The sequence below is a fragment of the Boleophthalmus pectinirostris genome, unplaced genomic scaffold (genome assembly GCF_026225935.1).
Source record: "Boleophthalmus pectinirostris isolate CB_2022bp ecotype Guang Dong unplaced genomic scaffold, ASM2622593v1 HiC_scaffold_10, whole genome shotgun sequence".
In the NCBI taxonomy this organism is placed as follows: Eukaryota; Metazoa; Chordata; class Actinopteri; order Gobiiformes; family Gobiidae; genus Boleophthalmus; species Boleophthalmus pectinirostris.
This window is the reverse complement of record NW_026570971.1, coordinates 30,653,153-30,936,217: the sequence shown is the minus strand read 5'-3', so window position 1 is coordinate 30,936,217 and position 283,065 is coordinate 30,653,153. Positions and strand designations below refer to the sequence as shown.

Below are 283,065 nucleotides of genomic sequence, written 5' to 3'. Positions count from 1 at the left end.
CTAATCCGCTGCGTCTCCACGTGGTGGATTAGTTGGGGATCTGTCGCGATGTACAAGTGGACTCTCTTGTAGATCCGTTCTGCAGATCCGCGGCGAAATCTCTGGGTACCTCCGCCGCAAATACTTTTTGCTCTCTGGGACCAGACCAGAACTGAGACCGGGACTCCAGAACAGTTGATAGTCAAAGTCAGTTAAATACAATCAATCAGTGAACCTGCCCAGGGGCTACAGGTGGAAATTAACACTGATGCTACAACCTGATGTACAATGCATCTCTCCTGTTAAGGTTAATGCAAAAATTGTGCGCTGTCCCAGTCTCAAATAAATAAATAAATAAATAAATAAAAGAATGATGATGGAAGCTTTCAGTTCTGCACCTTACCCCTTTGTTTTTGCCTCTCTCCGCCTCACCAGATCTTAAGTCACAGGACTGATCTAATGCTGCGGAGAATCAAGCAACCTAATTTAAAGCCCCGTTGTCACCCATGGGTGTTTTATGGGAATGGGGCTAAAGCTGGGTGAAGGTTAAAGGTTGGTGTGGGGGGAACAAAATGTGTTCCACAGCTTTTTCAGAATTGACGTACATAGACCTGGAATCTGCAGATTCTCGAGATGTTTGCAGACGAGATCTACAATCATGGTCTTGAAATTATCATCAATGAATATAGCCATGGCAACCAAACCTTTGTTCCTGTTCCTGCACACCTCTTTGGACACAGCTTTGGTGATCTTCATCAGGCTGTACATATCGGGAGCCACACGGACATTGAGCTCGCTCAGCCTCTCCATCAGTCGATCTCGAAGTTCTCCAGCTACAATGAGCTTGTTTTCTTTGCTCTGGCCTTTGCACAAACGACAGGCCACTTCATACATCAGACCACTGCAGTCGTCCAAACCCCAACTATACAGGGACCATATACAGGAGTTTTTCCTGCGCCATCCCTCTGAACTGGAAGTTTTTCTCTTTGACGTGAAAGAGATGGGAGTGCTGGTGACAGAGGAGCTAATGACTCTCTGTGTGTGTGGGGTGGTGGTAGCTAAGGGGGGAGTGATCCTTTGTGGGTGGGTCTATGCAGCGCCCACATCTGGAGAGCTGTGCACATTGCAGCAGCAGCAGAATGACGGGGCGTTTCTCACCACCTGGAACATACCACGGACATAGTCCACCATAATCTTCACGTACTCGTCTGGTACTGCGTAATCTACTCTGTCAGGTAGAATGAGCCTGCTGTTTCTAACCTCACTGACACTCAGAGCAGAGTTAACACAGCCCGTGACATGGTGACTGAGCATAGGGACGAGTGGACTGCCATTAGCAGGTGCCATGACAGGACCATAGGGCTCCAGAGCGGCGGTCAGCGCTTCTACCACAGACTGTTCAGACACAAACAGAGGCTGGCCCTCCTGTATGCCCAATAGCCTTTTGCTTTCGAGCTCCACTAAAATTCTATCTCCCACTGACTCAATAAAATCTAAAAATGACTCCGTCAAGGCCGCCCTGGACAAGGGTGTAGGTCTAGGTCTTGTGTGGTAAATGGCTCGAGCATATTTTGCAGCGCAGGCATCAACTCTTCTGGGGACAGGTCTGGAATCAGCTCATCTAAAGGACAGTGCAGACCAGCGTCTCCCTCATCAAGCTGACTGTTATTCATATTCATATCCATAATAGTCAAAATTAATTTGATAATAATAATAAAAGCTGTTTGTAGCCTTGTTGTTAGTAGTGATTAGTGTTTGTGAGTAACTGAAACTTTCTTGTGTCTAGTTTGCTGTTCTGACTTCAAATAACGACTGGAGAGTCAACACCCACATACTTGGTTTGTGACGTAAAGACTTAAATAAAGAAAGACTTACTTACCTCATAACAAGAACAAAGCCAAAGTGACGTCACGAGCGGAGAGCTCGTGGCTCGTGACGTCACACACCATAGAATTTTCACTGAGCCTGATGTTAAACCAGAGGAGGTTTTAAAATGTTAAAAACTAAATTTAGCTTTCATTTAAAAGTATTCTGACAATAATAAATAAACAATAGACGTTAGCCGTTGAATATTTTTTAGAATGTTGTAGATTTTTTATTTTATTTATTTATTTTTTTTGCTGCTGTTGGTTGTGTTCTTATTTATTAGATCTGTTCAAATCATCATTTTCTTATTACGCACCTTCTTGCTCAATTATTAAGAAAACGTAACACCTGTATTATTTATCGTTCTCCACTGTGTCACGCTCTCACCTAGAAAAAAGGCTGCGCTGTCTGCACTTTCAAGACATCACCAGCAGATGGTGCTGTTTGTTTAGTGTCATATTCAGTGTTTTTTTTTTTTTTTTTTTTTTTTTTGAACATATACAAATAGACGCAGAGGGCAAGTGTAAACATACGAACACGCTAGGGGACGTTGTAGAATAAGAATATATAAATTCCATATCAAAAACAAAATGAATAAAAAAATAAAAAATAAATAAACTACATTTTTACATGGAGCAAGTCATCAAAATAACAGGAATTTGGCCATCAGGTGGGAGGTGGATTTAGCTGTTTTCCAATTTTCTATTGTGATCTGGGAGCAATAATACGATTTAGATTCATTAATAGAAAATGAGGGTTTATTCCCTCTCCACTTGCTGCAATGTATATGATATTTCACTAAAAGCAAAATATTTACAGCTGTTTCTTTTGAGGAATCCAAATTGTCTATATAAAAAAAAATGTGAGAAATCTTGAATGTGGGTATTTTCACTTTTAGATTTAGCCAGCTTCTGGTGTCTGACCAAAAGACTTGGAAGTAAGGACATTCAAAAACAAATGATCCAAAGATTCTTCTTGTGAATTACAAAAAAGACAAAGTTCAACCTTAAGTTTAAATCTTCTTTTAAGAGAAGGCCTACAGGGTAGATATCATTGTAAATTTGTCTCATACTCACTTATGCCTCATTATTAATACACTTATTGTTACATTTAGAATATAATAAATTACATTCATTCACCTTCAAAATGGGTAAAGATATCCTAACATTGGAATATTGAAGTGTCCTTTTAACCAAATGGATTTATGATTAAGGGATAACTTTGCAAACTTTATGGAAAACTCTGTACTCACAGTTAAGATGATATTTTTCTACAAATAATGAGCAGAATATTACCATCACAATCCATTAGATCCATAACAAATTTAATGTTTTTGTCAAACCAGTCCAATTTGAACATAGATTTTTTTTTTTTTTGCTTTTAACTATAATTGATTCTATGTTGACACAAATGAATGAGGAGAATTGCACATTTGTTAATATTTAATTTTAACCCTGATGCCTTTGAGAATAATGAAAATAAATCATGTGCTTTCTCAACCATGAAATTGTTTTGCAGAAATAATGCTGTGTCATCAGCAAATTGACTTATTTTATATTGCCTGTCAAAAACACATATTCCTTGTAAATCTGGATTGTTTTTAATCAGGATAGCCAGTATTTGGGTTGTTAAAATAAACAATTTAGGCGAAATAGGGCATCCTTGTCAATTGCTACACTGTACCTTGAATTTGGAAGTAAGACCTGGGTTCAAGGACACAGAACTATAATTATTATACAACAATTTGATTGTATTACAAACAAATTCCCCAAAACCAAACCTTTTCAAGGCTTCAACCAGAAACAAGTGTTCTAGCATATCAAACACCTTATAGAAATCTAAAAATAACAGGAAACTGTCACTGTCAATATATTTGTTATGAGCCAACATATCAGGTATCAATCTAATATGTGAATGTTTCTGCCCTCAAGAAAAGCAGACAGACATTCATCAGTGATATCTTTAAACCTTCTATTCAGGCAATCAGCACGTGAGCTAAAATGTTATAGTCGTAAAAACAGGGTAATTGTTCTCCAATTATCCAATTGTAGGGGGTCTTTTTTGGTTTTGGTGTTAGGGTAATAATCCCTTGTTTCATTGTGTTAGATTACCTGTAGAAACACATTGTATGTAGCAGCTCTTTCATCTCTTTCCAAAATAATTTGTACAATTCTGTGGTAAATTCCATACCCTGTGATTTATCAGAGGACGTGTTTGATATGGCATTATCTAACTCCTCAGTTTGTATAGTTTCCTCCATACATTCTTTTAAATCTAAGTTTACTGGTGTAATACATGTTCTTCAATTATTAAGTAAAAGTTGACAGTCTGATTCAGAATAAATGAATTTATATCATTTGGATATTTATTTATTATGTATTTCACTATCAACTAAATTGGTATCTTCAGTGAAAGTTCCCTTTATAGATAATTTTCATTTGCCTTTGCTTTCAAGGTCAAAGAAATAAGAGGTATTTTTCCCCTCTTCAGTCCAATCCAGTTCAATCTAATTCATCAGTTTCATCATCTGATAATTGCTTATTTTCACATAAAATGTTGACATTATCAATAAGGCTTAGATGCTTTAGTCTTTTCAAATTTTAGAGGAACTTAGGCATTCCCATTTACTTACATTTGTTTGTCAGGGCATACCCTTCTTTCAGGAACACTCTCTGCCCTCTTCTCCTTGCGTCCTGGACAAATGGCCACAGCTTTGCATGTGCAGCTCTATCCTCCCGGGAGAAATCTTCTTTAAAGTGGATGTGCATCCTCTACACACCCGGGCGTCTGCTCTTTTTGTCAAGACAATGAACTGTATCCACCATGTCACAAAGCTGCTCCACAGACAAGGGCACTATTCTGGTGAGGATGACAATGACTCTGACAGCTCTTTGGTGTCTTCACCCTCCTTCGTGGGCAGACCGTTCATCCTCAGGTTCCATCACCATTTATGATGGGCTTGCTCAGCGACCCTGAAGCCCAGTTCCCATTCTTGTTATCCCATTGGAGTATATTCATTTTCTGCTGCAACATGTCTATGTTCTCTTTGTTCTCATCTTTTCCAATTGTTTGTCCAAAGTCACTTTGGCCTCAACTACAACTTTCAAATTAAACTCTCTTGTGTTATCATAGGCTTTTTTTTCTCTATTATGGGTTGGGTGCTTTAAATGATTTATGAGTAGAAACTCACTACACAACTGTAACTTGTCACAGATGCCTTGTTCTGATGTGAAGTGCCTTGCCTAAGGACACAACAGCCGGTAGACACTGAAGCCTGCATATAGACTGTATTTACAATTATGTTTTGTTCCTTTTAAGTTTATCACAGCATCAGACTACCTGGAAAAGCTTAATATACCAGTTAGCCATGTTAGCAGCGCATTACATATGTCAAGATTAAATAGCTGCGATTGGTTAAATTAAAAAGTACCTGCCTACCGTCAAGAGAACAAATCCTAATGCTGCGAGGTCAGACGGTGTCCATGAAGTGAAACCGTCTGATGAATCAGGCTAGGAAATCATTACATTACACTGGGGAATTCCATTACCTAGCAACGCCTTGAATGTTGGGCCAAAACTCCTTAACTGTACTTGGAAATTAATATTTGACCAATAAAAATATAAGAAAGCACCATTATTTTGTTGAAATAATGTTTAAAGTTTCAGAAAAATGTCTTTCTAATTCAAAATTTGAAAGTCATCAAAACCTGTCATACACACTTTAAATGATCTATGACATTGTGTATTAACTCCCGTCTGTTATAGTGATTTTGGTGATACCTGTCGATCACTGGAACAAATGATCTCAGCGTGACCAGATCTTCAGACGTGTGGAGCTGGTGTACAATGACACAGGCCTCTGCAACTCTATAGCTCACCTCTGACACTGACAAAGTGATATGACGCGCATCAAGTCTAAACAAATAAACATGAGACATGCACACCAGCAGGTTTATCAGAAAAATACAATATAAACATGGTATATTTAAACTAAATACTATTGAAAGTGTGGATGACAAAGTTTTACTCGTGCTTTGGTGAATTTGCCATCGACATATTTGACTTGTGGCATTCATTGAGTCTTAAGGAATATTAGGTTGAATAACAATTACAAAATAATAGTTTAAACTACTTTAGGCCTATTGTTTTATCCCTTTTTTTATGGATTTAAAGGTGCACTATGCAGCTTTACTGGTGGGGGATCTGCCACCTGCTTGTCTGCTATGGACTCATTGCTTTGCCTGGAAGGTACCAAAACTACATAAAATGAATACTTGACAGACATACATTTTTACAATGAACAGGCTCACAGGATCTGACCTGTAACTTAGTGGCAAAACATTCCAGACAAAACAATTATAATTCCAAGGAGACCTGTAAAATTGATTTTATTTATATTATTGTTTTTATTTCCTTTTTATTTTGTTTATCCCTTTTCCTGTCCATATTGTTGGAGCGATTTGTTTCAAATTTTATACATTTGAATGTTGACCCATGATAAGCACTTTGTAATCTTTGTAGTCTTGTAATGGTTCTAACATGTTCTCTAATGATTAATTGTTAACAATTTAATTTAAAATGTTTTATTTCATTTTCAAGCCAGAGTCAAAGATCAGTGACAGTTGAGATGAGCACCCGTAAGAACCAATCCATCTAAAGACTGTTAGTATAAAGCACAGCTCTCCATCAACTGTGAAAGAGGTCCTCACAGACACGGCTTCAGTTACAGATCGAGTGTCTGCGTTTCTGTGTCTCGGGGCGGGGCCAGAGAGACTTGAGAACGCCATAAGAAAGTCAGGTGTGCATTTGATGAGTGACAAGAGATAGGAGATTTAGGAGCTATGAAAATTAAGGGAATTTGTCCTCTGTGTTTAACCCATTGGTCAGTGCTGCTGGGAAGAAGAAGCAGTGGGGACCCTTCTCCAGATCCTGAGCCTGAATTTTGGTCAAAAGAAGATAGAACAAAATTGGAGTGGAATCACTGAGTGACCTAACAGAGGAAAAAGATGGAGGAGCTATGAAAAATTGGAAGGTTTGTTTGCATTTGACCCATCCTTCAATGTGACTGAGATGAAGAAGCAGTGGGGACCCTTCTCCAGATTTTGAGCCCGGATTTTGTTCAAAAGATTGAAGATACAAAAATATGAAGTGAAATCACTGGCTGACCTCACAGAGGAAAAAGATGCAGGAAATTTGACCTGTGCATTTTGACCCATCCTTCAACTCTACTGGGATCAAGGCGCAGTGGGGACCCTTCGCCAGATCTTGTGGTAAAAAAAAAAATGAACACATTAAAAACTGCAGTGGTACAATTGACTGACTTGAGGTAGGAGAAAAAGTAGGGGTTATGAAAAGTAAGTAAGTTTTTATTTTATTTATATAGCACTTTTCACAGACATGTGTCACAAAGACGCTTTACAGAGCATTATCCAGTTACTTCAGACCTGGTAGTGGTAAACTACTATTGTAGCCAGAGCTGCCCTGGGGCAGACTGACAGAAGTGCGGCTGCCATGCCATTTGGCGCCATCGGCTTCTCTGACCACCACCATCACTCACGCACACACACCACTTTCATACTAGGTAATGTGGGTGAGTGTCTTGCCTACGGACAAAACAACAGTTTTTGTGATTGGCGCCCCATCCAGGTACCAACCAGGCCCGGACCTGCTTAGCTTCTGAGATCTGACGGGATCAGGATTTGACAAGCCGGTATGGCCAAAGTGAAGAAATTCATCCTCTGCATTTGACCCATTCTTCAAAGCTGTTGGGTAAAACCTGTCTCAAGCTGTGAGGACTTCACTCTGTGCATCAACAAACTGGATAATGTGAGAATGGACAAAAAAGTCTAAAAGTAGGACAATGTATACCCTGCATTTGACCCATATTTATTTCTCCCAATTTTCACCTAGGATCTTTGTCAGGAGTACCTAGCTGGTGGACTTTTTTTTTTTTTTTTTACATATTTTAGTCATATGCATTTATGTGCTGTAATGGATGCGTGGAGCTATGAAAAGTACAAGAAATTTGGCCTCTCCATTTGACCTGGAGAGCAACACCTAGGAACCCTTCTCCAGATCTGGACCTGTTTTAAGAAAATAAGACAATAAGAGAAAGTTGTATTGGCTCACTTCATCTTGGACAAGGATGCCACAGTTATGAAAAATTCAATACATAGACAAGAATGGAGCAGAAGAACTGGAAGATGGAGCTTGACTGAGAGGAACTGTAACTATGCAGATATTTTCAGACCAAATATTGCAAGCACCAAGACATCAGCACTGTATAATTTTCAAGGAAAGCCTTCACAAGTCCTATCAAAATCCAGAAAACATATCAGTGTATCTAAACTAGGGCTTTCAAGAGTTCCTTTACCACCAATTAACAGGTCAAGAAGTTTGTCTAGCAATGCTGTGGAAAGCCTTCCAGCTAAATCACTTTTCAAAACGGATATGAATATTTTGAAAGAACATAACACCAATTCAGTCATGATAGAAAAAGCGCCACTAAATGCCTCTTATAGAAAAACTTGTCGAAATTCAAATAAGAAAATCAGTGTTTGCCACGAAGTAGAAAACAAAGCAGAAATCCAGTATCCAATGAATCATGGAGAACAGATTAAACGACCATTTGATACCCAGTCGCCCGTGACGCTAACACTAAAGCCTTTAGCGCGACAAAGGAAAGATGACGCGAATCAGGCGGGTGCCAATGCCAACGGGACTGCAATGCCAGACAGGGTTACACACGATGCCAGTCTTCACCAAGCGAAGCAACAAAGAGATTTCTGCTCCAGCGAGTCGGCCATTGAAACAGAATCTGAAGACAAAAGTTGGTTGGACAGCAGGCTGAGGGAGGACAGTGATGAGTATTACACAGAGGAGAGGATCGCAGAATGGGTCCTCACCGTCAATTCCAGTCTTTTCAGAACAGGAAATGATGAAGAGGAGAGGCAGAAAGAAGAAGAGCAAGACATAACAACAATTAAAATAGTTTATAATGGAGACTGAAGTTTAGAAATACAGTATTAGAAAAGGAAAGGGGAAAAAAAGGACTTTGAAATAACTGCACTATGCAATTTTTTGGTTAGATGGTCCGCCACCTGCTTGTCACCATCACACGTTCCATACCACATTATGGCATTTAACCTGTCTATCTCCATGGAGACAAGAAAGTGACACCACCAGGCTTAGTTACCTGTGCAGATCTGTGGAGAGGCAATCCTGTTCACTGTAAGAATGCATGGTTTTGTTGTTGTGACATTAACAGCACTTGTTACTTAAAGGTGCACTGCACAACATTTCTGCGCACCTGCTTGTCTCCTTGGAGATGTTATTGCTTTTTCTAAAATGTTCCATAGTATGACATTGAACATATCAATTTAACATTTTCTAGCAGTGTTTCTATTGCTCAAAAAATACAATAATTCCTTCTGCGAATAGGGGTGACACTCCACAGATCTGAACTGTAATGTAGCGTAGTGCTGTAACCTGCTCGTCTCCCTAGTGCTGGATAGTGTGGAACATTCTAGAAATAATATTTCTATGGAGATAAGCAGGTGGCGGGCCTTCCACTAGAAGTGTTACGCAGTGCACCTTTAATAACAAGACAGATAGGTTTAATGCCATACTGTGGAACATAAAGGAGGTAATATCTCTATATATCTACATGACATTTTATCTAGTTACACAGTGCACCTTCAAATACATTTTAAGTAAATTAGAATAATGCCTCACACTTGGTATTTTGTTGGCTCTTTTTATTTAACACTGGATATATTTTTCACATTTCTGGTTAGACATGGATCACATGGTAAATGATCACATGCTCTTAAAAACAGCACTTGTTCTTAATAGAGCTTCAACGACTGAAATTGCTATCAGTTATCAGTGCTTTATCTGTCACATGCAGTGTTGGGAAGTAACTGAATACATGTACCGAGAATACCTATTCTACTAATTTTGAGTAACTGTATTCCAGTACAGTTACTCTTTAATGTGGTGGTTTTCAGAGTACAGCTACTTTACCAAAATCAAATTAATATATGTTTTGTGCTTGATCACACATTTTACGCTTCAAAATGTTTGATATTAGAAAGGAAAAGAGAAAACACAGGTCTTGTGATGAGTGCATGTGCAATTTTTTCATCTCCAATTAGTGATAAATAAATGCAGAACAAAAGGTCAAACAAACATAAAGCTGTTTTTAATATGTTGTGTTTTTACACTATAATTTAAATGCAAAAACTATTCAGAATTCGGTACTCTGATGGGACCATGTATCAGAATACTTTATAAAATACATTTTAATGCAGGTATTCAGTATTCTGTAACTAAATACATTTTCAAGTACTCTTCCCCATCTCGAGTCACATGTCTATGTGGTTTTCCAGTAATTTCACAGAGCATGGGACTTGATTTATCACATGACCTAAAATAATGTCAATAATGACTTTTAACTGACCTGCCCCTCATAAAGGATGTTAATGTTTGATGGAAGCCACTTTGAAAACAATAGAAAGGCTGTGTCATCCATTGTAATGTAGATGTTTTACACCTGAGCCCAATATAATAGGGTAGTTGTAATAGCACGTTTATATATATGGATAAAACAAAAGTCTAAACATAATATAACTAAATGGTAAAAAGAAATGTACTTTATCAAAGCTATTCAGTATTTTTCTCTATAGATTTGTTTACTGCAACTTCATGTATGGATGTTGTATTGCTGCTATAGGTAGCCTTTTTGTGTGCAATGTCAGTGTAAGCAGGTTGGCGTACGCATGAGACATTACTTTTTTGTTTCTGGCTACATTTTGAGATATTCTGTTGTATTTTATTGAAATAACATAAGTATAACTTAAATGTGCAGTGTGTAACATTTCTAGCATAACCTGCTTGTCTCTATGAAAAAGTTATTGCTTTGTCTAGAATGCTCCACAGTATAGAATCTATCACAAGGGAGACATCAGGTTACAGAACTACATTACATTACAATTCAGATCTGTGGAGAGTCACCCCTATTCACAGAAGGAATTAATGCATTTTTGAACAATAGAAACACTCATAATGAATAAATTGTATATATGTATATGTTTAATGTCATACTATGGAACATTCCAGACAAAGCATTAACAAGGAGACAAGAAGGTAGTGGAAAAGTTGTGCAGTGCACCTTTAAGTAACTATCTAGTGTGTTATTATATACATGTATTATATAAATCAATATAAATTTTCCAGGCAGTTTACTAAAGGGGAGAAAATACTATGCAAAGTCACTATAGATCTGTTGGAAAGGCTCCAAACACTTAAATAAAATAAATAAATGACCAAATACCAGTTTATGTCTCTATCTTTTATAAGGTGTTTTTTTTTTTTAACACTTCACCAAATAATACCAGGCAAACAATTTTATGCCCAGAAGGTTTTTAAATTTTGAGAAAATTTGACTTTGGGGAGTCCCTCAGTCACATATTCTCTAAATTGTTGTAAGCATCCTACCTGTACAAATGAATTGGAAGAAACCTACTTGGAAACCTGTAGCCTACCGTGTGCCCTTGCCTCTGTTTGGCGCATCTTTACGCACGACTCTCTGGTCTCGCCTCTCCACAGGTAGCCTGTATATTTTTGGGGGCAGTCTAAGCATTAATCGGAGGACATTCCCACTGAAAAAGGACACGGGATGCACACACGCTCCTTGAGATCCCGTAGCCTACTGGTCTGGGTGCCCTTGCCTCACTTTGCCTCTTTACGCGCGGCTCTCTAGTCTCGCCTCTCCGCACAGGTAGCCTATATTTATTTTCGGGGGCAGTCTAAAACATTAATCGGAGGACATTCCCACTGAAAAAGGACACGGGATGCGCACACACTCGCACGCAGGCTCGCTCCAGAGGTGCAGTAGCCCTGACGTACAGACCGAGGGAGTAAACATGGCGTCAGACGGAATGGTGCTCACAAACCACGACCATCAGACCCGTGTGGGAATCCTGACAGGTAAGCGACACACAACATTGAAATACAGTACTAATAACGCCATGTATGCATTTTGTCGCCGTTTTTGTGGTCGGATTGCCGTGCACGTACGCTGTCAGAAGACGAGCTGGGTTCGCTGCAGAGCTAGCCTCGGTTAGCCACACGATGCTAACCGGTACCATTGGCTGTCATTCGTCGGTGTTAGCTGGATGCTTTACACAGGTGGCACAGATGTGGATTTTTGCCCCTAAACGGCCTAATTGCGGCCCAAAAAAGACATGGCTGCAGAATGTGTACCTTTTATGTACCAATGCATGACAACTATCACGATTTATGCGTTATTTGATTGCTACATGACAGAAATAGTGGTTTAACCAGTGAATTATAAGCGATACAGGATATATTCACGTCTTTTCAAAATTAGCAAGCTCACATCTGGAGGTGGGTTGAGTGTTTAACCAAAATCTATGTTTTATTTTGAAATTTAAGGCCGTGATTTCCGAAACTAAATCGTGATTTGCTTTTAGGTTGACCACACGGAGCGTTATACCTATTTTCTTGCTATGTACCATTACCAAGCCTGCATTATTCATGATCCCTTTGCAGATCCGAAATAGTGGACACTATATTGAGGTCGCCTCCAGTCTGTTAGCAACCATTTTCTCCCCCCTTTCAAAGGGAATCCACTGCACCCAAGCGGTACATGTGTGGTTTTTAAGTGGCATATGTTAATAGCGCAATTCTTTAGTTATTGCGCGTAATAAGGTTGGCACAGCGCTGCGTCGTGGCGTATGCGTTCGGGTTGTTTGAGCAGCCTTACTAATTTGTGGGGCTGCTGTTTGCATCCTAGTCGTGCAGTGGATAGAGGGGGGACGGGGGAGCAGCAGCAGCAGAGCCGAGTGACAAGCAACGCTAGCCCGCTGACTCCTAACCACAGCTAGGGATACGTGAGGATAATGCCAAACAGCTAAATGACAAGTCCATGGTGGTTCATAGTATATCTCAGCTAGCATTTGGGGCTAACATCGGCTAACCCTGCTGTCCATGGAGACCTACAACCTCCTGTCACATGTCAACGCACGTTTTCACCCGTTTACGACCCGTGAATATGCGTAAAAATGCGTTATATCTGTGGTACTGGCAACGATGCGTGATTCAAAGGATACAGTTGGGGCCTGCTGTTGCATAGGCACTGCAGAATCTGATTAAAAAGGCTTATTAATAGGAATTCTGCATTTGTGCAAAAAAATACAGAGGATTTAACGGTGTATGTCAGTGTAATGTCACTTCTGATTCAAGGGCGGATTGTGAATAAACAGAATTAGAATACCACTTTTGTTCTTTCTGGTGTGTTTGTCCTGGTTAAGATCTGTTTTTTCAGGTCTGTGTTAATATTAGTCCTCTTTTTAGACCTGGATTTAGTCCCGTTCTAGTCTTATCCTAGTCCTGCTTAGACTGGAGCCTAAAAGTTTGAGAAGTGCTGCTATTCGTGATAGGTCATAGGTGACATCTTGAGGACTTTTCACAATTCAGAATATATAATGAATTAAAAAAAAGTTTAAAAATTAAAGTACAAAAAATAATTACAAAGATATACTGATTTGAGATATAATGCCTGATATATCTGGTTGGTAAAGAAACATTGGCTGTAAAAAGTCCAAGTGTTTTCATTTAACTCATAATATTTTATTCCTGGATGTCTCAAAATTTGCATCACTTTCTTTCATTTGTCAATTGCTATGGCAACGGTTCACATTTTTCACTATTCTGAATCCAGATGCATAACAGTCCATCCGTATTTTAATCGCATCTGTGGCTTTGATTGTTACAAGTACTAGCCGTATGTTTATTAAATTGCATATTTAAATGTTATTTCTATTTTTGGATTGGAGTGGTGCCAAATCACATCACCCACAGTGGGCTAGTGATCTCTGTGTCATCCAGGAAATGTGTAGTATCAACAAATGTCAAATAAATGAATCAAAAAACACTCACATCTTTTTCTCTCAAATTTTAATATTCAAGAAAGACTTAACATTATCACTTACTTTGACCTAAAACTATGTAAATAGAGTATACAGTTTAGTATGTATTAACTTGCTGGACACATTGCCTCACAGCGCAAAGGTCAGAGGCTCAGCTGGTTAAGAGTTTTTCTGTGTAGTGTTCACTGTAGCTTAACCAAATCAACCCAAAACAATTACTCAAATTCTTAAACCTGCCTTTTTTATAAGATAAGAGAACCTGTATTTGTTCCACAATGAGGAAATTCCAGTAAATAATTGAATATGACTGGATATATAGATGAATAAAAGCTCTACAAACCTGTTTATTATGAAATGCATTTGAGCAGACACACATTGAAGGTGCATTGTGTAACTTTTCTGGTGGAGGATCTGTCATATTATTTTCTCCATGGAGATGTTGTTGCTTTGTCTGAAATGTTTCACAGTATAGCATTAAACGTTTCTATCTTTATGGAGACCAAACCAAACCAAGTTACAGGTCAGAACTGTGGAGAGGCAACCCTGCACACAGCGAAAAAGCCTGTTTTTCTCTGAATTTTTGAGCTATAAAACCACATGTAACTGAATAAATTTAAAGTAGAGCTGTTTAATGTGATACTGTGGAACATTCCAGGCAGAACAATTACATTTCCATAGAAACAAGTATGTGATGGCCCCCCAACCAAAAAGTGACATAGTGCACTTTTAATGCATATTTTTCTGTACTACCGTGCATCGTGATGACAATATTCAAGACGGGAATTAACATAAAGGATGCCTCTCTCTTTTCAGTTCTTGGCTGACCTTAAATGGCCTTTTAATCTTCACTTTACTATGGCCAAAATAGAAGTTGCATTTTAAATCTGATCTGCCACACTTAATAACAAAATGCAATAATGTTTCATAATGCACAGGAGTTGACCATAAGGGTCGTACGTTGTTATGTTCTTGAATTCCATTATCCATCCATTTATAAAATCAGCTGGACGGAAAGGGATTTCGCTTATGTAATTTCACTATTTTTATGAGAAATCCCCAAACCAAAATCTACAGACGTGATTTCTGTTTCAGACTTCGTCCACAATTACATTATATTAGTCTTGTGGCTCAGTGTACTATCACATGACAACAACAATCAGATTCACACACGTATAATTCAATAATTCTGTCAATTTCCATTAATATGGTGAAAGAATTTTATGATGGATACAAAGAAGAGGTCACACATTGTTCTATTGTTTCTTTCATAATGGGCTCAGAAGCTATATTAACCACACACCAGGCCAAGACATTTGCATTTGACAGTAGAGCTGCAGCTATTAATCAAAATAATCATGACTACTCAACTATTAAAATAACTGTAATTGTACTTTGATAACCATAATAATTAGCTGGACTATACAATCTTTAAAACATTTAGAAGCCTTTAGTCACCATATTTCAACCTCTATTTCAGCCACTCTCGCATTTTGGTCTATTAATTGGTGTAATAAGACAATTTACTGTTGGCCTATCTCTTAATATTGAGCAGTTTTTTGTTTTCAGTTGTTCTGCAGTTACTTTATAAGATAAATAACAGTTATAAAGCACTTTTTGCCATACACTGTTTGTGTTGAAAGAAAATAAAAAATTCTCTTTTCAGTCTCTGCCCTGCTATCAGTTGATATCGGAATCGGCAAATACTTAAACGTCTCAACTGATCACACCTTTAGAGTTGAATAATGACTCCACTCTGAGGCTATTGTGTAAAAAAATAAAATTCACAATAAATTCAAGCAGTTATTTATACTGACAGAGACGACACTGAACTTTGTGCCAGTTTTTGTTTCATGAGGATAGGCCCACTAATTACAGAGATATGAACCAAAAACCAGGTCAACAAATCTGCAATCTGACGGTTACACAACAAATTCCACCATAGATTTCTGACCTGTCCTTCTTCTCTCTTTCACACTATGTTCTTCAAAATGTTAGAACGTCATATGAGCCCATTCCTAATTGCGTGTCTTTCTTGTCTGAAGTGAGTGACAGCTGCTTTAAGAACTTGGCCGAAGACAGAAGTGGAGTGAATTTGAAGGATCTGGTCCATGATCCCTCTCTGTGAGTCCAAAACACCGATCAAACATCTGCAGATTCAGCATTTAATATTATCTTTAATAACTGTATCCCTGTATGCCTCCCTCTGCAGGCTCGGGGGAGTCATAGCCGCCTACAAAATTGTCCCCGATGAGATCGATGAAATAAAGGTAAGACGTTTGATCCTGGGTAACTACCTGCACTATGCTTACAGTTAAAATTAGACATGAACGATTAATTAAAACTGAATTAAAATCACAATACTCAGAAATCTGCAAAGTCAGCAATAAAAGGAGATATAATGTCCTCTACAGAGAACTAAACATCTTGTCTGTAATTGTATCTTGCAGTTATTTTAAGGTACATTGCACAACTTTTCTGGTGAAGGGTCTGTCACCTGCTTATCTCCTTGGAGATGTTATTGCTTAGTCTAGAATGTTGCACAGTGGAGATTAAACCTATTTCTCTCAAGGGAGACAACTATAGGCTACATTACAGGTCACATAAATTCACAGAGAATTATTGTCATTTTGAGCAGTAGAAACACCCATAATGAATACATGCTAGATAGATATGTTTAATGTTATATGAAAGTGATAACATCTCTATGGAGACAAGCAGGTGTCGTACCTCCATCCGGAAAAGTTGCACAATGTACGTTTAAACCAGTAGCTCTGTAGTTTTGCTTGTGATCTCTGTTTTCTGTGTAATCCCTCAATTATCCAGATTGGGGCCATAGCAAAAGGGTTATTTTTTTATTCCATGTTCTGGTTTGAGCAGTATATTCATTTAGTTCCATAGTGTAATGGACAAACTGTAAAAATTCTAATGGAATAAAAAATAATAAGATAAATCTGTCAATTAATTGTCAATCAATTATTTATAGAGCCCTTTCCAACACTCAAGGTGACCAAAGTGCTTAAAGGTGCACTGTGCAACTTTTCAAGTTTGGGGTCCACTATCATTGAGATGCTTGCTGTTGCTTTGCCTATAATGTTCCACAATATGGTATTAAATATGCATTTATTCAATTATGTTTACTTTTATTGTTCAAAAATACCTTTAAAAACATGTGTTCTTACTGTGAGCACGGTCACCTTTTCACAGATCTCACCTGTAATTTGACCTGATGGTGTCTCCTGCTTGTTTCTATGGAGATTGAAAAGTTTAATTCAATACTTTAGAATATTGGGGTAAAGCAATAACATTTCCATGGAGACAAGTAACTGGTGGGCCCTCTACCTGAAAAGTTACACAGTGCACCTTTAAATATTGAAGTGAACACAATATAAAAACATGCAAAAACATTAAACAATGAAATAAAAGTGTCACTGCATTAGTGAGTGTTAAAGGCCAGTCTGAAAAGATACATTTTGAGCCTAGATTTAAACAGGGATTATCAGGTACAGATATTCCTCGTGTGTTAAAAAGAATCTGATTCAATATTATATAAGTGAGAAACACTGGAAATAAGGAAATGAGTGAAATTGAGGCTCCTGTATTGGCGTGATGGTTAATTTTTGTTGTTTTTTTATTTCAGGACACTTTGCTGGAGTGGTGCGATGAACATGAGCTGAATCTTATTCTCACGACTGGAGGAACCGGCTTCGCACCAAAAGATGTCACTCCCGAGGTAAAAACTGCTGGGATGTTTGGGTTTTAATATATACACTTAAAGGTACAATGTGTAACTTTTCTGGTGGAGTGCCCATCACCTGTTTGTCTCCATGGAGAAGTTATTGCTTCAGACTTAGACCAACTTAATTTGATCCATAAGGGGAATGATTTGAACACAGTAGCTCACTCATCTCAATAAATATAATAACAAAGAGCAAAAATGTATACCGACTGGCATTTCACTTATGTATCTCCATGGAGACAACCATCAGGCCAAGTTATAGGTCAGATCTGTGGAGAAGTGGCCCCTGCGTACAATAAAAATTGATGTAATTCTGTAACTGAATGAATAGAAGTAAGTAAGTAAGACATATGGAACATTTCAGACCAAAAATATAATTTCCTAGAGATGAACTGGTAGCAAACCCCACACAGAAAAGTTTCATAGTGCACCTTTAAAAAATTATGTATTTTGATAACCAATTACATTATTTGGTTAACATTTGGGCAATCCATGTGCTAAAGTGTCACTGTAAAGCTCATGTTTGAAATGTACCATATTTTTCGGACTATAAGTTGCTCTGGAGTATAACTCACACCAGCCAAAAAATACGTAATGAAGAAGAAAAAAACATATCTATGTCGCATGGGACTACAAGTCGCACATTTTAGGGGACGGGATGATTTCGGTTGTCATTGAAGTCCAGGCTTTGTCGATCCATTCAATGACTTCCAGGAAAGTTACATGGTGCACCCTCCCAGTTGCTGTGAAGTTGTGTTCTCCATCCCCACTTTCCGCCAGTCCCTCACAAGTTTCTCGCTCACTCCAAACTTTTTTTACTGCTGCTCAATTACCGTTTTCGGCTGCATATTTCACTACTTGCAGCAGGATAGCGGCAGGAGACATGCGCAGTAGGGCGCCAAGTGACAGTGGTACAGTAGTAGCAGATACTGACACACAAGCCTAGAGCGCCCTCTCGCGGCTCACAGTGTGAAAATTTTAATGTATAAGTTGCACCAGGAGAATAAGTCGCAGGAAACACCCATAGTCCGAAAAATACGGTTAGTGTTTTATGTAAAATTAAGTACAGAAATTTCCCATTATATAGGCCACCCTTGTTTGGAAGATTGCCCTTATGTAATCTTTATGTACTTTCCATTTTTGATTCACTCTTTGTGCAGCCTTTTTAAATAGTTTGATTTAATAAAAGTTATTACTATAATAATACTTTAATTGTATATAATCTTGCAGTACCTCTTCCTTTAAACATGACTTCTCTGATCTATTAATAGTACATAAATAGGGAGGACTGAAAAAAACATTAAACATTAGAGCTGTTGGCCTTTAGTGTTTTAGTCAATCAGTTGATCTGTCATTCGACCAAATTTTGCATTTGTCGACTAATCATTTTATTTAGATTATACAGTTTTATATGGGACAAGAACTGAAAAGAGAGGAGAATGAGTGAGTGAGCTGAAGATTTGGTATTTTTTGTATTTATAATATGCAGCTAATCACAAGTTTCCTCTGTCTTTATATAAATACAAACAGCTTCCTTGTACTTTTTTGTATAGAAATAGCTGTTTATGCATGAACTCCCCCTGCAGGTGTAGTCTTGTGAGTGCAGTTTGGGTCTGATACACAAAGATATGTACTGTAATCATTTTGAGAGCTTTTGTCACACCCCGTTTTTAGTCTATTACTAAATGATCAGCAGGACATGTCTTAAATCGACCAAGAATTTCTTTAGTCAACTACTTCCCTGTTAAAGTTGCACTATGTAACTTCTAAGGTGGAGGGCCTGCTACTTGCTTGTCTCCATGAAGATGTTATTTCTTTGCCTGGAATGTTCCACAGTAGGGCATTAAACATATCTCCCTTGCAGTTGTTCAATTGCAGGTGTTTTATAGCTTAACAATATCTTACAAAACATGAATTCTTATTATGTGCAGGCTAGCTTCTCCATAGATTTTGACCATTAAATTGCAAAACGGTAATATCAGTCAAGTGATGGTCCCTACACCAGAAAAGCTACACAGTGGACCTTTAAACAAATTAAAATGAATGCCCCTGTGTTTTCTTCAGGCGACCAGAGAGGTGATAGAGAGAGAGGCTCCAGGAATGGCTCTGGCTATGTTAATGGGATCTCTCAATGTTACACCTCTGGGCATGCTATCCAGGTAAAAATGTACTATCTCAAATTCTTAAGCAAAATACATTCTTTAGTATTGTACATTTGTCTATCTGTATATCTGATTTAATTAATTCTCTAACAAACTGTCTTTGCTTCTCTAATTTGCAGGCCTGTGTGTGGCATTCGTGGTAAAACTCTGATCATCAACCTCCCAGGGAGCAAGAAGGGCTCCCAGGTACTGTAATGCGTTTAGTTATTTGTGGTGTCTAAGAATAGCTCTTCAGTTTAACATCACGATTAGACTTAAATTCTTGCTTTTATCTTAGTGTTGTGTCTTGCCCAAGGACACAAAAACAACATGCAAGGCCAGTAGTGGCTATCAAACAGCCACTGCCACTTTGAGCTCTAATTTAGTCCAGATGTAGACTTGGTTTGGTTCTGCTGGTGCTGGTTTAGTCCTGGTCTAGTCCAGATTTTGTTCCAATGTTTGTACCAATTTTTATATAGTGTGTGCGTAAGTGGTTCAAGGAAGGTTGCCAGTTAAAATCCAGCTCCAATCAGTATATAAACTTGGGACAGCCACCTACCTTAAGTTTGAATGTGATGGGCGGTAGTCTGATTTGCTTAACCATTGCGTAATGTTAACCTGTTTTAACCCATATCTGAACTTTGAATCATATTGTTGATTTAATAATTAAGCATTTATTATCAGATTTTTGTCATCATAAATGAGGTCACCGTGATTTGTAGTGTGATAAATACCTACCCACAACATCCAGATTAGGTCTAAACCATAGACTGTATATATAAATGGACATTGCTAAACCACTAGCAGCCACGTTCCAAATAGGAAGTGAGCATGGGCATACTTCCTGCTCCATCGACTCGGGCTCCAATTCACTTTACACTGAAAAACTGAAAAATATTCATATTAACTCATTCTACATGATCCTGGTGTTTTTGTTTTTATTTTGCTGTTTTGTTCATAAATCAATTACTATTCCTAATATGGAACTTGGCTCCAAATTCACCCCTGCTAGCTGCTAGCCTTGTGAGCTTCATTTGACTAGAGTCGGACACTATGGGTGACGTCATACTCCCTTTCCCTGCATTCTATTGAATGTCGGTAGTCAATATATACGAGTCAGTTCTCGTGACATCTGTTGTAAAAGCGTTCCATTGCAACAGTTAGGGAACATATGGATGCTCGAGAAAGTATAATGCAATATCAGATATTGCTATCTCCTGTTAATAAATATTCTGTTATTTAACATTGGCCCTCGGCTATTCAATTATGGCAGTTTGACTATTATATGTCCAGGAAAAAAAACTTCTGTCTACTGTCAAATGATGTGAAAGAAAGTCTAAATGTCACTACAAAGTTTTTAGGAGACATTTTCTCTACGAATACACAACTTCACATATCAAACCAACCAAATCGGTCTGGCACCAAACTAGCCCGAGTTTGTGTTTCGGAACCCCGATTTGATTGGCCATTCCATTGCACTTTCTCGAGGTGAAGGTCATTACACTGAGTCCCGAGCACAATAGATTGCAGCATTAGTCCATTTCTTTATACAGTCCGTGGTCTAAACTGGGAAACAGTGAGACTAGACCAGGCTTAAACCAGGACTGGAACATGATCCAACTAAATCCATTTCAGATCTAAAAAACTCTATTCTCAAACTAGGACCAAACCAGGCCTAAAGTGAATGCAGCTAAAGCACCATTGTTCTTCTTCAGGAGTGTTTCCAGTTCATCTTACCCGCTCTGCCCCACGCCATCGACCTGCTGCGTGAGGCCAACGTCCGGGTGAAGGCCACACACGCAGCCCTGGAGCAGCTGCCCTCGCCCCTGTCCAACACCCACAACAACGCGCACAACAGCACCCACACCATGGAGAGGGGCACCCAGTGTGAGGAAGAGGAGGAGGAGGAAGAGGAGCGCCGCCGAGGAGGACGCCACGCGCACAATCACCATCACCATCACCACCACCACCAGCACGGCTCCTCCCACATCACTGCTGCCGCCATCGCTGCAAAGGTAAATAAAGCTAATGCTGCTAAGCTAAAGGTAATCACTCCCAAGGTAAACAATACTAATGCTGCTAAGCTAGAAGAACTATGGTCCCTGCAAAGGTAAAAGATGCTAATGCTACAAAGCTAATTATAATCGCTGCAAAGGTAGACAGTGCTAATGCTGCTAAGCTAATTTTAACAGCTGCAAAAATGAATGATGCTAATGTGGCTAAATGAATTATTACCCTCGCAAATGTAAACAATGCTAATGCTGCTAAGCTAATTGTAATCGCTGCCAAGGTAAATGTTGCTAATGCTGCTGAGCCAACTATGGCCACTTTTACATCATGTTTTTTTTATTTCTGAATTAATTGTTCTGAATTAAATAGTTCAGAATTAAAATAATCTCCATTGAGTTTACATGGAAATAATAATTCCAAATTGAGGTTTACATGGAAAACTTGTTAAATCACCTTCATTTAATTCCACTCAACATCTGAGGGTTGGGAAGGATTCTGATTGGACAGGGGGTGCACGAACGTATTTATGTCTATCAGAAGAAAACACACTTTAGCTTGCTATGGGCTTTTTTGCATGGCTCTATAATTAAAACTGGATAAGGCACTCCCCTTCTGTCCCGGCTCGAGACTGACTAGTGGCCGCTCCAGGTACTGCAGCTCCTGGGAGCTTGGGCCCAGAAACAATTCTCCCATAAAAGCACAATGCATTTTTTGGGAATTCAAACTGCCCGTGTTTGGCTGACAGAGCATCGACAACTTTCATTAAGGTGGATTTTGTAGGGATTCTTTTCAATTTTCACAACATAAACTTTTAAAGTTTTTTAAATCCTCAAAGCGCCTAAAAGTTAACTTTGTAAAAGTTAGCCTAGCTCCGCTCTGAGCCCACACTAGCTCCGCTCTAGCAGCTCTCGCTCTGATTGGTCCAGAGGTCACATGGGTGGGAGGCGCTAGCCTCTATTGAGGAAGTAAATATGAAAGTGAAAAAAATTTTTGGGCCCATGCACCACTAAGCACAGGCCACTGAAAACAATACAGCGTCACCTTGGATTCATCTTCCAGATTTTATTATAGTTCTGTGCTTTTTTTGTCATCTCAGTTTGTCGTTACGCCATGATACAAACTTTTTTCGCAGTCGTTCCAATGCAAGCCAACGAGCATGCGCTGAACAACCAAAAATTATTTTTAAGAATAAACGTTTACATGATTGAAGAATAAATTAATTCGGCTTCAAAATCAGAATAAACCCCCCAAAACCAACCACCCATTATTCGGAAATAAGTTTAATTCCAAATAATTATTTTCATTGGGAATTAAATGTTTACATCGTCTTTTTAAAGCTGAATTAATTTTTATCCAGAAGTAAATTATTTTTATTTGATTTGATTTGATTAAAGCTCTCATGTAAACGTGGCATATGAGTGCTGCAAGATAAACAATGCTAATATCGCTATGATACCTATAAGAAGTATGATCCCTGCAAAGGTAAACAATGCTAATGCTGCTAAGCTTACTATGGTCACTGCAAAGGTAAATGATGCTAGTGCTAAGCTATTTATTGTTGCTGCTAAGGTAAACAGTGCTAGTGCTGCTAAGCAGAATATGGTTGCCAGTTCAGTTTTTTTGTGCCAAACCAGTTATGCCATACTACAGCCACTTTTCATTGGGGCTATGCTAGTAAATGTTGATTTGGAAATGTTTGTAAATGTTGAATGTTTATTCACTATCAGGTGAAGGTCATGGTTCGCATTAGGGAGAAGTGTTTTGTTTAAGTTTAGGGCTCAGGAAGAGGTAATGTTGTGTAAAAATAGATGGAAGAAATCTCAAAAATAATCTATTGTAAAAACTGTCAAAATTTGGACTAAAAATTGGGTTTAACTTCCACCCATAAAAACGGGAAGTGGAAATTGGGAAGGTTGCTCTTCTCCATAGGCTTCTTTCCATTATTTCCTGGATGGGATTTAGAGCTGAGGAATCGAGGAGCTTTGAGGAGGTGAGCGATGAGAAGTGGGATGTGCCCGCTGTCCACCGTAGAGACACAGAAGAAGGACTTGTGATGGGGCTGGAAACTGGATAAAAGTTTAATGAATGTAGTGGAGAAAGTGGGACACTGCAGCACAAAGCCACAACTAAAAGGCTAAGAGCTATTTATAACAATACTACTACAAGATTGTTTGTACTTGAGTGTAACAAAATAGGCACTGAAGTCTCACCTTAATATTGGTGGTTTACAGTTCCTAGATTGAGATGAAGTTATACTACCAATTCCAGGACAGCTTTCCCTATTGATAACATTGCATTTTGCCATGAGATATCTTAAAGCTAAATTGTTTCACAAATGTTGGACCTGATCATTTCCTTTAGTAATTAGTCCCAGAGTGAATTGTTTATTATGACAAAAATTTCATCCAACTTCATCCATTAAAGGTTCACTGTGTAACCTTTTGGGGACTGTTACCTGCTTTTTTCTATGGATGCTCTGTGTGGAATGTTTCACATCATGACGTTAAACAGTTCTACCTTTCATTTATTCAATTGCGTTGGTTTTATAACTCACAATTAGGGATGGGTGTGATTAATCGATTAATCGATAATTGATCATTAAGAATTTCGTCGATTACGTTAATTTTAATCGACAAACCGAATGTAGGTTGCTGTGCGTAGCGTGACCAAACAGAGGTCTGTACATGTAGCTCTCTGCACTCAGAAGGAGCGAACAAACACAAACATTCGGTGAGTCTGCAGCGTACCGAAGCACAAATGCGTATTTAACGATGATTTGTACAAGAAATTCCACGCTTTCCGTTGCGTTCGGGACAAGTGGGAGTCCTTGTGCACAGTGTACAAAGCAGGAACATATGTTTCGGTGTCCAGTGGGAAAAAGCTTTGCCAGGTGAGAGTCGCGCAATGTCGATGACGAGTTCCCACCTCCCATCCCCCGTACGGTGTCCTGGTATTGACAAACGCAAATATGGTAACACTAACCTGTATTCCACTGAATCATGTCTTTTAATCCGACAGAAATTGACAGAATCAGCGCACAAGAGCTGTAGTTTTACCTTCGCTGAGTTTATGCAAATTAGTGATGCGGTTTTAAGTTTCGTTTCTGTGAGAGTTGCGCAAAACTGAATTAAACACATTATAATGTCAAACGGGCTGATGTGGCTCTAGAGTCGTTACAGTTTATATGTCGTAAAGTTGAATTTATTTATGCAGATTAGTAGTGCAGATAGTAATAATAATGATGATCATTTTAATATAAACACGTTAATGATTAATCGATAATTGATCGTTAATTCTTCCGACGATCGATTAAGAAAATTTCATCGAATGCCCATCCCTACTCACAATACCTACAAAAACAGGCATTCTGACTGTGAGCGGGGTTGCTTCTCCACAGATCTGACCCTGTAACTTGGCCTGGTTTGGTCTCCATGAAGATACAAAGGTGTAATACCGTACTGTGAAACATTCCAGACAAAGCAATAACATCTCAGTGGAGAAAAGCATTTGACAGACTCTCCACCAGAAAATTTACTCAATGCGTCTTTTTAAGGGGAAAAAATTTTTAATTCTAGTCTACCACAACTGTGCAACAACAAAACTAATCTTTAAAGAAATTGCAAAAAGATTTCTAAATAAGTAAAAAAACACACAAGGTACAAATTAAGGCTGCAACTATTATTTTAGAATTTTTGGCATTGATTTTAGTGTCTGTTTAGTCAACAATTATGATGAGCAATGATTTTAATAGTAGTTATATTCAAGATCTGTATATGGGTTTGTATTACGTTCAACATAAGCCTCCCTACATTAGCACAATCCATACCATATAATAAAACGGTAAAGATCATACACTATGATTTTCAAATTTGTTGCATTCCTATACTATGAACACTTTATTTTTCTTTATCAAATTATTTCATTTTTTGTTATTTATTTTGTATTTTGTCATTTAAATACATTCATAGTTCACCTCTCCCTCTCATTGCATTATCCTGTTTGTCTATTTTCTGTTTTGTGGATGTCAGTAATGCATGTGTATCCCCATCAGACCAGTCATGCTGTGGTTATGGCTAAGGGCGCCCCCTACCTGCCCGGCACCACACCTGCACCCACTCATTTTACCTGCTCCTGTAACCACGACGACCAGGTGAGACATCACATGACCCGCCCTCCTTCTCTCCTCTCATTGGTCATTATCAACCCCACACTTCCTGTTCTTGCCAAAAGTGTTCTGTTTTCAGTGAGTTTTATTTCTATGCAACTATGTTTTGAATTTAGTTTTGACATTTTAAAGGTGCATTGTGTAACTTTTCTGATTGAGGGTCCATCAAATGCGTTTCTACATGGAGATGTTATTGCTTTGTCAGGAATTTCACAGTATGGGATTAAACCTTTCTATCTTCATGGAGACCAAACCAGACCAAGTTACAGGTCAGATCTGTAGAGAGGCAACCCCACTCACAGCCAGAAGAGCTTTAAAAACACCTGCAATTTCATAAAGAACTGTTTGTCATACTGTGGAACTTTCTAGGCAGAGCAATGACATATCCATAGAAACAGGTGATAGAGGTTACACAATGCTCCTTTAAAGTCTTGAATATGTTCTAATGATTAAAACCAGTTCATTTATTTAAGGCATGGAAACTACAATTTGTCCTAAACTGTTTTGTTGCCACTGGAATGCAGTTTGTAGATGTGATGGCTCTTTACTTCACTGCAAACCAAACATTTTTAATTGAGTTTAAATTAAAACCTCTCAGACACATAGATCTGTTTGTATACAATATTCCAGATATTATTACAGCTACCACAATGAAGTTGTATCTTATTTTTAATAATTTTGCTACATCTTTATCAAATTTCTAACTAAATATTTTTATTGTCAGGTTTGTTCACTCGCACTGCAAAAAAGGAATATTTACAGTACACAGTTAAAATGACAGTGCAGCCTGGTAATTTCATTGCACAAGATGTAAAACATTCACAATACTGGTCAGAAAATGGCTACTTTCTAATATTATACCAAAATTCTGTTTATTTATTTTAATTAGGACAGTGCATATTAATCAAATGTGTAAAAAGCAGTTTCAGCAAAAAAAAAAATTGTGAAAGGCTTATTACAAAATTATTACAACAGCAGACATAGATTACCCATCTATGTCCCAAGTAGTGAAGTCTTCAAATTAAATATTGATTGTGTTGCTAATAAACTCATAAATACCTTTTTCCTGTTTACCTTCTTGTTTTGACTCTCTTAATGAATGAAGCATAATGAACTCCTTGCTTTGGGTTGCCAGATTCAAATTTTTACAGCTAGTGGCATCCCAGATGAAGTTATACTTGTCATTTTATCTGATCTAGATTTTCCCTTTTTGCAGTGCACTCACAATGTATTTTATAAACAGTTCTGTTCTGAAAGCCACATTTAGTTATTTTTAGTGAATCTAGTTTTTAGATAAGTTCCCACTGAAGAGCCCTGTGCAGCGTTGGCCTGTAGCACTAAGTGCGTTTGTGTGTGTATGTGTCTGGTTGTGTGTAGATCCCGGATTCGATCATTTCGCGAGGCGTTCAGGTGCTTCCTCGAGATTCGGCCTCTTTAAGCTCCACCCCCTCTGAGTCTCCACGGGCAACACAGGCCACCTCCCGCCTGTCCACCGCCTCATGCCCCACCCCCAAGGTACACACAGCACCCAACAGCACCCCAAACACAGCACCCAACAGCACCCAAAAACATCACAGCACCAACTCACACACCACATGAATCAAAGACAGTAATCTACCCCCTCCTTTCTCAAAATCTGTCTATAATGTAAAAATAAAAGTAGATGAAAATTTTTTAATTGCCGAGATTTGAATTAGCATCAAACCATCCTATAAGCTAATTTAGTCTCGGGACTTGTGTGCTTTTTGAATTGAATGGGAATGAATGGGACTTTAGGATTTCTTGAACGTCATTGAACTGTCTTCAGTTGTGATTCATAGAAAAATGTCCCAAAAACATGTTTTAGGTACCAGGCTGTAGCATTTATACTGGTTTAGTTTTTATTTGCACACTTGTCTAATCAGTCCATTATATCATAAACAATAACTGAAAGTATGTTTACAAAGTACCAATTTTTTTTATTTTATGCAACAAAAGAAAAGTGATTTAAAAGTATTTTTTCACATGACAAATACTGTAGAAAAGTAAAATGTCATCAGTTTTTACAAACTGCTTTGATGTCAATTGAACTTCCATTATTTTAGTTCAACTAAACCTCAGTGTTTCTGAATGACAGTATTTTAAAATACATTTCTGTGAAGGGTGCGTTCACACTTTGCATATACACCACACCAAAATCAAGACTGAACTGGTCGTAAACCAGGACTAGGCCGGGACTAGACCAGGACTAGACCAAGTCTACATCAGGTCTTAACTGGGACCAAACCAGTCCAAGTGTGAACGCAGCCTTAGAGTAATTCTTCCCACATATTTAAACCACACACTCTGTCCAAATGCAGCCTCTGTATCTGTGTGCAGGTTCAGTCTCGATGTGGCAGCAATGAGAACATTCTGAGAGCCAGTAAGTTCAGTAAGGGACATTTTGTTTTCTCTCAAACACATACCCCCCCTCAGTTTGGTGCTTCTGTGATGTTTGACTCCTCTCTCCTCTCTCAGGTCACAGTGCAGTGGACATCAGTAAAGTAGCGCGTCGTCACCGTATGTCCCCCTTCCCGTTGACGTCGATGGACAAAGCGTTTATCACTGTTCTGGAGATGACGCCCATTCTGGGGGTCGAGGTCATTAACTACAGAGGTGAGTCCCAATGTCTGCCTGGGTCTGTGTGCACTTTGAATTTACTGTAGCTTTGAAAGTTAAGAACACATACTGTGCTTGTGTCTGCTCTATAGTTATAATCTACACCATCATTGTGTCGTAATTTGCACATTTTAAATCTCAATATTCATCTAAAACAACTTTACAAAAAAACAAATCCACAACAAAGTGCATAGCTGCACATCACACCAGCAAGTAAAGGATTTTTTTCTTTTCATTTGTGCTAAAGTTAACTTTGTGATGCTGCTGAATCCTACGAGTATCACCGATTAAGGAAATTAAGGAAATACAGTTGTAGACTGAAGTAGGTACAGAACAGTAGGTACAGAGCAATAGGTACAGAGCAAGTCAATTACAGGTGTCTATCTTGGTCAAAATAGCCCGAGAATCGTGCAGTACTCAGGTGGTGTCACCTGTTTGTCTCCATGGAGATCGATATGTGTAATGCCATACTGTGGAATATTCCAGGCAGACAGACTGCACGTTAATAGCCACCTTAGTTAGTTCCTTAATGCAGGGTTTATGTTAGGGCTGGGCGATATGGATCAAAAAATATATCTCGATATATTTTGCTATATCTCGATATACGATATATATCTCGATATATGTTTAAGAAAAAATAACCCCCTAAAACTGAAAACTGCAAAAACAAATCTGCCAAATTCCACAAGGTCTTTTTTTTTTTTTTTATTAAAGTGTAAGAGTTCGGCAGTTCATATAGGAACATTTAAGATGACAGAAAATCCTTGATTACATAAATAATAATTTAACTGTAAAATAAAAGAAATAATAAATATTTCCTTCTTTTCATTCATAAATAAAACAACTCAACACAAGCTTATCTTTGTATTAACTCTGTTATCCAGAACATAATCATAACCGTGAGCTCCTTCAGCAGAAGAAGCTCAGGATGTTCCTTATTTTAACAGATCCATGTTATTATCCAGCAGTAAGGAGCTCTGAGTTTTCCCACAATCCACTGCAGACCAAACCCAACGTTTCCAAACACTTTTGTACAAGTGACACTGCAACAGATTATTCATTAAAATCTTCTGCATAAATAAACTTTACAATATATAAAGCATAACGACTCTAGAGCCACATCAGCCCATTTGAGAAAATAATGTGTTTAATGCAGTTTTGCGCACGTGTGTTTACATTTTACAGAAACAAAACTTAAGCACATGGCTCATTTGCATAAACAGCACTTCTCATGCAGCTCAGCTCGTTTAGCTTCTTTTGGACTAAAGGACGCGACTCAGTGGAATATGAGGATGTGCTGCTGGTGGTTTTGTCTGTAAATGGTGGAAAAGGTTCGTGGTGCTTGAAGCTTTTCACTGGCACCAACTTTCGGCGTTCAAGGCGATACTGAGGAGTGAAGGAGACACGAGCGAACAAAATCAGGGAGGAGGAGGCGACGAGAGAGAAGACAAACAAGTGAAGCGGCCAAATCTAAATTGAATATAAACATTATATCGATATATACGATATGTCCGAATTCATATCTCGATATATTTAAAATATCGATATATCGCCCACCCCTAGTTTATGTAACACTAGCATGATAAAAAAGCAGAGGAAACTACATAGACCATGCTTCTTTGCTCCATTTTAGTACAGCTTGCTTGATAAAATTACTACTATTAAACACTTCAATCTTAATCTTTTGAAATACAATAATTACTTGGCTTGTCTGGGTATTTCTGGGAAAAAAGTTACTACAATACAATGAGCCTGCCCAAAATACCACTAATAATATTATACACTGAGTTTTGAATATTCTTAGTCCTTGATAATTGATACTGCAACTGATGTGGAGCTAATTGAATGCACTGCTCTGTCTGAAGCTTTACTCAAGTTAGGCTTCTAATCTTCTAATCTAATCTTTATTTTAACACATGAACAGGAAGAGCTGAAACTGCAACAGGTGATTTGTGCTGTTAAACCTGCCTCTCAAGCCAACAGTTTTTCATTTAGTCACTCTCACCTTTTTGTTGAAAATCAGACTCCTAAACAGGACCATGAACACTTGCATTAATCACAGGCTTGTGAAAATGCATTGTTTAAAATCCATTTTGTATTTCTTCTTGGAGTTTCACACGATCTTAAAACGCCTTAAAAAGTGTGCATTGTGTCTCCGCGGTAACTTCTCAACATTCCACCACAGACGTACACGTAGAGCACCCCCACTGCGATGTCACTGCAAAATATTGATTGGTTTTCTTGATATCTTGTGTGTTTTGTTTTGTTCAGATGGTTTGGGCCGGGTGCTAGCTCAGGACATCTATGCCAAAGACAACCTCCCTCCATTTCCTGCTTCTGTAAAAGACGGTTATGCTGTACGAGGTAAGATACAACATTACATTATAAACAGCTCTATTTGAATTGTATGAATAAGTGAGAATTAACAGCTCAGTGTCAGTATTTTAAGTGTATTGGCACATTTGGCAAACATGTAAAGAGGTGGTAAAGATTTCTCCCATTATTAAGATTTGAAAAGCATTGTTTATTCACTCCATACTTTGTGGTGGTAAGATACTCTAACCTATCACAGTGTTAAATGTGTGTGCTAAAATTATTGCCGTGCCTTTGAATTAACATGAAACATAGATTCTGTTATTTTTTGTATTGATTTTGGTAAATAAATATTCTCATCCTGAGTTTCCGACATCAGGACAGTAATTTAAGTTCTAAATAAGTTTTTAATCTTATTCTTATTGGGAAATACTGATGGGAGCATGCTTCTAGTGGCTCCAGAATCATCAGTTTTGTCCTGGTTTAGTCCTGGTTCATTTTGGTTTAGGCCTTAGGTAGTCCTGGATTACTCCAGCCTTGATCCTGCTTTGGTCCTAGTTTAGTTCTGTTTAAGTCCTGATTTAGACCTAGTGTAGTCCTGGGTTAATTGTGGTTTAGTCCTAGTGTAGTCCTGGTTTAGTCCTGTGTAGTCCTGGTTTGGCCCTGGTTCAGTCCTGGCTTAGTTTTGGTTTAGTTCTGGTTTTGTCCTGGTTTAGTTCTTTTTTAGTCCTGGTTTAGGTTTTGTGCTGGTTTAATCCTGGTTTTGTCCTGATCCAGTTCTGGTTTAGTTCTAGTGTAGTCCTGGTTTAATCCCGTGTAGTCCTGGTTTGGCCCTGGTTCAGTCCTGGCTAGGTCATGGTGTAGTCTTGGTTTAGTCCTGGTTTCTTTCTGTTTTAGTCCTGGTTTAGTCCTGATCCAGTCCTGATTTAGTCCTACTGTAGTCCTGGTTTGGCCCTGGTTCAGTCCTGGCTTAATCTTGGTTTTGTCCTGTTTCACTTCTGTTTTAGTCCTGGTTTAGGTTTAGTCCTGGTTTGGCCCGGTTCAGTCCTGGCTTAGTCTTGGTGTACTCTTGGTTTATTTCTAGTTTAGTACTGGTTTTGTCCTGGTTTAGTTCTAGTTTAGTTTTGGTCAAGTCCTGGTTTAGACTTTGTTTTTAGTCCTGGTTTAGTTTTGGTTAGTTGGATCTTGGGCCCAAAACTACCCCACAAAGTTACTACATCACCTCTTTTGTACACAACTACACCAATACTGTCTGTGGCTCTCCATACCATTATATTTGTATATCATGGCATTACTGTGTTGCCTTTTCACTGTCATGTTTCTCATTTCTATAAATAACTGCATTAACATCATGTCCATTGACCTTTAGCTGCGGATGGCCCTGGAGACCGCTTCATCATGGGGGAGTCTCAGGCTGGACAACAGGTCAGCCCTAACGCACTAACATGTGTCTAATATAGGCCAACAGAAGGGGCTAATCGTATGGCCTAATAATGTATAAATGAGTGGTTCTTAAACGTCCTATATTACGCAAAATGGTCTCTTGTGAGCTTTTAGCCTTGTTATAATGTTGATTTCCATGATGAAAGTTGCCCTGTTCCAACTTGTGATGACTTGTGTGGTAGTGTTCAAGTTAATAGTTACCTTTTACCTTTTGTTCAGTTGAGATTGGCAATTCCAGGGCTGAAATCATCCAAATGATTGAGTGGAGCACTTCCTGTGTTTTCGCATGATATCACAATGTGGAACAGAGTGTTTTCTGTTTGAGAGAAGAGCTCACCCTAAATATGCAGGATGTGTGTTAACCATGTATGAATGAAGCAACATAGAAATCCAGGTATGTTTGTGATGAGGAAACAACATTATGACATTAATCATAAAATTGCGTAATATGGGCTCTTTAAACTATGGTATGTGGATTCTTGTGCTTTTCTCATTTTTGTTTCCTTGTTTCAAAAAGTGTTAGATTTCTATTGGTTTTGTCCTGGATTGGTCTTCCCTTTATTAGTCCTAGTGTAGACCTTTTTTTTTAATACCTAGCTGATAAAGTCCTGGTTTCCACCGTATTTATTCTTAATGAAGCACTTCTGGCTCCATCACTCTGGGTCTATATCACCATGTATTGAAAAAACGTTGCCCCCTCTCTCTTTAACTGCTGCTGTCAGGCTCCTCATTTTAGTCTTAAAATGTTCGTATTAACCCACTCTGCATGATCCTAGGGTTTCCTTAAATTTCTATTACTAATATGGAACTCTGCTCTAGATTTGTCCCTATAACTTCTAGCCTTAGTACATGGTTAGGTCCTTGAATTAGTTCAGATTTTTGGCTTGATTAATGTAAACTTAATTTAGACCTTGTTGTCCAACTTTAGTCCTGGTTTAATAAATGGAAGGCAAATTTATTTTCTGAGGTGATGTGACTAGTTTGAAAATCAAAAGGATTAACATGGTATTAATTTAAATACATGTTTGTGTATATCCAGAAGTCAGACATTTACCTGTGTAACTCTGCCTGTAGCCCACTCACACCGTGATGCCGGGTCAGGTGATGAGGGTGACGACAGGAGCCCCGATCCCGTGTGGTGCTGACGCTGTGGTCCAGGTGGAGGACACAGAGCTGCTGAGAGAGTCTGAAGATGTGAGTTTTGTGCAAGAAATTCTGTCTATTAAACTGCATCAGTTTTTATTGATCTTATTTATTATTGTTAGGTATAAAACTACTATTACATTTTATCTATTTACTATTATATAACTACACCTTCATTTATAACCACTAAAGCTACTACTTTATTAATACTTTAACTTCATTTAATTAACTAATTGCCAACCCTGACTCTTTCTAGCTGAAGTAAACTGAAATATTTGACTCTCTCTGTTTGGTTTACATTGGCACTCCCTCAAAAGTACTTTTATTTTTTTAGGATAATCTCTTAATCTCTGTGTTGTTTTAGGGCACTGAGGAGCTGGAGGTGAGGATTATGGTCCAGGCTCGACCCGGACAAGACATCAGGTAAATACAGAGATTAAAGAATAGGGCTGGGAATCACAGGACACCTCCTATTTTTATATGATACCAATACCTGTATTAATGATCATTTAGCCAAAATCCAATTCATATATTGTACAACCTTTTAAAATACATACACTGCTTAAGGGTCAGTAATAAATCTCTTCATTTATTTTTACTACTTTCTAAATCATATACTTACAGAAGACATCAAATATATGAAGTAAGATATAAAGAATTATGTAGCAGAGAAAAAAGTGAAATAATTTAATAATATTGAATTTTTTGTATTTTTTTGTTCAAATCCTCCAAGTAGCTTTATCCAAAAAGAGTTATTTAACTTTTTTTCTTTATTACATCATCCTCTATATTTTGTGACATATATTTGATGTCTTCTGTATGTATATAAACTGTAGAAAGTACAAACATTGAATAAGAGGGTGTGTTCACACTTTTGACTGGTTGTGTGTATTTATATAACCTTTTTTAAGAGTTGACATACAGGTATCATGTATGATGCATCTGGCCATGGAAATGCTCTGTCTGGAATGTTCCACGGTATGGCATTAAACATGTCAAACAAACAGGTGCTGGACTTTCTACCAAAAAAGATACATAATGCACCTTTAATTGACAAACATTTCTAATTTCAAATAGATTAGACTATTGTTAGCAAAAGAATAAACGACAAATTATTTCTTTGTCCCATAAACACACTAAGGAATATCAAAACAGCCACCCCCACTCTTGAGTATCTGAGCAGACACATGTGATCCCTGTGTGTTAAACCTGTTTCTCTCCTCCCTCTCCTCCCTCCTCTCCCTCCTCTCCCTCCTCAGGCCCATTGGTCATGACATCCGCAGAGGGGAGTGTGTTCTGGCCAAAGGGACCCACATGGGCCCCTCTGAGATCGGGCTCCTAGCCACAGTCGGGGTCACAGAGGTCAAGGTGCACAAGTTCCCTGTGGTGGCTGTCATGTCCACTGGAAACGAGGTACAAACACAAAACAAGCGCACATCGTACATTTACACTTTTTTCATCTACATCAGAAATTACACAGTAGTTTAATTACATGATAAATTCAAGCTTAATAATAATAGGAAAAAGCTGATCAGATAGTGGTTAAGTATGGAAGAAATGCATAAACAGAGCAAATAAATGTTAGTATTAATAATTAACAAAATAAAATGTGAAGTTAACGATAAGCAAGTATTCATGGATATCAGTGATTCCTTCCCGATTGGAATGGGGAAAGGTCCTCACAAAATCCTTCAAAAGATGTAACATTTTTCTTTTAATTGTGTTATTTATATAACAAAAGAGGCTTGTTGCCATGCCAAATCCTTCAAATTAGGAAGAAATCCTTATGTCTAAAACCCACAAATATAATTCATTTCCAAACACCTTGACTGAAGAAAATGTAAAAATAGCATGTTTTAACTTAACTCTGCTTATGGCATTATAAATGTATATAAAAATAAAAAATGATGGCAAACAATATCTAAAATTGGGATTAGCTGTGTAAAACTGGGTTTACTGTTTTGCTATGACAACCTTAATGTTATCAAGGAAATTACCCAAAATATACTCTATGTAAAAAGGCCAGCCTGTATTCATTGTATTCAAAGTGGAAGATAGTTTTTTAATATTTACTGTCAAAATCAACTAGAAAACACTGGCATTTGTTGTTACTTCATGATAATAACCTGTTTTTGTGAAGCTGCTGAATCCAGAGGACGACCTTCATCCTGGAAAAATCCGAGACTCAAACCGCTCAACTCTTTTGGCCACGATCCAGGAGCACGGATACCCCACAATCAACCTGGGCATCGTGGGAGACAAGTACGATTCAGAGCACTTTGAATTATACAGATTTGTGTTTATTTTCGCACAAATATTTAATGTTTCTGTGTGTTTAGCCCCGATGACCTGCTCTCAGCTCTCCACGAGGGCATCAGTCGTGCGGATGTCATCATCACCTCAGGAGGGGTGTCTATGGGAGAGAAGGTACAACTCAGATCTGAAGAAAATAAACAAAACACAAAGCAAAGAATTATAACTCAAAAATCTGTATAGCTCTTGCCTCATAGTTTCACAAAATTAAAGTTTCCTACAATTTGGTTGGCCCAGAAAGGCTATAGGGATGCTGTTTAGCTACCATTTTAGATTTAGAGAGAGAAGGTGCAACTCAGATTTGAAACTGTTTGAAAAACCCAATACTGTTTTAAATGGAATAGTGATATTTTAGAACATGTTATTTAAATGTTTTCATTATTTTTTCTAAAAAATGTGTACTAAGACATTGAATATAGGTGGTTTGTGTATTGCACTTGTCTCATGTTTTTGAAATTAAAGTTTCTATAATTTGGTTGGCCAAGAATGGCTAAGGAATCAATTAACAATTTATTTAAATGTATAGTATGTAAATTTATGGAGGTGGCACGTTACCTGCATGTTTCCTTGAAAATAGAAAGTTAAACGGTACTCCATGGTAGATTAGATGGAGATGCAAGTGAGTAAGGGCGCATGTTTAGAATATTTTTTGAGTCAAATGTTGCATACTGTGGCTTTAAAAGCATATCCAGTGCCTCTTGTTGTATCATTTAAACATATATATTCCTTGTTTTTTAGGATTATCTGAAGCAGGTCTTGGACATTGACCTTCATGCTCAGATCCACTTTGGACGTGTCTTTATGAAGCCAGGGTGAGACAAACATTATAGATTTTAGATTATAATTTTTCAGATTATAATAGAATATAATTTACTCTTTTTTTCCACCCATATCTTACTCAAATCCTTTCTTTTCCAGTCTTCCTACTACCTTTGCCACTTGCGACATTGACGGAGCTCGGAAACTCATCTTTGCTCTGCCAGGTACTTTAGGAATCTTTTGGTTTTCCTTGGAATGTTTGTAGAGGTCCTTCTGTCAAGTATAATCTGTTATTTTTTGGTAAACTACTATATTGACCAGAAAACCTGACCCTCCTCACCTCTAGCCATCAAGTACACTATGGTACTTTCCTCTGTAACCCCCAAAATTATTCACACAGTACAAATGTGTTCCATAGACGGACATTTTGAAATCTTGTGTTGTTTTGTTTTGTAGGAAACCCAGTGTCTGCTGTGGTCACTTGTAATCTCTTTGTTATTCCTGCTCTGAGGAAGATGCAGGGAATTCTGGATCCTAGACCTACAATTATTAAAGCTAGGGTATGTATCAATCAATCAAGAATAACTTAAGAAGAAATGGTAGTGTAACTTAACCTGGACTAGACATGACCAGGACAAAGCAAACCAGGAAGTGCGAATGCAGCCTGATAATGGATCATTTAAGTTTCTCTAAGTCAGAACCTTTTGCTGTGTGCTTTGTAGCTTTCTTGTGACGTGAAGCTGGACCCCAGACCAGAGTATCATCGCTGTATTCTCACCTGGCACCACCAGGAGCCACTGCCCTGGGCCCAAAGCACAGGTCTGTTCGGAGGGAAATAGAAAGCATTTTAAGGGAATGGTATTTTTAAAGAAGACAAATTGCCCTTGTGTCTGCTGTATAGCAATAATCTATGACACCTGTGGAAGTTATAATTTGCACATTTTAAATCACAATATTCATCTAAAACAACAACATAAAAGAAACAAGTCTGCTGACATTGCTGTAAATATTATCACAACAAAGAGTCGGCCCCTCCAATGGATATCCACAGATCACAGTAACGAGAAGCAGATTTTTTTATTTTTATTTTTTTCATTTGTACCAAAATTACTACAAGACACTTCCAAATCCTACCCATATTACCAATTAAAATTAAAATTGAAGAAGGAAGTAAGTACAGAGCAATGGGCCTGTACTAAGTTTACTGAAACATGCAAAAATCACTCCAAATACAACTTGGAGAGTGTGCGTCAGAAAGGGAAGCAGCTATGAGATGGTTTGATTTAATAGGTGCTGGGTGGGCTTAGGCTCATAAAGGCATAAATGTGGGACCTGTGGGTTGGACATTTGGTGTACTTAGGGCTGGGTGATATGGTGATAAATAGAATCGTGATCCTATTATGCTTTGATATCCTATTTTGGTCAAATCGCCAAAATAGAATCGTGATCCTATTATGCTTTGATATCCTATTTTGGTCAAATCGCCATATCGTAATCTGAAATTTTCCCTCTTTCTCAGGTAACCAGGTGTCTAGTCGGCTAATGTCGATGCGAAGCGCCAACGGTCTGCTCATGCTGCCCCCAAAGACGGAGCAGTACGTGGAGCTGCATAAGGGAGAGGTGGTGGACGTCATGGTCATTGGACGGCTATGATGCAGGTGACAATAGATACACTATTTAAAGGAGCATTGTGTAACTTTTTCTGTCTGTCATCTGCTTATTTCTATGGATTTGCCTGGAATGTTGCACAGTATGACATTAAACAGCTCTCTGCTTTACATTTATTAAATTTTGTGGGTTTTATAGCTGAAAAATACCTAGAGAAACAGACATTCTGACTGTGAGGGGGGTCTCCTCTCCACAGATCTGACCTGTAATTTGGTCTGGTTTGGTCTCCATGAAGACAGAAAGGTTTAAAGCCATACTGCGAAACATTCCAGGCAAAGCAATAACATCTCTACGGAGAAAAGCATTTAACACACCTCCCACCAGAAAGTTACACAATGAACCTTTAAAACAAAACAAAAACAATTACACAAAATATTTACCAATCACATTTCTCCTTAGATTTAAATGTCACTCGCTACCGATTACCATGGCAGTGCCAGGACTTCCTGTCTGGACAGGAAACGGGCGGGGACAGGAAGTGATGCATGTCTACCTGGTCGCCATTAGCTGTGATGTCATATGCAACAGCCAATCGGAGCCAGCGGAGGCTGAATCCTCTTTGGTCTGCTCTGAGGAGATCACTGTATTTCAATGGAGAAAATGTGAAAAAAATATAAAATATGAGATTTATTCTGTAATATTATTATTATCCTGATGAAAATTATTATGGTTATTAATATTCTTAATTAATATTCTATTTATTATTATTATCATGGTTCTGAATATTCCCATCTTAGTAGTAACATTACCTCTTCCTAATCATTTGCTTTGTGCGTCCCCCTTTCCCGGTATAGATATAGACATATAGACCCTCTTTCCTCTACTCCTGTTATGTTTCTCTTTCTTCTCCCTTTTACTTGACCTTGATTTCTGCCTTTGCGTCCTTGTATCCAGATAAAAAAGACTGTGGTTCCCCCTCCTCCCTGCACTATCGCCACATCCGTCCTGGGACACTCAAACCCTTGACATTTTTACCGATAATCTACTAAAGAATAAGGACTTTTCTGTATCGAAGCTGCTGAACGTGTGTGCCACAAGTGAGAAAATGACTATTGCCAAAATACACGGGGGAAACCGCGAGCGATCACAGTATGAAGACCTCTCATGACTCTCCAAGAAGCCATGGCCTGTCCGTGTTGGTTAGTGGTTTAGCTTTAACACAGTGAGGAGCTAGGAAGTAGGAAATAGGAGCTAGGAGGTAGGATGCATCACAGGTTTACAATCTTAAAACCTTCCTCAGTATATTCGCAGTCTCTCTCTGGTTTAAAACAAGTGTAATTCTTAACATGCAATTTAGTCTGTTCTAATTATTGAGTTTGAGTTTTTCCACTGCAAAAATTATGATCTACATGAGTTAAAATGACTTGAAATCAGAATATATTTTTACATTTTTTTCAGGAAATTTGCTTTTTTTTTTTTTTTATTAACTTTTTCCAGAAAGAGAGTAAAACCATTTCCACTAGCTTGAATAAAATCTATAATTTCTTACCCCATATACTATTGCTTTGAAGAAGGAAAAAAAAATCATAAGAAACCAGTCAGTTGGAATGTTCCGCAGTATGGCATTAACCCTACTGTATATATATTGCATTCATTCTCTTACAGGTTTATTAATTGCCAAAATCTGACCTGTAACTTCGCCACATGCTTGTCTAGATACGTTTAAAATAGATACATTTAATGCCATACTGTGGAATATTCTAAACAAAGCAAAGACAAACCCATGGAGACAAGCTGGTATCAGACTCTCCACCAAAAAAGTACATATTGCTGCTTTAATGACAATCCTTTTCTGTATATTGATTCTAGAATACAATAATTAAGGCAATAGAATCAAATCAAGTCCTTCTAACTCATGTATTTAAGTTTGCATAGTCAGGCTAGTTTTGGTAGCGCATCCCCCAAACCATGCATTATGGTGGTGTTTCATTTTTAGGAGTTTAAAGTTTACACGAAAGAAAACAAACAAAAAAAACACCATTCTCGACCAATTGAACTTCCTCTCCTGTGAAATACCACTCAGTACCATGAAGACTCCAGGAATCGTGTGGCCTGGTAATAAAGGGACACTGGTGCTGTCTGAACGCCCGTGCACTGCAAAAAATAATGTCTAGATCAGTTACAATGATTTGAATTCAGAATATTGATTTCAGTAGTTTTTGTATGTATTAGTTAGTTAGTGTTTTTGTAGACTTATTTCAAAATTTCCAAATATTTCTGACTGGTTTCAATATTAATTTGTGTGGGCTGTGTCACTTTTCTGTTGAAAGGTCTGCCACGTGATTGTTGTCACCATGGAGATGCAGTTGCTTTGCCTTGAATGTTCTACACTATGGAAATAAACTTGGTCATCATAATGGAGACAAGTTACTAGTCAGGTCTATGGAGAAGCAAGTCTGCCCATAGTAAGAATTCATGTTTTTCAAGGTATTTTTGAGCTATGAAACACCTGTTACTGAATACAAGCAAGGGAGAAACGTTCAGTGCCATAGTGTGGAACATTCTATGCAAAGAAATAACTCCATGGAGACAAACAAGTAGCCGACACTCCACCTTAAAAGTTACATAGTGCATCTTTAAAATATATATAGTGTAATTATCATAGTTGAAAGTTTGCTTCAATTAAAACTAAAGCCAGTCAAATAGTTTAGTCAAGGACAACTATTAGACTAGTTTTAATATATTTCTCGATATTTTTCATAATTATTTGTGTTTTCAAGTTTCTTAGAATAAAAAAAATTACATTTCTTGATCTTTTCATTGACAAACATTTACTGGAAATAGTCCAATAGTCAAAATCAATTAATTTAATCAAAGGCAAATAAGTTAATTAATCACACTTTTTTTTAAAAAAAGAAAATTCAACTTAACTCTGGCAAACTTTCTTATGTTATTGACTGAAAATCTTGCTGGAAATAGTACTAAAACCAGTCAGGAATATTTTGAAACAAGCAAACTTATCTAAAACAAGTTAAAACAACTTAAACAAGATAAATATTCTGAACTCAAGTCATTTGAACTCTTATAGATAATATTTTACAGTGTAGTACAAGCTGTGAATAAAGTAAAGTGAAGACTGGGAAATCTTGAGATGAAATTATTTGCACTACGGGACAGGAGTTAGTTTTCTGCCTCTTGTCTTTTGCGAAAAACAAACTTAGACTTTTGAAAATCGAAGCTCCCCTCTCGAGGTACATTTTGGGCCTTAACCACTCCTGTAGGGATGTCACGATTACGAATTTTTGTTTTAGTTAATTATCACTGTTAGAATCATTATTAAACAGAAATATTTTGATTTTATTACTCTCACTATATACTATAAACTTTAAATTATGCTGTTTAATAGATCAGGGGTTTCCATAATATATACATAAAGATGATTACAAGATATCATATAAAAAACTAACAAACGTTAAACCAGATTTTTTTTGTTTTTATTTTTGATTATTACAAGCGCTAAAAACATTTAAAACTTACTGAAATTGAGTAGTATTTCTTTTTGAACCCTTGTATTAATAGCTCTTCATACTCTACCTATTCATGGATTTCAAGTTATGGAAAATGTTCACTGTTGCCATAGCAATTAACAATTCAAAAGAAAATGTTAATATCTGTTCTTGAAAAGTCAAAAGTCCTCAAAATGGCGATGTAATGTAACTGAAACACTTGAATTAATGTAACCAACCTAACTCAAACTTTTTATTTTAGTTGGATCACGGAAAACTAATTGCCATATTATTATTATTATTTGAAATTAATGTGTTTTTTTTTTTTTTTTTTTTTTTGTTTTTTTTTTTTAGAATATTTACAAATTGGTGCTTTGAAAATTTAATAAAATCATTTGACTGTTCAATTATTATTATTATTTTTTATAGTGCATTATCTTGGCCTATAACTTTTTTTTTATTATGATTTTTTTTTTGCATAACTATTTACATGCAACAGCTCAACAAATAATTGATTATGAACTTTAATAAAAAATCTTTAATTATTGCTTTCGGTACAGCATTGAAAAGGAAGCTTTCGTCTTCAAAATATATCCAAACGAGACTAGATTAATTACTATTGATTAATTACGATTGATCTTAATTGCGGTATTGATCGTGGCATCCCTACTGTCAGTAATGTGAAGTGTACGTGGCTCTGTGCTGGTTTGTTTTGGTTTGTGCATGTACAAAAGTCCCCCTGCCCTCTTCACTCATGTCATGTTTGCTTACTTACAGCTGGTGGTGCTATTGTGGCAGTAGATGTAGCAATGCCAATACAAAGGCAGTGCAGAAGAAGAAAACTACTAAAAGACAACAAACGCGTGAACATTACTGCCACGTTTTAAACACGATTTCAACTGTACTTAACTTTTGTGTGTGTGTGTTTGAATGATACATCTTTTCACTTTGCCTCAGTTACACTATAAAGATGTAACCGTAATATAAAAACCATACCTTATATCCATTGCCATATAGTGGGGTGGCTCACTTGTGGTGTTGATACTTTGCGGCTGATCTCGTCCACGTTCTCTGGGGCTGTGATGCTAAACGGAGGCACTGCTCTGTCTGAAGCTCTGATACTCAAATTAGACTTCAACCTGAGCTTTGTTTTAATGCAGTTAAACAAGTTTCTCACACTTAAAATTACAGTTAAACCCTTACTAGAATTAACCAACAGTTTTTCAGTTAGTCACTCTCACTTTTTTGTTGAAAATCAAACACTTAAACAAGATCATGAATGCTGGTATTCATCTCAGACTCCTGAAAATGTACTGTTTAAATCCATTTTGTATCCATTTTGTTTTCAGACAGATCTTTAAACTTGGCAGTGTTTGCTGATGTGTGCGTCGTATCACCATGGCGACTGCTGAGAAGTCCTTCGTAGAGATAAACGTAGAACACCCCCAGCGTAATGTCACTTGGCTGCAAAGTGTCAACGGTAGATTTAACATTTATACTCAAAAAATGCCTTGTTTAGCCTATAGTTCATAACATAATTGTATTTTTATGTTTTATTATAACAAATGGTCTCTATGTAGTTCACTCTTTTTATGCCACTGCAACAAAACAATGCATACTATGGTCAGAGTAGTCTTGAAAATATCCAAACAGAAAATAGAATATAAGATTTATTTAGCATTGTACTGATATTTTACATTACATTACATCCGTTTCTCTATATACTTTACGTTTTGTGTTATTTTTTACACTAATATTCATATCTCCTCACGTCACTTGAACGCACGTTGCTTTCAGGTGCTAAAAATAATTGGTTACGGTGCTTACCATTGACAATATCAACCCAAACATGTTTTAATTTTATCGATTATAGTGCGTCGTCATAGCTACAACAAAAATACCAGACTTACTTACGAACTGTTTAGCTCACTGCAATAGTTATGGATATTATTTCTAGTGTTAATCAATGACAGTGATCAGAGAAGTGCACTGTTAAACTGTAATTTTCACATTTGTAATTGTTTACCAGTTAACTTAGACCATTCAAATGCGTCTGTACAAAAGGAAATCATATCTACAAGTTAAAATCGCTTGAATTCAGAATATTAACTTCAGCTTTCTCATTGCCACTGTAGTTTTATTACATGAATTTCTTGGCATGTACTGTAATTTCAGTTGGAACAAGAATAATGTATTGAAATAAGTGAAATTACATAGACAGGTTAGGTAAAAATGATTAATATTCTGAACCCATGTTATTTTAACTATGCATATATTTTTGTAGTGTTAATTTGTAATAGGCCATATCTCTTTCTAACTGGTGCGTTGTGCTAAAACTAACCCAAAAACTCAATTCAAACGAGCTTCATTCAAGTCTAAATACGTATATCTGTAAATGCCGATTAAATAAATAGTTTGTTTTCCTTTTAATTGAAAACCATATCCATATTATGTCCCTATATTTTATAAATCCTACTTTATTTTAATAACATTTGCATATATATTATAATTATAGACATATCTTCAAAGAAAATCCTTATAATTATCCTTTATGTAGTAATGATGACAATGGATTTAAAATGCGCAAGCTTTTCAGAGCAGTTTAGTGGTGGTTTGCTTGTAGCCACGGCTGCCTTGGGGCTAACTGACGAAAACGTGGCTGCCAATCTGCACCAACAGTCTCTCTCCGAAAATAATACAATCATTATGGGTGAATTGTGTGATCTAGTTTGACCTGGTATTGAACCATCAACCTTACGAAAACTGCTCCACCACCCGAGCCACTGTCCCTTATCATAATTATTTAAAAAAAATATTTATTCGTATTATTGAAATTCCCTATTTGTAAAAAAAAAAAAGAAGTTGCTTGTTTCATGTAAGTTTTGTTATCTTCACCGCCCCTTGAACAGCTTAATTCTGATTAGACCTTATGGCGCGTTTTTTTCCCGCTGACTTGAACGCAACTCTAGTCAGTATTATATTTAAAGTGATAGTCCTCTCCTTTTTACTGTCTTCCTCCACTCTTTCTCTCCTCCATCTCCTCCCTCCTTCTCCGCGCTTGCATGTCCACACAGGGAGGGGGCGTGCGTTCTTTTTTGGGCAGGTTTTAAAACTCCTATGCCAGAAAAAAGTGCGAAAAGAGGAAATTCTGAACCATCTGAGCTTTAAACTTTATAAAAAAAAAAAAAAACTGTTTTTAATCCAAGGGTCGTGGCACCAACACTGTCTTCTTATATGAATCGTTTGGAGCTCAGATTTCAGATTTTCTTCAGTTACCTCAAATGCACCACTCATCTAAAGCTTGTGCTGTGCTCATGTCGAGATGGTAGTGAAAAAAGTTAACAAAATGAACAGTTTTACTCAATTTAAAGGAGACGTGTTATGCTAAAAGTACTTTTTAGTGTTTTAACCAAGCTATAATGTTTTCACCACAAATTTATAGTAGTTTTTGTTTCATTTACGCATGTTTAATTCATAACATTTGTTGATTTAATGTTCCGAATGCTTGGTTTCATCACCTCACATACAATTGAAACCAGATAGTACTCCTCTACGTTTTTAAAGGCCATTCTTTTTCTCTGAAATCGTCTTTTCAAAGTAAGCTTGAGTAGACTTCTTATAGTGTCTCATGCTGCTAATTTATCATTTAAAAATATACAATTACCCACTGTTGCCAGTAAAGGGTGTCCGACGGATAATTCAGATTTATTTAAATGATGTTATTTTAAGTTTAAAAATATAAAATACAAAAACATAGGTCTCAAAAATATTAAAAAGTTTTAGTTTCATTTATGCATGCTTAATTTGTGGAGGTAATCTGAATATACATAAGTGCTTGGTTTTGTTTTCACCCTATGTAGAATTGAAACCAGATAGTGTGCTCCTGTTTTTTTTTTTTAAGTCCATACAGTTTCAATGAACACATTTTTTTTTATCATTCTTTCAAATTGAGCTTAAATACAGTTCTTATAGTGTCACTGACTGCACCCATGGTGGTCTTCTATCATTTCCTTTAAGAATGTTTGCATATCATTTAGTTATTTTAGTTTTTGCAGATGCAGATGTCTCAAAAGTATTACAAAAATTACAGAGATTTGTTTAACATTTTTGACCCCTCCACTTTATTGTGAATCACTTGTCAAATCAGAACTGTTGCATATCATTTAGTTATTTTACACTTAAAAAACATAATACATAGAAAGTTTTCAAGCATATTAAAATACAGTAAGAGCATAGCATGTCTCATTTAACGTGGAGTTAAAGTGACTAAATCATGTTTTATTTTGAATCATTGTCTGTCACGTTTGACAGTCATGAGCACAGCATTATAGCGCCCTCTGGCTCCTGCCCAAGGAAGAGCAGTGAAACCCGGATAGATCCATTTGAGTAAGAGAAGACGCAGGTTAATGATAAACTGCCTTTGTATTGAGTGATTCGTAACACTGGACTAAACAGTGTCACTGCACACATTTAAACTATGACCAGCACTTGTAATGAAGCAATGACACAGCATTCTACTACTGTATAAAAATCTATTGAAGAAGATGTTTTTCTGTAACAATATTATTGAAACTGAAGATGAATTAATAAAATTATCCTGATTATTCTGTACTTTTGTTTGTTATCTTTTTTATTTTTTTCTCCGAATTGTTAAACGTTCACTATGTAACGTTTCGGGTTAAAGGAATGCCACCTATTTAGAATGGCATTAAACACATCCATTTCTATGGAGACTAGTAGGTTACGCAGCCAAGTTACAGGTCAGATATGTGAAGAGGTGAGTGTGCAGTTAAAAACGCCTCCAATGGAACATGTGCTATTTAAGTTCATTCAGTACTACACTGTGGAATATTCCAGGCAAAGCAATTATGTTTCCTTAGAGACAAGCTGGTAATGGACTTTTCATCAGAAAGGTTGCATACTGCACCTTTACACTAAACAGTTGTTATTACAATATTGTCATGGGGATTTCTAAATATCCACACTGGGATATTTGTATAGCTAGATATACAAATAGATTTTTTTGTATAATTTTTTTTCTTAAACCAAGACTACTCTATTTCAAAATTCCTTATTGCCAATTTTATGATTTTGCAAGTTAATTTCTTATCCATTTTAAATGTATTTTTGTCTTATTTGTAATGCAGCATTTATTTGCCACACAAATAGGATAAATTGAGTCACAGACTAATGAAGGAGTGTTGAGTTACAGGTTCATTTCAGGTTCAGGTTACAACAATAAGACACACATACACTAAATACCATGTAGTATTTATTTATATGCTCTCATAAATGTTTATTATAGCATTATGCTCAGTTAAAACCGTTAGTATTTGTGTTATTGTGTGGTAATAATAAGCCCTTTCTTTCAGTTCATTATTAGACGGCTGTAGTAAGTCTATTGTGCGCTATTCACGTGCGGCATTCCGTCCATAAAGCAGCTGCTCTGATTGGCTGACCGCAGATTCCATTCCCCGCCTCAGCCAATCACAGCCGCCCCTCTGAGTCTGTGGCATTCTGTTCCCGCCCCCTTCGTCTGGAGTTGACAGAGAGCGAGAACCGAGCTACAAGTGTCCGCGCTGCTGCACCGAAACTGAGCTCAAAACTCTACATTTTACCCCTCTACCACCTTGGATTAAACCTGACATCTTTTATTTTTGTGAATCTAAAGGGATCCACAGTCAGCTTGGAGAAAAAGTAAGTCCTTTAACGTTTATAATCTGAACAGAAGTGGCTTTGTTATCAACAGGTGCTGCAGGAAGGAGCTAACGAGCTAGTTAGCCGCTAGTACTAGCCCGATAACGCCTCGCTAAAGTGACAAACGGTTTCGGAATAACTATTTTATTACAGATCCTATTATTTTCCCTTTAAATTAATATTGCTGACATATAAATATGTTCGCGTCATTTACAAAAGTGCTGAGTTGCATTTTTTTGTGCTGACCTGACCTGCATTTATAGTGAAACTAACGAAACAAACATCTTAACTTCCCTCAATGTCAGCCCGCGCTGTCAAAACTGGAATAAATAACGATTTTATGATAATTTATGATTATGTAGTTGTTAAAAAAATAATTGGACCGTTTTCACTGAGCGTTATTTTAACTGTATGTTGTAAGAAAACCGCGTCTGTTGGTTAAACGGTTAAATAAACAACCCAAATCTTGTGTAAATAAACAGATAAACCCATTTATTTTAGGACTTAAGTAATGGATAGGACTTAAATACACTACAAACGGCGTTCCTAGCTTTCATTAACAAATTTGACTAGTAGCCATCAGACAAATATTTGAAATTTCCAAAATATGTAAACAATGCAAGCTGATAACTATGTCAGAATGTAATACTATACAGTCATTTTATCTAGATTGAATAAATGCCAGGTCTAACAGGTTATTGTAATTTAGTACCGAATGAAGAAAAAAAAACTCTTGTAGACACATTCTTTTTAACATTTCATTCGTATTATTGACTTAGAATTACCTCATACTTCAGGCATTTCAAACTAGAGAACTCAAACTCACTAACTTGTTTTACCAGCTGTCTTTGAATAAAAACTAAACAAATCGCCACAAACTTAAAGTAACCTTGTATCTGCTACTATCAACCCAATGGTATGTATGCATGGTGTTCCTGATAAGATTGCCCTATATGGCCCCAGTCTTTTTTAGCCTTTTTCTTTGAGACATCACCGTAAACGCTCTTGCCTCAATAGTAGACAGTCGACTGGCATTTTACTCATCTGATTTATAGCTACTCTTGTTTTTTGGATTGACAACAAATACTTGGCAAAAATATAGTAATAAAAGTGATGTGACATGGCTGGCAGTGTGTATGGGAAAATCTATCAAAACAAGTCAGAGCAGATGCTGAAATAAGCAGGAGTTATCAGTCCTAGATTAGAGTTTTGTTTGTTCCACAGAAAGAAAGAATACTTGGCTGGTTGCTATGTAAAATGAGTGTGTTATGTAGTATTGTAGGTGCTTTCAGTACTGAAATGTGGTTTATTATGTGGTTTATAATGTCACAGTTGAGCTATTGTTCCTAGTAGTGTTGTCATGGTACAAAAATGTCAAACTCTAAATCAAAACTAAGGAATAGGCTTGATGGTTGAAAACACAGTAAAAACTCTCTTTATTTGGACAACAGAATGTGATTTTCAACATTAAATCTACTTTCTTTTCTATTCCCATGTGGCGTTACATCTGTGTAATCCCTCAATGGTCCAGGTAGGTTCTGTAATGGTCCGTGGGCGTATAATAGGGCGTATAATGTGATACAGCTCAAGATCATTCTAAAGCTTCAGGAAAGGTTCATTTCCGTCCTGTCAATGTGACTTTTTTTTTGTATCGATACCTGCTCAAAAATGAGTAGTTTCTGTAGTAGCTTTAGTATCAATTAGTATCTTATTCGATACTTGTTTTGACAACCCTAGTCAGTGGCATAGAGTAGTTTCAATATCATGGTTTAAACTTCATTATCATTATACTTCAGATATGTTGTCATAACCTAGTTGTTTGTCTGATTGAAAGACTTCACACTTTCAATTTTTTTTGTTTTTATTTTTTATCATTTTACATTTTTATTGTTATTTTTTTTTATTGAAATAGCCCAACATAAAGTAGAATACTCAAAAGCAAAGATTTAAACCCAAAACTCAGAACAGTTGAAGACAAATATGAACTTGGTCACTTTCTGTACTGAATGTGTCTTTTTGGAGGAATGTTGGATGGAAATGTAACACAAGCTGCAGTTTCAGAGGGAGGAGAGAGAGAGCCTCTTTTCGAAGCCGGTGGTCCGAGTCTGATATCAAACTATACCACCTCAGATTGTGCAGTGTGTGTTGCATCCACCACTGATTAGAGCTGTATTCGAATAAACACACATTTTATGCCTCATTAATCTACTAAAAAGGGGGTGTGGCACTGGTAAAAGCTCTCGAAGGTATCAAAACTTAGACTTAAAGGTATGTAACTTTTCTGGTGGAGGGTCCATCAAATGCTTTTCTCCATGGAGATGTTATTGCTTTGTCTGGAATGGTTCATAGTATAGCATTAAACCTTTCTGTCTTCATAGAGACCAAAGCACTCCAAATTACAGGTTAGATCTGTGGAGAGAGAGGCAACCCCCCTCACAGTCAGATTGCCGGTTTTTCTAGATATTTTTGAGTTATAAAACCACCTGTAATAGAATACATGTTAAGTAGAGCTGTTTAATGGCATACTGTGGAACATTCCAGGCAGAGCTGTGAAACAAGCAGGTGACGGGCCCTCCACCAGAAAAGTTACACAATGCACCTTTAATACTTACTCGAACACAGTAGCTCACACATCACAAAAGAGAAAAAAATTATACATTCTAAATAATTATAAAAAATAACAAGAGACTGGGGTCAAATAAGGCGTAGTTATATAAATGTATGTAGTTTATTTGCCATTTGTAGTTAAAAAATGCATTGGATGTGCAAAAAGTAGAGACAATACAGAAAAGTACCAGATGAAAAGGCAGATTCAACTGTCCAGTCACTCCCAAAACTCCAGTGAACTCACTCCCTGTTTCTCTTTTACAATGTGGCCCATAGAAATCCTTATAATCCTAATAAAAGAATAAGTCAACTAATAAAATCTTTGCTTGGCTAAGACGTCACCAACCGATTAATCGACCTGAACTATTAAAAGTGGACAGCCCTGATAAACATTTGTTCATCTGTTAATTGTTCCAGTACTGCAATTTTAATGAGTCAAGTTCTAATTGTGTTAGTAATGTATGTTATCTGGTTTTTTACTGTTTTATAAAAGTTGCAGGGATGGTACAAGATCTCATGCCCCAAGATCTTGTGAGACAAGATTGTTTGCACGTGAGAAAAATTATCTGGTGTGATTTTTTATTTTTTTTTCCAAGTGTTTACATTTGGATTGGACAAAAAAGCATTAAATATTAATGAGTTACATCTTTCACAGTTCCAAAACAAGTACTAGAACAGAAACAAAACTATGAAATTAAAGAAATACAAAATTGTGAGGCCAAAATTATAAACTGAAATGTATATATCAGGAATTATGTTAAAATCTTGTCTTGTCTCATTCTTGTGGATTATGTCTTGTCTCGTCTTGTGGAAATTATGAAATTGCAATTATAGTTTGTTTCCCTCAGACGGTATTTCATATTTTCCTGTTGTGTCATTGGGCAAGACACCTCGTTGTACTCTGATTGTGTTTATGTGACGGAAAAGCAACACTAAAAATAAATACTGGCGAAATTTTGCTCAGACTTTGGAGGAAAAACATTTGACCTTTTTTGTTCTGAATGGCACAGAGTAGAAAGTCTGTATTGTTCATGTTCAGGAAATGAATATTGAATTACATTTTTTATTTGTTTTAAAGGTGCACCGTGTAACTTTTTGGCTGGGGGTCTGTCATCTGTTGGTTCTATGGATATGTAACTGCTCTGTCAGGAATGTTCCACAGTATGACAACAGCCCTACCTTACATTTATTTAATTACAGGTGGTTTTATAGCTCAAAAATACCTAGAAAAACAGACATTCTGACTGAGCGGGATCACCTCTCCACAGATCTGACCTGTAACTTGGCCTGGTTTAGTTTCCATGTTGATAGAACCCTCCACCAGAAAAGTTGCACACCTTTAAGTCTAAGTTTTAATAATTGTGAGAGCTTTTACCAGTGCCACACCCCCTTATTTAATAGATTAATGACGCATAGGACTAGTGTTTATTTGAACACCGCTCTAATCAGTGGTGAATTCTTTTACTTGTGTAGAATTTTTGCTTGGAGACATTTCTAAATGTATTTTTTTTGTCTCTTTTAAAGCCTTGCGCTCTCGGTTCTCCTGGGACAGCAGTCATTGTGTCTGAGCTGCAGCTGACCACACGCGCCGTAAACAGGAAGCTCTTTCACTGATCCGACCTTTAGCTTTGGGCAGGAGCAGGTATGAGGTCATGTCTCTATGGTGACGGGGTCATCAGTGACTTCTGCCGTCTGATGAATGCACTCAGAAGAGAGAGGGAGAGGGAGAGATTAAAGAGGAAGGGGAGAAATGGAGATAAAGGGGGTGTAAAGAGGGGATGAAGAGACAGGGAGAGAGAGGGAGAGAGGTAGGGAGATGGCAGGGGAAGAAGAGTGTGAGGGAGAAAGACCAGGATGAAGGAGAGTACAGAGTAGGGAGAGAGAGATGGTTGGGAGGGCACGAAAAGAGAGACTGGGTTGGAGGAGAGTAAAGAAGCGAATGCGAGGTAGAGGGGCGGGTCAGAGAGAAGGGACAGGGTGATCGACAGATAGAAAAACGATACAGGAGGAGTGGAGGAGGAGAGAAAGTAAGAGAGGAAGAGAGTGACAGGGTACAGGGTGACAAAGAGAAGAAGAGTAGAGAGTAGAGCGAGAGAGGAAGAAAGGAGAAGTGTAAGGGAGAGAGAAAGAGTAACGGGTGGGGGAATGAAAGACGCAGAAAGAGAGAGGTAGAGGAAATATGGAAAAGAGGGACTTTTGAGAGAGAGTAATGATTGTTGACCGTTAGAGAAAGGGTGAGAGAGTGACCACATAATACAAGAGGCACGCTGGAGAGGAGAAAGAGGGGGAAAGGGAGGGAGAGGATGCGTAAGAGAGAGGGAATGAAGAAGAGAAAGTAAGGAGAGAGGAGAGTGACGGACGTTGAGAGAGGGAGAGTGGCGTTTTGGGCAGGGGCCAGACAAATACAGGCTTTCACTGTTCTCTGTGTCTTTCTCTCTCAGTCTCTCTGGGTCTGAGGCTTAATTCACTTTAATTTAAAACGAGCGACTGACAGGGAGAGAGGTGATGATATGAAGACGCTGAATGATGACACTGTGGCATAGTCCAAGTACAGTGACGTTTAGAATCAAATCGAAATCGCAATTTGAATGGTCACAATTTGCAAATCACAAAAAATATAAATAAACTCATCACTGTGAATAAATAGGATATGCAAAATGTAAAAGGTAAGTGAGGAACTATGGGCTGTTGTAAATGTAGCTACTTCTGTTTTTCAGGCGCCTCTGAAGCCGATTTTGAGGTTTTGCTGTGAGGGAAAAGCAGGCGCTGGATATAAAATGGTGAATCAGGTTGAGTTATTGCACCCAGGTGTTGGTGGACAGCTACTTGTGATGAATGAGGATTTCAAAGCCTAAAATAGTAGAAAACAGACACAGAGGGGCTTTCCTTTCAAAAGATTGGTATTTGAGCAGCATGTGGTTTATATATGCAGCGAGGAAGAGAAAATCTGTAATTTTCCTTCTCATTAGTTAAAGGTGCATTTTGTAACTTTCCTGTCAAATGCTTTTCTCCATAGAGACATTATTGCTTTGTATGGAATGTTTCACAGTATGGTATTAGTCCTTTCTATCCTCATGGAGACCAAACCAGGCCAAGTTACAGGTCAGATCTGTGGAGAGATGACCCCGCTCTCAGTCCCAATGCCTGTTTTTCTAGTTGTTGTTTTTTTTGAGCTATAAAACCAACTATAATTGAATAAATGTAAGGTAGAGCTGTTTAATGTCATACTGTGGAACATTCCAGGCACAGCAATGACATATTCATAGAAACAATTAGGTGACAAACCCCCAACCAAAAAGTTACATAGTGCACCTTTAAATATGACCAACAAATATAAAGTTACAGAGCCACAGAGATAAAATGGCTAAAACTGAAGCTGATTTGTTTACATTTGTTTACAGTGTTTGCCTGGAAGGTCCAGACTGATCTCTGTCGCGATGCAACCAAACACGATTGTCCAATGAGATTTGTTTATTTCAGCAGCTCGTGAATCGAAGTAGATCATTGGTCACCTGTCATTTAGAACAAAATTACATTTCCCTCACCTCAGATTAACAGTTTAGTGCTTCGCTCACTGATTCTGAAGAAATCTGCAATGTTTTTCAGTCCCCTGTGATTTTTTTTTCTCCCTTTCTTCATCTTTGTAAAGTATTGGAACAGAGTGCATTCTGGATCCCATGCAAGTTTCTAGTGAAGGTGTATGGAATTTAAAAACACAGTGGAGTACTTATTATGTATTACGACATGACATCACAAGGTGCAACAGAGTGTTTTCTGTTTAAGAGAACTACTCAGCCTAAATATGCAGAATTTGTATGTTTAACGTGTGAATGAAACAAAACACAACTCCAGGTCTGTTTGTGATGAGGAAACATTGTAACACAGATCTGAAAATAACATAATATGAGTCCTGTAAAGCAGCATTGTGTAACTTTTCTGGTGGAGGGTCTGTCACCTACTTTCTCTTTCTATTAATATGTCATTGCTCTGCCTGGAATGTTCCACAGTATGACATTAAACAGCTCTACCTTATATTTATTCATTTACAGGTGATTTTAATTGCTCAAAAATCCCTAGAAAAACAGGCATTCTGACTGTGAGCGGGGTCGCCTCTCCACAAATCTGACCTGCAACTTGGTCTGGTTTGGCCTCCATGACGATAGAAAGGTTTAATACCATACTGTAAAACCTTCCAGACAAAGTGATAACATGGAGAAAAGCATTTGACAGGCCCTCCACCAGAAAAGTTGCACAATGCACCTTTAAGAATGCTCAGATTTTCCCTCTTTGTGTGTATCTTGTGTCTCATTAGTCGCGGCCGGGTGCTAATCTCCTGTATACAGATTTCACAGTGCATTTGGGTCAGTGTGGTACAGAGTGGTACAGGGCGCGAGTGTGTGGACGTGATAAGAGACTCTGCTGTCTGCTCTCATTCAGACCTCACAGGACACACTGCCCAGACTTAAAGAAATCAGTAGAAAGACCTGTTATTGTTTAGTGTTTTGTCTTTGTCTGTTGCCCTGTTCCTGTGTCTCTGGAACACCTCAGTGTAGAATGATGGAGAAACACGAGGGGATGTGACGTCAAGCTGCAAAGCATTCTGGGAGGTGTGGCAACTGAGCGCAGTGGTTTAATTAGAAAAACTGATGACTTTTTTTTTTTGTCATCGTCTGTTTATATAAATGGACATAGCAAATGGCTCCTTCTGACCCTGGCTCCCACTGACTTACCTTGGAATACTGTCGCCCTTCTCTCTGTAACTGCTGCTACTGTGAGCTGTTAATGTTCGTATTAACCCGCTCTACATGATCCTGGTGTTTTTATTTTGCATGTTATCTGTTATGTCCATTATTTGAGTGGAGCTGAACACTATGGGTGACGTCACACTGGCTTAGTCCACTTTTTTATACAATAGGGCTGGGTATCATTAAGAAGATCTGATCCGATACATACCTTGATACATAGACCTCGATACGATACATTTTTTGATACAGTGCACTTTCGAGTCAGTGTGCCATATTTCAAATGGATTCGGTACAGTTCAGTGAAAAAAATGATAAATCAATGGTTGTGATACTAAAAGTCTACTAAGTCCACTAAGTCTGTGAGTTAATATGAAAAACACTCATTTTACTAATCAAAACAGTGAAAATGTCAACACAGTTGTAGCTCCTACAGAAAATAATTTATTAAAATATACCAAAAATTACTCTTGGGGATATATCGATATAGCAGCTCACGATATTGATACTGTATCATCAAATTAAATGATACGATACTTTGATATTTCAGTATTTTTGCACACCCCTATTATCATACAGTCTCTGATTTTGATTCATTTTTTCTCATGTTGTAGTGGAAATTTTAATATTTCTCACCAGATTCATATGTGTGTCACTGCATTGAGTTTTCCACATTTTGAGTCTAGGATGGCTCTCGCTGAAAGTGATTGGGGAACATCATGATGAATACTTGAATCTGATCAGTCAAAGCATCACAAGAGCAAAACAAGCTGAAATATTTTTTGTTACATCCAACTGAGAGAAGTACAGACGCTTTCCCTGTGCACAAAGCTCTTACCTTCTGCACACTTTTCACAAACAAAATAGTCTATATTTCGATAAAATAAGATGAAGTATGTCAGTCAGCGTCGCCATATTGGCTTTCCTCTCAAATCAGAAAAAAAAAGAATTATGATGCTGCTATTTCTCTTTCTGTTTAATGCAGCTGTAATAATGCTGCTCAAACACTCTTCACCACCCACCCAGTCCTTTTGGTCAGTCTGGCTCTGAGTGCGTGATCAGTGACTTCTTTTTCACTTCTTAATAGTGATTTAAAGCTACACAGTGTAAGGATCATAACTGTGCCTTGACAAAGCAAAGTTAAAACATAAAAACAAAACTGCGTTCTTCTCCGGTACACTGAGCTGGCATTGATCACATCTGTACGGGTGACGTTGGCTTCTTCCGAGTGCGCAAATGAAACTGTCAATTGACGAGAAGCAGAACCATCAGAGGAGAGATACCTGTGGGTCTGGAGAAGATCACGTCAGAGATTGGTCCATCCAGAAATACTGCAGTCCCAGAAGTGAAATGTGTAATGTAGTTTTTAATCATAGTAGCAGAGGTATTTGCCATGATGTTGCGTTAGAAGTTAGTGAGCAGATTCAAATACACCTCTGAACTCCCAGCAAAAAAATCACAACTCTACTCTCTCAGGGCTCCACAAAAATGCTGATTAAACCAATAGAAAGTTAGAAAATAATTTGGTGAATAAAAAACAAGCTGTGAAACATTTTTTTATATTATGTAAAGCAATGAAGTATTAACCATAAATGACCTGCAGTTGTATCACGTATTATTTTTAGTTTTAGTTTGTCGCTATTGGGTTGGATTTAAAAAACGATTCAAAATTGTGAAAAAAAAAAAGAATAAATAAAAGTCTACCTCTAACCGTAACCGTCGTGTACCTCGGACATCGTCATGGAGACCAACTGTTTGGATGGAAGCCTAAGTGGGCCATTGTCCTGGTCCTTTCCACATGATTAGTGTGTTTTAATGAGCACTCAGTTCAGAGAATGTGTCATGGGCCTTTACTGTTTATACATGATGAAGCCACAAGCGCCATTTCCCATGATTCTGTGGATACATTTTTGCCTCTTCTGTTAAACTACCTTCATTTCAACCAACCTGTGTGGAGGTGATAATGACAAAATATTAACATCTATTACTCCAACGATAATCAGATGTTTATTTTTTTGTTCTTTGCATTCGCTCAGAACTTTGCTTCATAGCTAATGTTTGTAGCTATGATTTTAATTGTCTTCTTGTCCTCAAATAAACAGTGAGAGCAGGATATGGCCAAAGGGACAGTTTAAGTGAATTAGCCTCTTGTTATGGTAATCAGATTTGTGGTAATTTTAGACATAACTTGGTTACCTGGAGACACTTATCGTAATCAGACAAACAGTGGCAATAAATATAAGAAGCCCTCCTCCACGCCTCAAGGACACGTCAGTAATTTTTCCTGTCTTTGGCTCAGTAAAGCTCTGGACACATTGAAAATAAGAATAGCCCTGGTTTAGCACTATATGAGGGTATACTCCTCGTATAGTCCTAGTTCGGTTAGTCCATGAATGTCCTGGTTTAGAGTTTACCGTTTAGTCCTGGTGTACTGCTGCTTTAGTCCTGGTCTAGTCCTCGTCTAGTCATGGTTTAGACCTGGTATAGCCCTGGTATAGTCCTCATTTAGTCCTAGTTCGGTTAGTCCATGAATTACTGCTCTAATCCTGGTTTTAGTGTTTAATCCTGGTTTAGTCCTGGTTTAGTCTTGAAACAATTATTAGAATACAATTTTAACAAAACAGACTAGCTCTCAAATTGTAAATGGGTGTTGCTGCACTAATATGATCTAATAAGAACAAAGCTTGACAGACTATAAAACTGGATTTATGATCAGAAGTTATCACATTAAAAAATACTGGCAGTAATTAACATGTGAACTCAGCTGGGTGTGTTGAGAGTCCGCCTGAGGGACCAGTGTCTCAGTATCTCATCCCAGTATCAGGAGTACTGATCTTGGTTTAGTCTTGGTTTAGTCCTGGTTTGGTCCTGGTTTAGTCTTGGTTTAGGCTTGTTTAGTCTTATTTTACTGCTGGTTTACTCCTGGTTTAGTTCTGGTTTGGTCCTGGTTTAATCTTGTTTTAATCTTGTTTTAGTCCTGGTTTACTCCTGGTTTAGTCTTTTTTTACTACTGGTTTAGTCTTGTTTTACTCCTGGTTTAGTCTTGTTTTACTCCTGGTTTAGTCTTGTTTTACTCCTGGTTTAGTTCTGGTTTGGTCCTGGTTTAGTCTTGTTTAGTCATGTTTTACTCCTGGTTTAGTCCTGGTTTAATCTTGTTTTAGTCCTGGTTTAGTCTTTTTTTACTACTGGTTTAGTCTTGTTTTACTACTGGTTTAGTCCTGGTTTAGTCTTGTTTTACTCCTGGTTTACTCCTGGTTTAGTCTTTTTTTACTACTGGTTTAGTCTTGTTTTACTCCTGGTTTTGTCCTGGTTTAGTCTTGTTTTACTCCTGGTTTACTCCTGGTTTAGTCTTGTTTTACTCCTGGTTTAGTCTTGTTTTACTCCTGGTTTAGTTCTGGTTCAGCCTTGTTTTATTCCTGGTTTAGTCCATGAATTACTATTTTAGTCCTGGTTTAGTGTTTAGTCCTGGCTTAGTCCTGGCATAGTTCTGGTATAGTCATAGTTTTATTTTGTCCTGCTTTTGTTCATGAATTACTGGTGTAGTCCTAGTTTAGTCCCTGAATTATTGCTGCAGAAAAAAAAACCTGCAGTACACATTTGCCCACATTACCTTAGAGAGTATCAGGAGTCGGACATAGAATATATTGAATTAGTGTGAGTGAGATTTTAAAGGGGCCTCACGTTCTGAAGTGGATCTTATCTTTATTGATTCAACTGAAAACATGTGTGAGGGCCTGAGAGCTCACCTCTCCAAACGAGGTGCAGTCACTGAACAACTGCCGGAAAAAACACACTACAGTGATAATGTCATAATGTGTTCATGTAATAAAGGAAAAAAGCAGCTCTTAGGGTCGAAATGAGACTGCTGTGTACTGAGCATTTTTAGGAAGTACAGCCAGTGCACCATTGTCATGCTAGTTGTTGTTAGTAGTCCAGCTCCAATTCACTTTCTATTGAAAAAACGTCATGCCTCTTTCTGTAACTGCTGCTGTCAGGCTCTTCATATTGGTCTTAAAATGTTCGTACTAATCCTGGTGTTTTTATTTAGCTATTTTATCCATAAATCAATTCTTTTTCCTAATACGGAGCTCCAAACTCACTTCTAGCCAGCCTCATGAGCTTCATTTGACTGGAGATGAGCTCTGTTGGCGTCGTCACACTCACTTCGTCGATTATTTTGACTGCAAATTTCTACTCGGGTTTCTGAAATTTGCGAACGTGCTTACAAACTCAACTCAATAATTCGAATGCTAGGAAAGCTTTAGGAAAATATTCAGATATGTTTAACGATTTAGCTCTGTTTTTCACAAAAAAAATCAAGTACAGTGCCTTTAGCATTTAAGAGAAAATAACTTCTAAACTAGACTTGGTGGTCTGGGGGTTTCAAGTGTTAAACAGAAATTCCAGTTTAATTGTTATCATCTCGCAGCCATAGTTGTTTCTGTTATTCCTGGTTTTATTTGCTGGCTCAGTTTACTATTCCCACTTCTCTTTTCATTCCTCCCTGTGTGTTTTCCTCACTGCAGTGGTCTGGGTCTATTTTGGGAGCTGACAGTTCTAATATCAGACTAATGCTCTGTGGTTGGTCTTGTTGCTTGAGGCTTTTGAATAAGACTCATAATAGCAGTGCGGTTCATGTCCTGTAGCTGTGTGTGCATCTCATAGTGATGCTCGCAGCTCACTGTTGTGTTTTTGTACGAGGGAGGATGGCCACTTTAATCCTACTGCTCTATTTCCTCTAGAGAAGGCTGAAGCACGGACCTCACTTGAGACTCTTCACTGGCTCTAATGCTCAGTGTTTATGGGTGCATTTATTATACAACAGAAGATACTCGTCTGAATAGTATGTGGTGGATTTGTGTGTGTTTTGAACTGAAGTCCTTTGTTTTATATTGTGCAGCCATGATTCTCCCAAGTACTGCAAATTTGGTCTTTACTAGAAGAGCTAAATAAGGTTAATGACTGGACTCGACTTGAACTCGACCTGGACTCCTCCTGGACTAGATCAGGACTAGACCAGGATTTAGAATCAAAATCATCAAGTTTAAAATGTAAAAACTGTGACTAAATTAAGGAAAAGGTACAGAACTCAATGCCAATTTTATACCACAATCATGAAACACTTTTGAGTTAAGTGATACTTGATTCTTGTTCAAGTTTGTATGTAGTTTTGATGCTGGTTTTAGTATTGATTAGTGTTTGGGTATAGATTTTGGACCAAACCTGGATTAAATCAGGATCAAACTGTCAAGGGAGAGTTTCAGGCCAACTCTATGGGAGCAGAAAAATACATCAATTGTAATAAAATCGGAAAATCATCATCATATTATTTTTACTGTATCACCTACATGTTCCAGTGTATTATCCGGTTCAGTGTTTGGTAGCAGACCCCGTGCTAACTGTGACAGCCTGTATCCTTAGCCCAGTCTATTGAGCTTGAGTTATGTGCAGTTAAAGTGGTCTGCTGTGGTTTCCGGAGCATTGTTTTTCTTATTATATTACAGTCCCCTGAAGGAGACATGTCTCCGGAGGAATGTGACTCTAGTCCCTCTGTAAAGTATTAAATGTACTGTATTCTAATAAAGCTTTTATTAAAAATACCATTCTTCACTGAGATATTTGCTGAATTAAATTGTGAGGTCAAAACAAGTAGATTTCCTCATTATCATTGATTTCCTGTGTTTTATAACTTAAAATAATAATATATATAAAGAAAAAACATACATTTGATTCCCTGCCTGGTCCCGGTAAAAGCTTGAATTGGATGTGTGCCGCCCTCTGCTGGCTGCAATGCAGAAAAGCATGTTGATATAAGCATTAACTAGGTAATGAGCAACATGTCTTTTTGTAGTGAGGACAATCTGAATGGTAACTACTAGGGGTGTGCAAAAATCTGTCAATATATCCTATTGTTTAGTTTGATGATACAGTATCGATATCATGGGCTGCTGTGTTATTATATCACCAAGAGTATATTTTACTGAATTATTTTGTGACATTGCTACTATTTTGTTGGTTGAGGAACAAAACGTCTTTATGCAACACATTTGACATACTTGTTTTGATGATTAAAATGGGTGTACTTCATACTAACTTTAAGTAGTGGTTTAACAAAGACTTTTAGTATTACAGCCATGATTTAGCCTTTATTTTATCCTGAACCATATCGAAACATTTTCAAATATACTGTATAGAATCATATTAAATTGAAAGCTCACTGTATTGTATCGTATTGTATCGTATCGTGGCCTTTGTATTGAGGTCCTTATCATATCAGTAACTTCTTAATGATACCCAGCCCTAATAACCATAAGGTTTTGAAGGAGGTCTTCAGTGAAGCATGGTCATAATATTGGTGATTGAAGATTCTCTCCTCATAACTGTCTGTAGAGTCACATGACATAAACGCACAGTTGTTATGCAAATGTTGTGTGTAAGTTTAGACTGGAATTTTCCCCTGTATCTGAAATAGATTTTTTAATGAGCTGTTAGTCATGTCATAACAGTGTTCCCTTGGTTTACTCAAACTTGTTTTTCAATTGATTAAAGGTTGTATGGAGGATTTTTTTGTTTCAAATTGTCAATGATAGCATTATAAAGGTGCAGTAGCCTTGTAATTATGATGACCAAAAAAAAGAATAAAAATTCATCAACTCTGGACGTGGTGGGGCTAAACATTTGCCAATAGATAACGACACTGCCTCGTTATCTGTTAGCTGACAGGCTGTCAATCAAACTCCCTACGTTTCTAGCGTAACTGACTTGCCTGCGCGCTGCCGTTACGTGGTTTGCGTACGCCTGTCACGCAGTCCACAGACGCAAGACGCACAGACGCTGTTTAGTCCACCAACGCAACAGTTCTTAGCGGCTTTTTTTGACCTATATCTTCCTCGCAGTTCGCACAAAGTTTGTTGCAATGGCAGACAAGAATCCAGGAGCAGTTAGCTGCAACAGAAAGTCCGTTTTTGAGATTGCTGAAAGAAGAAGACAAGGGGAAAAGCAGCGAAGCCAAACTAAGGTGATTCTTGTAGATTCATTCCAGCGATGGCGCAACTGAAGCAGACGAAGGGTCTAAAGACTGACGCATTGGTCGCCAAATTACTCCTGGACAGGTCACTTCTGCTTATTATGAAAACGTACTTTATTTCCAAGAGCTAGACAAACGTTTTTCAGGACACGAAAGCGATATCCTATGTCTGAAAACGTAATTTTCAAGGCAAAGAAAGAGTCCGCTTGCTGCTGCGTGTTGTAGCTAGTTCATTCGCACTGAATCTCCGCGCACCCTTCTCTGCACCCTTTCCTGCTCCTGTCCCCGCTGCCCGATCCGCTCTTCCCCCTGCTCCTCACTTCTCCGGGCACGGAATCTCCGTGCACCGCTCCCCTCTCCTCTCCTCTCCTCTCTCCTCTCTCCTCTCCCTGCTCCGCTCTTCTCCTTGCTCCTCACTTCTCGTCCGCGCACGAAATGTCCGCGCCCCCCCTCCCCCGCTCCTCACTTCTCCACCTTGCCTAACCAAGGTTGTTTACAAGTCATGTGCAGCGCACCGGCTGTAAACAAACCTGTTTCTGGCGTAAGGAGGAGGCGGGAGGAGGCGTTTCTACGTAGGGAGCTGTAGGGGAGGGTGGGTGGTTTCACACATGCGCAACATTTGAAAAAGGACAAACAGTCGCTGGATTTCTCGTTCCTTGGAAAATCCTCTATACAACCTTTCATCATTATTCCTGTATTGTTTTGCGTATGAGGCTTGACTGCTCAGAAAATGTCTCTTTTCATCTATCCCCTATCTCCACCCACTTCTCTGAAATTATGATTATTTTTTAAAAATCTAACACTGGATCCTGCATGTGGGTTGTGTACGGTGTAACGCCAATATGAAGAGAGTGGACCTTTGAATTCTGCACTTTTGATGAGGAAATCAATGGATCTGTTTGTATTATTAGGCTGTTTTAGATCAATGCTGGTTTACAATGAACAAAATGTAAAATTAAAATCTACATATGTTATAATTGAATACTAAATAGCAGAAAAAATGTGAAGGTACTGTTTCAGAATAGAAAACATCTACAGTGAAATAAATACGATATTGATAAGTGCAATGCCATACTGTTAAAATACATTAACATCTCCATGGAGACAAGCAGGTGACTAGAAAAGTTACACAGTGCACTTTTTAAGCTGTCCTAATAAATGTTTGAAGGGTACATGGTTAAACATACACACAGATAATGAGGTGAGAGTTATAGTCACTTTCCCTTCCCCCATTTCAGGAATTTGGTTCCCAGGATCTGACATTCCTCTGTCCGCCTCGGGACCGCTGCTCTGTGTGTGTGTGCGTGTGTGTGTGAGATAGAGAGATAGCTTGTCAAACATCAGGCTGTTGTTTTTGTTTCACATACAGATAAGTCTTCACTGCATCATCACCTTTTATTCTTTCTCTTCACCTGCTTCCTTCACATTCTGTCAAAACTTAGTGTCAGTTTTCTACAATCATTCAACACTGTGAAATTGTCATAGTAAGTAAGTAAAGATTAAAGACTGAATATTGAATTTGAATATTATTAACAGATTAAAACTGTGTCAGCTGGTCTTGAATCTAAAAATGTTTCTTAATAAAATTCTTTTATATTGCTATTTCAGACCAACAGGCTACTTTTCTTTTCTAAATATCAGTAATTGTCACTTTACAATTTATTTATCTGTTTGTTTATGTTTTTGAATGAGATGGTAAATGTAGAAATCGACCAAATAGTTTTTTGTTTTTTTCTTGATTGGTGGATTGTTTTAGACTCCAGAGAAACCGATGGCCGATGCACTATTTTTGGCCTGATATGTGGGGCCGATTTTGATTTATTTTTGTCCCCTAATTATATAATTTAAATTTACTTCAGACTTACTATAAACCTATAACAAAGCAGTTTAATCAATGTTTTGTGTAGTTATCGTCACATTAGTGTTCAAGTGTTCAAGTGAAGCTTTATCTGTACTCTTTTGCCAGCAGATCAGCTAAAACTAAACATCATTCTGTGCTGGAGATTTAAAGCCAATAGCTGATTCATTAAAAAAGTGCAAATATCGGCCCAGTATATCGGTTGGCTCATATTTGCAGTATCTTTAGCTAAATTATTAAAGAATGACTTACATCAGAACATTAAAGTTTAAACTACAGGAAAATATAAGTGTATATTTTGTTGTTTGTGGAGGATACTAGATTACCCTGTTAAAACCCAATGTGAGTGTACTGAAGCGTATTGAAGTGTATTCTCTACTGTTGTTATCAGCCTCTCTTTAATTCTTCGTATTTACTCCCTCTCTCGTTTATTTTTGCCCGTGTGTGGGGGCTGCTGACATAGCCGTTGCCATGGCGACGCATAGTACTAGGCAGGGGGGCCGCAGCCGTGACGTGACTCGGATCTCACACAGAGCAGAGCTACAAAGGCCCTGTGCTGTGTAATCAGACAGTTGACCTGAAAAACCCCAAATAACTCTGGGTTTTTCCCCATTGTTCGGACACTGGTTGATCAAAACATCCCATTGTGTAGTTATAGGCAGAAGTAAACACGACTAATGAGGAATAACTTTAGTATTTGTTAATGGATGCGCTAATAATAATACACATACCGCAAACTAGTTATTCAAGTGATTATGTAATTGCATGTTTTTATACAAGACTCTATGGAGATATATGGATGTTTGCATTTCATTAAATATTTGGGACCTAATTGGGACTCGTCAAAAGTTCAGTTTGATTGCTATTAAACTTTTTACACAAAAAATCTTATTTGAGGTCCAGTTGTTTTATTTGGTTTATTTTAAATGTGTGCTGTGTAACTTTTCGGATGGAGGGATCAGGAATGTTCCACAGTATGCCTTTAAAGTATCTATTGTGCATTCATTCCATTATTTTATTATTATTATTTGCTTAAAAATGTGCATTCTTATTGGGAGCTCGGGGCACCTCTCCACAGATCTGACCTGTAACTTGGCCTAGTGCTGTCATCTGCTCGTCTTTGCGTACATGGATGCATTAAAGCCATACCGTGGAACATTCTAGGCACAGATGCACACTCAAATTGCAATATATTTGAACAGTTTCTAAATTACTACATAACATTGTAACTTGACTCTTGTGTCTGTGTCCCCAGGTGAAGTTAGGATGGCCTCGTGGCAGACTGAACTGCCCAGCTCCTAAACACTCCCAAAGTTTCACACTCCACTGACCGTACGCTCGCTCTTCCTTCTGCGGAGAGGGGGAGAGAGCGGCATGACCACCTCCCACCTGAACGGGCATGTGTCGGGGGAGGGAGGGGACGACGAGCTGAGGGGAGGGCACAGGGAGATGGCCGTGGACTGCCCAAGCGAGTTAGGCAGCCGCACTCTGCCACTAAGACGGTCGGCCCAACTGGAGAGGATACGCCAGCACCAGGTAAAACCAAACAAATGATCATGACAGAAATGTACAGTATGTTGGGAGTAAGTTTATTCTTGGGTTTGTACAACAGAGCTCAGAGTTGTATTATCAGTCACACCCCAACAGATTCCTTGTTAGTGAAATAGTAGTGAAGTAATAGTGTAACAGTAAACCATTGAGATTTAAAATTGGTAGATAATTATTCAAGTTTCAGTTAACTCAAAAGTATTCAGAGTATTCTTGGATTACTGCTTCCCATTTTTAGGTGACATTTTGAATACTTTTCCAGTTGGTTGAAGCTCATGCTGTTGACCAGTAGCATGGTAAACCTCTAGTGATCATGAATCATACTCTTACATGTTATTGAGGAGAAGGAGACAGGATCAGTGACATAGATATAATGAAATAAACATTTATAAACTTTCATTTGGGGACTGGCTGCCCCTTGTGGTGGATTCAAATTGATGTTACTGAGTAGGATGGGCTAGCCAAGTAATTGAGTTGTAGCAACAGATAACGTCCATAATGATAAGAAAAATGCTAATGTTTTAGCATGAAAGATTTTTTCTTATTCTTTTCAGTACTGATACTTTCTCAAATGATTATCTAGTTTTCATACTGGTTTTGTTGTTTGTTGTAACCCAAGCCTTCTTTCGTCATCATCTTCTAAGTTAGTCTCAGGAATTCTGCAGCTCTTCAGCTTGATATTAGTTTTATTATTGCCAGCAAAACTAATAAACTGAATATTATATCTTGTTTAGATCATATATCATTTCTTTGATCTTGAGAAATAAAACCACACTCATTAACTGCCCTTGTTCTACAGGAGGACCTTCGGCGGCGGAGGGAGGAGGAGGGCCGACAGTTGGACCTGAACACGTCGCTCAGACTCAGAAAACTTTCCCAGAATCCTCAGATCGGCATCGACAACCCCACGTTCCTCCAGGACTCCCTCTCACCTCAGCCCCTGCCCCAAAGCCAGGCTCATGCACTGCTGGGTAAGACCAGAGACTGTATAAAGACGTGAATGTGATGTCACCCGTAGCATTTGGGTCCAGTCAAATGAAGTCAGTTGAAGCTTCAGTTTGAATTGCGGTTGCGTGTATCATAACAACCAAAGAGCCAGTCAAGAGTGAGGGTGTTGAAGGCCCCCTTAGCAATGCTGTCAGTCAAACCTGTTGCTAAAGTGACCTAGTGGAATCTATGGTCTGTTATTAATAGTCATATCTTGATTCACGGACAAAATAACGAAATAAAAATGAGATCAGGATCATGTAGAGGAGATTAGTACAAACATTTTAAGACCAAAATGACGAGGCTCACAGCTGCAGTTACAGAGAGGGGTGTTTTTCAGTAGAAAGTGAATTGGAGCCGACTCACACTCTCTTTGTATTTGGAACACGCCAGCTAGTAGGTTAGCTATGTTCATTTATACAGTCTCTGGGTTAGACCTGTCATCAACAAGGAAATGAGATGCATTTTATAACTTGAGAGAATAGATGGAAAAAGTTTGCCGTCCAAAAGTTGTTCTTCTAAAACTCTTCTCATATCTGGGACACTCTGTTTAGACATTAAGTGTAGGTATTTCTTTGCTAAAAAGCTCTTTAAAAGTGGGTTAGAGGTGAGACCTTTGAATATAAATGCAGTGAAGGGTTTTGGGACTTGAAGGAGGACAGGGAGGGAGAGAAAAGGATATAGGGATGGAGAGCGATGGAGAGGGAGGGAGTGAGAGGGGGAGAGAGAAAGTGACAGAGAAAGGAGGGAGGGATAGAATGAGGGGGAGGGAGGGAAAAAGAAGGATATAGAGAGAGAACGAGAGAGAGACATCAGGAGCGGGAGGGAGGTGGAATGAGGGAACAGAGAGAAAAAAGATGGGGAGGGAGATAGAAGGGGAGGACAGGGAGGGGTGGTGAGAGAGGCAGAGAAATGAGGGAGGATAGGTAGAGAGAGAGAAGGATACAGGGAAGGATAGAGAAGGAAAGACGGGAGAGGGACGGAGGGGAGGTAGAGAAAGAGGAATTTGGCGTCTAGAAGGGCATTCCTGAGGGAGGGAGAGCCGGACATAAGGACCACTTCAGGAGACTTCATTAAACCTGGACAAGGCAATGACTCAAAACAACAAACAGAAACACTCCATAGAGCTGCTGCTGCTGCTCCTGCTGTACCCACAGGTTAATGAGAAACTACTTTAATGACTTAATGCACGACAAGAGGAGATGGACATTTAATATTTGGGTTTATTCTACACATGTGTACAGTAGACTATCAGCATCCTGATAGAATTTGTAGAGATGTAGGAAATTTTGTTTTGTAGTTTTGGGGTCTTTCTGGCCCCAAGATTTAACTAACTTCTACAATTTTCCTGCAGTGAATCTTGGACTAAACCTGGGACTAAACCTGGGACTAAACCTGGACTAAACCTGGGACTAAACCTGGGACTAAACCTGGGACTAAACCTGGGACTAAACCAGGACTTAAAAAACAGGAATAAATTATGAAGCCAAGACTAAACCAGGGACCGGGCTAGACCAGGGGCGAGACCAGGGGCGAGACCAGGGGCGAGACCAGGGGCGAGACCAGGGGCGAGACCAGGGGCGAGACCAGGGCCGAGACCAGGGCCGAGACCAGGGCCGAGACCAGGGCCGAGACCAGGGCCGAGACCAGGGGCTAGACCAAGGAGTATCAGTCATAGTTCTGGTTTAATAATGTTTTTTCCTAGAATCCAGAACACACCAAGTTCAAGGTCTTTTAATTATTGCCAAGATTTTGAGAAGTCTTGTTTGGAATTATAAAATAATAGGAATGCACTTAAAATATTATACTTGCTGTGTTGGAAAATTCATTGTGGTGCCAAATAACTGCATCAGCCTTTCTAGTCCCATATTTGTCGCTGCTCTGTTATTAGATGTCCACAGTATGATGCTATAGCTAAAGTACATGTTACATCTGAAGTACATGTTGTACTGTGTTTTTGCAGAGTTGGAGGAGCTGCTGTTTTCGCTGAAGCAGATCCGGGGCTGTTTGTCCGATCAGCAGAGTCAGAATGACATTGAGCTGGTCCTCGCACTGTTGAACAAGGTAATACAAACAAATGGACACAAAACTTAACTTAAAGCTCCACTGAATACCTTTTAGCCAAAAAACAGACTATTCTTTTTCTTTGTGGATATATTTATTGCACAGAAAAACGTGCACCCCACTCCTTACTGTGAGCGGGCTTGCATCTCCACGAACCTGACTCTTATTTGGCTCCTCCTGCTTCTAAAGTATGGTTATTAACCTATATTTCCATGGAATAATCAAGGTGACTATGTATCACCTCCAGAAAGTTCCAGACTGTTGCGTTAACTTAAAACTATAAACAATGTATTTGTTTTGAAAACAACAGTCTATAAAAGACACCAGCAGAGCTCGCAGGACTGCATCTGTTGGAACACTGAAGAAAGAAGCAATTTGTAACAAGCTCAAGACAATTTCAGCTAAAGTCACATTTGTATAATGAAAGTAACTTAAGTACTATAATCATGAGAATATGTTTGTGCTTGTATGGACTTAAAGGGCCCTTATTACATTCATCTTTGTTATAATGTTTGTTTCATTCCCACATGTTTAACACACAAACCTTGCATATCACCTAGTGATGTCACTCCTTCACTAGAATCATTTGGATAATTTCAGCCCGATTGCCTTCTCTCTGCTGAACTAAAGGTAAAAACTAGCTGTTAACTTGGCTAGCTTTGGAGGTGTAGACTCATAATAAATGAAACTCAAACATGTGTGAATGAAACAAAACAAAACTCCAAGGATGTTTTTGCTTAGGTAAGAGCATTACAAATGTCTTAAAGCTCACAGGAGTCAAGTTTGCGTAATGTAGGACCTTTAACAAATTAGTGTGAATGGAGATTACAATGAATAGAATAACAGACACGGTAGGTTACAATGTGGAGGTTAATGTTTGTGTTTTAAAAATGACGTCTTTATAGAAAGATTGGGATAAAGGTTATCTCTCTGTTTTCCTTGAATTATGCCAACAGTTTTAGCTCACAATGCTGATTCAACTGTTTGTGCATTTAAATTGGCCCATGTTACAGTTTTCTTTGGCAGTATACCTGCTCAATATTAGGAAAACTGATAACTAGGTGAACCCCAGGAGGCTCTGGCCAAAAGTACAGAACTATAATACAGTCATTAGGAACAAGCAGGCTAATATTTCATTCAAGCTTTATATGACAGCTGAAAATAGATTGGGCTATTTATCCTTAGTTAAAATTCATGTTATTCTGCAAAGATTTTTGGCCTTATTTTTGAATTATTCTATTATTATTTTTGGAAACATTGTACCTGTGGTTTTAATCAAAAAGTAGTCACAAGAAGTCATCAGTAATTGGTTAAGTGTTTTGTTTTTTGCCTATATTAATTTAATTGCAGTACTGGTTGTTTTTGGCATGTTCACTACCAGATAGCAAATGTTTTCACACACCATCTCGTTCAGTGTTTTTTTTTTTCTTTATTTTCTTACATTTGATAAACATACAGATGAGTATATAAGGTAAGTTCTAGGAAAATAATGTAGCAAAGGAAACAAGATCTAATATATTTTAAGTTTTAAGAAATATCTTTTATATTAAAATCCTCAAAGTAGTTATTTAAAGCTGCATTGTGTAACTTTTCTGATGGAGAGGCTGTCAAGTGCTTTTCTCCATGGAGTTGTTATTGCTTTGTCTGGAATGTTTCACAGTATGGTATTATACCTTTCTATCTTCATGGAGACCAAACCAGACCAATTTACGGGTCAGATCTGTGGAGAGGCGTCCCTGCTCATAGTCAGAATGCCTGTTTATTATGCCTAAGTATTCCTGAGCTATAAAAAACACCTGTAATTGAATAAATGTAAAATAGAGCGGTTTAAAGTCATACTGTGGAACATTCCAGGAAGAGCAATGACTTATCCATAGAAACAAGCAGGTGACAGACCCTCCACTAGAAATGTTATGCAGTGTGATTTCACACATTTTGCTTCATAATTTTTAGGTTTTCTGTATGTATCTAAAATGTACAAATTACAATATCTGTTTGTCTCAAAATGTCAAACTCTTGGTACAAAGCTGTAAATAACCAGAAGCTAAATAAAAGTTGAATGTGTAATAAGAAAATAAAAGTTAATTGTACTTGTCCATTTTCTTCCACAGTCTGATTTCCAGTCTGCTCTGAAGATCCACAATGCGGTGGCGAGCAGCATGCACAAACCCTCCCCCCCGTACCCACACACACACCAGGCGCTTCCTCTGGCCATGGAGGTAAGACACGCAAACTTTTACACAGATATTATCTGCCAGCATTTATTGAAGCTAAAAAAAAAAGATGAATACAAGTTAAAGTGATTTTTTGTTGTTTTTTTAGGTCAGAAATCTTATTCAGACGAGTTCGAGCAAAGATGGCCTTGAGCTCCACACCCTACTGTCAGACGCTCACCTACAGGTAAAAGTGGTTTATAGTAAAAGTATGATTTTATGAGTGTTGACACATAAGAGTAAAAGGTAGTAATGTCTGATAACAGAGGACACAGCGCAGAGACAGTGGCCAAGTTCACATGCACACCAAAATCTGAATATTGTCTGATTTCTTGACCTTTAAGAGTATTTAAATGACATGAAAACGGCTTAATTTGAGTTATCAGAAGGACCGGAAGGACATTGCCTAATGACTTTATCCATTTATTTCTTTATTGTTCATTCCCTCTATAAATGGAAACTGAGCTTGTAGTTTTGTGAAGTGTATTATCCAAATGTTGACCAAAGCATGTTTAAAGCCACAAGATTGCATAATATTTTGTACCACAAATAACCCAAATCTGTATATTCCTCCCCCTTTTTTTTCAGTCCTTACTCCTGGCCCATGACACCATAGCAGAGTCAGAAATGCAGCCTGAAGCGGTGCCCACACAGGGGGAGACTCTGACGCAGTGGGGAGGAGAGACGGTGAAGCTCGTACGGATCGAGAAAGCGCGAGACATTCCCCTGGTGAGAAAATCTAACGCACCCCAATAATATTTTTACAATCTTCTACCATCAATACTGGTCTAGTACTAGTAGTGGTGAACCAGGACTAATAAACCAACCTGGACGTAACCTGGACGTAACCTGGACGTAACCTGGACGTAACCTGGACGTAACCTGGACGTAACCTGGACGTAACCAGCCTGTGTTAGTGGAGGACTTGTGGATATCATAAGAGAAAGTAGATGAAGAGTCAGATCTATGTAATGCTGATAGATGGTCATTTTTGTATCGTTTCTGACATGTTTTCTTTATGCAGGGAGCTACAGTGCGTAATGAGATGGACAGTGTTGTGATCAGTCGAATCGTTCGTGGAGGAGCAGCTGAGAGGAGCGGACTTTTGTCTGAAGGAGACGAGATCCTGGAAATAAATGGCATCGAAATCAGAGGGAAAGACGTCAACCAAGTGTTTGACATCCTGGTGAGTCAGACTATATAAATGACACAGGTTTAAATGGAAGCACAAACCAACCAGGTTCAAGTTTCTCAGCCTGTATCAATATGCGATACCGATGTTTGATACTAATATTTTTTTGTCCATGTGTCATTCAAATTGTCCTCAGTGTATCAGATTGGTCTTTTTGAGCAGACTCATGAATAACAATGGAAATAGAAGAACGTTATAAGACCAAATATTGGATGTCGTATTGGCAGAAAAAATTAATAAATAAAAAATCGGCCCATTCCTAGAAAAAAAAAGTCTAAATATTTACTCTTAGAAATGATTATAGCCATCTATTACAGTAAGGGGTATCAGGACAGTCGCAGATACATTTTTGCAAGTTGTATTATTATTATTATTATTATTTATTTTTTTATATATATCACTGTTGGCATGAGCTTTCTGTTCCACATTGCACTGATCTACTCTAGTTTGATGGTCTAGAGTTCTTTGAGGCGTGGGCTTCCGTGTGTTATATAAACAGAGTGATGGTTCATTCATAAAAGTGTGTATGTGTGTGTGCGTGTGTGTTTCAGGCCGACATGCACGGCCTCCTCACCTTTGTGCTCATTCCCAGCGCCCAGACCAAACCTCCTCCAGTCAAAGAGTCTGTGGTGAGTATCTGTCATACAGCAATCGTCTAAGTATGCTTTAGTTTTTAGTGGTAATTGGTTAAAGGGGCCCATATTAAGCTATTTTATGATCCGTGTTATGATAATGTTTCACAACAGACCTGGAGTTGTGTTTTGTTTCATTCACACATGTTCAACACAAAAATCCTTCATATTTAGGCTGAGTTTTTCTCGCAAACTGAAAACACTCTGTTCCACCTTTGTGATGTCATGCGGTAAAACAGGAAGTGCTACATTGTTTTAAAACCCCATACATCATCACTAGAATCAGTTGGATAATTTGAGCCCTGGAACTGTCAATCTCTACTAAACAAAAGGTGAAAGGAGCTGTTCACTTGAAAACTACGGCTTCATGACATCATAGGGTGGGACGGAGCATTCTGAGCTTTGGAGATTTAGACAAACTAATAATAAAGGATTACTCAAACATGTGTGGCTGAAACAAAACACAACTCCAGGTCTGTTTTTGAGGAGGTATCAGTATTATAACATGGTTTAAAGCTCACAAAAATTCATGCTTATATTATGCAAAACATTTTTATAATATAGAAGCTTTAAAGGGAGTGTATTTTGGATAAGTGACTTTTGAGGCTTTTAAGACTGGGGGTAAACCATGAAAAGAGGAATTGCAATATCAACTGGAACTGACCCTGACTTGTTCCTGGCTCTAACAAACATTTATCACTTTTAGAATGTGACAGAATTAATGTCACTTCAATCTGTTATGGTAGTTTCTGTTATAGCCCCCTCTGCTGGATATTTTATACACAAACTATGTTTCATCTAAGGCTTTCAGGTGTTGAGGTATTTCCAAGGCACAAATTATTTAAAGTTGTACTATAGTTCGGTAGACATTGTTTTTAAAAGCCCAGTAATACTATAATAATACTAATCCTGGTTTGATCCCTCTTTAGTCTTGAAGACTTGATTAATCTTGGTTTAGTCCTGGTTTTGATGTAGATTTAATATAGGTTTGATTTGGCCCTGGTTTATTCCTGATTTGATCCCTGTTTAGTATTGACATATACTTGATGAGGTCCTAATTTAGCCCTAGTTTAGTCCTAGTTTAGTCCTGGTTTAGTCCTGATTTAGTCCTGGTTAAATCCTGGTTTAATCTTGGTCTTGAAAGTGAAAGTGACATAGGCTTTTCCCCAAAATTTTATATAAAAAAAAAAAAAATCTTTTGGACTCGGCCTAGTGTGCTTTGCATTTCTTCACTTTTAAATTGCTGCCTGTTGCATTTGTACCTCTACAAGAACTTTGGATTGTGTTTTCTGTTTCATTTGATTAGTCTTGGTCTTGTCCAGGATTAGTTCTCTCTTTAATCCAATTTCGATGTGGTGTTACTGTAGTATAAACGCAGCTAAAATATTTTTAAGTAAAGATGTTTTTTCTGATCATGACCCCATGAACCCAGTGACCTCCTGAATGACCCGGGGGAGAGGTCATTGACAGATCTGTGTAATCTTCATAATCCGCTCCTTGTTGTTACACTGACATGTCCGTAGATTAGCTGGACTGGCCCTGATCCAGATGTGCCTTTAATCCTCTCTTTTTACCTCATCCTATTTTCTTCATACGTCTCCTCTCCTTAGGTTCATGTGAAGGCGTTTTTCGACTATGACCCCTCGGATGACCCCTACGTGCCTTGCAGAGAGCTGGGTCTGTCCTTCCAAAAGGGGGACATCCTCCACATCATCAGCCAGGCCGACCCCAACTGGTGGCAGGCGTACAGGGACGGAGACGAGGACAACCAGCCACTCGCAGGACTAGTGCCAGGTACATGCTAAAGTTATCAAAAGTATTGAAAAGCAGATACTAGTTGAAACAAAAAGTGATATTGAGCAGGTGTCAATACTAAAAACATCCCATTGACAGGACAGAAATGAACCTTTCCTGAATGTCTTTAGAATGATCTTGAGCTGCATCAGAGCAAGTATAAGAGCACATAGACTAGTATACACCCATGGACCATTATGGAACCTACCTGGACCACTGAGGGATTACACACATATAAGCCCATATGGTAAAAGAAAAGAAAATACTACTAGAAAATCACACCCTATTGTCTAAACAAAGAATACGTTTTTTTTTTTTATTATCACCATGGTATCAGAATCAGAATCCGTATCAGTATCGTGTCCTTTCAATTCAATCTTTTTTAAGAACACGTAATATCTGGTTGCTTTCCTTAGTATCGATACCAAGTTTTAAATTTTAGTATCATGAGAACACCAGTACATACTGAGTTTATCAATGAATAAATCAATATTTATAAAAGCAACCCTCAGTAACTTTCTGCAGGTGGTATGGCAGGGAGATAGGGCCTAAGTATGTAACAAGATTTAATAGATTTTATTGGAGGAAATGTGCAATTATGATGAGTGAAGCTCAAGCACATACTTAATAGCATTTAGAATACTTGTCCTTACCTATCAGGCTATTAAGGTTATTGTTTATAAGTTCTAGTTCTACTCTGAATTCAAAGATATTTTTAGAAAACGTAGTAATATTAGCAAAAAAGCTACAATTTAAGATTAAAATATAAAATGTAGATAATAATTAAAACCGTTTTTAAATGTAACTATGCATTTTTGTTTCACAGGAAAGAGTTTCCAGCAGCAAAGGGAAGCCATGAAACAAACAATAGAAGAAGACAAAGAGCCTGAGAAGCCTGGTCTGTGTTTTTCACTGGAACTCATTTAAATATGTCTGGATTCAATGTCTTCAACTATTTTATTTATTTATTTTTTTTATTTTTAGGAAAATTGTGGTGTGCGAAGCAGAAAAAGAAGAAGAGGAAGAAAATGCTTTACAACATGCACAGGAACGATGGTAAACATGTCTCTTTTTGCCCTTTACTTTGTTCAATACTGTGTTTTTTGTTGGTTTATTGAAATTTTTCAGCACTTGAGGGTAGTACTTGGTTTTAAAATTTGTAATTGAAACAAACCCTTATCTTGGTCTTTGTGTGTGGAGTTTGTGTGCTTCTCCCTGTGTCTGGGTGGGTCTCCTCTGGGCACTCCAATTTCCCTCATCAAAACAAAATATGCACAGTAGGTCAAATCCTCCAGCTAAACAGAGAATTGATGTATTGATTAAAGATGCATTGTGCAACTTTGGTCTGTTTCCTGCTTGTCTCCATGGAGATATTATTGCTTTGCCTCGAATGTTCCATGGTATGACATTAAACACATCTATCTAGCATTTATTCACTATGGTTGTTTTTGTTGCTCAAAAATACAATAATTCTCTCTGTGAATAGGGTTTCCTCTTCACAGATCTGACCTGTAATGTAGCCTGTAGTTGTCTCCTTTGAGAAAAGTTGCGCAATGCACCTTTAAGAGATTAATAACTTATACCTTAAAAAATAGTTTTAAGTGGAACGGTGCGTACAGCTCATAATAAACCACAACAACAACATGTTCCCTTTGTGTATACTTTGTTGACATCAGTGAGCATCTATGAGATTTAAGTCAAGCATTTTCATTTATTTCAATCAGAACATAAATTAATTCAACATAATTCACGTCATTACCAGAAGTTTTTTATCATTGTTCATATTTTGTCTCAGATGTTGATAACGATGAGATCCTGACCTATGAAGAGATGGCTCTGTACCACCAGCCGGCCAACAGGAAGCGCCCGATCGCTCTGATCGGTCCGGCGAGCTGTGGTCAGAGCGAACTGAGAACAAGGCTGCTGCACAACCACCCGGACAGATTCGCTGGAGCTGTACCACGTAAGAGACTGGACTTTACTTTTTATTTGACTCATTGTTATTACATAAATCTTATATATGTCATTGTTTTCCTCACAGACACCACGAGGAGCAGGCGTGACGGAGAGCTGAGCGGACGGGACTATCATTTTGTGTCCAGACAAACCTTTGAAGCAGAACTAGCCGCCGGTAATAAGTAGTTACTGCCCTCCATCTGACATAGTCTGTGTTTGGGCTTTATCAAATCACATGTTATATCCCTCTTTCGATCCGTTCTACAGATATGCTGTCTGTGGTTCATCTCTCTAAATAACTGCTTTAAATATTTGTTTTTGTTCAGGGAAGTTGATTGAATCTGGAGAGTTTGAGAAGAATCTTTATGGGACCAGCACAGACTCAGTGCGACAGGTCATCAACACTGGAAAGATCTGCGTGCTCTGTCTGCACACACAGGTCAGGAATATGAGCGCAACTTAGCATTATTTAAGATGTTTTCACTCAGGCTGCTGAGCTTGAGGAGCGTCTCTCATTAAGTTGATCCAATTTGCTTCATAGGACAAAGGCAAACAGTCAGATCTGCAGCACCCATTCATACAAATATAGCCCACATGAAATATAGCCCATGGTCCAAGCGCTTTTTCATCCAGTTCAGTACAGTTTGTTTAACATTATTTCACTTGTTTCTAATCATATTTTATTGTCTCTCTGTCCTCAGGCTCTGAAGGTGCTGAGGAGTTCAGATTTAAAGCCTTACATCATCTTCATCGCTCCTCCCTCACAGGAGCGACTGCGCGCCCTGCTGGCGAAAGAGAACAAGAACCCGAAGGTACAAGTGTGTGTGTGTGTGTGTGTGTGTGTGTGTGTGTGTGTGTGTGTAAGCTGTGTAAGCTCAGTGTGCATCAGCCTGTTAAAGGGCACTGCTCGAGTTTGATTGTTTCGTACATTTGGAGAGTTTCTGACCCCATGAAGTTTATACCAAAATTTGGGCAGCCAATATTTAGACATTATCGTATTTTTCGGACTACAGGTCGCTCCGGAGTATAAGTCGCACCAGCCCAAAAATGCATAATGAAGAAGAAAAAACATATATAAGTCGCACTTTTGGGGGGAAATGTATTTTATGAAATCAGGGAAGAGGAACCAACATTTTATCTTGAAAGGCAAGTTCTAGTAATATCAACAGAATACAGAACAACAGACTGAACAGGTGTTAATATGTTAACATAACATATTAACAGTTCTTCAGATAACTAGAGCATAAACAACAGAACATAAGTTTACCAAACTCACAATCTCACTCCAAATCACTGAATCCATTGAATTCTTCATCCTCGGTGTCACTTCTGAGCAACTCCGCTTAACTTCGGTTGCCACTGAAGTCCAGGCTTTGTCATCCAGTGACTTTCAGGAAAGTTGCATGGTGCATCCCCCGGTTACCGTGAAGCTGTGTTCTCCATCCCTACTTTCCTCCACTTCCTCACAAGTTTCTCGCTCACTCCAGACTTTCTTTCTGCTGCTTGATTACTGTTTTCTGTTGCATATTTCACTACTTGCAGCAGGACAGCAGCTCTTTCTGCAGGAGACATGCGCAGAAAACTGATACACAAGACTAGAGCGCACTCTTGCGGTTGTCACTCTGAACATTTTAATATATAAGTCACACTGGAGTATAAGTCGCAGGAAACACCCAAACCATGAAAAAAGTGCAACTTAAAGTCCAAAAAATATGGTATATAACCACTCAACTTTTTGTATTTTGTGTTGTGTCTGCAGCCCGAGGAGTTGAGGGACATCATAGAAAAGGCTCGTGAGATGGAGCAGAGCTGTGGGCACCTGTTTGACGCCATCATCGTGAACACGGACCAGGACAAAGCCTACACCGAACTGCTCAGGCTCATCAACAAACTGGACACAGAGCCGCAGTGGGTGCCCAGCTCCTGGCTACGCTAATGCTAATCATGCTAATAATGTTAACGCTAACAATACAGAAACACCACAGGCTAAAGTTCTACACTGCAACAACGAAATCTCTATGTGACTTAAAATGACTTGGATTCAAAGTATTACTTGATTTGAGTAGGTTTTGACATTTATTTTAGTTAATAGGTCTACATTTTTGACTAGTTTCCTTTTTGCTTTCTTCATCTTTTCAACTAAAAGTCCATGGATTTGACTTTTGGTTTTTAACTGATTAAGTGAAGTTTTCTTTCTTCACTGACACAAATTTGGAATGACATGGGGAAAAAAAAATGACACTGGAAGTATTAAAGTACCTACGTCACATTAGACTACTCATTTTACTCAAACAAATCATGATATTTGAGATTTATGCAAAAACATTCACACTCGTTTTACTAATCTGCCAATTTTTTTAATTAAAAATTTGACTTCCTGGTTGGAAATCATCATCACAATTTTATAACTGTTACCTAGCAACCATTTCATACACAGGACCAAACTCCTCTAATGTACACAAAAACTCTTATCCGACAAAATACAAATATAAGTATGTATCGTGTAAATTGGGCCAAACTTTTGTGGGACTCTCTAAAATGAAACACGCCACTTCCTGTCATTTTTTCAACATTTTTCAGCTTTTCTTCGCAAATTTCCCCTTGATTTGTGTAAAACTATAACTTATATTTACAGTACTTATAATGCCACCAAATGAAGTCACAATTATAGAATCATAAAAATTCGTCATATGCACTTTAAGTGTCAAAACCTACTCAAAACAAGATGAATATCCCCAATTAAAGCTGTTTTGACTCATGTAGGTATTTCCTTATTGCAGTGTAAATGGGTTTCTATCCAGACCTCTATTCGCCTTATTCCAGAAGTTACTATGGGAACACCAACATTTTTCCAGTTGTATTATTTTGCATGGGGCTGACACATCTTGACAAAAAATACATTCTATAGGGACTGCAAAGCTGTTTTAAACCCTCCCATAGAATCTGTGCATTATTGACTTGTTGTGCACATGGACATTGATCATTCTACACAGTTAAACCTACTTTATATTATATTTTTAGTAATGCATTTCCTTCAGAATCAGTACAGTATTTATTTATTTTCTCAAATTCTCCGTTAAAATGAATAAAAAGGGCCCATATTACGCTCTTTTCTGATCTGTTATAATGTTGTTTCTTTATCACAAACAGACCTGGAGTTGTTTTGTTTCATTTACACAAATCCTTCAATATTTAGTCCTTCCCTCAAACAGAAAACACTCCTCCTCCACCTTGTGATGTCATGTGGTAATACCAGAAGTGCTCCACTGTGTTTTTAAACTCCATACACCATCACTAGAATCATTTGGATAATTTCACCCCTGGAATTTCCAATCTCTACTGAACTAAAGGTAAAAGGAGCTGTTAACTTGGAAACTACTGCTTCATGACGTCACAAAAGTGGAACAGAACATGTTGAGCTTTCAACATGTGGACAGACTAATAATAAAGTGTTACTTAAACGTGTGAAACAACAAACATGAAACAAACACAACTCCAGGTTTTGGAGAGAAGGTAACAACATTCTAACATGTCTTCAAACTCACAGGAGTCACTTTTGCATAAGATACAACCTTTAATCGGTAATGCCAAAACGCCGGTGTGTGCGTGTGGATTAGTAGCAGTTAGAAATAAAATAAGGGGGAGGAATAAGGTGAATAGATCAACAGCCTGTGGAGATGGAGAGATTTTGGGACACACATTTCTGGATTACAAACTGGACCTGTTTTATTGCTGCTTCAAACCACTTTAACAACACTAAAATATGACAATTTACTACAAAAACTACAACAAAAAAACATTATTGACACAAATACTTCAACTCATAACTATATTGTGACTGGAGAGGACTACATTGATTGGTTTTAATGTTTTGTTTTTTCCCTTTGTCAATTTTTAAATATATTTTTTTAATATTCCCCTCTCCTTGTTATTGAGGAATAAGTCTCCCAGTATTTTTGCAGATTTTTTTTTAAACCACATGCCCTTGAACAATAAATTCCTAATCAGAAAAAAAGCCAGATGCCTTTCCTGTCGCTACAACCCACATACTGTGAGTGTAGATGAACAGGTAAAGTGTCTTGCACAAGGACACACCAATAAAATGCACTCATGACCTTTCAGATAAGTCATTGATTGTGACCCCTTAAAAAGTATCGATAGTGAATTTTGGAAAAAACTAAAACATCACATTAATAAATATTCAAGTACCATCCAGCATAATTTATTTCTCACTATTCTATATCAGTTGTCTCCATAGTTTTAACACTCTAAATTCAAACTGGCCACATTAAGCACTACTTTAAAGAGGCACTATGTAACTTTTCTGACCTCTATTAATTTATTATTGCTTTGACTGTTCCGCAATATGGCATTAAACATATTTTTCTTGCATTTATTTAATTGAAGATGCACCTATTGCTAAAAAAAACGTATAAAAGATGTATTTTTACTCTGAGGAGGGTTGCCTTTCCACAGATCTGACCCTGTGGCATCTCCATGGAAATAAGTTAATGCCATACTGTGGAACAATCCAGGCAATGCTGGAGACAAACGGATGGCGGACGCTCTACTAGAAAAGTTACTTAGAGCCCCTTTAACAAAAACACTACAATATTTGTTTGATAGGTTACACATGATCATTATCTGAGACCATGCACACCACCGGACACTACCTTTTAACTCATTATTCTGTTCTTTTTAAGCTTTTTATGTTCCTTTTTTATCCTAAGAACATTTCAGTTGTTCAGATTAAAGCTATTAAAATAATGACACAAATCTCTGTAAACTTCTGATTTACAATTTTTATACAAATATGGCCGCAGGTTTGTCTCGGCCATGTGCAAAGGACAAAATGTGAAAGGCACATATTTGAAATTCACTTTGAGTTGATTCCTTTTAATATGAAGAAAATGTCACTACTTAATTTTTAACCAGCAGTGCTTTAGCTGTGACTGGGACAGCACTTTTTTCTACTGGACAAACTACTGTTATTAACCTGCGATACACACTACGGACATGTTTAAAGCTCCTATATTATGCTAATTTTACTTTTTATTTCATTTTACCCATGTTATAAGTTTAGGTGTTTGTAAATTTATTCACAGTCACACTTTTGCAATTATTTATGTAACAATATCCTCTACGAACAACAAAATCTCCAGGCTTTTAATGGTAAAACTGTTTAGACTAGAGCTTTACAAACATGTTCTGTTTATCAGTTCATAATTTGCCTTCTCTCAAATGTTAATGCTCGTAAATGCTCCTAATGCTCGTCTAAATCTTATCATAACTCTGATACTTAACACGCTGTACTTCAAAAATATTCCTGACATTGTAGAATATACCTGGAGTTTATTTTCGCAACACTAGACAAATTTGGATTTACATTATAGATCTTAAACTGCCTTCACTACATCGCATTGTCTTAAAACATACCTGGATTTTATTTAGACTTACTACATTTATTTTAATCATTACAGATTTGCCTTCACTACAAACTAATTTCAAGTATTGCAAACATGATTATCTAATCTGTAGAACATAAATTAGCAGCATGATTGTTCTTGGCATTATAAAACATACTTTGACATCATGTATTCCCCTCTGTTTCCAGCAGAGGGCGACTACAAACACCTAGTCCAAGCATTCTCTGTCAAAGTGTAAGGTTAAATACATATATTTTTCAAACATCCATTATTTGAAGTTATAAAACATGAAATACCGGTACAAACGTGTCTAAAAGTATTACAAAACACCTGAAAATAGCATAATATGGGAGCTTTCTGAGTTGACTGACAATGGACTTCTGTCTTTAGTCAAATTGACACTTAGGCCCTAGAATCACAGACTGTATTTATATCTTCTTTATACAGTCTATGTCTGGAAAATGCCAAGAAAGTGGTAGGTTTTAGTTTTGTCCTTTCTCAGCTCAAAAATGCTGATTTATCATAATGTATTTTAGTATGTGTGTGATTTTTGAGTGTAGAAACGAATGTGTGTGTGCCTGTCCATGAATACAATTAAGTATTATTACTGAAGTAGGCCTGACCACTGTTATATCACTGTGTAGAGCATTTATATATTTGTAAAATTAAAAATAGACTATTATGAGAACAGAATGCACCAATAGCGTAACTGGCTTTACTCCCTCATTATTATTAACCTCCTTGCCGTTGGTTGAGGAGAAAATTCAAGGGGGGGTCAAAGCTCGGTGAAATTATCTATTGAATGTAAATGTAATTGAAACCACTTTCTCTTGTCACTTGTTCTTGAGAGAATCAACTTTTTGTATGAATATTCACAATAAAGAAATAAATAGATGATTCATAGAAAAGAATTGTGACTTTTTTTTTGTATTTGTTCATCCGGTAACGGCCACATTGCAAAAAAAGAGAAAAAAAAACTTAAATTCATTGCCTAATGTTTATCATGATTTGAGAAGTTAAGATATTTTTGGGTTTAATTACTTGTTAATAACTTTTTTTTAATATATTTTTGACAGTTTAGCTTTGAATAATTTGTAAACTATCTTTATAATTTTGGGTATGATATTTTTAAGTATTTTTTTTTTTTGTATTTTAATTTTGTACTCTGCTGGTATTGGTAGATAATGAATTAAATAAGCTGTTGAAACTTGCCATTTATATATTGTAGTTATGTAACCTAATATAGACATAGGCCGAGCTAATCAACAATAAAATAAAAAAAACTTTAACATGATTTTTTTTTCTGATTTCTAGTAATGTTAACTTAAAGATATTCCTTTTACAGCAGTTTTCAAGGCTTCTTTTATATGCAACTCCAGCTAATATCCACACAATGGCGCTATTTTTTAGATCTTTGACGGTTTGTGTTTGGTGTCAAATGAATGGTGTCAAATTAAAAAGAAACCACACAGGGAGTACTGCTTATCCAAGGTCAGTCTATTCATTGATGCGTAACAGTTCTGGAGTTTTGCCATTAACTTTTAGGATTACAAATGTATCCTAGCACCACCAGTTCAGTTAACTTTTTAATCGTTGGCCAAAACCACAAAATCCTTAATTAAACGTTCAGACATGCCTATACACGTTTTATTTGGTCTTAATTGTTAAACCTGTTCACTTGTATCGCCTTTTATTGCATCTCTTTTCCGTTTGCAACCTGTTCAAACACCAAAGAGTTACAAAAAACGAGAGGAATTTAGTACAACTTTTAGACTTCGGATCAAATTTACAATTAAATTGTAAATGTAAATTATTATTTCGATGCAAAAATCTACATTCTCTCTACTGCTTTTTACTTTTATATGCAATTTTATATCTTTTAAACCTTATCTATTTAGTTTTTATTCCGAAACAACGACTTGAGCGGCTATCATTTTCTTGTCACGCTTAACTCTTTGGTGAATTCGGTTTGTCTGAAGTTGACGTCAGCTTCATGAAAGATAGTGGATTTTGATTGGCTGTTGGGGGAGACTTAGGCGGGACTTTTGTGTTTCTCCGTTAGAGGATTGGCTCGTATAGCTGTCCATCAAACTCCCGGCCTTGGAGTCAGGTTGATGGAGAGAAACACACAGGGGAGAGAGGTAGAGGGACAGAGATGTTGCAGCGGACCGCGTGAATTGTTACTCAAATGGCGTCTGTTTTGTTTAAATTAAATCAACCGTTTCAATAGAACATTACGGAAAGAGTTTTTACGCCTTTTTGTTCGCTTTACGGTGCGAGTTCGGTATCCTTGACAACACGAGCAACTGTCCTGCGAAGTTTGGGATCAAGTGCTTTACCTTTGCTCCTGGAAATGGATACACAAACCTCACTTTTCTAACAAAAAACACTCTGGATTACACGTTACAATGTCGTAATCTTCTTTTTACGCGGATTCCACTTGCATTTTATTCCAAAAGTGTGAGTTTTTTAGGGAAACGGGACAAAGCGACACAATAGTAGGTCGTGGACACAGGGGGGAAACCGATGCGTTCTCCTCCTCGCTGCTGCGGGCTTTTGTTCTGCCCCACCACGAGTTACTGACCACGGACATTGATTGATTGATTTCGGGGTATTTATGGTAACTTTCTCCTCTTTGATGCCGTGCAGCCATGGATGTTACCCTGTCCGAAATGCTGGCGACTTTCATGGAGTCGCCACTCGTGGTTTGGGTAGGTACACTTCATTTTTAGATCATGCTTTCATACGACTTCAGATGCTAAACATTGAAATTAAACTCAACATTACAAAATATCATAATCTAGATTACAATTAGCATGCGTTTACGGTTTTATACTACATTGCAATAAGATCACTTGTTGCAAAAGTTGTGGTTTTTGGTCTGAATAGAATCAAAAGTGTCTACCCATAGTTTTGATCACGCTTGAATGAACTCTGCCTACTTTTCTTGCAGCCACTTGCTCAACAGGTTTGCTATCAATTTCATCTGTATTGACCTATATTATAAACATGTAGTTCCCTATATATTTTTTTAATGACAATAGTATTTTGGCTTGCTTGCATTCCCCAGCTGATTTAAGCCACTAGCAGTGACCTTAGTAACTGAAAAGTGAAACAAAATCCACTTAAAACTAACCAAAGTCGTTTACAGAGGCATGTTAATCATCACAACAAAGTCATAGCTGCCTCTTCTCAGTGTTTTCCATTAGACTCAGCTATAAATTCTAGTGTTAGAGAGGTTTTTATTGAACCTATGGCTATAACTTCAAGCAAAGGGCAGTGGGCAGTGGGCAGGTCATGAACTTCCTGTTTTTACATGACCTCATTGAAGTGGCCCATCTATATGTGGTCACTCATCAATATTTCCTGTCTTTGTTCAGCTTTGGTAAACACAATCAACATAAATAAACAGTATACACAATACTTTCACTATGTGGTTTTCAACTGGGGAGTTCAAATTGACCAAAAATAAGAACTTTATTGCCAAAATTAAGTATATTAAAGAGTAATTTTCACTACTGTAGTCTGAAAACTAGCTGGGCAAAAAATGGGTTAAAACAAATTATACTTTATGGTGACAGTGTTATCATAAACCTTTTTTTAATCAGTAAACAGTCCCATTTTGTTCAGGAAAGGCAATAAGTAACTTTTGTGCACCAAAATATTGCTCTGGAATGGTCCACCGTGTTAAACTTATCTATCTCCATGGAAACACGACGCCACCAGGTCAAGTTACAGGTCAGATCTGTGGACAAGAGGTGACCCCATTCACAATAAGAATGCATTTTGAATACTAAAACACCTGGAATTGAATAAATGCAAGGTAGATATGTTTAATACCATACTGTGGAACTTTCTAGGCATAGAACTGACATTTCCATAGAGACAAAAAGGAGACAGTTACATATTGCACCTTTTTAAGAGATGAAGTTGTTTAATGCTTTATGTGTTTATATATTTTGGGCAACAGTTATTCAGTTGGAAGAGAGATCCCCCCATTAATCCAAAAGTTGTCAGTTCTAGTCCCTCTACTTGGAATGCATCAGTTCTGGGCCCTTGGGCAAGACATTTTATCCTGGCTTTCCCCCAGTGTCAGTGTCTGATGTATGAATAATTTAACGGTTGCTTGCTTAAAAAGCGCTTTTAGAGTGTCCTATAGAGGTAGAAGGATTAGGATGGAAAATTAGGATATGGATGTCACTTTCTATATTGTTTTTACAGCAAATTCTGAATAGTTTGCAAGAGGTTAGAATACCGCAAAAAAATCCAGGGAACTAAATAGAAAGGCTAAAAAAACCTGTCATAGATCATACAATGTCCGATCTTCCAAGCCAGATCAGTTGCATATGTCAGTGAGGCTGTATTTTCAATCAGAGGGTCCCTTAGGATTTAAAGATCTGTTTGGTTTTGACAAATGAAAGGGGTAAAGTTTGCCTCTGAGCAAAGCCCTCAATCTGTAAAAACAAGTGGGACGAAGATCAGAACACAGCAGAGGCATAGGGCAGTTGTTTCCAGTGGTGAGTGGTACAGTCCTACATTCTCAAAGCCATCGCCACAAATTATAATACTGTGTTTGGAGCAGAAGATAGAGATGGAAATATCTGTACCGTATCTATTTTATTAAAGATGCACTGTGTCATTTTTCCAGTTGGAAGGTCCACCAAATGCTTTTCTCCTGCTTTGTCTGGAATATTTCATTTCCTATCTTCATGGAGACCAAACTAAGCCAAGTTACAGGTCATATCTGTGGAGAGGTGACCCTGCTTGCAGTCAGGCTGAATCCCATTACACCCCATGGCCATACGACTTTACCACGTGTAGGGGTAGTGGTGTCCCAGTTACCATTATGGCTGAGGTTAGTGAAAGTGTTAGGACTATATACCCCTCCAAACGAAGATTTTTCAGAGGCACACTCCAAACAGATGGGTATGAGCAATTTCCCAGAATGCCTTCCGAATCACCGGCAAGATGGCTGCTACCATGAGCGCAGAGACCAAAGAAGTTCACAAATTGTGGACAGCATATTGGATTTCTGACAAAAGCTCATCGCGTCTGCTTACATAAAAGCTGTTGATTGTCGCTTGTGTCCCAATTCATAAGGGGTAGGGGTAGAAATTAGAAATGGGATTTGCCTTTTTCTAGGTATTTTTGAGCTGTAAAACCACCTATAATTGAATAAATGTAAGGTAGAGCTGTTTATTTTCATACTGTGGAACATTCCAGGCAGAGCAATGACATATCTATAGAAACAAACAGCTGACAACCCACCAACCAGAAAGTTACATAGTGCACCTATAAGTAAATCACTTTATTTGATTAAAAATGTATTTTTAGTATCTCAACGTGTAACTTGAAATAGTTGTTTGACTAGTCCACTGATAGGAAACATAATGGCTGACAGCACTTGCCTCTGATGCCCTGCGATACATCGACCAAAGTTTGCTGCCAGTCTGCCCATCAATAGGTTGGTGAGGTCAAACAGTGCAGATCTTTTAATGTGTTCTGTTGTGTTGGTTAAAAGGGCTGCACGATTTTGGAAAATATGTAATTGCGACAAGATTTGCAGTTGATGTTCTACAGCTGGGATGTCAAACTCAAATTCACAGAGGCCAAAATTAAAAACTGGGACTAAGTCGTGGGCCAAACTAAATATTTACTGAAAAACTTCAACAACATCTGCATGTTTTCTCTTCTTTCAAGATATGTAATGTTAAACCTTTTCTTATTAAAATAAATGTTTTTTAATAGTTTTGCTGTAGCCGGAAGGACAGCTCTAATACATATTTGATATGATCTCATGGTCCAAATATAATTATATCACTGGCCAAATTTGGCCCCTGGACCTGAGTTTGACATGTCTGTTCTACAGTATATTAGGATTCAAAGTTCACCCTTTAAACATGCCCAAAAGCAATCGAATTTGAGAGAAGACTGAAATATGAACTGATAATTTAATACAAGAATCACATGCATTTCAGAACCTGTTTGGAAAGGTTTAAACTACAGGGTTAGCTTTATTTATTTGTTTATTTATTTATTTATTTATTTTGGATAATATCACTACATTTTCTTTGCAGTGATGAGGATATTTTCTCCATTTCCACAATAACATCTGAGCTGTAGAGAGTAGAATAAATAACAGCAAAGGCAGTCTTTATGTTTTGCTAATTGCCTCCATTCAAACTGATTTTGATAAACTTGCAGCCCTAGAAGATGGTAACAGAATAAACAGATAAATTATAATGTTAATTTCTTCTGTTCTTTCAGGTTCGGACTCTGGGCCCTTTGGCGTCCAGCGAGGAGGCGGGGTCAGAGGACAGAGTCAGCATGTTTATGGAGCTGGTCGATGGAGTTTTCCTGCACAAAATCATGACACAAATGTAAGTTACACCCCAGAATGAGCCATTAAGCGTGAGTCAAGTTTAAGAGTGTGCCGTTTTTTGGCCGTTAGGCTCTGGGTGACTGATTTTGAGCGGTAAGAGTTAATCTAGTGCTTCCTGTCTGTGTCTCTGAGCGCGACCACATCCTGAACGAGCTGCTTTCAGGTTTAGATGCCAGATGTGAGGCTGCAGGAGAGAGAAAGTGCTGCTCTCGACTAAATGAAGTTTGACACGTGAAAAGTTGTAACATTGGTTTTGGAGCTAAGATTAAAGTCTTAAAAATCCACACAGACACAGAATACACTGATACTTTGCAGCTCGTGTTATCAAAATTCCCTGTGGGTGTGATGCTAACTGTAGGCACTGCTCTGTCTGAAGCTTTGTTAGACTATAATCTGATCTTTATTTTAACATAATCTGAACATAAATCTGACTACAACAGAAAGTACAGTCCCAACTAGCTACCATTTTTTTAGTTAGTATTCTAAAAAGTGCTGGCAGTGTTTGCTAATGTGTGCTTTTTTTCTCCATGGTAACAGCTGAACATTCCACCATTGATATACATGTAGAACACCCCCACCATGATGTCACTGAAGTATCAATACAAACATTTTAAAAGGGAAATGTTCTGCAAAACTGACTTCATGACCTTTAAACCATATTATAAATGTTTCCTCTGAGCTGTAATTCACTCAAGTGTGTAGTTGGAGTTATTCACGCATGTTGGGGTCTTTTTGTCCTACATTTTTAAATTATTTTATTTAGATAAGGATTTATATGGGACAACAGCAGAAAGAAGAAGCGTGGTGAATGAGTGAGTTAGCTGAAGATTCAGTATTTTTTGGTATTTATCGTAAAAGGAAGATTAAACTCATGACTCACAAATGGAATCTTTTTAATCTTAGTCTTTATATAAACACGTGGTTTCCAAATAGTTTTTTTCTGCCTAAATAGTTTTTGCAGGTAGTATTTTTCTGCAGCTGTGGCCTTGTGAGTGCAGTCTGGGTAAGATATAGAGATAAGTAATTGAGAGTTTCGAGAGCTTTTGACACGCCCCCTTTTAGTCGACTCATCAGTCGGCAGCTTTTGACTTTCAAACACTTTTCATAGAATAAGGACTAAACTTGGCCTTTATGCGTTGGTTCCAAACATGTCGGCCATTGATTTAACTTCTTTTACTTGTTGATGTTTAAATGTGTGAGACCCACTTTGACCCGTCCTCATCCAGACCACACGTTCATATGTTGCTCCACACAAACAATTATAATCTAATGCCATTGTTCTCCTCATTCAGATGGAGGCTGTTGTGACTGGAGTGTGATTAGGAGCCGAGGAGGGTCAATGGGAAACTGGGTTACAGAGGAGGGGGTGGAGAGGTTTGGAGTAACAGCAGTATTAGTAGTAGTAGTAGTAGTAGTAGTAGCAGAGTTGCCAAATTCACTTCTTTATAGCGACTTTGGGTTTTTGATAGTAGCAAGTCGTGGGTTCTGTTCCACAATAATACACCAAAGCTGTCAACAGTTACTTGACATTTTAAAATCATACTTATATAACAGTGAACATACTCATGTTAATCGTAGTACTCACAGTAGAAGCAGCAGAAGTAGTTTCAGTTTAATGATGGTTCATGATGTTTGATAGTGTTCTGTGGAACCTGAACTTTGCACACCCAATACCGCACTGTTAAAAATAAAAAGTTGACTCAACTTAAAATAGTAATACAACTTACTTAAGGTTTGTTGAGTTCACTTAGGGTCAAGAAATTATATATATATATATTTTTTTACAAAACATGTGAATATTATTTCACACAAAAACACATTCATAGTCCAGCAAGCTTCTTATTCTCTGTTTGGTGTCGTTAAGATTAGATGACCCAAGAAATGGTTAACTTATCAACTCGTGTTGGTGCAGTGAACTAAAAAAAGTTTTGCAACAGGTTTGCTAACTATTTTAGGTTTTAAAAGTGAACTGTTAAATTCAAGTCTTTAAGCTCAAGTGAAGAAGTCAAGTACATACAATATTTCAAATACAACAGAAGTAGAACATTAAAGCTCATTTATTAATTGTGTAATGCCACATTTCAAAACACAGTTTGGCACAACAGAACAGTTACAACCTAAACTTACTCTAACATCAGTGGTTTTACCATATTAATAAACAACCACAAAGAATGTAAACTATTATCAGTGAATAACTTATAGTAAACTCTAGTAGACTTGAGACTAACTGGTCTGAGCCAGGGCTAAATCAGTATTAAACCAGATTGATATGTGTGTCACTCTGAATGAAGTTCTACACATTATCATTTTCATTAACTGGGATGGCTCTTACTGAAAGTGATCATAAAACACAGAGCATCAAGATGATTATTTAAATCTGACTGGTCGAAGCGCTCAACAGCTAAACAAGATGAAAAATCAAACTTTAGTGAAATGCAGTCCTGTCCACAAATAAGGATGCACCAATACCGATGCTGGTATTGAAGAGCAGAATCAATCCAGGAATATTATCTGGATCAGATCTGTTCCATGACATCGATTCAGCTGATATTCCGGTTCGGATGTTGTGAGACTATTTACAGGCAAATGTTGGTCTAGAACATTTATTTGAACTGTTTTTTGATGGAAATAAAATGCCTTTTTCAGGCCCTGTAAAAAAAACTGAAAAAGCTGGATTGGATCTCTATCCACAAATGCACAAAGTGCTGAGAACTAAATAGTCCATATAGTCCATACAGGTGAAGTCCACTTCACCTGTGGCTCTGCCCACACTTGAGTGCTGCTCTGTGATTGGTCGCCTACCACCTGTCAGGCTCTATGGCACCAGCGGGGACAAGATTGATTCTGAACTCACAGATATCTCTGCTGTGTGAGGTTACAGAAAGACTAGAACTAAGTAAAAATGCAACACCTTTTCCATGGGGACTTTGAGTTTCAAACAGCACTTTTGTGTAGTAAGTTTATTAGAACGACCCAGGATGCCTTTAATCCTTTCTCCGGCTGGTTCACTGGTTTTCTCTTTCCAGTTTGAGTGAATTGATCTGACGTCATGACAACCTCCCAGTGGGTCAGACCCCCCCCCCCCCCCCCCTCCCTCACCCAAACCCCGCCCCCCTCCCGTTGAAATGCTAATGAGTCTGACACAGGCTAAACACTGAGCTACTCTCCTTTAAATCCTTCAGCTGAACAATAGTGGCCCCTAAATAGAGACACGGTTTGAGATGGGCGATCTACAGCCTGTCTGATCACAAGCACTGAACTTGTTTGGGGGAAATGAAAATAAGGTTACGTCTAGGATTAAACTAAATGAAAGGCAGATATTTATTAAAGATTTTTCTTATTAAGTCTCATGTTAGTCTTTGGTTGGTTTTGATTTAGTCTCTTGAAGTTTAAATTTTGACCCAGTTTGACCAGTAAATGATGACATGTGCATTTTTGCTTTAATTTAGCTGAACTTATTGTGCAAATTTTTATTTATTTTTTCCACTCGAAGGATTTATTACTGTAGTTACAACTGTTTGATTCCTCAGTGTACACTCAAAACCTCCATTAGCCCACCCAGTAACTTAAAGATGCACTGTGTAACATTTCTCACATTGGGGATACTCCTCTCTGAAGAATTGAACATATCTAGTATTTATTACCTGGAAAAACATTCATTCTTACTGTGAGTGGGCTCTCCTCTCCACAGATCTGACTTGTACCTTGGCCTCGGGATGGAGATTAATAATAATGCCATACTGTGGAATATTACAGCCAAAGCTATAACATCTATAAAAAAATGGTTTTATTATTTTGAATGAATGTGTGATAGATTTTGTAAAATAAATGAACTAAATGCCAATTAATAACTTTTTTTGTGTGTGTGTGTCTCCATAGCGACCCAAGCCCCACGCACCAGAGGCTGAGCAAAAACGTAAACAACGACGTGGCCCTACGGCTCCACAACCTCACAGTGCTGGTCCGCCACATCAGGACCTACTACCAGGTAAAAGAGACTCAAAGTACACAAAGTACTGTGTGTCAGATACTGTCCTACTACCAGATACATGAGAGACAGAAGTACAGTGAATCCAAAGTGCAGTAAATCAGATACTGTAGGTAAACCCCCCTCACACCTCCGTGCTGTGGAGGCTCTGTGTAAACAAGGCTACAGGAAAGAGCCAACAGCTGTAAACATGCCCCTCAGACAAACTGCTTTTTTGTTTGTTTTGAGTGTAGTTAGAAATGGCAGTGAGAAAAAAATATTCTCACGGTTTCCAATATCAATGGATCTTTGACGATACTGGTATTTGCAATAATATCAAACTGGTATTGTAATCGAGAATAATATCTGTATTTTTGGTGCTGCCTGGGTTTCTGGGTGCCCATGTGTCAGTCTTAAATACGGGTGTGCAAGAATATTGAAATATTAATATATTGTATCGTTGAATGTGATGATACAGTATCGATATCATGGGCTGCTGTGTCAATATATCACCAAGAGTATTTTATGGTGTGTCTTACTAAACTATTTTGTTACAGCGCTACAGTTGTTTTGTTTGTTTAGTCAATGGAAACTTTTATGCAACTCATTGTTTTGATGATTCAAATGTTTCTGTTTCATGTGAATTTTGTAAAAGAAGTAGTTTAACAAAGACTTTTAGTATCACAGCCATGATTTAGCCTTTATTGTCATTGAACTGTATCGAATCGATTTGAAATATGTTATACCAAATGAAAAGTGGACTGTATCGAGATATGTATCGTTTCATGGCATATGTATCGAGATATGTATCGTTTCATGGCATATGTATCGAGATATGTATCGTATCGGTAACTTCTTAATGATACCCAGCCCTGTTCCCAAATAGTTCTCAGTGCATCAGATTTGTCTTTTTGAACAGACGCATGAGTAGAAATAGAAGATTGTTATATGGCTGTATATTTACACAAACATGTAACTAATGATTTTATATCATTCAAAACTTTATTTGTATAGCACTTTTCAGACATAGTCGATGTAACAGAAAGTGCTTCACACAAAAACATTTGCAACAGAAAGCAGACCCCCCCATGTGTCATTTAAAAACAAATTACATATGTTTAAAAGAAATCCTAGATAAGTACATTGTGTTATTCATTTTACAAACATGAAAAGTTCATTTGTGATCTCCTTGCTATGGATTTTAAAAGCTTAAAATATTGATATGGCAAATATCTGCTATCAGCCACAGCAGCAAGACAAATATTGGATATCGGTATCTGCTCAGAAACATCCGTATGGGCCTATCCTTACTTTGACTTTGCTTTTTATGCAGCCAACATTATTCCGTTTCAGTAAAAACACTGCTATATTAATTGCATTTGTTTAGAACCAAAAACATCTGTTTGATGATTAGGAATAGCCATATAATTTTCAGTACCTTCTTTATTGTCGAAAGAGGTTTAGTGTCCCAATTTGCTTCCATCTTGTTTAAGTTCACTTTCTGTCCACCATTTTCCCTGTATTCCTGTGTTTTGTGGAGGTCTTCTTGTCCCTCTTGGTTCTTATAGTTTTGGATAGTTGTTGCTTTATGCTCAGCTGATGCCTTTTGCCTGGAGCCGAGTGTATGTGTGATTTTTACAGTATCATGTGTGAATCTTCTGACAAGGCTCCCTCTTCGTCCCCATCCACAAATAACAAACATTTAATAGTCTAATATAAGCCCCTATAGCTAATAAAGTAAATAGACTGCTTCATCATTTGGGATTTGAACGCATGAACACTTGTATTGATCACAGGCTCTTGAAAATGTGCTGCGTGCACTCTGTCACCGTGGTAACTGCGGAACATTCCACCACAGAAATACACCTAGAACACCCCCCTCATGACGTCACTGCAAAGTACCACTTCTGCTGATGCCTGCCCTAATCTGTTTCTTGGTTTGGCTCGCGTACAGTAGATTTTTTTGGTCGTAGCTCCTCACAGTCTCTGGTCTGTCCCTGCTCCACCCCTCTCAGTTATGCGTCTGTGTGGCCTCAGTACTTTGCAGTTGTTGTTATTTGATATTTGGCCTGTAAATGGGGACAGATTGTGTGTTAAGCCTGCCCCGGCACTGAACGGCGCACAGTTCAAGTCCTGTGGTCAGATCTGATTCCATTAAGCGTTACCAGCGGCAATAAAACGGATTACATGCTCTGGTTTGTGTAATCAAACCTTAATAGGGGAGTCCCACAACTTACGCACAAAGAGTTATTCAGCATTTTGCTTAAATATTGGGTATACATTTTAAACATTTGTACAGCTAATGAAATGCAAAACAATTGTTGAGTTTGAGTCATTCTCTCAAGTTTGCTTTTCAGTCCCTAATTCATGTTTACAGCTGGAGTTCAAGCTAAACTAATTGAGGCTAAAAAATGTTTACTTACTTACTAACTTACTTGAACAAGAAGAAAATAACAAATAGGATGAAGCTGGATCTTGAATAGTTGATCCTAATCTGTATCAGAAGGATTATAAAACCATACTGTGATTTTCCTTTCCTTAGGATCAAGGTCAGTGGGCGACATCTCCACTGCAGTAGATCAGCTACTTAACTTTACATCCTTGAAGTTTTGTGTAATACTTGAACTTTAACGAAGACATTCAGGGATATTTAGTGCATTTCTGTCCACCTCTGTGCTCATCCTGGTGGAGCGTCCGTCAAATAAACCTTTCTATGTTCATGGAGACCAAACCAGACCAAAACAGGTCAGATCTGTGGAGAGGCGACCCCGACCCAGTCAGAATGCCTGTTTTTCGAGGTGTTTTTGAGCAATAAAACTAACTGTAAGATAGAGCTGTTTCAAGTCGTACTGTGAAACACTTCAGGCAGAGCGGTAACATCTCAAGCAGGTGACGGATCCCTAATGACCAAAAAGTTACATAGTGCATCTTTAAACTAACAAGAACAATTGTAAGACCATACTGTAATTTTCCTTTCCTTAGGATCAAGACAGGCTTTTCAACGATCAGTGAGCGACATTTCCACTACAGTAGATTGGCTACTTAACTTTACATCCTTAACGTTTTGTGTAATACTTGAACTTTAACCAAGATATTCAAGGATATTTAGTGTATTTTTGTCCACCTCTGTGCCCATCCTGCTGGAGAGTCTGTCAAATGCTTTTCTCAGTGATGCTATTGCCTTGTCTGGAATGTTTCACAGTATGGTATTAAACCTTTCTATCTTCATGAAGACCAAGCCAAACCAAAATAGGTCAGATCTGTGGAGAGGCAACCCTGCTCACAGTCAGAATGCCTGTTTTTCTAGGTGTTTTTGAGCAATAAAACCAACTGTAATTGAATAAATGTAAGGTAGAGTTGTTTAAAGTCATACTGTGGAACACTTCAGGCAGAGCAGTGACATCTCATTCAGGTGACAGACTCTCAAAGGCCAAAAAGTTACATAGTGCATGTTTAAACTACTCTTAGATATGAATTTAAAGTGACAAGTTGGATTACTCATTTGATTAAAATCTATATGTTTAAGATTTTACTTGAAAACTCAGCAAGAACGATTACCATATTTTTCGGACTATAAGTTGCACTTTTTTTCATGGTTTGGGTGGCAACTTATACTCCGGTGCGACTTATACATTAAAAATTTTCAGACTGACAGTTATGAGAGGCTCTAGGCTTGTGTGTCAGTATCTAGTACTACTCTAACTCCTGTACCACTGTCACTTCACACTCTACTGCGAATGCCTCCTGTAGAAAAAAATGCTGTCTTGCTGCAAATAGTGAAATATTCAGACAAAAACGGTAATTGAGCAGCAGAAAGAAAGTTTGGAGTGAGCAAGAAACTTGTGATTGACTGGCGGAAAGTGGGGATGGAGAACACGGCTTCATGACAGCCGGGAGGGTGCACCATGTAACTTTCCTGGAAGTCACTGGAGTTCAATGACAACCAAAACCATCCTGTCGGGATTCAGAAAGGCTGGAATAATTCTAACTGGAACTGATGCTGAGTCTGACGACAGCTATAAGAAGAAGAAGAATTCAATGGATTTAGTGATTTGGAGTGAGATCGTGAGTTTGGTAAACTTATGTTATGTTGTTTATGCTATAATTATCTGAATAATTGTTCATGTGTGACGTTAACATATTAACGCCTTTTCATCCTGTTGTTCTTTGTTCTATTGTTATTACTATAACTTGCCTTTCAAGATGAAATGTCAGTTCCTGGTCTCTGATTTTATAAAATACATTTCCACAAAAAGTGCGACTTATACTCCGGTGCGACTTATATATGTTTTTTTCTTCTTCATTACACATTTTTTGGCTGGTGCGATTTATACTCCGGAGTGACTTATAGTCCGTAAAATACAGTATAAGACCATACTGTGATTTTCCTTTCCTTAGTATCAAGATTGGGTTTTAAATGATCAGTTTTAACTTTACATCATTAACATTTTGTGTAATACTTGAACTTTAACATTCAGGCTTCAGATATTTAGTGCATCATTCTGGATAATTACAACTATGATTTGTTTATTGATGAATGGAGAATCAAAAATATATTCAGGTATCAATTTTTGTTAACATTGTCCACCTCTGTGCCCATATTGTTTTAGACAAAGGTGAGCATAGTCTTTTATAATAAAAGTAAACACAGCTATTGAATACTTCCATAATAGATGATTGGACATTATATAAGAAGCTTTGGCCCGTCCCAGACACTGTAAACAATCTATAGTGGCACATGCTCTGAAGTGGGTCAGTCCGGACACTACGAGGTTAATCTGTCCGTGATGGTTAATCTGTAACATTCAAAACCGTGACCTCATCCACGCACGCTTATAGTGAACTCCTGTGCTTTCTCTATGATAGCACAGGGAAAACATTTGAGAAAAGAAGTTGCAGAGTTGTCGGGCTGTAGTGAACTTGTCAGCTGAAGAGCAGGCCTGCAACTATAACAGACTTTGAACATAAATAATATTGAAACTACCTTGAACCACTGACACAATTAAAATAAAGCAGCATAATCCCAGTAAACCAGTTTTAAATAGACCGTATCATTAAAAGGTATACACATAAATTTCAAAATAGCCATAAATTATCCACAGAAGTGACTTATTCAACCCTCTACAGCTCACATTGTACCATATTACAACAAAAATAATAAAAACCACCCCACTTTTGCAAAAAAAATTTACACACGATAAAAACTGAGCTCCAAAATATATGTCCATTTTATATATATCAAACAATAAATCTATATACAGTAAATATCAAGACAGGCCAACTAAAGACATTAAAGACAAAGCTCTGTTTATTGATTAGTCGACTAAAACTGGACATTGAGCGTGACTGACAAAAATTATAGGATCTTGTGCAAATGTAACTATGTCGAATAGAAAAGCATACTTGTAAACAGCTTATTCGTCAATGACAAGAGAGATTAAACTCTAGTCACTCCCTAAACTCCAGCTGACTCACTGCGTGCTTTCTCCTTTCTGTTGTGGCCCATATAAAGCTTTGTAATCCCGGAGAAATATTTGGTCTACATTTCATCAACCAAGACCACAGAAAGCAAAATGACTAAGTGACTATCGAAGATGATTGTAGCGTTTGTTCTAAATGAGGAATTAGAACGAGTGACTTGTTGATTTATTTTAATAATTTATTTTAGTAACGTTAATGGTTATTATGGATCATACATACTATGACAAAGACTTTTTCAAATAAAAATGAATGGCGGCCATGTTTGATTGCGTACGTACAGAAATGAAAGCTGTATTTAAAGGTGCATTGTGTAACTTTTCTGGTGGAGAGTCCGTCAGATGCTTTTCTCAGTGACGCTATTGCTTTGTCTGGAAAGTTTCACAGTATGATAATAAACCTTTCTATGTTCTTGGAGACCAAACCAGACCAAGTTACAGGTCAGATCTGTGGAGAGGCGACCCCGTTCACAGTCAGAATGTCTGTTTTTCTAGGTGTTTTTGTGCTATAAAACCATCTGTAATTGAGTAAATGTGAAGGTAGAGCTGTTTAATGTCACACTGTGGGACATTTCAGGCAGAGCAATGACATCTTAAGCAGGTGACAGACCCCCCCCAACCAGAAAGTTACATAGTGCATCTTTAAACTACTTTTAGATATTAATTTAAAGTGACAGGTTAGGTTACTAATTCCACGCAAATCTGCATATTTAAGATCTTTACTAGAAAACTCAACAACAAAGAAATCCCTAGTTTTTTAATTTAGTTGAAGTTTATCATTTTACTTCCTGACTGGACACTGGCAGTAGGTTTGATACAGTTAATAGAGATATTTTCATTTTTTTTCATGGTTACCTAGCAACCATAATGTCAACAAAAGCCTAGACATGTCTAAATTACACAGTCATTATGATTATATTAATACAAATGGATGGTAATGCCTTTATTTTGTTAAATGCATGTTAAATCAGTCAGAAACATGCCTTCTTTGTGTGTAAAATGTCGTAAAAAAGATTAGGTGATTTGGAATTTGAATTAATAATTCAATAGCTAGAAGACCTTTGTTGACAGTCGTGGAATAATTTTTTATTACTTGAATTTGATGTTTGATGTGTTTTCTTATTATAAAAAGGGCAAATATTGATTTAGTTGAGTCATAACTGATATTTTATCAGCTTGCGGTCGTAAAATCTCAAAGTAATTGGAACACCACCACAGGCTTCTTAATCATGGCTGCCAAAGAGAATGTAGGTCTATAACCAGCTCATCCATAATGTGATTCAGAGGACCTCTATTTCACCCACAGGTCCAGCTGCTCACACGGACAGAGGGGCGTTGGCTTTCTCTTAATTAGATGCACTCTTCCCCAGAGACCCCATACCCCAAGAGCTGCCCTGTTTACCCCCCCAAACACACCCAACAACTGCAGAGTGAGCGGGGAGGAGGGAGGGGGAGAGGGAGGGAGGGGCAGTCGTCTCCCTTCTGTTACCCTCCTGTGCTCAAAGCCTGGTAACCTGATATCTGCCATACACTGAATAATGCTTTAGCTGCGAGCTGGGTTTTTCCGAGCGCTCACGTGGAAGATTGGGCGATACATTTATTTCAATTCAAGGCTGCTGCTCATGATTATTTTAGTAGTTTGAGTAGTCAGTTATTAATTAAAGGTGCATAGTGTAACTTTCATGTTGGAGGGCCTGTCAGATGTTGAGAGGCAACCCCCACTCACAGTCAGAATGCCGGTTTTCTAGGTATTTTTGAGCTATAAATCTACCTGTAACTGGCTGAATGTGTGGTAGAGCTGTTTAATGTCATACTGTGGAACATTTCAGTCCATAGAAACAAGCAGGTGACGCACCCCCACCCAAAAAGTTACATAGAGCACCTTTAAGGCAAGTGGTTGGTTGGTCAAATAATTACCATATTTTCCGCACTATAGGGCGCTCTGGATTATAAGGCGCACTGTCACTGAGTGGTGTATTTTTTAACTTTTTTCACATATAAACAGCACCGGACTATAAGGCGCATTAAACGAAACACAACAGTTAGATACGTCAGTCAAACTTTATTTACCGCGTTCACAATAACTCTCAACTTTGTTCAATTGCAACACGTAAAAAAATACTGTCTGAGACTCTAAATTGTTTGCGTAGTCACAATAACTCATAATTGTTCAAACAGTTGGGCGCATCCAGCACGCCCGCATCCCTCTCGTCATTATCCGAGTCAGTGTGGTTACTGTTCCCTGGCAGTTCAGTGATGATTCTGGTCTTGGTGGAAGCTCGGACCACAGTTGATACTGATCCTCAGCTCAGGCGTCTACGAATCCATTGGCAGATCGTGGCGTAAGTCGCTCGGCGCTGTCTCCCTGTCTTGGTGAATGTGTGTTCTCCTTCTCTCATCCACTGCTCCCTCGCACTTTCACTTTATAATAGCCTTGAGTTTAAAGTGGGCATTGTAAGCGTGTCTCTTGACAGGTGCATTTTGATATTAAAAGGAATCACAGTATGTATTACTCCGTGATGCTCCTGATTACGGAGCTGCAAGTGGTGCGACTTTGTAGTTTAGAAACATTCTCCATGAATATAGATGTGTTTTATACCGATATACTGAAGAAAAAGATTACACCAAAGAAACAACATTTCCAAATAAGAGTCAGATTTGTGGAGATGCAAACTGGCTCACAGTAAAGAGTAAGGAGTCAGTTTTTCAGTGCAATAAACACAACCAGATAAAACCACTTGCTTTTATTTTAGTCTGATTTTGCCTTAAAGGTTATGTATTTTAGCTTTAAAGGAGACATCGTTTACTAAATTTCTGTTTTAATGTTTGCACACTTGAGTATATGGATTTGTTTTACTGATTAAACTGTGGTTGTTTCTATTAATATGAAACCAAACAAGATGCCATCAGTCGCCTCTTTGATCTTTGTAAACATCTTTATTTACATGTCATGTATTGTTCACAACACAATGAGCAAACAAGTCTAATATCTAATCTCATTTGTTGTCATGTCAGTGTCACATTTCACGCACCTGCAGCTACAAAAACAGGAAGAGCAGCATCGCTTTGTATTAATAGCTTGATGCGATAATTTTCCATCAACTGAAATAACATTGAAATAATCTAAACTAACTAAAACATATGTTAGTCTAGCACCTCAAAATGTTTTACTTAAATGTAGAAATAAACCGTGGAACTTTCCAGGCTACACAATAACAACTTCTCAGTCTTTTTAACCAAAGAACCAAATCCAGCATCATAGCATTTATTAAATTGTACCTTTATTACCGTATTTTTTGGACTAGAAGTCGCTCCAGCCAAAAAATGCATAATGAAGAAGAAAAAAAACATATATAAGTCGCAACGGACTATATGTCGCATTTTTGGGGGGAAATTTATTCTATGAAATCAGAGACCAGGAACCGACATTTCATCTTGAAATACCAGTTCTAGTAACAAAAGAATAAACAACAACAGGCTGAATAGGTGTCTGGTATGTTAACATCACTTGAACAGTTCTTCAGATAACTATAGCATAAACAACAGAACAGAACAAGTTTACCAAACTCTCCATCTCACTCCAAATCACTAAATCTATTGAATCCATTGAATTCAAGTTTCTCCCTCACTCCAAACTTACTTTCTGCTGCTCGATTACCTTTTTCTGCTGCATATTTCACTACTTGCAGCAGGACAGCGGCTCTTTCTGCAGGAGACATGCGCAGAAAACTGATACACAAGCCTAGAGCACCCTCTCGTGTCTGTCAGTCTGAAAAATTTCATATATAAGTTGCAGGACCTCCCAAACCATGAAAAAAGTGCAATTTATAGTCCAAAAAATAAGTCAGTTATTTTGGCATTTAGTAAAGGTTCTATATTATGCAAACTTGACACTTGTGAGCTTTAAACCATGTTATAATGCTGTCACCTCATCAGAAACATACCTGAAGTTGTGTTTTGTTTCATCCGCACATGTTTGAGTAACCCCACATCTCAAAATTTCAAAATGTTCTGTTCCATCTTGTGATGTCATGTAGTGGTAGTTTTCAAGTTAACAGCTCCTTTTATCTTTAGTCGGGGGCGGACTGGCAAGCTGTACGTTCTGGAAAAGTCCAGAACGGCCGTCCGCCTATGGGCCGGTTTGAGCGGAGGTGGAGTGTTTTGAGTTTGAGAGAAGAACTCAGCCTAAATATACAGTGTTTGTGTTAAACATGTGTGAATGAAACAAAACACAACTCCAGGTCTGTTTGTGATGAGGAAACTACATTATAACATAGATCAGAAAATAGCGTAATATAAGTTCTTCAAATTTCTTGCAGTACTATAGAATATTCCTCCACTGTAAGCTATAACAACATCTCCATGGAGACGAGAAGGTGTCAGGATCATCAGAAAAGTTACACAGTGCCCTTTTAACATAAATTTGTGCATGTCTTTGTACTTGAATCTTTGTAATATTTGAAAACCCTGCCCCTCCTGTTTGTAGTCTGGACCCAGTTTAATTCAGATGCAGTTTTATTGTTGCGCTGTAACTTAAGCACCGGCTCTGTTTTGGTCCTGTTCCCGTTTTCCCAGTTTTCGTTGCCCTCCTTGGTTTCCGTGGGAACAGCTGAACAAAGCCTTGGATACGTGGGATGTTTTTGAGAGCATTTCCTCCTCCTGTCCCATTTCACACTCGCACGCCCCACTGAGCTCCTGCCTGTGCGGAGAGAGGGCGGCCATGTTTGTTTATGTCTGACTGGAGCGGGGAGTGATCATCTATAGTGTTGTTTTTATATGAGGAAATAAAGCTGTATTTCAACTATTACATGATATTAACTTTAAGGTACACTGTGTAACTTTTTGGTTGGGGGTCAGTCACCTGCTTGTTTCTATGGATATGTCTTTGCTGTGCCTGGAATGTTCTATAGTATGACATTGAACAGCTCTTTACATTTATTCAATTACAGATGGTTTTATCACTCAGTCGTGAGATCTGGCTTTTAACTTGGTCAAATATAGAAAGGTAATACCATAATTAATAATTAATTAATTAATACCATACTGTGAAACATTCCAGACAAAGCAATAACATCTCCATGGAGAAAAGCATTTGATGGACCCTCCACCAGAAAATTTACACAATGCCCTTTTAAAGTGCATATGACAGGTTAGATTAATTTCACATTAACTTTTCTTGAAGATTATAATTTTACTCCCTGATTGGGCACTGGCAGCAGGTATGACATACTGTAAACTGAGGTACTTCCATAACAGTTACCCAGCAACTATAATGTTAACAAAAGCATAAACATGTCTAAATTACTGAGTTGTTATGATTATATTAATACTAATAGATAGCAACAGCGTTATTTTGTTAAATGCATGTTCAATGAGTTTGAAAAATACCTTTCTTGCTCATAAAAAAAAAATCTGTATTTTGGATGGAATTTTCAATTCTCATTGCTACACACTTTGTATATTTATGTTATATTGACTTCAGAGGGTGCAATAGGACTCATATCTGATCTGAAATCTAATTGCAGTTTCTTGAACAAATTGAAATTAGTTTTGCAGAATATTTTTTAAATTCCAGATCTAAGATAAACATTTGAGTGACGAGTGAAACGTTAACTGCAAAACCTCTGTAAGAACCGCATTCACTCTTTTATATGCTGAATTTAACCACTAAATTGCAATCATATATATATTTTATATTTTATTTTATGTCCTGTATATGCTGTGTTGTTCCAAAAACTATCGATACTTTGCAGTGACACCACGCTGGGGGTGTTCTACATGTACCTTTAATGGTGGAGAGACAGTGCACACAAACACAGACAATTTTTTTTTTAGATTGTCTGAAAGCTCAAAAAATAATAAATGTATTTAAACAACACATTTTCAGGAGCCTGTCATCAGTACGAGTGTTTAGGAGTTTGATTTTCAATAAAAAAGGTGAGAGTGACTGACTGAAAAACTGTTGGTTAATGTGACTCTAAACCTTTTTTGAGGGACTTCGACAGCCTAAATCACACCTGTCATAGTTCCTGCACAGTCAGCTCTTAATGATTAGATTGTATTAAAACAAAGCTCAGATTAAAGTGTAATAAAGCCTCAGACAGAACAGTGCCTACAGTTAGCATCACACTTCCAGGGAATATTGATGACATCAGCTGCAAAGTATCAATACACAAAAACATTACTGCAATTGTGCTACAGTATATTTGTTAGTGTTGTGTGCAGTCACGTCATTCACTTTCCATTTTGGACGTGTTTACACCACTTTATGATGTCATGAGTTGAGTCAGCACCCGAGCTGAGAGGTAGACACTGCGTTAGCTTAAAGACTCCAGGTTCAAAGACGGTGCCAACATTCCCCGTGTCAACACAAAACAAAGAGTTGAAAAAGGAGAAGACGTGCAACTGTGAATGAAAGAACGAACCCTCCTTTGTGTTCTTAAGGCGGCTCTCGACAGAATGGTTTTCCCAGAGGAGTTTCGTATCTGGACTTGAATGAAATCAATTACAAAACGCAAACCTCCGCCAAGGCACTGCTCCTGTCTCGCAATGGTTAAGTTACATTGTCCAGACTCCAAATCACAGTTAAAGTTAAAAGCTAAACTGAAACTAAACTCCGCCCACAATCACATTTCAAATAGAGATGCTAAACTGAGCAGAACCTGGAGGACTGAAGAAAAGAGTGAGAGGAGGAGGGGCGGGGTCTGGAGGTAAAAGGAACACTGCGATTGGTCGAACAGGTATCAACACTTTAAACTCCGCCCCTGCAGAAATCACAAACACAGTAGGGCTGGGTATCATTAAGAATTTGCCGATATGATACATACCTCGATACATAGGCCTTGATACGATACATTTTTCGATATAGTGCACTTTTGATTCAATATGATTCGATGCAATATATTTATAATTAATTCGATACAGTTCAGTAAAAAAAAGGCTAAATCATGGCCCTTTTTTAGCTATATTTGGTCTCCCAGTTAATACCTTGTTAACTGACAGCACTCATTCAAAATACTCGCTTTTACTTCACTTATAGCTGGACGTAATATTTTGCTTCTGTGGAAATCTGCTGCAGTTCCTTTAATGTCTCAGTGGTTTTGTGATGTCTTTGGATTTCCTAACTTGGAAAAGATTAATATTACAACTAAGGGCAATGAAGAAAAATTTTAACAGAAATCTGGCTTGTTTATGGAATACTATAAATCATTAAAAACTCTGCCTTTAGATTGATAGACTGACCCATCCCCCTGCTTTCTTCTCTCTTCTCTCTTCTTTCTCTTCTCTTTCTTTACCTTTTTGATTTAATTTTTCATCATTATCACATCATACTTATTATTAGTGGTATTAAAATGTTGTATTCTTTTTGAAAATAAGAAAAATGTAAAAGGAAAAAAGTTATTTGAAAATCTTATATGAGTATACTGTGATTCCTTGAGAAAAATATTTATAAAAAAAGAAAATCATGACTGTGATACTAACAGTTTACTAAGTCCCCTAAGTCTGTGCAGAGTCAATATGAAAAACACTCATTTTACTCAACAAAACAGTGAAAATGTCAACACAATTGTAGCTCTTACACAAAATAATTTTGTAAAATATTCAAAAAATTACTCTTGGTTATATATCGATACAGCAGCCCACGATATCGATACTGTATCTTCAAATTAAACTATATGACACATCGATATTTCAATATTTTTACACACCCCTCGTGATCAGGGCAATCTTCTATGATTTCACCAACTACTTAAAACTGCAGAAGCCACTGAAGGCAATACAAGCTTAGATTTAGGTGTTTTTGACAAGAAAGCTGTAACTTGACAGAGTTTGCATTAAATTTGCCCAAAAATCAGGAGGAATAGTTGCTAATGCTATTAAAACATCATCTACACAATTTAGTAGCAACAAAAAGTGGATTCAGTGTTTAGTTCCATTTATAGGATTTACAGTTCAGGGGTAAATGCTTTTTCAGGAACCACCAAACATAGGTGAAATAGACTTGTGAGGAAGATTGTGGTTTCCAAGTGGCTCAGTGGTAGAGCTGGTGTGCATATACAGACTCCCAGTGCCTCTTCAATTTTTGACTCATCTCTCCTGCTAAGTATTGATAAAGGGACTGAGATTGAAATTAGGCTCCCATAAGGAAATAATTAATATTTCTTCTCAAATCAACAGTTACAGATGCTATAGGACATGAGGAACAAGAAAAAAATTTAAAATACGATTTCATAGTCATAGTCATAATCTTCGGGAAGATTGGTGAAATGACATAAACAAGGCCCGACATTTGGTCTGGCTACATTCCCATTTCATTGTATTATAATATAGAATGCTGATTTCCTAACTCAATACATCAGTGTGTGACCCAGCCGACTAAACGCCAACGAGAACGTCCCCCCTCTCCCGGGCACAGCAGTTACCCGTGTATCGCCCAAAAGAAGGGGGCGCCCGAAGGAAGGAAAGGGACATTCCTGCCGAGAGAATGGGATGCTCACGCTGGGACTTTCAAGCCAGGGGGACGCTCAAGCCAGTATTCATTTTGATACTAAGGAATAATCAAACAAATACACGTAACAAGCTGAGAACCCAAACTTTAGTTCAGTCCAGCTGAGAGAAGAGCACACGCATCATACCTGTCCACAAATGCACAAGGCGCTTCCCCCTGCACGTTTTTCACAAACAAAACAGTCTGTATTTCTGCTAAAATAGGCCATAGTCTGTCTGTTTTGGTTTGTTCACCTCTGGCTTCTGCCCAAACCATAGAGCTGCCCTGTGATTGGTCAGTGGTGCCGGGCCTCTCACATGCAAAAAATACAGATTCAAATGGTGCTGAACTAAGCTGATTCTCAAATTAGTGAACTCAAAATTCAAAAACAAAAATCTTGGGAATTCATTTTACCAGCAAGGCTATATTTAGTCCTAATGTGGAACTGTTTTAAAATAATGATGCAAGAAATATAACCAGACACTACCATGGAAAAAAAATATGAATTCCTTTGCCTTTCCAAACGCTCCTGCAGCTCAGTTTCACTTTGCTGTGATCTTTTCCGCGTTCGTTTCATTGATCTGGGATTAGACATTGAGCTCACTGTGTTACTGGGCCATGTGTGTTTAAATGGGTCAGAGCAGCCGCTGTATTGAACCTCTGTCAGTTTGAAGAGATGGTTTGAGCTGGTGATGTGACCTCGGGAGAAATACATAGATCTGGTCAGAATCCACAATCAGTAGGACTTTTATGTATCCAGCAATGTGTGAACGTGTAAATATAATTAAAGGTGGACTGTGTAACTTTTCAGATATAGGATCTGCCACTTTCTTCATGACTGACAGTATATTAAACGCATATATCTCCATGGAGACAAGTACGTTATGAAAAGTTATATTGTGCATCTTTAAGTAGAGGAGTCATGTAAATAATGGTTTTGTCTTCACAGGTGGTGACGAGTGTAACTCAATCTGCCTCATGTATTATGAACTAGACCAGGACGGTGACCTTAACTTTGCCGTTTTCATAATGGACTTTTACGGACTAAAATAAGACCATGAAAACAAACTGCATCACAGCTCTTGCAGTTCAGGGCTGAACCGGGACTCAACTGGGACTTAACCCTTGCTTAACCAGGATTTAACCAAAACTAAACTAGGACTAAACCAGGATTAACCAGAACTAAACAAAAAGAAAAACTACAAAACCAGGACTCAAGCCAGGACTCAGCCCAGACCTAACCAGGACTTAAACCAGGACTTAAACCAAGATTTAAACCAAGATTTAAACCAGGACTTAAACCAGGACTTCAAACCAGGATTCAAACCAGGATTAAAACCAGGATTCAAACCAGGATTCAAACCAGGACTGAAACCAGGACTTAAACCAGGACTTCAAACCAGGACTCAAACCAGGACTCAGCCAGGACTCAGCCACTCAGGGACTCAACCAGGGACTCAACCGGACTCAACCGGGACTCAACCGGGACTCAACCGGACTCAACCGGGACTCAACCCGGACTCAACCCGGACTCAACCCGGACTCAACCCGGACTCAACCCGGACTCAACCCGGACTCGGCTCCTACCAAACCAGGACTCAATCCAGGGACTCAACCAGGGACTTAACTGGAACTTAACCTGGACCAAACCAGGAATTAACCAGGACTCAACCTGCGACCAAACCTGCGACCAAACCTGCGACCAAACCAGGGACCAAACCTGAGACTCAGTCCCAACCAGGACTAAACTGAGACTAAATTGGGACTAAATCTAAATGAAAAAGAAGTAAAAGTAAAAGAAAAAACAGGTTTATACCAGGTCTTACCCCAGACTCAACAGTGCCATTTTCCTGCCATAGACATCTGCTGCTCTGCTCCATGTTTAATTCAGCAGTTGTGTGTTTGTGTGTCTCTGAGTTCAAGTCTCTCGTTACTGTTCTTTATGGACGCAGTGAAACCGAATCTGGACCTGATCTGAAGCAGTTGGAAACCTGCGTCTCGTTTGTGACCAGCGTAAAAGGAGAGGACGTTATGAGTCCCGCTGACACAATGGAGACCTGCCTCATTATGCAGCTCATAAACTTACATGGGGCTGTTTGTGTGGACTGAGGCTGAGGGAGGATTACTCAGACAATTTCACTCAAACACCAATGGAGCTGATACCTGTGAGCTGTTACACTTCTGCTGTCAGGACTGTCAAAAGCATCAGATCAGCTACATCACATATAAATATATTTCAATTCTATGGCTAGAATTTGAATAACTGATAAAGTGTACTTGGATGAATGGTATTCTTTAGGCATTTTTCTTCATTTTATGCATTTTACAGGGAAAAATTGTATGTTGTAGGTGACTGTCATTGGATATCAAAAGAAAATATCAATATGCAGTAAAATCAAAAGAAATGCCAACAGTTTGTTTCTATACACTTCATATTACTCAGAACTTAGATTAATATCCCAGCCATGTTTTAGAAAATAAAAAACAATTTTAAGTTTATTCTCTGTCACACAACATGACATTTTTTTAAGGTCGGAGCCAGTTCATGTACATTAAAAAAACACTAAAAATGCTTAATATAAACTTTAAACATAGATTTTGCATACCTGACATTGTAAATATTTGAAAAAGTTCTATAGAAACTAATAATTTTATATTTTAAAATTTGCCTGTTGAAAATTCTTATACATCATTGACCCCCTGTACAGATGTAGATAGAAGTAATTTCAATTCAATCTTTATACCTCAAATTTTTAAGTACATTTTTAATCTGCTTGTTTATGTCACATTTATATTATTTTGCTCTTCACATATTACAACAGGGGTCTCCAGTATTTTTTCTCTGGAAAGCTACTTTTACAAAATGAAAATGCCAGAGAGCTGCTCATTTAAGTGGTCACAAGAAATAGAGTGTATAGAAGAGCCACATCGTTAGATGGGGTATAGTTAGTTGCCTATAAAATGTAAACTATTATTGATTTATTACTGCACAATGTCAGTCAAAATTATACCGACTTAACCCGGACTTAACTCGGATTTAACCCGGACTCAGCCCCTACCAAACCAGGACCCAACCAGGACTCAAGTTAGACTCAATTAGGACTTAATTGGGACTCAACCCGGAGTCAACCCGGAGTCAACCCGGAGTCAACCCGGAGTCAACCCGGAGTCAACCCGGAGTCAACCCGGAGTCAACTAGGACTCAGCCCTTACTAAACCAGGAGTCAATCCAGGGACTTAACCGGAGACTCAACCGGGACTCACCCGGGACTCAACCCGGGGCTCAACCGGGACTCAACCCGGGACTCAACCCGGGACTCAACCGGGACTCAACCGGGACTCAACCCGGGACTCAACCCGGGCTCAGCCCCTACCAAACCAGGACACAATCCAGGGACTCAACCAGGGACTCAACCAGGGACTCAACCAGGGACTCAACCAGGGACTTAAATAGGACTTAACCGGGACTAAACCAGGACTAAACCAGGACTCAACCAGGACTCAACCAGGACTCAACCAGGACTTAACCAGGACTTAACCAGGGATCAAACCTGGAAACCAAACCAAACCATTTATTACTGCACAAAGTCAGTAAAAATTATACATTAACAATATTTATTAACTTGAATATGCATTTACTTAACCACCTTTCAGTTATTCAGCACAGTACGTATAATTCAGAAATCCCTATGAGATGGTGGAGAGCTCTTGGTAACTCCCAGGCTACAGGATGGAGACCCCTGTACTCGAGTATTGGTAATTAGTGAGTAGATACAGAATTAACAGAAAATAAATAAAAATACAATTGGCCACACATATCTACGGTGCTCCCTCATAGTTGACTGTCAGTTGGGCCCCTGTTGAATCCACTTTGTCTTTCTATTATTTCAATAAATTGGCGACATTCTTGACCACATGTAGAGCCTCAAACAAAGCTGCGGCCAAATTAAACCTCTTCTTCTCTGCGATCTGGAGTCAATGGAGCATTAACTCTTTTACTTTGTGTCAGAGATTATTCGAACCTGAATCTTTCTTATATGATGAATAGGGCTGCATGATTTTAGAAAGAAAAGTATTGAAATTGCCATATGTGTTTGACTGAAATATGAACTGATAAATGAATACAAAAATCCCATGTGTTTCAGTACGTGTTTGTAGAGATTTGAACTACAGGTACAAGAAGATAAGAATTTTCTATTTTCTTTGCAGAGGAAATTCTATTATCTAAAGAAGTTCCAACTTTGCAATATATTGTGCAGCCCTATTTCCTATTTGTAAGCATTTAAAGGTGTACTATGGAACATTCCTGGACAAGGGTCTGTTGCTTTGTCTGAAATATTCCACAGTATGGCATTAGACATTAGGGGTGTGCAAAAATATTGACATATCGATATATCGTATTGCTTAATGTGATGATACAGTATTGATATCGTGGGCTGCTGTATCGATATATATCACCAAGACTACTTTTTGGAATATTTTACTAAATTATTTTGTTACAGTTACAGTTTTGTTGCTTGTTTAGAGGAAGGAAACATTTTTATGCGACACATTTGACATTTTCACTGTTTTGATGAATAAAATTTTGTGTTTCATATGAACTTTGCACAAAAAGTGGTTTAACTAAGACTTTTAGTATCACAGACATGATTTAGTCTTTATTTTTATTGAACTGTATCGAATCGATTTGAAATATATCGTATTGAATCGAAAGCTCACTGTATCGAGATATGTATCGTATTGTGGCCTATGTATCGAGGGATGTATTGTATCGGCAACTTCTTAATGATACCCAAACATGTTAGATATTCATCTTGCATTCATTTGATTCAAGTTGTTTTTATTGCTCAAAAATATCTTGAAATACATGCCTTTTTACTGCGAAAGTTGTCACCTCACCTTAGATCTTAGAGCTTGTAACTCAGCTTGTTGGTGTCAGGTGCTTGTTTTTATGGAAGTAGACAAGCCTAATACTATACTGTAGCACATTCCAGGCAAAGCATTAAAATCTCCATGGAGCCGAGCAGCGAGTGGACCCTCCAGCCAGAACAGTTACACAATACACCTTTAAACACGGAGTTCCTGTTTGGTTAAATTTGCACAAAATGGTCCAAAAGTCCAATCAAATTATCCAAAGTTCACGCAAGTTTTTCCTTCAGTTGAGCAGGAGGTCATGAAACAGCTCCCCTCCCTTTCCTCTGCTCCTTTGTGTCTGATTTATTTTGCTGCGTGTTTCCCGTCACTAAATCAAATCTCCATAAGTCCATCATCACAGCGTCTAATCATGTTTTTATTTGGACAGATCGGGACAGTCAGGTGTGTAAGGGCCCCGAGAGAGGATGTTATGGGAGGGAAAAGTGCTGGGTTTATTTTCCTGAATGGAGTCTTGGTTTAGTCCTGCTTTAGTGCTGCTTTAGTCCTGTTTTAGTCCTGCTTTACACTTTTAGTCAGGTGTGTTATGGCCCCAGGGAGAACGTACTCTGTTGTTTCTTACCTGAAGCAACTGCAAGAACCTGTTTTAGTCCTGTTTAGTCCTGGTTTAGACCTATAGTGTAGCCCTAGTGTAGACCTTGTTGTCACCACCTCAAACAATCAAGTGTTTTATGGCCTAAGTGAATTTGTTTTTTGTCTGAAGCAATTACATGGACTTGGTTTAGTTCCACTTTAGCCCTAGTTTACACCTAATTTACTTCCTGATTTAGACCTGGTTTGTTTCTTGTTTCTTGTATAGACCTTAACCTAGTTATGGTCCGAAGGTGCTTTGTTGTTTCTTTCCTGGAGCAGCTGCACAAAGTTTGGTTAGTCTGAGCTTACTCCCAGTTTAGACCTTCTTTAGTCCTGGTTTGGTCCTAGTTTGGTCCTAGTTTGGATCTGTTTTCAAGTGCAGAGAGTCAGGTGTGTAGTGGCCTGAGGAAGGATATTTTGGCTTGTAAATATGCTCTGTTTTCTGTCTTCGTTTAGTCCCTGTAAATCTGGTATAGACCTGGTTTAGTCCCAGTATAGATCTGTTTAATCCCAGTATAGACCTGGTTTAGTCCCAGTATAGATCTGTTTAATCCCAGTATAGACCTGGTTTAGTCCCAGTATAGACCTGCTTTAGACCTGCTTTAGTTCCAGTATAGACCTGGTTTTAGACTTGGTTTTAGACCTGGTTTAGACCTGGTTTTAGACCCGGTTTAAACCCAGTTTAGTCCCAGTATAGACCTGCTTTAGTCCCAGTATAGACCTGGTTTTAGACCTGGTTTTAGACCTGGTTTTAGACCTGGTTTTGGACCCAGTTTAGACCTGGTTTAGTCCCAGTATAGACCTGGTTTAGTCCCAGTATAGACCTGGTTTAGTCCCAGTATAGACCTGGTTTAGGTCCCAGTATAGACCTGGTTTAGGCCCAGTATAGACCTGGTTTAGGCCCAGTATAGACCTGGTTTAGGCCCAGTATAGACCTGGTTTAGGCCCAGTATAGACCCGGTATAGACCTGGTTTAGTCCCAGTATAGACCTGGTTTTAGACCTGGTTTTAGACCTGGTTTTGGACCCGGTTTAGACCTGGTTTAGTCCCAGTATAGACCTGGTTTAGGCCCAGTATAGACCTGGTTTAGGCCCAGTATAGACCTGGTTTAGGCCCAGTATAGACCTGGTTTAGGCCCAGTATAGACCTGGTTTAGGCCCAGTATAGACCCGGTTTAGACCTGGTTTAGTCCCAGTATAGACCTGGTTTTAGACCTGGTTTTGGACCCGGTTTAGACCTGGTTTAGTCCCAGTATAGACCTGGTTTAGGCCCAGTATAGACCTGGTTTAGGCCCAGTATAGACCTGGTTTAGGCCCAGTATAGACCCGGTTTAGACCTGCTTTAGTCCCAGTATAGACCTGGTTTTAGACCTGGTTTTAGACCTGGTTTTAGACCTGGTTTTAGACCTGGTTTTAGACCTGGTTTTTGGACCCAGGTTTAGACCTGGTTTTGGACCCAGTATAGACCTGGTTTAGGCCCAGTATAGACCTGGTTTAGGCCCAGTATAGACCCGGTTTAGACCTGCTTTAGTCCCAGTATAGACCTGGTTTTAGACCTGGTTTTAGACCTGGTTTTAGACCTGGTTTTAGACCCGGTTTTAGACCTGGTTTTGGACCCAGTATAGACCTGGTTTAGACCCAGTATAGACCTGGTTTAGACTCTGTTTAGACCTGGTTTAGACTCTGTTTAGACCTGGTTTAATCCCAGTGTAGACAGTCAAGGGTGTAGTGGCCTGAGGGAGGATATTCTGGCCTGTAAACATGCTTTGTTTTTGTTTTTTCTAAAGCAATGACATGAACCCAGTTTAGTTTTATTTTAGACCTGGTCTCGTTTGATAGTCTCCACTTCCAGACAGTCAGGTGTGGAGTGGCCTGGGGAGGTATATTTGGCCTGTAAAGTTGTTTCTTTCCTGCAGCCGTTGCCTTTCTCTGCTCAGACTGTTTCCTTTTGGCTCAGAGCCCAGACTCAGGGAGGAGCTCAGGTCTGACCCACTGCTGTGTGTGGACTTTGATTTGGATTTTTCTCCACATGTTGTTGTTTTTTTTTTTAACTTTACAAAGACTAAGCAAACAAGAAAGTGTGAAAAAGTGTTTAGCAATGTAAGATTAACAGTATTTACTGTAATGTTTGTGTGTTTTTTGTGTTTGTAGTAGCGATATGCAAAGTAGTAACAAAATGAGCCCAACTGAAGGTAATGCTCTAGTTATCAGACGAAGCATGTCACCTATCTGTTACAGTGAATTTCCTGGTTTATGTATTAGCGAAATTATCAGTTCAGAAGTCACAGCTAAAAGTAAGAGTTGGAACGTGATCATAGTTGAGCAGTCGGTAGCTTTTTTCTTTGGCTTTGATCAGATTTCACGATGGCTGACGGTGGCATTTTGGCACATGACTGGCAAAGTTTGAGTCACAGTGTGTTCAGATACGTGAATGAAATACATGAATACTATCGGATCACTTGCTGTTTTTGTGTCTCAAGTAGGGATGTAACAATAACTGAAAAGTATCGTCAAAAGTCTCACAATAATATCAAAGACCATCACAATATATCGAATCACAAGTCCCTTAATAGTTATAGTGATTTTAATGTTTTATTCTTTAAAGCACTTTGAATTACTTTGTGTACGAATTGTGTTTATACAAATGAACTTGTCTTGCATTGCCATGTTGCAGCAATAACTAAAAACAGAGGGAACTACATAGACCATGATCCTTTGGTGTTGTCACTGGGATTACATGAAGAAATAACTGTTATGAAGCACTTTTAAATCTTAATTTTTCATATTGTAACAGTACCAAAGGATTTTCAAGGCTTTTCAAGACTTTTAAAAGGAAAAAGTAGCACATTTACAATTTTGGAAACCTGAAAATATTGTAATAAATATCAAACCATGAGATGCATATCGTGAAAGTGTCATATCGAGGGATTTTGATATTATTACATCTATAGTCTCTGCCAAATGAATATGTATTATCTAGTTCACCATGGCACCGATCAAGTAAAAAAACAGAACAGCTGAAATAAAAGGACATTTCTAGATTGCACAGTTAATGAAATCCGTCAGTTTAAGTTTATTATTTATATTGATTTGTATTAAACTTGACTTTTTCTTCTTCTTTTTGCAGGAGACATTGCAGCAGTTAATAGTGATGCCTCTACCCAACATTCTTTGCATCGCCAAGGACCCCATATCAGGTAAATGTCAAATAAATACATTTAGATAGATAATAATTCCGCTGACCACTACTGAAAAAAACATGACTTCACAGGATCATATTTTGTCTACGTTGTAACTGCATTTTTCTTAAAGGTGCACTGTGTAACTATTCTCTTTGAGGGTGCGCTACCTGCTTGTCTCCTTGACGATGTTGTTGTATTGCTTAGGATGTTGCATAGTAGGGCATTAAAATTAAACTTAGTGATGTGACCAGGCCAAGCTACAGCTCAGATCTGTGGAAGCTTTTGTGATTTAAAAAAAACAAAAAACACTTGTAATCCATGTAATAAATGCAATATAGTGGAACATTCCTGATGAAGTAACCACATCTCCGTGGAGACCTGCCACCAGACCCTCCACCAGAAAAGTTACTGAGTGCACCTTTAACATAGAGACATTTATATATCCAGTCCAATCCAATCCACTTTATTTCTATAGCACATTTGACAAACAGTTTCCAAAGTGCTGCACAAATACATCATAATAACAACAATAATAAAATGATAAAATAAACTACTAAAATAATCATACAATAGCAATAAATAAATAAAACCAATAAAATGCATTAAAAATAAATAAAAGACACAGAGGACCACACAACTCACGCGGTGTTAAAAGCCAGAGAATAAAAGTGGGTCTTAAGACGAGACTTAAAACTCTCCACTGTGGATGCTGCTCGAACGTGGAGTGTTCCAGAGCTTAGGGCCAACCACAACCACCTAAGTCTCCTCTTAGGCACCACGATCTGGAGCTGTACCTCAGACCTCAGAGCGCGTTCGGGGGAATAAATTATATAGCCTTACATACTCATCATATTCATTAAGTTACAGGATTTGCAGCTTCTGGCTATAAGAAAAGTACATGACATAATAACAGATAGGTAAACGGTTTATGTGTTTTGAATGTTACAGACAGCACTTGTATTGTTAAATGTTCAGTTCTTTAGGCCATTTGAAATAAATATGTGAACATAATCATTAAGGTTACATTTCAGTACATCCGTCATATGCCTCACAGAGAAGTTCAACTGTTCTTTTGTTACAGGCAGAGACAAGAGTAATGTTGTGTGAGAGTCAGCAGTTTACAGAAGCATTAATATTAATATGGGCACAACTGGTAATGGGTCATGTTTGTAACTGATTTGGAGATTTTATTACCACAAGAATTTTACTAGTTTGTGCAGTTTTTCTGCAGTAAGTCTTGAAATGGACCAGGACTCAAAAGGAACTCAAGTAACAGTAAAATAGGACTAGGACGAGGACTAAACCTGGACTAAACCTGGACTAAACCTGAGCTAAAACCTGAACTAAACCTGAACTAAACCTGAACTAAACCAGGACTAAGCCAGGACTAAACCAGGACTAAACGCTGATTAAACCAGGACTAAACCCTGATTAAACCAGGACTAAACACTGATTAAACCAGGACTAAACCCTGATTAAACCAGGACTAAACCAGGACTAAACCAGGACTAAACCAGGACTAAACCAGGATTAAACCAGGACTAAGCCAGGACTAAGCCAGGACTAAACTACAATTAAACCAAGACTAAACCAGGACTAAACCACGATTACTAAACCAGGATTAAACTACGATTAAACCAGTACTAAACCAGGACTAAACCATGATTAAACCATGATTAAACCATGATTAAACCACGATTAAACCAGGACTAAACCACGATTAAACCATGATTAAACCACGATTAAACCAGGACTAAACCACGATTAAACCAGGACTAAACCACAATTAAATCATGATTAAATCACGATTAAATCACGATTAAACCACGACTAAACCACACATTAAACCAGGACTAAACCACAATTAAACCACAATTAAACCACAATTAAACCAATTAAACCAGGACTAAACCAGGACTAAATCAAACAGGAGTAAACATTGAAGCCAAGAATAAGACAGGATTAAACAATTACAAAGCCAAGGACTAAACCAGGGACTGAACCAGGACCAAATCTGGACTAAACCAGGACTAAACCAGGACTAAACCAGGACTAAACCAGGACTAAACCAGGACTAAACCAGGACTAAACCTGGACCAAACCTGGACCAAAACCCAACCTGGGCTATATTTAACCAGGATTTTTCCCTGGACTTAACTAGGACTTAACCAGGACTTAAACTCATCTCTCAACTCATCCTTTTCAGTGAGATGATTCCCATATTAAATGAATAATAACCATTTAAAACCATTTATATTGTCCATATTTAGGTGGAGCCATTGGTTGAGGGCACTTTATGTGTAACAGTAGTTTATTGATGCCTTGAGCCTTTTGACACTCCATCTGGCACTCGATCTGAGTGAACCATTTGTAAATCCTGTTGCTTAGTGATTGTGAGTGTATTTTGACAAACTGACATGAGTAATAACTGTTTTGTCCCCCACAGCTAAAAGTATGGAGGAGCTGAAGAGGCTTTTGTTACTGATACTTGGCTGTGCTGTTCAGGTAAGAAACACACACACCCACACACATACACACCCATACACATGCACACACACACATGCACACACACATGCACAGAAGCTGATGAGTTAGTAGTAGATACAAGAGTTTATTGTCCTGGTGGTGAAGTTTGCCCTGTGCATTTGGCCCGTCCTTAAGGCAGATGGGTCAAACGCAGGAGCAGTGGGCGATGAAGGGAGTGTCTTTAGCGCGTGCATTGCTTTACTTTGCATGTCTGAGCACAGCCGCCTGATAAGAGTCTGGGTGGAACTTCAAAACATTAGCACTCATTTTACTTAAAGGTGCGGTATCCGGTGTGTGCCCCTACTGGATTAAAAAAGGTATTACAACAACAACTGAAGCTGGATTGCCGTTGCTTTAACCGGTAGACAGAGGACACTTACAAGTTTTACAAGTTGTTCTCATTCTCAGTGTATGGACAGACCATGCCTCACGTGAAAGTTCAAAACCTCTAGACTTCACTCACTGAGCTGCAGAGGCCGCACTAGCACTGATTCATGATCAGCTGAAGGTCCAAATTAAAGAGTAAAGATTAAAGATGAAGAGTAAAGGTCCTATATTATGAAAGTTTAGCTTTAAGCCATGTTAAAATGTTATTACCTCCTCAAAAACAGATGTCAGATGAAGAAAAAGAGGTAGAGCACTTCACTGGGTCATAAAAGAGTAAAAAATAGCAGTACATGTGCTCTATGAGGGTTAAAACAGTAGTCTTTAAACAGAAAGTTACCCTTACTGGAAAATGTAAAAGTGGGTAAAGTACAAACCCGAGGCACTCCAAGTGAATATATGAAAAGTCCTTTATTGAATGAAGGGACGACAACGCATTTCGACCAGCAAGATGGTTTGTACCTTACCCACTTTTACATTTTCCAGTAAGGGTAACTTTCTGTTTAAATACCTGGAGCTGTGTTTTGTTCCATTCACACATGACTAACTCTTTATTATCAATCTGTTTACATCTCCAAAGCTCAAAATGCTCTGTTCCACCTTGTGATGTCATGAAGCTGTAGTTTACATGTTAACAGCTCCTTTTTCCTTTTTTCAGTAAAGATTGGCCATTTCAGAGCTGAAATTATGTAAGATGTATGGAGTTTAAAAACACAATAAAGCACTTCCTGACATCTACCACATGACATTTATTTATTTTATTTATTTATTTCTTTTGCACATATAACATGACAATAAAAAGAAACACTAGAACACTAGATAAAAAGTAGGTGCCGGAAGAGGCAAAAAGCCCAATAGGGCTTATATTAAAGCCTCCAACTTATGAATACATAAAAAATTGTACATTATCATTGTGCATAAAAAAAAAATATATATATATATATATATATATGTATATGAAAATATGACATTTAAACACCATGGATTAAATTCTTTTGATTCAAATATAGATTAAAACACAATGAAACATCCACAATTGAAAGATTATCAAACATTAGCACGAAATATCAAATATTTCCACAAACTCTTTTTAAAGAAAGCCTCTGATCTGCATCACTAACCAGATGTGAAAACTGGCTCCAGAATTTCCCGCCTCTGTATCGTGGGCAGAACTGAGCTCTTGATGTGACAAATTTTGGAACATGAAAATTATGAATTTGACGAGTTTTGTATCTATGAATCTCTGCATTGGTTTTAAAATAAAATGTGAAATGTTCGGGGATCGTTGTTGAATTATATAGAATTTTATACATAAAAATACAAATTTGATAAATATTAATCCCATAAATATTAAGAATATTAAGTTTAGTGAATAAATGAGTAGACAATGTTAGTGGCATAGAATGAGTTGCAATTCGAACAAAACGTTTTTGCACCAATAATATTTTGTTCAGAATAGTCACGAGGTGGAACAGAGTGTTTTCTGTTTGAGAGAAGAACTCAGCCTAAATATGCAGGATCTGTGTGTTAAATGTGTAAATGAAACAAAACACAACTCCAGGTGTGTTCGTGAGGAGGAAACATTATCATTACATAAATTGGAAAACAAACTAATTTGGGCCGTTTAAGATTTGCACCAACTTGTTTTAATTATCAGAACAGGCATCCCTCTTCTTCCTAATTGTCCTTTGTGCTCTCCCTTTGTCCCCCTCTTTTGTCTGCACCTGAACCGGCTCATCTGGTCCAGGAAACAGGAAGGACACAGGAGCCATCAAAGATTAAACCACATGAAAATAAGGCTGACGTCAAACAAAACAAGAAGTTATTTTAGGATTTAAGTCAACATTTACCCAGCTGAATCACAGCCTGAATTAAACTTGTCTTGACCTGTAGGCGGTCTTGTAGTGTTTCACTATTCTTGCAATTAGGGATGTAACAATATTCAAATTTCTCTGTATGATATTTTCATGATATGCATCTCACGGTACGATACTAACTAAGGCTAACTAAATTGTGAATATAATACTTTTTCCTTTTAAAAATGCCCTCACAATCCTTTGGTTCTGTCATAATCCAAAGAGTTAAGATCTAAAAGTGGTTAGTAAGTGATTTCATCGTGTAAATTGGACTGAAACAGAGCAATGGATCATGGTCTATGTAGTTTTCTCTGTTTCTTTTAGGTATTGCTGCACCATAACAGTGAATTTAAGCAAAGACACTTGAGATTCAATATATTGTAATGTCCCACGATATTACTGAGAAACTTTTGACGAGAACTATATCACAATATTTCAGTTATTATTATATTTCTACTTGTAATTGGCATATTTCATCTATCTTTCTTGTTTGAACTGTAGTGATCCAAGAAGCTGAGTCCATATTGACAGCCAGGTTTGCATCAGTTGCCCCAAGGCAGCTGTGGCTACTAGGTCTTTGTCGACCTAAACCAGGGGTGTTAAACTCATTTTGGTCCGGGGGCCTTATCCAACATATTTTGATCCCAAAGCCTCATGACATATAACCCCCAAAAATAGCAATAAGTTTAAATATTTGTGCAGAGAAACGCACATCTATTACAGAAATCTTTTTTTAATTGATTAACTCTTTCTTTAACAAAATATTATAATATTATGAACAACCTGAAACTTTAAGAAAAATGCAATTTCAACACAATGTTTTAACATTAACTTGTATGTAAATAGGAATAAGTCAATTTTTCTTGGAAAATCCTGCACTCGGCTCCACTTTTCTCTTTTTTGACATTTTGCTGATGAGGGGTCAGAAGTCAAAATGATCGTCCTTTAAGAGCGTTTGGAAAGAGACAAGTGTTCATTTGTGCTGCTCTGTTGGGAGGGGCCACGTACAGAGGCGCTGGAGACGCTGCTATGTTAAGCGCCGCAGAAAATTACCAACATTTTAATAGAAAATATAATTAAAATATTTTAGTAGAAAATCAACCCAGGGCCAGATTAAAGTTCTTGGAGGGCCCCCGGGCTGTATGTTTGATACCCCTGCCTTAAACCATCTCTAGACCTGTCACGATAATTACTATACCATCTTTTCATTCAATACAGGATAACTAACAATATACAGTATATTTTGAGCTCACTACATATCGTATGTACATTTTTGTCATAAAAGTGGTGAGATTTTGGGGTATTATTGTTGTTATATGATAATATTTGAGCTGTAGAGGGTTGAATAAGTCACATCTATGCCTAATTATTGTCTCAGGCCTTTTGAATGTTCGAGTATATTTAAAACTGGTTTACTGGGATTATCCTGCATTATTATTGTTGTGTTGGTGGCATAAGGTTGTTTCAGTATTATTGTTTATCGCAGTGTATCTCTATAGCAATATATTGAGCTTCAAAATGAGTTATGGTGACAGGCCTAGCCATCCTGCGTCAATGGAACCTAATGGAACCTGGGAAGGGATAAAGAAATATCATTGTCAAACTTTTCAAACTGAAATCAAAAGTCTTCAAATAAAAAAGGATCAGAACATAAAATCATGAAAAATAAAGCAAAATCTATAGGAATTATAATATATCTGTAATATGTTGTTCTATTTGTTTAATAAATAGACAGATGTAAAACTAAATTATATTCAATTATAAAGATTTAAAGGATTCATATTACGGGATAATTTAGCCCTGGAATTGACCATCTCTACTGAACAAATGCTAAAAGGTTTAATTGAAAACTACCACTACATGACATCACGAAGTGGAACTGAGTATTTTGAGCTTTGGGGATGTAGACAGACTAATAATGCAGGATTACTCAGACTTGTGTGAATGAAACAAAACATTCCAGGCATGTTTCTTGAGGTAACAACATTATAACATGGCTAAAAGCTCACAAGTCAATTTTGTGTAATATTATAGGACATTTAAACACACCTTACTATGAGGGATATTAAAAATGACTACAGTTATTTAAAAATAATTGTTAGTAAAATATTAGTAAGATTGTAATGATGTTGTTGTTTTTGTTTCCAGTGTGAGAGAAAGGAGGAGATGATCGAGAAGATTAAACTTCTGGACATCGAGACCCAAGCTGCCATCGTGTCTCACATTCAAGAGGTCAATAAACATTTTAATATTATAAGAACTTCATTGTTTAGTGATTTATTCATATCTTCCCCCAGTTTAATATTACCATCTCATTCTGTTAAAGATTTGAGAAATAACACTTGTCTCATTGTGCCTTGAAACACTGACAGATACAGAAGCAACATTCAAAAGTGTAGTCTATAAATTCTTCTTTTAGTTATTATCTGTTAGCTGTTCTGCAGATCTTAACATCATTTTACTTTGAATAATTGGAGTTGTTTTTACCTGATTATTTGACAAGAAATTTTGTCTGTATTTTTATATTAATTCTGGTTAATATCTCCTTAATGTGATGAAAATTCAGATACAGAAGCACCATTCAAATCAGCCGGTTTCACTTCATTCCACTTTTTAGAAACTATCTGACCTCGCAGTGTTAGAAATTGTTCGTTGGACGGTAGGCGGGTACTTTTTATCATTTAACCAATCACTGCTGTTTAGTTGTGACGTATGTAACGCTCCACTAACGGGGCGAACTGGTTTATTAAGCTTTTCCCAAATCCCGTGGGAAGAAGGGCAATAACGTCTGTCCCCTTGATAAAATTCACCAAACATTCTCTTTGTTTCGGCTTTAAATCCTCGATCTCGGAAATATATGGCTCTTTGCTGATTGGCTGGTGCCAGAATTCGCACTTCCGTTGTTTTTGCGAATCATCTATTGTATTTTGATTCCAGAGCTAGTCAAAAGCTTGGACATAAAATGTATTCTTTTAGTTGTTGTTAGTTGTTCTGCAGGTCTTCACACAGTTTTTGGTTTGAATATTTTTTACTGAGTTACCAAGTTATTTGAAGATATTTTTGCTATATATATTTTGAATTCATTGTTGTCATGAATTATGGTTAAAATCTCTACATAGCATTCATTTCCACATCTGTTATCGCAAATCAACATTTTTTTTTTCCAATAGCCAATTTTTCAGTCTAAGATGTGGTTGTGGTTGAAGTATGTTGAAAGCACATAACTGTAAATGTATAGAGTTTGTTACCATGGAAATCACTCATGTTTATGACAATAGACAGAGATATAATAGCTGAAACAACAAGTTTAGTAAGTTTCGTATTTAGCTTCATAAAATGTGTATTAGTTTAACATGAGGCTAACGTCTAACAAAAAATTCTGTGATGTGTGATGTCATTATCCCGAGCAGGCTCTATAGCATGATTAAATTCTACAACATAAATAATACAACTTATTGGAAAGTTATATTACCTGTCACAGTTATTTTCAACAAAAGTCAAATATTTCTGGTCTATAGTGTAGTCATTTACAATATTCAAATCAAGATTCACATTTTGAATTCACGTCATTTAGATTTCACATTTTTTCTGCTTTATACAAATGCCCCACACAGACTCGGCCCTGTTACTTTTGAATAGAACCACTGTCTGAAGTTAAGCCAATGAAACCAGCCAGACTGTGGGTCTCTGATCTGAATGAAGTTAACAAGAACCATGCAAACTGTGTGTCTCCTGATTATAGGGACTACAGACTACAGACATAGACAATACTAGTACGTGTAGATAAGAATGAAAACTGTAATCAAACTGAAAACTGCAAATAAAATTAAAACTTGTACCTTAATTGAGTGTAACTAGTGGTATAATGTTTTATCTTTCATATATGTTGTCAGATTCTCTCTTCTTTATAGAGGTGGGTAGAATCACCAAAGTTTGTACTACTGTAAGAATAATAATAATAAAAAATATATAGCTCAAGCTGGGGAGGTGATGGGGTGGACAAAGGGGTCTGTTGCCCCGGGCTTCAGGGTGTTAGGGGCCCAGAACTGGTATCTCTGCTTATGAAGTAATATTAGAGGGGGCCTATGTGAGTGTTCTCACCTCGGGCCCTCACATTTCTGTCAACGGGCCTGACAGAAGTTAAGTAAGAAAGTAAAAAGTTGTGACTTCAATAACTACTACTTGAGCACTGAGTAAACAATAAATAAAGCGAAGATTCTGACATTTCAAAATACAAATGGGCACTAAAATGATATAACCAAATCAACCCTGAGCGTCAGTTGTGAGAAACGTTAATATTCAAATCAGTTAATGTTGTTTACATAAAGCTTTTGTCACTATACTGAGAGTCAACAAAGCTTTTACTCAGTCTACTTCAAATTAAATATTACTCAAATAGAAGCTATGTTCTGAAAAGTACTTCTTCTTTAAAAAAAAAAAGTTATTCCAGTAAATGTAAATGAGAACTACCCTCTTCTTTTTCGTCTTTCAATGCATTTTTTTCAAATTTGTCCCAAAATATTTTGCCTATAATCTAAGAAAATATAATAACTACAGAAATCACTTACAAAATGTTAAGTCTACTGTTTGTTTATATTTACTATATATAAATAAGCCTGTGTCTAGGTAGAGAAACATCCATTGACTCCAGTCTCGTGTTTACAGTGGGGCCATGATAATCCTACATCAGCTGACAACAAGCAAGAAAACTGAGCATTATACAGGGAATACACAATTGCTATTTTAAACTCTTTTTAGCCTTAAACCTTGTATAAATACAGTTGTACAATTTGTTTTTAAAGTAAAGTTTTCTTTGTGAGAGGGTTTTATAACATGTGTAGCTAATGGAGTGTCACACTTCATTCAAAGAGGTGCTCTACTCTGAACTTCAGCAACAACAGATAAACCTTAGACTTAGACAAACTTTATGGTTCCACAAGGGAAATTTCTTGGACATAGTAGCTCGTACATCACAATATATTATAATAACAAAGAGTAAAAAACATAAATGATGATAATAAATTCTAAACGAGAAGCAATAAAAATAGCAAGAGACCTTTAACCTTTAGACTATAACATGAGGGGCTTGTTTAGAATAATTATCCAATGTATTTTTTACTTATTAAAGCAGAAGTTGTCTCATTTTCGTATTATTATTACCGTATTTTCCGGGGTATAGGGCGTGCTCTTAAGCCTCCAACCCCATCAAAAAATGCCCCACGAATCCACTCGGGTGTCCCAGCATGACTTCAGTAAACTATAAAGGCACATCACACACAGCGCACGCAAACACGCACGGTGCAGACAGCGACCGCGCAGTGAAACACACCCGCAGCCACACTCATCACTCCACGTTGACGAGGAATAGAACGAAGGAATGAACCGAAAAAGCGAGTGCAATGTGCCACTTCTAGACACAACTGAACAACTGAGTCACTGCGAACACGCCGACAATCCGTTTGTCCCAGACACACCCTCCCTACACGCCACAACTGAACAAAGCCCAGAGTCACCGTGAACGCCACAAACAAAGTCTCACTGACCCATCTAACTGTTGTGTTTCGTTTAAAGTCCCGTGCGGTTTATTTGTGAAAAAAGTTTGAAAATAGACCATTTAATGACTGTGCACCTTATAATCCAGAGCACCTAATTGTGCGGAAAATATGCTATTATACCATAGGTGTGTAGATATACTGTATTGTTGTATGCAGAATATTGACTCTTAAAGGTGCACTGTGTAACTTTTCGGTTGGGGTCGGTCGCCTTTTTGTTTCTTTAAATATGTTATTGCTCTGCTTAGAATGTTCCACAGTATGACATTAAACAGATCTACTTTACATTTATTCAATTACAAGTGGTTTTATAGCTCAAAAATACTTAGAAAAACAGGCATTCTGACTGTGAGCGGGGTCGCCTCTCCACAGATCTGACCTGTAACTTGGTCTGGTTTGGTCTCCATGAATATAGAAAGATTTAATGCCATACTGTGTAACATTCCAGACAAAGGAATAATAGCTCTAAGAAAAGCATTTGACGGACCCTCCACAAGAAAAGTTACACAATGCGTCATTAATGTTGTGGTTATGATATTTATACTAACTTAAGAGTTGAGTGATGTCAGTTTGAACAAAAATGTCAGATTGTATTGCATATTTTGTTACATCGACATATATTTTCAGAATACTTTTGTGGATATGAACTGAACTAGTTTGTAGAGCTGCACAGTTGAGTTGCCACAATTATCCTCTGTAAGAAAAAAATATCTCTTATCTGTAGTTTTAGATCTTTACAAACATGTTCTGAAATGCATGGTATTCTGTTTTAGTTGATCATTTCATATTTCAGTCTTGCAAGTGTTATTCTTATTTTATTTTACTATTTTTACAATGTGCAGTCTGAACACAATCCTATTTTTTAAACATTACAAATCCAAAAGCAATCACAGGTAAAACGTGTTCCAAAATTGTGCAGTTTCCATTTTATCTGTTTATACTCTTTATATCAGATTTATTTTGTTTTTACTACACATTTATGAGCTGTATTATGGTCTGTTTAACCTCTAGGTGTCAGTCTCTTTCCTATAGTCTTACTTTAAGTTCCAAATATAACATTCCAGGATTTAAAGGTGTGTGTTAAAGGTGATATAATATGTCTGTTACAGGTGACCCACAACCAGCTGAATGTCCTGGACCTGTCCTGGCTGGAGGCAGAATCGGAGATCATCCATGAAGAGCTCGAACCAATGTCCCGTAATATGGCTGCGTCGCTACGGCAACTCATCGACCAGAGAGACAAGGCCATTGAGGTACAGGCTGACAATACAATTTAAAAGTTATATACATTCAGCTCATAGCTTGTACTGGCATTTTCTGTATTTTCTTATGGTTTTCTTAAGGTTTAACTTTAGGCATTATTTAGTCCTGGTTCAGTTCTTGTATGAACCTGGTTTAGATGTTGTTTAGTCCTCACTTAGACCTGGTTTTGCACTTAGAGCGTTCTTGGTGGGCCTTTGTTTAGTCCTGGTTCAGAACTAAATTGCACCTGATTTAGTCCTGACTTGTTATAGTCCTTGTTAAGTCCTGGTTTAGTTCTTGATTTTAGCTCATATTAATTGTATTAATCCACTAAATACATACTTAAAAACAAATATATTCCACAAGATGTTTGAGAAATATTGATTTATCATACACATTTTCTGTTTTTCAAATTTATAGTTTGATAGTTTGCTTAGTCCTGGTTAGTTAGTTAGGTCATTTGTTTAATTTTAAATTGGCTCAACTTTTGTCCTTGCTGTAAGCCATATTATTTGATTGGCAATTAAATAAAAATCTAAATAAGATAATCTTTTTGAATTCATAATATACCGTACAGAATTTGCTTTAATCATAATTGAATCTTGTGTCTTCCAGGTGATAGTGGATCTGACGCAGGAGAGGGACTACCTGAGCAGCCAGCAGCCCCAGGAGCACTGCAGGGACCTGGGCATGAGCAGTCCGGAGCGGGGGCCTGTCTCCAAAGACGTGCCTCTCAATAACGGACCAACTTCAGTGAACACGTCTACACTCACGAAAGAGGAGAAGCATCATCTCTCTGTGGAGCTGGCCGACACCAAGGCCAAGCTCAGGAGATACAGACAAGAACTGTGAGTTAAAGGCACTGTACCTGATTTTAACAGTTTTAAAACGTGAAAAACAGAACTGGTTCTTTTTAAACAGTTTGCAGTGGTACAAAGTTATTCCTCACTTACATTATGTATTCAGAGCATCCTAATTATTCACGGCAATGAGTTTTATACGTGACGTTTTGCTTCTTTTTACTTCTTGGTTTGCAAATAAAACAAATGCTTTATACAGCGACCTCATTTTGACCTTAAGAGCTGCTTATAGAAAATATATGTACTGGGTCAAAACAAATTTTACTTAATTACATGGAAAAAACAGAGAGCCATCTTTAGACTAGTTTTTGGACATGTTAAGTCTGTGGGAACCAGGTTCTATAGGCCATGTTGCAGGTCAGATCTGTGGAGAGGCAACCCCACTCACAGTCAGAATGTATGTTTTCTAGGTATTTTTGAATTCTAAAACCAGCTGTAACTGAAGAAATGTAAAGTAGAGCTGTTTAATGCCATACTGTGGGACATTCCAGGCAGAGCAATGACATCTCCACAGAAACAAGCAAGTGACGGACCCCAAACTAGAGGTCTGTGCGGGACAGAATTTTCAGTCCCGCAAAGAATTGAAGTTTTCAGTCCCACTCCTGCCCGCAAATCCCGCAAGATGGGGACTTTTGCTTTCTTAAGCTCTATCAGACACAGAGAAGTGGAAAGGAATTGTCTAAAATGTGCACAAGATTAGACCACGTCCTCAAATTTAGGCTGCTTAAAATGTTTTTATTAATGCCAAATAAAATATCCAGCACAAATTATGCATGATAGGCATACATGAATCATTTGTATATTTTAATTTACACTCATATTTAGTTTGCGGGACTGCAGTTTATCATCTCACCCGCCCGCTCCCACACTGTGCAGTCCCGCTCCTGTCTGCAATGAACTTTCAAAATGTGTCCTGCGCCGTTTTGCGTCAGGTCCCTCGGGAGTGCAGGGCTCTACCCCAAACCACAAAGTTACATAGAGCACCTTTAAAAATAGGCTTTTTTCATTGGCAAAATACATTCAAATCCATCTTATAGCACCCCCATGTTTTATAACTTGCTGCAGCTCTAATTAACGTTTACAAATTGTCTTAGCATAGGAAACCACAGTGAGACTAGTAACATCTGTCTTTAATTTTGCAGCTTTCACCATTTACCATAATTCTGTCCCATTTAAATAAATCTCCAATGTAATTATATACGGTCTGCCCTATTTAAAACCCCAAACTCCTTATGCATCGCTATAAATTACTATCTAGATCTTGTTCTGTGGTAAAGATCTTCTGTGTTTTTGACGTTATTCCCCTTAGCTGTGAAATCCATCCATCTCTGTCAGCTCGTGTACGCATTACCAGGGCGTACAGTGCTATAATCATATACGGTCAGTTTTATAATTAAACTTGTTTGGGTGGTGTTTTTCTAAGGGAGGAGAAGACGGAGCAGCTGATGGACTCAAAACATGAAGTGGAGCGACTGGACCAGGAGCTGCAAAGAATGAAACAAGAGGTTGGTTCACATAAATTTAAAATACTATAAATAGAAAAAGGATGAGATCATTAAATGTACAAATGTTTCTCTAAAATGCCTTGGTAAGACTTTTGTGTAATATTATTTTTATATTTCAAAAGATTAAGACTAAGGGGCTCATAAAACACAGATTTTTTTCTTTTTGGGCAAGGCTCTCTATGATTGTGGTGTATGACCTTTGGCGCAGATGTCAAGTTGGGCTCAGGGCAGGTGTGGCTACAAAAGTTGGCTAATTTGGCAAAGGAATATAACTGAAAAGGTTGTGTCGCAGCTGTTTACATTGGACACTTACTAGTTTTTATTTGGCCTGTACCCACTGAAACACATATATGCAGAGTGTGAAGCTATGTTTATAGATATACTAGTACATGACCCAGTTAATTTCTAAAAGACGTCTTTCACTTACTGGATAAAAGATCAGAGACCAACGATAAGTCAGTAGATGCAGCAAATGTTATCTGCCATCACACTGTTAAAAATAACCTGTATACTGAAGGGCAAAAAGGGACTGTTTGAGGGTATTTGGGGTAAGCTTGTCAACAGAAATTTAGGGGCTTGGGCCAAGAAGCCATATATGGGCCCCCCTCTAATATGACTTATTAGAAAGAGGGTCCAATTCTGGGTCCTTAAAACCCTGGGGCCCGGGACAACAGACCTGTTTGTCCCCCCCGTCTACTGCCCTGATTTGGGGACTTTTGTTTTGTCAGAAAAAAGACTGTGAAAGGTTGTCTTTTATCTTTGTTATGGTCACTGTGTATTTGTGTTTTGTGTTGTCTTTTGCATTAGAAAAAGAACGTTCAAGATAAGTTTATAAATGCATTTAAACTCTCCGTCTGCCCCTCCCTCAGCACCAGTCCCTGTCGTCTGAGGCCCGCTCGGCTCGTGTGTACCGGGATGAGGTGGACTCTCTGAGGGAGAGAGCCTCTCGAGTCGATCGTCTGGAGGCGGAGCTCACGCGCTGCAAAGAGAAACTCAACGATGTGCACTTCTACAAGACCAGAGTCGAGGTACAGAGTGATGAGGAAAATACAGGACACTTACTCAGAGCTGAAACTGCCTTATAGGGCTGTAGCCGACCAAAGAAATTCTTGGTCTTCTAAAGTCACAGCCCTTACATTGATTAATTGACTGTAAGAAGTTGTTTTGTGGCAGAAGCTCTCAAAATTAGGATCTTGCACAAACACAACTATAAATACAGAGATGATACAAAGTGAAAAGGCAGATTAAACTGTCCTGTCACTATCAAAACTCCAGTTACTTATTCCAGGTCTTCTTCTTTCTGATGCTGTACATTTAAATCTTGATCATCTTAATATAATAAAAATAAATAAATAAAATTGACCTAGTAATTGTCTAAACAACTAAAGATGCAAAGGTTGTACCTGAAAAGTATACGTACTGTATTTAATTAGTTCAAAACATGGTAAAGGTATTCTCTTAATTTGTCTCCTTACACATTACTTTTCATTATAACATATGTTCATATTTCCCTGTAGGAGCTTCGTGAAGACAACTTGACGCTAATGGAAACTAAAGTGCTGCTTGAAGAACAGCTGTCTGCCTCCAGGGGGCGCTGTGATAAACTGCACACACTGGAGAAGGACAACCTGCTGCTGAGGGCCAAAATCAATGACCTGGAAATGGTATGATATTACTGTAGAAATGTTAAAGATGTTGAATTTTTGTTTACACGATTGGGAAACTTGTGCCAAACATTGATCTTAGGGCTGTAGGGCTGTAACCAGAATCACACCCAATAATTATAGGTACTTATTGGCTTTTCGTAACAGAGATAATGATGGAGTAAAGGATGACTATAAAGTACAGTATGTAAAGGACCACAGTACAGTACACTGTCCAAGATATTTTTATTTATAGCAATATTGCATTTCAAAATATGTTATCCATGGATTCAGAGTGATGAAAAATTAGAACTGCTAACATGACTGTAACTTATCAATATGTGACCGTTATTCATACTCTGTCCTGATATCTTGTTTAAATATTTCCCGTGCTGTCTTCAGGAGCGTGAGAATGAGCGTCGCCGTCTGGAGGAGCTGGTGGAGGAGAACATGCTGCTGGAGATCGGACAGAAGCAGAGCATGAATGAGTCTGCTCACCTGGGCTGGGAGCTCGAGCAACTGTCCAAGAATCATGACAACAACACTGAAAGTGAGAGGGTTTTTACACATATAGTGAGTAGTAGTGAGTAGGGATGTAACAATAACCGAAATATTGTAATATCGTATCGTCAGAGCTGATTGTGATCCATCACAGTATCGAATTGTAAGATTTTTCACTTAAAAGTATTAAAAGAGGGAACTGCATAGGCCACGATCCGTTACTAATAATATAATAAAATAATGGTTATTAAGCACTTTTAAATATCATGTCTTTGGAATGTGGGTGTAATAATTCACACTAAAGACTGGTCAAGGTATTTAAAAAGGAAAAAAATTGCATATGTACAATTCTGTTAACCTCTCCAGAATATTGCAATAATTATTGTATTATAGGTCTGATGCATCATTCATCACAAACACTGTCAGCTGACCGCCAGTCTTTCCATGACCACGGGCTTCAAACGAACAGTCGTGTAGACATGCTCGCCCCCTTGTGCTATCCACAGTGGCCTTTTCATTCACATTTGGCTAAATACACCGTGAGGCCGATGAGCGCTGGTACCAGCAGAGAAAAGTCACACACAGCCCAGAGGCTGGGGTCGTCACACACAGACAGACCAAGGCTTATCCGCACAGGCAGACTTGTCACTGATATTTAGTTGATCCAGATCTTTTAAATGGCCAGCCTTGTGGTGCTCATTCATAAAATATAGTATAATGTGAGGCAAGCCTTTTTATTTTTTAGCCAATTATTTAAAGTATTTACTTTCACTTTAGAGTGTGCGGTAAAAGTAGGTCAGCCACTTTCACACCACACAGACCAAGACAGGAACCACCTGTTTATTCTGACTTTGATATACTGTCCCACTATACTAGTCCCATAACTAATTATTGTGGGTGACCAAAATACGGCTTATGATTACTTTTACTCCTTACTCCTTCTGATTATAAGTCCATTTAAGTATAGTGAACTATATTGACTTTTTCTTTCAGCTCGTAAGTCTCTGGTCCATGAGTTGAACGAATGTGTTTCGAGTCGGGTTTTGAAGCTGGAGAAGGAGAATCGTGAGCTTCAGGCGTCAATAGAGAGACTGAAGGAGGACAATCACAGTCTGCAGGAGAAACAGCTCCACGCACAAGAACTGGACCGAGAAAACCAGAGTCTGAGCAACAAGGTACTATGTTATTTTCATCAAATTATTTTACATTTAGTTATTATGTTCCAATGAATATTGTTGCTATTAAACAATAATCTCTTTAAAATTCCTATGTAAATTATCATTATATTTAATTGTTTTTGTCAATCATACAGCAATTAACTATTAATTTGATTAGTTTTGACATTTCACTGTATTTACTATCTGTCTCTTGTGCAGTTGGAGCGTCTTCAGGGTTTACTGGACCAGGAGAGAATGACCAACCAGGACATGGAGTCTCTGGGAGAGGAAATCCTGAAGGAAAAACAGGCTTTAGAGCGAGAGATGCACATCCTGAAGGCAGAGAAAGACAGACAGGTACAAGGGACTACAGACTGAAACAGTTCTGCAGCTTTAAACTCTGAAAACATTATAATCCACCCAAGTTAAACTTTTGTCCTTCTCAAATAGTTAGATTATTTTTTTAATATTCATGTCTAATTTATATTATATAGGATGAGATAATTAACAACTCAAAATTAACAACTCATCTAAGACTTCTCTTAGTATTGCAACCTAAATTATCTGCCACAGGAACACAAATTATTTTCCACCCCAAGTATTAATGAATTTTATTTATTAAAAGTACTATGTATATTAAATGTAATTACCTGTAGTTGTATTATATATTTCATAGATATGCACAATTGCAGCCAAAGCCATTTCTAACACAGTCTCATTACTATGATCTATTACTAGATCATTTACCTTAGCAAATCATTACAGAAAGTAATGCTATAATGATATCAACTTAACAAAATTACTCACACCAAGATATTTACAATTTTGTATTAATTTGGTAATTGTCCCCATCATTTTCAGATCTTGGAGTTGGAGAGTGAGAAGAAGCACCTCTCTGATGCGATGGCCGCCCTCCAGGAGCGAGCTCAGGCCAACAGCGAGGCCAGAGTTCGAGAAGTGGAGACGGAAAACAGACAACTCCACCAGAACATCACGGAATCCAGCTCCAAACTTGTCACCATGGAGACGCAGCTCAAACTGGCCAATGAGGAGGTGCAGAGGCTGAAGGACAAAGCATCACGCTGTGAGGAGGCGGAGAGAGAGGCCACGAGGCTGGAGAGGAGCAGAGACGCACTCAACAGAGAGGTGGGTGTAGGGAGATTAGAGGTAATATTATTGAACACTGAACAGGTGAAGAGCAGATATGAAACCAGTGAGAATTGCATGAGACACCCTGATATACAACAATTTGATTACATGAACAAAAAGAAAAAAAAATAACACGATTACTTTCAATTAAATAAATTAAATATAGTTTTAAAGTATCTCTACCCAGATAGTAACCAATACTAAAATTAGTTTCCAAATTATCTTAACTCAAGTATCATGAAACGAAAACTTTTTTGCTGTGGGTTAGTATTTATCAGAGCTGCCTTAGACCTGGTTTAGACCCGATTTAGACCCAGGTCTTGAGTTAGACCTTGTTAGACCTGTTTTAGTACTCAGTGATATTGCTTGTGGTTGAAATTTCTTACCCTGTACAACTACAAAATAACAAAACTGACTTGGGAAAGATTATAACTGTTAACCCTATTGGTGGTGGGCAACAGCACCACTGTCACCCCAATTTCATGTATTCTTTTTCCCACCAGGTGACCTCTCTTCGTGCCTGTAGCGAGCGCTCTGAGGCTCTGGAGAAGCAGGTTTCTTCTCTGGAGCAGGAGGTCCTCAGGCTGAAGCACGAGGCAGAGGAATCCCAGAAAGAGCTCCAGCGCCTGGGCAAGCACGAGTCCGAACACGGCCTCTTAGCCAAGGAAAACCTGGAACTCCGGTGTTCACTGGAAAACCTCCGCTCCACAACCGCTCGCCTCTCCTCACTACAAGAAGAACATCAAGAAGTTCAGAAAGAAAGACAAGAACTGAGGAGAAAGCTAGAAGAAGCCCAAGACTTGGCTCAAGCTGAGAAGAAGAGAGCTGAAAGACTGGAAGTAAATATGGCCGCTCTGAACCACGAAAAACATAGATTAGAGGAGAATTTAGAAAGACAAAAAGAGGAGAAAGAAGAGATTGAACGAGAGAACCAGGAAGTGAAGAGCAGAGAAGAAGAGCTGAGGAGAGAGCTGCAGGAGCTTAAAGTGCAAAGAAAACACTGGGAAGAAACAGATGATGAAAGAAAGAAGTTACAAAAGGATTTCGATGAATCAGAGAAGAGCAGGAAGCATTTGGAGAAGGAGAGCTGGCGAATGAGGACGCTGCTGGAGACGAAAGAGGCAGAGCTAGAGGAGAGGAGCAGGCGATTGGCTACGGTGCAAAAAGAGGGCGTGGCTCTGAAGAAGGAGATGGATAGGCTGAAGGAGCTGTCCGTCAAATCCAAGGAGGTGGAGAGGGAGAATAAGGAATTACAGAAACAAGCGACTATTGATAAGAGAACTCTAGCAACTCTGAGAGAGGTGGGTACAGTAAATATAGTAGAATAAAATACAAATATCCAGGCATTTACCAGTAAACACTTTCTCGATTGGACCCATATTACACTATTTTCTCATCTATATTGTAGCGTTGTTTCCTCATCACAAACAGACCTGGAGTTATGTTTTGTTTCGTTCACACATGTTTAACACACAAATTCTGCATATTTAGGCTGAATTCTTCTCTCAGACAGAAAACATTCTGTTCCATCTTGTGAGGTCCTGTGGTAATACAGGAAGTGCTCCACTGTGTTTTTAAACTCCATACACCTTCACTAGAATCATCTGGATCATTTCAGCCCTGGATTTCCAATCTCTAGTGAACAAAAGGTAAAAGGGAGCTGTTAACTTCAAAACTACCCCTTCATGACATCACAAGGTGGAACAGAGCATTTTGAGCTTTGGAGATGTAGACAGACTAATAATAAAAGGTGAATGAACCAAAACACATCTCCAGGCATGTTTTGGAAGAGGTAACAACATTCTAACATGGTTTAAAGTTCTGTGTAATATTGGACCTTTAAGGGTACTAAGTACTTTTATAATAGTGTGTATAAAATTATATAGTGTATCTTTTTTGTTTACCTTTTTGAATCTAATTAAAATGCTAAACTTGACGTTGACTTTCGTGCTCACAGGAGTTGGTGTCTGAGAAGCTAAATTTCCAGCAGCAGAATGTTGAGCTGGAGCGTCTCAATGAAGAACTGGAGAAGATCGGACTAAACCGAGAGAAGCTTCTGCAGCAGGAGCACACCATGGAGGACAGGTATTTACATGCAATGAAGTATTTATTATAACTGACACTGTCTATAGTGTCCAATGTCCATACAAAAAAAAAACAACCAATACATCTAAAGTGCTTATACGTTTAAGTATAAGATGTGATACTAGAATACTCAATACCACGAATGGTTAAATCTGCAACATTTTGAGACAATAAAAGTTTATAAAAGAACACAAGTGGTTTTCTAAATGAATACTTCAAAACATTTGTGATAATTGTTTATTTAAAAAGTCATTTAACAAATATAAATATTCTGAAATTGTTGTTTTAAGCCATTTGCCTTGTATCATATTGTGTGGTACACTGTTAGTCCCAGTCCCAACATGCATATAAAGAATAAAATCTATATCAACAAGAACAGGTTAAAAATCAGGCCAGTTTGTATTCATATTTTTTCATATATTCTATCAAAACTGTATTCATTTCCGTGTGTAAATCAGTTTGTTTTTGTCTCAGTTCTTTTGTATGTGACTATCAGCAGGTACCGGCTCCTGGAGTCTCGTTTGGAGGAAACGGTTCAACAAACGATGAAACTGAAAGAGGAAAAAATCTCGAGTTTGGAAAAGAAGCTGGAGGAGAGCAGCAGCCTGAACACATCTCTGCGCTCGGAGCTCAACACTGTGAGAACAACTGATTAAAACCCTATACAAGTAGTGCTGTTATGATACTGAAACTTCAAGCTTGATTTCAACACTAAGGAAAGGGCTTTATACTAACTTAATCATATTTTGATACCATAATGATAATGAAAATTAAATAATAATGGCATTTTTTTAGACAATAGGCTCTAATTTTCAATACAAATTAACTGCTGTTTTGTAATTCCATCTGATCAGGGACTTGAATAGTGTTCGGTATTATTTATATTAATGGATTTCTGCTTTCACTTTCAATAGATATATTTAGTTTTCAATTGTTAATCACCCTCTAAACCATATAATTGTTGATTTTTGAGTGGCTGTGACGCCTTAATTCTGATTTTCTCATCTAAAACCTATTTTACTTGTTTGTCTACTTCTTCCTGTTTTCAGTATATTTCAGTCATCTTCTCTTTAGCATAACTGTCAGCTTATTGAACAAAATATATAGTATCAACTGTCTAAATTGTTATTTAAGAAATAAAATATAAAATTCTAAAAAAGTTAATTAATTTAAACTAATTTAAGGAAAGTAAGATTCATCTTCAGAATTCAAGTCATTTAACCCAGTGCAGTTATTGTTATATTTCTGCTGTAACAATAACTGTGGTGCATTTTTAGGTCCGACAAACATTATCACTCAAACAGGAGCAGGAACAAAACCACAATTCCCAGAAGCACACAGGAAACGACCTGGGTCAAGGGTCGGCCACAGCGGAACTGCTGCGAATCAAAGATCACCTGATCGATGTGGAGAAGAATGTAGGGTTCTCGCTTGAGAGCTTGTCCATTGTCTAATTTGTTTATTTAAATTATGTACTAATTTGTGTTTCATTTCAGAATGCCTCGCTGCAGACGGAGAGCAGTCTGTTAAAGGAGCAGCTCAAACAGTTGGAAAATCAGAATAATTCTCTGAACAATCAGATCTCGACTCTACAGCGTCACACCAGCACACTAGGAGCAGAACTCAGGGCTGCACACTCAGACCGCAAAGCTACAGGTGGGAAGGAATGCTTAATATCAGACATATAATCACAAATAATACCTGTAATATCTGCTCCTAATCATTTAAAAACCTCAAACATGCACAACTGAACCTGTGATAACAGCACCTGAAGATGCATCAGATCATATAGAGCAGTGGTTCTCAAACGTTTCACATTAAGTAGTATTTATAACATTCATTTATACCTTTTTATTTAAAGCTTGATATATCAAGGAATATTTGAAGCTCTTTCCTTCATCTTCATCTTAATCCTAACAGTAAATTCTTTGCCTCTGTAATATTGAATATGTGTGTTCCAGGTGGAGAACTCGACTCTCTCTTCTCAGAGTGCGTCTCTCATGGCCCAGAATGCCGTGCTGCAGGGTCAGGTGACGGCTCTGGAGGCAGAGGTGGAGTCTTGGCAGAGGCAGAGGGAGGAGGCATGGAGAGGGAGAGAGAGTGTCCTGAGTGACCACGAAAGACTCATGAATCTTCATGAGAGACAGGCTCATGACTACGAGGCTCTGATCAGCCAGCACACCGCACTGAAGGGCAAGCAGAGGGCGCTAGAGAGCGAGCACAGGGCTCTGCACAACAAGTGAGTGTAACTACAGGACTGTGAACCTTCAGAGTTAAAGGGTTCATGCTATTATTATGGTGTATCTTTATCAGACACTTCCCATCTACTGCTCTGTAGAGCATCCAAATTTATCAAGCACCTTTAGGCTGATATTCATACACATTCACATTCATAAACATTCATATCATACACTGTGTAGTTGTGGTGCAGTGGTTACCACTCTGTCCTCACAACAAGAAGGTTGTGGATTCAACTTCCAGGTGGCTGTAAACACCACTGTAAACATGCTGAATGGTTTCCTAACCTGTGGGGCCAGGACTCCCTGTAAATGAGACTCCAATGCTCAGTGGAACTGTCCTGCTTAAATAAATAAATAAAACATTGTTTTCCTTGATTTCCTTTTCAATGCACCCTCTCCTGGTGTTTTCCATGCAACCTTTAGAAAACCTTTATACACATATATGTTTTCTATTCTGTGTGAGTTATGGCCATTGCACAATGAAAGGCCTTTTAACAAAACACTGTGGGCATAAACATATGATTAAGACATAGCCATAAATGAATCCATCTTAATCCCAGTTTATGATTTGTTCTGTGGGTCACTCAGACTGTGAACATGTTTCGAATGAGACACTGTAGATCATATGACAACAAGAAAATACATTATGTTGTTTGTACTTTGTTTCTCCTGGAAGCACACACTCATATATCCAAAAGCCTCCACTGTTGTTTTCAGCTATTTATATATTTATGAATTCACTCCTCTGTAGCTGTGAAAACAGGTTCTTCATAATAATTATAATAATAATAAAGGATAAAATTCCCCAATCCACCTACTGTATTTCCCTAAGCCAGTATAGTAGATACATATTTGGGACATTACTTTGAACCTTTGGCAGTTTGGGTGAAAAGTTTTGTTTGGTCTGATTTTATTGAATGTTATCTCCCTATAATGTATAGTTAGACTAATATAAAAGGATTATGAATTTACATCTTAACATTGAAATTCTGCTCTGTCTTGTAGATACTGTGTGCTACTGCAGCAGAAGGACAAATGGGAGAAGCAGGAGGGGCAGGGGCAGAAGGAGAAGGAGGAACTCAGCCAAGAAGTCCAGAAGAATCGACTTTTACAGCAAGAAAACCTGCAGCTCAAAAATGAAGTGGATCGGTAATTACCTTAATGTCACTAATGAAAAAATACATGCAAAAAAAAGTTTAGATTACTTAAATTCAGAAAATTAATCTTATTTTGTAGCTAGATTTCAGTGTTTTTACTTAATGCACTCAAATTATGTCTATCCAAAGGTTTTGGAATAGTTTCATCACATTGCTTATTAATTAATTAATTAAATAATAAGTTATTTGCCCATGAGTTCAATATTGCAGTTGCTTCTTTGGTGCACTATATTTCAAAAGAGACTTTCTTGTAACTGCTCAGGAATGCCGGATGTTAATACAAATTAAATAATCTAGTTTATAGTATAAGTAAGTCACATGTTTATTGGACTAAGTAGGAGCGGGCTAGCAGTTAATGCTGAAATATATTCTTTACTCATGGTTCCAATTCATATACAGTCTCTTTTAATGTCCTTGTTAATAGTTGTAATACCTGTCCTGTCCTGTAGGCTGACAGCGAGCCAGTCCCATCACCTGGAGCAGAGTGAGGGTTTACAGCAGAGGCTGTTGGAGCTGAAGTCTTCTCTGAGTGCGGCACAGACAGAGGCGGGGCAGTGGATGTCCAGATACGACACTTTATTGGAGCAGCACCAAGGCCTGGACCTGACCATGACCAAACTGGACAACCACTGTGAGGTAAGAGGGGATTAAAGACACACAGGGAGGGCACATTTTGTATGATGGTGATGTTTTACAGGTTTATTGAAGCCTCTTAAAAGGCGAGTCCTTTTCCATTCTCTCCACACTGAGTGGTGAGCCTCTATTGTAACCACATCTGCCTTGGGCCATTCATACTAGGCATAGTGAGTGAAGTGTCTTGCCTGAGGACACAATGACAGAATTTGGTTTTAGCAGGAATCAAATCTCCAACTTTTGGGTTGGTGGACGCGTACTCTAACCACTGAACCACTGTAGCCCCTTATAAAGTACCATTCATGCAAAAGCAAGTGCTTCATAAAGATATACAAATATACAATGTACAAGACTGTAGAATAAATTATGACAGTTCATGAGGCAAGATGATCTATAGAGAGAATGTGTAGCACAGTGTACAGTGTTACAGTGTCAATATGCCAGCAAAGCAAAGATGCAAATTCCCATCATTTGCTTTTAATATTTGATCATTTGTTTGTGTGCCTGTAGCTCTTGAGTCGACTTAAAGGAAACCTGGAGGAGGAGAACCATCACCTGCTGAGTCAGATCAACCTGCTGAGCCAACAGAACCACACCCTGCTAGAGAGGAGCATGGAGAGCAAGGAGCTGTACCACCAGGAGCAGAAGCTTTACATGTAACTGACTAAAGCACTCTACACATACTGGAATTATATTGTTTTTAAATGAATTAGTAGATATTAAATATCAATTTCTGTTGCAGTGATAAACTGAACGCTCTCCGGCGACAAAAAGAGAAACTGGAGGAAAAGATCATGGACCAGTACAAGTTCTATGACCCCACACCCAAAAAGTAAGACTCAACTTAACTTTTTCTAACCAAGTAGCTAAGTTAATTAACATTTCTATATACTACAATGTTTAAATCTGAAACTTTTTACCACTGGAAACATCTGAATGCAATATAAATGTTGCATTCTTAAAGGACTTTAAAGTATTTATTCAAAGAAGCAAGAACATTTTCATTCTGGCAGATTTTTTATATCAATAGCATAAAATTTTACTACATTGTATAGTTGTTGTTTCAGAATGATGAAAGAAATCCAGACCAGGAATGATCTTTCTTTGTCTTTTGTAGGAAGAGTCAGTGGTCCGGCGCCAAAGCTTTAGCCAAACTGATAAAACCTCGCAAAGACTCGAGCCGTGAGCGAGGAGAGCGAGAAAGGGAGAGTATAAAGGACAGAGAGAGGACCAAAAGTGCCCCAGACATCCCTCTACCTGCCCCTCCGCCTCTACTGCCCCCGGATACGCCCCCTCCAGTGCCCCAGCGGACTTCCAGCTCCAACGACAGCGTCCTCGGCAACAGTGTCCATGGTAACGGCGTCAACGGCACCCACAGCGGCAACAGTATCCACGACAACCACACACCCAGCCTGGGACCCCGCAGCCCTGCCCTCACTCCCATCAGCAGAGGTACAAGCAAATATCATTTACTGTATGACAAATTACATTAAAGAAGATCTAAAGCAGAACTAAACCAGGTCTAAAGCAAAACTAAACCAGGTCTAAAGCAGAAGTAAACCAGAAAATCTAAAAGGACTAAAGCTAAACTAAATCAAAAACTAAAACCCAGGACTAAAGTAGGACTAAACTTAAAACTAAACCAGGTCTAAAACAGAACTAAACCAAGGCTAAAGAAGGACTAAAACAGGTCTAAAACAGAACTAAACCAGGGTTAAAGTAGGCCTAAACCAGGACTAAAACAGGATTAAACTAGGACAAAAAAACAGGTCAGTTATTATTCAGACATGTGCAGTCAGTTATTATTCTGACATGTGCACAATCTAAAGTGTATCTCTAGAGGGCACTGTTGAACAAATAATGTTGTTCCTAGAGTAATAGAAACACATTGGAGTTACTGCAGTATTTTTAAGTCTTTCACACCTTTAAATCAATGTGTGAAAACAGTCCTTGACTAATATATTTTTAAAACCATGACACCACCAACAAACTCCATCTGCAGCTATCTAAAAACCTGTAGATTTCCCCAATCCAAAATCAGAGAAAAGCAATTACTTAAAAGATTACATTATTGTATAGAAAATAAAAACTAATTGCAGCTTGTGTGATCCAAAAATTATCTTTATTAAAGGTGGAATGCGTACATTTTCTGGTGGAGGGTCAGGCACGTGCTTGTCTCCATAAAAATGTAATTGCTTTGTGTAGAAAATTCTGCAGTATTGCATTAAACTTGAATCCAAATCTATGGCAATCAGAGTGTGCCACCACTAGAGACAGTTACAGGTCAGAACTATGGAGAGGCAACCACACTCACAATAAACTGTTTTTCAAGGGATAACAGAGATAAATACATGTTAGATGGGTACGATTAATTAGAGACCTTTATATCAGTCGGCCTATATTTAATTTTAGCCAATATTTAGTTTTGGCCGACCTGCTGCCTAAAATACACACTACGCTTCATATTAACACTTTAATACAAAGAGATCATTGCACAAAACTTGAACACACAGCTCTCTTAAAGGTTTGTAATAAAAAAAAATGGCTGTGGGTGAGATTGTAGAAAATTTAAAGTACAGAATTTATAGGGAAAACAATAAAAAATCGGCCCTACTTCCGGCCATTACGTACTCTGTATTCTAAACTATCTACATCGACCTTGAAAAAAACACATTGGCCAATCTCTACAATTAATGCCATATTGTGGAAGATTACAGACAAAACAACATCTCCGTGGAGACAAGCAAACAGTTAATCCTTCACCAGAAAAGTTGCATTATGTGCCTTTAAATTGTTTGTTTTAATTTAAACAAGTAGTAGTGTTATGCAAAGGAATGTATACTGTATGTATTATGGTTTGGGATGCTTTAAGGATTTACACACAACCCTTTGACTGAGAAAATATGTCTTGTATATTTAAGTATTTTTAGACTCTATATGTTTTTTATCTGTATTCAGGTCAGTATTTACAGAGGATAGTTTGATGTGGGAATCCAGACTGTTCGCATTAGAGATGACAGCTTGATTGTTTTAGCTACAAATTGTCTTCATTTGGCTTCAGTGATTGCAGTAATTATTTCTCTTTTAACATGTCACAACAATTAGCCCCAAACAATAATGGACTGTTGATTATGCCACTTTATTTCAGAAGCAAAAACACTCATTTAACCCATTCATTGTTAAAATGTTATCTTTAGAGTGTTCCAGTTAACATATTTAGTAATGGGTGTTTTTTTTTCACTGCTAAATCTAAATATAAGACAAGAGACATCACATTTGCTGATTATGAAAGGAACTGACTCTCAGGGAAAACAAAGCACACAGCAGTTAGTTTTGATTTGACATGGGACGCTAAGCAGCACACTGGGTAGCTCACTGCGACTCAAAGCTAATAGCCACTTTTATTAAAATCATAAAACATCAAATAAACAGCCTATTAAAATTCAGATTAATTAAAATAAAGACTTGCCAATTATTCTTATATGTACAACACTTCAATTTGTGGCATTGTAATATTGATTATGCCTCAAAATTAGCATTAGCGTTAGCATTGAGACAAACATTCTCTCTTTCTAAACAAAAAGCGTTCCAGTTAACACATGGGTGTTTTTTTTTTTTTGTTTTTTTTTTTTTTAATGATAAATCTAAATATAAGACAAGAGACATCACATTTGCTGATTATGAAAGGCACCAACTCTCAGGGAAAACAAAGCACACAGCAGTTAGCGTTGATTTGACACGGAACGCTAAGCAGCATGCTAACTAGTTCCCTACGGCTCAAAGCTAACAGTCACTTTTATTAAAATCGTAAAGCATAAAATAAACAGCCTATTAAAATTCTAATTAATTAAAAGAAAGACTTGCTGATAATTCTTGTATGTAGAACACTTCAGTTTGTGGCATTGTTGTTATTATGCCTCAAAATTAGCATTAGCGTTAGCATTGAGGCACAAACATTCTCTCTTTCTAAACACAGAAGTTTCCTCTGCTTAAGTATTCATTTAATTTGTTTACTTCTTAACATGTAATCAGTGACTTCCACCCACAGCTCTCCGTTCTCTGCCTTATCTTGAAATATTTATTTATTTTAGCACGACTCAGCAAAAACCACAGAGAGATAAACCTAGACAGGAAGTAGTAACGCTAACAGTGAAGGAGTGTATTTAAATGTCACTTATAACAGGAAGTTAGAACCTTAAAATGTGGTATAATAGTTTAATCATTAGATCTACTCGCAGGGCCCAGAGGCAGACGCGTCTTTCTTCCTCTCCGTGAGTCAGTGTTGGTGTTGGGCATGGCTTTTCAAACTTTGGGTTTTCTCATTAATCATTTGTCGATTTGTCAAACTTTTGCATGAAATCTTTTTTTTTTCAGTTTCTGTGATTAAATTATTAACATGTTTCATTTACTCATCTTTTCATCCATCATCTCTTTCTTTTCTCTTTCTCCCTCTCCCCCCTGTTTATGTATGTATTTATCTATTTGCCACTCCCCCTCCTCTCTTCCCTTTCTTCTTTTGCATTGTCACCTGCTCTTTCTTTATCACTTTATCTTTTTTCACCTTTTTATCTCCTTCTCCCTCTCTCTCTCTCTCTCCTCTTTCCCATTGTCATTCTCTCTCCTCTTATGTCTTTCACTCACTCCATCTTTCTCTCCCTTTTATCACTTTCTCTGTCTTCCCCTCACGTGTTGCCTCTTCCAACTTCCGTCTCTTTCTCTTATTCTCTCTCTTCTCCCCGTTGTCATTCTTTCCTTCTCCCTTTATCCTTCCCTTTGTCTCTCTTCCTCTTATTCTCTCTCTCTTTATCCATCTGTCCATCTGTCTGTCTGTACTTATTTCTTTCCTCCCTCTATCTTCATTTTCCTCTTTTTCTCCTCTTCTCTGTCATTCCCCTCTCATATTTGTCATCCATTACCCTCTCTTCCTCTCTCCCCCTCTCTTCCTCTCTTTTTACTCTTCTCTCTCTCCCTTCTCCTTTTTCTCTCTTCCTCCTTCCCTCTTTAGCCCCTACCCCAAAGCGCTTCCGTTTCTTCCGCAGCAAAAGCCAGACCCAGCTCCTCCCCTCTCCTCCTCCTCACCCCACTCTCTCCCCCCTCTCCCTCCCTCCTCCTTCTGTCTCTCCTCCTCCCTCTCTCTCTCCTCAATCTCCTCACTCTCCTCCTCCCTCTCTGTCCCTCTCTTCCTCCTCCCGTTCTTCTCGCTCTCTCTCCAGACGCCTCCGGTTCTGGTCGTCCACTGACATCACAGCTGACTGTAGCCGCTCCACCCCGACCAGCGATGTTTTTTAATATCCCTTCTTCATTCTCATCACTTCTAACATCCATAATTCACCCCATATCTTTAGTTCATTTCAATATATTTTTACTTTTTGGACACTTTTCACGCACCAGCACCACCACATTATACTCACTGAAACTACACAGATGCATGGTGAAATTGAGAGAAAGCCAGTTTTATTCGTAAGTGTTCAAATTTGTCACAGTTTTACGCTCAAATGCTTCTCTGCCCGCTGCATGCTCCCACGAACCTTCATCTAACACCTGAGCGGACCTGTTTGTGCCTTTATCTAATGTCGCAGAAGTGAAAAATGGACGAACAAGATCAGATTATTTACAGTCAATTGTTTCGCACTTTACCTCAAGATGGTTTTCTCGCTCCACTGCTGCTACACATTGAACTTTTGGCTTCCTTATGATGTCTAAATCTGATTCATCTATAAATAGAAGGAGTTTGGAGGTGAAATCCCAGCTTCAAATTGCCACAGTGTCCTTGGGCAAGTCACTTAAAGGTCCTATATTGCGCAAAATTGATTATTGTGAGCTTCAAGCTATTTTATTATGTTGTTATCTCATCAAAAACAGACCTAGAGTTGTGTTTTGTTTCATTCACACATGTTTGAGTAATCCAGTATTGGGTCAGTCCACCTCAGTTCACCCAATGAGTTAAACCCTACTTTGTCAAATTTATGATAACTTGGTATGGAGGTAAATCATAGCCAGAAAAGCCAAAATTTCAAATTTTTGTTTGATCGGACCAGCGTTCTCCGAGATATCGCAATTTCATTTTTTCACTTTTTTGTGTGGTCACTGAATTTCAAATTGCATTTACTCAGCAACTGTTGGTCTGATATCAACACCAAGGTGTCTCTGGAAAGGGGAAATCAAAGGAATCCAAATCTGGCATTTATTCATTTTGAGATGAATTACCTGTATTTTGACCTTGAAACTGACAATAAGGGACACTCCCAACCTCAATGACACTAGAAAGACAAAAGAAAAAATGTAGCCCTATATGTCTGCTACAGCATAAAAAATCTGAAGGGGTTTTCTTTTTTATTTTCTAACAAATTTACCTAGAAGTTGACTTACTCCATCTTAAGACATGACAAATTCAGTGTATACAGCTGACAATCAAAGGAACATTACAGTACAATCGTTTTGTCTCTGTCTCCCTGACACAGATGCATGTGTACAAACTACAAAAAATGAAATCTCCAATCATGCTAAAATGTGAGATTTTGGCTTTCTTGGCTATGACTTACCCATACACCAATTTTCTTTGCAGTTGGACAATGTGAGGGTTGAAATTACAATTTTTTGGGGTGAATTTAAGTAAAATGGACCCTATTATTAGTCTATGTATATCTAAAAAGTTCAAAATGCTCTGTTCCACTTTGTGATGTTATGAAGTTTTCAAGTGAACGGCTACCTTCCAGGTCTGAAATCATCCAAAGGTATATGAAGTTTAAAAACACAATAGTGCACTTCCTGTATTACCATATGACATCACAAGGTGGAACAGACTATTTTCCATTTGAGAGAAGAATTCAGCCTAAATATGCAGGGTTTGTGTGTTCTTCAGGTATTTTTTTGATGAGGAAACAGGATAACATAGAAATCAGAAGGTAGCATAATATGTGCCCTTTTAGCCAGTAATGCGGCATGAGTCATATGGCAAAAAATAACCATGTCTTTTTCCTCGTAGTGATCGATTTTTATATTCAATTTTACTCTTTTCTTATTAAAACTAATTAAAATCATTTGCAAATGTCATTAACATAAACAAACAGGCTTTAAATCTATATTAACTATATTATCCCGTTTACATCTCACAAGTCCAAACTCTGGATCCCCTGTGGACCACAATATAATAAACGGACCAAAACATGCTGACTATTTGAAACGATCGAATAAGAATTTGATTAAAATTTGATTCATTGCATCGCCCCGTGGAAGCTGTATTCACACTTTATAATAATGGGAGAAGCCTCTGAGAATATTGGTAAAGAATGCAGTACTTTTCCTGCACAATTTAAACTAAAGGTCGGACAGTTGACTGCTTTAAACTGGTCTGTTCTGTGCTGTGCTTCAATAGACACTAACCCCTTTTCCTCTGTGGTTTTTGATGCTTGCAGTCTTATTATACTGTGAACAGGTTTTTACTTGACACTAAGAAAATCGCTATATTTCAGCTGCTACAAGTTATCCCCGGTAACGGTAGGTAATGTTGGCAAATAAGAGTTCACTGGCACAAGCAAATTCAACCAGGACAGACACATATATATCTCTTTTTGATTTGCTTTATGTGTTTATTTGGTAACACTTTAGATTAGGGACCACATATTAATAGCTAGTTAATAAGTGCATAATAAATACAATAACAAATACAATACAAGTGCTTAATTACATCTTTGTTAGTATTTATAAAGTACATTCAATTAATTTTTGTCTAAGGCCGTACTAACCCATTAACTATTTTCTTCCCATTAAAATAGTATAGATTGCAATAGATGTTTTTGGGCATACACTGAAATCTTAATAAGCATTAATAAGTGTTTTATTAATACTAACTAATAACTAAGTAACAGCTTATTATCATACCAATTACCAATTACCACCAGTTAGCTATTAATAAGTGGTCCCTAAACTAAAGTGTTACCATTTACTTTTATTTTTTATGTTTATGTGTGTCAAAATTATGTATCTATTAAAAAAAAAAACAGGATAGAAACAGGATAGAGATGGAGAGGGTGAAAAGGGTGATGTTTCTGCTGCTGCGGTAGAGATGGCGAAGAAGGGATGTAGGGATTTATGTAAATGACTGATTTTAACAGACACTAGATGGGAACAAGGACTAAATCCAATCTTCCTGGTTGAATTTAAAGGTGGACTGTGTAACTTAAGACAAAGCAATAACATCTGCATGGAGAAAAGCAATGACGGATCCTCCATCAGAAAAGTTACACAATGCTCCTTTAAGCTTAAATTAACTCAAGTCAGACTGTCTGCCTTGTTCACTACCCTTATATGCACCAAAATAAATAAATAAATAAAACATCACTATGTAATATTGCTGACTTATTTTGACAGGTCACTGGTGAGTTATGCCGCACCTTCAAATCTGTTTATTTGATTCAGTAAACGCCACACACACACACACACACACACACACACACACACATATAGCGCCCCCTGTGTTCATTCCTGCACTGTCAGCACTGCGCTCCTGTATCCGTGTGGTGTCATTTGTTCAGAGCCATTTGCTGTTTGTGATTTGCAGTTTATTGGATTCTGATCGATTTTTCAGGACTAAGCGAGCGAGGCCGCGCTGGGCACAGAGGGAGCACGCCAGCGGGCAGCAACGAGAGTGTGAACGGAGAAGACCACGGACAAGGTGAGATATGAAGGGGAAGACTTATCTATATCAAGTTTAATGGTCCAATTTAAAAACTGCAAAGGCTGCAGTTATTTATGTTGGGGACAGTGTAAAATATTCTGTCGCAGCTTATTACAGAGGACATATTGTTAGACTTATATCCAAACTTTACTGATCCACAAGGGAAATTATTTGGACACACTAGCTCACACATCATAATATAATAACAAACTATATATGTAAATGGTAATAATAAATTCAAAATAAATAGCAAAAATATTAAGAGACTGGTGTTAAATAAGGCATAAATATATAAACATAAATGCACAGGTAAAGTAAAATAAATATAGAAATATAGTAATATAAATATATCACAGACATATTGTGCTTGTGTCTTCTGTATAGTTATAATTCATGACACCTGTGGATCATTGTTATAATTTGGACATTTTAAATCCCAATATTAATCTAAAACAGCTTAATAAACAGCTTAATAAAATAAAGTCTGCTGATTTCCATGTTAGAAAACTATGGTGTTCAATGGGAGCTGACATCACTGTAAATGTCATCACAACAAAGAAGTGGGAAGTTGTCAGCACCTCCTATGGATAGCTGCGGGTTAAGATAGCAAGTAGTGGATTTTTTTTCATTTGCACCAAAATGACAAAGTATCACTGCTGAGTTCTTAAGAAAAGTAAATTGGAGAACGATGTAAATACAGACCAGTGGGCATGTACCAGTGGCAGTGAAAACAAGTTGATTGGCAATATGGCGTCTTGAAAAGAGGTAATGAAAGGTTATGGCAAAGGAGAAAATCAATTTGTCGACTGGACGAAAGTTTGTTTGGTCGAATACATTTCGCAGCTCATCAAAGCTGCTTCTTCAGTTCTGGTCAGACGCTGGTGGACGCTTTCTTATATCTGCCTGCAGGGAGGAGCTAAAGAACTACTCTGAAACTAACACACCTACTTGTTTACAGTTTCTGTTAGTTAGGTCTGTTGAACTGCAGTGAGTGTGGGGTCTGATTAGCAGAATCATTCAGGGCCATGATGGGTGATTTCACACCTCTGTACCTGATCTGACTACACCTGTTGTTCTCTTGTTTGTTTTTTATTTAGGTTTGAGGATGGAGTTGTAAATAGGAGATAGATGCTATCTGAGGCCTCCATTTCTGTTTAGAGAAGGATTCTCTTTCTTAACAAAAATGGCTTCTTTAACTCCCCTCTCAAACCAGTTAGTTTCAGAGTAGTTAGTTATTTCTTCCCTGCAGACAGATATAAGAAAGTGGCCACCAGCATTCTGACCAGAACTGAAGAAGCACCTTGGATGAGCTGCGAAACCTATTCAGCCAAACAAACTTTTGTACAGTTGACAAACTGATTTTCTCCTTTGCTATGGATTCTACCTGAGGTATTTTTCACACGAATGAACGATTACTTAAACATGCACAAATCACTCTGAACACAACTTCCAACATCCCACATTACACAGTAACGTAAACAACAACTAGCATGCTAACAGCTTACTTCATGATTTACAGACATTAAAATACTTTATAATCAGATGCTGACACCACAGGGGTCTCATTTTGACCCCAAAAAGCTGATTTACATTATATCTGTACTGGGGAAGAACTTATGTTACTTTATGACATGGAATAAAAATTTAGTACAGCGTCTTTAAATTAACTTTTTATTAGTTAAAAGACCTATATATTTCTGTCTCTGGAGTTATTAAAATGTCACTCAGGCCTTCAGGCTCTCAGCCCTGTATTTATCGCTTGTGAGTAAATGTATGTTTTGTGTTTCAGGTCCAGCGTACAGAGCCCTGAGCTCCACCCCCAACCATCACTCTTCTTCAGTGGGTTTGAACAGCAACAGACCAGGGCCCGGCCGCAGAACTAGAGGTAAAAACAACACATGTACCAAATACTCTTTCAGTGTAAGCATTAAGCAAGTTTTTAGGTGGAGTTGTTTTTCTGACAGAAATGTTCCACAAAATGGTAGAATCACCATGGAGACAAGTGGATGACACCACCAAACCTAGTATTTTTTGGCTATAAAAGGCTGTAACTGAATAAATAAAAGATCAGAAAGTGACCATAGTGTGCAACAGTCTATGCAAAGCAAAACCTTCCACCAGAAAACATACACAGTGAACCTTTAAACCTCCTATATTATGCTCATTTAACATATATATTATAATGTGATGTTGATGGCAGTTCAAATAAAATACGTGGAATGGGGTGGTATTTAATAGAGATGGGATCGAGACACAATTTTCACAAGACGAGACACACCACGAGATTGGGTCCACAAAGAACGAGATAAAATGAGATTTTTACATACCATAAGTTGTAATATATTAGTAGTGCTAATAAATGAAGCTGACAAGATTCGCTTCATTTATTTTATGTAATACTTTAGTGATGAATGTAGTGCTGCTTTTTGTAACTACAGCTTGTCAAATTGTTTAACTCATCAGCTCTTAACTCTTTTTCATCCAAGCCAAAGATAAATTCAGAGGGAAAAAATTTAGATAATTTTTTCTCTTGTGTACAGAATCTTTTGGCAATTTTGTCTCACGAGATCTTGTGGCACTAGATCTCCCATCCCTGTTATATACTCATATGTTTAATAACTTAAAAGGTCAAATACCAATCAGATCAGGCTACGCATTAAAAAGACAGAATTTTGTCTCACATTTGACCTTACTTTATCTTTGCATTAATAACGCATTCTGCTGTACATTTTCAGGTCTGTTGTACGATGAAGATTTGCGCCACACCTCGACGGACTCCGTGTTTGGTTTCCATGGCAGCGCTGGGGGTCGCCCAGGGTCAGCGGACTACAGCCACAACACGTCCAGCTCCAACTCTCCTGTCAACTGCCGAGGTACAGGGCTCCCACCGGGTTTACACTTCAACTGCACCTAGAGGAGCATATTTCTGTTCATTTAGTAGGGCTGGACCATATCATTAAAGCTGTAACCTGTTAGGTTTATCTAAACATTGTAAACAAGAAGAAAGACAAGAGATTAATTCAGATTTACTCGCGAGGAGAACGGGCAGAGAGTGGGCATCACAACCAACAGTCTCCACACGTTCTGATGACTCAAGGCCATTCTCCTCTTTTTATTTCATTAGGAGGCCCTAGTTACAGAATGATAATTCTCAAGGGGAAGGGGAAACAGCCAAGACATAATAAGAAACTGGTGCAGCTATGCATAGTCCAAACACATAAAACATGATTAACAATCAGGGGGTGCCTTAGGTATGGTCAGACACCATCATAACTCTTGCATGTGTGACAGTGGAAGTTGGCTTCATGTGAGGAATCATCTCGAGGTTCACTAGAGCGATAGGTCACTGCACACAGTTGTCAAACACAAAGAGGTTATTTATTTTTATACAAGTGATTGGTCAAGTATTTAGCAAATATGGGATAATAAAATTATTCTGACATAACCCATGATATAATGTTGTTACCTCCTCAAAAACATACCTGGAGTGTTTTGTTTCATTCACACATCTTTGAATATCCCTTTATTATTAGTCTGTCTACATCTCCAAAGCCCAAAATGGTCTGTTCCACCTTGTGATGTCATGAAGTGGTAGTTTTCAAGTTAAGAAATATTTTTTTTTACCTTAAGTTCAATAGAGATCAGCAATTCCAGGACTGAAATTATCCAAATGATTCTAGCGAAGGTGTATGGAGTTTAAAAACACAGTGGAGCACTTTCTGTATTACCACATGACATCACAAGGTGGAACAGAATGTTTTCAGTTTGAGAGACGAACTGAGCCTAAATCTGCAGGGTTTGTGTGTTAAACATGTGTGAATGAAACAAAACACAACTCCAGGTCTGTTTGTGATGAGGAAACAACATTATAACAAAAGATCTTATAATAATATGAGACCTTTAATGGTCTTCTATTGTAATCTCTTCCGGAATGATATGAAATTCTGTATATTGTTTTTCTCATTTTCCTCTCTTTTGTGAGTGGCGACAGATTGTGGCTAATTGCTAATGCTAATGCCTAAAGCCACTTAAACACTGGTTTAATAACTTGCTCTGCAGAGACTGAAATCTCTAATATTAAGAGATCAGACATAGCTATAAATTAAATAACCTTAAATATTATAAAAGCCACTGTTAAGCATGTATATAGAACCAATGAGATATAAATAAGGTACTAGAGAGATTGTTGCCATGGTAACCTACTGTCTCAAGGCCTTATAATATACAACTGTGTACATAGAAATTCTTCAACTCGTTCCCAGAGTCCATTGAACTTCACTGGGCTCGTTCTGATCTTTTGAAAGCTTAAATAGTTTTCATTACAAAACATTTAACTGATGGTCTCATTTTATTATGAGCTGTGCTGCAATTTCAACAATTCAACATGTTCCTTTACTCACTCTGGCCAGTAGAGGGCAGCGTACACTTCCAAATTCAAGCATTCGAATTAAAAGTTTAAAGGTGCATTATGCAAGAGCCTAGCACCTGGTTGTGTCCGTGTCCATGGAGATGCACTATAGACTGCTTTCCTTGGAATGTACCATAGTATGGCATTAAACTTGCTTAATATTTAATTAATGTGTAATTGTAAATTGGCTTGGTGCTTGTTTCCACGGAAATGGGTAAGTTTAAGGTGAAAAATTTCAGGCAAAGCAACAACATTTCTATGGTGACGGACCCTCCATCCGGAAAGTTACACAGTGCACCTTTAAAGATTTGGCACAGAAAACATATAGTTTCATGTCTAAGCAATGTTTAGGTAGTAGATGTTCAATATTAGAGATTTAAACTAACTTTTTGGTTGAATGGTGAAGAACAGAAGTAAGAGTTTTCAATAGAACTGAAGCTTTGTAGGGTCAATTTAGAATGAATATTATTTTAAATTAAACAGATAACAATTCTAAACATGAAACATTTCTTTTCTCATCAGACAACTCCGATCGTCAGGTGCGCTCGGCCAGCCTCTCCAGTGATGATGTTATATGCGTGGGCCAATCACAGCAGAGTCTGTCCCGTAGCTCCACCCTCCCGTACGACCACTCCCCTCAGAAGGCCCAGCCACAGAGAGGGGCCCCTAGACCCAAAGGTCGCCCTGCGTCGCCCGGGAGTGAGATGGTGACACTGGAGCAGTTTCTACACGAGAGCAACCTGCAGTCCCCTCCTATGGTACTTTTATATAACTACACTATAGTTTGGAAACTTCAAAGGCCTATATTAGGCAACATCACAAACAGACCTGGAGTTGTGTTTTGTTTCATTCACACATGTTTAACACACAAACCCTGCATATTTAGGTTGAGTTCTTCACCCTGTTCTACTTTGTGATGTCATGTAGTAATACAAGAAGTGGTCCAATGTGTTTTTTAACTCCATTCCATGGATCTATTAAAATAACTGGATAGGGTGTTGCTGTTTGTAGCTGCCTCCAGTTGATGTATGGTCACTCACTGGAACTTCAGTGGGAAAAATCCCATGGGCTGAGACAAGATTTTTCTCATAGAGCGCAATGTAATCACAAACTGCTCGTGTTTGGCTGACAGGGCACCTACAACTTTCAAAAATGTTTTATGATCTATTTTTAGATCATAAACTTTTTCTCAGCTCAAAATCCTTGTCTTAAAAAACACTTTATAATCATTAGCTCCAGCTCTGGTCTGCTCCACTCTAACTCCTCTCACTTTGATTGGTCAAAGCGATCATGTGATACACGAGACCGCGCATAGTGCACTACTGTACATGCTTGGTTTGCCCACAGCCACTGGAAGTACCTCGCCAGGCTAAAGGCTAATCTGGAATTATGTGCCATTGAGCTCAGCCCATTTTGAAACCTCGGGGCTTGCTCCATACACCTTCACTAGAATCATTTGGATTATTTCAGGCCTGGAATTGCCTTTGTATAGTGAACAAAATCCAAACAATCTCTACCGAACAGAGGGTAAAAGGAGCTGTTCATTTGACGACCGCTTCATGACATCACATGGTAGAACAGAGCATTTTGAGTGTCAGAGATGTAGACAGACTATTAATAAAGGATGTGTGAATGAAATAAAACACAACTCCACATATGTTTTTGGTGAAGTAATAACATAACATGGCTAAAAGCTCACAAGAGTCAATTCAGCATAATATGGGAGCTTTAAGGTTTTTTCATTTAATAAAATAAATGTATTTTGCCCCAGTACATGTATATGGTCAGAATGAGACCTGTGTGCTGTCTAATAAATGGTTTACTACATGAGCCAGGAGGTGCACTATTAGCATTCTAGGGATATGTTAAAGTGAGGAATAAGTTCGGACACCTGCAAACAGGGTAAAATATGCTGATGTCGCTAATAGAGCATTAAGGATATGAGTGTGAGCTAAGTGAATAAAGTTCAGTTAGAGTTTATTTAGGAGCTGGATGTCTCATTAAACCACAGTGTTCAGTTAAGTTAATAGTGAAAAGTGTGTTAAGTGCTCCCCTCACAGGCTTTAATGGTCTGTTTACAGAGCACTCCACACCAGGTACACACATGTTTCACTCATTCTATCTTCTCTCCTCCCTCTTACTTCCATCTCTCGCTTTCCGCCTCTCCTCACGCTCCCTGTCATCTTATCTTCTGTCTCTCTCTCTCTGTCTCTCTCTCTGTCTATCTGTCTCTCTCCATCTCTCTCTCTGATTCTCTCTTCAGCTCTTCATGTCACTCAATCTATCTCCTATCCTCCCTCTTCCTCCCATCTCTCTCATTCCCCCCTCTCCCTCTCCTCTATCCTCTGTCTCTCTCTCTCTCTCTCTCCATCTCGCTCTGATTATCTCTCTTTCTCACTCACCCTCTCCATTTCTCCATCTCTTCTCCTCCCTCTTACTCCCATCTCTCTCTTTCCCCCTCTCCTCACTCTTTCTCTCCTCTTTCTTCTCTTTGTCTCTCTCGCTCTGTCTCTCTTTCTCTCTCTCTTGTCTCTTTCTGTCTTGCTCTCTCTGTCCCTCTCTTTCTCTCTACCCCTGTTCTTTTTCTCTCTGTCTCTTTCTGTCTTGCTCTCTTTGTCTCTTCTCTCTACCCCTCTGTCTTTCTCTCTGTCTCCTTCTTTCATGCTCTCTCTGTCCCTCTCTTTCTCTCTATCCCTCTGTCTTTCTCTCTCTGTCTCCCTCTCTCTTTCTGTCTTGCTCTCTCTGTCTCTCTGTCTGTCTCATTCCCTCTCTCTTTCTCTCTCTCTCTCTCTCTCTCTCATCTCTCTCTCACCCTCCCTCTATCTTCTCTGTCATCACTCTCTCTCTCATGTTTTTTATCTGTCCCTGTCCTCTTTCCATTTTGCTCCTCCCTTTTTTTCTCTCTCTCTTCCCATTCCCCTCCCTTCTCTCACTTCTTCTGTCTAACCACCCCTCCATTCACGCTCATTTCTCATTTCCTTTTTTTCTACTCCCTCTCTTTCTCTCTATTATCACCTCTCTCTCGACAGTTAGCCCCCTGGCAGCTATGGCTTCCACCTGGTACGAGGGGTAAACGAATAATACAACGTAGCCCTCTTGGACCCATCTCTTTTCTCTCACTCTCTTCCTCTTTCCGTTTCTCTCCTCTCCATCTGTCTCTCCCTCCTGTGGCGTATTGCACCATTCGCCTGAAGCTCTGCGCTTTTCACTCCGACAAAAAACATCAAGAATATTTCCAGTTCAGATTTTAGATCTAAAGATTTTAAGAAACACCAACATAAGATTTTGTTGATAACAATTTTGTTTTTTCAGTTTTCGATTTTGTGTTTAAAGGAATAATGGAAAAAAACGGATAATGGCCGTTTCCCTTTTCTGTGACTTAAACCAGGACTAAACCAGGACTAAACCAGGGCTAAACCAGGGCTAAACCAGGGCTAAACCAGGACTAAACCAGGGCTAAACCAGGGCTAAACCAGGACTAAACCAGGGCTAAACCAGGGCTAAACCAGGGCTAAATCAGAACTAAATCAGAACCAGAACCTTTTTCAGTCCTGGTCTCGTCCCAGTCTCAGTCCTGGTCTCAGTCCCGGTCTCAGTCCTGCTCTTGGTCCTGGTCTCGGCCCTGGTCTAGTCCCGGTCAGGTCCTCACCAGACTGGGACTGAGGACTCGGACCGGGACTGAGACCGGGACTGAGACCGGGACTAAAACAGGACTAAACCGTTTTCAGTCCTGGTCTGGTCTCAGTCCCGGTGCCGGTCTCAATCCCAGTTTGTCCCAGTAACGACTGTTTCCTGTTTCTGTGAATTAAAACTGCGATGACTGAACCAGGTCCAGGACCAGACCGGGACTGAAACTGGGATTGAGACCGGGACCGGGACTGAGACTGGGACTAAAACAGGACTAAACCGTTTTCAGTCCTGATCTGGTCCCAGTCTCAGTCCCGGTCCCGGTCTCAGTCCCGGTCTCAATCCCAGTTTCAGTCCTGGTCTGGTCCTGGACCTGGTTCAGTCCTGGTTCAGTCATCGCAGTTTTAATTCACAGAAACAGGAAACGGTCGTTATCCGTTTTTTCCATTATTCATTTAAACACAAAATAGAAAAAACTGAAAAAACTAATTGTTATCTGTTTTTTCATTTTGGTTTTGGAGACAAGTAATGAAGAAAATAGTTGTTTTTTCATTTTCTTATTTTTGGTTTTATTTTGAAAAACGAATAAACGAATGATACATGGATTTGACTAGACTGAGTAAAATCCATTATTGTCAGACATACAAGTTGTTCAACAGAATTGCACAGATCAGATGGAGGACTTGATTTACTGCTTTCTTACTATTCTTGTTTTTTATAGTTAATCCTGTTTGAGAGAAGATATTTTGATCGATTGTTATTTGTACAATACACATTCTGAAAACACATTGCAACTTTCTGTCCATAATATTGAAGTTTTCCGAGGACATATGAATTTTTTATTTGTTAGCTACAGTTTTATAGTAAGACCCAAGACCCAGACTAACAGTGCAGTCAAGCAGAAACGATTCACAATAGTCCGGCCTGTCTGGAGCCATCTTCCTACCACAAAATAATACAGTGTTATTTTTTGTTATATACTCAAAGTTGCTCAGCGTTGCATTTAGGGTTAGGCAACATGACAGAAAATGGGTCAAGGTCACGGTTTATTTATATAGCACTTTTAAAAACAGATAGTGCTGCCCCAAAGTGCTTAACAGTACAGATAAATACAGAAATAGTTACTAAAACAAAGCATTTACAGTAAAAAAAAAAAAAAAATTAAAATAAAAAATACAGCCACAAGTTGCAAGTGCCCAAGAAAAAAAGATTTAAAAAAAGATAAAAATCATCTATGGGTGCATGTCTGATTTGTTTTCAACCAAGTTTTAATCGTTTTTTTGAAAGTTGAGTAGTTGCCTCAATTTATGTATTCTAACAGGCAGCGTATTCTGTCATTTTGTACCTTTGATAGACACAAAGATGAAAAGATAAAAGGACTAGAACACGAGCGTAGAGTAGATCAGTAGATCCTAGGGGTGTGCAAAAATATCGGAATATCGATATATCGTATCGTTTAATGTGATGATACAGTATTGATATCTTGGGCTACTGTATCGATATTTCACCAAGAGTATTTTTAGGTGTGTTTTACTAAATTATTTTGTTACAGTGCTACATTTTTGTTGCTTGTGGAGTGAAAGGAAACTCATTTATGCGACACATTTGGCATTTTTACTGTTTTGAGGATTAAAATGTTTGTGTTTCATATGAACTTTTCACAAGAAGTGGTTTAATAAAGCCTGTTAGTATCAGAGCCACGATTTAGCCTTTATTTTTTATTGAACCGTATCGAATCGATTTGAAATATATCATATCGAATCGAAAGTGCACTGTATCGAGATATGTATCGTATCGTGGCCTGTGTATCGAGGTATGTATCGTATCGGCAACTCCTTAATGATACCCAGCCCTAGTAGATCCACACAGTATTTGAACCTCAACTCAGATTTTATATTATATTGTACTGCAGTATTATGTTCTTGCTTCTGTTTAGGGAAGTGTTTTAATGTCTTTGTAAATAAAAAGGGGTGAGAAAATTGGACGTTTGCCATATTTGAAAGATATTCTAACTAAATACCTACCTACCTAACTTGGATTGCAAAAATACGATCGTATTATTGATATCGGTAGACAAAAAAGACAAAAGACATTCCTTTTGCCCTAGAAGACGCTGCTTATCAGAGCTGCAATCAAACCGACAACCTCAGCGGTTGTGATAATGCATGCTGAGTAATTACAAGAACTAACACAGACCCCACCTCTTGTACTAAAAATTGAGCTTAGCGTAAATGACTAAGGAACACATCCACCGTTACTCATCTCAGAACGTTTCTCTTTGTCCCTGACGTGACCTGCAACTCATCAGCAGCTTCATTCCACTGTCTCAACCAGATGTGGAGAAGAAGAGTTTAACACAATCAATCCATTAATGACACTGTAAGAAATAAAAGTTGGATCGAACAGACCTGTAACATTAACACAGTTTGAAGTGAGATGTATTGCGGAATAAAATGTAAATGATAAACGGATTAAATAAAAGTATTAAATGACACTGACACACTCCAGGAAACAGCTGTAGTCAGTCACAGAAGTGAACTCAAATCTTATCGTAGTAGTACAGAAAAATAAACGTTTCCGGGTAGAAAATGTAAGAAAATGTACAAATGATAAATACTGAGCACTAGGGCTGGGTATCATTAAGAAGTTGCCGATACGATACATAAGTCGATACATAGGCCACGATACAATACATATCTCGATACAGTGAGCTTTCGGTTCGATATATTTCAAATCGATTCAATACGGTTCAATAAAAAATAAAGGTTAAATCATGTCTGTGATACTAAAAGTCTTTGTTAAACCACTTCTTGTGCAAAGTTCATATGTAACACACACAAATTTTAATCATTAAAACAGTGAAAATGTCAAATGTGTTGCATAAAAAAAGTTTCCTTCCACTAAACAAGAACTGCAACAACAAAATTTAGTAAAATATACCAATAAATACTCTTGCTGATATTTAGATATTTTTGTACACCCCTACTCAGCACAAAAATACTGTTACATCTGCCATTTATTTTAGAATCTAATAATGTAACTCAAAATCTGAAAATCGGAATCTGAGTATTTTACTTGTATTTACCGTATTTTCCGGGCTATAGGACGCGCTCTTAAGCCTCCAACCCCATCAAAAAACAACTGCGTGCCCCGCAATCTAGAGCGCCCTATACAAAAATCCACTCGGGTGTCCCAGCACGACTTCAGTAAACTACAAATCCGCACCACCCGCAGCGCACACAAACACGCACGGAGCAGACAGCGACCGTACAGCGAAAACCACCCGCAGACACACTCATCACTCCACGCCGATGAGGAACGGAACGGAGGAATGAACCGAAAAAGCGAGTGCAATGTGCCACTTCTAGACACAACTGAACAACTGAGTCACTGCGAACACGCTGACAATCCGTTGGTCCCAGACAGCACCCTCCCTACACGCCACAACTGAACAAAGCCCAGAGTCACCGTGAACGAACCAAACAAACAAAACCACTCACCCATCACACTGTTGTGTTTCCTTTAAAGTCCGGTGCGGTTTATTAGTGAAAAAAGTTTGAAAATAGACCATTTAATGACAGTGCGCCTTATAATCCAGAGCGCCTAATAGTGCGGAAAATACGGTACTTACTAAACCTAAGTGATGACAACTTATTTCTAAATGGTTTCAGTATATTAAGTAAAATGATAAGAGGTTTTTCAAGTTCAATTACAAACTACCTTATTTTTTCTCCAAACCTATCTCTACTACTCTGTAATTTACTTAAAATCCATATATACCCATACTGTCCACCCACTCCTTCTACATTTTATGAAAAGTATGTTAAAAATGCGCTAGACTATAAATTAAAAAGATAAAAGTACTGATTCACACCCTGCATGAAAGCGGGAACTGCTGAGGATAAACCTGAGCACAGACTTCACACCAGCGACTCCACAGACTTCAAAGTGTGAGCCGCTCTGAATGAGTCTGAGAATAAATCCTGTTTGCAGTGACACAAACATTCATCAACATACGTTTAATGGTCTCGTTCGTTCTGCATGTTTTGCGTTCACTGGATGTGTAACAAAAATGGTGATGTTGTGATGTTAAAGAAGGAATATGACGCTAATTTTTGGAACTTTCTACCATGTTATAACATTCCCTCATCAAAAACATGAACGAAGAGGTTTTAGATGTCATCCTTGTACAGTGTTGGGAAGGTGACTTTTAAAATGTATTCCCCTACAGATTACAGATTACACACACCAAAATGTAGTTTGTAACGTAATCCATTAAATTACTTAAAGTGAGTAACGTAATCTGAATACTTTGGATTAGTTGATTTGCTGTAGAGAAGCAAAGACGAGGAAATCCTCACGTAAGATGTTTTGTCGGCTAAAAGAAAATGAAATGTCCAGACTTTACTTAACCATATTAAAAATATTATTGATAGAAGACGAGGAGAAAACACGTCTGCGCAGCATGATTTAGTCCTGTTAAATCCTGGTTTAGACCTGGTTTAGACCTGGTTTAGTCCTGGTTTAATCTTGGTTTAGACCTGGTTTTAGTCCTGGGTTTAGTCCTGGGTTTAGTCCTGGTTTTAGTCCTGGTTTAGTCCTGGTTTAGTCCTGGTTTAGTTTCCAGCAATGAGTGGAATTACGGAGAAAAAAAACAAAAAAACAAAAACGGATATAGCCCCAAATGTAAAAACAGGAAAATACCACTGTGTAATCCATTTATTTCAACAAAGTAACTGTAATCCAATTACCACTCACTGAAACAGTAACTGTAACTGAATACAGTTACTCATAATTTGTACTCTGATTACGTAACTCCAGTACATGTAATCTGTTAGTCCCCAACACTGTCCTTGTATTTTAGAGGTCTCTCCCAGGCACTATTCAAACCCTACTTTACGACCGTGTCCAAAGCTCCGCCCACAAGCCTACATCATCCATGCTCCCACACAGCCAGTTTCTATAAACAGGGTCTTAAAAGTCTTAAAAAGGTCTTAAATTCCTTCCATGATCCTAAATAAAGGTTAAAGCTTAAAAAGTCTTAAATCATGTTCTCCAAGTCTTATTTTTTCACCAAGGTCTTAAATTTCTTTAGCCTGTTTTTTTTTTTTTTTTTTTTGTATACTCAACTAGACTGCAGTGCAACGTTAAACGGAGGGAGGGAAAAACAATAATGTGAAATCAAGACGTTGGATGGATCATGGGGAAGTGTAGGTTTAATCCACAGAGGCTCTTAGATTCTAGATGCAGTAGTTGGCCGGTCATTATTAGAATTGGATCTGGTTGTTTTTTTTCGTCGGCATAATGGGTGTGATGATGGTCTTAATTTTCATTTAAGTGGTCTTAAAAAAGGTCTTAAATTTGGGGCAGTCAAACCTGGGGATACCCTGATGATAAATATACAAAAGCAGGATACAAAAGTGTACACAGCAACTTTACAAACCTGAAGCGATGTGCTGTAGTTTCATTAGCGAGATGATCATGCTGATTATGTTGTGATATATGTAGCTCTGAAAGGGGAGTGGGAGCGTGGAGAGCAAAGGAAGAGTCCATCAAAAAAACTAAAACTTGAACTGAACTGAAAAATTGTTTAATGCATTATGTGATATTGCCCTTCATTTCACATTGAGTGCCATGAATTATTTTTGTAGCGTATCCTTCTGAATGAAGACTGACACTTGAACTGGCGATTTTTAGATTTAATGGCAATAAATCCTCCAATCTGCCGTAAGAGATAAAAAGAATACAAAATACAGGGTGTAAATACGCATACACAAAACTCAACGCAAGTTTGATTATTATTTACATTCATCTTGACAACATCAATCAACAACGAGAACAGCTAGAGACACAAAGTTATTTAAAAGAAATATTTTAATCAATAACAAACCTTTGTGCCTCTTCAGAGACCAGTACCAAAAATATGTGTATATGTGTACATTTGCTCCCTATAATGTTTTTTCCCTTCTCATTGTCAAGGTAATTAAACGAAAATGAACCCTTCAAAATAAAAGCGCTAAACATAAACGTGTAAGTTAATGGTTAACAACAGAAAGTAGTGCAATATAAAAATAATAATAAAAAAATGTCACAAGAGATTTTAACCAAGACAAATTATACTTTAGGTTATTTACACCATTTTATTTATTTAAGTTTGGATCATTTACAAAGTGAGTAAAATCTTTCCAGCGTAGTCTATTAAATTAACTTCAAACACTGAGTTGTAAGACCATAACTTAATTCATTTCGATATTTTGTTTATTTCAGGTGTCGACAGGAAGCCGCGAGGACTTGATGACCGACTATTTCACCCGTAGCCCCGCCCACTCCGCTCCCACTGGCCGAGAACAGACCACGCCCACCAGCTACGTCACCCCCACTGTCCAGTCGTCCAATCAGAGGCCAGGGCAGAGCGTAAAGCCCTCCCCCCGGCACCCTGTCGGCCAATCCCCCGCCTCCAGCCAAACCGTCACTCAAAGGAGCAGCCAATCACTGAGCAGGACCTTCAGCTTGGCTTCGGCCGACTTGCTGCGCTCGAACGGCCCCGATGGTTTCCGTGGTAACGAAGGATCCTCCGGCCAATCGGATGTGGTCGTCCGGCGTCCGGGGGGAGGGGCAAGCGCCAGGGAACGCCCACTCTCTGCACGTCTCGCCGGACCGACCAATCACGGAGATAGTAGCTTTTTGCACACGCCCATCCACCACTCGACCTCTCTCAACCTGCAAAACGACAGATACTTAGAAAGAGGAAGAACAACGACGACTACTACAACAGCACGAAACGGCGCGAATTACCACAGAGGAGAGGTCGCCATGGTTACGCCGGTGAGAGCCGTTACTGCGCCGCGATTGGACGAGGATCAAGGAGGAGGGGAGGCGCCACAGAAGAAAGAAGGCGACCGGACGCGATGTAGCTCAGTTGAACGACCAAAAAGCACGCCAGCATCTCCCGACCCCAACAATGACCCCCAGACTGTGTGGTATGAATATGGATGTGTTTAAACTAAAAAAAAAAATTAAATAAAACACACATAATTTGTCTGAAAAAATCTGGAAAAGTTAAATCTCCTGAATTTTCAACCACAACTGTATTTGGATTGCGCAAGAAAAGTCAATTCTGTTAGTAAAATGTTGCGTGAACTCGAACTAGAGCTAGAAACTACTAGAAAAAAAGCAAAATGGAGTCAGTTGTGTTGCTATAGAGACGCACAGATTTGAGCATTGAAAATCGTCAAAGAATTTCGGGATTTGTCGAGTTAATGCAAAATATATATCGGACAACATTTGAAGTTTTTATGTTTCAAATGATTGCGAAGAGAAGGAAAAAAAAACATATTGGATTGTGCAACAAAGTAATTTCTATTGCTAAGAAGACGCAGAAATTTAAGAATCTAAATTTCAAAAGTTTCAGGATTTGTCCATTAAGTGCAAAACATATATCGGACAACGTTAAAAGTTCTTAAATTTCAAATGCTTTTAAGAAAAAAAAAGCAGTTGCAACAAGATGGCATGAAGTCATTTCTTCAAGCAAGCAAAAGCAAGGATCAAAACTGGATATTTTCTTGGAATTTTGATAAAACACAAAATAACTTCTGGACACAAGTTGGAGTTTTCTCATATGAAACATTCTTTTGTGGAGAAATTCGTCATTGGACCTCTTGGAAATCCAACATGAACTTAACAAGGATCAAAACTAGATGTTGTTTACCATTACAAAAGATTTTCTGGGAGTTTTTACATTTCATTGTTTAATTTTTTTACAGCATTGAAAAAAAAAACAACACTAAATGCAAACCTGCTTGAACTGGAAGTGAAAGGACACCACTAATTTATTATATTTTTAATACTACTCAGCTAATAGCCTTATCCCACGTGACTGACAAAACTGAGATGGAACACTATAAACTCTGGATGGGATCTGTCTACGTGCTGGAGCCGCTGAATGCTGACGCTCCCGTTGTAAATCTATACAAGGTTTTTGATGAAGTAAAACGAAAATGCACCTAACTCAATGAGAACACTGCAAAAATGTGTCTAGTTAAAATGACTTGAATTAATGACACTCAGCTGAAAAAAAGATCTTATTTCCATTATTTTGCTGATAAAGGTGCACTATGTAACTTTTCTATTCGAGGCTTGTCTCCATGGAGATGTCGCTTTGCCTGCAACGTTCCGGAAACACAGTATTTTTATATTTCTCTTGCTCAAAAATACCTTGAAAAGCATGCCTTCTTTCTTGGAGCACAGTCGCCACTTTGCTGTTCTGATATGAACTGTAACTTGATCTGGTAGCGTAGATTTGCTTGTTTCCATGGTGATAGATATGTGTAATGTCATACTGTGGAACATTACAGGCAATGCAATAATATGCTCATGAGATAACCATAGTGCAATGTACATAGTGACCTTTAAAGAAGAACAAAAGTACCTGTCTAATATTTTATAGGTAACTTTTCGGACTTCGAATCTCGGACTTCCAGTCATCGCGTAATGCATACTGCGAAGGATTTTCCGAAAAAGTGAGCATCAAACCGCCATGTCTGTTTTCCCAGTGGGTGTGTCTATTGGGATTCCAGTCTTTTCTAGTCTTTTGAACCATATCGCTTTTGCTTCTGGTTCTGATATTGTCATATTTTAGTTTTGGGATTCGTACATCGTAATTGTGTGATTGTTGGATGTTCTAACAGCGGAAAACGGCTCGAGAAATGGGCTTCGGAAGTTTGCTCCATAAATGCAAATGGGAATCAGAACTGTGTGACTGCAAACCTCCATTCAAACTGTTTCCCTTCCCAATGAAATTGAAAAATAGTGAAAGGTGAAGGCGATGGGCAGGATTGATACACAAAAAGGATGAAAAAGGAAAACTTTGACTGCCTAAGAAATCATCCCGAGTTTGCAGCGAATATTTTGTATGTGGAACACTCAACATCGGTTATGAATTTAAAAAGTCAACGCGAAAGGCACCAGCTGTTCACCAAGAAACACCTTTCCACTGCAAGGTGACCAAGATGTGATGTTGCTGTAAAACCACAAGAATAAGAAAGTGTGAGTTCAGCCTGTTTGTCTTCTGTACCTCTGCTTAACAAATGGGATCCCGCTTTGATGGTGCTCTACATACAAAATGTTTGCTGCAAACTCTTAGGCAGGATTTCTTAGGCAGCCAGAGGTTTCCTTTTTTGTCCTTCCTGTGGATCAATACTGCGTATCGCTTTCGCCTTTCACTATTTTTCAATTCCGTTGGGAAGGGAAACAGTTTGAATGGAGGTTTGCAGTCACACACATCTGATTCCCTTTTGCATTTTTGGAGTTTGCAAACTTCCGAAGCCCATTTCTTGAGCCGTTTTCCGGTGTTAGGACATCCAACAACCACACAATTATGATGTCCGAATCCCAAAACTAAAATATGACAATATCAGAACCAGAAACAAAGACGATATGGCTCAAAAGACTAGAAAAGACTTGAATCCCAATGGACGCATCCCACTGGGAAAACAAACATGGTTATATGATGCTCAGTTTTTCAGAGGATCCTTCCCAGTATGCACTGCGCGATAACTGGAAGTCCGAAATTTGTGATGCATGTATTTAAATAAGTAAAAACTACTGAGATCTAGATGTTCTTAATCAAAGTCATTTCAACACACTTACACATTTCTGCAGTGACACGTGGCTAGACCTCGAAGGCTGTCTGAACTTCAGCTGCTCTAGACACATGTGGGTTGATAACTGAAAGCAACCAACCGCTGAATGTATAAGATTTCTTTGCTTTTTTGCTCCAGGCCTCCTCCTCAGCTCCTCTGCGACAGAAAACAAACACAGGACAAAATGAAATGAGAGAGAGAAGAGAGAAAGAAACAGCACGTGGGTTTAGCGGGTAAATAAATGAAGGGATGATTGTAAGAAAGAGGGTAGATGTTGGTGACTGTAAAAAAATGAATTTCAACGTGTGTTAAAATGACTTGAATTCAGAATTTTGAGTATGTTTGACTAATTAACATGTATTTGCGTATTAGTTTGTGAAAAGCAATATTATTAACTATATTTATAACTGGTTTCTAGGGCTGCAGTTAAAGGTACACTATGTAACTTTTCTGTAATAGCTTTACATGTTGTTCAAGAGTATCTGTTTTACATTTATTTGAATACAGATGTTTATAATGATCAAAAATATCTTGGAAAAACATGTATTCTGACTTGCCAGCGGGTCAGTCTCTCCACAGATCTGACCTAGTTGTCTCCTACTGATCTCTGTGGATATAGATAAGATTAATTCCATACTGTGCAACATTTCAGGCAAAGCTGCAACATGAGAAAAATGACATAACTTTAATGACAATTTTGTTAATTTAGTTTTTATTAGTCAACTAAATATGGGAAAATTATTATATTTATGATTTACAAATAGGATTGTTGTTGTGTTCATAGTTTCAGTATATTTTTTCAACAAAGCCATATACTATTTGACAGAAAAGTTAACCTAATTTCAAGTTTTCATACCTTAAAATTGTTAAAAATTGCAAGAGGTATTTTGAAATAAGCCCAAACTAGTCAAAATGGCTCAAATCAAGATTCTGAATTCAAGTCATTTTAAGTCATAGCCTGGTTCCTATTTTTTGCAGTGTAGATGGTTGTAAAAGTGAAAGAGCGAACAAGAGACGGGACTTAGCACAGACAAACATTTGATTTCCAGTTCACCTCCTCCCTGCTAAATTACAGCCTCATAGCCGCACTCCATCTTTAGACTTTCTCCCAGCATGCAACACTCAGTGCCCCGGTAACACATTACTGGAAATGTAGCAAACAGGGTCATGCAAATAGAACAATACACAGAAAAGCTATGGTGTTTTGAAATGGGAGAGTTTGTCTTGGTTAACCACAGACACATATACAAAAAAAAAAACGATGATCTAGATGAGTACCATATTATACTATTATTATACCGGATTATAAGTCGCACCAGCCAAGAAAGAAACTTATGTAAGTAGCACCTGGACGATAAGTCGCACTTTTTGGGAGAAATTTATTTTATAAAATCAGAGACCAGGAACCGGCATTTCATTTTGAAAGTCAAGTTCTAGTAATAACAATAGAAGAGAGAACAACAGACTGTTAACATCACATATGAACAGTTCTTCAGATAAACAATAACATAAACAACAGAACAAGTTTACCAAACTCTCCATCTCACTCCAAATCACTAAATCCATTAAATTCTTCATCCTCGGTGTCACTTCTGACCTCTGGAGGTAAAGGAGGTATCGGTTCCAGTTAGAATTATTCCGGCCTTTCTGAATCCTGACAGGATGGTTTCATTTGTCTTTATGTTTGTTTACATTTTAAATTGTCAGTGATGCAGAAGTAATAGTGCAATCGACTGACATGATCCCAGACAGGACAGTGGCTCTTTCTCTTTCTTCTGCAGCCGACATGTGCAGTAGAGTGCAAAGTGACAGTGGTACAGGAGTACACAAGCCTAGAGCCTGTCACAGCCGTCAGTGTGAAAATTTAAACTTATAAGTGGCACCGGAGTATAAGTTGCAGGAAACACCCAAACCATGAAAAAAAGTGCGACTTATAGTCCGAAAAGTACAATATACATTTGAGCAGGTTTAACTCATTATACTGCAGTTATCTTTACTTAAGAACCATTAAACTCTTACCTAAATTAAGAGACAAAGCTTTAAAATGTTCTAAAATACGTATAGTTTCACCTAGATTATAGGGCTTAATGAGGTCTATTCAAATATATTCATATTTTCTATTTTTAGGCAAATTATCTTGTAGTAAAAATTTGTGCTTGAACTAAATACAATCTGACTTCATTAATTACATACATTGAAACCACTTAGAAATGTATTATATTTACTTATTTACACAAAAAATATGATGTACTTAAATTGGCTCAAATTATTGTAAATATATTGAGTTCAAGCAATTTTAACTAAAATTTTTACTTGGATATTCTTTTTTTTGTATTGCACCTATGTAATTTTCACACTCACCACTAGGGGTTGGTTAGAGGCTCACACGTCTTTTTAAATACACACATTTATATTCTTATTGTAGACACTTTATCTGTTACATCATATCAAAATGCACTACATATTTCACAGTATCATTTCTGGGAATGGTTCAGAGAGCTACACAATTTAGGGGAGAACTTATTTCACTTTCAGATACAAAAATAAAGCATAAATGGTCCTGTCTCTTGTCGCGGTGATTGAAAATATAATGGAAAGGTAACCTGCAGGGATCAGAAGGAAAATGGATGTTTTATAACTTCAGGGTTATTTTTGTATGGTTGTCATGGCTCCTCATTTCTACAAAAATACTACTTAAGTATCTACTACCTAGTTGTGTGGAGTAGGGCTGCAAGATTAATCGAAATCGCAAATTACAAAAGCTGCAGATTTTGACGTACCATCATTTCAAGCACAAAGAAATGAGAAACGGGCGTTGTCTGTTTTTTCATTTTGGTTTTGGAGACAAATAATGAAGAAATTAATAGTTTTTTCGTTTTTTTATTTTTGGTTTTATATTGAAAAACTAATGAATGATCCGGGCCTCAGTCCTGGCCTCAGTCCTGGCCTCAGTCCTGGTCTCAGTCCTGGCTGGTCCCAGTCTTAGTCCTGGTCTTAGTCCTAGTCCCGGTCTCAGTCCTGGTCTGGTACCGGTCTAAGTCCTGGTCTCAGTCCGCATGCGGTGCAAAAGTCAGGTATCACATGGAAACAGGAAACAGTCATTAGCTGTTTTTTCCATTATTCATTTAAACACAAAATCAAAAACTGAAAAACCAAATAATGAAGAAAATAGTTGTTTTTTCGTTTTCTTATTTTTGGTTTTATATTGAAAAACGAATGAATGAATTATATATACGGATTTTGGGGGACCGTCACCTTCTCATTTCTATGGATATGTCTTTGCTCTGCTTAAAATGTTCCACAGTATAATATTAAACAGCACTACATTACATTTATTCAATTACAGCTGGTTTTATAGCTCAAAAATACCTAGAAAAACGTGGATTCTGACTAAGCAAGGTCGCCTCTCCACAGATCTGACCTGTAACTTGGTCCGGTTTGATCTTCAGTGAAAATAGAAAGGTTTAATATCATACTGTGAAACATTCCAGACAAAGCTACAACTTTCCTGAAGAAAAGCATTTGACGGACCCTCCACCAGAAAAGTTACACAATCCACCTTTAACATCCAAACCAAAGTTCAGTTGACTTCACCTGTCCGTGTTCATTATGATATGGTTGATTTCTTTGTGCACTTGTGCTTGACTGAAGCGGTGTCTCTAAGCCCCTATAGCTTCATATATAACACATTACTTATTAACCCACTGGGTTCACTGACGCGTATCGCTCCAGGAAGGGAGGAGGAGGTAGGAGTTAGGAGTGAGGAGCCAAGGAAATACAAATAGGGGGGATGACCACTAGTACAAATGCATGAGTAATGATTTAAAAACCTCATATTTGTTGCATTACGTGGTGAGAATGACTGGACAGATGTGGATACACTGTAAAAAAAAATATATATATACATAGTGTTAAAATGAGCGAGTTCAAATTATTTAGATTTTAAGTTGGGTTTTGACAAGTTTAGATTAAGTTCTCATTAGACCAGTTTACTTGTAGCTATCAATATTTATCTTTCTGTGTTAAAGGTGACAGTGTGGCTTTTCTTCTTGTTTCCATGGAGATATTATTGCTTTGCCTGTAATGTTCCACAGTATTAGCCAGGCTGGAGCCACCTAGTGCCTCCGCTCAATTTACTTTCTCTCCAGCGACTAGGTCAGGAATCAAAATACACTAGACGGTTTGCAATAACCGCGGAAGTGCGAGTTCGGGCACCAGCCAATCAGCGAAGAGACATACATTGTGTGTTGGCAACGATTCCCGAGATCGAAGATTTAAAACTGGAACAAAGAGAATGTTTGGTGAATTTTATAAAGGGGAAAGACGTTATTGTCCTTCTTCCTACAGGATTTGGGAAAAGCTTAATACACCAGTTTCGCCCTGTTAGTGGTGCATTACATACATCACGATCAAATAGCAGCGATTGGTTAAAAAAAAAAAAAAAGTACCCACCTACCGTCAAGTGAACAAATTCCAACACTGCAAGGTCAGACGGTTTCCACAAAGTGAAACCATCTGATGTATCAGGCTACCACAGTGTGACATTAAACGTAAAATCTATTGAAATTATAGGTCTGTAATCGCTTTCGAAAAACAGCCATTTCTACTGTGAGCGGGTCGCCTCTCCACAGATCCAAACTGTAACTTCATAACTCCATAGACAATAAACAAGTTTTTGCCATAGTGTGGAACATTTTGGGTAACACGCAACAAATCTCCGCGGAGCCGAGCAGGTGAGGGCCCGGTCTCTGTCAGAAAGGTTCCACTGTGCACTTTTAAGCTGAATTTTCTGTTAATTGAGTAAGAAAATTGCACTTGATATTAGAAACAGTTTACTCCACTGTTAGAGTTTTGCTTGTACGAAAAAAAAAATAGAATTAATTTGTTAAAACTTCTCAATATTTTGAACTTGAGTTAAAGGTCTCGTGTGGTGTTTTTTTACAGAGTGGTGGTTGAGGAGGAGGAGGAGGTGCAAAAGTCAAAGTAAAGTGTATTTTTGTAAATAATTGGTAAAATGGGAGTCGTGTCTGTACTGCTCGATATTCACCATGAAGAGTCAACACTGGATGATGCACTGCAAAAACATATCTGCTTTAGTTACTTGTAGAGTTCTGCTCGTAGACCAAAACTTTGCAACATCAAGACCTGTTCTTGCGTCCTTGGGCAAGACACTTCAACCACACTGCCCACTTCAGTCTTAGGAAATTGTCTGGTCACAACTGGAAGGACATCTGACCTCAAAATAACTACACAACTGGTTTTCTTAAGTAATAAATGATAGGCAACATACATAGTGGGTTAAAAAGTAATAGTATAAATGAAATTGAGTTAATAATCTGTGTTAATTTAACTCATGTAGATATTTTCTGCAGCGTATCCATCACTGAGAAACCTTTTGTTCACTTGTGGAACAACGGCACATTTCTATATGCAACAAAAGTAATTATTTAACATTGTACATGAGTTTAGCCCCAGATGTAGAAACTTACAACTGGACTTTTGTTTTGTTTCACGATACCAAAAAATGTAGATCAGTTCTTCTTGTGTTAAACTGTTAAAAATGTGATTTCACTGTAGCAGAGTTTGTAGAAAATATTTGAAGATTAAAGTTATTAGCATTGTCACTGTAGAGCTGCTTTACATGTTCTTTTTGTTTGACACTTTCTGCACTTATGGCTTCAAATTTCACTGCGAAAAATGAATTTACAAATGCGTTAGAATGACTTGGAATCAGTATTTTAATTTGAGTAGTTCTGAATTGCGCAAAAGTGACAAAATTACTTAAAAAAAACTTAACTATTGGATCATTTTGTCCTGAAACAAACAAAACAAGTAAAATATTAAAAACAGAACAAGTTCATTTGAAACATTTGAAACTTTTTGAAATTTGCAGTGGTCCAAATATGGAAGATTATTTGTTTCATCACATTTAGAATTTTAAATGCAATTGAATTTCTCACTTTTAACTCTGAAAAAACACTCTGCTAAAATTCAGAATAAAACAAATTCAGAGTGTTTCAAATTAAATATAAAAATGACACGTTTTACATATTCAACACAAATATTTTCAAGCCCTTAAATTCAACATTCAAAATTCAGAGTGTAAAATTCGCAGTGAAGAAAATTCGCAGGAAAGATTCAAGATGCCAAGGGAGAAGTTATCGATCCAAAGTGATCTGATCGAACTTAGTAACAAACAGGAAATTGGATTGTTCAAAATGAGCCTCATCCAAACCTCATCTCTTTTATTTCTATCATTTTTTATTTATGTATTATTTATTTTTAAGAGTAAAACCCGCCCACACGTGAGAACGGCGAATAGGAAACCGCCTCCGTCTTCCTCTCTCACATGATCGATTGCTTTTGCCTCGGCATCTTGGATCTTTGTTGTGAAATTTTTCATTGTGAATTTTGACTGTCTGAGGAATTGAAAATATTTGTGCTGAATATTTAAAAGGTGAAATTTGTGTTCTGAAGTTGCAAAATATTGAAAAATCCTACTTAAAATTTCAACAAGACAGGTATGAGGAAAGCTGGAAACCATGGAAAGACTTTATTAACACCTGAACATAATGATTTAAAAGAAAAAAAAAAAAAAAAAGTGAAACTCCCTGTGCACTGCTACTCAAGTGTTCAAGTGTTTTTTTTTTGTTTTTTTTATAATTTCTTTCGTTGTATCCTTAACAGAATAAGGGGGAAAAAAGCAAATTGTTGTACATTTGTGATTTGAAACTGCCATCTCTCTTTGATTGTTAATAAAAATTTGAATATAATAATAAAAAAACAGCAACTTCAATAAGAAAAGTTAAAAAGTGTTTAATAATTCAGCGGTATTCAAAATTCTAAATCTGATGGAACAAATTATCCTCCATATTTAAAGTTCTTCCTCACTTACCTTATCCATTTCTAGCATTCTAATTTGCATACTAAAACAACTAGCATGCAAACCGAGCACTCCCTGATTATCAGACAATAAAACAGTTCAACTCAAGAGCTGCAATATAATAAATTTTGCTCAGAAATCATGCACAAGCTCTTAAAATGAATAAATTTAACTAGTCAAGACAACTCAATATTATTACACTGAGTTGAAGTCATTTTAAATCTGTTTTCATCAGTGTTTGTGTTATAAAGTTCAAAGTCATTTTAGGATATTGTCTATGATAAAACCACAAGTATCGATTAACGTCAGAAAACTGTTTTAAAGTCAAAAATTTTTTATACTAACATTAATTTTGATCTCCCTACTTCCTGTTCGCGGCTCTGCTCGCGTTGTACGGTGTCAGACATCTGCATCGTTTCCAGAAGTTAAAAACACATTTCAAAATTTGCGGTGAACAAAAGGAGAAGCCATCGTGGGTCTGTCGTCATAGATACTTCCTCTTAAACTTTTGATACGTGTTGTGAAACTACTGCTCACTGTACAAAGGCTACTAGTTTGAAGTATAGAAGATTGATATTGCAACAAGAGCTTTTTTGGTAATAAAGTTTTATGATTTTGAATGGATTTTGCGTTATTTTTGAGACATTTAAAGGTGCACTGTCACTCTGATTCTCCATGAAGTGTTATTGTTTTGCTCCACAATTCATTCATTAAACATACCAAGCCCTCATTTTAAGTTACGGGTCAGATCTGGGGAGAGGCGTTTTAATCTGATCTTTGTTTTACCGCAATCTGACCATAAAGAGAGTTGTTTGATTCTATTTTGTTTTCAGACTGTCTTAAAACGTTGTAAACTGCAGGGTTAACTAATGTGTGCATTGTGTCGCCGTGGTAACTGCTGGATATTCCACCATAGAGCTACGTGAGCATCCTCAGCAACCGAACCTGTAAGAGCATCTGAAAAACTCCCCCGACCAATAACCTGTGGAACATGCACCAGGCCGTCATTTCCCCTCGGTTTGTGAAAGTAACACTCCTCCAGCGACACCTGCACCCCCCTCTGTCACTCTCACTCTCACTCTCTGTCTCTCTCCCGTCTCCCCCTCTCTTTGTTTATCTGTCTGTCTCTGTCAACCTCTCTCTCTTTCTCTCTCTCTCTCCCCCTCTATGTGTTTTTCTATGCCTGTCTCTGTCTCTCTCTGCCTGTCTGTCTCTCTTTCGCTCTCTCCCTCTGTATCTCTCTCTGCCTCTCTCCATCTCTAGCTCTGTCTCTCTCTACCTCTCTGTCTCTCTTTCGTTCTCTGCCTCCCTCTGTGTTTCTCTTTCTCTCCCTCCTTCTGTGTCTTTCTCTCTCTTTCTCTCCCTTTCTCTGTTTCTCTTTCTCTGCCTCCCTCTGTGTTTCTCTTTTCCTCCCTCTCTCCTTCCCTTCCTCTGTGTCTCTTTCTCTCCCTCCCTCTGTATCTCTTTCTCTCTCTCCCTTCCTCTGGGTCTCTCTTTCTGTCTCTCTCTCTTTCTCTCCCTCCTTCTGTGTCTGTCTCTCTCTTTCTCTCCCTCCCTCTGTGTTTCTCTTTCTCTCTCTCCCTCCCTCTGTGTGTCACTCTCTTTCTCCCCGTCTCGCTCTCTTTCTCTCTCTCTCTCTCTCTCTGTCTTTCTCTATTTCTCTCTCTCTCTCTTTCTCTCTCTCCCTCCCTATGTGTCTCTTTCTTTCTCCCTGTCTCTCTCTCTCTCTGTTTGTCTTTCTCTGTCTCTCTTTCTCTCCCTCTGTCTCTCTCTCTCTGTCTTTCTCTCCATCTCTCTCTCTCTGTCTCTCTCTCGTCTCTCCTCTGTGTCTCTCTCTTTCTCCCTGTCTCTGTTTGGCTTTATCTGTCTCTCTCTCTCTCTGTTTGGCTTTATCTGTCTCTCTCTCTTTCTTTCTTTCCCTCCCTCCTCCCTCCCTCCCTCCCTCTGTTTCTCTTTCTCTCTGTCTTGCTTTTCTCTCCCTCTGTCTCTCTCTCTCTCCATCTCTTTCTGTCTGTCTGTCTGTCTCTCTGTCTCCCTCCCTCTGCCTCTCCCCCTTTCTCTCTCTCTCTCTCTCTTTCTTTCTCTCTCGTTCTCTGTCCCTCGCTCCACAGATCACTGGTGACTAAATCAAATCCAATCCACTTTATTTATTTATCTATTTATGCAGCACATTTTACAAACAAAGCAGTTTCCAAAGTTTTGCACACAGATCAGAAAATGAAGACAACCCAAAGGTCAGTTTCTAAAAATGTGATCATCCCAGACCTAAAACAATAAAACCAGCAAGAAGTCATCAATAATAATCAAAGCAAAACCATAAAGACCAAACCTCGGTAAAATAAATGAAAGACACAGAGGACCACACATCTCGACTCGACTCACGACTCGGGAAATAAAGATTTGAAGAACAGCTCTGGTCAAAGCCGCAGACAATATTTTCACCTGCAGCAGCTCTTCAAAAACAGCTCCAATTTCCAGAAAAAAAAAAAAAAAACACAGACCTGGCAACCCTGACCCAGTATCAAGGGGCAAACTGTCAGGAGCAGTGGACTGTGAGGTTTCATTTTGATTCTCACACACGTCTGAGCCGCAGTTTTGGATCAGACGTAGCTGGAATTTTGAGCTTGTAATTGGGAAAATTGTAAAACTGAGAAGAAATTTGACTTGGACAAGACCAGACCAGGATTCAGGCCAGAACTGAGGCCAGGACCAGGTCTGAAGCCAGGACTGAGGCCGGGACCAGACCAGGACTAGACCAGGACCAGGACTGAGGCCAGGACTGAGACTAGGACTGAGACTGTGATTGAGACCAGGACCAGACCGGGACGAGTTTTGTGCTTGTAATTGGGAAAACTGCAAAACTGAGAAGAAATTTGACTTGGATGGGACCAGACTGGGACTGAGACTAGGACTGAGGCTGGGACCAGACCAAGACCAGGACTGAGGCCGGGACTGAGACTGGGAACAGGACTGAGGCCGGGACTGAAACTAGGAACAGGACCAGGACTGAGACTGTGATTGAGACCGGGACCAGACCAGGACCAGACCGTGATTGAAACTGTGATTGAGACCGGGACCAGACCGGGACTGAGACCAGGACCAGACCAGGACGAGTTTTGTGCTTGTAATTGGGAAAACTGCAAAACTGAGAAGAAATTTGACTTGGACAGGACCAGACCAGGACTGAAAACAGTTTAGTCCTGGTTTAGTCTTGTTTTAGTCCTGGTTCAGTCCTGGTTATGTATGGGCTGCAAAAGTCCAGCATCACAGTTTAAGTCACAGAAACGGGAAACGGTCGTTATCCGTTTGTTCCATTATTCATTTAAACACAAAATCGAAAAATTGAAAAAACAAATCGTTATCTGTATTTTCATTTTGCTTTTGGAGACAAATAATGAGGAAAATACTTGTTTTTTTCATTTTATTTTTGGTTTTATATTCAAAAAAATGAATGAACGAATGACTGACCCACAAGAGAAATTATTAGAACACAGTAGCTCATGCATCACAATATATTATAATAACAAAGAGAAAATGAAATATATGTATATATGGTAGAAATAAATTCAAAATAAGTAGCAGAAATAGCAAGAGACTGGGGTCAAATCAGGTGTAATTATATACATGTATTTGTACAAGTAAAGTAAAAAAGTAGAAATGTAGTATTGTATGGAGGATGGTGTGATACCAGACACAAGCAGAACATGCAAACTCCACATTATGTCAAGATGATTTTGTTAATCAATGTGAACTAAAAACTATTTATGAAGCAATATTAAATTAAATGGACTCTTGTGCATTTTAAGTCATGTTAATCACTTCCTCACAAACAGACCTGGAGTTGTGTTTTGTTTCATTCACACGTGTCTGAGGATTCCTTCATGATTAATTGAACCACATCTCCAAAGCTCTGAATGCTCTGTTCCACCTTGTGATGTTATAAAAAATGTGATACTGTGAAGCTCCCTTCTATGACCCATTGATCTGGAGAATTTGATTTGAAGTTTCCTCTGTGCAAGTACTTTACGTGTGATTTTGAATTCCCCCACCTCGAGCTCATAGTCGCCCGGGTCAATAATTACACAACAGGAACTGGAACAAAGGTGTGAAACTAAATGTCAACCCTCATTTGTTTTTCCTTTTTTTTTTTTTACAATTTTGGTGAAGTTTTTTACATGGGTGGGAGTTTGCAGTTTATCTCATCAATATTCCCCTGTGGGTGTGATGTTAACTGTATGCACTCCTCTGTCTGAGATTATGTCACACTTTAATCTGAGTTTTGTTTGAACACAGTGTGATAGAAATTTAGATTGTGGAAAGATTTCTCTCATTCTGTCTTTGTGTAAATGAATGTGATTTCTACCTGAAACCCAGACCCCCACAGGAAAATACTGTTTATGATTGATTACATTAAAATAGTGATTAGTTTATCTTTTAGAAACACATTTGGTCTTGTAACTAAAACTCATTTGGCTTGTTAGAAAGATCCTTCAATGTAAATACTTCTGTTCCCTTTTGCTTGCTCATCATGTCAGAAAGTGACAAATGCAGGTGAATATGGATTTAAATCAGATCAAGCACATGTGGCCACACCTCAGTAGGAGTCGTCACTTTCTCACTTTGATATGTATGTCACTTGTATTTCTGTATAAATACTCAGAGCTCAAATGCTCTGGGAGAGACATGGGGAGAGACTGGGAGATACGGTGGGAGATGGAGTAGGAACATACTGCTGGGGGAGAGGCTGTTGGGCTGTGGCCGGAACAGACCGAGGCCCTGTCCATATCTGCTGTAACAAGAATAAACCTTGATCTATATTCCAAAAACTCATCGGGCTTCGCAAATGGATTCATTACTTATCATCAACAGATAGGGGTGGGCGATATATCGATATTTTAAATATATAAACTTGATATGAATTCGGACATATCGTATATATCGATATACTGTTTATATTCAATTTAGATTTCGCCGCTTCGCTTGTTTGTCTTCTCTCTCATCGCCTCCTCCTCCCTGATTTTGTTCGCTCGTGTCTCCTTCACTCGTCACTATCCTGTGAACGCCGAAAGTTGGTGCCAGTGAAAAGCTTCAAGCACCACGAACCTTTTCCACCATTTACAGACAAAACCACCAGCAGCACATCCTCATATTCCACTGAGTCGCATGAGAAGTGCTGTTTATGCAAATGAGCCATGCGCTTAAGTTTTGTTTCTGTAAAACGTAAACACACGTGCGCAAAACTGCATTAAACACATTATTTTCTCAAATGGGCTGATGTGGCTCTAGAGTCGTTATGCTTTATATATTGTAAAGTTTATTTATGCAGAAGATTTTAATGAATAATCTGTTGCAGTGTCACTTGTACAAAAGTGTTTGGAAACGTTGGGTTTGGTCTGCAGTGGATTGTGGGAAACCTCAGAGCTCCTTACTGCTGGATAATAACATGGATCTGTTAAAATAAGGAACATCCTGAGCTTCTTCTGCTGAAGGAGCTCACGGTTATGATTATGTTCTGGATAACAGAGTTAATGCAAAGATGAGCTTGTGTTGAGTTGTTTTATTTATGAATGAAAAGAAGGAAATATGTATTATTTCTTTTATTTTACAGTTAAATTATTATTTATGTAATCAAGGATTTTTTGTAATCTTAAATGTTCCTATATGAACTGCCGAACTCTTACACTTTAATAAAAAATTAAAAAAAAGACCTTGTGGAATTTGGCAGATTTTTTTTGCAGTTTTCAGTTTTAGGGGGTTATTTTTTCTTAAACATATATCGAGATATATATCGTATATCGAGATATAGCAAAATATATCGAGATATATTTTTTGATCCATATCGCCCAGCCCTATCAACAGATATATAATTTTTTCCATGACAACAGTCTGACCAGAAAGAACTGCCTTAGCTTGAACTACAACAGGTGATGTGTAGTTTTCAGCTTGTCCAAGAAAGAGTGGAAGTAAAAGGCTGGAGACCTACTGGATGTTTTAAGCAGGAGAAGTTTATTCACCATCAATAATACAGGCTGGGGGGACTTCAAATTATATAGTATAGAATATAGTATAATTTCAAAAGTGAACATAGTATGATCTTTGATTGTTCAAGCCCCTTGACTCTGCTTCCAAAGGAGGAGAATTATAAAGTAAGTGTGATGAGTAGCCAGACCAGCCCGGTTGGCCCCACCTAGTGCCTCCGCTCAGTTTCATTTCTCTCCAGCGACTAGGTCAGGAATCAGAATACACCAGACAGTTCACAAAAACCAGGAAGTGCGAGTCCGGGCACCAGCACCAACCAATCAGACAGGACTAAACAAGGGATAAAACAGCTAAATCCCAGGAAACCAGAACTATTTTTAGGCATTTTGTTGTGGTCTAATACAGGATTAATCTACAGGTTAAACTAAAACTAAAGCAGGATTAAACATGCGCAAAACTGGAATTAAACCAAGATAAACCAGGACTAACAGTTAACAGCTAGACCAAGATAAACCAGGAGTATTTTTTAGGTATTTTGCTATGGTCTAATACAGGACTAATCTACAGGTTCAAAGTAGGACTAAAGCGGGACTAAAACATGTGCTAAAATGGAATTAAACCGAGATAAACCAATATTAAACCAGGACTAAACCAGCAAACAGCCAGACATTCTGTGTTTGCAATGATTCCCGAGATCGAGGATTTAAAGCCGGAACAAAGAGAATGTTTGGTGAATTTTATCAAGGGGAAAGATGTTATTGTTCTTCTTCCTACGGGATTTGGGAAAAGCTTAATATACCAGTTAACACCGTTAGAGGTGCATTACAAACGTCATGATCAAATAGCAGTGATTGGTTAAATTAAAAAAGTACCCACCTACCGTCGAGACGAAATCTAATGCTGTGATGTCAGACGGTTTCTACAAAGTGAAAGCGGCTGATGAATCAGGCTACTGTTTGACAGCAATATGCCACAGTTTTAATAGTGTGTCAGTGGAATGCCGAGGGAACATGACAGTGTTACTTTAGCTCCTGTGAGTCAGTGTTAAACCGAGAGATGTTTGTGGAGGATAAATGACTTAAATTCTCTTACAGGTGAGCTGATTTGTCTCTGAACTAACATTCCAGTCACAAGCTAGTGAGCACTTTCACCTTTTTGTTGAAAATCAAACTCCTAAACATGACCATGAACACTCGTACTGACCACAGGCTCCTGAAAATGTGCTCTTTAAATACATTTTGTATTTTTTCAGACAACCTTAAAACTTTTGCTTGCTAGTGTGTATGGCATTGTGTCACCATAGTAACTGATGGACATTCCACCATACACATACATGCAGAACACCCCCTGCATGGTGTCAACGCAAAGTATCTATAGTAGTAATTCTACAGTTACCTTTCGGAACCATAATGTTAATAACACCCTGATATTTTAATTCCAATTTTGTAATTCTAATTTACACAGTAGTTATTATGACACTTTATTTTTCTTAAATTAATGTTAAAACCACAGACTGTAAATATAAATAGCTGCCAAAATAGGAAGTGAGGAGGGGGCACTTCTGGCTCCATTGACATGACATTGATAAAATATCCTTCCTCTCTCTGTAACTGCTGCCGTGAGCCTCGTCATGTTGGTCTTATAGTGTTTGTATTAACCCGCTCTACATGATCCTGCTGTTTTTATTTCACAGTAAATAAATTCCTATTCCTAATATTGAACTCAGCAACAAATGTGAGCTTCATTTGACTGGAGCTGAACACTATGGTGACGTCACACTCCCTCAGTCCACTTCTTTACACAGTCTGTGGTCTAAACTGACAGAAAATAAATCGTCTTGTATTCTGATTGTGATTTATTGTGTTCAAAGCAGACAGAGTTATTCCTTTATGAAGCCAGCGCTACTTCCTCTAATTTGATCACAACAAACATTTCTTCACAGACTTCACTGAACTGATGTAAAACTCTTATAAATGTTATACTTTGTATAACTCTATAATTGCACCATATCTGATGGACTGTGTAGAAATTTGGGGGTCAACATGTAAAACTCACCTACAACCTTTATTTATTTTACAAAAAAGAGCCTTGAGAACTGACACCAACAGTCATTGTAGAGAGCCATCCAACCCAATATTTGTTCAACTTAAAGTGTTGAAAATACAGGATATTGTTGACTTAAGTCTCCTCAAAGTCATGTATGAAGCAAAGTGCAGAGTATGACCTGTAAATATTCAAAGACTGTTTGAGATGAGAACAAGCCACTGCAGTTTAAAAAGAACCTACATGTTTAAAAAAAAACCAAAACAGATTTAGAACCCAGGTTATGGAGCGAAGCGTCGCTGTGAAAGGAGTTCACTTATGGAAGAGTCTTGACAAAGAAATAAAAGAATCAAGTACAATGACGACATTTAAGAAATACATCAAATCAAATGCAATGTGTATGTATGAAAAAGAAAACTAAGTTGTTGTGCGTAAAAGTGAAGATTTCTGTTTGCAATTGATCAGTAATTGTGCCTGAACTGATTTGGAATGTTTAGTGACCATCGGTGTTGATGTTTTGTCTTGAAAGGGGAGGGGGGCAGATAACATAACATTTCTCTTCTTTCTGCTCCTTTTTAATCATTTCTTGTGTGTCTGATGTTGTGACACTCTCGATGTCTTTTTATACTTTATGAATGAAATAAAATAAATAAATAAATAATGTTTGCCACAGTTACTCGGCCTATCCCACCAAACAAAGTAATAATTATAAAAACATGAACCCTGTCGCTCAACTGTAGCAGCTGTAATATTAGTTGAGAGTTGTGTAGTTTTGTTTGTGACCATAACGGTGTGTCAACGTCTGATCCCGTCACATCTCAGAAGCTCAGCACGGCCGGGAATGGTTAGTACTTCTTTTTTTTTCTTTTCCTTAATTAATTAATCATTACTGTAGAGGCTAATCTTTGACTCGTTTTCTCCTTATTACTAACGTAACCTCTTCTCAAAGAAAGATGACTAATGAGCCCGTCTTACACGTTTACAACTTGATGTCGTTGCAGCTTGGTAAAACGACCGTGTTGCTCCAGCCATCTATTTTCTTTATTGTCAACAAGTTCAATAACAGCATTTCTTCACATGTAATACACGCATCAAGAATCTCAGACTTCTGGTCATTGCGGAATCCATACTGGGAAGGATTTTCTGAAAAAGTGAGCTTCAAACCGCCATGTTTGTTTTTACAGTGGAATGTGTCTATTGTCAAAGCTTCTTTTCAAGTCTTCTGAACCATATTGCTTTTGTTTCTTGTTCTGATATTGTCATATTTTAGTTTTGGGATTCGGACATCGTTAATTGTGTGGTTGTTGGATCCTAACAGCGGAAAACGGCTGGAGAAATTGGTTTGCGAACTCCATAGATGCAAAAGGGAATCAGATGTGTGTGACTGCAAACCTCTGTTTAGACTATTTCCCTTCCCATCTGAATTTAAAAATAGTGAAAGGCGAAAGCGATGGGCAGGATTGATCCACGGGAAGGATGAAAAAGGTAATCTTTGACGGCCTAAATCATCCCGAGTTTGCAGTGAACATTTAGTATGTGGAGCGCCAACAAAGCAAAACCCTGATCCCTCCGCTCAACCTTGATTATGAATTAAAAAATTCAACGCCAAAGCGAGAGGCACCAACTGTTCGCCAAGAAACACCTTCCACTGCAAAGACAAAGAGACCAAGACGTGATGTTGCTATAAAACCACAAGAACAAGAAAGTGCAGCTCGGCCTGTTTGTCTTCTGCACCTCTCACTTAACAAACAGGATCCTGCTTTGTTGGCGCTCCACATACAAAATGTTTGCTACAAACTCGGGATGATTTAGGCAGTCAAAGGTTTCCTTTTTCGTCTTTCCCATGTATCAATACTACCCATCGCCTTCGCCTTTCACTATTTTTCAATTCCGTTGGGAAGGGCAACAGTTTGAACAGAGGTTTGCAGTCACACACATCTGATTCCCTTTTGCATTTATGGAGTTTGCAAACCAATTTCTCGAGCCGTTTTCCACTGTTAGGATCCAACAACCACACAATTATGATGTCCGAATCCCAAAACTAAAATATGACTATATCAGAACCAGAAACAAAAGTGATATGGTTCAAAAGACTAGAAAAGATTGACTTTGTCAATAGACACATCCCACTGTAAAAACAAACATGGCGGTTTTTCAGAGGTCACTTTTTCAGAAAATCCTTCCCAGAATGAATTGCACAATGACCAGAAGTCTGAGATTCTTGATGCATGTATTACATGAGAATACAACAGATAGACACTAGTGCGCCCCCAAATGTTCAAATCATGTATCAGTTTTTATTTCTTTTGAATCAAACATATAAATCAAATATAATAATAATAGTATTAATTAAATTGCCTTTTAAACAAAAATACAAATGAATTATTATGAATTGTTAATTATATGCAAATATGTAATCCTTATGAAATGGATCTTACAATTACATTTATATAGCGTCTGTAGCGGCCAAAACTTGCTCTTCTATAAAAGAGTCCAAATCCTGTGTTCCTCAGTATTTATTGGCGTACCTTACAGCTGTCCAAAAATACACAGAATCAGCTCTCGGTGACGACGACGGTCAAAAGACTGTATACCTTCATGGTGTAACAACGGTGTGCACATTTTCCTCCTCTTTTACAGGACAGGTACTTGCATAAATTACCAATAGCGCCTCACAGTGGCAGGAGGTACAGACATGTAATAAGGCTCCAACAGCGTCTTTCAAGATCCCCAAAGCGCATGGACGGAACACCGCTGGGAAAATCTGGTGCCATAGGGGGGCGCCAGTCGCAGAAACTCATTGTTATTGTGTCCTTAGGCAAGACACTTCACCCACATTGCCTAGTATGAAAGTGGTGTGTGCGTGAGTGACGGTGGTGACTTCGCATCCATAAGATACTATTGCAACTGTGGCTACAAAAGGGTCTGCGTGTGGGGTGAGTAAATAATGATCTGTAAAAGCGTCTTTGTGACATATGTTTGTGAAAAGTGCAATATAAATAAAAACTTACTTACTTATTTGTGTGATGTTAAATAGTTCTAGAGTAAATCACCCCAGAGACATACTGTACACGTGTATTAGACTCACAGCCTGTGTGCTCTGCTCCCTCAGCTCTTCTGCTCTGAATAGACTGTTCCAGATCATTGGAAGATGGATCGCTTGAATAAACTCCATTTCCCAACAGGTCAGCAAAACACAAAAATAAAAGAGTTTGTGATTGTGCAGCTCCACGGTTATTTTTACATCTACATAGAATCATTATCTGGGCCTATACAGACTACAGGTGCTCACAGTGTTTACGGTTCAAACAAATGTGAAGGTCTCTGTTATTAAAGTGAGAAATGTTATTGTTATTTTAAAGGTGCATTGTGGTAGTCAGACTGACACCACCTAGTTCCTTCGCTCAATTTCAGTTCTGTCCAGTGATTAGGAGAGGAATCAAAATACTCTAGATGGTTCACAAAAACCCCAGAAGTGCGAGTTTGAGCACCTGCCAATCAGCGAAGAGCCAGACATTCTGTGTTGGCAATGATTCACGAGATTGAGAATTTAAAGCCGGAACAAAGAGAATGTTTGGTGAATTTCATCAAATGAAAAGACGTTATTGTCCTTCTTCTTACGGGATTTGGGAAAAGCTTAATATACCAGTTAGTCCTGTTAGTGGCACATTACACATGTCACGACCAAATAGCACAGATTGGTTAAATAATAATAAAAAAAAAAAATGTCTCAGGCAATGCCAAAATATCCATAAATTTAAGTTGTTATATAAACAGATGGTCTGGTCACAGTAGATGGAGAGTGGGTCATAATATTAGAACAATACTGCGTCTCTAGCGCTGGTTTATGTATTTGTTGTTTCTTACCATTGTCTGTATCCTTAACTTTACCATTGTTGGTGCACTTATGTTCTACTACCAAACTATAACAGTGACTCTCTGTCTGCATGTGTAAATAGTTCATATAGTTTAATTCAAAATGTCTGAAAAACGCAACAGAAGCTCATTGTGTTAGATTATGAAGAGTCAGGGTGGGATTAAATAAATTTTCTTCTTCCCACTCCTTTTTGGGTAAAATAGTAAATTATATATTTAATTTAATTTACTAATTAATAGTAAATAATAGTAATTTTTTTCATTTCTATTATGATTTCACTTACGTTATATGTTCCATTGTATATAAATGTAAATCTTTACTTGCCCAAAATAAATGCATAAATAAAATAAATAATAAAAAGTACCCGCCAACCATCGAACAAACGAATTGTAACACTGCAAGGTCAGACGGTTTCTACAAAGTGAAACCGGCTGATGAACCAGACTAGTATTGTGTAACTTTTCTGGTGGATTGTACATCTAATGCTTTAATCCATGGAGATGTTATTGCTTTGTCTGGAATGTTTCACAGTATATTAAACCTTTCTGTCTTCATGGAGACCAAACCAGATCAAGTTACGGGTCAGATCTGTGGAGAAGCAACACCACTCAAGTCAGAATGCCTGTTTTTTGAGCCATAAAACCAGTTTAATGTCATATTGTGGAACATTCAAGACAGAGCAAGGACATATCCATAGAAATAAGCAGGTCTCCAAACAAAACGTTACATAGTGCATCTTTAAATTGAGTCACTGTTCTTGAGCTAAAGGATTTAACACAAATACAGATTCCTCTCGGTTTCTGAGTCACTTGTTTCAAAATGGTGATTCATAGCCGCAGTAACGAGCAAAAAAGCAACAAAATAGAATCTCAAAATGTTTCTTATAGTTATTTCTATTTTAAGTAACAATTGCCAGTAAGACACACATTTTAGTTGTCTTCTTAAAGTTTCACTACGTAACTTTCTTAGTGGAGGGTCAGTCATCTGTTTATCTTTATGGAAATGTTATTGCTTTGCTTAGAAAGTTCCAGTGTGTGGCATTATTTTTACAGGACAGAACTGGAGAGAGGCAAGAATGCACGTTTTTGGAGCAATAAAACACCCAAAATTAAGTCAATTCTAGACAGAGATGAATTTAATGCCATACTGTGGAATATTCAAGTCAAAAGATAACTAAAACGTGCATCTTATTGGTAAAACTGTCCACAATTTAAACATTATTAAGTAAAAAGGGAACAGAGTAGAACTATTTACGCTGTAGTACATTAACATTAGAGTTTACACGTGGATTTCTATCATTATTTACTTCATAGTGTTTTCAAATCATTAACAAACTTCACACATTTCCATCCCTCTTTGAACCTGTTGCTTTTGGCCTCTCTTCAGAGGTCTTATTTTCTCTCAGACTCGCGTTAGTCACTTTCTGTGGCGCGGTGGGCGAGTGCGTAAGCGTGCGTCAGGAGGAAAGAGAGAAGCGAGGAGAGGAGAGAGGGAGGAGAGGAGAGGAGAGGAGAGAGGGGACTCGCGCTTCGCTTTGAGACACGAGTGGAGCGGATAGTTCAACGCAGACCTCCACCACGGACACTTAAAGGTAAGAAAAATCCCAAAAATGATCACTACTAAGCGCGCGTCAACTTGTGTTCTGTCCGCCTTTTTTGCGCGTAAAATTTGGAGTGCGAAAACGTGCTTGTTGTGTGTTTTTGCAAGAGGATGCCTGCACATTCCTAATAAGCCAGTTCATTTATTATTTACACCTGCATTATGTGTTGTCAATAGCGTGGCAGATTTAATGACATTTTCCGTCACTTAGACACGATTTAATGCGCAGCGGTGTTCACGGAGAGAGGCAGCGGTTACACTCGCGTTTGTCATAGATTCAACAAGGGTTAAAGAAGGACTAAACCAGGACTAAATCAGACAGGACTAAACGAGGGATAAAACTGCTGGATCCAAAAATACCAGGACTATTTTTAGGTGTTTTGTTGTGGTCTAATACAGGATTAATCTACAGGTTTAAAGTAAAACTAAAGCAAGATTAAACGTGCGCTAAAGTGGAATTAAACCACTTTAAACCAGGATTAAACCAGGACTAAACCAGGGCTAAACCAGGACTAAACCAGGACTAAACCAGGATTAACAGCTAATAGCTAGACCCAAGAAAACCAGGACTATTTTTAGGTATTTTGTTATGGTCTAATGTAGGACTAATCTATAGGTTTGAACTGGGATTAAAGTGGGACTAAAACATGTGCTCAAATGAAATTAAACCAAGATAAACCAGGACTAAACCAGGACTAAATCAGACAGGACTAAACAATGGATTAAACAGCTAAACTCAAGAAAACCAGGACTATTTTCAGGTATTTTGTTGTGGTCTAATACAAGACTAATCTACAGGTTTAAAGTAAAACTAAAGCAGGATTAAACGTGTGCTAAACTGGAATTAAACCACCATAAACCAGGACTAAACCAGGACTAATCCAGGACTAAACCAGGACTAAACCAGGACTAAATCAGGCAGGACTAAACAAGAGATAAAATGGCTAGACCCAAGAAAACCAAGACTTTTAGGTATTTTGTTATGGTCTAATAGAGGACTAATCTACAGGTTCGAACTAGGATTTATGCGGGACTAAAACATGTGCTCAAATGAAATTAAACCAAGATAAACCGGGACTAAACCAGGACTAAACCAGGACTAAACCAGGACTAAATCAGGACTAAACCAGGACTAAACCAGGCAGGATTAAATAAGAGATAAAACAGCTAGACTCAAGAAAACTAGGACTATTTTAAGAGATTTTGTTATGGTCTAATGCAGGACTAATCTACAGGTTCAAACTAGGATTACAGCAGGACTAAACTGGAATTAGACCAGGATAAATCAGGACTAAACCAGGACTAAACCAAGACTAACAGCTAACAGCTAGACCCAAGAGAACCAGGGCTATTTTTGGGTATTTTGTTGTGCACTGTTTTATATTGTTTTATAAATCTAATCTACAGGTTTGAACTAGGATTAAAGCAGGACTAAACATGCACTAAACTGGAATTAAATCAAGGTAAACCAGGACTAAACCAGGACTAAACCAGGCAGGACTAAACAAGGGATAAAATGGCTAGACCCAAGAAAACCAGGACTACTTTTATATATTTTGTTGTGCACTGTTTTATATTGTTTTAATGGGCTAATCTACAGGTTTGAACTAGGATTAAAGCGGGACTAAACATGCACTAAACTGGAATTAAACCAAGATAAACCAGGATTAAACCAGGACTAACTCAGGCAGGACTAAACAAAGGATTAAACAGCTAAACCCAAGTAAACCAGGACTATTTTTAGGTATTTTAATATTGTCTAATAGAGGACTAATCTACAGGTTCGAATGAGAGGGACTAAACATGCGCTAAACTGGGATTAAACCAAGATAAACCAGGACTAAACCAAGCAAGACTTAACTCTACTTAACTGGTAAACCCAAGAAAACCAGAACGATTTTTTTAGGTGTTTAATAAGGTCTAATCTACAGGTTCGAACTAGGACTAAAACTGGAATCCAGGACTAAACGAGATCTCAACTCGGACTGACTCAGTTTAATTTTAAAGGTGCACTGTGTAACTTTTCTAGTGGACTGTCTGCCACCTGCTGTCTCCATGGATATGTTATTGCTTTGCTGTAATGTTTCACAGAATGGCATTAACTTATCAGCTTTTATTCAACTTTAGATGTTTTTTTTAGATGCTGTAAAAATACGTAAGCGTCTTACTGTAAGCGTGGTCCACAGATCTGACCTGTAACTTGGACTGGTTATGTTACGTGCTTGTCTCCATGGAGATTGACAAGTTTAATGCCATACAAAGTTACAGAGTCCATCTTTAAACAGGCTGTCTCACTCTTATATTGTATTTGGCTGTTAAATTCACATCATGTAATATTCATAAACCCACAATGAGAGAAGTGAGCGGTGACTTTTAAACAGAGCACCTGTGGTTGTGTTTGGCTCTTCACCCTCACCCTGAAAACTGTGAAAACGCTGCAAAAAGAACAATATTTAAAAACAAAAATATGTTGCTGTGCAGTTTTCTTTTCCCATGTTTTTCAAAGTAAGCGTCCTATCAATCACCGGGCAAATCCCTCTGCACTGTGCACTATAAAACTGCCCCGTGCTCTGAATACAGATGCAATACAGTTCACATTTCTGATAAAACTGCGGAAGATATCAGAGAATATATTGTGGTGATGTTGCTCGAACTGCGCTGTAAAAATAGAAAGCAGTTCAGTTTTGTGTTTTTTTGTGTTCCAAATCTAGCCACAAGGGGGCAGAGTCAGAGCTTTCTTCACACCCAGACCTGGTCAAAGCCTTTTAACCAAAAAATAGACAAGTAAAAGCTTTTTCTTCATTTTGTTTCGATTTATTACACTGAAAAACATAGGTATACATTAGGGATGTAACAGTAATCGAAATATCGTGATATCGTATCATCAAAGTTCTCACAATAATATCGTGGACCATCACAATATATTGAATTACAAGTCTGTTCGCTTAAATTAAGAGTTATGGTGCAGCAAAAAAGACAGAGGGAACTACATAGACCATGATCCTTTTTTCCGTTTCAGTATAGACTACAAGAAGAAATAACAGTTCTAAGCACATTTAAGTCTTAGTTCTTTGGGTTAAGTCTTGTCACAGGCATTTTAAGACAAAAAGTGACATATTTTGTTTTGTAAAAATATCATACCGAGAGATTTGGATATTGTTACATCCCTAATCGTGAGCCTCCCCACCATATCGTGAGCTTTCCCACGATATCACAATAAATATCGTACTGTGACGATATTGTTCCGTGAGACTTGGATATGGTTACACCCCTAGTAAACATGCATTCTTACTCTAAGTGGGCTTGCATTTCCACAAACCTGACTCATGCTTTGTTGTTGTTGTTTCCATGGAAGTGTTGTTTCTTTCACTATAATCCTCCATAGTATTCCATAAAACATAACTATGTCCTTGGAGAACGTGTGGTGTGATATGGTGTTAATTTTTGTTTCCATGGAGTAGATGGTGGCAGGTAGATGATGTGCCACCTCCAGACAGAAAGTTCCATACTGTATCTTTAAATGGACAGAGTTGAGACGTCCAGCTGCTGCTCACATTTGTAAATCAGAAGTTGGAAGCTACTGATGCAATCCTCTGGGGAACAGGCTAAAAGTGTCACTGGAATTTCCAAAACACACTATTACATCTATCTATTTACTCTCATTTCACAGATCCTCTAACTCAGCGGCTCTTCAGCGGGGACGCACTGATCCAGCATTTTTAGTTCTGATACCGATATCGATACTTTGACTGTGTAACTTTTCTGGGGGTTTGAGGGCTTGAGGGTTTGTCAGATGCTTTTCTCCATGGAGATGTTATTGCTTTGTCTTGAATGTTTCACAGTATGGTAATAAATCTTTCTATCTTCATGGAGACCAAACCAGACAAAGTTACAGGTCAGATCTGTGGAGAGGCAACCCCGCTGTGCCTGTTTTTCTCTGTATTTTTGAAGCTATTTGTGGTACATTCCAGGCAGAGCAACGACCTTTACATAGAAACAAGCAGGTGACAGACCCTCAACCAAAAAGTTACATAGTGTAGCTTTAAGTATCATCATTGGTTAATATCAGATGATACTTAAAGCTACACTATGTCACCTGCTTGTCTCTATGTAAACATCATTTCTCTGCCTGGAATGTTCCACAAACAGCTCTACCTCACATTTATTCATTTACAGGTTGTTTTATAGCTCAAAAATACAGAGAAAAACAGGCACAGCGGGGTCGGCTCTCCACAGATCTGACCTGTAACTTTGTCTGGTTTGTCAAGTGTAAGGACAGAAAATGGCACTTATTTTCTTAAAACACAGTTATCTTATTATTAGTAGGGGTATATCCAAAGTCTCATGATATGATATCATCACAGTATGAACATCACGGTACAATATTTATTGCGATATCGTGGAAAAGCTCACAATATGGTGGGGAGGCTCAAGATTAGGGATGTAACAAATCTCTTGGTACAATAGTTTCACGATATAAATCTCACGGTATGATATTTATTGCGATATTTTGTGGAGGCTCTAAACAAAACTGTTAATATGTTACTTTTTCCTCTTAAAATGCCTGTGACAAGACTTAATCCAAACAACTAAGACTTAAAAGTGCTTAGAACTGTTATTTCTTCTTGTAGTCTGCACTGAAATGGAGCAAAGGATCATGGTCTATGTAGTTCCTTCTGTCTTTTTTAAGATATTGCTGCATCGTAACTCTTAATTTAAGCAAAGAGACTTGTAATTTGATATATTGTGATTGTCCACGATATTATTGTGAGAACTTTGACGATTCTGGTTATTGTTACATCCCTAATTACTAGGATTGTAACAATATCCAAATCTCACAGTATAATATTATCACGATATGCATCTCACGGTACGATATTTATTGCAATATTTTAAAGAGGCTGATATAATTGTAGATAGGACATGTTTTTGCTTTTGGAATACCTTGACAAGATTTTGGTGTGAATTATTTCCGTCATAATCCCAAAGATTCAAGTAAAAAACATCTCTTCATGTTGTCTGTGCTGAAATGAATCATGGGATATGTAGTTTCCAATGTTTTTAAGCTGTTGCTGCTATAAAACCCTGCATTTAAGCAAAGGAACTTGTGATTCGATATATTGTGACAGCCCACGATGATATTGTGAGACTTTTGATGATACAATATCACGATATTTCAGTTATTGTTACATCCCTAGAGATCCAACTGTTGCGTAACTGTTATTTATCCTTCAGATCACCACTGAACTTTGTATGAATAAAAGTTCAAACACTGATATAGTCCAAAATCAGCTTTATTCCATCAGATTTAAAGTTCAACCAGGATATCGCTGTAACTGATATCATAGAGCTGACAGTTTCAGTATCGGTACCAGTATCGGTATTGGTGCATCCTTACTCACTACTTACTAACTTTTCACACCACAACTAAGAAGAGATTTGTCTTTTCTGAGTACCACCAGATCCAAACCAGGACTATTCCAGGTCTAATTTAGAGCAAGTCCAGGTCTAAAAGTGGACGACATCATTCCCCCTGTAGTCCTAACCAAGAAATTATCCAAAAAAGTGGATTAAATAAAGTCTAAATTTAGCAAACCCACAAATTGAAGAGCTGTCCAAGGAGCACAGTTTCAGAAATACTGCTCTAACTGCCAAAACTGTCCTAAAATGAAGCTATTATAAACGAAAGCTCATTCTGACTTTCATCCAATCCAACTCCTAACCCCAAATCTATACTGTTTTACAATAATAATAAGACCTAAAATGTTACAGCCATCATAATATTTGGTTTTACAATCTCAGAAAGTGGAGGAAGTGCAGAATAATGAGAGATTTGTACAGCTGTGTTAGTGTGTGTGGTGTCTGTGGTTTGGACGATGTGGCAATGAACTATGGGAAATACTTGACAAGAGCTATAGATCTGAGCACGGATAAACAAAAGATCAAATGTACCTCAGAAAAACACAAACCAAAAACCAAACTAAACCAGGACTAAACAAGGACTAAACTAGGATTAGAGCAGGTCTGAAGCAGGAAAATGAATTAGACCTGGACTAAACAAAAACTGAGCCAGGACTAAACCAAAACTAAATCAGGACTAACTCAGGACTAAATCAGGATTAAATCAGGATTATAACAGGTCTAAACCAGGAAGATGAAAGAATCCAGGACCAGACTAAGACTGAAACATGACTAAGTAAGAATTAAACCAAGATTATAGCAGGTCTAAACCAAGAAAATGAATGAATCCAGGACCAGAGAGGGACTAAACCAGGATTAAACCAGGATTATAACAGGTCTAAACCACGAAAACAAATGAATCCAGGATTACACTGGAACTAAACTTGGACTAAACAAATACTGAGCCAGGACTAAATAAGAACTAAATCAGGATTATAGCACTATAGCAGGTCTAAACCAGGAAAACAAATGAATACAGGACCAGACTAAGACTAAAACAGGACTAAACAAGGACTGAACCAGGACTAAGTAAGAACTAAACCAGGACTGTAACAGGTCTGAACATGGAAAATGAATGAATGAATACAGGACCAGAATGAGATTAAACCAGGACTAAACAAGGATTGAGCCAGGACGAAGTAAAAACTAAACCAGGATTATAGCAGGTCTAAACCAATCAAATTAATCCAGGACCAGACTATGACTAAACCAGGACTAAACCAGAACTAAACCAAGATTCAAACAGGTCTGAACCAGGAAAACAAATAAATCCAGGACCAGACTGGGACTAAACCTGTACCAGGGAAGTAAACAGGGATTTTATCAGATCTAAACCATGCTCCCGATAAAATCCAAGTACAGGTCGGGACTAAACCAGGACCAAACAAGGACTGAGCCAGGAATATATTAGCCATAAATAAGGAGTATGCTCATCACTATAGACTAAAATAAACCAAGACTAGACCAGGACTAGACCAGGACTGAATCAGGATTAAACCAGGGCATAGCAGGTCTGAAGGAGGATTATTCTAAACCAGGACTAAACAAAAATAAATCCAGTGCTAGACAGGGAGTAAATTAGTTCTTAAAAACAAAACCTCGTATTAAAGCAGACGTAAACAAGGATTGAACCAGGACTAAACCTCAAGGACGTAACCAGAATGCATCCAAGACTACAGAGGACTGGACCAAGGCTAAACCAGGACTAAACTTGGACTAAACCAGGACTAAACTAGGACTAAACCAGGACTAAACCCGGACTAAACCAGGTCTAGACCAGGACTAAACTAATCTATTTTACATATGTGGTAAATGAGCAACTTTGAAATGATATACTTACCTTAAAAATACAGGCCAAATATGGAACAATCCAGGACTAAACCAGGACTAAACCAGGACTAAACCAGGACTAAACCAGGATTAAATCTGGACTAAACCAGGACTAAATCTGGAGGACTGAGCCAGGACTAAATCTGGATTTAACTAGGACTAAACCAGGACTAAAGCAGGACTAAACCAGGACTAAATCTGGACTAAATCAGGACTAACCCAGGTCTAAATCAGGACCAAACCAGGACTAAACCCGGACTAAATCTGGACTAAACCAGGACTAAATCTGGACCAAACCAGGACTCAACCAGGACTAAATCTGGACTAAACTAGGACTAAACCAGGACTAAACCAAGACTTAATGTAATAAAAGTGAGTGATGTTGTGTGATGAGAGCCTGTTGATTCCTTTTGACTAAATATTGACTCTGTGCTCATAAAGCAGATTTTTTTGTTGGCCTGGTTTTGGTCTGGTCCGGCCAAGGTGAGGCATTCATTCAAAAAGCAATGCATTTATAAATAGATCTTTCAACACGTAATTTCATCACCTTGAATCGCTTTTGGCCCTGAATTTGCACTTAAAGTTTTATTTTATTATTCTCGTTTACCCATGGGTTTCATAATGAGGAAGAATTAGAAACGTTGCCATAGCGATTAACATATCAAAACAAAATATCACTTCTTTCGAACGCTGAATAGTCCTCAAAATGTCACCCATGCAAGAAGGTGAAACTCATGAATTCATAAGATCTTTTTTGAGTTTCCATGGCAACGCATCTCCTATCTCGCGGTGTGCAGCAGTTTGTGTTTTGGTTTGTTTTAGCCCAGATGCCCTTCCTCTGGTGTAGTCCTGCTCAAAATATACACAAATGAGTGAAATATGACGAGAACTGTAGATTTGTTTTGGAAAATATCTCCCCCTGGTGGTGAAGAGGAGGAGATGGAGAGGATGAGGAGGCTGGTGGTTCTGCTGCTGCGGTGGTTATTGCAAATAGAGGAGGGTTTGTCGCTGAATTGGATGGAGGAGAGGAAAGAGAGTGCATTTATCTGAAGGATTTTAATTGAAAGGGTCCATATGACACTATTTTCTGATTTTCTGATCCATGTTATAATGTTACCTCCTCAAAAACAGACCTGGAGTTGTGTTTTGTTTCCTCCACACATTTGAGAAATCCTGTTTTTTTGTTTGTCTACATCTCCAAAGATCAAAATGCTCTGTTTGTTTGAGAAAAGAACTCAGTCTAAATATGCAGGATTTGTGTGTTAAAGGGATAGTTTGGAATTTTGGACACAGGACCTCATTTCCTAGTGAGTCAGAGTGTTGGAGACGTGTGGAGACACTTTTTGAAATATTCCATCCAGTCCTTGTATTTGTAGAGGTCACTGGTGCTAGGCTAGTGCATGTCAATGGCCATAGTTCTCCTGCCACTAAAAACAGTCTTACCCACTCCACAAAACACCCAAAGCAAATCTATTATTACACCAGACTGTCCATGTAAATGTCTGTGTTGATAGCATAATGTTTGAAATAATACTAACCTTGCATCGCATGAATCATTGCGTGTTGAAGGACTATTTTCTCATATATCAATCCGCCACTGCCAAGCTTTCTATCAGGAAGTACAACTCACTGCTGCTGCTCAGACATAAATCCTTCAAATGCGAGGCTGGTTTTACTTCTAAAATTATTCAATCAACAAAGACATTCACATGGACAGTCTGGTGTAATTATAGATTTGTTTCTGGTGTTTTGTGGAGTGAGTGAGACTGTTTTTAGTGGCAGGATAACTATGGCCATTGACATGCACTAGCCTAGCACCAGCGACCTCTGCAAATACAAGGACTGGATGGAATATTTCAAAAAGTGTCTCCACACGTTTCCAACACTCTGACTCACTAGGAAATGAGGCCCTATGTCCAAAATTCCGAACTGTCCCTTTAAACATGTGTGAATGAAACAAACACAACTCCAGGTATGTTTTGATGAGGTAACACAAAGCTGAACAAATGCATAGCACACTCAGATGGCCGATATCCAAAAGCTTTTTTATATTTATATAACGTTTTGGCAAAAAAAGCCTTTGTCAGACATTTTTCTTGCTTTGGACCACAGTACAGTAAAGCAAGAAAAATATCTGACGAAGGCTTTTTTCGCCGATATGTTATGTAAAAAATAAAAAAAAGCTTTTGGACATCGGCCATGTGAGTGTGCTATACATTTTTTCACTTTTGTCGTGCTGCTCCTTGCGTTTGCACTTCTACAAGGACGTTGGTGTGCGTTTTCTATTTCGTTTGAGGAGGTAGCGACATTATAACATGACTAAAAGCTCACAAGAATCAATTTTTAACCATGCCACCAAGAAAATAACAAAACTGATTTACTGATTCACTGATTTGATAAAAGATCTACAAAAACAGTGAGTATCGTCTTATCTGTATTAAAATGTCACAGATCTCTAAGTCAGAAAAGACATTGGTGCCCTCTTTGCACACCGCCTCAAAATTGTCTTCCAAACTGAGTGAGCTGTCAATCACAGAGCCCAGATATCTGTAGCTTTGCACTGGCTCCTCACTCTGTCCCAGGATAATGGTGGCCTCTGGTCTGTCCTTGTTCCTCGAAAAGTCAATAGTCTTTGGTTTTGACAGGTTTAATGCAGTACTGTGGGATATTCAAGGCAAAGCGATAACACTATGAAGACAAAAAAGTTACATAGTGCAACTTTAAAGCAGAGTTATTATGTTCAATCAATTTTTGTAGCTTTCTACCATGTTAACATTGTTCCCTCATCAAAAACATGCCTGAAGAGTTTTTAGATATCATCCATGCATGTCTGAGTAATTTAGTGATCTCTCTCGCCCATATGTCTGCGTCGGTCATGCACAATTCTCCATAAATATACAAAAACATGATACTAAACTGTACACAACAACATGACAAACCTGATGTGGTGCAGTAGTTTCATTAGCGGGATGCACGCTGATTGTGTTGTGATAGCGCTCTGAAGGGGGAGTGGCAAAGGGAGGGGAGACTCAGAGCATTAAAAACAAAAGTGAAAGTTGTAGAACATGTTAATACAGTAAATGTAGCATTTTCTTATCATTAAAGGTGTAAATATATTATGCATTAACAGTTAATACCCCACATGCTCTTTAAAGGTACTATGCAGTAGGGGTGTGCAAAAATATCAAAATATCGATATATCGTATAGTTTAATGTGATGATACAGTATCAATATCGGGGACTGCTGTATCGATATATCGCCAAGAGTATTTTTTTGTATATTTTACTACATTATTTTGTTACTGCTACAGTTTTGTTGCTTGTTCAGAGGAAGGAAACTTGTTCATGCGACACATTTGACATTTTCACTGTTTTGATGATTAAAATGTTTGTGTTTCATATTCACTTTGCACAAGAAGTGGTTTAACAAAGACTTAGTATCACAGCCATGATTTTGCCTTTTTTTTTTTATTGAACCGTATCAAATCGATTTGAAATATATTGTATTGAACCGAAACTGTACTGTATCCAGATATGTATCGTATCATGGCCTGTGTATCGAGGTACGTATCGTATCGACAACTTCTTAATGATACCCAGCCCTACTATGCAGACGTAGGGACTTACAAATCATGACTTGGACTCGAGTCAGACTTGAGTCACTATTTTTAGGACTTGAGACTTGACTTGATAAAACAGACAAAGACTTGGTACTCGACTTGGACTTGAAGGTCAGTGACTTGGGACGTGACTCAGACTTGAGCCCTGTGACTTGAGAAGACTTGATGCTTCTTCTAAAAAAAAAAAATGTTTTTAGAAAATACTTGTCTCTTTACAGTTGATAAATGTGGTGCTTAATGTTACAGGAACAAACTGGAACATGTCCCTCCCACTTCTCTGTTACTTTGGATGTAATAAAGTATTGTGAGATGATATTCTCAAATGTACTACAGTAATATACAGTATAATACAGTATTATACAGTACAATACAGTAAAACAGAGGGAAGAACAGGCAACATGATCCTTCCATTTCAGTGCAGATGACCTGATAAAATAACTGTTATTAAGCACTTTTAAATCTGAATTCTTTCTATTTTGACCTTAATGATTCACACTTGTCAAAACATTTAAAAAGGAAAAACTTGGATTTCTACAACTCTTATATAAATACTCCTCATATATAAATATATCATGACTTTTTAAGTGCAATTTGATTTAAAATTCACACAAATTGCACAAATCTAAGCTATATTTGATACTTTGGTTTAAAGACTTGAACTGACTTGAAGCTCAAAGCAGTCGACTTGGACTTGACTTGGACTTATGGGCCAGTGACTTAAGACTTGACCTGGACGTTCCTGTATTTGACTTGGACTTGACTCGGACTTGAGGTCAAAGATTTAAGACTTACTTGAAACTTGCAAAACAAGGACTTGGTCCCACCTCTAGTACTATGTTACACAAAACTGACTCATGTGAACGTTTAACTGTGTTATAATGTTGTTACCTCCTCAAAAACAGACCCGGAGTTGTTTTTTTTTTTGTTTGTTTGTTTGTTTCATTCACGCATGTTTGAGTAACCTTGCATTATTTGTCTGTCTACAAGCTCGAAATGCTCTGTTCACCCTTGTGATGTCATGTAGTGGTAGTTTTCAACTGTAACAGCTCCTTTTACCTTTATCTTGTTCAGGTTTAAAAACCGAGTGGAGCGCGTCCTGTCTTACCACATGACATCACAAGAAGGAACAAAGTGTTTTCTGTTTGAGAGAAAAAATCCTAAAAAAAACCCCTCCTAAATCTAAACCTAAAGCCTAAATCTGCATATGTGAATGGAAAAAAAAAACACAAATTCAAGTATATTTTTAATGAGGAAACAACATTATAACATAGATCAGAAAATAGTGTAACATTTGGTCCTTTAAGGATTTCAGTATTGTCAATATTATAATATGAATAGGCTGATAATTGGCTGTTAGGTAGGAATGTGGATATTGGCCTACTACTTGGTTCAACTGACAGCATCATTATTCAAACTGATACTTTATTTACACTTAACTTTAAAAAAAATATCCAGTCATCTCTTTTTCCTAAATCTCTTTTTCCTTGGGACATTTTTGGGCGCTGTCCCAGACTCAGAGCAAAGCACCCGTGGGACCCAAGGCCGTGGTGATTTAACTTTGTCCACTCAACCTTCCAAAAGAGCCATTCAGCTGTTTTAAGGGTGACGACCAGACAGAGGAGAGGGCTTCGGGTCAGTGTTTTTGCACTTTTTCACAGCTCTGGCTCAGTCTAAGAGGATCTAAGAAGGTCTGAGGGGAGTGAAGGAGACCAGAGGGGGTTAATGGAGGGGTAAGAGTTTAAGTACGTGTTTACGAATCCTCGAGTGAAGCTGTTATCGCGGAATTTGTCAGATTTAAATTTCATTCTTCATGTGGAGGTCAGTTGGTGGTTACTGGTCACTCAACTATGGCAACAATGTGTTTTGGGTCCAACTCTTGTATTATTAACAAGTGCAGACTGAGATCTCTGCATTTCTTCTTCTTCTTTTAAACATATCTTTATTTAATGATTTTAATGTGAAGCACTTTCGTCAACTTATGCCAAAGTCATGAACCTATGCCGTGTCATTTGTGGAAATATATAGACGCTGAAACTGCCAAGCTGATCACCAGGAGTACACCAGGACTGGACCAGGACTGAACCAGGACTGAACCAGGACTGGACCAGGACTTAACAAGGACTTAACCAGGTCAAAAACAGGACTTAACCAGGTCTGAACCAGGATTAAACCAGGACTGAACCAGGACTTAACCAGGAGTAAACCAGGTCTAAACCAGGACTAAACCAGGACTGAACCAGGACTTAACCAGGAGTAAAACAGGTCTAACCCATGTCTAAACCAGGACTAAACTAGGACTAAACCAGGACTAAACCAGGACTGAACCAGGACTGAACCAGGACTTAACCAGGACTTAACCAGGACTTAACCAGGAGTAAACCAGGTCTAACCCATGTCTAAACCAGGACTTAACCAGGACTGAAACCAGGACTTAACCAGGACTAAACCAGGACTTAACCAGGACTAAACCAGGACTTAACCAGGATTAAACCAGGACTTAACCAGGTCTAAACCAGGCCTAAACCAGGACTAAACTAGGACTAAACCAGGACTTAACCAGGAGTAAATCAAGACTAAACCAGGACTAAACCAGGACTTAACTAGGATTAAACCAGGACTGAACCAGGACTTAACCAGGAGTAAACCAGGTCTAACCCATGTCTAAACCAGGACTAAACCAGGACTTAACTAGGATTAAACCAGGACTTAACCAGGTCTAAACCAGGTCTAAACCAGGACTAAACCAGGACTAAACTAGGACTAAACCAGGACTGAACCAGGAGTAAACCAGGTCTAACCCATGTTTAACCAGGACAAAACCAGGACTAAACCAGGTATAAACCAGGACTAAACCGGGACTAAACCGGGAATGCAGCCGCTGAGCCGATCACCTCTGCTGATGGTTTTATGTAATAAATACACTAAAGACTCTCTCAGTCTGGTCGATCGTTCCAGGAAAAGACCGAGATATGGCACTTGTTTCCAGGGCAACAGACCTCCTGGACACGCGTCAGGTATTTTTCTCCCGCCCGCCGTTCATTTGATTCACCTGACCCGCCCGTGTGTAATCACTACCTGCCCGCATACCTGCCCGTAAAATTCCAGAACGTTAAAACCCTCCCGTTTCAGCAACTATTTGTGTGTCCCTGACCCGGTGCAGGACTCTGCCTTGAGTGTTGTAAAGGGCTCTATAAATAAAGTTTGATTCATTTATTGATTGATCTGGAGCCCACTTCCCCTGTCACGTCTCGAGCCAGTTCCAAACGTGATCGTCCAATCAGATGTGTTTATTTCAGTGACACGTGTGAAACAAAAGAGCCTATTGGTCACCTTTCATTTACAAACATAATCACATTTCTCTCACCACAGATTCACTCAGAGTTTAGTGATTCACAATTGAATTTGCAGAAATTCGAGAAGCTTTTCAGTCCCATGTGAAATTTTTATTCCTTTCGTTTTACCTCCTGAGCATCCATATTTGTTTTGATACAGATGGTCTATGCGGGTCCCTGATTGGCTAACCCACCTGTCAATCACGTCCATCTGAACTCACATGTTTGTAAAGTATTAAAAATGTGTATGTTCTAGATCCCATGCAAACTGTATTATATTATTTGTGAATCCTGGTAGTGAGAGGGTAATGCAGGGGTCCGATTTACACCAAAATGTTTCTTATGAACGATTTACCCCGAACATTTTTCACCCCTCTTTTTTGTAGGACATCAGTTTTCATCTCAATAAAAAATGTATTCCACTCCAGGGAAATCACCACGGGGGGGAACTATATTTAAACTTGTTTAGAGCCGAGACAGATGAGAAAGAGACGTGTGCTCCAGTGTTAAAAGGCTTTAAATTAACAACTTTTTAAAGAAATTTTACTTTTCAGAGCACTTTTCTAGCTGCATACTAGTAATATTTGTATTGAAGTAACAATACTCTTCCCACTGTGAGGAAGTCTAAAGTGACAAAAGAGTTATGTCGACAATATGAAATGATTTGAACATTTGTGTTTCTTGCTCTTTAAAGGTGCACTATGTAACTTTTCTGGTAAGAGTCCAGCACCTGGTTGTGTCCACGGAGATATGCTAGGGGAGATTGCATTCACAGGAATGTACCACAGCAGGGGTGTAGTGGACGTGGTACGTGGGGGTACGCTGTCCACCCACTTCTCCCGATGTGAGATATAATAAAATAACAAATATAAAATGGCTCCTGCTTAAATGTCAAACTGGAGCTACTGGCCACGGTGAAAACAAACTGCATAGGCTCATGAAATCTGCACTACTGTCCTATAGTGACCTGAGACATGAGGGACCAGGACGAAAACAGGACTGAACCAGGACTGAAACAGGACTAAACCAGGACTAAACCAGGACTAAACCAGGGCTGAGTGTCAGAACAGGCCCAGAGCTGCGCCCGCGTAGACAGTCGGGTGACCGCAGGCGAAAGGACCAGCGCAGAACAGCTGTCGCCCGATCGCGCTTTTGCGGACACCCTGCTCCACGGGCTTGGGTTACTCTCTCTCAAGTCCAAGATTAGTCCTGGTTTAGTCCTGGTTTAGACCTGGTTGAGTGCTGGTTTAGTCCTAGTTTAGACCTGGTTTAATCCTGCTTTAGTCCTGGTTCAGTCCTGGTTTAGTCCTGGTTTAGACCTGTTTTAATCCTGGTTCAGTGCTAGTTTGGTCCTGGTTTAATCATGGTTTAGTCCTGGTTTGGTCCTCGTTCAGTGCTGGTTTGGTCCTGGTTTATTCCTTGTTTATACCTGGTTTAGTCCTGGTTTAATCCTGGTTCAGTCCTGGTTTAGACCTGGTTTAATCCTGGTTTAGTCCTGGTTTAGACCTGATTTAACCCTGGTTCAATCCTGGTTTAGACCTGGTTTAATCCTGGTTTAGACCTGATTTAACCCTGGTTCAATCCTGGTTTAGACCTGGTTTAATCCTGGTTTAGTCCTGGTTCAGTCCTGGTTTAGTCCTGGTTCAGTCCTGGTTTAGTCCTGGTTCAGTCCTGGTTCAGTCCTGGTTTAGTCCTGGTTTAGTCCCCCTGGTTCAGTGACAAATCTGATTTAGTTTTTTCTACATTAAAACGATACGTCTCCACAAACCGAACCTGTAAATTGACTTGGTGCTTGTCTCCATGGAAATAGACAAGTTTAATATCCATGGTAACAGACCCTCCAACCCGAAAGTTACACAGTGCACCTTACTCTTACTTTTACTTTTTACTTCTGCTTTGTACTTCTACTTGTGTAATGTCATTCTGAAGTAACGTTACTCTTACTTGAGCACAGTTTTTGGCTGCTCTACCCTCCCGTGGTTATGTGACTAGCCCATTTCCTTTCATTTCAGTACATTCGGTTCCAGCCCTGGACTTTGAATCAGGATCTTGTTCAGAAGTACCTCTTGTTTATGTATTAGGTTCCCAGACACGGGGAATATGTGTGTGCTAATTCTGGATAGGCAAAGTCTGGACCCTCTTAACCCTTTTAGTGCCGTTGCAGAGGTCTAATCTTTGTAATTGCTTTTTAATTTGGCTTTCCACTCATTTAAAACCACTGGAGCTTGATTAAAAGTATCAGAGTCTCACACTAAACTCCCCTGACCCCTGCAGAGTCGTGTTTCAGTTACACAGGTTTGAGAGGCTTCATTATGACACAAACCTGGCAACGCAGCAATGACTCTTCATCATTTATTCAGAGGAGATATAGGCTAGAGTTTCAATGTACTCACTTCTGGACCAGGGCAGAACAAAGACTAAAGCAGGACTAAGGCAGGATTAAAGCAGAACTAAATGAGGACTAAAGCAGGACTAAACTAGGACTAAACCAGGACTAAACCAGAACTAAACTAGGGCTAAACCAGAACTAAACAAGAACTAAACCAGGATTGAATCAGGACTGAAACAGTACAAACCATGACTAAACAAGGACTAAACAAGAAATAAACCAGGACTAAACCAGGTTGAAACCAGGATTAAACCAGGGGTAAACAGGATAAAACAAGGACTTAACAGGAACTAAACCGGGACTAAACTAGGATTAAACCAGAACTAAAGCAGGACTGAACCAGGACTAAACCAGGGCTAAACCAGAACTCAACCAGGACTAAGACAGGATTAAAACTAACCCGAACTAACAACTGCTAAACCAGGACTAAACCAGGACTAACCCAACCAACCCAGTTAAACTAGACCTAAACCAGGACTAAGATCAAACCAAGACTAAACCAGAACAAAACCAGGACTAAACCAAGACTAAACCAGGACTAAACCAGAACTAAACCAGGACTAAATCAGATCGAAACCAGGACTAAACCAGGGCTAAACAGGATCTAAAAAAGACTAAACCAGAACTAAACCAAGACAAAAACAGACTGAGGCTTCAGAGCTGCTGCGTCAAATAAATGAAAGCACAGAAAACACATGACCACAGTGGAAGAGCTGTTTTGCAAATTTCAATAGTGTGTGTCAAAGCAATTGGAAAAAAACCCCAAAAACTCCAGGTTTAGTTCCGGGAAGTCTTTGTTTTCAGTTTTATATTTTCTTAACGACTGAAATGTATTGTTGTAATGTAGTTTTGGATATCATCTCTACTGAATACATCTCAGAATGCATAACTCTTGATCACTGTTCAGATGAGTAACATTATTTATGTAATAACAGAACCTGCCTAATATTAAGTTGGAGCTTGTTTAATCCACACTTCATAGTAATTATCCATATTACAGAAATGCCCGGTCTCCTGTTCTTGTATTAGCCTCATGAACATTTTACAACTAGAGTGTCTGATTTAAACTGGTGTGAGCGTCGCTGTGATGTGATTCACACTGACAGCTTTTAAAGAGCCCAGAGCCACTGGTTTGTCCTGGGACTCTGCCAATGTATTTGCATTATAGAGAGCGAAGGGTCGTGTGGGCTCAAACAGAAATGTTATATTCATCAAATCCCTTTTTAAATCAATGTGACAGTGTTATATGTAAAAGAATATGGCATCTTACACAACAGCCTTTTCATTTCAGCACCACTGATCAAATGATATTGGTAACTTTGGTTGAGTTTGGGGAGACAATTATGGAATCAGATCTTATTGATACTTCGCAGCTGATGGCATCAACATTCTCTGGGGGTGTGGTGCTAACTGTGGGCACTGCTTTGTCTGAAGCTTTATTAGACTTTAATCTGAGTTTTATTTGAACACAATCTGACCTTGGCCTGTAACGATAATCAATAAATCACTTAATCGTACGGTAACTTTTAACGAGCTCGATAACTTTTCCGGCCACGATAAATTCTATTTGCATGTTTGTTTTTTTCCTCATCTCTCTTGCTCTCTACCAAAGAGACTGAATGTCAAAATGCTTCTATCGCTCTCTGACTCCTCTCGTTTAATTAGCGTGATGACGCTTGAATGAATGTGCCAGCGTAGACTAGACGGATTATTTGTTTATCAACACAGCGGATGCGCGCGCAGCCTGAGTGCAGAAAGCGCCGCTGTCTCTGAGGTGAACATGAAGCTGCAACACAAGCACCACCGTCAGAACCAAAACAGTTCATTTCTGTGTGCCAAAACAAGTCACGATGCCGAAATCAACGCTAGTGAGTGGGACACGTCTCAACAGCCACATGCGGCAAATGCAGTGAGCGAAACGCAAATGAGAAGAAATAAGCTCAAAGCCCAGCAGCCGACATACACCCATACCCGAACGACACAACTACTCTAGCCCCCGGGAGAGCGCGAGATCCACTGAAATCCCACAAGAAACCGATACGATACAGACAGGACAGCGGCTCCGTTATAGCGAAATAGGATCCAGTGTCGCGGGTTAATTACAAACACTTAATACCAAAATGCCGAGGCTCACAGCAGCAGCCACAAAGAGAGGAACTAGACTACATTAGGCTATTCTTATGTTAACAAGTCTATTTTATTTAGGCCTGTTTTTTCTTGTCTTGAAGTTCCTGTGTTAAATGTTCTTTAGAAAGTAAAGTTTACTGATCTTTGAGAGGGTGTATTTGTATTTTTATTCCATGGTCATTATATTAGTTGAAAATGGTCTCAAAATGTCAATATTATTATTTATCGCAATAACTTCTTGGTCAGTTAATCGTCCAGCAAAATCTGTTACCGTTAGAGGCCTAATCTGACCAGAAAGTTAGTTTGATCTACGACAGGTCAGCTGATTTGTGCTGTTAAATAAGTCTCACGCATAAAATTACAGTCAGCACTAGCCAACGTTTTTTCAGGCCAGTCATTCACTTTTTTATTGAAAATCAAACTCCCAAACAGGACTATTAACGCTCATATTGACCACAGGCTCCTGAAAATTTGCTATTTAAATCCATTTTGTGCTTTTAATTGAGTTTTCAGACAATCTTAAATAATTTTTGTCTGTCCATTATGTCACCTTGGTAAATGACGAACATTTCACCAATCAAATTTTGCCGTACATGTAGAACACCACCAGCGTGATTCCAAATGACCATAGTGATTTTTCTGTACTTCTGTAACTATATGTACTGTATGTAAGTTTAAAAGATATCATTCTGATCAGAGTCCACATTATAAACAACTCTAGGAGCATTCACGTTTGAGCGAAGACAGAAATATGAACTCATAAACTAATACAAGAACCACATGCTTTTCAGAACATGTTTGGTCATGAGAGATCTAAAATACAGGTACACCACAGTCTGTTTTATAAATAGAAAGTTGTTGTTTGTAGGGAACATTCTGTAATCTAAATCACTGGAGCCTTTGTGAGTTGATAATTACACAAACCCGACTTGTGATTTCCATTTGATTGCGATTAATTGTGCTGCCTTGTTCTGGCTGAAAAGTTTGGACCTTTGTACGTCATGGTTTTGGAAAGTCCTGGTTCTAATATTTTACAATTTAGTATTATTGGATAGTTTTACACCTTTATTCGTGTTAGGGGTGTACTGATCCAGCTTTTTCAGTTCCGATATCGATACTTTGATACTTCTGCCAATATCTGATATCAACCAATGCAAGTGTCACAGGAAATGGCACTTATTTCCTTAAAGGTGCACTGTGTAATATTTCTAGTGGATGGTCCGCCACCTGCTTGTCTCCATGGAGATGTTATTGCTTTATATAGAATGTTCCACAGTATAGATTAAACCAGGTTACAGCACTATGCTACTTTACAGGTCAGATCTATGGAGACTCGTCCCTATTCACAGAAGGAATTATTGCATTTTGGAGAAATAGAAACACCTGTAAGGAATAAATAAAGAATAAACAGATAGATAGATTAAATCCTGAAGTAAATTTGAACTAGGCCAGCTACTTTCATACACACAACGCCATCCAATCATTATTAGGCCTGTAATGATAACAGATTTTGCTGGACGATTAACTGACCAAGAATTTATTGTGATAAACAATAATATTGACATTTTGAGACCAATTTCAACTAATATAATGACCATGGAATAAAAATGATAACACGCCTTTTCAAAGATCAATAAACTTTACTTTCTACAGAACATTTAACACAGGAACTGTAAGACAACCAAAAACAACAGGCCTAAATAAAACAGACTTGTTAACATAGGACTAGTCTAATGTGTCTGGCTTACAACAAGGACTTAACAAAAATATACTTGAATAAACCATTGCTGAACCAAACACAAACAAAGCAATAAATAAAACAGATTCCAAGTCTCTGTAACAAAATTGCCCTTAAAAGTTATTTTAGGCTAGGGACGGGCATTCGATGAAATTTTCTTAATCGATTGTCGGAAGAATTAACGATCGATTATCGATTAATCATTAACGTTTTTAAATTAAAATGATCATCATTATTATTACTATCTGCACTACTAATCTGCATAAATAAATTCAACTTTACGACATATAAACCGTAACGACTCTAGAGCCACATCACCCCGTTTGACATTATAATGTGTTTAATTCAGTTTTGCGCAACTCTCACAGAAACGAAACTTAAAACCGCATCGCTAATTTGCATAAACTAAGCGAAGATAAAAATGCAGCTCTTGTGTCGCTGATGCGGTTCAATTTCTGGCACGACTCAGTGGAATACAGGTTAGTGTGACCATATTTGTGTTTGTCAAAACCAGGACACCGTAGGGGGGGGAGGTGGGGACTCGTCATCGACATTGCGCGACTCTCACCTGGCAAAACTTTTTCCCACTGGACACCGAAACATATGTGCTGCTTTGTGCACTGTGCACATGCACTTGTCCCGAACGGAAAGTGTGGAATTTCTTGTACAAGTCATCGTTGCACATCGTTCGCATTTCACTTCAGTACGTTGCAGACTGACCGACTGTTTGCTCGCTCCTTCTGAGTGCAGAGAGCTACATGTCCGGACCCCTGTTTGGTGACGCTACGCACAGCAACCTACATTTGGTTTGTCGATTAAAATGAATGTAATCGATGAAATTCTTAATGATCAATTATTGATTAATCGACTAATCATGCCCATCCCTATTTTAGACACTGACTTACATTGGAATATTGTGTCTTGTCCTTCTGTGGCTGCTGCTGTGGCCTCGGCATTTTGGTTTTAAAGTGTTCATATTAACCCACAACACAGGGTCCTATTTCTGTATGAGGGAGCCGCTGTCCTGTCTGTATCGTGTTGGTTTCTTGTGAGATTTCGGGCTCTCCCGGGGGCTAGGCTCGTTGTGTCGCTCAGGTGTGAGTTTATGTCGTCTGTTGGGGTTTGAGACATTTCTTCTCGTTGTTTCCGCGCTCTCTGCATTTGACGCACGTGGCTGATGAGACGTGTCCCGCTCACCAGTGTTGATTCGGCATCGTGACTTGTTTTGGCACACGGAGATGAACAGTTTTGTTACCATCGAGCTTGTTAAAAGTTATCGTACGATTAATTGATTTATTGATTATCGTTACAGGCCTACCAATCATTACAACCATTTTTTATGAAGTTCAAAGTACTCTTGTGGTAGGGGAAATATATGAAATATGTTATGATTCATTATATTGTTTCCATGTTGTCAATTATTCTGTTAAATTATTCCTAAAAATGAATGCATGCTCTATCTGATTATATTAAGACAACCTTTTCTGGTGTTTTTCTCAGTGGAGATGTTATTGCTTTGTCTGGAATGTTCCACAGTGTCTTTTCTATCTTCATGAAAACTAAATCAGCCCAAGTTACCCAAGGTCAGGTCTGTGGAGAGGCAACCTCGCTCAAGTCACAATGCCTGAGGTGGTGGATCCTCCACTATAAACACAATTACATGATTACACAATGCACCTCCAAAGCTGCACTATGTAACTACTCCTAAAGCTGCTCTATGCAATTTTTCTGGAGGAAGCTACAATACCTGCTTGTGTCTAGATAGATAGATAGATAGATAGACACTTTAGATGATACAGAAGATGTCGATATAGCTCACATTCAGACCTTTCATCACACACTAAAACAGTTCAAAAATGTATAAAAAGCAATAAAGTGCTGGTTCTGCAGGGTGACGTGGGTGGGGTTATGTTATGGTTATGTTATAGAGCCTGATGGATGTGGGAAAGAAGGATTTTTTAAACCTTTCAGTCCAGAGTAAGAGGAGCCGTCTGCCACTGCTGCTCCTCTGTGCAGCCAGGACACTCTGGAGGGGCTGGGAGCAGGTGTCCATTATGGCCTCCAGTCTGTTTTGGTTGTGTCCCTTCACCACCGTACTGAGTGACCCCAGTGCCCTCCCAATCACAGAGCTGGCCTTCTTCACCAGCTTCTGCAACCTCCTGCTGTTCTTATCAACCAGACTGCTGCCCCAGCACACCACCCTGTAAAAAACATCAAGAGCGGCTCCTCACAAACATCAAATGCCCTGAGCTTTATACATGCATATGTTTAAAGGGACAGTCCAGAATTTCCTAGTGAGTCAGAGTGTTGGAGACGTGTGGAGACACTTTTTTAAATATTCCATCAGGTCGCATGTCAATGGCCATAGTTCTCCTACCACTAAAAACAGTCTTACCCACTCCACAAAACACCCAAAGAAAATCTATTATTACACCAGACTGTCCATGTAAATGTCTTTGTTATATTACTGATCATGCCCCTTGTTCACCACCACCAACATACACCCACTGCTCTGTTCTAACTTCATTCTACAATTTTATTTTCTCAGTCAGTGATGCGCACAGCACTCAGCAGCGTAGCTTAAACATGTTTGTATGAATGAAAAAAAAATCAGCTTCTTGCTATCATGTGCAGATATCCATTGAGTTGCCAGTGTTACAGATCTGTTGGTGGTGATATGTCACATGGGGCGATGTGGGCGTGGCCTTGCAAGGACCCAGTTTTAGTAAACCTAATATTTAGTTTTAAACGCAGTATCCGTGTTTCTTTTGAGTGCGTTTCACATTATTTAATCATCCCTGAGGTACATATGTGGGCATGTCAGTGTGTTTGAGCATAAATGTAGTGAAACATGCACGCTGCTCCAGACTGATCACGATAGGGCAGAAGGGAAGTCACAGAAGAACATTTACATGTTTTTTAGACAGCGCCCCAGAGGCCCTGGGACAGGTGTCTGTGCAGATGTCTGTGCGTCTGTCTGCAGAGGGAGGCTTTCTGTGGCGTGTGCGGCATGAGCCATGTACACACCGGCCACAACAAATCCATAACACCGACCCTGTTCATGATGATGTTTACGGTGGTGTCAACTCCCACTGGGCACTGCATCTTTCTAAAGCGGTAGTCTGCGGACAATTTCTTTAATTAAATCGTTTTAGATGAGTATTGTGATTTAAACTGTGTAAATAATAATGATAACATAATGATTCATAGGTAGCAGGCTCAAACACACTATGTGATCTGACAATTACAACCTCATTTTCTGATCATATTTCACAGATATCACCTGTATTTGTGTAGTGCTGTGAAACTTGTTCATTATAAATAAAATCTGAGAAAATTACTTTATTGATCGATGACATCATAAACTGTGAAAATCAATAATTTCTAATCAAAGTTTGAACAAAGTCATGCATCAAATCTGAAATCTGACAAGTCCAAGGTTGAAATACATATTTTTAAAAGGTGCAACATTTCTGGTGGAGGAAATGTTGCACCTGATGGTCTCCATGGAGATGTTATTGCTTTGCCTGGGATGTTCCATGGTTTGACATTAAACACATGTATAAAGCATTTATTCATTACGGTTGATTCCTTCTGTGACTGGGGCTGACTCTCCACAGATCTGAATTGTAATATAGTGTAGTGCTGTGACCTGCTTGTGTCCCTCGTGATAGATTCTGTAGGTTTAATCTTTTCTAGTGACAGATCATCCACTAGAAATGTTTTGCAGTGCACCTTTAAGCTCTGAATCATTTTGGCAAAACTGAAACTAAGTTAAAAATAGTTTTCAGTGGGCAATGTATAACTGAAGGACTTTTCCCCGGGGAATATTAATGATTTAAAATGTGAACGTTTTTCCTTTTGCTGAAGTGGAGGATTTTATGAAGACTCGTCATGGGAACTGGTATCAGCTCTGGTCAAAAATAGCTGCGTACAGTTTTATCATATTTAACGTTTTGAGATAAATAGACAAATGGAGACGAATGTCATATGAAGGGCAGTTACATGTGAGGTAGAGCTGTTTGTTGCATTGCGTCTCTATAGTAACTACACATTCCACCATAGGGATTCATGTAGAACACCCCCAGCGCTGAAAAGAAAACATGCATTCAGTATTTATTGAGCCTGAAGAAAGTATTGTTCTAGTTATATTAAACGGATAAGCTGATTTAATAATTATTGTGACAGGCCTAATGGCAAAAAAACAAAACAAAACACTGAGATAGATCCTTTTTAAATCCTGAAGTAAATTTGAAATGGACCAGCTGCTTTTATACACACAACACCATCCAATCATTACATAAGTAAATCACCAAAGCACCATAAAAACAGTCTTTTATCAAGTTCAGAGTGCTCTTGTGGAAGAGGAAATATATGAAATATGTTGTGATTCATCATATTGTTTTGATGTTGTAAATGATTCTGTTAAATTATTCCTGAAATGAATGCATGCTCTAGAAAGGGGAGATACTGGCACAAAACACATTTCTTGAAGGTAGTTTGTGCAACTTTTCTGGTGGATGGTTCATTAAATGTTTCATAGTATGGCATTAAACCTTTCTATCTTCATGAAGACTAAATCAGACCAAGTTACAGGTCAGATCTGTGGAAAGACAACCCCGCTCACAGCTATACTGTGGAACATTCCAGGCAGAGCAGTGACATCTCCATAGAAACAAGCAGGTGATGGACACTCCACTAGAAAAGTTACACAATGCACCTTCAGAGCTGTACTATGTAACTATTCCTAAAGCTGCTCTATGCAATTTTTCTGGAGGAGGCTACAACACCTGCTGTCTCCATGGAGATGTTATTGCTTTTCCTGGAATATTCCACAGAATGGCATTACAAAAATAAAGCAATACGAATAGCTCACTTAGTCGGATATAGAGAACATAGGAATGCACTTTTTTTGCCAAGATACTGACATTTGAGGACATGGTAGAATTTAAAGCATGCCAAATCTTATTTAAAGCGAAACTCAACCTGCTCCCAGAAAACATTCTAAAACTGTTTTGTACAAATGAATTCAAATACAGCCTGAGAGCTCAAATGAACTTTAAAAAGCAATTCTCAAAAGAAGCAGGCGTGAAGTAGACTTAAGGAACAGCTTAGATTTCAAAGCTTATACTAACTTGTTGCACTTCAAAAAACAATTTAAAAATCAGATCTCACAGAAATACCTAGAAGAAAAGATATATTGTCTTCAGAAGTAAACTACGACTATTGGATCAACACATGCTTTTCTTTAACATTAAGTTTTATTTGTGATCATGGGCGATGGATTTTGTGCCTTCTTTATCATTGTTATTACTTTTTACGACCATAAATGAAAACACTGTAGAAGCCTTAAAAAAACAGTATAAAGCATTTTGGAAGATATCGAGCTCTGGAATGAATGAATTATGCATTAAATTTAGTTTGTTACCTGGTCCCCAAAGGGTTGACCAGGTTTTGTATTCACCCTGTGTGTCTGTGTGTAGGTCCGCCTGCAATAATTCCGCCATTTATGGACCGATTGTCACCAAATTTGGTACGTGGGTTAAGCCCCCTGTGCCCGATGCCGCAGAAAAGTTTGGTGATGATCCGAGGTCATTTGAGGTCACATGGGCCAATTGAAAGGTCACGCCATTATAAAGGATAGGCAATTTCAGCAATTTCTGAACCATCTGCAGCCTAAAATATTCCCCCAATCATCAGACAAGTTGGCACACACATAACCGGGGCACACTGGATGTTACAGGTTGAAACTGGTCAAGGTCACTTGAAGGTCATGGTAACCAGGGTCAAATATGTGTTTTTGGTCATAACTCTGCGAAGGATTGAGCTAGGGCAACAGGAGTGTCTCAAAATCTTTATAATTTTATGCATTTGTATAGTCAAATATTCATAGTTTTCGAGATAATAACTAATTATAACAGCTCCTTTCTCTTTCAGTGTAGCCGTTAAAGTTCTAATTGGAACTAAAATAATTCCATTTCTTGTTTTTCTGGTGATACACAACACACTGATCTACAGTCACACAACTAACAGATACACAACTCATGAAAAATGACATTTTGGTGACACACTAGTAAACACAGACATTCTCATGTGTGACCAATATCACACACATGTTCATGGGCCTGTACACATACACACAATACATTGTGGATATAATGATCATGTAATATGGACTGGACTCCTCATAAACTGCTTCTGTGGTGATGAACTGACCCACCGACACCTCATGGGACCAGGTTGATATCTCTGATTGCGCTTGTTTTAATTTTTTTTTGTCTCTTATATACACAGTAAATCGTAAGTTCATATGTTGCCATCCATTGCTTTTTTTTCTTGGAATTCTGTCATTGTTTAAAAGGGTTGGGCATTAAAAGTACTTTTACTTCAGCCTAAACCTTTCAGTCATGATCCATGGGGATGTAGTCTGTTTGGTTTGGTTTTGTTTTGTAGTGCTGCAAAATGACCAAATAAAACTATTAACTACTACTAATTTTTAAGTTTTGGCACCAGTCTCTTGCTATTTTTGCTACTTATTTTGAATTTATTACTACCATTTATAGTTTTCTCTCTGTTATTATAATATATTGTGATGTGTGAGCCCAAATCATTTCCCTTGTGGATCAATACATTTTGTCTAAGTCAAAGTTACAGGTCAGATCTGTGGAAAGGCAATCTCACTTACAGAGCATGTTTTCTGATCATATTGTTCTAGCAATAAAAACAAAGAAGTTAATGACATTTCAGAGGGAACAATCTCTTGAATTTCAATGTTTTGCCACAAGAAACTACTTTGAAGTCTGCAGTGCTTTTTAGTGACATGCCCCTCTTTTCCTCTCTCCTCTTTTCTCTCTCCTCTTTTCCTCTCTCCTCTTTTCTCTCTCTGCTCTTTTCTCTCTCTCTTCTCCTTTCTTTCTTTCTTTCTTTCTTTCCTCTTTTCTCTCTCCTCTTTTCTCTCTCTCCTCTTTTCTCTCTCTCCTCCTTCCATTCTCTACATTTTTCTCTCTCCTTTCTCTCCTTTTTTCTCTCTCTCCTCTTTTCTCTCTCTCCTTTCTTTCTCTACCTTTTTTCTCTCTCTCCTCTTTTCTCTCTCTTCTCCTTTCTTTCTGCTTTTTTCTCTCTTCTTTTTTCTTTCTTTCCTCTTTTCTCTCTCTCCTCCTTTCTTTCTTTCTTTCTTTCTCTCTCTCTCTCTTTTCTCTCTCTCCTTTCTGTCTCTCTTTTTTCTCTCTCTCCTCCTTTCTTTAATTTTCTCTCTTCTTTCTCTCCTTTTTTCTCTCTCTCCTCTTTTCATTCTTTCCTCTTTTCTGTCTCTTTTCTCTCTCTAATCTTTTCTTTCTCGTCTCTTTTCTTTCTTTCCTCTTTTCTCTCCTTTTTCTTTCTCAACTTTTTTCTCTCTTCTCTCTCTTTTCTCTCTCTCCTCTTTTTTCCCTTTTTCTCTCTTCTCTTTTTTCCCTCCTTGTTCCTTTTTCTCTCTGTTCTTTTCTCTTTTCTTATGCTTACTCTCATTTCTTATTTTCTTTCCCCTCCTCTTTTCTCCTCCTGCTCGTCCTCTCTTGCGGTGATGTGTGGAGCAGGTGGAGTTGTTGCTGAACACACTTTCGCTCTGTTATTACAGCAGGATTCTTTGTGCAGCTCAGCAGATCGAGCTCGGCCTGTGGGAGCTGCTTAATGAGGAGGACGTCACATTTTTCACTCTGGGTTTCCTGGATACTCTTCAAGGTTTTCTGTTTGCAAATTAAATGAATGTACAGTATGTAGGAACAGGGAAAGTTTCCAGGTACCAAAATATGAATCTTAATTTGAAATGTGACTTTGTAAACCATTTCTAAATCAGGACTAAACTAGAACTAAACCTCTACGTATGAACAGCAAAGTGTGCTTCATGTCTTCAGAGAATAAACACTGATAAACTAGAGCTAAACCAGGACTAACCCAGGACTAAAACACAACTAAAATCCAAGCAGGACATCAAGGGTAAATGAAGGACTAAACCAGGACTAATCAAAGATCACTAAAAGATCATTAAACCCGGACTACCCCAGGACTAAAGAAGAACTAAATCTGGATGACATCTGTTTTAAACAAAGTCAAAACCAAGACTAAACCAAGACTAAACCAGGACTAACCAAAGACTAAAACTGGTCAAAACCTGGACTGAACCAGGTTTAAACCAGGACTAAACCAGGTCTAAACTAGGTCTAAACCAGGTCTAAACTAGGTCTAAACTAGGTCTAAACCAGGTCTAAACCAGGTCTAAACTATGTCTAAACTAGGTCTAAACCAAGTCTAAACTAGGTCTAAACTAGGTCTAAACCAGGTCTAAACCAGGTCTAAACCAGGTCTAAACCAAGTCTAAACTAGGGCTAAAACTAGGTCTAAACCAGGTCTAAACCAGGTCTAAACTAGGTCTAAACCAGGTCTAAACCAGGTCTAAACCAGGGTCTAAACCAGGCTAAACCAGGTCTAAAACCAGGGTTCTAAACCAGGTCTAAACCAGGTCTAAACCAGGGTCTAAACCAGGTCTAAAGGTCTAAAAAGGTCTAAACCAGGTCTAAACCAGGTCTAAACCAGGTCTAAACCAGGGCTAAACCAGGTCTAAACTAGGTCTAAACTTGGTCTAAACCAGGTCTAAACCAGGGTCTAAACCAGGGTCTAAACCAGGTCTAAACCAGGTCTAAACTAGGTCTAAACTAGGTCTAAACCAGGTCTAAACCAGGTCTAAACCAGGGCTAAACCAGGTCTAAACTAGGTCTAAACTTGGTCTAAACCAGGTCTAAACCAGGGTCTAAACCAGGGTCTAAACCAGGTCTAAACCAGGTCTAAAGGTCTAAAATAGGTTTAAACCAGGTCTAAACCAGGTCTAAATTCGGTCTTAACTAGGTCTAAACTATGTCTAAACTAGGTCTAAACCAGGTCTCAACTAGGTCTAAACCAGGTCTAAACCAGGTGTAAACCAGGTGTAAACCAGGTCTAAACCAGGTCTAATCTTAAACCAGGTGTAAACAGATTAACCTCTCTCTCTGGACACTGGTCTGATGGCTCCACACATTTATCTGTGGCTGATGCTTCGTCCCGTCTCCAGGAGGTGAAGAAACGGCCATCCACATCAGAGCCGTAACCGTGGCAACAGGGAGGTCTAAATCAAGCCCTAACAAGGGTCCTGTCTCCTCCAGCGAGCTTCAGATAAGAGCCTTTAGAAATAACTGCTTTCTGTCGCTATTAAAGTGCTCTATGTGTTGCTCTCCCTGTTAGACTGGATGGCAACACTCGGTTGGTCCTGGATTAAAGATCCACTCTGAAACTTTTTGATCTTGTTTCTAATGAGGTGACTTTGTCTAGAATGTTCCACAGTATGGCATCAAACATTTATTCAATTACATGATTTTTTTTATTGCCTAAGCTGTGACTGGGCTCACCCCTTTGTAGATCTGACCTGTAACTTGGTCTAGTAGGATCACCTGCTTGTCTCCGTGGTGATAGATGTGTTTAATGCCATACAGTGTAACATCTTAGCCTTGATTTTCTCTGTGTTTATCTCATGTCATAATTTAATCCTGGTTTTGTATCGTCTTAGTCCTGATCTAGTCCGGTTTTAGTCCTGGTTTAGATCTGGTTTAGTAATGTATTTATTTCTGGTTTGTAACTACATGTTTTAGTCCTTGTTTAGTCTTGGTTTAGTCCTCGTTTAGTCGAACCTTAGAGTTGGTTTAGTCCTTTTTAAGACCTGGTTTAGTTCTGGGTTAGTCCTATTTTAGCCTTGGTTTAGTTAGATCTGGTTTAGAACTATGTTTGTCCTATTTAGCCCCAGTTTAGTCCTTATTAAATCCTGATTTAGTTATTAGTTAGTACTAGTTCACCCTATGTTTAGTTTTTATTAAGTAGTAGTTTAGTTCTAGTTTAGTCCTGGATTTGTCTCGGGTTCATGGTTTGTTAAGACCTGTTTAGTCCTGATGTAGTCCTATGTTAGTCTTGGTTTAGTCATTGTTAAGACCTGGTTTAGTCTTGGTTTAATTCTTGTTAAGAACTGTTTAGTCCTGGTTTAGTCCCTAGATTTGGTCCTTGTTGTGCCCTAGTTTAGTCCTGGTTTAGTCCTATGTTAGGCCTTGTTTTAATTTGGTTTATTAGTGGTTTAGTCCTTGTTAAGACCTGGTTTAGTCCTGGTATAGTTCCTAGATTTGGTCCATGTGGTGCCCTGGTGTAGTTCTGAGTTTGTCCTACTTTATTCTTAGTTTAGTCCTTGTTAAGTCCTTGTTTAGACCTGGTTTAGGCCTGGTTAAGATGTGTTTAGTCCTGGTTTAGTCCTATATTAGTCTTGGTTTAGTCCTGGTATAGTCCTGGGTTTGTCCTATTTTATCCTTAGTTTAGTCCTTGTTTAGACCTGGTTTAGTCGCGGTTACGACCTTGTTAAGACCTGGTTTAGATCTTGTTTAGTCCTTGTTTAGTCCTTGTTTAGTCCGGTCTATAGCGTGTAGAGCTATTGAGTGCGTGTCCAGCTGATGGATGAGGTTGAGCGGAGGTCTATAGCAGAGGTCCATGAGAGAGGACAGGTTTACAGATTGGACCAAAGAGACCAGTGACACTCGGTGCATTTTAATAGAACCATTTTACATTTTACATAACAGTCTTTTTACTATTCAGGGAGCACAGATGTTAAATGAGCCTAAAGCAAACCTACAATGCTTTTAATTACTCTCACTCTACTTCACAAATATGATAACTAGAGCAAAATGTGAAAAAGTTAACATTTTAAGTGGATAAAAATGATATTAGCAAGAAAGATTTCAAGTGTAAACAAACAAAGCCGACACATTGCTTTGCTCTGGTGGAGTGTCCATCACCTGCTTGTCTCCATGGAGATGTTCTCGCCTTTCCTGGAAAGTTCCATGGTATGACATTAAATATATCTATTTAGCATTTATTCATTACGGGTGTTTCTATTGCTCGAAAAGTAGAATTTATTTGAATTTTGAATTTATTCATGGAAGCCCCTTGAGATGCAGCGTCTCATTTTCAAGGGGGACCAAGAACATACAACATACAGTTTACTCTGTCCTACACACACATAGTTTGACAATACAATACATACAACACATCCATCCATACATACGTACGTATGTACATCCATACATACGTACGTATGTACATACATCCATACATACGTACGTATGTACATACATACATACATACATACAATACACACATACATACATACAATACAATACATACAATACATACCATACATACATACAATACATACATACAATACACACATACATACATACAAACATACATACATACATACATACATACAAACATATATACATACATACATACATACAGTACAAGTAACAGAACAATTTTGCTCACATCTCTCCCTAGCCCCCAGTATGTTCATATAGTCATTAACACAAACACAGTGTTAATAGAATCAACAAAGGAGCTGAGAGAAGTTCGAGACCTCAGTGATGGAGGCGGATTGTTCTGACAAGCAGACGATGGACCCACACCAGAAAAGTTGCGCAATGCATCTTTAAAGCTGACATATTATGCAAAATGGATTTTTATCTACGTTGTACTCCATGTTGTACTGTAGTTGTTTCCCCTTCTCATTTACTCTCTCAAAGTTATATATGCAGTGATTCATGCATGTTTCAATAATCTTTAATTGCTTATTTTCAAGATGCCATTTTGCCAATCAACCCCACTTTTCACCATGACTCTGTACGTACTTCTTCAACCTCTCCAGTTTTATTTTCACATAGGATTCAGTTATCTTCATTAGTAATTTTGGTAAAAAAAAAAAAAAATTCTTTAAATTTTTTTGTCTCTTTGTTGTTGTGACGTTCATGGTGATGTCAGCTCCCATTGGGCTCCAGAGTTTCTTTTATGAAGTAACATTCTGGACCAGCCATGAAAAGTCCATATCTTGTCATATAAGTCAAGCAGAATCTGTACAGAGTCAACGTGACATGTGAACTGAAGCATTTTAAAGATTTTTTTTTTTACTTCTGCCTTTGGGAATACTATACTGCTAACCCACTTGCATTCTGCCTATGTTTTCTTTAGTGCTCTACATTCTTCATGTCTTAAAATATCTCTCACTGTGTTTAACCTTATTTTATTCAGCTTAAATCAAGGTTGTGGTTGTGGTGGAGGACGACAGGCAGCTTTGGTTTTCAGTTCAAGGAAAAGATTTCATTTAGTATTTTTGTCAAGGTTTTAGGTGTGTCTGTATCTGTTGTTATTGTATTGGAGACTAACATTTTAAATAAAGACTCGGCTATACAGCAAAAATGTATCATGATATTTCCTCGTAGACTATTGTTTTTCTCAATTTCTCTGTAAGCTTTTATTTAACTAGTCATTCCTTTATTAAACAAACAGTAATGAAGTGAGTGAAGAACCTTTATTTAAAGTACTAAGGTGTCCTGGTTTAGTCCTTGCTAAGACCTGGTTTAGTTCTGATTTAGTCCTTGATAATATCTGGTTTAGTCCTTGTTAAAACTGGGCTTACTACTTATTAAAATCTGGTTTAGTCCTGGTTTAGTCCTTGTTAAGATCTGGTTTAGTCTTTCTTAATATCTGGTTTAGTCCCAATTAAGATTAGGTTTAGCCCTGGTTAAGATCTGGTTTAGTGCTGGTTTAGTTTTTGTTAAGACCTGGTTTTTGTCTTTGTTAAGATCTGGTTTAGTCCTTATTAAGGTCTGGTTTTAGTTCTGGTTTAGTCCTTGTTAAGATGTGGTTTAGTCCTGGTTTAGTCCTTGTTATTATCTGGTCTTTGTTCAGACCTGGTTTCATCCTTGTTTAGATCTGGTTTTGTCCTGTTTAATCCTTGTTAATATCTGATTTAGTCCTGGTTTAGTCCTTGTTAAGACCTGGTTTAGTTCTGGTTTAGTCTTTGTTCAGATCTGGCTGGTTTAGTCCTGGTTAAGACTACGGTTAGTTCTTGTTAAGATCTGGTTGAGTGCTGGTTTAGTTCTTGTTAAAACTGGGTTTAGTCCTTGTTAAAACTTGGTTTAATCCTTGTTAATGTCTGGTTGAGTCCTGGTTTAGTCTTAGTTCAGATCTAGTTTAGTCCTGGTTAAGACTAGATTTAGTCCTTGTTCAGATCTGGTTTAGTCCTTGTTAAGACCTGGTTTAGTCCTTGATAATATCTGGTTTTGTCCTGGTTTAGTCGTTGTTAAGATCTGGTTTAGTCCTGGTTTAGTCCTTGTAAAGATCTGGTTTAGTCCTTGTAAAGATCTGGTTTAGTCCTGGTTTAGCCCTTGTTGAGATCTGATTTAGTCCTGGTTTAGCCCTTGTAAAGATCTGGTTTAGTCCTGGTTTAGCCCTTGTAAAGATCTGGTTTAGTCCTGGTTTAGCCCTTGTAAAGATCTGGTTTAGTCCTGGTTTAGCCCTTGTAAAGATCTGGTTTAGTCCTGGTTTAGCCCTTGTTAAGACTGGGCTTAGTCCTTTTTTTAGTCCAGTCTGTAAAACTATTAACTGCATGTCCACCTGATGGATGAGGCTGAGAACCTCTGTCTCTACGGAGAATGTCCCAAAGTACGGTTTTATCTTTCTGTTTCCATGGGATTTAAGGATGACATTCCACCAGAACGTTACACGGTGCTGCATTAAGTATGGTCGTGCTGCAGCTATAGCTCTGTCTGGAAACTCATATAGAAAATAATGAAAATATAACTATATACCTGCAGTCCGGGTTTATTGACTTGAATTATTTACTATATTGCTCACCTTTCCACCAATCATGGCTCAGAGAAAAATAACACCAACAAACCCCTATGGCACGAGACTAAAGCTGCTCCTATGGTATATTTATGTTCAATTAGTGGGAAAAGTACAGGTCTGGAAATATGTGTTTAGATTTGAGTCCTTTTAGTCGTATATACTCTGCGCTGAGGGGACGGCCGGTTGTTTTGACAGGGTTAGAGCTGTATTTTTCACTGATAGTCTGAAGTGGGATGGGTCTTTGAAAATAATGGTCCATAAATCGTCTGAACTGTGCAGATCCTGAGATTGTCCAGATAAGAGCCGGGTTATGGTCAGGAGAACCTAGCTGGAGGATTAAAGCGGGGGTTATGAAGGATTTTTCAGACTTTTGCTGAAGTGCTGAACCAGATTTTTACTCTTAAAATCATTGAAAAACAGAACAATTTCATTAAACTGCAGTGTGCCAAAGTTATTCCTCACCTTACCTTATGCATTCTGAGCATCCTAATTATTCACCGCTGAGCTGCCCCGTTGAAATGAGCTCCCAGCAGCCTAAATCGACAGTGACGTCTATTGATTCACACCACCCTGACAAAATAAGCTATCTTAGATTTTTCCGTTTACAGCTGAATAGGTCCAATAAAGCCTAACCTCTCCACTTTTACAGCAGATTTCTGTGGGTTAGAGACAGCAGGTTTGATGCTGTTTGCACAAGGTGATCACACTTTATACCTTAGTTATGTGGAAATTTCAACTCATTTATATAAATATGTGTAGGTAGTTCATTTGGACAGTCGTATTCTGCTCGAACAGAGCTCAAACTAAAGGTAGCACATATCGACAGGCCAATTTAGCCATCGAATAATGCTCCCACTTTTTTGAATAACCATTATTCACATGTTTATATTAATTTAGGTAGAGGTAGCTCATTTTGATAGGTCTGTATTTTCTATCAAATAAAGATTCCAGTATATAAGAGAAAGAAATGACTGGAAACACTGAAATCTTTACATTAAAGCGTTAAATATATAGCGTTAAATATATAATATTTAGGAACAGTAACTGAAATATCGTGATATCGTATTGTTAGAGTTCTCACAATAATATCATGGACCATCACAATATAGTGAATTACAAGTCTCTTTGCTAAAATGAAGAGTTATGGTGCAGCAATAGCTAAAAAAAAAAAAGACAGAGGGAACTACATAGACCATGATCCTTTGCTCCATTTCAGTGTAGATTACATGAAGAAATAACAGCACTTCTAAGTCTTAGTTCTTTGGATTAAGTCTTGTCAAGGCATTTTAAGAGAAAAAAGTAGCATATTAATAGTTTTAACTGGTTAGCCTCCTCAGAATATCACAATAAATATCGTATCGTGAGATGTATATCATGAAAATATTGCACAGAGAGATTTGGATATTGTTACATCCCTAATCGTGATCCTCCCCAACATATCACAATAAATATCGTACTATGTTCGTATCGTGACGGTATCGTATCATGAGACTTGGATATCATTACACCCCTAATAATATTATATTTAACACTAATATCATAGGCTACAGTGTGAGTTTTCTACAATAGTATAGTGATATTTTATTTATACAGCGCCTTTCTAAACAGAGTTACAGAGTTTTCTACACATGGAAACAAAATAAAATATGACGTAATGAAAATGATAAAAAATCAAATATTAAATCCAAACTATTCAATCATCTAACATCTGTATTCTGCCATAAATCTAACACACACGTCCTTGCATATACATAATATAATATATATATAATATATATAATATATATAATAAAACCTGAATTGTGCAGGTGATGTGGCCTTAGCTCATCAGGGGCTAAGGATGGAAATGAGCTTTGGCTACAGTCCTGCATATTTGCAAGTAGTGGTATGTGAAAATATCGAAATATCGTATTGTTTAATGTGATGGTACAGTATCGAAATCGTGGGCTGCTGTATCGATATAGTATATATATTTTTTTTGGTATATTTTACTAAATTATTTTGTTACAGAGCTACAGTTTTGTTGTTTGTTTAGTGGATGGAAACTCGCTTATGCAAGACTTTTGCCATTTTCTCTGAAATGTTTATGTTTCATATGAACTTTGCAGAAGAAATGGTTTAACAAAGACTTATCACAAACATGATTTAGCCTTTATTTTCATTGAAACATATTGAATCAATCTGAAATATATCATATTGAATCGAAAGTGCACTGTATCGAGATATGTATTGTATCATAACCTCTGTATCGAGGTATGTATCGTATCATAACCTCTGTATCGAGGTATGTATCGTATCATAACCTCTGTATCGAGGTATGTATCGTATCATAACCTCTGTATCGAGGTATGTATCGTATCATAACCTCTGTATCGAGGTATGTATTGTATCATTACCTCTGTATCGAGGTCTGTATCGTATCATAACCTCTGTATCGAGGTATGTATCGTATCATAACCTCTGTATCGAGGTATGTATCGTATCATAACCTCTGTATCGAGGTATGTATCGTATCGTGGCCTATGTATCAAGATAAGTATCGTATCGGCAACTTCTTAATAATACCCAGCCCTGTTTGCAAGTGAATGTTTTTATCTTACATTATCTTGTCTTTTAATATGCGTTGTCCCTTTAATAAATAAATAGAAATACAAAAAATGGTACTTGTTACTCCACTTCTGCTGCGGGAGCTCAGATCATCCGGCATTTAAACTTGTGCACATGCACAGTAACGCTAAGTAGCTCAAATCGACAGGACATCGTGTTTATAAGTGCTTTTCAAAACTTGCAGAGGCTAGATATTGGACAAAAAAATAATTAATAATTAGCAGCAGACAACATGCAGATGACTTATTTTAACTTCAGGAGCTGCTTGTACAACATGCATATCTGTACACATGGAGAAAAAGCTTGGGTTCTGTTCTTCAATAATAAATCAATTTTAGGTCCAAAACAAAACAAAAATCTGAAACGGCAAACTGTTATTTTAAATTGTATTGAACGTGGGCCTTGTTCACTGTCCCCTGTTTGTCATTGGCTCCGCAGAGAGACCAACTGTCACTCTTGGTTCCTAGAAAAGCGTTTCACAAACAAAGAGTTATTTTTTAAACTTCCTCTGTTTGTAAATCGTCAGTTTGAATCACGTCTGACCAGAGTCTGGACAGAACGCTCTTGCTCAACTTTGAAAGAATGCACCAAATATGCAGCGGACGAAGAGAACATCAAGTGTTTTTGGAGAGGATGGTCAGACTTTTAAATTAGAGGACAAAAGAGAGAGAGAGAAGAGAGAGGGAGGAGAGAGGATAGAAGTAGAGTGGGAGAGAGAAAGGCAAGGAGAGAGAAAGAGGGACGATAGCGAGGAGAAGAGAGAGAAAGATGAGGTGAGAGAGAAAGAGGAGGAAGAGAGAGGAGAGAGAAGAGGAGGGGGATGAGAGAGAAATGGGAAGAGAGGGAGAGGAGGAAGAGAGAGAATAGACAGAAAGCAAGAGATAGAGGGGAGGAGGAAGAGACAGGGAAGAAGAGAGGAGGACAGAAAGGAGAGAGGAGGAGAAAAGAAAGGAGAAGAGAAGAGGAGGAGAGACAAGTGAGAGAGAGAAAGAGAGGAGATAGCGAGAGGAAAAAGAGAGAGGGTACTGAGAAAAGAAGGAGAGAGATGAAAGAGCCAATAGAATAAAAGAGAGAGAAAGATGAGACAAAGTAAGAGGAAGAGGAGAGAGTGGGACTGAGAGAGAAAGAGTTGATGAGGAGAAAGATGAGGAGGAGAGAGAAAGAAGAGAAGTAAAGAGTAAAAAAAGGAGAAATGAAAGAGGCAATAGGATTAAAGAGAGAGAGAAAGATGAGACAACGTAAGAGAAAGAGAGAGAAACAAAAAGGGCAGAAAGAAGCGGAGGGGGATGAGGAGAGAAAGAAAGAGGAGGAAGAGGAGAGGTCTGTGGTGGTAAATGGTTTTGGACTGTGTAATTACTGAACCACTTTGTGCCCACGTCGTCAACGCTCAAACACAAGAGACACAGAGAGAGTGTCACTGTTCAAAGGGAAAAGACTTAACCCTTCTGGACATGTTTTACATAACCACACACAACTTTACTACCATTAAAGATAGAAACGTACTTCTTTTTGCAGACAGTTTCGACTTTCCGATATTATATTTCTGGTGTGGTATAGGATTTTGACCCCGCGATGAGGTGACCCCGGGGTCAACATACCATATACTATTTTGACTCCAGGGTTAGAATCCTATTATGGTATGTTGACCCTCCTATAGAATATTGACCCCCCTAGGAATATCTATCATTTATTAATAAAGAACTTGAATTCTCTAGAAAAACTTTGAATATTAATACTATATCTGCAAATGAAAACATATTGACACATTTAAAAGTGTTTTTTTAAGAACTCAGATGCATTTTTTATGTCGATTATAACTTTTGAATGTTAAAAATTACTTAGTTGTTTAAACACATATTTTATTGAAAATGAGAGAAGTAGTTATTAATTAGTTAAGTAATCAAAGTGATGTATGTGTGACAGGGCTGATCAGTTGTTTTAAATAGGGGAAAACCTATGGCTGTAGTAATCTGAACCCAACAATATGTTTATTATAGCTATGATGAAGTAAAGTAAGAAGTAATGTTAGTTGAATATTGACCATGATCAATTATATATAAAGGAGGTCAAAATCCTATGACTATAGTAATCTGACCCCCCAATATGTTTATTATAGTTATGATGTGTAAACACTTACATTAGATGAAAATGTAACATGAAGATGTGTGTTAATCATTTTGTGCCTACAACATGATGAGTAAAAGTAAACGATCGTGAATATATGTACCAATATATAATAAAATCGTGAATATATGTACCAATATATAATAAAAGTAAATGACATGAGAAATTATGGTCATATAAGTAACTACTAAAGAAAAAAGTAAGGGGAGTCAAAATACTATTGGGGGGTCACTTTACTATAGTGGTATGTTGACCCCTGGGTCAATATACTATAGGGGCCAAAATACTATCTCACACTGGCATTATCCTACGTCACACGCTGCGTGATGATGTAAGGAAAATGAGTGTCCAATAGGAACTTTGTTTTCTGGCAAACACATGCGCTCCCCTCCATTTTGATTGGCCCAAACTTTGCCAAAGAGTGTAGTGAGTCAAAATGGAGTGTCTGTGTTCATAACAATTGAAAAAGCTGCTCAAATAAATGGCAAATTACACATTTTGGTCAGTGTAATTGCGCAGCCAGTGCTATTTTTCTTTGAAAGGTTTATTTCACTCAAAATGTACACATCCAAATATACAGTAATAAACACCATGGAAATGCAGGAAGTGATGTGGCTCTGTGCCCTCGACCTGGACAGTTTTTTGCAGCCTCTTTTCAGTCAGTCTGCCCCAGGGCAACTGTGGCTACAGAAGTATATGGAGTAATAAAACATAACACTGCAGCACAATACAAGAGTAAAGTATTGTTATTAATTTATACCAACAAAAGCCCTCTTCAGTTTCTACCCACATAGACATTTTGGGTGTAGTGTTTTGCTCAAGGACACAAAGGCAGCAGGCACTGTAGTAGGAGTATTTGACAATAGAAGAACTAAACTGTCAGTCATCTGCACTGATCAACCAGAAAGGCACAGTGTTACAGTCATAAGTTTAAAATAGAAAGTGAAGTCGTGAAGGCAGAGTCTCACAACGCAAATATAAAAGAGACGAACAGAGAGAGAAGAAGGAGAGAGAGGAGAGAAAGAAAGAGCGAGAGAAACTGTGAGAGCTGAGAGAAGGAGAAAGAAAAGGGAGGAGAGAAAAGGGGCGGAGGGGAGCGAGAGAGAGGGAGGGATGGAGAGAGCAGAGAGAGAAAGAGCGAGAAAAACTGTGAGAGGGGAGAGAAGTAGAAAGTAAAGGGAGAGAAAAAGAAGAGAGGAGAGAGAGGGAGGGATGAAGAGAGGAGAGAAAGAGCAAGAGAAACTGAAAGAGCAAGAAAGAAAAAGAAAACTGAGGAGAGAAAAAGAAGAGAGGGGAGAGGGTGGGGGATAGAGGGAGGAGAGGGGGAGGACAGATGGAGGAATGGAGAGAGGAGAGAGAGAAAAAGCGAGAGAAACTGAGACGGGGAGAAGGAGAAAGTGAAATGAGGAAAGAGAAAGAGAAAAGGGGAGACACAGAGGGAGAAGAAAAAGCGAGAGGGAGAGACAGAAGACAGAAAGAGAGAGACTGAGAGGAAAGAAAGCGGAAAGATAGAGAGAGAAAGAGAGGGGGGTGTAGAGGGAGGAGAGAGAAAGGGGCATGGATGCAGAGAGGAGAGAGAGAAAGCGAGAGAGACTGAGAGGAGAGAGAAGGAGAAAGAAAAGGGAGGAGAGAAAAAGGGGGAGAGAGAAGAGAGAGAGAAGGAGGGATGGAGAGAGCAGAGAGAGAAAGCGCGAGAAAAACTAGGAGATTGGAGAGAAAAAGAAGAGAGGGGAGGAGGAAGAAGAGGGAGGGATGGAGAGAGAGAGAAAGAGCAAGAGAGATTGAGAGAGGGGAGAGGAGAAAGTAAATGGAGGAGAGAAAAAGAGAGGGGGGAGAGAGGGGGATGGGGAGAGGAGAGAGAGAAAGAGCGAGAGGTTGAAAGAGGAGAGAGATAGAGAAAGAAAAGGGAGGAGAGAAAAAGAAGAGAGGAGAGAGAGGGAGGGATGAAGAGAGGAGAGAGAAAGAGTGAGAGAGACTGAAAGAGGAGAGAAGGAAAGTAAAGGGAGGAGAGAAAAAAGAAGAGAGGGGAGAGGGAGGAGAGGGGGAGGATGGAGGGAGGAATGGAGAGAGGAGAGAGAGAAAGAGCGAGACCAAACAGAGAGGGAGAGAGAGAGGAGAAAGTAAAGGGAGGAGAGAGAAAGAGAAAAGGAGAGACACAGAGGGAAGAGAAAAAGCGAGAGGGAGAGACAGAAGACAGAAAGAGAGAGACTGAGAGGAGAGAAAGCGGAAAGATAGAGAGAGAAAAGAGAGGAAAAGCATTTACTGTGGTCTCACCTCTTGTCATTCGCCCACTGCACACTTCACTTTACAATGTGACTGCCAGTGTTGCTGCTTTTACCCACAATGCACTGCACTAAAGGACTATTGTTGCATTTCAATTTTTGCTGAACAATTTTTCTATCTATTTATCTATCGAGCTGGATCGCCTCTCCACTGATCTGACCTGTAGCTTGGGCTGAATACACCACCTGCGTGTCTCTATGGAGATATACTAGTTTTAATGTCATACTGAGGAACATTCTGTGCATATGACGACTGAAAGTATTTAGCTATAGTTTGTTGTCATTTTGTGTTATCTCGTAATTCTAGTCAAGTTACAGTTTTTTCTCCGTTGGTTTGGCTCATTTCTTGAAACAGAAATGACATTCTTAAAATTATCATCACTATCAAGATCATTTGGCCAAACAGTCTGATCGTTCTGCGGAACATTAGAGCTCAAAAGCAAAAGCTCATATCTCTGTTCACACATGCTTCAAAACTAGATTCCTTTCCCATATAAAGAGTCAGGACCATCAAAATGGCAAAGATCCTCTTCAATCGCTGTGGTTCATTTGCATTCACTTCATGTTTTTGCCAAAATAACCTGGATGGTTCAGCACAACACCATGGATCACCTGCGAAACGCTCATATCTCCCAAAACAGTTTACCCATGTGTCAAAACTAAACTCCTTTCTCATATAAAGAGTCATTGCCCCCAAAATGCAATATCCCTTTGGCCTCGTGTGAGCAGTGCAGCTCACAATGCCGAGATGTTTTGTCACTATGCAGAGGACGAGCAAACAGAATACAATTATAGATAAAAAGTGAAACAAAGGATTTCACAGGAAGAGCAGCCTCCAAAGTTTGAATCACACACACTGCACTCACACACACACACACACACTGCACTCACACACACACACACTCACACACACACACACTGCACTCACACACACACACACACACACACACACACACACACACTGCACTCACACACACACACACACACACTGCATTCACACACACACACACACACACACTGCATTCACACACACACACACACACACACACACTGCACTCACACACACACACACACACACACACACACACACTCACACACACACCACACACAGACACACACACACACACTCACACACACACACCACACACTGCACTCACACTGCCAACGAAACTCTGACCATTTTATTCACACACATGAAGTCACTTCCACACATTAGAGTAAATAAAAAGAAAATGTATACAGTATTCTGTACATGTATGAAATATGAACACAGACAAAAAAAGAACAATTATATCTAGCCTATGTCCACACGCTGCTCTCTGTTTGGCCATAGATTTTCGTCCACGTCACAGTGGATATTTTCCCTTGCGATGCAGCGAGGGAAGAAACGGCGAAACCATCCCCTACACTGATCCCCTGTGATGTCCTCACACACAGCATCCATTGCATGGAGCATGGACCTCTGGTCTTGAGCCCGATGTTCAGACACTCTCCACGTCCAAGTGGGAAAAAAAATCGGATTGAGGAAAGGAGAGTATGGAGGTAGTAGCTCCTTGAGCATCCTTGGATGAGCAGTGAACCAGGCCCTGATGAGCGGGTCTCAGTGGAAATTCACATCACAGTCACATAGTGTGGTAGGTGAGGCCCTTCGAGACATCTCTCATTTTCTGGAACCAGATCAGTATAAAGATTGTCCAAAAAAATGAAGACCTTTTGGGTGTTGTATGGACCTAAACTGGGGATGTGTGGCCACACCATTCTCAGATACGGCAGCACACATTGTTCTATTGTCCCCTCACTGCCCTGGGATTCACTGTGGCCCATGATGTTACGGCCACGTCTGCCTGTCATCAATTTATCAAATGTTCCAAGAAATTCATATATGCTGTCCATGGTATTATGTTCTTGACAGCTGAACAGACTATTGTGCATATGATGACCTAGACAATAAAATCATGCTGACATTTTGGAAAGAACAACTATTAGACCAAGAAGCAACTAATCAGTTTAGATCAAAAAGATCTATTTATTTGGAAAATGCGTAAATGTAGGCGACTTGTACAGAACCATTTGCAAAGATGCACTGAGACCCTTGAGACATGCACTAAGACATTTGCAATTTGATGAAATCTATGAGAAATGCCATTCTGTTGTGAACGATTGCAAGGTGGTTTGGGGATCTGTCGATGTTATTTATTTATTTTGTCATTTCTGTTTCAAGAAATGAGCCAAACCAATGGAGAAAAACTGTAATATAAAAATAAGCATTATATTGCCTTCAAAATTCTATATACATTTTTCACTATAATATAATGAAAATATATAATGTAATAGGCTGTGTTCATATGACATAACAACATTCTCAAAAGCCTATAGTTTTTGACAGTTTTTAATGAATATGACAAGTTTGTGGAGCCAAACACAAATAATTACATGTGGATCATTCATTTTTATATTTCTCCATTAGTTTTAATATACTGTATGAACCCCTGCCCTTCATCTGAATCATGACTTCATCAAATTCTTCACTTCTCACACACTATTTCTCATTCTCTCGTACTGTGAGGTGAGCTATGGTCCTGACAGAGAACTGGACCATTATAATCTGACCTTTTGGTTCCACAGCTCAGTTTGATTGGACCGAGCCTCCTGTTTTTCACACAGACAATTTCATTATGGTTTTATCCAAGTCCAGTAATTGTTGTTATGATTTACAGCTCCCGTCATTATCTCAGAATCAGATCACACCATCTCTAGAATGTGTGTCTGTTCTTGGGAATAGTTATTACTCTATTACTGTAATAGGAAGTTTACAGACTGTTAAAGTTCATATTTTCAGTTTGATCACAATTAAAGGTGCACTGTGCTGCTTTTCTGGTGGAGGGTCCATCACCTGCTTGTTTCTATGAATATGTATGTGATTTCTCTGCTTGGAACGTTCCACAGTATGACATTAAATGGACAGTTCGGAATTTTGGGCATAGGACCTCATTTCCTAGTGAGTCAGAGTGTTGGAGACGTGTGGAGACACTTTTTGAAATATTCCATCCAGTCCTTGTATTTGCAGAGGTCACTGGTGCTAGGCTAGTGCATGTCAATGGCCACAGTTCTCCTGCCACTAAAAACAGTCTTACCCACTCCACAAAACACCTGAAACAAATCTATTATAACACCAGACTGTCCATGTGAATGTCTGTATCGACAGAATAATTTTAGAAGTAAAACCAACCTTGCATTTGAAGGATTTATGTCTGAGCAGCAGCAGTGAATTGTACTTCCTGATAGAAAGCGTGGCAGCGGCGGAGTGATATATGAGAATATAGTCCCTCAACATGTGACGATTCATGTGATGCAAGGTTTCAAGCGTTATTCTATCAACACAGACATTTACATGGACAGTCTGGTGTAATAATAGTTTTGCTTCGGGTGTTTTGTGGAGTGGGTAAGACTGTTTTTAGTGGCAGGAGAACTATGGCCATTGACATGCACTAGCCTAGCACCAGCGACCTCTGCAAATACAAGGACTGGATGGAATAAGTGTTTCCACACGTCTCCAACACTCACTAGGAAATGAGGCCCTATTTCCAAAATTCCAAACTGTCCCTTTAAATAGCTCTACCTTACATTTATTCAATTACAGGTGTTTTTTTTAGCTCAAAAATACGTAGATAAACAGACATTCTGACTGTGAACGGGGTTGCCACACCACATATCTGGCCTGTAATTGTAACTTGGTCTGGTTTGGTCTCCATGAAGATAGCAAGGTTTAATGCTGTACTGTCAAACATCTCCATGGAGAAAAGCAGTTGAAAAAAACACAATTTGTCTGTTGTTGGAGTCTCTACACTTGGCCCAGTGACTACAGTTGAAAATTAGCTTTGTAGATAAAACTTTACAGATATTTGCAGAACTTCAAATTACAAAATAGTCCTTCTGTCACGGTACAAGGACCTGATGAAGGCGGGGTTTTGGAGGTTGAAGGCTGAAGGTTTGAAGGCTGTTTTGTTTCATTCACTTAAACCCTGCATATTTACGCTGAGTTCTTCTCTCAGACAGAAAACATTGATGTCATGTGGTAATACACAAAATGCTCTACTGTGTTTTTACTCCATACACTTTCACTTCAAACATTTGGATGATTTCAACTCTGGAAAAAAACAATCTCTACTGAATTAAAGGTAAAAAGGTAGCTGTCATGTAGTGGCTAAACTACCATTTCATGACATCACAAGGTGGAACACAGCATTTTGAGCTTTGGAGATGTAAACAGACTAATAATAAAGGGTTACTCAAACATGTGTGAACAAAACAAAAAACAACTCCAGTGTGTTTTTGAGGAGGTAACAACATTATAACATGGCTTAAAGTTCACAAGAGTCAATTTTGCGTAATAGGACTTTTATTACTCAAGATGCAATGGCTTTTTAACTTTTCTATAGATAGACTGAGTGCCTTGGTCTTTTTTTGAGCTAATTTACACCACCCATTTTGAGATTTTACCCTACGCACAACTACTGAAATATTTAGTTAGCTTAAAAGAACATTCACTCCAAAGACAACCTGTCTATACATTTTAATTATGCATGTTCCCACTAGGCATGGGCAATTGATTACAATTTTCTTAATCGACCGTACGGAGAATTAACGATCAGTTTTCGATTAATCATTAACATTTTTATATTAAAGTTGTCATCATTGTTATTACTGTTTACTAGGGATGTAACAATAACTGAAATATCGTGATATCGTATCGTCAAAAGTCTCACAATAATATCGTGGACCATCACAATATATCGAAATTACAAGTCTCTTTGCTTAAATTAAGAGTTGTGGTGCAGCAATAGCTAAAACAAAGATAGAGGGAACTACATAGACCATGATCCTTTGCTCCATTTCACTGTAGATTACAAGAAGAACAGTTCTAAGCACTTTTAAGTTTAGTTCTTTGGATTAAGTCTTGTCAAGGCATTTTTAAGAGGAAAAAGTTGTATATTCACAGTTAGCTGTTTAGCCTCCACAAAATATCGTACCATGAGATGTAAATTGTGTAAATATCGTACCGAGAGATTTGGATATTGTTACATCCTTAATCGTGAGCCTTCCTACCATATCGTGAGCTTTCCCATGATATCGCAGTAAATATCGTACTGTGAGGTTCATACTGTGACAATATCGTATCGTGAGACTTGGATATCGTTACACCTCTAACTATTACTGCATCTGCATAAATAAACTCAACTTTGCAACATATAAACCATCACCACTTTAGAGCCACATAAGCCTGTTTGACATTATAATGTGTTTAATGCAGCTTTGACACATTTGTTTACGTCTTACTGAAACAAAACTTAAAACCGCATGGATCATTTGCATAAACTAAAAGTGCTGCTCTCAGCTCTTAGTGCAGGTCTTAATTTGATTTCACCCACTTTATTTATGTTGGTGTCTTTATTTATTTTGGCTTCTATTGTGATGAAAAGACTGAGAAGTGTTTGTGTTTTGGACGCGTGCACGCTCAACTTTATGTTACAGTAACCAGGATATGTGAAGAATCCAGGTCGTCCAGGTAGAATCCATGAGGAGAAAATTCAGTTTGTCGACTGGACAAAAGTTAGTTTGGTTGAAGATGTTTCGCAGCTCATCCAAGTTGCTTCTTCAGTTCTGGTCAGACGCTGGTGGACACTTCCTTATATCTGCAGGGAGGAGCTAACTAACTGAAACTAACACATCTACTTGTTTACAGTTTCTGTTTAGTTAGTTCGGCCTATTGACCTGTACAGGGTGTGGGGACTAATTAACATAACAATTCATGGCCATAATGGAGCTTCCACACCTCTGGACTTGACCTGACTACACCTGTTGCTCTCTTGTTTGTTTCGATTTAGGTTTGAGGATGGAGAGATAGAATAGGAGATAGATGGTGTCTGAGGCCTCCATTTCTGTTTAGAGAAGAATTCTCTTTCTGTTTTCTATATTCTTTATTTACAACCATCCGTCTTCAACCAAACTAACTTTTGTCCAGTCGACAAACTGAATTTTCTCCTCACAGTAACCGGGATACTGTGTTTACATGCACCATGACGAACCCGGACCTCAAAAAAAACAATCATACCCGGGACACTGATGTACATGTAAACGCACTCTTTGGGTGATATAGTGATCTACTTGCGGTACTCACAGCGACCTACATTCGGTTGTCGATTGTCGATTAAAAATTTAATGCGATTGACAAAATTCTCAATGATCAATTATTGTTTAGTCGACTAATCATGTCCATCCCTAGTTCCCACACAGCGCTTCTGTCATTATGTATTTTCGAGGTGTACAGTTTTGACCTGTATTTTTCAACTGTAAATCCTTCACTCTGATGGAAAAGATGGGAGATAGTCTGAGGTACTGAACCATGTCTCGCTGTAATAGATCCTGTAGATTCTGTGGGTGGACATGTTTAAAAGGGAAAGTAACTCCAACCAAACTGCTAGACACTGCCAAATATCAGTTTTGGTGCAGAGTTGCCAAGTCTTTGTCTTTACAGTGACTTTGGGCTTTTTTTTTTCAGTAGCTTGAAAAGTTTCAGGGTCACAAGTTCTTTTTTTTTTTTTTACTTGTTCCAGTTCATGTTGTAAAAGAGTTGATTTTTATCCTTTGCCCTTTATGTTTGTCTCCATGGAGATGTCCTTGCTGGTTCCATATGGCAGTGAACTATCCATCAATCACTCTGAATCTGTCTGTCTGTGCTTGTCAGTCTATCATTTACTTCTGGTGTTTTTATTGCTCAAAAATACCTTGAAGAGTTGCCAGGTCTGCTTCTTTGCAGTGAGTAGCTTGAAAAGTTTCAGGGTCACAAGTTTTTTTTGTCTTTTTTTTTTTTTTTTTACTTGTTCCAGTTCATGTCACAAAAGAGGTGATTTTTATCCTTAGACTGTAAGGGCCAAGTGCAGTCTATGGCAGTGTTTCCCAAACTTTTTTTCTGAGGGACCCATATTTAAAAATTCACAAACCTTCGCGACCCAAATCAATAGACATTATTCGTAAATCACAAAATAAAGGTGGATTTGACCATTATTGAACATTAATGAGGATATTTTATTGCAGACTGAGTGATCGTGTCTCTGTGAACATTTAGTATTACTCAAGTTTTAAACAATAAAAAACACTAAAGCAGCAATAAAAGGATCCATAAGTCGCCTGTTTGGACTTTAAATGTAGCCCAGTTCTTTTTCTATTCAACATTCAATTGAACCAACAATATTGGAACAAAATAGTCAATGAAATAATTACAAAAAAAATAGAAATTATGCAAAACACGTCTTAACATTTCAGTCAACACATAGATTTTGACATGGTGACCGAAAAAAATCTCTTAACCCAGTCTTTGGGAAAAAAATAGTCTATGGTAGTGACTGAAATACAAAGTGTATTTTCTGATCTATGTTATAATATTGTTTCTTTATCAAAATATACCTGGAGTTGTGTTTCATTCACACATTTAACACTTTTTTAGCCCGAGTTCTTCTCTCGAACACAAACGCTCCACCTTGTGATGTCATGTGGTAATACAGGAAGTACTTCACTGAGTTTATATACTCCATACACCTTCACATCAACATCATTTGAGCCCTGGACTTGTTTATCTTGACTAAATAAAAGATAAGAGGTAGCTGATAACTTGAAAACTGCCGCTTCATGACATCACAACAACAACACACAACATGTGAAACAGCATGTTGAGCTTCGAAGATGTAGACAGACTAATAATAAAGGGTTACTGAAAGTGTGAATGAAACACAACACAACTCCAGGTCTGCTTGTGTTTGTGATGGGGAAACTACATTATAACATAGATCAGAAAATGGCATAATATGGGCCTTTAAAATACAAATACAATTATGATTATTCACAATCATTCTGATCAGTTGTTGCAGTTGCAGTTGTTACTGACTTCTCAGGGTGTTTTCTTTGATAACTTGGTGCTAAATGCTTTGATGCACCAAACCACATGTTAAAAGGAAGTAGGTTAAACTTCCCTGTCAGTTGCAGAAGTGAATTTTATCAGCACAGCTGTGAGAATCTTCAGACCCATCTCTCCCCTTTACAGAGTAAACGTCTCACCGCAGTGTAGTGAGTTTAGCTGTACATTTAGATGAGTTCTGATCTGGAAATACAATGTTTTAATTTCAAAGTGAGCACCAAATTGCTGTTGCTAATGTATGCTCTTGGAATATGTCTCATTTAACACGCGTTCAAGTTAACATTTGGTGAGAAGTTAAAATGTTCTGTTTTTTTCTCTTACAGGTCAGATCTGTGGATAGGCGAGCCCACTCACTATACGAATAAATGAAGATCTGTGCAATGAAGATAAACAGGTGACAGAACATCTATAAGAAAAGTTACATAGTGCAGCTTTATCTCATGTAGACTTGTTTGTTTTGCATTGTGGGAAGCAGTGTTGGGAGTAACGTGTTATAAAAGTGACAAATTACTGTAATGCATTGCTTTTTGCTGTAATGCAGTAATGTATGGCATTACAGGGAAAAAAATAGTAATATTTTACTTGGTACAAAAGTCAGTTACAATGCTTTTTAACCTGAATTGAAGTGGTGGGTTTTTCTTCATACAAATTTGCTAAAATCGCTGCAATATCAGCAGCAATGCAAAAGCCAGAGACACGCTCGTGTAGACTGTCAGCTAACCTCGGGCGAAAGGACCGGTGCAGAACTCCGCGGGGCCAACCGCAGCTGACACGGCTTGCACACATCCTGTTCCACAGACTCAGGGTACTCTCAGGGGTGGTGGTCCTAAATTCCAAGTTCTAGTCCAAGATTAGTCCTGGTTTGGTCCTTGTTTAGACATGGTTTAGACCTGGGTCAGTTCTTGTTTAGACCTGGTTCATTCCTGGTTCAGCTCTGGTTTAGTCCTAGTTTAGTCCTGATTTAAACCTAGTTTAGACCAAGTTTTGTTCTGGTTTAGTCCTCGGTTCAGTCCTGGTTTAGACCTGGTTTAGTCCTGGTTCACTTCTGGTTTAGTCCTGGTTTAGTCCTGGTTTAGTCCTGGTTCAGTTATGGTTTAGTTCTGGTTTAGTCCTGGTTCAGTTCTGGTTTAGTCCTGGTTCAGTTCTGGTTTAGTCCTGGTTTAGTCCTGGTTTAGTCCTGGTTTAGTCCTGGTTCAGTTCTGGTTTAGTTCTGGTTTAGTCCTGGTTCAGTTCTGGTTTAGTCCTGGTTCAGTTCTGGTTCAGCTCTGGTTCAGTCCATGGTTTAGTCCTGGTTCAGTCCATATATGGCACAAAAGTTCAGCATCTTCACAGTTATTTTAGGGAGAGTAACTTAAAAGTAATGCAATAGTAAAGTAATGCCTTCCATTTTAATCACATTACAGTTTTAAGTATCTTGCCCAACAGTGGAAGGAAGTTTAATTTAATCTGTGTTTTATCACCATGTTCTTGTGAAGGCTGAAAATGTTTAACTAATTTCCACATTTCACTAATTTGGGGTGATCAGATTTTCAAAATTGGCACACCCACGGGTTGGTTGTGATTGGTAATAATAAAATTCTGAAACAAGTGCGTAGTTAAAGAAAATTCTTAAGCACTTGGCCCATTCACGACTTATTCACGATAACATGTGAGTCAGTATAGTCATATTTTCTTTGTGTTTTCTGTAATTTTACCTAAACAAACACCTAAAACCAAAACAATCTAGACAATTTATGTCTCTCTTTACTGTTGGCAGTAGGGATGGGCATTCGATGAAATTGTATTAATCGGATCGTCAGGGAGAATTAATTTCGAATCAATTTTCAGTTAATCATTAACGTTTTTATATAATATGTATCATCATTATTATTACTATTACTAATCTGCATAAATAAACTCAACTTTACAACATATAAACCATCACCACTCTAGAGCCACATCAACCGTTTGACATTATAATGTGTTTCATGCAGCTTTGCGAAAGTAGAAATGAAACTTAAAACCGCATGGCTAATTTGAAAAAAAAAACAAAACACCGTTGTGCACTGATGTGGTTCAGCTTTTGTCAGACTAAAGGACACGACTCAGTAGAATATAGGTTAGGGTTTGCGTTTGTCAAAACCAGGACACCGTACGGGGGGTGGGAGGTGGAGCCTTGTCATTGACATTGAGCTACTCTCACCTGGCAAAGCTTTTTCATGTTTTGCGGTGTCCTGATGAACTTTGAGGTCCCTGACACCCCCACTTGACACCAAAACATATGTGCTGCTTTATACACTGTGCACATGACCTCACACTTGTTTCGACCGCGACGAAAAGCGGGGAATTTCTGGTACAAGTCATCGTTAAATGCGCATTTTCGCTTCGGCTGTCTGTGTCTGCTCGCTCCTTCTGAGTTACAGAGAGCTACGAGAGACGCTCAATTTAATGGCCCAATGAAAGGAAATGAAAACCTGAACATTTGCATCACTTTATAAAAAAAACCCCGCATGGCCATACAAGACGTGGAAAACGGACATGTCTGGGGAAAAACTGACATTTGGTCACCCTACGCTACGAACAGCAACCTACATTCGGTTTGTTGATTAAAAATGAACGTAATCTATGAAATTCTTAATGATCAATTATCGATTAATCGACTACTCATGCCCATCCCTAGTTGGCAGGTATCAGATTGGTCAAAAACAGGGACGCCAGGGATATTTCTTGTATAAAACTGGGACAAATCACTGGTTTTGCATAAATCTGCTGAGACTGTCCTGGGTAAATAGGGACGTCTGGTCACCCTACACTTGTTTTATCTCTAAATGATCATATTTTGTACTTTCTTTTGTGGTTAACAGGTGCTGATGAGGGACAGAAACAAATCATGTGTGGAGTACCAAAATCCCCGAGCATGTCTGGTGTTTTGGAGTGACATCTGTTGACTAAAAGAGGGGATAGAGAGAGAGGAGAAAGAGAGGAGTGAAAGAGAGGAGGAGGAGGAGGGGAGAGAGAGAAGAGTGAGTGGGTGTGAAAGAGACAGAGAGAGAGAAAGAGGAGAGAGCGAAATAATGTGTGCGAATGAGAGGGGGCGAGTGAAGGGATAGAGTGAGGAGGAGGAAAAGAGAGACAGAGGGCCAAAAGACTGAGACAGAGAGGAAGAGAGACAGAAAAAGTGAGTGTGTGTGTGTGAGAGAGAGTGTGATTGGGGGTGGGAGAGGGGAGGTGTGAAAGAGATAGGAGGAGAGATTAGAGAGAAGGAGAGAAAGGAAGGGAGTCGGGGGAGAGAGAGAGGAAAGAAGGGAGAGGGAGGAGAGAGGGAGAGAGAGAAAGAGGGAGAGTCAGCATGAGCGATGAGGATGTGATCAACTGCACCATCAGCCACGAGATCCACCAGTATCTGTTTTCCTGCGTCTACATCCTGGTCCTTCTGGTGAGACTCTACTGTTTATATAAAGACAATATCCACATGAAATACACATCTACAGTATATGAAGCCCTTATCATACTATTTTCTGATCTACACTACCGGTCGAAAGTTTTAGAACACCACACTTTTTCCAGTTTTTTTACTATTTACTGTTTACCAAAAAGTATTCTAAACTTTTGATTCATGGAAGTGTCCACCTTTGGCAGATAGAACAGCTGAACACACTCGTGGCTCGTTTTTTTTTTACAATAGTGTTGAGGAAAATAACCCTTTTCCTTGCGTGTTCATTAGTTTCTGCTTAGACAAAAAAATTACACTTGAAACAGAAATAAAGTCCAGATAATTTACTTATTCCAGATAATTTACTTATTCCAAAGTACAAGGAGTCTGTGCTGACGTTCCCATGCAGAGACTGAATATTTATGCCTATACGATGATTTTTATACGCAAACTATAGTGGGAGGCGATCGTGGTTTAGACTTAGTGCCTCTTCGTTGGTGCACAGGCGAGCCAGGCCTCTTGGCACGTTGCGCAATCTTATTCGATTGTGACAAAGATCCTCTGGATTCATCTCACTCCCCTTACGAGAGCGTCTTGCTGGTCTGATCAGGGTGATGAGTCGTGAGTCAGCGTATCCCTATCAATAAGTCCTTGCCCTATTTAGTTAATTGATTAGACATATAGATAGAAATAGAATATCTTTGAACTGAACCTATCTCTGCATCCCTCAGCTGTAATCTAGTCCCTGTTTTCTGGGTCATTGTAGAGTGAATTATAATAGTACAATAATAAAATATAGCAGTACATCAGTAACATCATAGCAGTAGTTATACACCACCTAGGCAAGGCAAGTTTATTTGTATAGCACAATTCGTACACAAAGTAATTCAAAGTGCTTTACAGAATAAGAAATACATTAAAATCACACTACAAACAAATCAAAACATAAATAATCATGAAGATTAAAATGAAAAAAGAGAGACATAAATTGGAGAGAAGAGTGCGGAATGAAAACCTTTCAGTCATATGCACAGTGAAACAGAAATGTTTTGAGCCTGGATTTAAACAGCGTCACAGAAGAGTCTGTCTCACATGTTCAGGAAGACTGTTCCAGGTTTTAGCTGCATGAACCTGAAACGCTGACTCCCCTTGTTTAGTCTTGACTCTGGGCACCAGCAGGAGGCCGGTCCCTTGAGCTCCTCAGAGTGCGAGATGGTTCATATGACACTAACATGTCACAGATGGACTTTGGTGCTCGGCCATGGAGAGACTTGTACACAAACAGAGCTGCTTTAAAGTCTGTTCTCTAAGCCTAGTTATTTATCCTAACAATAGAAATCAAATATTCTTCAGAAAGTTCTTCCCAAGTCTGTTGCAGAAGTTCCCATAAATGTGTGGCACTTGTAGGTTTCTTGGCTTTCACTCTTCTGTCCAGTTCATCCCAAACCAGCTCAATAGGGTTTAAAACTGGACACTGTGCTGGACACTCCATGTTTTCAAGCTTTACCATCTTGTTCTTTTTTCCTGAGGTAGTTTTGGCAGAGCTTGGACTTATGTTTGGTTATCATTTATCTTTTTTTTTTAAACCTCTGGCTGTTCAGTTTTTGCCTTTGAATCATTTCGAGCTATAACTAAATAACTGGAAAAATTAGGGTGTTCTAAAACTTTTGACTTTTGTTATGACGTTGTTTCCTCATCACAAACAGACCTAGAGTTGTGTTTTGTTTCATTCACACATGTTAAACACACAAATCCTGCATATTTGAGTTTTTCTCTGAAACAGTAAAACACTCTGTTCCTCCTTTTGAGGTCATGTGCTAATACAGGAAGTGCTCCACTGTGTTTTGATCTCCATACACCTTCACTGGAATCATTTGGATGATTTCAGCTCTGGTCTTCCAATCTCTACTAAAAAAGATAGAAGGAAGCTGTTAACTTGAAAACTATTACTAAATGACATCACAAGGTGGAACTGAACATTTTGAGCTTTGGAGATGTAGACAGACTAATAATGCAGGATTACTCATATATATACTGATACATATATGAATGAAACAAAAAACAACTCAACAAGTGTGTTTTTGAGGAGGTAACAGCATTATAACGTGGCTTAAAGTTCACAACAGTCAGTTTTGCATAATATATGACCTGTAAGTGTGACATAATCACATTTTGTTTGGGATCAAATACTCTGACTTCTTCAAACACCAACAGCAGAATAACGCCTCATTTACTCCAACTCTATCATGTTTCCCATCTGTCTGCAACAAAAATACACAAGGAGCATTGCCTTTATAAAGAAAAGGACTATGTGAGTGTGATGTCACCCACAGTATTCACCTTCAGGGTCAGTCCACCTCAGTTCACCCAATGAGTTAAACCCTACTTTGTCAAATTTTGATGAAACTCAGTATATTGGTAAATCATAGCCAGAAAAGCCAAAATTTCGAATTTTTGTTTGATCAGAGTAACTGTTTCCGAGATATTGCAATTTCATTGTTTTACTTTTTTGCGTGATCACCGAATTTCAAATTGCATTTACTGTATTTTCTGCACTATAGGGTGCGGTCTTAACCCTCCAACCCTATCAAAAAACGACTGCGCGCCCCACAATCCAGAGCGCCCTATACACAAATCCACTCGGGTGTCCCAGCATGACTTCAGTAAATTACAAAGCTGCACCACCCGCAGCGCACACAAACACGTACAGAGCAGGGACCGCACAGGGAAACTTACCCACAGACACACTCATCACTCCACGTGGACGAGGAACAGAACGGAGGAACAAACCAAAAAAGCGAGTGCCACAAATGAACAACTGAGTCACTGCGAACACGCCAACAATCCAGCGGTCGCAGACAGCACCCTCCCTACACGCCACAACTGAACAAAGCCCGCAAACGCACCAAACAAAATCCCACTGACCCATCTAACTGTTGTGTTTCGTTTAAAGTCCGGTGCAGTTTATTTGTGAAAAAGTTTGAAAATAGACCATTCAATGACTTATAATCCAGAGCGCCTAATAGTGCAGAAAATATGGTACTCAGCAACTACTGGTCCGATATCAAAAACCAAGGTATCTCTGGAAAGGGGAGTCAAAATCTGCCATCTGGATATTTGTCATGTCTTAAGATGGGGTAAGTCAACTTCTAGGTTAATTTGTGTGAAAATATAAAAGAAAATCCCTCCAGATTTTTTTTGTTGTAGTAGATGTATAGGACTACATTTTTTCTATTGGTGTCATTGAGGTCGGGCATGTCCCTTATTGTCAAATTCAAGGTCAAAATATAGGTCAAAGGTTATTCATCTCAAATGTAAAAAGAGAATTTTTCTTTCTTGGCTTATGACTTACCCATGCACCAATTTTCTTTGCAATTGGACAATGTGAGAGTTCAAACTGCAATTTTTTGTGGTGAATTGAAGTGGAATGACCCTTCAGTCCAGGTGAAAGTCTTCGAGGCTTGCAGTTATGAGGTGAATGTGATGCTGAGTTCCATATTTGGCCTAGGAATTGATTTACAGACAAAAAAGTGAAATAAAAACACCAAGATCGTGTAGAGCGGGTTAATACGAACATTTAAGACCAAATGATGAGACTCACAGCAGATGTTACAGAGAGAACAGAGACAATATTCCAATGTAAGTCACTTGAATCGATGGAGCTGGAAGAGCCCTCAAGCTCACTTCCCATTTGGAACATGGCGTCTAGAAAGTTAGCTCTGTCCATTTATATATACAGTCTATGGTAAGGAGTCTATTTTTGACAGATGCTGCAGCTGTATCAGTGATTTTGTACCGGCTATTTTTAGACACACACAAGATAAACACGGGAAAACAGTTGTTAGTGGAGTTGGGTGATTCATGCGTGTTTGAGTTTCCTGCATTAGAGACTGGCTTCTGTTTTCTCTTGTGTCACATCTAAAATCAATTAGACGCTTAAACGAAACTCTCGAGGGTTCTGCCAGTGCACTTGAGGTTTTTGTTTTGAGATAAAATCTTGTGCATATTATTTCCGTCTCTGTAGTGGAAACTCTCTTAAAGCGGCTCTAAAACCACAGGAAACCCATGTTCTCTTATGATTGTTAATAAACCTACAGCTGTGGTTTAAGTACAGGTTTAAGTATCATGTTCCATGATAAGAAACAAGTGTGTGAAAAACTCTGTACTGAATTTCATAATAATCTAAAGATCCTCGCCTGCTTTTTACTGCTTTTTCTTATTTCTAAGATTTTTCTCAGAATTAAACTGTAAGTCAAGTCATTTTTATTTTTATATCATATTTAAAGAGATGATTCAGAGTCATTTCAACCTAGGATCTTTTGCACCATGACCTCTACATTACATTTGTAGTCAACTGCTGCTGGAGAATAGGTTAGGTGTAATTGACGACCAAATTGGGAGAAATGGGGATAAATTCTGATGCAAATTGATGATAGGAAATGGAAAGAGGAAATGTGGGAACATAGGGTCTAATTTTGGTTAAAAAAATAAATAAAATTAGAAATTAAAGAACATAGGACTGAGGGAACATAGGCACACTCCCTTGATATTTGTATAGTGTCTTTTAGCCATGGCAAAGAAATAAATGATTAAAGGGAACATACTACGCTGTCTGATCAACGTTTGTCTATACTGTTGTTTCCTCATCACAAACAGACCTCGAGTTGTATTTTGTTTCATTCACATATGTTTAACACAAACCCTGCATATTTAGGATGAATTCTTCTCTCAAACGGAAAATACTCTGTTCCACCTTGTGATGTCATGTGGTAGTACCATTAATACAACTGCTCCAGTGTGTTTAAACTCAATGAATACACCTTCAGTAGAATCATTTGGATATTTTCTGCCCTGGAATTGCCAATCTACTGAACTAAAGGTAAAAGGAGCTGTTCACTTGAAAACTACCACTTCATGACATTATGAGATGTAGACAGAATAATAAGGTGGGATTGTTGAGGTTCCAACATTATAACACGGCTAAAAGCTCACAAGAGTCAATTTGGGTTCTTGTGAGTCAGAATTGACTCAATAAACATGTTTTATATGAGTATTTAAAAGCTTAATGCTAGAAAACAAAAACATTTTGAAAAGCTTGAAGTTTGTGTGCCTCACTACAAGATAATTTTATCTTTTAACCCTTTTAATGTTTACAATTGTGTTTTTTTTAAATAACTTCTAGTAATGTTTTATTTCTGTCCCATCCTTTACCTCTCAGATTGGCGTTCCTTCAAACCTGTACTCCCTGTATCACGCGGTGCTGCAGCTGAAGCAGAAGAACGAGCTGGGCGTGTACCTCCTGAACCTCACTGTGTCAGACCTGCTCTACCTCGGCTCTCTGCCCCTGTGGCTCCAGTACATCTTTCAGGTAACTACCATAGCTTCTTGACACAAGCAAGAAAGAAACAAAAGGGAAACATTCTTCACAATAGCTTCAGAAAGTCACCCCAACACCCAATTACCCAAAATGTGATTGTTGTCACTTGAAAGGAGTGTAAACATAAGATAAATACAACAAAATGTGGAGCAAATCTTTAACTAATTCAGCGTACAAGTTCAACGATTGTGTAAGTTTGGATATTTCATTCAAAAACTGTGAGTTTCCCATAAAGTTCTATACACCCCTGTCCTCCATTTGAAATTGTGACATTATCAAATTCTAGTCTATGTGAACAGAACCAAGGAAATTGTTGGTCATGTTTATTTTTATTATATAGAAAGGCAAGTTTTTATAAATTAGAGACACATTGAGAGGGACTTGTGTAACAGCACAGATCATCTTCCAGCTAAATCAGTTCTTTATGGTCAGATTGTGTAAAAACAAAGCTCAGATTAAAGTCAAATAAAGCCTCAGACAGAGCAGAGCCTACAATTAGCATCACACCCCCAAGAATGATGTTGACATCAGCTGTAAAGTATCAATGAGTGTTGATCCTTGTGCTGCATCTCCTGTATCCTCTCCTGTATCTCTTGTACCTCTTGTATCTCTTGTATTTCCTGTATTTCCTGTGTCTCTTGTATCTCTTGTACCTCTGTATCTCTTGTATCTCCTGTACCTCCTTTACCTCCTGTACTCTCCTGTATCTCCTGTGTCTCCTGTACCTCTCATGTTTTGGTCTGTGTTGCCAGGGCGATGACTGGAGCCACCGTGAGTGGCTGTGTCAGCTCTGTGGGTTCCTCCTCTATGAAAACATCTACATCAGCATCGGCTTCCTCTGCTGCGTCAGCCTCGACCGCTACCTCGCCGTGGTCCACCCGCTCAGGTCAGACTACAGATCACACACCACATCACATTTAGAGCTACCATCTGTAAGTTTATTTGATTTTTTCCTGAGAATTTGAGATTACAACAGGCACGGGTCATCATAATAATCTACAGATAGCTTTTAGCACTGATATGAGAACAGATCCAGTGAAAATGCGTGGTTGTAACAGTTTATATAGACTGTAGTATCTGTTCAGAAGGAGACAGCCGCAGCATCTGTCACACATCATGCATCTGTTTGTTTGGTTTCCTCATCGAAAAGAGTTGTGTTTTGTTTTATTCAGACATGTTTAACACACAAGCTCTGCACATTTAGGCTGAGTTCTTCTCTCAAACTGAAAACACCTCTTGTGATGTCATGTGGTAATACAGGAAGTGCTCCACTGTGTTTTAAACTCCATACACCTTCACTAGAGTCATTTGGATAATTACAGCCCTGGAATTGCTAATCTCTACTGAAAGTACGTAGCTGTTAACTTGAAAACCTTCGCTTCATGACATCACAAGGTGGAACAGAGCATTTTGAGCTTTGGAGATGTAGACAGATTAATAAAGCAGGATTACTCAAACATGTGAATGAAACAAAACAACTCCAGGTATATTTTTGATGAGATAACAACATTATAAGCTCAAGAGTCAATTTTTGTGTAATACAGGACCTTTGATAACCATTGCTGAACATTAATGAGGATATTTTATTGTTGACTCTCTTGAACAATTAGTTTTAATTAGGGATGTAACAATAACCGAAATAATGTGATATCGTATCGTCAAAGTTTTCACAATAATATCGTGGACCATCACAATATATCGAATTACAAGTCTCTTTGCTTAAATTAAGAGTTATGGTGCAGCAATAGCTAAAAAAAAAGACAGAGAGAACTACATAGACCATGATCCTTTGCTCCATTTCAGTGCAGACTACAAGAAGAAATAACAGTTCTAATCACTTTTAAGTCTTAGTTCTTTGGATTAAGTCTTGGCAAGGCATTTTAAGAGGAAAAAGTGGCATATTAACAGTTTTAGCCTCCACAGAATATCGCAATAAATATCATACCGTGAGATGCATATTGCGAAAATATCATACCAAGAGATTTGAATATTGTTACATCCCTAATTGTGAGCCCCCCACCAAATCGTGAGCTTTCCCACAATATTGCAATAAATATCGTACTCTGAGGTTCATACCGTGAAAATATCCTATCATGAGACTTGGATATCGTTACACCCCTAGTCATTGAACCAGCAATAAAAGGTATTCATAAGTTGCCTATTTGGACATTAAATGTAGCCCATTTCTTTTTCTTTTCAACATTCAACTGAACCAGCAATATTGGAACAAAATAGTTAATAAAATAATTACAAAAAAATTTGAAATTATACAGAACATGTCTTAACATTTCAACAATTCTAATGAGATAGTTGGACCTGTCTGCGTTTTTGTAGTGCATTCCAGTCCGGGGTGCAGTGGAGGAGGAGAGCGCAAGAGTAGATCAGTGTCAGAACTGTATATTGCAGACCTACATAGCAGATCGTGACAAGGCGACCCAAAAAAAATTTCTTGCGGCCCACTTGAGAGTCGCGACCCAGTCTTTGGGAAACAATGCTGTAAACCTGCTGGATTATATGGGCAAATTTCCATCCATTCTCCTGCGTTTTCTCTCACAAACACTTTCATACTCCAGTGTACAGACATCAAGGTGACTGAAGTGCCTTGCCTAAAGACACAGCAACAGTTTGCACTACAGCCACTGCAGCATCTGATTTCCCCAGCCAGTCTCCCATCCAAGTACTAACCAGGCCCGGCCCTGCTTAGCTCCTGAGATCAGGTATTGACACAGGTGTACGGTTTTATTTATGCATGAAAGGGAAAGGACACCACTGCAGGTAGAACAGACTCACTCACACCTATTACTTTCTCTGTCAGGCGATCCACACAGTTTATTCACTCCCAAATATCTGCACATCAGCTCAAAAGAAACGTATTCATTATATTCACAAAACCTGCTTATAGAGCTCCGGGAGCTGACGTCATACCGGCTCGTCAGGCACAAGGTGTCGCCATTTTGGCAGTAATCGGCAGATCGGCTGACTCGCGCTGTACGACTCCAGCGCAATAATAGATTGTTCTCCAGACGCAGCCGCGATTCATTTCCGAATTATTTTGCCAACAATTTTCCAATACAGATAATGTAATACACAAAGATCAGAGCAAGAACCAATGTGCGAACGTGTGGCTCCAAAGTAGCAAACAGCATTTGTTATTTTAGGCTTATAATTAACCAAATAATTTTATGGAAATAGGCAATAGCTTATTCAATTGATTCAACTTTAAAAATGTCCTGCTTTTAGCCTAGTGTGAGAAATGCTACAGTCGGACTAGATCCAAACCAGAGTCCTGAACCAGCGGGAGAAGCTCCGGTTCAGGCCGGGCTCAGAGGAGCTACAGCGGGGAGTGGTGTCAGGAGCCTTGGCCTGACAAGAACGTTCCCAGGAACAAAGAGCGCGGAGGTCGGACGCTCAGAACAACATATAACCCACCAAACTATTCACGCTTCTGTCCGGATGCTTTGCATCACCTCGGAACCAGCCGCAGTTCTTGACCGCCGGAGCGAACTGTCCAGACCTGTAGTCCACAGTGCATTCTCGCTTTTCCCGCATGGAACCAGCGTGCAGACGATGACACGGAACAGCTCAACCCAGCCCATCAAGCACTGGTCTTGCTCGCTACCGTCTGGAACCAGCACATGGAGGACGGAGCCTCCGGACCAAGGACCACACCAAGGCCCCCGTCCTGAGGGATCTGAGCTGCGGTGAGGGCTCCTCTTTATCGCTGTTGCTGCTGCTGTTACCCGTGCTTTTGTGTTTTACGAGTTCATGATGACTCTTGAGATGAGGATGTCCCGTGGTCTTAACAGGGAACATCTGTGTTGATAATTGGAGGTATTGCTGTTCTACCAGGAAACAGAGGCATGTCAATCGGACCAATTTTGGTTCATTTGGCGATGTACTGCATGTATCTGGGACGTCTTCTTCAGCGGAAATATTTTTTAAAAAACACCCCCGGGGCATTATACGGTCAATGTTTAATCCATTTAATTTTGATCTGAAGCTCAATGTCTTGTGAATTAAAGTGAGTACTCCGATGGCTTGAAAAATTCAGCGGTGGCGCTATCCATTTTTACTGCCAAAATGGCGGCCCGCCCACCGTGAGTCACGTGGGGTCCGGAGCTCTATAGCCAACATTTTAGAGTTTCCACCATTAGAAAGACAGAATAGTTTGTTTTGAATAGTAACTGCAATGACAAGTTGGCAACAGTGATCATTTTTTTCCCCTCTCTGAAATTCATGGATCTCTTGCTTTGCTTCGTAATCTGCTCGTCCAGATTATTATTTTTTCCTGTTTTTTACTTAAAGTGTCATATTTGTTTTTGACTTAAATTTACATATGTTAGTCCACCTGTCAGTCAAGCCCTTGAAGATAAAACTATTTCCCAGATTATACAGCATTCTAAGGTAAAGGAAAAGCATAGAATTTTGGTTGGCCATGTTATGCTGAATTAATAATTTAAAACTTTTAAGTATGATTAGGCTCACCAGACGTCCCTATTTACCCAGGACAGTCCCAATTTTGAGCTGTGTGTCCACTGTCCCAGTGGATTTATCCAAAACTATTGATTTGTCCCAGTTTTATACAAGAAATGTCCAAGTATTCCTATTTTTAACCAATCTAATCCCTGCTAACAATAAAGAGAGACATACACTGTAATTTGTTTAGGTAAAATACAGAAAAGCTGCTCAAAAACGACCAAAACACAAAGAATATTTGACTATACTGACTCACGTTAATCATGAATGGGCCGACTGCAAAACAATTTTCTTTAGTTATGCGCTCGATTCACAATTTTATTATTACCAACCACCACAAACCGGGGATGTCCCAGTTTGTTGTTTTGAAAGTCACCTTAAGTTTGATACAATGTTGTTTCCACATTACATATGAATATCTTTTCTGTTTTATTTCATGAATAGTAATTCTACATATTGTTTCGTTTTCAAGAACTAATTAACCTAATCTTACCATACCACAGCTATTTTTTTCTTCTGCTAGCAGCAATGGGTGTTTGTTTTACATAAAAGTTTGGGCTGCATTACTTTAATTTAGAGTGAGCAGATGTCTCTATTTACCCGGGACAGTCCCAGTTTTGAGCCCTGTGTCCTCTGTCCCAGCAAATTTATATAAAACCAGTGATTTGTCCCAGTTTTATACAAGAAATGTCCCAGATGTCCCTATTTTTGACCAATTTGACCCCCACCAATAGTAAAGAGGGGAATATATTGTCATTTGTTTAGCTAAAATATCAAAACCATGCTTGAAAATGACCATAAAACAAACTGTAGGAGCCATTTTGACCTTTTAATTTGTTGCTTGCCTGTGGCTTTGTCCTCCATCCACTGTGTGGCAGTATGCTGCCCTCCTGAACATATTTAAGGGCCAAGAAGGCAGCCACAGGTGCTGCTGATTGGGGGGCAAAGCATTTTTGACTGCATTGTTTGTATTGTGGAATATGTGGATGGCATTGGTAAGCCAATAAAGGACTAAGAATTTACCTGTGGATTTATATTACAAACACGTCAGAACAACTTTAAATCAGTAGCCAGGTGGCTAGTGGCATCGGGCCACTGGCTGTTACACAAACAAACAAACAAAAAAAAAAAGCAACAACTGTCCCTCGGATTATGACTAACCCACAAGTGAGTCGAGAAAGGACAATGTTACGTGCTCTTTTCACAGTCTTATTTATACCAGTGATCCTAACCCAGGTGTGTCCCAGTTTTTAATTCTGAAAATCAAATTTGTAGATGTTTTGAGAAATACAGTACCTACTCTTGTATTTAAATTGAAAAGTATAATATGCAGGAACTTTTAAGTAAGGCAAAAATGTAATTAATTAAACACTTTTAAACATTTTTTTTTTTTTTTTTTTTTTTACTTTAACCATCATTGCCAACTCTTTTTTATAAATATTTTTTATTAAGGAATCATAGTATCTATACAAGATTTCCAGATCACATTTTTTCCTTTATGGTACATTTTTCATATTTGCAAACCCACCATCATAATAAGAAATGTCGAACCCAGATATTATCAAAAACTAAGTGAAGGCAAACAATTAAAAAATAAAAAAGTAGAAGTAAAAGAGAGAGAAGAGAAAAGAAGAGAAGTGAAAATTGCCTTTAGTTGCAATATATAAACTCTAACATTGACAACTTTTTATCCAATGTTTGTCTTCAGATTCACATCCCTGCGGTCCATGCGCGCCGCCTGGCTCGTCAGCGCCATCATCTGGTTGAAGGAGATCGCTGTGGGCGTCGTGTTCTTCAGACATAAAGAACTGAGCCGAGACCGAACCAACCAGTCCGTGTGTTTCGAGCACTACCCCATGCAGCCCTGGGAGTATCCAATCAACTATTATCGCTTTGTGGTGGGGTTCACCCTCCCGTTGGCCATCCTGCTGGTGAGAAGGTGTTATGTAATACGTTTATGCAGCTAAAGGGACTCTGACTTGGTTTAGGTTTGTTTCGTAGAGGTGGGTTTGTAGGCTACAGTGCAAGTGAAATGAGTAAAAGAAGCAGAAAGGGCCCATATTACCCTGTTTTCTGAGCTATGTTATAATGTTTCCTCATGTTTCCTGTTTTGTTTCATTCACATGTTTAACACACAAACCTTACATACTTCTATCAAACTGAAAACACTCTGTTACACCTTGTGATGTCATATGTTAATACAAGAAGAGCTTCACTGTGTTTTTAACGCCAAACTTCAAACTACTAGAATCATTTGGATAATTTCAGCCCTGGAATTTCTCTACTAAACTAAAGGTGAAGGCTACCAGTTATCTTAAGAACTACTACTACATGACATCACTAGGTGGAACAGAGCATTTTGAGCTTTGGGGATGTAGACAGACAAATAAAAAGGATTACTCAAACTTGTGTGAATGAAACAAAACAAATTGAGGTATGTTTTTGATGAGGTAACAGCATTATAACGTGTCTTAAAACTCACGTGAATCAATTTTGCATAATATAGGACCTTTAAAGTCTGAAGGGAAGTTCTATTGCACATAACTCCTTTACAATTCTACCTTGGTTTGCTTTGTTATGAACCATTTAATTCAGTAGTAGAAACGTTACTACTCATTGTACTCAAGCTACTTTTGAAACAGTTTGCAAACCTTTCTCTTCTAGCTTGTCCAGAAAAAAAATCACTTCACAATTAAAAAATACTTCTAATCTATACTTAAGTACCCGAGTATGAAAAGTGCATAATTAATAAGGTGAGGTAATCATTCCCTCAAAATTCATTTTCTGTATTTGACCCAGACTTCAGTGACGCTGGGGCAACCTGTCAGGAGCAGTGCATCTCCAGATCTTGAGCTTGTCTTGGTCAGGACTACTTTAAAATTTGACCTAGTGTGGTGTGCATGTTTTGGGTTGATAAGGGAAACCGAATAAGGATGTAACAATAACTGTCTATTGTTTTGGTTCCTGTAATCAAAAATAAAATGAGTAAACTTAGTGGCATGAGCAGTTATCGTACGATAGCAGTAGCTCACTCATTATCTGAGGTACCAGAGAGGATTCTGTTAACCAGACTTGAGCCATATCTGTACTCCACAGCTAATCAGTTTGGCTTTAAGCATGGCCATGACACTGACACACGTATCTTTGCGTTGAAGGAAATGCTGGATAAATATAATTTCCAGGGGTCCACTATATTCATGTGTTTTCTGGACACTTCTTAAGCGTTTCATCAAATTAACCATGGAAAATTGTTCATTCAGGGTCAGTGATGGAGTTCGCCAGGGTGGAGTCTTGTCTCCTCTTCTGGTTAATATTTCTGTTGATGACCTGTCTGTACATGTTGGATGTAAAACTGGATGTTTTGGACATTATCTGTACAACCATCTAATGTATGCAGATGATCTAGTAGAGCTATGGCCTCACAGTGCAGGGCTGCAGCAGCTTCTAAATATCTGCTCCCAGTTTAGCTTTGAACATGACATTAAGTACAATGCTCTGAAATGTCACATTATGATTGCAAAAACAAAAGAGGATAAAAGCTATCTTTTCCTGTTTTCTCTGTGTGTGAGTGCCCTCCAACTCACAGCTGAGATCAGATATTTAGGACATGATGTCACCAGTGACCTCTCTGGTGACAGAGTCTGTATAGGCAGCAGTCAGTGTAAGCTTTATGGCTTTATATGGCCAAAATGCTGCCCGCATGTTCTCCATGTGCTTCAGTGATGTCAAAGTAAAATATCGAGATATCGCATCATCAGAAGTCTCTCAGTAATATCGCTGGCCTTCACAATATAATGACTCACAAATCTCTTAAATTAAATTCATTGCCATGTTGCAGCAAAAGCTAAAAAACAGAGGGAACTACATAGACCATAATCCTTTGCTCTGTTACAATGCAGAATACATGAAGAAATAACTTTTAATAACTAGCACGTTCAAATCTTAATTCTTTGGATTATGACAGTAATAAAGTACCAAAGTCTTGTTAAGGCTTGTTAAAAAGGAAAAAGTAGCATTCACAATTTTGTTGCATCCGCAAACAATAAATATCATACTGTGAGATGCATATTGTAGAAATATAGTACCACAAGATTTAGATATGGTTACGTTCCTAAAATTGAAGTACTCAAACAGAAATGGGGACAAAAATGTAAACTCCACACAGAAAGGTCTGGGTCTTCTTAAGGGTGAAGTATAGTTCTGCGTCGACTCGCACGCACTGCCACCATCACCTTATTGCCCTCATTTTTGATTTATAGGTCTGCGTCAAGGTCTATGCACTGCAAAGTAATTCACTGCCAAAATAGATTCACCATTAGTACAATATCCCTCTGTCACAGAAAGAACACATATATTCCAGTGAGTCGTGTCCTTTTTAAACCCTCACGCTCTCCTCGGGGTCACATTGACCCAAAGAAACATTTTTTTCCTTCCCACTCTCTTGGGGCGGGTCAGTCAGACCCAAAAATGTATTTTCTCGCCTGGTGAAAATTTATTTGAAAATAAATTGTTGGGATTGATTGACCTGCCCCAAGAGAGCGGGAAGGAAAAAAAAAATTCTTTGGGACAATGTGACCCCGAGGAGAGCGTGAGGGTTTATGCCCGACAGAAGCTGACCGCGTCAGGGCACAAGGAGCGAGCTGTTTTTTTGAGTGCTTAGTTTATGCAAGTTAGCCATGCGGTTTTAAGTTTCGTTTCTGTAAAATGTAAACACATATGTGCAAAGCTCCATTAAACACATGACTTCTCAATGTATATTGAAAGAAAGGAAAGCCAAGTACAGAAGTGTATGTAGTGTGGTGGTAGGGACAACCAATCACAGCCCTTATTGTCTGCGTCGCTTCCCCTGCTGTTTGCGTCGTTTCAACGCATAATTAGAACATTTCGGAGGTGCACGTTGGTCGATACAGACTCTCTACGTAGGGGGTTCACGTCGATGCAGACTGTTTATATCGTGACACATACAATTTGAAGCTGGACCATAAATTGGCCTTCACAGTGAAGCACTCAGCCATCGTAGTTATACATTTTTGTAGTGTTTTTTTGGTTCATTACTTTTAGATCTATTTGAGTTATGCTGATACATCCCAAATGAAGGTAAACTACATGATATATTTGGCACATGTACATGTGTTCACTGTGTGTATATGTTTGTGTATGTCTTTACCCCAGATCTCGTACCTGTGCGTTCTCCGGGCTGTGGGGCGCAGTGCTGGGACCCTCCCCGATCAGAAGTCCAGGATCCGACAGCTCGTCAGTAGCACCATCCTCATCTTCCTCGTGTGTTTCTCTCCTTACCACGTGTTCCTGCTTGTGCGCACCCTGCTGGAGAGAGACTGCAACTTCATCACAGGTAATGAGTTAAGATTCACGACATTTTAATCTGCAATCTGATGTCAGAGTTTCTTTTCTCTTCTTTTTGTATTTATAATTGTGATAATTTGAGTGTACACCCAGCCCATTAATAACAAAATAAACAAAGACAAAACAAAAATATAACTAACTCACATGCAAACAGAAGGAATTAAAGTAAAAAATTAAATAAATAAATTGATGCCAGAATTTATGATGGAGAGCAGTGGCCTTTAGTACTCTAAGAAATAACAAAAAATCCATAAATATTGAATTACCAAAAAAAATAAAATAAATAATAATAATCTAATCATTATTTTGGCTACAAAGACTCTTTTTAAGCTTTTTGGTCATTGTAGTCTTTTTCACTGCAGTAGCTCAGGGAGATGCTATTTTTGGCACGCTGTCAAATAACTGTCAAACTCACAAACTCGTATCTGGCAACATGCCCTGACTAATGATTATAGCTCTGTTCTGCAGCTGTTGCAAAATTCTCTGTGTTAGGAATGCAAATTTTACCACTGAAAAGAATTGTAAGCAAAAATTAGATTTTTTTATTTTAAATTCATACACATGCTCGATGTGTGTTGTAAAGGTAGACAGTAGCTCAGTGGGTAGAGAGTTTGTCCACTGATCTGAAGGTTGGTGGGTGAAATCTTGCTCTGGAAACATCATTGGCTGAACGATCAGATCCACTGACCCACGGGTTGGCGGGACGATTCCACCTCCCACAGATGAATGCTGTTGTTGTGTCTTTGGGCAAGACACTTAACCCACCTCACACCCAGTGTTTGTGTACATTGATGTGTGAATGTGTGTGTGAATGGGTTCCTTGATATAAAGAGCTTTAAGTGCCTTGAAGATGGAAAATCACTCTATAAAAATGTGACCATAGAGAGATTCACATCAAATACAGCTTTTACTGTAACAACTGCAGTGCTAATTTATTTGCTATAAAAACATTGGCCATAATCACCAAGTTGTTTATATAATTTAGTGTTATGGTTCTCAAGATGATTATCTAATGAGAAAGCAGAATGAGCCTCACATGAGTCTCTCATTTGTGTTGCCAGTTTCAGTGCTGAAATGCAGTTGGTTTAAACCTAGAATGCCTCTCTGATCTGAATGGTCGCTACCTAAACCCCTAGCCTGATTCGTCAGCCGGTTTCCATGAAGTGAAACCATCTGACCTCGCAGCATTAGGATTCGTTCGCTCGACAGTTGACGGGTATTTTTTTAATTTAACCAATTGCAGTTATTTGGTCGAGACATGTGTAATGCGCCAGAACGCTCAGTGGTGTCCAAGTAATTGCCAGCTTCACAGCTCTTCGCTGATTGGCCGGTGCGCTGTCTACCACTTCCGGGGTTCTTGCAAACCGTCTAGTGTATTCAGATTACTGACCTAGTCGCTGGAGAGAAATTAAATTGAGCAGAGTGAGAATACATGTTTTTCCAGTGTATTTTTTAGCAATAAAAACACGTTGTTTTTTTTTTTTTTTCACAAATCAATTAAATGATAGATGAAGATAGGTAACTTTAACGCCATACTGTGGAACTTTACAAGTAATATGCAACAACATCTCAATGGAGAAAGGAGCAAGTGTCATTGTATATTATTTATGTTAAACTACTAAATATAGTTTGAAAAAAGGAAAATAAAAGAAAAATATGCATCAAAAGTACTGATTTGTTGCTGGGAGGGAATGAGAGGGTGGGAGGGATGAGGTTGAGGATTATTGTTGGAGTACACAAGGAACACTATTTTGGTTAAGCTCTCTGCTGATTTGCTATTTTTCTGTACCCCTTTATTTTATTTCAGATATATCCGCTCTCCCCCATGTACGAAAAGAAAGGAAAAGAAAAGCGTTATTGATTTGTTGAACTTTCTCAAACTCTTAATTCGGATCTTTTTCATTATGTTTTCCAGGTATATTCAACTATTACCACATGTCTCTGCTCCTGACCAGTCTGAACTGCGTGGCGGACCCGGCGTTGTATTGTTTCGTCAGTGAAAGTGCTCGCCGTGGGATCTACAAGGCCCTGCTCCACCCCGCTTCCAAACTCCTCTGCTGCTGCCGTCGTTGCGGAAACGCCAGCCCCGGCAACCCCCCGTCCGACTCCCAGGAGGTTGCCACGGACGACCACAACGGGCATCCCACGGTTACGCTGCTCACCCACACCAGTACGATGAACAACAGAAAAGTGAAAACGGATAATTCCATAAAACACACGATTTTAGTCTCGCAAAATGATGAGAAAACTTTAATATCATTGACCGAGCAAAGCTGTAAATATATCACAAATGGAGAAGGGAAAAATACAGGCTTGGTTTAAATAAAGTTAAAGGTGCGCTATGGAACTTTTCTGGTGCTTGTCTCCATGGAGATGTCATTACTTTGTCTGCATGTTCCACAGTATGACATTAAACTTAACAATTATGTCTTTATTCCATTACTGGTGATTTTATTGTTCAGAAATACCTTGAAAAATAAGCATTCTTACTCTAACAGTCACCTCTCCGCAGATCTGACCTGTAACTTGGCCTTATGATGTCAACTATGACATGTCTATTTTGTTTTGAATGCCTGTCTCTGTCCTTTTGCTGTGAACTGTGCGTTGCAACACTGGAATTCCCCCATTGGGAAAAATCAAGCTATCTTATCTGAACTGCTTGTCAAATAGGTTTAATGCCATACTGTGGAACATTACATGCAAATAAATCAAATCTCCATGGACACGAGTAGCTCTGGCATACCCCAAACAGTAAAGTTACACAGTGCTCCTTTAAGAAGTTAAGATTAAAGGTCCTATATTACACAATATTGACTCTTATTAAATTGAAGCCATGTCATATTGTTGTTACCTCATCAAAAAAAAATAACTGGAGTTGTGTTTTGTTTCATTCACACATGAGTAACACTTTATTATTACCGTATTTTTCGGACTACAAGTCGCACTTTTTTTGGTTTTGGGTGTTTCCTGCGACTTATACACCGGTGCGACTTAAGCATTAACATTTTCAGACTGACAGGCGCAAGAGGCTCTAGTCTTGTGTATCAGTTTTCTGCGCACGTCTCCTGCAGAAAGAGCCGCTGTGCTGCTGCAAGTAGTGAAATATGCAGCAGAAAACTGTAATTAAGCAGCAGAAAGAAAGTTTGGAGTGAACGAGAAACTTGTGAGGGATTGGCGAAAGGCACGAATGGAGAACACAGCTTCACAGTAACCGGGAGGGTGCACCATGTGACTTTCCTGGAGGTCACTGGATGGACTGACAAAGCCTGAACTTCCACCAACCAACCAAAGTTACACAGAGTTGCTCAGAAGTGACACAGAGGATGAAGAATTCAATGGATTCAATGGATTCAGTGATTTGGAGTGAGATGGAGAGTTTGGTAAACTTATGTTATGTTGTTTAAGCTCTAGTTATCTGAATAATTGTTAATATGTTATGTTAACATATTAACACCTATTCAGTCTGTTGTTCTCTGTTCTGTTGTTATTACTATAACTTGCCTTTCAAGATAAAATGTCGGTTCCTGGTCCCTGATTTCATAAAATAAATTTCCCCCATAAAGTGGAAGTTATAGTCCGGTGCGACTTATATGTTTTTTAATTCTTCATTAAGCATTTTTTGGCTGGTGCGACTTACACTCTGGAGCGACTTATTGTCCGAAAAATACGGTAGTTAATCTACACCTCCACAGCTCAAAATGCTCTGTTCCACCTTGTGATGTCATGAAGCGGTAGTTTCCAAGTTAACAGCTTCTTTTTACCTTTAGTCATTAGAGATTAGCAATGAAACAAAACACAACTCCAGGTACGTTTTTGAGGAGGAAACATTCTAAAAGATCATGACATAGAGTAATATGGGCCCTTTAAGTAAGACATTATTTGAAATGTGTTCTCTATTTAAATCTTCAACTTGAGTCAGGATCTTGGTCAGGACTATATAAGCTGGAAAATGTGCCTATTGTGCATGTTTTTCATTGACGGGAGACCTGGAGCATCCTAGGAAAACCAACCTGGACACACGGAGAACATGCAACTTCCACACAGAAAGACCATCTCATAGTCCAGCCCCAGGATCCTCTTGCTGTGAGGAGACAATGCTAACCACTCTGCCACTGCACAATACTTAAGCTTATGAAAATGAACAATGTTGTACTATGAACAGCTTTCAAGATGTTGGAACAATTTTGACGACTTTTTTCCCATTCAAAGGATATAATATTTTGGTTTAAATCGTGAATCGTTATGGCAACGTTCCTCATTTTCTATCATTCCGAAAACCACGGATGGGACATTAACAAACATCAAATATATTACGACTGGAGAAGAAAAAAACACATGCATGGTTTGAATGGACAACTTCATCTGACCATCGTTTTCAATCTTCCAGCTGCTACATCGCTTCTTTGGGATTGCCCATCGATGCATGTTGGCAGGATTTAACGCCAGATGCCCTTCCATTTGCAACCAGAACACGCGCTGTGATTAGAGTGGACGATGTGCGCGAAGTGTCTTGCCGAAGGACGCAACGGCAGCATGTATATTTGATCGATGTTCGGACCAGACACTCCAGTGGATCAAACTCTATGGCAGCTTATGCACTCAGCTGTATGGGGTTGTATGAACGGTGTTATGAGTTTACATCAAAATACACACACAGGCCTGTAAAGTTACTCAAATTATTCAAATGTTTTTAATTAACTTTAAAAAATTTATGAACACACACAGATAAAGTACATAAGCTGGTACTATCAAATGACAAAAGAGTGAGGCAAAGAATTTAAAGGTACAGTTTGGAGATAGTAAGTCAAACCACAATTCCATGGAAATAAAATTAAACTATACTTTTCCAAGGAGACAGATATGGAGTTAGATATGTTTTATGCCATGCTGAGGAATATTATAGCCAAAGGAACAAATTACCATGGATACAAGCAAAGCAGGCCTTCCTCCAGGGAAAATAAGAGTCAGGTTTGTGGAGATGCAAGCCCACTCACAGCCCAGAGTGCAATAAACGCAACCAACATGAAAAAATATTTTAGTTAAAGCTAAAAAATGCCATACTATGGCCTTTAAAACTAAAGAATTAGTCTGGGATTGGTCATATTGATCAGTTTTGTAGTTAAAACAAAACATTAAATATCATATTGGACATCAGATACAATGGGCTAACTAAAATAATCACTCAAATAAGTAATAAAATAAGTAAATAAAAATAAGTACATAAATACAGTTAGTCACTATAATAAAACTAATTACAAGGAGTAAACATTAAAATACACTTGATTCAGGCATAAAGTAAAGAAGGATCAGCTGCCAGTTCTTAGTGTTGAAGTGACTCCATTTGAGTCTGTATCATAATCATGGTTTTCTACTGAGCCTGCCGTGTTACAAAAGACAGGAAATGCCTCCAAAAGTTAAATAAAGGTTTATAAAAGGTAAATCATTCTTGTAATGACCCCTCAGTGTTTAAAGTGCAGGGTTCAGCAGTTTACTCGTGTTTGTAAACTTTAACAGAGGCTCTTAAAAAGTGGAGTGTTGCAATAGTAAAGCTACTGTGCTCTGAAATGAACTTGAAGCACGGAGAGGAGGGCGGTTACTCACTGCAAACCAGGTTCTGTGAGTGGAGCAGAGGTGGGGAGTAGCCAAAAATTGTTTTCAAGTATGAGAAACATTACTTCAAAATAATATTACTCAAGTAGAAGTATAAAGTTGTGAGTATTTAATGCTCAAGTCCAGAGTAAAACATATGTGGAAAAACAGTGCCGATACTGAACATTTTGATGAACTTATATTGTAGTTCATAGTGCAATATATTAATCAGTCAATTCAATGATGTTTGCATTTTAAGTAATGGACAAATCTTCAAACATGGGTGAGTTCACATTTCAGAATATCTGAATTTGAAACTGAACTAACCTAGGACTCAAGCAGAAGTAGAACAGGATCAAACCAAGTCTATATCGGGACTAAACTAGGAGCCTTTTCACAATGACTGAACATTTTGATGAATCGGATATCATTCCCAAGATCCTGGTTTAGCTGATATCTTAGGGAAAAGCAATACTCAAGTAAGACTAACTTAAAAAGTAACTGTCATAACATCTGATTTATGTTTTGAAGTAAATGTCATTGGAAGGATGAAACATTAAAATAATGCACAAAGTCTGGTATTTTCAAAGAACAGACACACACATTTGAAAAATTAAACCATATGTGATGGAGCGGTGCAAAAAACCCCAAAATTCAAATCATTTCATTATTGTCACATAAAGCTTTTGTCACTTTCTTACTCACTTACTCACAGTGGGAAGAGTCACCAAAACTTTTACTCAAGTAATGAGTAATACAAATATTACTATTATTATTAGAAAAGGACTCTGAAAAGTACAATTCTTTATTAAGTTACTCAAGTAAATGTACCTGAGAACTACCCACCTCCTCCACACAGAACTGAAATAACATGGGAATAAATTGAAATGAAATTTAGTTAAAATTTCTTTTATAAATATGACCAAATTTTGAACTGTTGAAGCCATTTTTTCTACAATTAGCATAAAGAAGACTGGAATATTATGCAGGCCTGTTTGTATTTTTTAAGTAGTGAATTTGTTAACAATGCAGAAGAGTGATTTTTGACCAATTTGACATCTGAATTTGCAGTATTTATTAAGCACTTGATTTACTTCAGTATTCAAATTAAATGTGCATTGTGTAACTTTTCTGGATTTTCTACATAGAGATGTTATTGCTTTGTCTGAAATGTTTCACAGTATGGTATTAAACCTTTGTATCTTCATGGAGATCAAACTAGACCAAGTTACAGGTCAGATCTGTGGAGAGGCAACCCCGCTCACAGTCATAATGCCTGTTTTTCTAGGTATTTTTAAGCTATAAAACCACTTATAAATGAATAAATGTAAAGTAGTGGTGTTTAATGTCATACTGTGGAACATTTCAGGCAAAGCAGAAACAAACAAGTGATGGACCCCCAACCAAAAAGTTACATTATAGTGCACCTTTAAAGTATCAGTATTAACTTATATTATTAGTGCAATATATTAATCAGTCAATTCAATGGTGTTTGCTTTTTAAAGGGACAGTTTGGAATTTTGGACATAGGACCTCATTTCCTAGTGAGTCAGAGTGTTGGAGACGTGTGGAGACACTTTTAAATATTCCATCCAGTCCTTGTATTTGCAGAGGTCACTGGTGCTAGACTAGTGCATGTCAATGGCCATAGTTCTCCTGCCACTAAAAACAGTCTTACCCACTCCACAAAACACCCAAAGAAAATCTATTATTACACCAGACTGTCCATGTGAAATGTCTGTGTTGTGCTGAAGTAAAACTAACCTCGCATTTGAAGGATTTATGTCTGAGCAGCAGCAGTGAGTTGTACTTCCTGATAGAAAGCTCAGCAGCGGTGGACTGATATATGAGAAAATAGTCCCTCAACATGCGACGATTTATGCAATGCAAGGTTAGTTTTATTTCAAACATTATTCTATCATCCTCCATCCTCCTCCCCTCACCTATAGTTATGAGCTCTGGGTAATGACTGTAAGGATGAGAATGAAGTTTCCTCCACCGGGTGGCTGGGCGCTCCCTTAGAGACAGGGTGAGGAGCTCAGTCACACGGGAGGAGCTCGGAGTAAAGCCGCTGCTCCTCCACGTTGAGAGGAGCCAGTTGAGGTGGCTCGGGCATCTGTTCCGGATGCCTCCTGGGCGCCTTCCTCAGGAGGTGTTCTGGGCATGTCCCACCGGGAGGAAGCCCCGGGTCAGGGTTAGTCTCTCAGCTGGCCTGGAAATGCCTTGGCGTCCCCCCCGGAGGAGCTGGAGGACATGTCTGGGGTGAAGGAAGTGTGGGAGTCCCTGCTTAGACTGCTGCCCCCTCTACCCGGCTCCGGATAAGCAGGAAGAAAATGAATGGATTATTCTATCAACACAGACACTCATATCAACAGTCTGGTGTAATAATAGTTTTGTTTCAGGTGTTTTGTGGAGTGGGTAAGACTGTTTTTAGTGGCAGGAGAACTATGGCCATTGACATGCACTAGTCTAGCACCAGCGACCTCTGCAAATACAAGGACTGGATGGAATATTTTAAAATGTGTCTCCACACGTCTCCAACAATCAGGGCCTCATTTCCTAGTGAGCCAATGTCCAAAATTCCTAACTTTAAGTAATGGAAAAAACTTCAAACATGGGTGAGTTCACATTTCAGAATATATTTGAAACTAAACTAACCTAGGACTCGACCAGGACTAAACCAGGAGCCTTTTCACAGTGATTGAACAGCGCAGAGTCAGTTCAGAAATCCCCCTTTAACTGTGTGATGCAAAAACAATTATTTATTTTATTCACTTAATCCACAGGAAATATTCAGAATAACAAATAAATGCAGATATTAAAGGTTCTGTACTACGCAAAATTGACTCTTGTGAGCTTTAGGCCAGGTTATAACGTTGCTACACAGATGAGAAAATGGCATAATAAGGGCCCTTTAACGGTTTGGTGGTCAGGTATCAGGTCAGGTTTTCATTATAAAGAAGGGAAATATATAAAATGTTTACATGAGAAAAAATACACACAACTATAAAGTGTCATTTTCAATAATAAGATGTCACAGTTAAAAATGAATCTGGTCTAAATAAAACGTATCATTGTATTAAGTCTGAGGTTTACTTGATAATGTTAAATGTGTATGTATGGTGCAGTATTTGATGTGAATGAATGACAAGAAACTATGCTATCATAATATATATTTTGTTACTATGGCAACATCACATTACACTGTAAAAATATGTCTACATGATTTAAATTGACTAAGAATATTCATTTAGATTTGAGTAGTTTGACTAGTTTATTTGACATACTGTTTTAACAAAGTGTATTTTCAGTTCTTACGGGTAATTGTTTTATAGTTTCACATATTTTTTTATACTTTGCTTGGACAGAATTATGTTGAAATAAAAAATATATATATTTACTTATCCAAACTAGTCAAAACTACTTAAAATTGAAATTATTGTGTGTAATTCTAGTAATTATAATTCTTCTGGACTTTTATTTTTGCAGTGTGAGTGGCTGGTGGACATAAGTGAATGTGAAAATTGTTTTATATAAAAATATACAGTAAGAAGACATGTTTATTTGTGTGGTGTTTTTCTCTTGATCCGAATGTTAATCTTGATTTTTATTTCCTTTAAAGATGCACTATGTAACTTTTCTAATAGCAGGTCTCCCGTATCTGTGAAACTTCCCTCTTAAAGCAATGACATCTCCATAGAGACGAGCAGAAAAGTGACATAGTGTGCCTTTAGATGTGCAGTTTCTGATTAGTTTTGGTATATTTGTCAGTGGGTTAAGTTTAATTTTAACCTGAATTATAATGCTTTACGTAGCTAAATTATTTTTTATTTTTAACGATTTTTTGTTCATTTTTGTTGAGGAAATACCACTCTCCCATTTTCATTATTGCAGTGCACAAAACGTTAGAAGAACTATTGTCAAAATAAATGATTTAGTGGATTTTTTTCCACAAAGGAAGCACACACCAACTGTCAACAACTATCAGTTTAAAAACGGCTCATCTACCCAAAACTTAGACAGGAATTATTCTATCCTTTGAAATAAGGTGCATTGTATTTAAAAAGAATCATTCAGAATCACTAGAATAATTTAGGTTCATAGAGTAAATAAATCAAGTCAAAACTATTCAGATAACTTAAGTAACATTGTAAAGTGATTTTAAGTATTTTTACAGTGTAGATTTTCCTGTTTTTTTTGTTTTTTTTTCTTCTTCTGGGACTGTTGTGTGTGTGTTTTATTTTTGACAAACAGTAAACCTGACGCTGCTGTGGACTACTGAGTCAGAGCCGCCCCAGAGTCCCAGAGTCTGAAATGACCTTTAATGACAACTTCAGTCTGACTTCAGCACATTTCTACTCTCTGTTTACAAACTCACACGTACGGCTCAATTATTCATGTTCGTGGATTTAGAGAACATCAAGAACCAAAACTAAACCAGAATTATACCAGGAATAAACCAGGACTAAACCAAGATTTAACCAGGACTTAAGCATGACTAAACCAGGATCTAACCAAAAATATACAAGGATTAAACCAGGAATAAACCAGGACTAAACCAGGACTAAACCAACACTCAACCAAGACTTAACCAGGGCTATACCAGGACTAAACCAGGACTAAACCAGGACCAAACCAGGACCAAACCAGGCCTAAACCAAGACTTAACCAAGACTTCACCAGGGCTATACCAGGGATAAACCAGGACTAAACCAGCACCAAACCAAGACTTAACCAGGACTAAACAAAAAATAAACCAGGACAAAACAAAGACTAAACCAGGACTAAACCAATACTAAACCAAGACTTAACTAGGACTAAATCAGATTTATACCAGGACTAAACCAGGACTACACCAGGGCTAAACCAGGACTAAACCATGATTTAACCAGGACTAAACCAGGATTAACAAAGACTAAACCAGGACTAAATGAAGACTAAACAAAGACTAACGTAGGACTAAACCAGGACAAAATCTAGTCTTAAACAAGTCCAAAACAGAACTAAACTGAGCTACAACTAAACCCTGTCTACATTTAAATCATGACCAAACAGTAAAGTTACATAGTACACCTTTAATTATTTGACAGACGTTTAAAGAGTCTATTTTATATTGTTCTGAAATATGTTATAATGTTGTTTCCTCATCAACACTATATCAGGACTAAGCCAAAACTAAACCAAGACTTATCCAGGACTAAACCAGGACCAAACCAGAAGTATACAAGGACTGAACCAAACTGAATGTTATAATGTTGTTTCCTCATCACAAACAGACCTGAAGTTGTGTTTTGTTTCATTTACACGTTTAACACACAAACCCTGCAAATTTAGACTGCGTTCTTCTCTCAGACAGAAAACACCCTGTCCCACCTTGTGATGTCATGTGGTAATACAGGAAGCGCTTCACTGTGGTTTTAAACCCCATGCACCTTCACTATCATCTATAATCATTTGGATAATTTCAGTCCTGGAACGGCCAATTTCTACTGAACAAAAGGTAAAAGGAAACTGTTCATGTGAAAACTGTAACCAGTGTTGGGAAGGTGACTTTTAAAATATATTCCCCTACAGATTACAGATTACATACCCCAGAATGTAGTTTGTAACGTAATCCATTAAATTACTTAAAGTGAGTAATGTAATCTGAATACTTTGGATTACTTGGTTTGCTGTAGAGAAGCAAAGACTAGGACATCGTAACATAAGATGTTTTGTCTGCTAAAAGAAAATAAAAAGCCCAGTATTTACTTAACCGTAATTAAAAATATTATTGATTAAATCCTGTTTTAGACCTGGTTTAGACCTGGTTTAGACCTGGTTTAGACCTGGTTTTAGACCTGGTTTAGACCTGGTTTTAGACCTGGTTTAGACCTGGTTTAGACCCTGGTTTTAGACCTGGTTTAGACCTGGTTTTAGACCTGGTTTAGACCTGGTTTAGACCTGGTTTAGACCTGGTTTTAGACCTGGTTTAGACCTGGTTTAGACCTAGTTTAGACCTGGTTTAGACCTGGTTTAGACCTGGTTTAGACCTGGTTTAGACCTAGTTTAGACCTGGTTTAGACCTGGTTTAGACCTAGTTTAGACCTGGTTTTAGACCTGGTTTAGACCTAGTTTTAGACCTGGTTTTAGACCTGGTTTAGACCTGGTTTAGACCTGGTTTTAGATCTGGTTTATACCTGGTTTAGATCTAGTTTAGACCTGGTTTTAGACCTGGTTTAGACCTGGTTTAGACCTAGTTTAGACCTGGTTTTAGACCTGGTTTAGACCTGGTTTAGACCTGGTTTAGACCTGGTTTTAGACCTGGTTTATACCTGGTTTAGATCTAGTTTAGACCTGGTTTAAGACCTTGTTTAGACCTGGTTTTAGACCTGGTTTAGATCTAGTTTAGACCTGGTTTTAGACCTGGTTTAAGACCTTGTTTAGACCTGGTTTTAGACCTGGTTTAGACCTGGTTTTATACCTGGTTTATACCTGGTTTAGACCTAGTTTAGACCTGGTTTTAGACCTGGTTTAAGACCTAGTTTAGACCTGGTTTTAGACCTGGTTTAAGACCTAGTTTAGACCTGGTTTTAGACCTGGTTTAGTTCTGGTTTAGTCCTGGTTTAGACCTGGTTTTAGTCCTGGTTTAGACCTGGTTTTAGACCTGGTTTAGTGTCCAGCAAAAAAAGAAAAGGGGGATTTAGCCCAAAATGTAAAAACAGGAAAATCTCTCATTGAAACAGTAACTGTAATCGAATACAGTTACTCATAATTTGTACTCTGATTACGTAACTCCGGTACATGTAATTAGTTACTCCCCAACACTGGCTATAACACTACATGACATCACAAGGTGGAACAGAGCATTTGGATGAAGACAGACTAATAATAAAGAGTTACTCAAACATGTGAATGAAACAAAACACAACACCAGGTCTGTTGTTGAGGAGGTAACAACATTATAACATGACTTAAAGCTCACAAGAGTCAATTTTGTGTAATATAGGACCTTTAATACTAATAACCCTTCCCAGAACCTTTTTTATTTTGTTTTGAAATTGTGTTGAACAAATAGAGACCTGACCTCCTCCATAATGAGATGAAATACTTGTTGTTACTCTGTGTTTATTAGCCTTTGCAGATTAATAAAACAGGTCAGGTGGATGGGGAGTTGAAATTAAAATGGTCCATCAAAGTCAATAAGAGTGTTGTGTGTGAGGAGCGGAGTTTGTTTTCGTAGTGCGCGAGCTTCTTTCCACGCTCGGCTCTGTGTGTGTTAGTCTTGGCTCCATGAGCGACAACTAGCGGCTAATTTCCTTCAAACAGGAAATGATGTGATGCAACCAGGGTCAGGTGAGGTCAAAAGGTCAAAGTTGAGGGAGATCTGAAGTCAAATGAGGACAAGGGTTGTTTAGATTATGGTACATTTTTGGTAGATTTTGCCATTTTGAAACTATAATATATGTTAAAGGTCTTAAATTACACAGAATTGATTCTTGTGATCTTAAAATATTGCTTTATCATCAAAAACAGACCTGGAGTTGTGTTTTGTTTCATTCAAATGTTTGAGTAACTCTTTATTATTAGTCTGTCTACATCTTCAAAGCTCAAAATGCTCTGTTCCACCTTGTTCCACCTTGTGATGTCATGAAGTAGGGTTGTAGTAATCGAGACCGGTCTTGGCCTTGAGACTGGCCTTGTCTCAGTCTTGAAGGTGCTTGGGCTCAGTCGTGTCTCGGTCTTGAAGGCATTTGGACTCGATCTTTTCTCGGTCTTGAAGGCGCTTGAACTCGGTCATGTTTTGCTCTTGAAGGCATTTGGACTCGGTCTTGTCTCGGACTTGACCACGTTTGGACTTGGTCTTGTCTCGGTCTTGAAGGCGCTTAAACTCTGGTCTTATCTCGGTCTTGAAGGTGCTTGAACTCGGTCTTGTCTCAGTCTTGAAGGCATTTGGACTTGGTCTTTTCTCGGTCTTGAAGATGCTTGAACTCGGTCTTGTCTCGGTCTTAAAGGCATTTGGACTCTGTCTTGTCTCGGTCTTGAGGTCTGACACTTGATGAGTGATAAAATGGAGATAGATTTATAAAAACATTGATATATATATGCCAGAATAACTGTAAAATACAAATAAATGTCAAAAATTAGAAGGATGCTCTCGATTTGGTCTCGATGGACTGTGGTCTCTATCTTGTCTCGGTCTCGGCCTTAAAAAGTCTCGGTCTTGTCTCGGTCTCAATCCTCAGAGGTCTTGATCTTGTCCTGGTCTCAGGACCATATTGTCTCAGACTGGTCTTGGTCTGGATTAGTGCAGTCTTGACTATCATGAACACTATCATGAAGATGTTACCGTTTACTCTTTGTTTAGTATAAATATTTAGTCCAAATATTTAAGCTACAAACCTCCTCTACAGGTCAGATCTGTGGAGAGGCAACCCCGCTCACAGTCAGAATGCCTATTTTTCGAGGTATTTTTGAGCTATAAAACCACCTGTGATTTAATAAATGTAGGTCTATTTAATGTCATACTGTGGAACATTCCAGGCAGAACAATGACATCGTGACGGACCCCCAACCTAAAACTTGTATTATGGAATCACATTTTTGTTTTTGTTAGATAGAATTTACCATGTCAAGATTGTAAAAAAAAAAAAAAAAAAAACACTCACAAAAAAAACAACAACAATATTCAAAATAATGGATCCTCCTTTGTTGCCGTGTGCAGCCCCATAACCTGCTTCAGTTTGGAGCTTGAAATCTGCTGTATGCTTTGTGTTTTGTGGAGAAAAAAAAGACTACCGTAGAAACTGAATTGTTTTTTGTGCTATAATTACATTTTCAGGTCTGTTCCTGTGTCCAGACGGCTTGATTAGTTACTGTAGACACACGCCCACAGTCCAGAAATACACAGAAGACTCGTTTTATTTATGGTTTTGAGAAGTCATTTAGGAAACCAACCTCAGCTGTTTACATCCAAGTCCTCCACACTGTGCTCCCTCTCTGAACTGTACAAAAAAAGCAAACATTTATCCATAATTTAAAAGTGCAATGTGTACCTACCTTACATTTATTCAGTTACATGTGGTTTTATAGCTCAAATATACCAGTAAATCAGTTGGAGACTGAGCTTCTTTGTCCCCTCTTTCAAAACAGAAACATGAAAAGAGCCCGGTTTAAATTTCTTGAAGAATTTTGTTGTGGTTTTGCCGTGTCACCTTCAGACAACACAGCAAGAGATCTGTTTATTTAATTGACATGTTTCCACTGCTAGCTGTGAATCAGTTTTGAAGATGGATAAAAATATCTCCTGCTGTGAGAGATAAGAACCAATGTTTTAGCTTTAAGAAAGAAGACAAGATGAATGTTTTGGGATTTTTTATTTTATTTCTTGCAATCAGAATCATCTAAGAATGGAATAAGAGACTTTATTTCATAAGCAAATGTCTTACTCCACTGAGGGATATTTTTGAAGTGAGCTTAAAATAATGATTATAAAGACAAAGTGCTTCAGTGGGTTAGTAAGTCTCAGGTCAGGTGCTTGGGGGAGAGACAGGGGGTTAATTTGAAGTGCTTTTTTGATTTGTATTGGAAATAGGGTAGGCTACATTCTTTGCTCTTTTAAAAAGCTATTTTCCGCACTTTACTTTGCTCTCAGGACTTGTTTGAGCAGCACCGGTGAGACGGCCAGGACAAGTGCGGAGACGCCCAGGACATCTGCAGGGCAAGCCGCAGATGAGGAGCATGCACCGTGGGCCAGTCCGCTGGGAGCGCAGAGGTGACACACAAGCCCGGGCACCAAACCCTGTCAGCTGGTGAGGATCTTGAAGGTCAGAGTTGTGTTTTAGCCTTTAGCTGTTGTTTGGTAGCCTTATTCATCAGCTGGTTTCACTTTGTGGAAACTGTCTGACCTCGCAGCATTAGGATTAGTTCGCTCGATGGTAGGCGGGTACTTTTTTTATTTAACCAATCGCTGCTATTTGTTTCTGATGTATGTAATGCGCCAGAACACTCTGTGGAGTCCAAGTAATTGCCGGCACAGCAGCAAATAAAGCAGACAGTGAATGTGTCGGTCAGTGATCATTGTCGTTTCTGCGAGGTGAACTTGCAAATTAACGGTGGAATAAAAAATGCAAAGTTTGTATTTGACAAAGGAAGTCCAAAAGAGGATAGCGTATGTCTCTATTACATAAAATTAAATTAGTCACTCTCACTTTTTCGTTGAAAGTCAAACTCCTAAACATGACCACGGACACTCGTACTGATCGCAGGCTCCTGAAAATGTGCTCTTTAAGTCCATTTTGTAGTTTTTCTTGAGTTTTCAGATATTATAAATCTTTATGGCAGTGTTTCCTAATGTGTGCATTGTGTCTCCATAGTAACTTTAGAACATTCTACCGTAGAGGTGCATGTAGAACACCCCCAGCACGATGTCACTGCAAAGTATTAATAATAGTACCATCACAGCTGCTGCCTTCTGGTCACATTCTACTATATGGTTTCAGCTATAATAATAATAATAATAATAATAGTGCATCAGTTTTATACAGTACTTTTCTTTACACTCAAAAACACTTTACAGAACATTATTCATTCACTCCATATCCAAAGGTGGTAAACTAATATTGTAACCACAGCTGCTCAGGGGCAAACTGACAGAAGCGAAGCTGCCAATCTGCACCATCAGCTCCTCTGACCACCACCAACACTCACGCTCACATCACTTTCATACTAGGCAATGTGGGTGAAGTGCCTTGCCTAAGGACACAATGACAGTTTTGCGACTGACGCCCCCCTGTGGCACTTGATTTTCCCTGTGGCACTTGATTTTCCCAGTGGTCTCCCATCCAAGTCAGACCAGGCCGTGCTCTGCTGAGCTTCTGAGATCTGACGAGATCAGTTCTTGAAAAGCTGGTATGGCCACACATTACTCAAGTATCTTTTTGTTCTTCAAGTGGTATTATTGTGAAAGTGCAGACAAAAATTAAGTTGAATACAAATAATTTAAAATGCATGCTCATATAGTTTAACAGTTAAACCACACTTTATTTTATTTGAATTAATAATCAAACTTGACATATCACTTCTTGACACTTACAGTAGTACAGTCAGATAGGATAATAGCAGTTGTAATAGTGAGTGTAAGACAAATAACCCAACTGAAACACATACACGTAATTGGCACCAACTGTGGTCTATAGCCTATTTTAATAGGTTGTAACCATGGAAACACATAAGTTAGAAGTCTTCAAACTGGTGGCTTACTTAGACCCACTTATGGCTGTCAGATGTAATGACAAAACAGATGAAAGCCAATCTGAGAGAAAAGATGTAGTCTGAATACACAATGGTAACCACGGTAACGCCTTCAGCCGAAAATCAATGCTTTGTACACGTAGTCTTTCAAAGAAATAGTTATAACATCACATAACAGCCGCAGTATCCAACTAGATGTATAATTAAACACGAAATCAACCTTTTTTTGCTACTAAACTGTGTAGGTGGTGTTTTAATAGTATTTTCTACTGTTCCAAGTCTCCAAGGCAATTTTAGTGCAAACCATAGACTGTATATCTAAATGGAGATAGCTAACCCGGCTAGTGGGTTAGCTATGTCTCCATCGGGCTCCATCAACTCTGGCTCCAGTTAACTTTACACTGAAAAAATGTTTTTCTGTAACTGCTGTTGTGAGCCTCGTCATTTAAATGTGCATTGCATAACTTTCCTGTTTGTCCCCATAGAGAGGCTATTGCTTTCCCTGGAATGTTCCACAGTGTGACATTATGTGACTCCACGGAGACACACAGGTGGCACGATCCAAGTTAGAGCTCAGATCTGTGGAGAGGTACATATACATAACATGTTTTTTTGTAGCAATAAAAACACCTGTAATTAAAGAAATGCTGACTAGATGTTTAATGCGGCTAATACTGTGTAATATCCAAGGCAAAACAATCATTTCCATGGAGACAAGCAGGTGGGAGACCCTGTATTAGAAAAGTTAAACAATGCACATTTAAAGTGTGTATACCTGTTTGACCAATCACATTCTTCCTCATATGTCCAGAGAAAGCATTCGCAGCTACATGTAATTACACTTGAAATAGTACAAAATAATACATTGTGAATCAGGATGTGTGCAGGTTCTGGTCTAAAGTCACTTGCAGTAATTGAGTAATAATCTGAATGTCTGCTTTCTCGCCCAAGGATTCCACCTGAAGAAAAAAAAGGCACAGTTAGAAAAGTAACAAGTACACCGTAAAAACAACACTTTCTGTTATCAGTTTATTTGAATATCTCTTATTTCTTGAGAAGAAAAATGAGTGGCATGTGCACTTGACGCATTGCATTGCCAAGGTTGGTGCACTGTGTAACTTTTCTGCTAGAGGGTCCCTCAGATACTTTTCTCCATTAAGATGTTATTGCTTTGTCTGGAATTTTTCACAGTATGCTATTAAACCTTTCTATAATCACAGAGACCCACTCACAGTCAGAATCCCTGTCCTGGTACTGTAGGTATTTTAGAGCTATAAAACCACCTGCTGTACAGCTGAAACAAAGAGAATGTTTGGTGAATTTCATCAAGGGGAAAGATGTTATTGCCCTTTTTCCTACAGGATTTGGGAAAAGCTTAATATACTAGTTAGCCCCATTAGTGGCGCATTACATAAGTCACGACCGAATAACAGTGATTGGTTAAATAAAAAAAGAGTGCCTGCCTTCTGTCGAGCGAACGCATTCTAACACTGCATGGTCAGACAGTTTCTACGAAGTGAAACCAGCTGATGAATCAGGCTAGTTTAAATCCACACTGTGGAACATTCCATAACATTTCCATAAAAACAAACAGGTGATGGACCCCCAACCAATAAGTTAACATAGTCCATTTTTAATCAGCCAGTTGAGTGCAAAAATTGGTCTTAAAATGTAGAAAGAAAAAGAAAAAGGTTATTATAGATTAAGAAATAAGAGATTTGAGTTCATTAACCCTATTTTATGTGACAATGACAAAGTAATCCCCCAATTCACCCAGGCAGGGTCCATGGTATCAAAGGCTTTGTTCACATGCACTCCAAAATCTGACTATTATCTCATTGGACATTTAAGATTATTACACAAAATCTGATGTGAGTATTTCAAAGGACCATGGTCAGAAAGAAACCAGGTGATTTTGCTGTATAATAGTATTATAACTCAAAACATAATATTGGTATTTTGAATGTGCTTTTAACTGCAGATACTCATTTATAAGGTTTATCATGTGTCATTTATGGTAATACAGGAAGTGCTCCATTGTGTTTTTAAACTTCATACACCTTTATTAGAATAATTTGGATGAGTGGCGTTGCCAGTCTCTACTAAACTGCTAAGTACTACAGCTTCATGACATCACAAGGTGGAAAAGATCATTCTGATGTTTGGAGATCTAGACATACTAATAATAAAGGGTTATGCAATAATGTGAATGAAACAAAACACAACTCCAGATATGTTTTTGAGGACATTACAACATTATAAGAGCCAATAAAGCGAAACATAGGACATTTAAGTCATATATTTTGCAGTCTAAATGAGTGTGTATCTGTTTGGCTATTACCTTGTCCACAGTGGGCAGTTCTGAGCTCTCCTGTGTCTCTCTCTCCTCCTGGGTCAGTCCCTTCTTTAAGTATCTTTGATGTGAAGGGCAGGACTGGAGCAGGAACAGACCACAAGACACTGCATACCCACCCCAGTTAGACACGCCTGCAATCACAGAGAAAAACACTGTAGTTAAAGGTTCTATTATACGCATATATTGACTCTTGTGAACTTTAAGTCATGTTAGAATGCTGTTACCTCCTCAAAAACATACCTGAAGTTGTGTTTCATTCATACATGCTTGAGTAACCCTTTATTATTATTAGTCTTTCTAAATCTCCAAAACTCAGAATGCTCTATTCCATCTTGTGATGTCATGTGGTGGTAGTTTTCAAGTTAACAGCTAGATTTTGCATTTAGTTTAGCAGAGATTGGCAAATCCAGAGCTAAAATTATCCAGATGGTTCTAGTGACTATGTATGGATCTTAAAAACACAGTGGAGCACTTCCTGTATTACCACCTGACATCAAAAGAGTGTTTTCCGTTTGAAAGATGAACTCAGCCTAAATATGCAGGGTTTGTGCGTTAAACGTGTGAATGAAACAAAACATGAGTCCAGGTTTGTTTGAGATGAGGAAAAAAGGAGCGTAATATGGGCCCTTTAATAAAATATGAAATAATTACTGATGGATTGATCTGCTAACCAAACTCTTTGTGTGATTGGGTCCACTTATCATACAGAGTGTTGTCCTGCCCAAAACGTGTCCCATATTAAACAAAAAGTAAGAAATAGCCTAAATTGTTGAATACCGTAATCTATGAAAAATAAATAAATAAAAAATACTGACAGAGTGGGAGTTCTGCCACCTGCTCCACAGAGATTATTGTGTTGCCTGGAATATTCTACAGAGTTGCATTAAAATTGAGTATCATGCAATTATTCAAGTTGCATAAAAACTTTGAACAAGACCCCCAGATACTTGAACTCCTCCACTTGAGGCAGGGACTCTCCACCCACCTGGAGAGGGCAAGCCACCTTTTTCCAGTCGAGAACCATGACTTTGGACTTAGAAGAGCTGATCTTCATCCCAGTCGCTTCACACTCAGCTGCAAACCGCCCCAGTGCACATTGCAGGTCCTGGCTTGATGAAGCCAACAGGTCGTTCCTACTCTCACCTATGGTCATGAGCTCTGGGTAGTGACCGAAAGGACAAGATTGCAGATACAAGCGCTCGAAATGAGTTTCCTCCGCAGGGTGGCTGGGTGCTCCCTTAGAGATAGGGTGAGGAGCTCAGTCACACGGGAGGAACTCGGAGTAGAGGCTGGCTCCTCCACGTCGAGAGGAGCCAGTTGAGGTGGCTCGGGCATCTGTTCCGGATGCCTCCTGGGCGCCTCCCTCGGGAGGTGTTCCGGGCATGTCCCACCGGGAGGAGGCCCCGGGGAAGACCCAGGACACGCTGGAGGGACTATATCTCTCGGCTGGCCTGGGAACGCCTCAGGATTCCCCCAGAGGAGCTGGAGGACGTGTCTGGGGTGAAGGAAGTCTGGGAGTCCCTGATTAGGCTGCTGCCCCCGCGACCCGGCCCCGGATAAGCGGACGAAAATGGATGGATGGATGGATAAAAACTTTGAAAAACATGTATTCTTACTCTTGCTCTCTTGCCTCTACCCAGATCTAGCCTTAACTTGTCTCTATGGAGATAGTTAAGTTTAATGCCAACATCTACATGGAGACAAGCAGGTAAGATAAGGTACACTTTATTGAAATGTATTCTCTGCATTTGACCTATTTTTTACCAAGTACTCTGAAGATTTACATGGGGAGAAACATGCACACTTTAGAAAGAACTGAACCTGGAAACTTCTTGATGTGAAGTGCTAGCCAGTAGCCACCTCCAAAAAAAGTTCCTTAGTGTGGCGTTAATATCCTCCATCCCCGTTTCAAAACATTTCAGTTCCATATTTATGCGACTTAACTCACCTGTTGTGTTGATTCCAGGTATGTTTCTGGCAGAGTTGAGCAGCTCTGATGACCCTCCAGATGGTCTCTCTCTTTCATCTTGTTGTAAGTGACAGCTGCAGCGTGTTCACTGGGATACACCGCCACCACATGGTCATATCTGGTATTACAACAACAAACACAACAACACTTAATAAACTCCTTTATACGCTGTGTATGTGATCAGATTAATATACTTTGGTCTGCAGACTTCTCCATTCTCACACAGGAAGTAGAGGGCAGAGTCTGGACCATCTTCTTCAAAGGTGACTAAAGGGATTGTTGCAGACAGCTCATCTGATGATCGCATCAAAATGGTAAATTCAACTGTAAATCTAACTTATCAATTACTAACTAACAAAAAAATCTCATAAAATAAAAATATATAAATAAAAAAGGGGGGTAATGGCTGATCAGTGAGATTTTTTTAAGTGTGCCTACAACTGTTTGAAACCACACTATGCATTTTTTTATTTATTTTTTAGCATAAAATAGAATAAAATAAAAGTGTGTTTCATTTTGATTGTGTAATGAAAAAAAAAAAAAAAAAAAAAAAAGCATCCTTACTCTTCCTGGGCTTGCATCTCAGCCCTGACTCTCATTTGGCCTGCTTGCTTCCATGGAAATGTTGTTCCTTTGGCTATAATATTCCACAGTATGGGATTATCCTCAATGGCGAATCTTCAGAAGTATGATTTTAACTTTCTGTTTCCATGGAAGGTGAATGTAGGTGTATGTATGTAGGTGTAGGTGAATAAGTCTAAATAAATAAGCATATTTTAATTCCCCTAATAACAATAATCTGACAATATTTCTACAATTCAGCAACAAATTTTCTAAAATGCATGAGCTAATATATGTCTTGGCTTCTCATCTTTTTGCCTCTGGGGGCCTTCCAGTTTGAGGGTAAACTTCTATACCAACAGTTGTGCTTAACAAAAGCCTTTCTTTAGTACAATAATAATAATAAACTTGGTCATGTCTCTCACCGATGCTCACTGACTTTTGGATGCTGTCTATCCGGTCTGTTACCATGGTCACCTGTTTCCCTAGAGACATCAGCATGTTCGCCATGGCAACAGTTCCAGGTGAAAGTCTACAAGGGACAAAAAAGTTTTAATTTACAAGAATTTATGCTACAATAATAATAAATAAGGATAGACAATAAATCAGTGCTAATATCAATAAGGGGAGGTTTTTAGATGATCTTAGAACTTTTTTGGCTGTGTTTGCTCATGTGTGTATTGTGCTGCCATGGTAACTTCTCAACATTCCCCCATACAGATACATGTGGCCCACCCCCAGCGTGATGTCACTGCAGAGTATCAGCTGAAACCTTTTTTGCTCTGTACAAGTTTTGTCATTGTGGCTAAAGTCTAAAATAACCCAAATCTGATAATGTGATTCATGACTCAGGAGGTTAGTCCAAAATAGCAGCTACCTGTTCAGATGGTGCGTTACTATGGCAACGGAGGAGGCGTGAGAGAGGGCCAGACAGCAGCGGACCAGTGCATCATGGTCTATTACAGCATCTAAAGGACAAATACATGAAGACAAAATTAAGGCTTTTAAATGATCATACTGAATACTAGCATTATTATTACTGTCAAAGTTAAGTGAATATGGTATTATCTAGTTTCCATGACAACTGACACGGGGTTGGAAAGTGTCTGAAAGAATTGATGTCTGTGAAGATTTGCATCTAGAGCTGAGACAATAGTTGGAACCACTTCAATTCTAAATGACCACCAGCAACACTCACACGCTGCATTCATAATAGGTAAGATGGGCGAAGTGTCTTGCCTAAGGACACAACAACAGTATGTACACTAACTAGAGCAGCACACAGCAGCACAGGTAGTGGCATAGTTTAGAAGAAAACCAGGTCTAAAAAGAGGCTACAGAAAATATAAAGTAATTCTATTTTGTGATAAATCCAAAAGAGGACGTTCATCTTATTTTTTATCAGTTTATGTTTTATTTTATGTTGTACAATAAATTCCTAGTTTCTCTGATTGTAAATGCATTGAATCTTATTAACTCTTATTAACTCGCCTGGATTCTTCTTATTGATAATGTTCTCCAGTTGTCTGATTTTGTGCACAGCCCTCTTGGACGCTAAGCTGTAGAGCAAAGGATTCTGGGATAATTTGAAGCTCAGGGGAATGAGATGGGGGTCTATAGGGGAGGAGGAAATGGACGAGGAGGTGGAAGAGGAGTCTGGTAGGTCAGTGAGGAACATGCAGCCTGGAGAGTGACTGAAGGCCAACGCTGGCTCTGGACAAGAAAAAGAGAAGGTTAGACACGTATTTTACATTTAAAGGTGCACTGTGTAACTTTCCAGGTGCAAGGAGGTCCATCACCATGGAGATGTTGTTGTTTTGCTTTGCATTTTTCACAGTATGATATTAATCTTATCTAAGTTTAATGCCATACTGTGGTGCATTCCAAGGAAAGCAATCTCCCTGGCAGAAAGTGCCAGAAATCTTACATAGTGCACCTTTAACATGACAATTTATCATGTAACAAATAGAACTATGCATCAAGATTGAACTGCATTCACACTCACATAGTGCATATCAAAACTGGGACTAAACTAAACCTGGACTAGACCAGGACTAAACCAATCTACATTAGGCAAAATTGTACTTACTGGCTCTAAGTATTGCCTCCACAGACGTGACTCCACAGGCCCAGAACACAGGTACATCTCCGGCCTGCTGCTCTACTGCGTCCCCATAAGCCGGTCTGGACAGGTCCTGGATCCCCAGTAGAGCTGAAATATAGTACACATTACACATGGGCCAGGGAGAGGAGGGGAGGGGCATGTTATGACTGATTCTTTAAATCTGGAACAGACTTAGCTTGGACCTGTTTAGACCTGGTTTAGCCCCAGTTTAGTCCTAATTTTGATCTTCTACCTCTCCAGGGATTACAGAATGAAACTGGAAACTTTTCTACAACCTTAAATGTTACAAGACATCTTACTTGTTGGTTAATGTTATTCTTTGCATTACAAAACACTTTATTTAGACCACACAATGTGTTTTTCAGCATCAAATCATAGTACTTTCTTCTATATTCCCAAGTGGTCTTATATGTGTGTAATCCCTCAGTGGTCCAGGTAGGTTCCATAGTAGTTCATAGGCATATACTAGTCTATGTGCTCTGATACTTGTTCTGATACAACTCAAAATCATTCTAAAACTATTCAGGAAATGTTCATTTCTGTCCTGTGAATTTGACTTTTTTAGTATCAATACATGCTCAAATGAGTGTCTAGTTTCAAGTATCAATAGTTTTACTATAGATTTTCTGGTAGAGGGTTCGTCAGCAGCTTGTCTCTGTGGAAATGATGTTCTATAGAATAGATGTAGCATTTATTGTATTACAGATGTTTTATTGCTCAAACCTACCATTTGACCAGTAACTTGGTATTATATATCTATATATCTATATCTATATCTATCTATCTATCTATCTATCTATCTATCTATCTATCTATCTATCTATCTATCTCTCTCTCTCTCTCTCTCTCTCTCTCTCTCTCTCTCTCTCTCTCTCTCTCTCTCTCATATATATATATATATATATATATATATATATATATATATATATATATATATATATTTTTATTTATTTATTTATTTTTTTTTTTGAAAGTACTTGGTTTAGGTTTATGATTGTTTTTTACCTGGGTCTCCTATGTGCACAGGAGCTCCGTGGGCCAGTGGGTTGAGGTGGGTGACCTCTACTACAGTATCCAGCATCTGAGCCGGAACAGGACGCATTGTGACCACCAGGAGGCATTGAAAGACTCCAGCTGGTACACAGGGTACAGAGGTCTGCACACAAACACATTTACAGACATGTATTATTTTTAATTTCCTTTTGTGATATACAACATAGTTAAGAAAACCCCTAACCCCAACTAAATGTGTTATGTCACCTATTTATTGTATTTTCCTTGAGTTTTCAGACAATCTTTTTTACAGTGTATGCTAATTGCATTGTGTTCTCATGGTAAATGCTTAACATTCCAACACAGAGATACATGTAGAGCACCCCCAGTGTGATGTCACTGCAAACTATCAGTTTCCATCAAAATATTTTATGTTTAATTAACACATATTTTAAACAGCTCATCTTGAAATCTAAATAATTTCCTTTGAATCAGCCTAAAAATAATAGAAAACAATAAATCATATGTAAAGGTGCACTACGTAACTTTCCTTTCTTCCATTCTTGCTGTGAGTGGGGTTGCCTCTCCACAGATCTGATCTGTCTGACCACCTTGGCCTGGTCACTGGTCACTTGCTTACTCCCATGGTGATATATAAATTAAATGTCATAGTATGGAGAGTTCCAGCTAGGCAAAGCAATAGACCATATTCCCTAAACACAAGCAGGTGGTACGTAACCTGAAAAGTTATGTAGTGTAGCTTTAATGAACAGTTGACTTACTCTGTACATGCTGACATTTTTCTTCTGCTCCACATTCCTCACGGGGATTCCAGCCTCTTTAAGTTTCCCCTCGAAACCAAAACTGCATCCCAGATAAAAACATACTATGTCCCTGCACCAGAGAGACAGGTTTAGGGGAGGTTTAAGCAATATCAAATATTGCATCATATTTTAAGAAGAAACGCTGTGGTTTATGCATTTTATATTTACCTGAATTCATTGCTGTATTTTTTCAAGTTGGAGACAGTTTTCACCATTTTGCCGTTGTCATAGATGCAGTACCGAGAGATATCTGTCCTAGAGTTGAAAAAATAATCAGGAAGTGTGTGTTAGCATGCTAGTTGGTGTTAGCTTTTGCTCTGATCTCTGAGAGTAGTGAAAAGCACTTATAAACTCATCACAGTGAACAATTAGAATGCTCTGAATGCATAAGGTGAGTGAGGAGTAACTTTGGACCACTGCAGTCTGTTTTAATTGAATTATAACTAGAACATTCCAAGTAAAGCAGTGACAGAGTGTTCAGTCCTAATGGACGCTAGAAACATTTTACTTGGGTGTGGAAATTTTCAGATTTCTTAAATTGTAATAATCTGGGCAGTGTAGTGAAACATCAGCCAGATTGTTTGAACTTTAGGTTTAAAATGATCACAACTATAAAATTGCTGTTTATTATTCTTGCTCAAATAATTTATGACAACTTATGACAACATTGCATAAGTTTGATAAATTGCCCAAAGTGTTTAATGAAAAAAAAAAAATTCTCTTAGTTTCTCAAGTATTAGAGAAAGACCCAAAACATATTTAAATGGAACTGAAAAAATATAAATGATCACTGCTCAGAGATTTAACACAAAAAACTTTCAAACAGGTACTTTATCCCCCTAACCTGGTAAAAGTATACACATACATACTGCATATTGATACTTACAACAACATTATGCTTGCAGGCTTTACCTGCTTATCTACAGCAGAATGTTCAGCCTTTACCACACAGCAAATTCAAAAGTTTGTATATGTTATATTTATTCTATTCTATATTTTATTTTACACATCTGTATGGACACATTTCTTGCTGGTTGAGCCTGGACGGCTTTTCTACCTGTGACTGAAGTGGGAAGGACAAAGGTTTTTTTATGTCATCATTGACCTGGCTGAATTTGATGGACACTTCAAGGCACTTGGTCCTCAGACTCTCACAAACTTTACACCTGTATTCAAAGAACTGTCATCATTACAACATGGATGTTGGATGTGTCAAAAGAAACCCCAAGAGTGAAAGACTGACTCTTGAGGTAAAAAGTTTCTGCAATGTTAATGTTTCATAATTGGCAGGACTGCCTCTATTGTGAACATTGTTACATTTATATAATGGAGAGAAGATCTGGTTTCAAACAGTCAGACATGCTCCTTTCATTTTTGGAGATGAGCACGCCTGAATTCCATTCAAAACAAGATCTTGATTCATCCATCGACTGCTTGCATTGAAAAATCAACTTAAAAAAAATAAATGACAGTCATTGTGACCAACTGTTGAGTTCACAGAGAATTCCTGCTGTTATTTGGATTTTGCAAAAATAGTATTGTGTCATATAACTTGTTTACATCGTGTTGATTGTATGATGTGCATTGTTTTAATACAAGTTAAGTTGAAATGGAATTTTGTGGTGGTTTTCATTATTTTACATTTGTAAAAGGGATTATGAACTAGAATGACCACAGCATTTACACCATATTTAGTGAAGAAAGAGTTACTATTGAATAGTGTAACACGACGAACACTCTACACTATTTCTACTTCATAAAGTGTTAAAACATAGCAATATAGAGTTATTAGTTTTTCATTATACACTTAGTGTAAAACAAATCAAATCTTAATCAGTGTCATATTCAGTTATGAGGAGTGTGGTTACATCACTTTACAAGTGTTGAGCCTTCTACACTTTGGAAAGTGTAGTTTTAACTCATTTTATTGTGGACCCCATATGACATGGTAAAAGTGTTAAAATTAACAATATACAAGTTGAATTAACACTCTTGAATTTGCTGTGCCTGATTACACAATGCACACATCAGCAAACACAACCAAGTTTTTAAATGCTCTGAAAACTACTACGAGTACATGTTCATGGACTCATTCATGTGTCTGATTTTCAACAAAAAAACAACAACCTGTAAACACTGTTAATGCTAAATCAGTTATTTTTGGTCAAATTGCATTAAAACAAAGCTCAGTTTGCTTGCGGTGTTTAATTCTTCTGCCTTTTTCAGGACTCACACCCATTTTTATTGTGAGCAAGTTTGGCTCTCCACAGACCTAGCTTGTAACTTGGCCCTAGCATCACCTGTGGAGTTAGATGAAGTTTAATGCCATACTGTGGAGATTTTCTACCCTAGCAACAATATATTCTTAGAGTCACAGCTAACATCTCTTGATATTTTAAATAGAAACACTGCACAAAGCTTGGCAAAAAAGCTTTAACACTTAAATCTATCAGAAAATGACTTAAAAATAGTGAAATTATCTGTCCATGCAGCAAGATCATTTTACTTGACAAGTTATCTTAAAATAAATTACCTCTAGACTAGAATTAAGCAGTTTCACTAAGTTTTAGATAAACATACTCGAGTATCAAGCAAATTTGGATCACTGAGTTTTAAAATAAGTTAAGTGTTGCAGGGGAAAACTATGGTAAATGTAGCTTCTTATTCAAAATTTATTGCCTTTTCTTTTACACATTTATTACCTAAATTTAAGATTTTCTGCCTAGTTGATTCATGGAAGAAATATACATGATCATTTTTAAGATTATACAACCAATTGAAACTTGTAAGTAGATAATAAATCTGAAAACAAAATGAATAACCTGATATAAGTTTTAAAATTTTGGCCAGATCAGAGAAATTTGCAGTGAATAAGCTGTATGTTGTACCTGATGTCTGCGTCTTTAGCCACCGGGGGGCAGTGTGTTTCCCCGGGGCAGCTTCTGTAAATGAGGGGTAAAGGAGCAGAGTTCATTCGACAAAAAGCTTCAAAATCTTCAGCCAAAGAAACCGGCAGCATTGTGACATTAGCCTGCTGGAAACCTGTATCAGAAAAATATCAATTTATATTATTCAAAATGCATTTCAGTTTAAAATTAAAGCCGCGCGCGGCGATGGTGGCCCTCGCCCCGGGCGCGCACCGCCCCCCCCACGCGACCTCCGGGGACTCGCGACCGCCCCGGCACGCCACCCTCTCTTCCCTACATCCGCCCAGGTCGACAGCTCGTCCATTAGACACATTAAATAATGCACCTTTAAATGTTTCAGAGGAGTCATTGCGCCCCTACTGGCCAACCATGAAAAATGCCCAATATCCGTAATATACTGTTTTTGTTTACAATCATGCATAGAATTTAATCCCCGACTTTGGTACAAATCCGACAATGTTGACGTTTCATGTCAATGCTAGGGGGCGCTATAGTGTTCACATTTCATATGTTTTATAGTGTATTATAATCAGGTCGAAATCAGGCATGAGTGATTCAAATTTCAGCACGATCGGACTAAGCCTGTGTGTGTAATTATTTTTTAACTATTTTTTGGGGGGTAGTCTTTGCGCCCCTGCTGACCAACCGTAAAAAATGACTTTTTTGCTTGTAAACATGCATAGAATTTAATTCTCGAATTTGGTCCAAATCCGATAATGTTGATGTTTCACGTCTATGCTAGGGGGCGCTATAGAGTTCACTTTTATTAAATTTCATATTTCATCACATTCAGGCCTGGATCACGCAATTGTGATTTGAATTTGAGTTCTCTAGGACAATGCCTGTGGCCGTGACAGGTCACAGAAAAAGCAGGAAATGAAGGCGTTATTCGCCGGCGTGCTACGGGCGAACTGTAAGGAGTATCCCAAAAAAATTTGGCAACTTCTGTGAGTTCATGTCTGTAGATGTGACATGTCAAATTTGAGCTAATTTGGACCAAACCCCGGGGACTTGAATCTTTTTGTAGACCCCCAAGTCAAAACGGCGGCGAATGTTTGATCCAATATGGCCGACTTCCTGTTCGTCATAGGGGTGCAGAATGATTGACTTT

General features: G+C 38.3%; 5 protein-coding genes and 1 long non-coding RNA gene across 10 annotated transcripts in view; 4 read left to right on the top strand and 2 right to left on the bottom strand.

The window, feature by feature from the left end:
• The first annotated feature begins 11,570 nt into the window (after positions 1-11,570).
• On the top strand, positions 11,571-41,840 carry gphna (gephyrin a). 2 transcript variants are annotated; one of them, XM_020928877.2, is made up of 24 exons: positions 11,571-11,835; positions 15,842-15,920; positions 16,009-16,066; positions 17,437-17,529; positions 19,600-19,694; positions 19,817-19,883; positions 21,392-21,691; positions 25,738-25,836; positions 27,229-27,366; positions 28,210-28,252; positions 28,348-28,485; positions 30,760-30,852; positions 32,171-32,226; positions 33,319-33,438; positions 33,752-33,810; positions 34,647-34,800; positions 35,528-35,649; positions 35,727-35,814; positions 36,439-36,512; positions 36,619-36,683; positions 36,916-37,019; positions 37,182-37,278; positions 37,979-38,117; positions 38,527-41,840. In XM_020928877.2, the coding sequence occupies exons 1-23, from the start codon at positions 11,700-11,702 to the stop codon at positions 38,110-38,112; spliced, it is 2,412 nt and encodes an 803-aa protein (XP_020784536.2). In that variant the 5' UTR covers positions 11,571-11,699; the 3' UTR covers positions 38,113-38,117; positions 38,527-41,840. The 2 variants fall into 2 exon arrangements, with proteins under 2 accessions (XP_020784536.2, XP_055015688.1); XM_055159713.1 differs by having other exon boundaries at positions 28,210-28,261.
• Positions 41,841-47,127: 5,287 nt separating this feature from the next.
• Positions 47,128-82,227, top strand: pals1a (protein associated with LIN7 1, MAGUK p55 family member a). 2 transcript variants are annotated; one of them, XM_055157611.1, is made up of 18 exons: positions 47,128-47,270; positions 51,402-51,519; positions 64,760-65,040; positions 65,852-66,023; positions 68,003-68,103; positions 70,215-70,322; positions 70,426-70,503; positions 70,905-71,045; positions 71,341-71,502; positions 72,060-72,137; positions 73,751-73,934; positions 74,761-74,832; positions 74,919-74,990; positions 75,730-75,897; positions 75,976-76,065; positions 76,217-76,329; positions 76,592-76,702; positions 77,650-82,227. In XM_055157611.1, the coding sequence occupies exons 3-18, from the start codon at positions 64,879-64,881 to the stop codon at positions 77,824-77,826; spliced, it is 1,989 nt and encodes a 662-aa protein (XP_055013586.1). In that variant the 5' UTR covers positions 47,128-47,270; positions 51,402-51,519; positions 64,760-64,878; the 3' UTR covers positions 77,827-82,227. The 2 variants fall into 2 exon arrangements, with proteins under 2 accessions (XP_055013586.1, XP_020784537.1); XM_020928878.2 differs by lacking the exon at positions 51,402-51,519.
• A 1,216-nt stretch (positions 82,228-83,443) lies between these two features.
• LOC110163875 (protein Daple-like) lies at positions 83,444-164,106 on the top strand. The gene is given in 32 exon segments (XM_055154294.1): positions 83,444-84,027; positions 87,584-87,696; positions 91,578-91,686; positions 114,262-114,331; positions 116,763-116,821; positions 121,231-121,314; positions 125,744-125,887; positions 126,492-126,724; positions 128,160-128,241; positions 129,111-129,269; positions 129,759-129,905; positions 130,287-130,434; positions 131,379-131,560; positions 131,762-131,899; positions 132,404-132,688; positions 133,195-133,992; positions 134,649-134,776; positions 135,276-135,414; positions 136,054-136,194; positions 136,273-136,388; positions 136,390-136,432; positions 136,738-137,015; positions 138,022-138,165; positions 138,623-138,809; positions 139,317-139,462; positions 139,549-139,638; positions 139,924-140,258; positions 147,394-147,480; positions 149,273-149,368; positions 150,219-150,356; positions 152,414-152,649; positions 161,786-164,106. Coding segments are annotated over 32 exon segments (5,850 nt in total). The 5' UTR covers positions 83,444-83,967; the 3' UTR covers positions 162,521-164,106.
• A 21,332-nt stretch (positions 164,107-185,438) lies between these two features.
• Positions 185,439-260,577, top strand: LOC110163869 (ovarian cancer G-protein coupled receptor 1). 3 transcript variants are annotated; one of them, XM_055154302.1, is made up of 8 exons: positions 185,439-185,532; positions 235,073-235,143; positions 237,593-238,164; positions 243,380-243,529; positions 244,291-244,424; positions 249,723-249,945; positions 253,187-253,367; positions 255,294-260,577. In XM_055154302.1, the coding sequence occupies exons 3-8, from the start codon at positions 238,078-238,080 to the stop codon at positions 255,698-255,700; spliced, it is 1,182 nt and encodes a 393-aa protein (XP_055010277.1). In that variant the 5' UTR covers positions 185,439-185,532; positions 235,073-235,143; positions 237,593-238,077; the 3' UTR covers positions 255,701-260,577. The 3 variants fall into 3 exon arrangements, with proteins under 3 accessions (XP_055010277.1, XP_055010286.1, XP_055010281.1); XM_055154311.1 differs by lacking the exon at positions 185,439-185,532 and adding an exon at positions 234,845-234,959; XM_055154306.1 differs by lacking the exon at positions 185,439-185,532 and adding an exon at positions 234,850-234,985.
• Positions 260,578-270,078: 9,501 nt separating this feature from the next.
• Positions 270,079-274,551, bottom strand: LOC129410417 (uncharacterized). The gene is made up of 3 exons (XR_008632855.1): positions 274,504-274,551; positions 272,541-272,686; positions 270,079-271,158 (listed from the first exon to the last, which is right to left on the bottom strand). It is a non-coding gene; the product is annotated as an uncharacterized LOC129410417 (long non-coding RNA).
• An 840-nt stretch (positions 274,552-275,391) lies between these two features.
• The window catches only part of LOC110163870 (putative hydro-lyase BLi00500/BL02808), a 9,440-nt gene continuing 1,766 nt past the window's right edge, over positions 275,392-283,065 (bottom strand). The window contains exons 2-10 of the mRNA XM_055155441.1: positions 281,916-282,069; positions 279,196-279,282; positions 278,986-279,097; positions 278,216-278,366; positions 277,175-277,297; positions 276,577-276,798; positions 275,963-276,053; positions 275,511-275,617; positions 275,392-275,435 (exon numbers count right to left, since the gene is read on the bottom strand). Of these exons, the coding sequence (XP_055011416.1) occupies positions 275,392-275,435; positions 275,511-275,617; positions 275,963-276,053; positions 276,577-276,798; positions 277,175-277,297; positions 278,216-278,366; positions 278,986-279,097; positions 279,196-279,282; positions 281,916-282,069 (1,091 nt within the window). The remainder of the gene's footprint in view (positions 275,436-275,510; positions 275,618-275,962; positions 276,054-276,576; positions 276,799-277,174; positions 277,298-278,215; positions 278,367-278,985; positions 279,098-279,195; positions 279,283-281,915; positions 282,070-283,065) is intronic.

What these genes read in the sequence shown, in the direction of transcription:
- gphna (XM_055159713.1), top strand. Translation starts at nt 11,700, where the DNA reads ATGCGCACACACTCGCACGCAGGCTCGCTCCAGAGGTGCAGTAGCCCT. An exon ending in CCTCTGGGCATGCTATCCAG is followed by an intron (nt 19,695 to 19,816) that starts GTAAAAATGTAC and finishes TCTAATTTGCAG; the next exon opens with GCCTGTGTGTGGCATTCGTG. An exon ending in GCCCTGGGCCCAAAGCACAG is followed by an intron (nt 37,279 to 37,978) that starts GTCTGTTCGGAG and finishes CCTCTTTCTCAG; the next exon opens with GTAACCAGGTGTCTAGTCGG.
- pals1a (XM_020928878.2), top strand. Translation starts at nt 64,879, where the DNA reads ATGACCACCTCCCACCTGAACGGGCATGTGTCGGGGGAGGGAGGGGAC. An exon ending in TGTCAGACGCTCACCTACAG is followed by an intron (nt 70,504 to 70,904) that starts GTAAAAGTGGTT and finishes CTTTTTTTTCAG; the next exon opens with TCCTTACTCCTGGCCCATGA. An exon ending in CTCCAGTCAAAGAGTCTGTG is followed by an intron (nt 72,138 to 73,750) that starts GTGAGTATCTGT and finishes TCCTCTCCTTAG; the next exon opens with GTTCATGTGAAGGCGTTTTT.
- LOC110163869 (XM_055154302.1), top strand. Translation starts at nt 238,078, where the DNA reads ATGAGCGATGAGGATGTGATCAACTGCACCATCAGCCACGAGATCCAC. An exon ending in GCCGTGGTCCACCCGCTCAG is followed by an intron (nt 244,425 to 249,722) that starts GTCAGACTACAG and finishes GTTTGTCTTCAG; the next exon opens with ATTCACATCCCTGCGGTCCA. An exon ending in TCCCGTTGGCCATCCTGCTG is followed by an intron (nt 249,946 to 253,186) that starts GTGAGAAGGTGT and finishes TCTTTACCCCAG; the next exon opens with ATCTCGTACCTGTGCGTTCT.